General features: G+C 42.4%; 1 protein-coding gene across 1 annotated transcript; it reads right to left on the bottom strand.

Annotated features, from left to right (window-relative positions):
- Positions 1–31,400: 31,400 nt before the first annotated feature.
- On the bottom strand, positions 31,401–234,530 carry CACNG6 (calcium voltage-gated channel auxiliary subunit gamma 6). Its single transcript, XM_056542869.1, has 4 exons — positions 233,383–234,530; positions 69,876–69,950; positions 54,675–54,812; positions 31,401–35,520 (listed from the first exon to the last, which is right to left on the bottom strand). Exons 1-4 carry the CDS (start codon positions 233,699–233,701, stop codon positions 35,294–35,296), a joined length of 759 nt encoding a protein of 252 aa, XP_056398844.1. The 5' UTR covers positions 233,702–234,530; the 3' UTR covers positions 31,401–35,293.
- Positions 234,531–288,358: the final 53,828 nt, after the last annotated feature.

Genomic DNA, 288,358 nt, shown 5'->3' on the forward strand with positions numbered 1-288,358 from the left:
TTATTATTACTGTTGTTCCCTCCATATGTGTCTCAAACTTTAAGAAAACATTAAATTAAAAATAGGCTAAGGATACAAAGTAAGAATAATATCCCTTATTTCTGCAGATATTTCCTTTTTATACTAAACATTAAAGGGGTACTTAGCCCCTAGACATCTGATCCCTATCTAAAGGATAGGGGATAAAATGTCTGAACATTGGGCCGGCACCACAACATTCTGAACACAGAGATTTGGAGCTATACCACTATGTACCAAAGTCATTCTCAATCAGTTTGTAAAGTTCAGTTCGAAAGCACTTTATCTGCATGGCTGATATTAACATCATGCAGGGGCATTGCTAGCTCTCCAAAAGACCTGGGGCTAGAGCTCATAACCAAACCATGCCCATAACCCCACCCTTAAGCACACTCCTAACCACACTCTAGTCCACACCCAAGCACCCAACCTCCTTCTTCAATATTCTCACACTGCTGTAATAACACCTTGCACACACATGGCCAACACTACACATATTGTTTATGGAGCAGTGCCTCTTCATAAAGTATGAGTAGAACACTGGTCCACTCCCTTCATTTCAGGGGACATTTATCTTCCATTTTGGTGATTGGTGGAGGTCCTAGCTGTCAGACCACGATTACCTAGGTATGCCTTATTATGTGGAGATGGTATATCTTTAATTTGTGGAAATACTCCTTTAACAGTAATATTGTTCTACCCCTATAGAGTAGTAGGCACAAGCAGAAGGCCCCCATACTGCTCCCATTTAGCAGTAGGACCCCAATCAGCCGCTATATCGGAGTATTACAGCAGTAGGTTATATAGAGGTAAATACCAGCTGTTAGATACTACAGGTTCTGCAGACCATGTAAGTAATTACATTAGTTACATGTGACATCTTCTCTGATTGGAGTCATGGAATTTTCCAATTCTTCCCTATATGGCCAACACCTCAATGTAGACTTCTATCAGCCAAGACTTGTCACAACACAATCTGCAAGTCGGGACAAATATTTTAGGCTTTTTTCCAGCACTATGATAACCTTTTCAAGCTGAAAGATAAATTGACAGGCTATTAACCTGCACTAAACCCAAAATACTCAGTTATAGTGTGAGTAAACAGCTTTAAAAAAAAGTAGTTACTTACATCAATCTGTCAAATATTTGTAGAGTTAAGCCCATTTATTTGTCTATTCCTACTGAGCAGCTCTGCGCAATGGAGACAGGGAGCCGGCTCGCTGAGCTCCCTGCCTTCTACATATTCCTCGTCCCCCAAGATGAATATGCAAATGTCTGAGCAGAATGCAGGCACTGCAGCCTCGATACACCTGGGAGGCAGTGGTGGTGGCAGACATTTGCATGTTCATCAAGGGGGTTGTCGGACGAGGAATATGGAGGAGGCAGGGGAGCTTAACAAGATAGCTCCCAGACCTTATTGCGCAGAGATGCACAATATAAATAGAAAAATGAACGGCATGACTACATATGGTTTTTAAAGCTGTTCGCCCGCACTATAACCCAGTATATTAGGCTTAGTATGGGTAAACGACCTGTCAGGTTCTCTTTAAAGTTGGCTATAGGCCAGGCGACCATGAGCTGTAATACTAAAGGGTGCTCTGCAACAAGGAGAGTGATGGGCCACAGGTAACTGGGTCTCCCCACAAGCAGTGCACAAGTGGTGCTCACCCAATATAAAGTAAATCACGCATACACATAAATGGTGTGAATTTCACATTTATTAAGCTTTTTTAAAACAAAAACATAAACAGTCCATCCAAAACAAAAACAAAAAAAAAGAATTAAAAGTACATAAATTCACCCAAAACTTGTTTCACAGCCTCCTGTTTGGTCTTACTTTACTCGCTGTTGAGCATGCCAATTCTGGAGTCCATCCACTGAAGGAGGAAGTAAAACGAATCAATCCGAGCAATCATTGAACACTACAGAGTTCGGAGGTTATGCCTCCTTTATCATATTCAAGAAAAGAAGTGTGATCTCTGAATTGTCATGGCCATTTGCATGACATCAATGAAAACTGGTAGCAAAGAGTGGACTGAAAAATGTGTGCATGAACAATGACAATTGCCTTGTACTAGTCAGTCTGGGCTCTGTACCTTCTTAAAGGAGTACTTCGGGGTAACAAAACCCATAATCCATCCTTTTCCTCCCACACACCTATTTAATTGTCTAAATATCATTCATTAGCTATTAGCTATTATAGAGCATTTTTCCCTCTTTATGTTTTCCCTTACACGCAGGGAGTGAGGAAAATATGTAATCCAGCCATCCACTTTGTCTCTGTCTAAGTCTCTCTCTGAAAGCAGCCCCTACCCTCCTCAAAAACCACATGGTTTCTGCCCTGCACTGGCTGATGAGTCATGCTCCCTTTAGCTGTGACCTGTATGCAGCTTTAGCCAATCAGCCACTGTGGCTCTCTGCTCACAGAGCAAGAGGGGGGGCTGCTCTCAGACAGGGAGCTGTGAGGACCTGGACAACAGTGAGAAGAGAGCTGCAATGGCTGCTGGGAAATGTACTATTCATGCTGAAGAGTAGGGAAGGATGGCAAACAATATTAAGCAGCCAGAGAAGACAACAGGGGCCACAGGAGCCATGCATATCAGGCAGGATGGTTTACAGGAAACATATCCAGGTAGTGTCGGAGCTTTGGAGCTTTGTTTTATATGTACTTCCATGGAGCAGATGTACTGTGAGTACTTTGCATTTTAAATGACTAAGCGAATAAAGCAAATCTGCATTAAAATTTTGTGTTAAGCCTAATCATTTCTCTATTCAGGTGATTTAGAAGGCTTTTGGGGATAATGCAATGATTCAGCGCAAATAAAAATGTGGCACAAATGCTTCAAAGATGGTCAAGAATCTGTTAACAGTGTTGGAAGGCATGCAACAAGCAAATGTTAAGTGTGTACAGGCAGCATATAGCAGATATCCTCAAAGATCTGAGACTGACAGTGTGAGACCTAGAAGATGATCTGGACATTCCTAAAACTACTGTGGTCGAGATTTTGACACAGGATCTTGATTTGAGATGAAAAGCATGAGGTCCCAAGGTGCCTACTTTGAAGGGGACTGAGTCATTGTATTATGTATAAAGTTTCTTGTACTTTGCAAACTAGATGAAGAACCATCAATCAAGGAGGTACAATCATTTCCTGAGGATTAAGATATGGAGCTGAAATCATAGACTGTTGGTTGCACTAAAGACTCTATCATGACAATGTATTGTCAAATACAAGTTGCTCGTATTCTTTCTGCCAGAGTGTACAGGATGCGGATTTGAAATTTGAACTTGATCACATGGCTACAAATTTGATTGCTGTTGTATAATAACATTATTTTACAAAGTTACTAAAACTATAATTTAATCTTTAAAGAACTTTAATATGGAATGTTTTAGTTTTCTAAAACAATGTTAGTTTAATTGGCTTTTGGAGAAATGAATTAAATGCAAATGCATTGCCTGTGCAGCATATTCTTGCTTCTTATTAGGCAGATAGTGTATCTATTCTCCTAATAGTATTTTTAGCTATTAGACGTCTGTAGTTGAAATGACCCCTTCAGCAAGGGGAGTTCAGCACTGAAGGCAACTGATATGTATGCTTCTTAAGTGTAAGATTACAAGCGCCAGAATGTTTTCTCATGTGGAGGTGACTGTCCAGGGGTAAAACATGTATGAAAAACCTAGGACAACTGTGCATCTGAACTTAAAAACATGCATAGTAATGACTGGAGATGGGCGAATTTAAAAAAAAAATGTAATTCGGCCGATTCGCCGAATTTTCAGAAAAAAATTTGGTTTGATCCGAATTTATTTGCTGTGAATCTTTATTAAAAACGGCTATTTCCGGGCTACAGAGAGCCACAATAGGGGTGTAGAGCACTTTGTTTTGCCGTAACACACATATGGAGTGTGCTGGGGTAATGAAATAATACTGTTATTCAGTATGACATGCAGATTACAGGCACCGCTTTTAGAATCACTGCTGCAGAGCGGCATAATGAGTCTGGATGTGGCAACAGGGTCAGGAGACCATATGGCATCACAGTTAAAGAGATTAACCCCTTCATGACCCAGCCCATTTTCACCTTCAGGACCTGGGCATTTTTTTAAAATCTGACCACTGTCACTTTAAACATTAATAACTCTGGAATACTTTTAGTTATCATTCTGATTCCGAGATTGTTTTTTCGTGACATAGTCTACTTTATGTTATTGGTAAAATTTCACTGATATTTGCATCCTTTCTTGGTAAAAAATCTAAAAATTTAATGAAAATTTTGAAAATTTAGCATTTTTCTAACTTTGAAAGTCTCTGCTTGAAAGGAAAATGGACATTCCAAATAAATTACATATTGATTCACATATACAATATGTCTACTTTGTGTTTGCATAAAAAAATTGACAAGTTTTTACTTTTGGAAGACACCAGAGGGCTTCAAAGTTCCGCAGCAATTTTCCAATTTTTCTCAAGATTTTCAAAATCGTAATTTTTCAGGGCCCAGTTCAGGTTGGAAGTGGATTTTAAGGGTCTTCATATTAGAAATACCCCATAAATGACCCCATTATCAAAAAACTGCACCCCCAAAGTATTCAAAATGACATTCAGTAAGTGTTTTAACCCTTGTGTGTTTCACAGGAATAGCAGCAAAGTGAAGGAGAAAATTCTAAATCTTCATTTTTTACACTCGCATTTTCTTGTAGACCCAATTTTTTTATTTTTACAAGGGGTAAAAGGAGAGAAATCACCCTAAAATTTGTAACCCAATTTCTCTCGAGTAAGGAAATACCTCATATGCGTATGTAAAGTGTTCGGCGGGCGCAGTAGAGGGCTCAGAAGGGAAGGAGCGACAATGGGATTTTGGAGAGTGAGTTTTTCTGAAAGGGTTTTTGGGGGGCATGTCCCATTTAGGAAGCCCCTATGGTGCCAGAACAATGGACCCCCCCACATGTGACCCCATTTTGGAAACTATATCCCTCATGGAATTTAATAAGGGGTGCAGTGAGCATTTACACCCCACTGGCGTTTGACAGATATTTGAAACAGTGGACTGTGCAAATCAAAAATTTTATTTTTCATTTTCACAGACCACTGTTCCAAAAATTTGTCATACACCAGTGGGGTGTAAATGTTCACTGCACCCCTTATTACATTCCGTGAGGGTGTAGTTTCCAAAATGGGGTCACATATGGATATTTATTGTTTTGCGTTTGTCAGAACTGCTGTAACAATCAGCCACCCCTGAGCAAATCGCCTCAAATGTACATGGTGCACTCTCCCTTCTGGGCCTTGTTGTGCGCCCCCAGAGCACTTTGCGCCCACATATGGGGTATCTCCGTACTCGGGAGAAATTGCATTACAAATTTAGAGGGTCTTTTTTCCCTTTTACCTCTTGTGAAAATGAAAAGTGTAGGGCAACACCAGCATGTCAGTGTAAAAAATTTATTTTTTTACACTAACATGCTGGTGTAGACCCCAACTTAACCTTTTCATAAGGGGTTAAAGAAGAAAAAGCCCCCCCAAAATTTGTAAGGCAATTTCTCCCGAGTACGGCGATACCCCATATGTGTCCCAAAACTGTTGCCCTCAAATACGACAGGGTTCCAAAGTGAGAGAGCGCCATGCGCATTTGAGGCCTAAATTGGGGATTTGCATAGGGGTGGACATAGGGGTATTCTATGCCAATGATTCCCAAACAGGGTGCCTTCAGCTGTTGCAAAAGTCCCAGCATGCCTGGACAGTCAGTGGCTGTCCGGCAATACTGGGAGCTATTATTTTGCAACAGCTGGATGCTCCGTTTTGGAAACAGTAGCGTACCAGACATTTTTCATTTTTTTGGGGAGGGGGGGGGGCTGTGTAGGGGTATGTGTATATGTAGTGTTTTTTACTTTTTATTTTAGGTTAGTGTTAGTGTAGTGTAGTGTTTTTAGGGTACAGTCACATGGGCAGAGGTTCACAGCAAGTTTGCCGCTGGAAGTTTGAGCTGCAGCGCAAAATTTGCGCCATCTCAAACTTGCAGCACTCACTGTAAACCTCCGCCCATGTGAGTGTACCCTGTACATTCACATTGGGGGGAGGGGGCAAACATCCAGCTGTTGCAAACTCCGAGCATGCCCTTTGGCTGTCCGTGCATTCTGGGAGTTGTAGTTTTGCAACAGCTGGAGGAACACTGGTTTGGAAACACTAAGTTAAGTAATAAACTTTCAAGTGTTTTGCAACCAAACTTAGTGTTTCCAAACCAGTGTGCCTCCAGCTGTTGCAAAACTACAACTCCCAGCATGCATGGTCTGTCAGTGCATGCTGGGAGTTATAGTTTTGCAACAATTGCAACAGCTGGAGGCACTGAGGTAGGAAACGGACAAGGTTTCCCAACTAGTGTGCCTCCAGTTGTTGCAAAACTACAACTCCCAGCATGCCCAGACTGCCCAGGCATGCTGGAAGTTGTAGTTCGGCAATATCTGAAGGATCAGATGTTGCCGAACTACAACTTCCAGCATGCTTGGGCAGTCTGGGCATGCTGGGAATTGTAGTTTTGCAACATCTGGAGGTCCACAGTTTGGAGACCACTGTATAATGGTCTCCAATCTGTGCTCTTCCAGATGTTAGAGAACTACAACTCCCGGCATGCCTGGACAGACTGAGCATGCTGAGATTTGTAGTTTTGCAACATCTGGAAGAGCACAGATTGGAGACCATTATACAGTGGTCTCCAAACTGAGGACCTCCAGATGTTGCAAAACTACAACTCCCAGCATGCCCAGAAAGCAAAAGTCTGTCTGGGCATGCTGGGAGTTGCAGTTTTGAAACTCCCAGAGGCAACAGTGAGATCGCTTTACGGCGATCTCACTGCTGCCAATGAAGATGCCGCACTGCTGCCGGAAACTCACCTCCGGGACGCAGCGCCGCCGGGACCGCATGGAGGACGTCGCTCGCGCCGGGACCGCTCGGGACACCGCATGGCCGGGTAAGTGACGCCGGGGGACGGGTCAGGGACACTTAGCAGAGCGGTGTGTGTCCCGATCCCCGTGATCCGGACTCACACACCGCGCTGCTAAGTATTCTCATAGCGAAACGCTGCTATCAGCTAGTCAGATTTGACTAGCTGATAGCAGCGATCACTGGGGGGGGTGGGGGATGAAACCCCCCGTGGTCGCATGGTAAGATGGCTGGCTATCAGTGATAGCCACCATCTTTCCGGGCGCTGCGGGATGCCACGAGTAGCAGCAAAAATGTTCATGACGTACCTGTATGTCATGGGTCGGGAACACCTTGCCACCCATGACGTACAAGTATGTCATAGGTCGGGAAGGGGTTAAAGGAGTGCTCTAGTGGAAAACTTTTTTTTTTAAAATCAATTGGTCCCCGAAAGTTAAACAGATTTGTAAATTACTTCTATTAAAAAATCTTAATACTTCCAGTACTTTTTAGCTGCTGAATACTACAGAGGAAATGGTTTTTGTTTTGGAACACAGAGCTCTCTGCTGACATCATGACCACAGTGCTCTCTACTGATATCTCTGTCCATTTTTAGAACTGTCCAGAGTAGGAGAATATCCCCATAGCAAATATATGCTATAACCATTTCCTCTGTAGTATTCAGCAGCTAATAAGTACTGAAAGGATTAAGATTTTTTAATAGAAGTAATTTACAAATTTGTTTAACTTTCTGGCACCAGTTGATTTAAAAAATAAAGTTTTCAAGCGAAGTACCCCTCTAAAGAGATATTTTAAATGTCAATTGAAGATTTTGAAGATATTAACAAGTTTAATGTGCCAGCAGCATGAGGAGATCACATGGCAACACAATGGCACAGCCTGGAGGTGGTGGCAGCCTATGTAGGCCGCAGAGCAGAACAATGACAGAGTATTGGCTTTATGGGCATAGCAATACCTATTACATAATACTGTATTACCACAAAATTTATAAATCAAGGAGATCACATGGCGGCACAATGACACAGTCTGGAGATGGCGGCAGCCTATGTAGGCCACAGAGTGGCAGAATTACAGAACCTTGAGGTGGCGGCAGCATATGTAGGCAACAGAGTGACACAATGACAGATCCTGGAGATGGCAGAAGCATGACAAGACCATAGGGCAGCACAATGACAGAGCCCGGAGGTGGTGGCAGCCTATGTAGGCCGCAGAGCAGCACAAAGACAGAGCCCGGAGGTGGTGGCAGCGTATGTAGGCTGCAAAGTTGCACAATGACAGAGCCTGGAGGTGGTGGCAGCCTATGTAGGCGACAGAGCGGCACAATCTCAGAGCCTGGAGGTGGCAGCAGCATGACAAGACCATATGGCGGCACAATGACAGAGCCTGGAGGTGGCAGCAGTAGCATGAGGAGATCATATGATGTACAATGACAGAGCCTGGAAGTGGCAGCAGCAGCATCAGGAGTCTTGAAAGTTACCAAGTGAGAGAGTGGGGAGGTGGACGGTAATACCGGTACCTGCTGATGAAGGTGGGTGAAAGAAGGAGCACTTGGCATCAGTTGTGTGGCATCAGGCAGGTGGCAGGATCAGAATAGTAGCTGAGGCAGGTAGGAAGCATTCTATTACAGAGAGGGACAGAGAGAAGTGTGTTGCACAGTGTGTTGCACAGAACAGAAGCAATTCAGCTCAAGCTAAAATCCTGCCTAGAAGCACTGATAGGGAAATGAGTGAGAGTGAGAGAGAAAGTGCAATTTTGGGTGTAGTACACAGCGAATGTGTGCTGCAGTACTGGTGTGTACCGCTGGTGTTGTGCACAAATACTTTTTTATGCATACTGTAGCACATTTTTTTCCCTTCATAAGTGCATTCCACATATGTACAACTAAGTGGTGTACAATTTTGTACCTGTTAAAGTCACAAGTAGAGATGAGCGAACTTCCAGTAATTCGATTTGTCATAAACTTCTCGGCTCGGCATCTGCTGACTTTAGCCTGCATAAACGAGTTCAGCTTTCAGGTGCTCCGGTGGGCTGGAAAAGGTGGATACAGTCCTAGGAGAGAGTCTCCTAGGACTTTATCCACCTTTTCCAGCCCACCGGAGCACCTGAAAGCTGAACTCATTTATGCAGGCTAAAGTCAGCAACTGCATAGATTCGTGACGAATCGAATTACTGGAAGTTCGCTCATCTCTAATCACAAGGGCCTAGATACTGTGAAAGGCAAGGCAAAAGTACTCCCCGGCTATACTTATTTAAGCATACTGTAGTGCATTTTTCTCCCTTCATTAGTGCATACCACATACGTACATCTAAGTGGTGTACAATTTTGTACCTGCTAAAGTCTCAAGGGCCTAGATACTGTGAAATGTTAGGTAAAAGTACTAACTGGCTGGTGTTGTGCACAAATACTTTTTTAAGCGTACTGTAGTGCATTTGTCTTCCCTCATAAGTGTGTACCACATACGTACATCTAAGTAGAGTACTATTTTGTACCTGCTAAAGTCTCAAGGGCCTAGATACTGTGAAAGGCCAGGAAAAAATACTCACCGGCTGGTGTTGTACACAAATACTTTTTTAAGCTTACTGTAGCGCATTTTTCTCCCCTCATAAGTGCATACCATATACGTACAGCTAAGTGGTGTACTCTTTTGTTTCTGTTAAAGTCTCAAGGGCCTAGATACTGTGAAAGGCCAGGAAAAGTTAGCCACCAACTGGTGTTATAGACAAATACTTTTTTAAGTGTATTGTAGCGCATCTTTCTGCCCTCATAAGTGCATACCACATATGTACATCTAAATGGTGTACTCTTTTGTACCTGTTAAAGTCTCAAGGACCTAGATACTGTGAAAGGCCAGGCAAAAGTACTCACCGGCTGGTGTTGTACACAAATACTTTTTTAAGCGTAGTGGAGTGTATTGAACTCCCCTTATATACGCACTATACGCACAAGTATGTCAGGTAGAGAAGTGCCAGGACGTTCACAGAGGAATGGCAGAGGCCTAATTTCATCAGGCAGAGGTTGCAGCAGACATGGGGCGAGGGGCAGCAGGTGTCACAGAGAGAGGCCTGAGCTCCCGGTATCAGCTAGCGGTCGTGTCTCGATCAGCAACCCATCTGCTGTCATCGATTGGTTAACACGGTCATCCACTTCATCACAAGTGACATCTGACACCTCCAGTCAACAGTCGGTGGGTTCTTCAGACACAACTTTAGTTGGCATGGCCCATGAGCAGTCCCTGTCCTCCCATTGCCTCTGTCCAATGCTGTTCCCTCCCCCACAGAAGTATCTTATGCTGTGGGTTCAGCTCCATTATTTAGTGAGTATGATCAAGAGGACAGTCAGCAGCTACTGCCCATCCAAAAATTGGAGGAAACATCCACCACTTCCTCCACTAGGCAGGCAATTAGTAATGAGGAGAGAGGCATAGTAGGTGGTGTTGCAAGCATTCAGGCTCCTGAAGCAGACACTATTGAGGAATCTGAGCAGTACATCAGTGACGTGCAGACACAACTCGATGATGAAGATGATGAAGCCGATTGCACTTGGCAGATGGGTGGAGAAGGGGCTTCATCATCATCAGGAGAAGAGGGTTGCAGTTTGCCCATGAGGCAGTAGCTGAGCCAGCAAGGTAGTAGCATGGTTGGCAGTCAACATGGTGGCAGAAGTGGAAAGTCTGGAGAAAAATGTGCCCAGGATAGACCACCTGCTTCTCGGCAGCCTACCTTTCCAGGAGGTAGCGAAACGGGTTCCTGGATTCGGCGGCAGTAGCAGTCAATCAGTGAAGACTGTTTGTGGGAAAATCAGCTACTCAGAGGTGTGGCAGTTTTTCATCAAGCATCCAGAGGAGGTTAACCTGGCCACATACAAAATGTGTCTGCAGAAGGTGAAGCGTAGCTAGAGTCCCAAATGTTGGCACCACGGCACTGCATCAACATATGCAGGATCGCCCTAAAGCTTCCTGGGAGAACCATGGCTCAGATGAGGTGTTCCATCCTGCTGCATCACCCAGTGGAACACCGCTCCCTGTTTCAGCCAGCCAAGGCTCCACCACCTCAGCCGAATGGAGCTGTGTGTCATACCCATCTTATTTCACTCCAGATGCTCCTGCTCCTCCTACTTCCTGTTAGTCATTCTGCCAGCAATCCATCAGTGAAGCCATGTCCAAAAGACGGCAGTATGTCCCCACTCATCCAACGGCGCAGAAGCTGAATGTGCTCCTGTCCAAGTTGCTGGTGCTGCAGTCCCTCCCTTTTCAAGCGGTGGACTCTGCACCTTTCAGAGAATTGATGGCTTGTGCCGAGCCGAATGCCAAGCTGTCATTTCTTTGTGAAGAAGGTAGTACCAGCCCTGCACAATTTTGTGGAACAGAAGGTGGGCCAGTCCTTGAGCCTGTCGGTTTGTACCAAAGTGCACGGCAGCACCGACATGTAGAGCTGTCACTATGGTCAGGGAGCTTTGGTCAGCTGTAACTATGCTCCTTTACAGCCCACTGGGTGAATGTGGTTCCTGCACAGCCACAACAACAGCAACAGCTTCCGCCTCCATGCTCTCAGGCCGTTGGTCCTGTGACAGTTTGTGACTTTGCCTCCTCATCCTCCACCATGTCCTCAGCCTTCACTGCATGGACAAGTCCCACTGCCCCTCCAGCATACCATGTGCGCAAGGCATGGTGGTGTCATGCTGTTCTTCACATGGTTTGCCTTAGCAAACTGAGTGACACAGGGGAGGAACTGCTAAAATTAATTCATGAAGAAATCGAATCCTGACTTACTCCACGAAAACTGGAAATGGGAACCACGGTGACCGACAATGGGAAGAACATCTTGTCTGTGCTGCGACAAGGTAGCCTGAGGCATGCGCTCTGTATGGTACAATCTAGTGCGTATTTTAGTGCTTTTACTACTTACTGTATCCTATTAGCTTTAACCAGAAATTTTTTTTAACTGCATATATTTTTCACTTTTTTTTAGAGTAATACGCCCCCGTACGGTTGCACCAGAAATAAGCGGAACAATCTAGTGCATAAGTAATTTAGTGCTTTTACGCTTACTGCACCCTATTAGCTTTAACCAGAAAAAAATTAGAACTGCGTAGTGTGTATATTAGAGTAATACGCTGCAGTAAAGAAAAAATCATACTCTCTCTCTCTCTCTCACCTGTCTCTGCCTGCACTATGGTTGCTTGCAGTCTTTGAATGTGGATTGCTTCCAGTTCTCACCTCAATTGGTAGACTCTGAAACAACTTCTGAACTGTACCTGCCTGCACTATGGTTGCTTTCAGTCTTTGAATGGGGAGTGCTTCCTGTAATGATATCAATTGGCAGACTATGAAATGACTTCTAAACTCTCCCTGCCTGCCTGTAGTGATGCAGGCTTGAGGTCAATGGATTTTCCCTGTGCAGATCTGTATTGTCAGCAGTAACGCTGATTAGTAACCACACAGTGTCTGCTCTCTGTCTAGCCTGAAAGAATGCGGGCTTGAGGTGAATGGCTTCACCACTGTAAAAATCTGTATTGTCAGTGTGCACACACAGTCTCTGCTCTCTTAGCAAAATACGCGTCTTCAGCAATGGCTGCCGAATATATATAGGGCTGTGACATCACAGGGCTGACTGGCTGCTGATAGGCTGCATGCCGCAATGTGATTCGGTGTTATCCCGCCCCATGTCCTCAAACGTTTAGCCGCCATTTTTGCCCCCTGGCCCGCACAAAATGTTGTGAATGAAGCGATTCGTTACCATGAAGCGCGAGGAAATTTGAATTTGTTCTGAATATAATTTTTCATGAAATTCGGCTTTGAATCGCCCATCTCTAGTAATGACCATTGCGTCTTTGAAATTACCTGGATGGGAGTGCTCCATTGTGTTTGACAGCCCTGGTCCATTTTGTTGTGAATGGCAATGGTCTGTGTGGGTGTGTGTGTGAATAATATATATATATATATATATATATATATATATATATCATTACCTTCAGTAACACAGTCTTCGTGCAGCAATCTCTTAATACAAACAGTGCATGGACATCTTTCCTGCATACCAGGCATAGACAATGAATGTATACATGTCTACAGCCATACAGTGAGAAATTTGTTGGAAAACAATGGCCGAGATTTATAAAGCTAGATCTTCTTTGACACACTGTTTGTGAGTCACTCAGCAAGAGGTGTGACTTCACTATATGAGGGCAAAGTCTTTGTGTCAAGATGTGCCAACATTTGATGCAGATTTTTTAAGACAACCCCAGGCAACCTAAGAGATGATGTGCAGGCCTCACAGTACAGCTTTTTATTGATCTGGTGTATCTCAGTTGTCAGATTCCCACTTATCAGATATCTTAGACTCCTGTGGACAGATAATATATTTTAACCTTGGGATAACCCCCCCCCCCCCCTTAATAAGTAATTGGAACATTGAATTCAATATATTTTCATGATAACCAAAACATTAAGCACTCACCTAAGAAACCAGGGCTGTAATGGTACCTTCACAATTTATTTACCTATGCTGGTCTAATATGACTATACTGGTTGAATGAAATGTGTAACACTCACATTTCAGAAGACAGGAACCCCGGTGGATGTGGATCCGCTGGACCTGTGTGGCAGATGACTTGGACCATACCAGGATGCGGTGTCTAAGGGGCCCCTGGTTTTCACCAGAGCCCACTGCAAAGCGAGATGTACTTGCTGCGACAGGCGGCACCCAGGTCTCTACCCCTGGCATGGCTCAACCACACAGGCGGCTGAAGAGATGTGAGGCACAAGAGGGATAAGGCAGCTCATAGTCTGGATAGCAGAAGGTCAGGGCAGGCGGCACGGTTGCGTAGTCAGGACATAGAAGGGGGTCAATAGGCAGGCGGCAGAGAAGCAAGGTCGGGTCACAAAGCGAAGGATCAGATACACGGCAAGGCAGAAACAGGAATGGTTTCTCTCAAGCTCAAGGCAACAAAGATCCGGCAGGGGAGTGAGGAGGCTGGGGCAGGAGAAGCACCAGGTGAGTGAAGGACTGGGGCTCACATGCAGGCACGTTCCCTGATGCGAGTCCCAGCCCCGTCGGCAGCAGCAGGTAACGAGACCATGCGCTCACGGCCAGCGTGTGCGGCTGGAGCGCATAACGTAACATAAAACTTCTGAAAAGGTCACGGTCCAGGATATTCTCCTTAGGCTTCCAAGATCTCTCCTCAGGAACGTAACCCTCCCAGTCAACCCAAAAAAATTGTTTACCTCTCACAGTCTTTGTAGCAAGAATCTCTTTAACCTTGAATATGTCAGAAGTGCTAGAGACAGGTGTGGGGACAAGATTCTTCTGAGAAAACCGTTTTAAGACAAGAGGCTTGAGGAGAGAGAAGTGGAAGGAATAAGGAATACGTAACATAGCAGGTAGACGGAGTTTGTAGGAGACAGGGTTGATTTTCTTGTAGAATCTGGAAGGGACTAAGATAATGAGGACCGAGCTTGTAACAGGGGATCTTGAAGTGGATGTACTTGGATGAAAGCCACACCATGTCACCAGGAGAGAAGGACGGAGGAGGTCTTCTACTCTTATCCGCTTGTGCCTTCCTGCCTGAAGAAGCCTGAGATAACGACTGTCGGGTCTGTTGCCAGATGGTAGAGAAGTCACGGACCAGATCTTCAACAGCAGGCACACCGGAGGAGACTGGGAGAGGAAGAGGAGGATGGGGATGGAGTCTGTAGACAACAAAAAAGGGAGACGACCTTGTGGTCTCGGAATCCTTATGATTATATGAGAATTAACCCAGGGAAGGTCGACCCAATCGTCTTGGTGAACTGAAACAATATGCTGAAGAAAAGTCTCTAGGATTTGATTAACCGTCTCCACCTGTCCGTTGGACTGAGGGTGGTAGGCCGAGAAGTCCAGATTGATGTCCAGACGGTTACAAAGGGCTCGCCAGAACTTAGAGACCAACTGCACACCTCGGTCCATAACGTAATACTGAGGAAGACCATGTAAACGAAAGACATGCAACAAGAAGTACTTCGCCAGCTGCGGTGCAGAAGGAAGACTTGGTAGAGGAAAGAAATGAGCCATCTTGGAAAACCGATCTACAACGACCCAGATGACAGTGTTATTATGAGATGGTGGCAAATCGGTGATGAAATCCATGCCGATATGTGACCAGGGAGTCTCTGGAATAAGTAAAGGCTGTAAAGAGTCCTGCAGGTCTCTGTCGAGGAGTTTTGTCGCAGGCACAAGTTTCACAGGAACGAACAAAATCAGAAACACCATCTTCAAAATGGGGCCACCAGGAATGCCGGGAGATAAGAAGTAGAGTCTTGCGTATTCCAGGATATCCTGCTGTCAAGGAAGAATGAACCCATTTCAGGACCTTGCGTCTCAATCTGGCAGGGACAAAGGATTTTCTTGCTGAATTTCGTCAGGAGCTGCAGGAATCAAACGGTCTGGAGGAATAATATGCCTAGGTGTGGAGTCCAAACCAATGACGTCAGAGGACCTGGTGTTCTTGTCTGCTGGACGAAAGTGAATGAAGAAGTTGAACCTAGAAATGAATAGTGACCACCTTGCCTAGCGGGGGTTCAAACGCTGAGCAGACTGAAGGTATAGAAGATTTTTATGGTCGGAGTAGATGCTGACCGGATGAGAAGAACCTTCCAATAAATGTCGCCATTCCTCCAAAGCTAGCTTGATAGCGAGGAGTTCACGATCTCCAATGGAGTTATTCCTCTCAGCAGGAGAGAAGGTCTTGGAGAAAAAACCACAAGTAACAGTCTTGCCCTTGGTGTTTTTCTGTGTAAGAGCGGCACCCCCGCCAATAGATGAGGCATCAACCTCCAAAGCAAAGGGTCTCTCACCGAATCAGGTCTTGTAATGCAGACTTTAAATGGGAAACGGCCTCTTCAGCCTCTTGAGGCCAAGACTTAGGATTAGATGTCTGCTTAGTGAGAGCCACAATTGGAGCAACCAAGTATGAAAAATGTGGGATAAATTGACGATAATAGTGAATACCAGAAAGTGTTGAATAGCACGTAGGCCCGAAGGACAAAGCGAATCCAATACTGCATTTGGTAGCAAAAAAAGAAAGAATTTCTCCAAAACCAGGCGCTTCTCCCAATAAAAGGTTTTCTTTATTCCATCATGGTAGCTATAAAAGATTAAAAAGCACTTTCAGCCCAGTTCTAGCTCGGACCGAGCTCTTTATCAAGACTTTCACGTCTTTATAAAGAGCTCGGTCCGAGCTAGAAACGCGTTGAAAGTGCTTGGCACCACATTTATATTATTTACCCGTATGAACTGCAGCACCAGCAATGTCATTTATCTCATGGAATGCCTCTGTGGCCTTCAATATGTAGGTCGAACCATTCAACCTTTCAGATTAAGAATCAACAAACACCGTGCGAATGTGACTAATGGATACACATTACACAGTGTATCAAGGCATGCTCTGGAACTACATAAATGCGATTTTAGTGCTTTTAAATATTTTCCTATTGAACACATAACTAAGGACACAAACCAATGTTTTAGTGCCATAAAAAAGAGAGAAAACTATTGGATTTACCGGCTGAAAACTCTGACACTGTTTGGTTTAAATGAATACATTGAAAATATATAGAGCACCAAGTTATTATTTGGGTACAGGATTTGGAATTGCCTTTTTTTTAAATGTATTCATATATTTTTATTTATACAATCTAAAACATTATTTTTTTTTATTATTATTTTTATTCATCATTATATTCATAATTTCTATTTATTATAATTTTTTATTATTATTATTTTATTTTATTTCATTATTATCATTCGTATATATTTTTATACATATGTGTTTTATATGTGTGTGTATATATATATATATATATATATATATATATATATATGTAATTATATGTATATGTGTGTATATATATATATATATATATATATATATATATATATATATATATATAGATTAGTTAGGAGTAGCCGTATTAGTCCAGTGATGCAAAAAGCAAAATCATCGGTAGTTGCAGTATCTTGGAATACCTTTTTTATTGGACTAACAAGATTTTGTAGAGACAAGCTTTCGGGATTCCTCCCTTTATCAAGTCATAAGCATTTCTGAGCTCACAAGGAGAAAACACAGGTTCTATCTCACAAAATATGCAGGGGTTAAAACAACATTAGTGGAGAATGGACATTAAGTTGGGCCATAAATTGTATAGCAATAGGACGATAGATACAGATAAGGATGAGGAGGGGGGGGGGGGCTGGAGAGCAGAGGTGAGAATAGTGGTTACGCTGGACAGACAATTTTACTATAGAGCCATAGACTGAAGATAAGACTAGACAGGGGAGGGGGAGCAGGGGTGTGATGGTGTTAGAGCAGGGAGAGAGTAGAGAGTTTAGCAAAGGTTATAGGAAATTTTGATAATGGGATAAGAAGCTTAAATCCACATTAAGTCCTCTGTTCTTGGAGTCATAAAGAACTATCATTTTGGCTTCAAATGTCTTTCTTTCCTGGGTGTTCTTGAAGTTTCCTTTCAGGATCTTGATTTTGAGGTCCTGTAGGGAGTGACCTGTCTGAGTGAAGTGGTGTCCAACTGGGGTGCAATTGTCCTTTTCTCTATGGTTGTTGATGGACGATCTGTGGAGGTTCATCCTTTTATTGAGTGGCTGACTGGTCTCACCAATGTAACATCCCAGGTCACACTTGGTGCATTGTATCATGTAGACTACATTCTCTGTGGTGCAGGAGTATTGTCCCTTGATGTTGTATGCCTTGTTGTTGTGGGAGGCCTCAGAATTTGTGCAGATGTGTTGACAGAGTTTACAGCGCGGTTTGGCGCAGGGTTTGGTCCCATTGTCTGTATCTGATGTGTCTGTGGGTAGTTTCCTATTGACCAGTTTTTGTTTTAAGTTGGGTGGTTGTCTGAAGGCCAAGAAGGGTGGTTCAGGAAAGATTTGCTTTAACACCTCATCTTCTGCTAGTATTGGCTGCAGGTCCTTGATGATTTTGCGTATTTCCTCAAGGGTGGGATTGTATGTGGCTACCAGTGGTATGCGTGATGAGGTTTGTTTCTCTCTGTATTGCAGCAGGTGTTCACGTGGTGTTTGAAGAGCAGAGTGGATTTTCTTATGGATGGTCCTTGGTTTGTAACCTTTTTGTTTAAATTTCTCAGCTAGCGTTTGTAGATGTGTGTCTCTGTCATCAGGGTTGGAGCAGATGCGGTGGTACCTGATGGCTTGGCTGTATATGATGCCTTTCTTGGTGTGGGACGGATGGGAACTTGAATTGTGTAGATAGCTGGATCGGTCTGTGGGCTTTCTGTATACAGATGTCTGTATTGTGTCCTTGTTTATAGTTACAGTGGTGTCCAGAAAGTTTACACTTTCTGTAGAGAAGTCCATTTTGAGTTTGATGGATGGATTAAATGTGTTGAAGGCATCATGAAATTGTAATATATATATGGAAAACTTTTTCTTCCTTTTGTCAGTATTGTGTATGTACTGTATCATGTTATTCTTTGACTGTTCACCAGTAATGCTACATTTACATCTATAGGGCTGCATTACTATATGTGCCCTTCCCCAAATCTTTACATTTAAATTTTCCATTATAATTTCACTTATGTCAATAATACATTACATCTAATATCCCAATGACAATATCATGATGCCACACTTGCCGCAACCTATGGGGCTTTATTAAGTTTATCAATGTTAACATCTTGCTATAAACATTTATTTTCCATTTCTGCTACATATTTATACATTACATTCCTCAAACAAAGACATGCCTATATCCTGCCGTATCATAATACATAAAATGAATTTAAATTATAGCCATAGTTTGCCAGTTTTATAATTATAATTGAACTTGATTACCACATCTATGCGCGCTGCGCTTCCCCTTTTTTTGCACATTTAACTCTAGTGTTTATTATGCCATACTCACCAATATTATTAGCCCCTACAATAGTGATGTCGCGAACATAAAATTTTCGCAAATTTCCGCAAATGTTCGCGAACCAACGAACCGCGCAAACTGCCTTTGACTTCAATGGGCAGACGAATTTTAAAACCCACAGGAACTCTTTCTGGCCACAATAGTGATTTAAAAGTTGTTTCAAGGGGACTAATACCTGGACTGTGCCGTGCTGGAGGGGGATCCATGGCAAAACTCCCATGGAAAATTACATAGTTGATGCAGAGTCTGGTTTTAATCCATAAAGGGCATAAATCACCTATTATTCCAAAATTCTTTGGAATAACATGCTTTAGGCAGCACATAGAGCCCCTCTTTAGGCATCACATAGTTAGATCCCCCCTTTAGGCAGCACATAGATTCCCCCATATTAGGCAGCACATAGTTAGAGCCCCCCTTTAGGCAGCACATAGGAAGAGCCTCCCTTTAGGCAGCACATAGTTAGATCCCCCATTTAGGCATCACATAGTTAGATCCCCCCTTTAGGCAGCACATAGATTCCCCCATGTTAGGCAGCACATAGTTAGAGCCCCCCTTTAGGCAGCACTGGTTTTATTTCACAGCCAAAAAGGTATTTTTTATTTTTTATTTGAACAACTGTCACACCAAATGTGATGTGCACTAGTGTGACAATGAGCAAAAAAGGTTGCAAGCGGAGTTCCCCTTTTAAGCAGTGGTCCCCAACCAGGGTGCCTTCAGCAGTTGAAAGACACACGGACTGAACTTATAGCCCTTTTAAGACTGTAGTTAGTTGCTTGAAGGAACTTAAGTTTTACACTGGAGTACCCCTTTTAACCAGCGGTCACCTCCCAACCAGGGTGCCTCCAGCTGTTGCAAGACACACGGACTGAACTTATAGCCCTTTTAATACTGTAGTTAGTTGCTTGAAGGAACTTAAGTTTTAAACTGGAGTACCCCTTTTAACCAGCGGTCACCTCCCAACCAGGGTGCCTCCAGCTGTTGCAAGACACACGGACTGAACTTATAGCCCTTATAATACTGTAGTTAGTTGCTTGAAGAAACTTAAGTTTTACACTGGAGTATCCCTTTTAACCAGCGGTTCCCTCCCAACCAGGGGGCCTCCAGCTGTTGCAAGACACACGAACTGATATTTGAGCCCTAAAAAGGGCTTTTTTGGGTGCTGTCCTCAACCTGTTGGGGACGAAGGGCGTATGCATACGCCCTTGCGTCCTGGTACTTAAGGACGAAGGGCATATCCATATGCCAGTGAGAGTTTCGGTCCCCGCCGCTCGCCAGGCGGGGACCGGACCGGGGTGACTGCTGATATCTATCAGCAGGCACCCTGTGCAAATGCCCAGGGGGGTCATTAGACCCCCCCCATGTCGGCGATCGGCGCAAATCGCAAGTAAATTCACACTTGCGATTTGCGCCGATTACGGGTCTATGGTGACCCGGTGACCCGGAATTTAAGGGGGATCGCGGTTGTCTAAGACACCCATGATCCCCCTGAAACGATAGGAGTGAGGTGGCAGGTGCCACCCCTCCTATCCCTGCTATTGGTGGTCTAGACGTGACCACCAATAGCAGATTGGCGGCGGGGGGGGCTTTACTTTCGTTTTCCCTGTCCTGCCCTCCCACAATAGAAGGGCCAGAACGGGGAAAACGAAGAGGACCGGGCGGCGACGTCCACTTACCCCTCCGAAGGCTGCGAAGCGATGGTGATCAGCGGGCGGCGACGGAGATCTGCGGGCGGCGTGCTGCAGAAGAGGACGGCTACCTGGATGCGACGGAAGCCGGTAAGTTGCCTAGCAACATCTAGAGGTCTACAGTCTGAGACCACTATAGTGGTCTCTAGACTGTAGCCCTCCAGATATTGCAAAACTACAACTCCCAGCATGCCCAGACAGCTGTTTGCTGTGTGGGCATGCTGGGATTTGTAGTTTTGCAACAGCTAGAGTTCTACAGTTTAGAGACCACTGCACAGTGATCTCTATACTGCCCTCTAGATCTTGCAAAACTACAACTCCTAGCATGCCCACACAGCTGTTTTCTGTCTGGGCATGCTGGGAGTTGTAGTTTTGCAACATCTGGAGGTCCACAGTTTGGAGATCACTGTTCAGTGGTCTCTAAATTGTAGCACTCCAGATGTTGCAAAACTGCAAATCCCAGTGTGCCCAAACGGCAAACAGCTGTCTCGGCATGCTGGGAGTTGTAGGTGCGTACCTCCAGCTGTTGCATAACTACATCTCCCAGCATGCCCTTCTGTGATCAGTACATGCTGGGAATTGTAGTTTTGCAACAGCTGGAGGCACACTGGTTGGAAAATACTGAGTTAGGTAACAGAACGTAACTGAAGGTTTTCCAACCAGTGTGCCTCCAGCTGTTGCAAAACTACAACTCCCAACATGTACTGACAGACTGAGCATGCTGGGAGTTGTAGTTTTGCAACAGCTGGAGGCACACTGGTTGGAAAATACTGAGTTAGGTAACAGAACCTATACTGAAGGTTTTCCAACCAGTGTGCCTCCAGCTGTTGCAAAACTACAACTCCCAACATTTACTGACAGACTGAGCATGCTGGGAGTTGTAGTTTAGCAACAGCTGGAGGCACACTGTTTGGAAAATACTGAGTTAGGTAACAGAACCTAACTGAAGGTTTTCCAACCAGTGTGCCTCCAGCTGTTGCAAAACTACGACTCCCAGCATGCACGGTCTGTCAGTACATGCTGGGAGTTATAGTTTTGCAACAGCTGGAGGCACACTGGTTGGAAAATACTGAGTTAGGTAACAGAACCTAACTGAAGGTTTTCCATCCAGTGTGCCTCCAGCTGTTGCAAAACTACAACTCCCAGCATGCTCAGTCTGTCAGTACATGCTGGGAGTTGTAGTTTTGAAATAGCTAGAGGTTTTCTACCCCCCCCCCCCCATGTGAACGTACAGGGTACATTCACATGGACAGGTTTACAGTAAGTTTCCTGCTTCAAGTATGAGCTGCGTCAAATTTTTTGCCGCAGCGCAAATTCCTAGCGGGAAATTCACCGTAACCTGCCAGTGCGAATGTACCCTAAAAACACTACACTACACTAACACAAAATAAAGGGTAAAAAAGAACATATACACCCTCTTACACTGTCCCCCCAATAAAAATGAAAAACTTATTGTACGGCAGTGTTTCCAAAATGGAGCCTCCAGCTGTTGCAAAACAACAACTCCACGCATTTCTGGACAGCCACTGACTGTCCAGGCATGCTGGGAGTTTAGCAACAGCTGGAGGCACCCTGTTTGGAAATCACTGGTGTAGAATATCCCTATGTCCACCCCTATGCAATCCCTAATTTAGTCCTCAAATGCGCATGGCACTCTCTCACTTCGGAGCCCTGTCGTATTTCAAGGAAACAGTTTAGGGCCACATATGGGGTATCTCCGTACTCGGGAAAAATTGCACTACAAATTTTGGGGGGCTTTTTCTCCTTTTAGCCCTTATGAAAAGGAAAAGTTTGGGGCTACACCAGCCTGTTAGTGTAAAAAATATTTTTTTTACACTAACATGCTGGTGTTGCCCTTTACTTTTTATTTTCACAAGAGGTAAAAGGAAAAAAAGACCCCCAAAATTTGTAACGCAATTTCTCTTGAGTATGGAAATACCCCATAATTGGGAGCGTAAAATGCTCTGTGAGCGCACAACAAGGCTCAGGATTGAGAGCGCACTATGTACATTTGAGGCCTAAATTGGTGATTTGCACAGGGGTGGCTGATTTTACAGCAGTTCTGACATAAACCCAACAAAATAAATACCCACATGTGACCCCATTTTTGAAACTACACCCCTCACGGAATGTAACAAGGTGTACAGTGAGCATTTACGCCCCACAGGTGTCTGACAGATTTTTGGAACAGTGGTCCGTGAAAATGAAAATTGAAATTTTTTTGTTTGCACAGCCCACTGTTCCAAAGATCTGTCAAACAACAGTAGGGTGTAGATGCTAACTGTACCCCTTTTTACATTCTGTGAGGTGTGTAGTTTCCAAAATGGGATCACATGTGGGGGGTCCACTGTTTTGGCACCACGGGGGGCTTTGTAAATGCACATGGCCCCCGACTTCCATTCCAAACAAAATATCTCTCTAAAAGCTCAATGGCGCTCACCTGTCAAACACCTGTGGAGTGTTAAGGCTCACCGTACCCCTTGTTACGTTCCTTGAGGGGTGTAGTTTCCATAATAGTGTGCGATGTGGGGGGGGGGGGCTTTGCTGTCCTGGCACCATAGGGGCTTCCTAAATGTGACATGCCCCCCAAAAACCATTTCAGAAAAACTCACTCTCCAAAATCCCATTGTCGCTCTTTCCCTTCTGAGCCCTCTACTGCGCCCGCCGAACACTTGACATAAACATATGAGGTATTTTCTTACTCGAGAGAAATTGGGTTACACATTTTGAGAGGATTTTTTTCCTTTTACCCCTTGTAAAATTTCAAAAACTGGGTCTACAAGAACATGCGAGTGTAAAAAATTAAGATTTTGAATTTTCTCCTTCACTTTGCTGCTATTCCTGTGAAACACCTAAAGGGTTAACACACTTACTGAATGTCATTTTGAATACTTTGAGGGGTGCAGTTTTTATAATGGGGTAATTTGTGGGGTATTTCTAATATGAAGACCCTTAAAATCCACTTCAAACCTGAACTGGTCCCTGAAAAATTCTGATTTTGAAAATTTTGCGAAAAATATGAAAATTGCTGCTGAACTTTGAAGCCCTCTGATGTCTTCCTAAAGTAAAAACATGTCAACTGTATGATGCAAATATAAAGTAGACATATTGTATATGTGAATCAATATATAATTTATTTGGAATGTCTATTTTCCTTACAAGCAGAGAGCTTCAATGTTAGAAAAATGCTAAATTTTCTAATTTTTCATCAAATTTTTTAATTTTTCACCAAGAAATGATGCAAGTATCAACGAAAATTTACCACTAACATAAAGTAGAATATGTCATGAAAAAGCAATCTCGGAATCAAATTTATAAGTAAAAGCATCCCAGAGTTATTAATGCTTAAAGTGACAGTAGTCAGATTTGCAAAAAATGCTCCCGTCCTTAGGGTCATAAAGCAGATGTTAGACTAGTGCTTTAGGAGTAAACTGGACCCTGAATACACCACCTAGCAGCAACCTAGCTATCGCTTTCCCTATTACAGCAGGAGCAGCTTCTCTGTCCCTCCACTTTCTAAGCCTGCAGCATGCTGAATGAGGGTAAAATGGCGTCCGTGCAGGAGGTAGGAGGGTCTGGAAGGGAGGGAATGCTGCTGATTGACTGTAATGTGTCTGCAGACTCTGACTCACAGGGTCAAAGTTTACCGCAATGTCAAAATATAGGGGGCAAATCGAACTTCACATATGTTCGCCCGGCGATGTGAACGCGAACATGCTAAGTTCGCCAAGAACTGTTCGCCGGCGAACAATTCGCGACATCTCTACCCTTCAAGTCTTTCTTTCCGGCTTCATGTTTTGCCAAGTCAGTTTGACATGCCGCAACTAGTAATCAAGCGTTGCCATGGGTTTCCCCCATATGGGGTCGTTCTATGCTATGCTATCACTAATTCCATTATGTCATCACGTCCCATTCACAAAAACTAGTTGCTGCGGAGTCTTAGTAACCGATCTCCTGAGGTCACTGTACTACTCCTCATCCTCACTTCGTTCATAAAAGACAGTAGTCATGGCACTACAGCCATTGTATTCTATTCCCGTGAATAGTGCATATTCCTTCATTAGATTGCAACTACATTATAAAGAAAGTAGTACCACTTACTTTAAGCTGTTTTATTTTAAAGAATAGTACCTGATATAAAAAATTCCAATCTACGACGTATATGCATGAACCTTAGCTTTTAACATCCGGGTCACATTGCATAACCGCACTGTTTTACTTATATAACCTTCCTTAAATCACTTGAATTTTTAACATTCTTTCCTCTCATGTTTGTACCGTTATAATTTCTGATGTATTTATGCTTAGTGTTTCCTATAATTGTTTTTAAACATGCATGTACTATGTCGGGCCAATCGCCCCCTCCCCCTTTCTTTTTGTCTGTTGGCAGTCTTTTTAACTATAAATAAGAGCCGTCTCCTTAATACACTATACATCTGCAATTGAGAATGGGTAATATCCTACCCGAAACGCGTCTTGCCCATGGATGTACATGCAGACCACTTTTATGCAAATAAGGTATAAGTTCTGCTAAATCCATTGAGTCATCCATCCTTGGTATTTTTATTTGATTTTATTTTATTTTACTTTATTCACTCATCATATGCCATAAGAAATAGCACCCTTGGTTGGAGCCCTTTTTTCCTTTCTGTCTATCATGTTACCGGACCTCCTGCCAGAGTCTCCGGTCAAAGCTCCATTGGCCTGCCATTCCCAAAAATACCACCCCGTTACCAGGGGTTATGTCATCGTTACCTGCATCCATTAGGTGAGAGTCTCCCAGACAGCTGCTCACCCATCTCCTGTACATTCACAGGATTATACGAGGTGCTGCCCTCCTTTCTTTTTTTATATATCCCTCTCTATATTGGCACCACATAGACGGTCAAAAAGTTCTGAGATAAGAGGTAGTGGGCAATGGTTCTTGAGCATGATTTTGTTAAGTCCCCTGCAGTCAATGCATGGACGGAGTGAGCCATCCTTCTTCCCTACAAAGAAGAAACCAGCTCCAGCAGGAGAAGAGGACTTACGGATAAATCCCTTTTGGAGATTCTCCTGGATATACTCAGCCATGGCTTTGGTCTCAGGAACCGATAGAGGGTAAATCCTCCCACGAGGAGGATAGTACCAGGCAGAAGATCAATAGGGCAGTCGTAAGGACGATGTGGAGGCAGAGACTAAGCCTGTTTCTTGCAGAAAATGTCAGAGAAATCTTGGTAAGGTGGCTGCAGGCCAGGTAAAGGAGTAAGGCGAGAAACCACTTTATGCAGAACTGGTTGGAGGCAAAGATTTTGACACGATTGTTCCCAATGAATAATCTCCAGTTCTCCAATCCAGTTGCGGAGAATGGCGTTGCAGCCAGGGAAGGCCCATAAGAATCTCTGAAGTACAGTGTGGCAGAACATATAATTCAATCTTTTCTTTATGTGATACTCCCACTTGCATGACAAGAGATTCAGTACGGAAGTGAACCATACAGTCTAGATTTTGTCCATTAACAGAGGAAATGGCAAGGCTAGTGACAGGAAGATGATACTTGTGGACCAAAGAAGCATCAATAAAGTCACCTGCTGATCCTGAATCCAAAAATGCTGTAGCTCTGAAGGAAGACTTGGCTGAAGCGAAGACTTGTACTGAAATAGTCAAGCGAGGAGAGGTAGTATTCACACCTAGGGACGCCTCTCCTATATGCCCTAGGTGCAAGCATTTTCCCGGATACTGTGGACGAAGAGAACAGTCTTTGAGGAAGTGTTCGGGGCTAGCACAATACAAGTACAAATTCTCACTTCGTCGTCGTGATCTCTCCTGTTGCGTAAGACGGGAACGACCCACTTGCATAGCCTCTTCGGCATGAGGCGCAGGAAACTGTAGACGTGAACATTGAAACACAGGTGCCAGGCGAGGATATCTCTGTGTTCAGGCAGGTGCCAATTCTAAGCACAATTCCTCCTGCCTCTCAGCAAAATGCACATCAATAAGTGTGGCCAGGTGGATAAGTTCAGTCAGAGAAGAAGGAGGATCACATGTAGCCAGGACATCTTTAATCCTGCTAGACAGTCCTTTTTTGAATGTGGCTTAATTTTTGTGCCACCAATTCTACTTTGTAATGACATCAGTCGTTTTGCCCAAAAATCTACGACGAAACGGGAAAAAAAAATCATTGTGCGACAAAATTGAAGAAAAAACAACATTTTATAATTTTGGGGGCTTCCGTTTCTATGCAATACATTTTGCGGTAAAAATGACTCCTTATCTTTATTCTGTAGGTCCATACGATTAAAATGATACCCTACTTATATAGATTGGATTTTGTCGTACTTCTGGAAAAAATCATAACTACATGCAGGAAAATGTACACGTTTAAAATTGTAATCTTCTGACCTCTATAACTTTTTATTTTTTTGCGAATGGGGTGGTATGAGGGCTAATTTTTTGCACCGTGATCTGAAGTTTTAGCAGTACCATTTTTGTATTGATAAGACCTTTTCATCGCTTTTTATTCTTTTTTTCATTATATGAAAAGTGACCAAAAATACACTATTGGAATTTTTTTTTTCCGCGTATGCCATTGAACATGTGGTTTAATTAACAATATATTTTTTTATAATGTGGACATTTCGCATGTGGCGATATCACATATTTTTATTTTTATTTACACTGGTTTTCATTTTTTTTTATGGGAAAAGGGGGGTGATTAAAACTTTTATTAGGGAAGGGGTTAAATGATCTTTATTAACTTTATTTTTACACTTTTTTTTCCAATGTTATAGCCCCCATAACACTGCACACACTGATCTTTTACATTGATCAATGGTTTCTCATAGGAAACCATTGATCAATGATTTTGCCGCTTGACTGCTCATGCCTGGATGTCAGGCAATGAGCAGTCATTCGGTGATCGGACACCAGGAGGCAGGTAATGGGACCCTCCCCGTGTTCTACACCTGTTCGGGAGGCCGCGATTTCCCCGTGGCGGTCCCGAACAGCCCCCTGATCTGGGGTAGTTTAGTTTCACTTTAGACGCAGCAGTCAACTTTGAACGCTGCATCTATAGGGTTAATAGCACACGGCACAATGATCAATGCTGCCATGTAGCCCCACATTATACAAAGGGAAAGGACCCAGGACGTACAGGTATGCCCTTGGTCCTTACCAGGTTAAAGTACCATCATATGAACAGATATTAGATAGTAGTTGTGAAACCAACTTCCAATAGGTCTGTATTTGCAGACATACCCATATACAGTGGTACAAGTCAGCACTTGTTAATTTACAGTTCGACAATGATTAATTCTAGAAGGTTTACTCATGGACGGTGGAATAGTAAGTGCTCAGATAGCCGAGTGCACTAATGCGGTTTTCTTTTCAATTTTCCCACATGAATAATATTTTTTTGGGTAGCGCCATACATTTTATGGTAAAATAAGTGATGTTATTACAAATTAAAATTGGTGACGCAATAAACAAGCCCTCATAGGGGTCTCTGGATGGAAATATAAAAGAGTTATGATTTTTAGAAGGCGAGGAGGAAAAGACGAAAATGCAAAAAATAAAATTGGCCTGGTCCTTAAGGCCAAATTGGGCCTGGTCCTTAAGGGGTTAAACAAGCAGTGACAAGCTGCACACATAGGGAGAAGGACTTCAGTGAAGGAAATGGAACCTGTTTACTGGCCTGCAACATGTAACCAGAGCCTGGCTGAGACCGCAACTATTTCTCTAACAGTTTTCAGCTAAGACGGATATGATTTTCCTGCTTTAACCAGTCTTCATCTAGATCCCACACTACTTAGATAAGATCATTTTTCAAAAATATAGTTCTAAGAATGCTTACTCCAGCATTTAGCTTTGATTCATATTCTCTATAGGGAGCTTGCCCTGAAGAGCATGTTTTGAAACCTGCGGGAAAGCAGCGCCTAGTATTACTGCAGAATGAGCAGTTCTATTATTGTACAGTCTCAACCATTAAAAGGGTATTGTGCAGGAATTAAAAAAATAATAATTACAAGCCCCTTCTGCCTAAAATGACCACACTAGGCTATTACATTGTACACATTTTCCCTTTGAGTCAGTGCCTAACCTATTAAAGAGCCTTGAAATATGCGTTTTTCTCCAATTTCTTGTTATGTTTCAAGGCTCTAATGTTTTTCTCCAATTTCTTGTTATGTTTCAAGGGTCTAATGGATTGGACCTTTACTTAAAGGGGTATTCCACTGGCCAGCGTTCGGAACATTTAGTTCTGAAAGCTGTGTGCACGCTGTGGTGCTTGGCCACGCTCCCTTGTGCCATCAGGCCATGACCCCTCAATGCAAGTCTATGGGAAGGAGTGTGGGGGCCCCCTATACTAAAAAGTAGAAAAACTTTGAAGCACGGTGGCTCAGTGGTTAGTACTGTTACCCCTGCAGCATTAGTGTCTTAGCTTCAAATACCACCAAGGACAACATCTAGATTTAGATTGTACATCACTGCACATACTGTGTGTGCTATATATAGAATTATATAATATAAAATGCTGCTATCTCTGGGACTCCACTTAAAGAGTGTTCATTATTTTGGTGGAATTCCACATGGACTGCATTGCCACCAATGGGGATGGAGCAGGTTTGCACAGTTCTAGCACTTTCCAAGATATGTCATGTTAGTAGCAGTATAAATATCTTTAATATGATCATACAGTTAAAACCCTTTTTTGTCAATGGGCTACTATAACAGTATATTGTTTTCAAATAAGTTGCTGCTCTTGTCTAAGGAGTTTGGAGACAAAGCAATAGGAACAGTTATTAAAGTTAGCATCTTCACAGTTTGTACCAGTCAGGAATTATGCATAATGTCTCCCAAATATATCCAGGAAACATTATGCATAATTCCTTAATTTTTTATTTATTTTTTGTCATTCTGACTGGTACAAACTGTGAAGAATTCAAGAATGAAACAAGGAATTGGCAGGGGATATCAGTTCTTTGCCTGTGAACTTCAGACAATCAGCAGCAATAGGCCATTTCACAATCTATTCTGAAAGACTTTAGCTTGCTGAAAGGCCTAAAGAGGTTTTCCTATCATGTTAACATACCATGAATATCTGATAAGAGGAGGCATCAGAGGTGAGGTGAACAAAGGAGCAAACTTAGGCTGGGTTCACACCAAGTTTTTCGAATACGGTTACCGTATACGGTTTTCCGCAAGAAAACCTATACGACCGTATCCGAAACTGTATGCATAGAGAATGCATTGTAAACCATATTCCAAATGTTGTGTACGGTTGCATCCGTTTTGCCTCGGATACGGTTTTGCCGATTTTTCATGCGTAGGCAAAAACGCTGTCGACCACGTTTTTGCCTCCGGTGGTGTAAACCGTATGCGAACCATATATTTTTTAACATTGTTGTCTATGAGAACCGTACACAGAATTTCAGAATACGGTTGCACACGGTTTTTCTAATCCGTTTTTGGAGTTGACACATGCGCAGATCTTTCTAGAATTCATCCCAGACATCCCACTCCCACATCCTTTGGAATTTCAATAGAACAATAGTAGCCTTATTAAAATGCTGGAAAACTAATTCCAACAAAATAGCAAAACCATTGGCAAAACCGGATGCAAACGGATAGAACCGCACATACGTTTTAAGGGGAAAAAACATATACATTTTAATTTGGAGTCATACGGTTGTATACGGTTGCATACGGTTTTTGCCATACTTTTTTTTTTGCAGAAAACCGTATACGGTAACCGTATTTGAAAAACGTGGTGTGAACCCAGCCTTACAAAGCTCTTTTTATGAGTTTCATAAACCTCAATTGAGAAAGCCATGTGCAAGTGATGCTACCTCTTAAATGAGTCTGCAGCTAGTAGAACTGAGATGAAAGGACCTCATTAATCCCCAAAGTTTGGTGTGCCACCCATCAGGTATTCATTTACTATCCTGTGGAAAAACCACCAAATAATGCACCCAGGTAAAAATGTTGGTTTGCTGCAAAACTCGGCATGCAGTTAAGACAGATATGTAAATGACTACAGGTATAGTCACTGAAGGCTGAATTGACACTAGACATTGGGTCTGGGCGTCCACAATAGTGTTGCTCGCGAATATTCGCAATTCGAATATAATTCGCGAATATCGCATATTCGCGAATTCGCGAATTTCGCGAATTTCGCGCTATATATTCGTAATTACGAATATTCGTTTTTTTTTTTTTTTTTTTTTCTTCACAGTACACATCACAGTGATCACCCCTCTCTGCTTCCAGCTTGTGTGGTGTAAAGAAGGCTCTAATACTACTGTGTGAGACTGGCGTGCGAAAATTCGCATATGCGAAAATTAGCGTATGCTACTTTTTGCATATGCGAATTTTCGGTTGTGCTAACTTTGTATTTGCTAATATTCACAAATGCTAATTTTCGCATACACGAATATTCGCATATGCGAAAATAAAACGAGAATATAACGAATATGCGAATATTCGCGAATATATGACGAATATTCGTCCATATATTCGCGAATATTCGCGAATTCGAATATGGCCTATGCCGCTCAACACTAGTCCACAACTGGCCTATATAAAAAAAAAAAAAAAAAACCTTTCTGAGGCTACTTTTGGTAGTGTACTTCTTAGCAGACTGTTGACTACTAGACTTGCCGCTATGATGCACTCAAAGACATTATTTCCACTTGACAGACTTTGAGAGGGAGTGCACCACTTGACTGAGAGAAATAGGTGGTTCGTTTTGAATTGTCCATCATTCCCAGAGATTATGTGTTGGTCTGCACACAGAGATTATATGATGGCCCAGACAGGTCACCAGCAGAGACAACAATTTGATTTACTGATAAGCACAAGCAGCTTCCACGTTTTTTTTTATTCACCAACCAGACACAGGTGGCACTTTCATTACATACCGCTCCCATTTCCAGGCACTTAGTAAAAGGAAATTTTGATGTCATGACACCTATTATGTGTCCTGTCATTGACAGCCGGTCCGCGACAGCCGGTCAATTTATTTGCAGTGGTGTCATGAATAAAAAACCTGAATTGCTGTGGACCGAAACCATATTGTCTTTAGAGTCAAATCAGTTTTTTGTTTTTCACAAAAGAGTACCAGAGCCTCCTTTCCTAATAAACTTATAATTTTGCTCTAATATTGTAGTTACTTTTATATCATCATTACTTTAGCTTGATTCCAACAACTTCTTCTCGGAGCAATATTTCTTTCTTTTTTTTTGCCTGATGTTCCTTCATATACGCATCATCTTACTGGTTAGTGAAGAAGTTCTATAAGTCAAGATCATCACTGTGCATGTAACTGTTCAGTCATTGTGGAAACTGAAGTGAGGATGTTCAATGTTTATAGTTTTATAATCAATAGTTTAATAATAATTTATTACAGAAAATAACATCTAGATTGGCATTACAAATGCTTAGCCACTTTTCCTGGTCATGCATAGCAGAATTATAGCAAACTTTAAAATGGTACACACAGAGGATGGACAAAAATTATCATAAGCCAACCCACATTTCTATTTGTATATATATATATATATATATATATATATATATATATATATATATATGATTCTAGGTCTTCTTTGGAATTTGTGGTGTCTATTGTTGACACCTGGGACCATTTGCCGTCAAAAACTGTTGTTACATCAAAATGATATTCCCAAACCGGTGTATTATGTTACTGTTCATAGTGGTGACCATTTAAGTAAACTAAGCTGCCTTTCCAGGCATTAAGGTACAGAAGAAGACAAATTAAAAGTGGTAGTGAGTTATTTTAAGCTGTAGCAGAGTACGCCATTCATGGACTTGTATAATCTAAGTAGACGTTAGCATTACCACACAGGCAGCAAAATGCTCTTTCTCCAGAGCCTTTGACAGTACTGTGTACAAAACTCTGGTTAATGTTATAAAACTCCAGTGGAATGAAGACTGAATTAGCACAGTCTATATCTAAAAGCACAGGGAGCCTCACCTCATGGGTTTTAAGAAACAGTAACAGCCAAGATGAGAATTCTTTTAAGTTGATATCATGGAAAATACAAAAGCCACTGAGACCTGGATGTACAAGAAAAGTACAGTGACCCCCCCCCCCCTCGACCTACGATGGCCCCGACATACCATCATTTCAACATACGATGGCCTCTCAGAGGCCATTGCATGCTGAAGGCAGCATCAACAGACGATGCTTTTGTATGCCGGGGCCTTTGCATAAACGGCTATTTGGCAGCGCAGACTGCTTCAGCTGCCACCTGATAGCCGTTTACAGTGCCCCGTGTGGTCCGGTGAGGGTCTCTTACCTGTCCTCGGGGCTCCGGGCCATCCTCATCGGGATCCCCTGCATCGTCGGCGCTCTCCATCGTCGTCATCACTTCGCTGCGCACGCCGTCCCATCATCCAATAGGAGGCGTGCGTAGCGACGTGATGGCAGTAACGGAGAGCGAGGATGCCGGGGAAGCAGAGGCCTTGCTGGAGCGTCGGTGACATCCCGAGGACGCGGCGACAGCGATGGAGGGCGACATCCAGGGCGGTGGTGATGGTCCGGAGCGGTGGGGACACGTGAGTATAACCTCCAATACCAGTGGCCTTCAACCTGCGGACCTCCAGATGTTGCCAAACTACAACTCCCAGCATGCCCGGACAGCCATTGGCTGTCCCGGCATGCTGCGTGTTGTAGTTTTGCAACATGTGGAGGTCGGCAAGTTGTAGACCACTGTCCTATACTTTACATTGCACGGATCCCTCAACATACGATGGTTTCAAGAAACGATGGTCCATTTGGAAAGGATTACCATCGTATGTTGAGGGACCACTGTATTTGTAAAGCCTCACACATCATCTGTACCTCTCGAACTCTAATACTACAGCTTCAGGCTACTCACACCCTGTACAGAGGCTACCCTGGACAGGAAGATACGAGGAAATACTGGTGAATTGGGCTGCTCTTTTGAGTAGATTTAGTGATTTGACAGTCTGGAAGAATATGACAAATCAAATCTAATATAGCAGTAAATCACAGCTATAGTTTACCATCTACATTTTAAACTACTAGTTGGTCAGTTGTTGGCACTTTGCATTAAACCATTAACCCCTTAAGGACCAGGGGTTTTTCCATTTTTGAACTTTCATTTTTTTCCTCTTTACCTTTAAAAAATCCTAACTCTTTCAATTTTCGCACCTAAAAATCCATATGATGACTTTTTTTTGCGCCACCAATTCTGCTTTGTAATGACAGCCATTTTACCCAAAAATCTACGAAGAAATGAAAAAAAAAATCATCGTGCAACAAAATTGAAGAAAAAACACCATTTTGTAACTTTTGGGGGCTTCCGTTACGCAGTACATTTTTCGGTAAAAATGACACCTTCTCTTTATTCTGTAGGTCCATATGATTAAAATGATACCCTAATTATATAGGTTGGATTTTGTTGTACTTCTGGAAAAAATCATAACTACATGCAGGAAAATGTATATGTTTAAAATTGTCATATTCTGACCCCTATAACTTTTTTATTTTTCTGTGTGTGAGGCGGTATGAGGGCAAATTTTTTTGCTCCGTGAACGGAAGTTTTTATCGGTACCATTTTAGTATTGATCGGACTTTTTGATTGCTTCAACAATTCCACAGGCGGTAATACCACATATGTTTATTTTTTTATTTACACTTTTTTTTAAATGGGAAAAGGGGGGTGATTCAAACTTTTATTAGGGAAGGGGTTAAATGATCTTTATTAACTTTTTTTTTAACTTTTTTTTGCAATCCTATGAGGAAAAAAAAGTGAAAAAAAAAAGTCTTACAGCTGTTCGGGACGCCACGATGTCACGGCGATCCCGAACAGCCCGTTGAGCTAGCCGGGGGTAGTTTAGTTTCACTTTAGATGCGGCGATCAACTTTGAATGCCGCCTCTAAATGGTTAATGGCGCGCAGCACTGCGATCAGTGCCACACGCTATTAGCCACGGGTCCCGCGTTATAGAACAGAAGCTGACTCAGGATGTACTGGTACGTCCTTGGTCCTTAAGAGGTTAAATGGCATGTATTTATATTGTGTCTTGTATATTTTATGAGGTCCACAACTTGAATGCAATTATATCTTTTCTCTAGGCCCTTCGACAATTCCCTTTTCCTTCCTTCTCTAAGAGTAACCTAGTTGTCTACTAATCTGTTCCAATATAAAAAGTTTTCTTTCTCAAAACCACAGCCTTTTCCATCATAATGTACCTGTCTTTTTCTTTGGTTTACATGCAGAATACATAGGTTCACAAAGTACCAGCTCATATTTACATAAAAGATTGAGATTTGATTATAATCTATAAATATATATGCGTAGCTAAATGCAAACAATCACCGGAATAAAAATAACTTTTAATAGCACAATATAATATACCACCATATACAATAACCCTCCCCAAATAAAATACCATGACAGAGTTCTGGATGCTACAAAGCTTATGTACAAAGGGGGAAACAAAAAAAAAAAAAAAACATCCAGTCCAAAATATGATAAAAATAGTCTGTCCTTGTGTTCAAGCCTCCTTCTTTTTCCTTTGTTACAAACCCCATAGTCTGAATACTGACTTTTACTCTGGATCAGGTGAATAAAATTACAATGACGTAAACAAACAACTGTCCTCATTTTGCGAAGGACGTTACTGTTGGGAACCCGGCAATGTGTGAATGTTCTCTAGCTTGTGTGCTAGGATATTAAGCAATTGTGATCTCCAGTTCTTGTTTTATGAACTACTCCCCTTTTTCATGCAGTACTCCCATGGTTTTTTGGGGAGTGATGGCAATACCAAGAAAATGCAACATATTCCACCGAATATCAAGATGGCTCCAGCTGCTGCTGCACAGGCTACAGACCATGAATACTCATATTCTAGCTTCACATTGTGGTTGCTTCCCATTAGCCAGATGACAGCTTGATGAAATATTACCATAGTGATGAGTACAAATACACCTGAAAAACACAAGTTAACAGCAAAAAAGGAAGAGAATTAGAAAATGATAAATTACAGTGCACAATGTTGTTTCTCATGATATCCCTCTATGTAAAACATTTTTAGTCCCTATAAAACCAAGAGAGTGATAAATAGAATAGGCACAACTAAGTAAAAAAAATCCCAAATATTAAACAAATCCCAAAAACTTTAATCCCTTAACGACCAAACCCATTTTGACCTTAAAGGGTTTATCCAGGAAAAAAACTTTATATATATATATATATATATATATATATATATATATATATATATATATATCTCAACTGGCTCCAGAAAGTTAAACAGATTTGTAAATTACTTCTATTAAAAAAATCTTAATCCTTTCAGTACGTATGAGCTGCTGAAGTTGAGTTGTTCTTTTCTATCTAACTGCTCTCTTATGACTCGCATCTCGGGAGCTGTCCAGAGTAGAAGCAAATTCCCATAGCAAACCTATTCTGCTCTGTGCAATTACTGAGGCAAGCAGAGATGTCAGCAGAGAGCACTGTTTCCAGACAGATAAGAACAACTCAACTTCAGCAGCTGATAATTCTTGGAAGGATTAAGATTTTTTAATAGAAGTAATTTACAAATCTGTTTAACTTTCTGGAGCCCGTTGATCTAAAAAAATAAAAAAATAAAAAAAAAGTTTTTTCCTGGAATACCCTGGACTAGGCCAATTTTATTTTTGCATTTTCGTTTTTTCCTCCTCGCTTTCTAAAATCCATAACTCTTTTATATTTCCATCCCCAGACCCATATGAGGGCTTGATTTTTGCGTCACTAATTTTACTTTGTATTGACTCCTCTCATTTTACGTAAAATGTATATCGTGAACCCTAAAAAAAATTTTTTTTCTTCTGTGAGGAAATTTAAATGAAAAACACAATTTAGAAAATTTTGGAAGGTTTCGTTTTCACACTGTACACATTAAAGAAAAATGACATGTTTTCTTTATTCTGTGAGTCAATACGATTAAAATGATACCCATAATTACATACTTTTCTATTATTGTACTGCTTTTAAAAAATATTAAATTTTTTGTACAAAATTAGTATGTTTAAAATCGCCCTATTTTAACCACCTATAATGTTTTCACTTTTCTGTATATGGGGCGGTATGAGAGTTAATTTCTTGTGCCGTGATCTGTACTTTTTATCAATACCACATTTGCGTACATGAAACATTTAAATCACGTTTTATACATTTTTTAAAATAAAATGTGACAAAAAAGCAGCAATTTTAGTTTTTAGGATTAATTCAGACATTTTTGCACACAGCAATACCAAATATGTTTACTATTTTTTTTTTTTACGCTTTTTGGGAGTAAAATTGGGGAAAAGGGACAATTTACATTTTTATTAGGGAAGGGGATTTTTCAAATTTTTTAAACTTTTTTCTTTTAACTTTATTTTAATATTTTTTATGTCCCCATAGCCCCTTAAGGACTCAGCATTTTTCAGTTCTTGCATTTTCATTTTTTCCTCATCACCTTCTAAAAATCATAACGCTTTCAATTTTGCACCTAAAAATCCATATGATGGCTTATTTTTTGTGCCACCAATTCTACTTTGCAGTGACTTTGTACGACAAAATTGAAGAAAAAATGTCATTTTGTAAATTTTGGGGGCTTCCGTTTCTACGCAGTGCATTTTTCAGTAAAAATAACACCTTATCTTTATTCTGTAGGTCCATACGATTAAAATGATACCCTACTTATATAGGTTTGATTTTGTCGTACTTCTGGAAAAAATCATAACTACATGCAGGAAAATTTATATGTTAAAAATTCTCATCTAACCCCCATAACTTTTTTATTTTTCCGTGTACGGGCTGGTATGAGGATTCATTTTTTGCCCCGCATTCTGAAGTTTTTATCAGTACCATTTTTGTATTGATCGGACTTTTTGATCGCTTTTTATTCATTTTTTCATTATGTAAAAAGTGACAAAAAATACACTATTTTGGACTTTTGCATTTTTTTGCGCGCATGCCATTGACCGTGCGATTAAATTAACGATATATTTTTATAGTTCAGACATTTTCGCACGCGGCGATACCACATATGTTTATTTTTATTTACACAATTTTTTTTTAAATGGGAAAAGGGGGGTGATTGAAACTTGTATTAGGGAAGGGGTTAAATGACCTTTAGGCACCCATAGGGAGCTATAGCACTGCACACACTGATCTCCTATGCTTATCCCTGCAAAGCCATAGCTTTGCAGGGATCAGTCAGATAGGGGCTCGATTGCTCAAGCCTGTAGCTCACGATCAAACGCCGCGGAGAGAGGTAAGGAGACCTCCGCCTGCGTCCCAGCTGATCGGAACATCGCGATTTTATCGCGATGTCCTGATCAGCCCAATTGAGCTGCCGGGAAGTGTTTACTTTCGTTTTCAGACACGGCGGTCAACTTTGATCGCCGCATCTGAAGGGTAAACAGCGTGCGGCACAATGATCGATGCCGCACGCTGTTAGCCCAGGGTTCTGGCTATGATTAGCAGCTAGGACCGACCAGTGTGACCCTGTTTTTCACACCGGGACCGGGCTCAGGGTGTACAGGTACGCCCTGAGTCCTTAAGAGGTTAAGGGACCAATTATACCAATTATTTGATTGTTAATACTGTTCAGTGCCATGCATAGGGCATAGCACTGATCAGTGTTATCGACGATATTCTGCTCTGGTCTGCTCGATCTCAGGCCAGAGCAGAAGACCCCTGGAGATGGCCGGAGGCAGGTGAGGGGACCTCCGGACGCCATGCTGGATGATTAGATACCCGCGGCAGCGCTTTGAGCGATCCGATCATCCATTTAAAGTACCGCACTGCCGCAGATGCCATGATCTGTATTGATCACGACATCTGAGGGGTTAATGGCGGACATCAGCGCAATCCCCGATGTCCGCCATTACCTGCAGGTCCTGGCTGCTGATAGCAGCTGGGACCTGCCATGCTTGACGCAAGCACCATGACATACATTTACATCAATTATTGTTAAGGGGTTAATAGAGTTTTCTGAGATAAACACATTGATGGCATATCCTTAATGCGGACCTGTCAGCAGGTTTTTACGGTATATAGTAAGGGCATGGCTGTATGGGGCTTTTGAACCCGAATCCATATATACCTCTCATTAGTCAATTGGCCCTTCCAACACTGAGCTTTCAATCAAAGTATTAAAAGATATGCAGATTAGGCTTTGGAGTCCACCAGATGCTTTTTTCAGCTTTTAGAGTCCAGCACAGTTTGGCCCCTTTAGCAGTTAGACACTATAAATTTGTTTGCTCCTCTATCCTTCTAATTTACAGTAACTAGGCTGTCCTCTCCCATGTAATCTAACAGCTGAATATGCTTCAAGTGGGGGGTCTGTACTTAAATTAATGCAATATTTTATGTGCATCAATAAAATTGTGTGGCTGGCTCCAAATGATGTGTGTTTGTACAAAGCGCAGTATGGCATGTGCTGAGATCTGTTGCAAGAGTATACAGAAGTCTAAGCCTGAGCTAGCCTTTCAAGGGGTACTCTGGTGGAAAACTTTTTTTTTAATCAACTAGTGCCAGAAAGTTAAACAGGTTTGTAAATTACTTCTATTAAAAAATCTTAATCCTTCCAGTACTTTTTAGCTGCTGAATACTACAGAGGAAATTCTATTCTTTTTAGAGCACAGAGCTGTCTGCTGACATCATGACCACAGTGCTCTCTGCTGACATCTCTGTCCATTTTAAGAACTGTCCAGAGTAGAAGAAAATCCCCATAGAAAACATATGAAGCTCTGGACAGTTCCTAAAATGGACAGAGATGTCAGCAGAAAGCACTGTGGTCATGATGTCAGCAGTAGTGTTGAGCGGCATAGGCCATATTCGAATTTGCGAATATTCGCGAATATATGGACGAATATTCGTCATATATTCGCGAATATTCGCATATTCGTTATATTCTCGTTTTATTTTCGCATATGCGAATATTTGCGTATGCGAAAATTAACATATGTGAATATTAACACACAAAATTAGCATACGCGAAAATTCGCATATGCGAAAAGTAGCATATGCGAGCCTTCTTTACACCACACAAGCTGGAAGCAGAGAGGGGTGATCACTGTGATGTGTACTGTGAAGAAAATAAAAAAATAAAAAAACGAATATTCGTAATTACGAATATATAGCGCTATATTCGCGAAATCCGCAAATTCGCGAATATGCGATATTCGCGAATAATATTTGAATTGCGAATATTCGTGAGCAACACTAGTCAGCAGAGAGCTCTGTGTTCCAAAAAGAAAAGATTTTCCTATGTAATATTCAGCAGCTAATAAGTACTGAAAGGATTAAGATTTTTTTAATAGAAATGATTTACAAATCTATTTAACTTTCTGGCACCAGGTGATTTAAAAAAAAAAAAAGTTTTCCACCGGAGTAACCCTTTAAATGTTGGCAGGTTGGCAGAAAGATTATAGTGGAGAGCCTGGAGGGTGCTGTGAGCAGCCAAAGTTCAAAAAGGCAGCTGTAATGAGATACAGAGTATTCTGCCAATAGCCCCTGAGGATCCTAAAGGATATTTAAAGAGATGTTTTTTTGGAACTCTGCCAAAGGCCATAGTAGAGTGCATCAGAGGTGTGTATATAAGGGTTGGAGAAAAAAGGGGAAGTATCTACAATTGACTGGATCAGTTAAAAATAAACCATAAATTAAAGTCTATATTTACCCTCCCCCTGCACGTAGTGATGCCAAGTGGCAGAGCAAGCAAAACTGTGTTGAATTAGAAATGTATTTGAGTTTCTGCATTATTGAATGATAAGCATGTGCTGGAGATGGTACTCTTAAATGGTAAATTTTGTTCAAAACAACTTCCTCCCATATGATAGCCAATGTGATTTTTAACATATTTGTAAATTACTCTTACCCCCAAAAAACTGTTCTAAAGTCATAGCCACTAGGTGTCTTCCTTTCATGTAATCTACTGTCCACTGATTTTTCTAAGGGAATATCTGTCTCTAGTAGCAAACATAGCAAAACAGTACACAGAAAATGGGGTTGGGGCTTAGCATGAGCTCTGTGCAGGAGAGAGAGGGAGTAAACCTGAGAAATTGTGGACCGTATATTTGCATGCTGAGACAGATTGTTCAGTGTGCTGAAAATGATCTACATTGTTTCTTAAAGGTAAATCAAGGATTGCATCATATTTCTGACCACTTATAATGTAGCTTTCCTTTATGTACATAGCAGTGCATTTACTGCTGTATGTCTACAATGCTCTAGTTTGCTTTCCCCTTCAGCTTCTCAGCAACACTAGCAGCAGCAGCAGTTTAGTGATTAGTGTAACCCCTTTATTGCTGCAGTTTTTTTCTTACATTTTGATTTTCTTCAAATAGCACCTTGCACATAAAACCTCTACTTCCATCTAAAAAGCTTAAAATATATATATATATATTTTTAAAAAAATTATAACGCCAAGAATGCTTTAAGGAGATGATGATCAGGAAAAATTCAAGCGTTGTCAGAGTGTAAGCCTGAAACTCCACAATTAATAGGTGATCAGGAGGAATTCCTTAGTAAAGGCAGTGGCCTAGCAGCAAGAAGAACCCTCAGAGGCACCAGGTATCATTTTCCCACCAAGTGAGAATGTAGCTACTATGTTTCACGTATCACTTAATGTGACAGTAACCGCTAAGGCCCCTTTCACACTATATAGTTGCTCTCTTAAAAGACCCGTTATAAATAGAGATGAGCGAACTTTTCAAAAATTTGATTTGGCCGATTCGCCGAATTTTCCCTAAAAGTTTGTTTCGATCTGAATTTGTTCGCGGCGAATCGATATTAAAAAAGGATATTTCTAGCCTACATACAGCCTCTATAGGGGTATAGAACACTTTGCTGTGTCCTAAAACGCTTATGGAGTGTGCTGGGGTAGTGAAATAATACTGTTATTCAGAATAGCATGCAGATTACCGGCATCGCTCTTAGAATCACTGCCCCAAAGCAGCACAATGACAGAGCCTGGTGGTGGCATCAGTGTCAGGAGACCATATAGTTACTGAATGACATAGCGTGGACATGTTGGCAGCAAGAGGAGACCATTTAGTGGCTGAATGGCACAGCATGGAGTTGGCTGATGCACTAGTACACTAGTACATTTTTGACAAAGATTTCTCATTGGTAGCACTCGCTATCCAAAAATTTGAAATTAACAGACCCAGGCCCCACCTCTGCTGCATCAGTAACCCATATATTGCCTGAAGGACACAGCCTGGAGTTGGCTGATGCACCAGTACACACCAGGCTTCACAATCCCCCCTCCAAAAACAACACAATGAGAAATTTTTGTCAAAGATTTCTCATTGGTAGCACCCGCTATCCAAAAATTTGAAATTTCCAGAACCAGGCCCCACCTCTGTGGCATCAGTAACCCATATATTGCCTGCATGACACAGCCTGTAGTTGGCTGATGCAAGAGTACACACCAGGGCTTCACAATCCCCCCCCCCCCCAAAACCAACACAATATATGAAATTTTTGTCAAAGATTTCTCATTGGTAGCACCCGCTATCCAAAAATTAGAAATTTCCAGAACCAGGCCCCACCCCTGCAGTATCAGTAACCCATATATTGCCTGCATGACACAGACTGGAGTTGGCTGATGCAAGAGTACACACAAGGGCTTCACAATCCCTACCCCCCAAAAAAAAACAACACAATATATGACATTTTTGTCAAAGTTTTCTCATAGGTAGCACCCGCTATTCAAAAATGTGAAATTTCCAGACCCAGGCCCCACCTCTGCGGCATCAGGAACCCATATATTGCCTGAAGGAAACAGCCTGGAGTTGGCTGATGCACCAGTACACACCCGGGCTTCACAATCCCCTCCAAAAAACAACAAAATTTTAGAAATGTTTTAAAGAAATACCTTTGTGTAAGAACAAGCGCATATCCAACAGTTCACAAGACTCTATAATCCAGGACGGTGGACCACCCAAAGACATTCTTCTCAAAAATAATAAACCACACAATGTTTGAAATTTTTTTACAAAAACTAATTCAATTTGTGTGTAAGCGCATCTGTCTCCAAAAGATCAGATCACCAAAGGACTTTTTTCGCCCAAAATGATGAAGCAGAGTTAATCCCTGTCCGTTTTTTTTTTTTTTTTCATAAAAAAAATCACATGCAACAAGCGTTCCGTTGTGTAACGATTAGCATTCTGGAAAATTTTATTTTATTACCGATAAAATTATCAGTAAAAAAAAAAAAAAAAAAACACTACCCAAGAGTGTTTAATTACCCCATACATTACAACAGGAACAGTCAGGAGTGGGCCTCAGCAGTACCCAAGAGGCTTTCATAACCCTCTACCTTTGCACGATCAATTGCGAGATCGAGCAATACCAGGTGTGTTATGCCCTCAGATTTCTTGGGCCGCAGGCGCGCTCCACTGAACGGATTAGCGTGTCTCTATCTTTCATCGACCGGTGCTGGTAACCCGCTAACTCCCGGAAAGGTAAGCTGCCGCGAAGCAGGTGGTCTCCCCCGGGCACGTTTGGCTCCAGAATTTCCACTACTGCCACGCCGCGCTGACTACCAACCGTGCTACCGCCTTGCTGACTCAAGGGCAACCTGCAACTCTCTTCACCCCCCTTCTCCTGAGATCGAGCAATAACAGGAGTGTTATGCCCTCAGATGTCCGGGGCCGCAGGCGCGCTCCACTGAACGGATTAGGGTGTGTCCATCTTTTTTGGTAGCACCCGCAATCCAAAAATGTTTAATTCCCAGACCCAGGCCCCTCCTCTGCGGCATCAGGAACCCATAGATTGCCTGAAAGACACAGCCTGGAGTTGGCTGATGCACGAGTACACATGCATTTATTGAAATTGTCTGACAAAATACCTGTTTTTTAAAAACAAGCGAATATACAGCAGTTCAGAAGACTCTATAATGCAGGACGGTGGACCACCAATAGACATTCTTCCCAAAAATAATAAACCACACAATATGTTCAAGTTTTTAAAAAAATTTAAATTCCAAGACCAAGGCCCGACCTCTGCTGGATCAGTAACCCATATATTGCCTAACGGACACAGACTGGAGTTGACTCATGCACGAGTACACACTACACACCCGTCACCCGTGCTTCACAATCCACCCAAAAAAAACGCAAAATTTTATTGAAATTGTCTGACAAAATACCTTTTTTTTAAAAAAAAAACAAGCGCATATACAGCAGTTCAGAAGACTCTATAATGCAGGATGGTGGACCACCAAAAGACATTCTTCTCAAAAATAATAAACCACACAATGTTTGAAATTTGGTTAAAAAAATTATTACATGTGTGTAAGCGCATCCGTCTCCAAAAAATCAGATGACAAAAGGATTCTAATCGCCAAAAATGATTAAGCAGAGTTAATCCCTCTCCATCTATTTATTTTATTTTTTTTCATAAAAAAATTCAATTTTATTACTGATAAAATTACCAGTAAATTTAACAATAACACTACCCAAGAGTGTTTAACCCCTTAAGGACCGGAGGTTTTTCCGTTTTTGCATTTTCGTTTTTTGCTCCTTGCCTTTAAAAAATCATAACTCTTTCAAATTTACACCTAAAAATCCATATGATGGCTTATTTTTTGCGCCACCAATTCTACTTTGTAATGACGTCAGTCATTTTGCCCAAAAATCTATGGTGAAGCGGGAAAAAAAATCATTGTGCGACAAAATTTTTAAAAAAACGCTGTTTTGTAACTTTTGGGGGCTTCCGTTTCTACGTAGTACATTTTTCGGTAAAAATGACTCCTGATATGTATTCTGTAGGTCCATACGATTAAAATGATACCCTACTTATATAGGTTTGATTTTGTCGGACTTCTGGAAAAAATCATAACTACATGCAGGAAAATTAATACGTTTAAAATTGTCATCTTCTGACCCCTATAACTTTTTTTTTTTTCCGTGTATGGGGCGGTATGAGGGCTCATTTTTTGCGCCGTGATCTGAAGTTTTTAACGGTACCATTTTTGCATTGATAGGACTTATTGATCGCTTTTTATTCATTTTTTCATGATATAAAAAGTGACCAAAAATGCACTATTTTGGACTTTGGAATTTTTTTGCGCGCACGCCATTGACCGAGCGGTTTAATTAATGATATATTTTTATAATTCGGACATTTCCGCACGCGGCGATACCATTTATGTTTATTTTTATTTTTATTTACACTGTGTTTTTTCTTTTATGGGAAAAGGGGGGTGATTCAAACTTTTAATAGGGAAGGGGTTAAATGATGTTTATTCACTTTTTTTTTGCACTTTTTTTTTGCAGTGTTATAGGTCCCATAGGGACCTATAACACTGCACACACTGATCTTTTACATTGATCACTGGTTTCTCATAAGAAACCAGTGATCGATGATTCTGCCGCATGACTGCTCATGCCTGGATCTCAGGCACTGAGCAGTCATTCGGCGATCGGACAGCGAGGAGGCAGGTAGGGGCCCTCCCGCTGTCCTGTCAGCTGTTCGGGATGCCGCGATTTCACCGCGGCTATCCCGAACAGCCCACTGAGCTAGCCGGCATGCTTTCGGTTTCACTTTAGACGCGGCGTTCAACTTTGAACGCCGCGTCTAAAGGGTTAATAGCGCGCGGCACAGCGATCAATGCCGCGCGCTATTAGCCACGGGTCCCGGCCGTTGTTAGAGGCCGGGCCCGACCCGCTATGACGCGGGGCCACGCCGTGGCCCCGCGTTATAGATCGGGAGTGGACACATGACGTTCCAGTACGTCATGTGTCCTTAAGGGGTTAATCACCCCATACATTGCACCAGGAGCAGTCAGGAGTAGGCCTCAGCAGTACCCAAGAGGCTTTAATAACCCCTTACCTTGCCCGATCAACGTGTTATGCCCTCAGATGTCCTGGGTCGCACTAGCGCTCCACTGAACGGATTAGCGTGTCTCTATCTTTCAAGGACAGGTGTGTGTTGCAAGCTGAAACCAGTTCGTGATAGGGATCTGGGATTGCAATTATTTAACCTTAAAACGAGGAATTACCAGTAAGTGAGGGTCATAAGCTGGCGTTGATTAAGTCCCTGCCCTTTGTACACATCGCCCGTCGCTATAAGCGATTGGATTAGTTAGTGAGTTGGTTAGTGAGGTCCTCGGATTGGCCCAGGCGGGGTAGGAGAAGGCCCTGGCAGAGCGCCGAGAATTTAACGATCATTGTTGAAATTTGCATTAAGCATGTATTTAGCTACTGCTAAACATCCAAAAATGTAAGGCCCAAGGCCAGAGGCACAAGGGAGGCAAGTAGTTCCTGAAAGACACAGAATGAGTCTGGAGCATGCATTTGCAGCACCCAAGAGGTTTTCATAACCCCTTACATTTAAAGATCAATGTTTACATTTGCATTAAGCATGTATTTAGCTACTGCTAAACTTCAAAAAACTATTGGCCCAAAGCCTGAGGCACCAGGGAGGTAAGTAGTTTGTGAAAGACACAGAATGAGTCTGGAGCAGTCATTCACAGTACCCAAGAGGGTTTCATAACACCTTACATTTAAAGATCAATGTTTACATTTGCATTAAGCATGTATTTAGCTACTGCTAAACTTCAAAAAACTATTGGCCCAAAGCCTGAGGCACCAGGGAGGTAAGTAGTTTGTGAAAGACACAGAATGAGTCTGGAGCAGTCATTCACAGTACCCAAGAGGGTTTCATAACCCCTTACATTTAAAGATCAATGTTGACATTTGCATTAAGCATGTATTTAGCTACTGCTAAACTTAAAAAAATTATAGGTCCAAGGCCAGAAGCATCAGTTTTCCCCATATTAGGAGCATAGTTGACCCCCAGATTAGGCAGCATAGATGTCCCCCAGATTAGGAGCATACTTGTCCCCCAGAGTAGGCAGCATAGATGTCCCCCAGATTAGGAGCATACTTGTCCCCCAGATTAGGCAGCACAGATGTCCCCCAGATTAGGCAGCATAGATGTCCCCCATATTAGGAGCATAGTTGTCCCCCAGATTAGGCAGCATAGATGTCACCCAGATTAGGAGCATAGTTGTCCCCCAGATTAGGAGCATAGTTGTCCCCCAGATAAGGAGCATAGTTGTCCCCCAGATTAGGCAGCATAGATGTCACCCAGATTAGGCAGCTTAGATGTCCCCCAGATTAGGAGCATAGTTGTCCCCCAGATTAGGCATCATAGATGTCCACCAGATTAGTAGCATAGTTGTCCCCCAGATTAGGAGCATAGTTGTCCCCCAGATAAGGAGCATAGTTGTCCCCCAGATTAGGCAGCATAGATGTCACCCAGATTAGGCAGCATAGATGTCCCCCAGATTAGGCAGCATAGATGTCCCCCAGATTAGGAGCATAGTTGTCCCCCAGATTAGACAGCATAGTGGTTCCCCAATCAGCACAGGCCGGTCAGAGCCAATCAAAGGGCCATATGTGGCAAGCGGGCCGTACAATGCCCAGGTCTGCCCCAGAGGGTTTCATAACCAACCACAATAGAGAAAATTTTGTTGTAGGAGCATGGTCAATCTACTCAGACCCATCTGTCATTGGTGGCTGGAAATCCTGGCTGATTCATCTTGACAAACATCATTCTCTCCACATTTTTAGTGGACAGACGAGTTCGCCTTGGGGTGACTATGGCCCCGGCCGCACTAAACACCCGCTCTGATGGCACACTACTGGCCGGGAAGGACAGCTTTTCCAGGGCAAACTCCGCTAGTTGCGGCCATAAATCGAGTTTGGCTGCCCAGAAGTCCAGCGGATCTTCAACGGTTGTTGGCAGGGTCATGTCGAGGTAAGCCACCACCTGCTGGTTCAGGTCCTGCTCCATGTCCACCTGCTGCTGATGAGTAACTTCACTATGCGGCTGAAGGAAGCTACTCATCAGCGACTATAGACTCAGGCTCCTGCTGATTGAGCCAGTACTGCTCCTGCCACCCCTCCCCTCCCCAGCAGCCGTGGCAGTGGAAGGTGAGCGCAGAGGACCCCCCTACATAGAAGCTCCCTGAAGTAGGTCAGTTTGTCCTCCCTCTCAGTGGGTGTAAAAAAGGCCCCCATTCTGGGCCGGTAGCGAGGGTCTAATAAGGTAGAGATCCAGAAGTCATCGCGCTGCCGAATTTTGACAATTCGGGGGTCACTACGCAAGCAACTCAGCATGCATCGTGCCATTTGTGACAGTGACTCGCTGGGACTACCTGCCTCCATCTCCACTGCATACTGCCACGGTGTGTCTGGGTCCTCTATCTCGCCTCCCTCGTAATAACCCTCCAGCTCCTCTGGCTGCTCCTGCTCCTCCTCTCCTGTCCAATGACCAGAAACACCGGCCATCTCATCCACCGTAAACTATGCTCCGCTCTGCCCCTCATCATCCTCCTCCAGTTCATCCCCCACAGGACTCATGTAGCCTTCTGATGTAGGCACAACGTCTCCATTGCCGTGACCAGCCATGTTTTCAATCATTTTTTGGAGTAAATGTAGGAGTGGAATTACGTTGTTCATGGCGTAATTCGAGCGACTAACAAAAAATGTGGCTTCCTCAAAGGGCCTCAGCAAACGGCCAATGTCACGTATGAGCTGCCACTCGTTCACATTGAAGTTACACAGGGGAGTACTCCTATCTGCTTGTATCATCCAAAAAATCTGTGATGTCTTTTCTTTGTTCGTATAGTCTGTTCAACATATGGAGGGTGGAATTCCAACGTGTGGCAATGTTACAAATGAGACTATGTTGTGGGATACCGTTCTGACGCTGCAGCTCAAGCAAAGTGTGCTTGGCGGTGTACGAGTGGCTGAAATGCATGCACAGTTTCCTTGCCATTGTCAGGACGTCTTGCAAGTGGGGTGAAGACTTGATGAACTTCTTGACAACCAGATTCAACACGTGTGCCATGCAGGGTGAATGGTTCACACTTCCTTGTCGTAGCACGGCCACAATGTTCTTCCCATCGTCGGTCACCATGGTTCCCATTTCCAGATTTCGTGGAGTAAGCCATACTCGGATTTCTTCCCTAATGAACTTTAGCAGTTCCTCCCCTGTGTGACTCCGTTCGCCAAGGCAAACCATGTGAAGGACGGCTTGACACCGCTGTGCCCTACACACGTGGTACGATGAAGGGCCACCGAGATTTGGACGTGCAGTGGATCCGAGGACACGGGGGAGGAGGAGGCGCACACTGTAAAAGGACCAACTGCCTTGGAGTGAGAGCGTGGAGGAGGAAACGGTGTGACCTGTCCAAGTTGCTGTTGTGGCTGTGCAGGAACAACATTTACCCAGAGGGCCGTAAAAGACATGTATTGTCCCTGCCCGTAGTTACAGCTCCACGCGTCGGCACTGCCTTGCACTTTTAAACACACTGACAGGCTCAAGGACTGGCCCACCTTCACTTGTACAAACTTATGCAGGGCTGGTACTGCCTTCTTCACAAAGAAATGACGGCTTGGGACTCTCCCCCTCAGCTCGGCACAAGCCATCAATTCCCTGAAAGCTGCAGAGTCCACCAGTTGGAAAGGGAGGGAATGCAACACCAGCAACTTGGACCGGAGCACATTCAACTTCTGCGCCGTTGGATGAGTGGGCGCATACTGTTGTCTCTTGGACATGGCTTCGCTGATCGATTGTTGGTGGAATGGCTGACTATGAGCGGAAGAAGCAGGAGCGCAAGAAAGAGGGTTTGACACAATGCTCCCTTCGGCTGAGGTTGTGAAGCCTTGGCTAGATGACGGAGGGAGCGGATGGCCACTGGGTGATGCGGCAGGCTGGACCACTACCTCGGAGCCACGGTTATCACAGGCCACGTTATGGTGGCGAATCATGTGTTGACGCAGGGCCGTGGTGCCGAGATTGGGACCCTGGCCACGCTTCACTTTCTGCCGACAGATTTTGCATGTGACTACGCTAAGGTCCTCCAGATTCTGTATGAAGAACGACCACACTGCAGATTAGCTGATTTTCCCACCCGCAGTTCGCACTATTACCCTGATATTGGCGCCGTCTCCAGGAACCCCTGTTCCACTACCTCCCTGAATGGTAACTTCCTGCAAAGCAGGTGGTCTCCCCCTGGCACGTTTGGCTCCTGAATTTCCACTACTGCCACCACCACACTGATTGCCAACCATGCTACCGCCATGCTGCCTCATAGACAAAGAGCAAATCTCTTCTCCTGATGATGATGAAGCCCCGGCTTCTGCACCCGGCTCTCAATTGCGATCGGCTTCATCATCATCAAAATATGTGTGCACGTCACTGATGTCCTCCTCGTGTTCCACAACAGTTTCTGCCTCAGGACCCTGAACAATTGAAACACCGCCTCCCACGTCACTCTCCGCATCAATACTTGCCCGCAAGGGACGCATGTCTCCTCACATTCTTGGCTGCCCATTAGATGCTGACTGTCCTCTATTACATCGTCCTCACTAAATAGTGTAGCTGAACCCAAAGCATGAGATACTTCTTTGGGAGAGGGAACAGCATAGGACAAAGGCAATGGGATTACGGGGACTGCTCCCGGGCCATGCCAACTAAGGGTTGTGTCTGAGGAACCCACCAACTCTTGACTGGGGTTGTCAGATGTCGCTTGTGATGATGGGGATGAGTGTGCAAACCAATTGACGAGGAGAGATGGGTCGACGACACGACCGCTGGGTGTTAACGGGAGCGCAGGCCTATTGCTGCGACTCCTGCTGCCACTCGCCCCAAGTCTGCTGCCAACTCTGCCTGACGTATGTAGGCCTCTGCCCCTTCTCTGTGCACGTCCTGGCACTTCCCTGCCTGACATACTTAGTGCGTTTATGAGGGTATAGAACAGCAGCAGGCGATTACTTACGGCTGTCCTTTCAAAGTATATAGGCCCTAGACAGAATAACAGTTACTAAATAGTACACTCCTTTGTTGTATGTATGCCCTTTTCAATGATGAGCGCACTGGTATGCGTATTTCTACGCAGAAAAAAACACTTTTTTTTATTTTATTACACCAGCATGTGTATACTAATGTGTGGAATAACACTGATTTTAGCACAGAGACAGAATAACAGGTAGTAAATAGTACACTACTTGGTTCTATGTATGCCCTTTGCAATAATGAGCGCACTGTTAAGCGTATTTATACGCAGAAAAAATCTCTTTTTTTGTTGTATACACCAGCCGCTGTATACTAATGTGTGGAATAGCACTGAATTTAGCACTGAGACAGAAATACGGGTACTAAATAGTACACTACTTGGTTGTATGTATGCCCTTTGCAATGATGAGCGCACTGTTAAGCATATTTGTACTCAGGAAAAACTTTTTTTTCTTTAATACACTGGCAGGTGTATAACGTGTGGTATAACACTGAATTTAGCACAGACACAGAAAAAAAGGTAGTATATGGTACGCTATTTGCTTGTATTTAGGCCCTTTGCAATGATAAGGCCACTGTTAAGCGTATTTGTACGCAGGAAAAACTTTTTTTTCTTTCATACACCGGCAGGTGTATAACATGTGGTATAACACTTAATTTAGCACAGAGACAGAGTAACAGGTGAAAAATGGTAAGAAGGCACTAAAGTCCACACTAATATGACTTATTTCTGAACAGCAGCAGGACCCAACAGTGCAGCACCACAAAAAAAAAAAAAAAAAAAATCCAGGGATTAAACCCTAAATTGCACTCTGTCACACAATTCTGAGCAGCAGAAGATTTGTGGAGCAAAAAAAAAAAATTCAATTGGGCTGAAAAATGAGGAGATGAGATGCTTCAGAAAGTTCAGGCAGCTTGGAGATCTGTATGAGGCAGCTGACAGCTATCTGCCCCTCTTTGCTGCAATGCTCAATAACGTGAATAGGAGGTTTAGCAATCAATGATCCTTCTCAGAGTAACAGCAAAGCATTCTGCACTCCTGTCTTTCCCTAATGCTGATGTGACTAGCAGTTGCAGTGTAACGCTGTGGTATGAGCTATTCACACACACGCACTCCCGTCCTCTCCATCTGAGTGCATAGATGAAATGCAGAGAGGCAAGATGGCCGACGATTATATAGGGGCTGTGACATCACAGGGGTCAGTGAACACTGATAGGCTGCATCTCACATGTGGTTCAGGGTCAGGCTACCTTCATTCCCGCCGCTGTTTCCCTCCCTCCCATAATCCCCTGCCCCATGTACTCACATGTGGATCCGCCATCTTAGGTCTCCAATAGCCTGTAACGCTGTAAAATGGAGTTTAATGAAGCGATTTGTGCGATAGAATCGCGGCGATATTCATATTCGTTGCAAATCGAATTTTTCATGAAATTCGTAACGAATTTGGGTTCGTCAACTTCGATTCGCTCATCTCTAGTTATAAACTTCCGTTAGAAAAGCCTTAAAAATGTCAGTTACAAAATCTCATTAAAGTCTATGGGATTTTTTGATTATCCATTATGACCTGTTATAGCCTGTCATTAGTAATGGACGTTATTTGTGACTGAAGAAAAAACAGCACATGCACTGATTTTTCCATCATAAGAAACAGGTAAATTAATATCCGTTATTTTTAACATTGAAGTCTATGGCAAACGGATGAGCCTTTATGTAATCTGTTTGCACCTGGTTTATATTATACATTATTACTTCTGAGCATGTTCAGAAGACGTAACATCAGCAGACTCCTGCAGTGCTGAGGGACTACTACTACTCCCATCATGGAACAGACTTGTTTCCATGATGGGAGTAGTAATTCCCTGGCTGCTGGAGTCTGCCGGTGGCTGAGGAGGCTACATTAGTGTTTGTACTACTACCCCAGGGGTCAAGTCCTGGGGAAAAAAAGTGAAGGAACACACCCATGATTTCCACTCAAGGGCTGGTCCTGCTAATAGGAATGGTGCTCCTGCTGTGGAAAAAGTGCAGGAACTCAGTTCCCACACGTTCCTACAGGACTTGACCCCTGTTCTAACCCCATCATGAAACAGACGTAGTGGTACAGGGGCTGAGGGAATGATCGCACCTGGTCTCACTTCTACTTCTAAGACCTGATGAGATTAGAAGTTATTAAACATGGGAGTGGGCGGCATGCTGCGCTCCCCTGCGATGTACATTGTATTTTACTTTCATTTTAAATTCCCCACTGGTGGGGATTTTAAACTTCAATGTTCCTTACTGTATAATCACATTCCCCCTTAAGTATATTCATTTTATTCCCCCCATCTGCATATGTATGATTTCCCCCCTGCCTGCTGCCCGTCATCTTCTCATCTTCTAGCGCTGTCACAGAGCACAGCAGGGACATGCCATGCCATTCCGTTCCCTGCTGCTCATCTCCATATCTGACAGAGAGAAGTAGCGGAGAATGGAGGGACCTGTCCCCCCTGTGCCCTGTTATAGCGCTCCATTGCCTGTCACTGGTACCTGACCTGTACCCCCAATGCGCTGCCTCTTTCATATATTCCCCACCGCCGCCCCAACATGTCCCCGCTGTTGCCCTGCTTCATGCACAATCAGAGCGCACAGCACGGACATGTCAGTCTATTCCCCACTGCTAATCTTCGTCGGATACGGCGATGAACAGTGGGGAATAGACTGACATGTCCCGGCTGTGCGCTCTGAACTACTACTCCCATCATGGAAACAAGTATGTTCCATGACGGGAGTAGTAGTATTCCCGACTGTGGGAGTCTGTAGGCAGAGGTGTTAAAACGGCCGTACATGACAGATGTTATAACGTGCCTTAACGGATGAATATACCGGTTATTTTGATGGACGTTATTCAGCCATTGGCATCCGTTATTTTATCTGTTATTATACATCCGTTCTTACACAGAAAGCGGATGTTTAATAATGGATGAATACTCATAGTGTGAAAGTAGCCTAAGCTTGTTATGTTTGCATGTGAGGAAAATAAGTACTAAGTCTTTGTTCACTCAGAATATGTAGATCAGAAAAGGAAAAAACAGGACGTTTTATCCGTTGGTGCCGTTGGGAATAGGCGCTAATGGATAAAACGTCCTGTTTTTTCCTTTTCTGATCTATATTCTGCACCGCGACCTGGAGGTCACGGTGAAGGACGCCTAGGCTGCCGCCCGAATCTTTAGACTACAGTCCCCAGCGAGTCTGAGGTGTTGTGCCCTGAGCACAACTTTACACGGTAAGGTGCAACTACACGTGCACACGTTACCCCACCTAATAATACTCCACTAGGAGCGCACCTTGTTTATTTTTTCCCTATTTTCTTCACTCAGGATATGTGGCTCAGAAGCACGGAAATATCAGGAAAATGTCAAAATGACATGCCACCTTGTCTGTACTTGGTCAGGCCCCGGCCACATTCATTGCACTGACCCAAGAACATGGTAAGCTAGTGACTATGTTTGGGTAATTTTCCGAGCGTATATAAGTTTTAGCTCGGACTGAAAAATGCTGCCAGCTGCCTTTCTCAGTCCCAGCTAAAACTTGTATATGCTCGTATTGTGTTACGAGAAAATATGAGCATAATGCATACAAGTAACTAATGCATTATGGCCGACATTTATCATTGTAAGTGTAAGTGAAGCATTTTTTTACACCGTATTTTGTGTGTGCTGGTAATGTGTAGGAGCACCAAATTTATTAAATGTTCACAGAGCATTTGATAAATTTTGTGCAGGTCACATTATCCGAAATTTCTCTCTTCACATACACCAAAAAGCTACGCCAGGTCTGGGATGGTGTAGTTTTAGAGACTTTTCAGTGGCTTTGCGCCTTTTTTGCGCCTTTTTACAAAAGGCGCAGTTCATAAATCGCTTCTTTATCATGTGTATTGCCAAAATCAGTGGATCGCAACTCAAAATCAGTGGATTGCAACTCAAAATCAGCAGAAATGTGTAAACAAAAAGGTGCAAAAAAGGCGCAAATAAACCCTGCTTGCGCCTTTTTGTGCCTCTTGTAGACACAAAAAACAATCTAAAGACACTGATAAATGTCGGCCAATATGTCCAGAGGTTGCCTAGAAAGGAAGGTAGACTACAACTTTGGTTACTCTCTGTAAATCCCGACTGGTAATGCTAAAATTTCATTTTATAGATGGTTAGATGGAGGGGCATCAATATCACATACCATCATATTTAAATTTAACTAATGAGTGACTGTATGGTTTGAAATTTTGCTCATAAAAGTATTAATTATTTTATTTTCTTACCAGAAAGGATGAAGAAGAAAGATGCAGGCTTTAGGAGGAACTCCACACCTTTGCTCAAAACCATAGTGATACATATTGATCCCATTACCATAAATGTTATACTCAAAAGAGATAGAACAGCTGCAGAAATATTGAGATCTGTGGAAGAAAAATATTGATATTAGAAAAAGTTTATAATTAATTACATAAGTCTATTCTAAAGCTTTTATTATTGCTCAAAGCAGTGATTCCCATCCAGGGTGCCGCAGCACACAGGGGTGCAGTGAGAATCTGCCAGGGGTACCCCAGCAGTCCAGTGGACAAGATGATGACTGGACACACTAGGTCACCTGTGGCTTAGTAGCACATACTAGGCTTTGACCTTTTCTAGGCCACAAGTGTCACGCTGCCTGTAGTCACTAGAGGCTGGGAGTGCCTCTTCCTCTAGATGCACACAATGACTGACGTGATCTTGAGCATCCCAAAAATTGAAACGTTCCCTGCATCAAGTAACTGTAGAAAAAAGCTGCCTGTGGCCCAGAAGCAGGAGCAGAAGACAACACTGACTGTGACTTCGGGGTAGCTTATTTTTTAAGGGAGATTTTTCCTACAGGAGGCAAGCTACTTTCAGGGGGGTGCTACCTAAGTCTTACTTACAGCAAACTACTTTAAGGAGAGTCCATCAAAAGGAGGAAAACGACCTACACAGGCATCCTGCATACAAGGGAGCAAACTACCTTCAGGGGGTGCCACCTACAGGGGTGTGGGGTATGGGGCAAACTACATTAAGGGGTCCTAATTACAGGAGCCAAACTACATACAGGGTAAAAACTACCTACAGATTGTCCTACCTACAGGAAAAAAAAACTTTCTAAAGAGGAGTCCTAACTACAAGAACAAATGACATTCAGGGAAGCTGTCTAGAGGGGGCAAACAACCTTTCTGAAAGTTTACCTACAGGGAATAAACTACCCACAGAGGTCTCCTATCTACAGAGGCAGCAAACTACTTACAGGGGCTACTAATATGGGGCAAACTGCTTATAAGGGAGGCAAATTACATACAAGAAGTTCTACCTACAGAGGGCAAACCATCTAATGGTGGAAAGTACATACTGGTGAAACTACCTAAAAGGGATCATAGAATACTGGGGTAAACTACCTACTGGGGGTGCCAGTTACTGAGCAAACCTACATACTGAGGGAAACTACATACTAGAGCAACCTATGTACCTAATGAGGGGGAATACCTACTCATTCTCACCCAAACACCGACCCCTACCTACTCACTTTACTGTATTTGACACCAAACCCCTGAATTATTACTTTTTTGGACCCTTTAGGTGGGACAAAGAGAAAGTGGTATGGGTCAGATGGAGAAAAGAGACAATGAACGACTCTGATGAGTAAAGACATCGGTATAACTGCACTGTTATCTACATAGCTTACACAGCTTACAGATTAATATTGTGTATTGCTTCTTAAGCCATTCTTTGCCTTTTGTAGACAATTCAGTAGAGGTGCCTAAAGATGGAATAATTTAGGAAACACTGGCTTAAAGTATTGTCAAATAAACAAACAAAGAAAAAGATTCATAATTAAAACAATGTAGCATTAGTTAACAGTAGAGTAGATGGTACAGATAATTTACCAAACAGGCTGGGTCCCCAGATATTTATGATCAAAATATCTTCAAAGACATGAATTAATTCTTCTTTGATATCAGTTTGAATAAATGAATCATAAACTCAAATCCTAAAGCAGAGTTAAACATGTTAGCATTGCTTATTATTTATGGCATTGCTATATAGCATGAAATGTCTTTTATATACTGTATGGGGGGAATTTATCCATATATATATATATATATATATATATATATATATATATATATATACACACAGTTTTCACTGTCTATATTGTGGAATCTTTTTTTGCGCAATTCAGTTTTTTGTGTTTTTTTGTGCAATTTTTGATAGAACTTTACAAGTGGAATTCCAAATCACGGTGTATGGTAGAGCTGATAATTTGGTGGACATGTGTCTTTTCTCTTTACACGCACACATTTTGCGCAAGTCCTGATTTTATTGCGCATATATACACCATCAAGGAGGACACTTCAAATGTTAAATAAGTCCAGCAATATGTAATACATATTTAGATTACATATTGCTGTTCTTGATGAGTGCAGGAGATTGCACCTGTGTAATGTAACCATAGTGTATGCAGCAGAGCTGAGTGTGTGAGTATGTGCATGCAACAGAGCTGAGTGTGTGATTGTGTGTATGCAGCAGAGATGAGTGTGTGATTGTGTGTATGCAGCAGAGCTGATTGTGTAATTGTGTATATGCAGCAGAGCTGAGTGTGTGACTATGTGTATGCAGCAGAGCTGAGTGTGTGATTGTGTGTATGAAGCAGAGCTGAGTGTGTAATCATGTGTTTGCTGCAGAGCTGAGTGTGTGATTGTGTGTATGCAGCAGAGTTGAGTGTGTGACTGTATGCAGCAAAGCTGAGTGTGTGGTTGTGATATGAAGCAGAGCTGAGTGTGTATGTATATGCAGCAGAACTGAATGTGTGACTATGTCTATGCAGTATAGCCGAGTGTGTGATTGTGATATGCAGCAGAGCTGAGTGTGTGATTGTGTATATGCAGCAGCACTTAGTGTGTGATTGTGTGTATGCAGCAGAGTTGAGTGTGTGCGTGGTCATGCATACACATAAGCACACATTCAGCTCTGCACCATACACATGCCACACACTAATCTCTGCTACCTGTACATTATTACACACTCAGTTCTGGTACATGTACACAGTGTTTAAAAACCAGGATGCCTCCAGCTGTTGCAAAACTGCAACTCTCAGCATGCCAAGTTTTGCAACACTTGGAGGCATTCTCATTGGTAAAAACTGATATAGAGGTAAGGGGACAGATTGTTTAGCAAAATTACATATTTATAAGACATTCTGTGTACTGAAGATTTATGATTTTACTATTGTGCAGAGTTTTGTTCGGCACACAATGCTGCTCCGGCCCTTCTAGCTATGTGAGCAGTGTACTGTGGGAAAATGTCACACCTCTGTGAAGTGCAGCTCTGTGAAGTGTGCGGTAGAAAAGGAGTGCACAGAGAAGGAGTGCTCTGTGAAGTGTTGAAATGTGCGGTAGAGAAAGAGCGAGGGGGGCGTTTCTATATTTGCGCAACATTTATCATGGGACGTGCAAAACTTTTGTAAATTTTGAGCAAGGGGTAAATTAGACAAGCAGTGTAGATCTGTGTCTACAATAGATAAATGTCCCCCTATATGTTTTAATAGAGTTTATACCACATTTAAGAATGATGTTGAGGATTTATTTAGCAGAATAATCACTGAAAATTTACAGCAAATTACAATGCATTGGTAGTGAATGGGGAGTCCGAAAGCCCACACACATAGCAGAAGAAAATCATTATGGATTTTTGGCTTACTGTAGATTACATATTTACAGCATGCCTTGTATGTTGCATATTTGCTGCAAATTTATGCCAGCAATAACTTTCTTTGTAATGCAAAGGTCTAAACTCATTTTGATTCCGCAGCAAAGTCTGCATATCACATATGTAAATTTTGCAGCAGAAACATTATTACTGTATTTTCATTTAAACCCTTTTTCTACCAAATTTTACACACTTTAAAGCATAGTATTTTGAAGTATCATGGAAGAATATTTCAGCAGCCAAGGAAAAAACGCTCATACAGAAACGTACTCAAAACACCATCTGTTTGAGAATACCCAGGCTATGTTTTAAGTTCCACATTTATTATTCATTCTTTCAGACCTGTACAGAGCCACTTTTTTGTGCAATCTTGTGTGGTCATCTTAAAATGGTTTCATTGTATTTAAAAGGTGTACAAAAGCATCTGATTCTATTCCATTATGGCATCTACATGTCCTGAAGTGTCAAAAATGGACATCAGTTGGCCTTCTGTATATTACAAAATAGTGCCATTCCAGAATTATTTATGACATTTATTTTTCCCCCCATTGCTTAGATACTCACTAATATGGGAATGATTGAACACTTAGTGGTTATTGATATTAGAAAGAGAAAGTTAGGCTAACTCACCTCATGCCTTATTATGGTTAAATTATCACCCTGTCAAAATGAAGAGAGGTAGATTCACCATATCAGTAAGATATGCAGCATTTTCAAGAATGGAATGTCTTAGGACACAAATACAACAGCTTGACACTTTCAGTAGGAAGCATGATTTAATCCCCTCACAAGTCATACATTCAGTACGCATAACCTTTAGACTCAATACTAAATATTCAAAAGTTGTAATGTCAGATGGGTAAAATTCCAGAGAGAAACAAAGCAATTAGGATGTTAATGTGACAATATCCATTGTAAAACTATTAATAAATAAGTCTTAAAACATTCAAAACTGGATAAACTATGCTATATGTATAGACAGATACAAGAACACCTTCCTGTACAGAGATGTTTTTCTCAGAGAGACTGAATCAGAAACCTAAGAATCAGTTCAGTGTTTAGTGTAACTCCTCTCCTGCTGTGCTGCTGCTGTTTTTTTTTCTTTTCATTTTTTTAACAATCTGCAAATCCAATACATCAGTAACCCCTTTTTTCCCACATACTATCTATAGTTGTGTACTGTTAAAATCATCAGCCCAGCACAGTCTTTTTAGTGCACTTTTTTATAATCACAATGACACAGCAGAGAGAAGTAGGTCACATACAGTGACTAGACAGGCAACTAGAAAAGTAAGTAGCTATGTGTGTGAACCGCTGGCAAACAGTCCAGCTCTGGCAGTGCTTCCTGAAATGAAGGGAATGAGAAATAGCAAGCACCATAGAGGGGACTCTAAGTAGCTCAATAGAAGCAGTGAGAACACTAAAATAACTGTGTTAGCACTATGAAGGGTTAACGTAACCAAGTAAGTTAAGTTTCTAAACATCTTTTCAAACAGCAAATATGCTTTTACTTAAAAGGGTACTCTGGAGGTGATTTGAAAAAACAGAATTACTCTGGAGTACCCTTTAGATATACAGTAAATATGTATGTATCTCACTATAACAAACCAGGAAAAGAGCACACTAACCGAATTACACCGTAAATCTAAGAGATTGTCTTGGTTAGCATTGCTCTCCCCATTGGTTCTACGGATTAGTCTGAGTGAACTCTCATTCCCGACCAATCAATATTTTTGCCATGTCTTTAGGCCATGTAAAAAGTTGTGTTTTTTTTTTTAAAGGGACATATGCACTTTAAATTAGCAAATAATGTGTATCCCCAAGAATTCTGCATTTGATGCAGCAAATAAACATATTTTTTTTTTTTTTTTTAGAAATGTTGGATAATTTATTAAAAAAGAAAAAAATAATTACGTAGATGTAAGTATTCAGACCCTTTTCTGTGACACTTTAAATTGTCTCCTATGATCTCCCATTTTTCTTGATAATCTGTGAGATGTTTCTAGACCTTGATTTGTGATGAATTCAGTTTGGGAATTTGGAAAGATACACATTTGTCTATATGATGTCTCACAGCTGACAATGCATATCAAAGCAAGAACAATGTCACAAGGCAGGAAAGAAGTACCTATGTAGTTCAGAGACAAGATAATGTGGATGCACAGATCTAGAGAAGTGTACAAAAAATTCTACTGCACTGAAAGTTCTCGAGAGCACAGTGGCCTCCATAATTCTTAAATGGAAGAAGCCTGGAACAATCAAGACTCTCCCTAGGGCTGGCCATCCAACAAACTAAATAATCAAGGGAAAGGACCTTGGTAAGAGAGGTCACCAAGATCCCAAAGGTCACTTTGAGTTTCAAAGATCCTGTGTGCAGATGGGAGAACCTTTAATAAGTTAACCATCACTGCAGTGCTCCTCATGTCTAAGCTCTATGGCAAAGTGGCCAGAAAGAAACATCTCCTCAGTAAATGCCTGATACTGATCTGTGGAAGGGAGGGCTCCTCCAGAAGCATGTCATCAGCTTTTATTTGTTATTATATGCCAATAAACGGTTCTACTCAGGACCATTAAAGAAGTTACTGGCTTCTTCCTGACATTCTTGAGCCTGCAGCACCTGGTTTACTGAGGGTCCTTTTCCTTTTCCCCATTACATCATATTTCTTCAGCACAAGTTACACTTGATCCTGTGACCCAGCGGCACAGCAATGTCCCCACTACATTGGTACCCCTAAATATTGGGGTCCCCCACAGCCACGATCCTACAGGTGACTTAGGGTGAAACACGAGGCGCCGGCATTGGTCTCAATTTTTCCACAGCTTTTCCACAGTTTGTCATTCACTTCAATGGAACTGAGCTGCAGAACCACATCCAACTTAGAGACAGACGTGGAGTGATTTCTGAAAGAAATTAGCTCTGTTTTTCTATTCCTGAATAACACCTTTAACCATTACTTATTCCCTTAAAAAAAACATTACAAAAAGTACTTTTTCAAACACAAAAATATGTATCCTGTAAATGGAAGTGATATTGTGCCTTCTTTGCATAGTTGGTAAAGTTAAAAAAAGACACATGTCCTTCAAGTTTAACCACAGAGGGAAGCAGATAAATAATGGGAAGGAGTATGGGTGAATGAAGTGGAGGGTTATGATTCTAAATTTCTACATGTGCATTATGTTATTTTGTTCTAAGAACTTGTCTCAGCCTTAACTGTTTTTGCTGTGAAAATTCCTGAGGTAGCCTGTTCCACAAATTCATAGTTCTTATGGTAAAGAAGACTTGTCGCCCCTGGAAACTAAACCTTTATTGTCCAAGTGGATTGCTTGTGAGAATGGCTGCCTAACAAACAAAAAAACATATCTACCTGCATTCAGTGTCCAAAACAATTATGATGCTTTAGGCCTACCTGGATAAACTACCCATATGTAGCTAGATATATTTAATCTCCAGCCAAAATACTTTCTCTGTATATTGGTGCTCTGATGTTTCCAGTTGTTTTTTTTTTTATTTATTTTTTCAGGGCTACCTGCTTCAATGTACCTATTCTTTTCTGACGTGTGGTGCCCATGTAGGCCTCCACATTTGTTCAAGGTTTCCCTACAGCTGCAGTGGGGATCAAAAGTTTGGGCATCCCAGGTAAAAATTTGTATTAATGTGCATAAAGAAGGCAAGAAAAGATGGAAAAATCTCCAAAAGGCATCGAATTACAGATTAGACATTCTTATAATATGTCAACAAAAGTTAGATTTTATTTCCATCATTTACACTTTCAAAATAACAGAAAACAAAAAAATGGCGTCTGCAAAAGTTTGGGCACCCTGCAGAGTTAATATCTTGTACTGTCCCCTTTGGCAAGTATCACAGCTTGTAAACGCTTTTTGTAGCCAGCCAAGAGTCTTTCAATTCTTGTTTGAGGTATCTTTGCCTATTCTTCCTTACAAAAGTCTTCCAGTTCTTTGAGATTTCTGGGCTGTCTGTCACTCACTGCTCTTTTAAGGTCTATCCATAGATTTTCAATTATGTTGAGGTCAGGAGATTGTGAAGGCCATGGCAAAATCTTCAGTTTACGCCTCTTGATGTAATCCCCATGGATTTCGAGGTGTATTTAGGATCGTTATCCATTTGTAGAAGCCATCCTCTCTTTAACTTCAGCTTTTTCACAGATGGCATCAAGTTAGCATCCAAAATTTGCTGAAATGTTATTGAATCCATTTTTCCTTCTACTCGAGAGATGTTCCCTGTTCCACTGGCTGCAATACAACCCCAAAGCATGAGTGATCCACCCCATGCTTAACAGTTGGAAAGAGGTTATTTTCATTAAATTCTGTTCCCCTTCTTCTCCAAACATACCTTTGCTCATTCTGGCCAAAAAGTTCAATTTTAACCTCATCGGTCCACAGAACTTGTTTCCAAAATGCATCAGGCTTGTCTATATGTTCATTTGCAAAGTTCAAATGCTGATTTTTGTGGTGAGGATGTAGAAGAGGTTTTCTTCTGATGACTCTTACATGAAGACCATATTTGTACACGTATCTCTTTATAGTGGAATAGTCTAGCACAACTGTACCACAGTGTCTGTCAGATCTTTCTGGAGGGATTGTGCAGTCAAACGTTGGTTTTGAATTGTTTTTCTCACAATCCTGCAAGCTTTTCTGTCTGATATTTTTCATGGTCTTCCAGATCTTGCTTTAAAGGGGTACTCCGGTGCTTAAACATCTTATCCCCTATCCAAAGGATAGGGGATAAGATGCCTGATCGCGGTAGTCTCGCCGCTGGGGACCCCCGGGATCATGCATGCGGCACCCCGTTTGTAATCAGACCCGGAGCGTGTTCGTTCCGGGTCTGATTATGGTCAACCACGCCTCCGCCCTGTGTGACGTCACGCTCCGCCCCTCAATGCAAGCCTATGGGAGGGGGCGTGATAGCTATAACGCCCCCTCTCGTAGGCTTGCATTGAGGGGTGGAGCGTGACGTCACATGGGGGCGGAGGAGTGACATCACACGCTGCCGGCCCTGCAGTCGCCGGTAATCAGTCCCGGAGCGAACACGCTCCGAGCACTGATTACAAACGGGGTGCCGCGTGCATGATCCCAGGGGTCCCCAGCGGCGGGACTCCCGCGATCAGGCATAAGATGTTTAAGCACTGGAGTACCCCTTTAACTTCCACTGTTCCTGATTACAGACATTTCTTAATTACATTCCGAACAGAGGATATTGACATCTGAAAACGTTTTGCTATCTTATAGCCTTATTACCTTCTCCAGCTTTGTGAGCGTCAACTATTTCCAGTTTCAGATTTCTATACAACTGCTTAGAAGAACCCATGGTGCTGATTGTTGGGGCAAGGTCAGATGAGTCTGGGCATTTAAAACCTTTGAGATTGACATCACCTGGTCCTCTCAGATGATGATTGAGAACAATCCATTAAACTGGCAGGTCTCAGCTTTACAAAGGGGGCAGTGCATGCTATAAATTCTGCAGGGTGCCTAAACATTTGCAGACGGCATTTTTTTTTGTTTTCTGTTATTTTGAAAGCGTAAATGATAGAAATAAAATCTGACATATGTTGACATATTATAAGAATGTCTATGCACATTAATATAAATTTTTACCTGCGGTGCACAAACTTTTGATCCCCACTGTATCCTTGAATATACACTGCTCAAAAAAAATAAAGGGAACACTAAGATAACACATCCTAGATCTAAATGAATTAACTCATTGTATGAAATGCTTTCGTCTTTACATTGTTGAATGGGCTGCCAACAAAAATCACACAAATATTATCAATGGAAATCAAATGTATCAACCCATGGAGGTCTGGATATAGAGTCACACTCAAAGTTGAAAACCACACTACAGGCTGATCCAACTTTGATATAATGTCCTTAAAACAAGTCAAAATGAGGCTCATTAGTGAGTGTGGCCTCCACGTGCCCCTATGACCTCCCTACAGTGCCTGGGAATGCTCCTGATGAGGTGGCAGATGGTCTTCTGAGGGATGTCCTCCCAGACCTGGACTAAAGCATCCGCCAACTCCTGGACAGTCTGTGGTGCAACGTGGCATTGGTGGATGGAGCAAGACATGATGTCCCAGATGTGCTCAATCGGATTCAGATCTGGGGAATGGGCAGGCCAGTCCATAGCATCAATGCCTTCCTCTTGCAGGAACTGCTGGCACACTCCAGCCACACTAGGTCTAGCATTGTCTTGCATTAGGAGGAACCCGGGCCAACCGTACCAGCATATGGTCTCATAAGGGGTCTGAGGATCTCATCTCGGTACCTAACGACAGTCAGGCTACCTCTGGCAAGCACATGAAGGGCTGTGCGGCCCCCCAAAGAAATGCCACCCCACACCATTACTGACTCACTGCAAAACCAGTAATGCTGGAGTATTTTGCAGGCAGCAGAACGTTCTCCATGGGGTCTCCAGACTCTGACACGTCTGTCACATGTGCTCAGTGTGAAGCTGCTTTCATCTGTGAAGAGCACAGGGCACCAGTGGCAAATTTGCCAATCTTGCTGTTCTCTGGAAAATGCCAAACATCCTGCATGGTGTTGGGCTGTGAGCACAACCCCCACCTGTGGATGTCGGGCCTTCATACCACCCTCATGGAGTCTGTTTCTGACCATTTGAATGGACACATGCACATTTGTGGCCTGCTGGAGGTCATTTTGCAGGAATCTGGCAGTGCTCCTCCTTGCACAAAGGCTGAGGTAGCGGTACTGCTGCTGGGTTGTTGCCCTTCTACAGCCTCCTCCACATCTCCTGATATACTGGCTTGTCTCCTGGTTGCACCTCCATGCTCTGAACCCTATGCTGACAGACACAGCAAACCTTCTTGCCACAGCTCGCATTGATGTACCATCCTGGATGAGCTGAACTACCTGAGCCACTTGTGTGGGTTGTAGACTCTGTCTCATACTACCACTAGAGTGAAAGCACTGCCAGCATTCAAAAGTGACCAAAACATCAGTGAGGAAGCATACAAACTGAGAAGTGGTATGTGGTTCAACACCTACAGAACCACTCCTTTATTGGAGCTGTCTTGCTAATTGCCTATAATTTCTACCTGTTGTCTGTTCCATTTGCACAACAGCATGTGAAATTGATTGTCAATCAGTGTTGCTTCCTGAGTGGACAGTGTGATTTCACAGAGGTGTGATTGACTTGGAGTCACATTGTGTTCCCTTTATTTTTTTGAGCAGTATATATATATATATATATATATATATATATATATATATATCTATATATATATAGATATATATAATTATTTTTTTTTCTCTATTTGTAAATGTTTATGTTTCATATTGTTATACTTGTAAGACACTTTATACATGCACCAGTGTCCATCTTGGTATTTGTCATTTTATTGTATTTTAAGTAAATCTATTATTGACATTTTAGTATTTTATTTTCAACAGTACTGTTTATATAGTCTGCATCATTGGTTTCCACAAACTTCAATTGAATTAAAAAGAAAAAAAGAACAAGAAAAGGGAATGGTATAAAACATGCATGATAAAGTCTCCACACTATTATACAGTATGTATTCAATGTGGGCTCCTCAACAAATTTATAACTTTTCTTTTTTTTTTTTTTCTCAAGGTGCCTGGTAAGTCTTGTCCGTATACTGTGACACATTAAATCAGCGCTGAATATCATTTTGTCTTAAGAGCTGTGCTATCATTAGACTTTGCTGTCATTAATAGCTGAGAGAGTGCAGGGGGAAAACTGAGCCTTCTCATTTGGCTTGTAAGTATAAGGGCTGTCTCCTTATATGGCCAGATGGGAATCCTATGAAATGAAACAGTGACAGGATTCCCCAGATGGGACCAGATCATGTACCCATAAAGGAGCTTTTTATACATGCTGCTAATAACAAATCCATGCAGCTTTACTATAAAATATATGCTAATTTATAAAGTGAATATAAAGAATGAGGGTGGTAGAAAGCCACCCATTAAATTACGGTATTCCGAACATTAACAAATAATTACAAAGAAGACAGTTAGCACTCCCTAAGTCTCTACCATGGTGAAAGGCACTCAGGAAATGCCAAAGATCCATGAGTGAGAAGTGCACTTGTTTCACCAGTTCAGCATTAAAGCCAATACGTTACTCTGCTGGTGTGGTATGTCTGGTTCTTTTGCAGCAGATCCTTATCCTCTCTGTGAAGACTAGCTCCTCTTAGCATTTCAAATGAGCAAGTTTGCTCTGTAATGCATAGGCTTTTTGGTCCTCAGCGCCTGCCATAGTGACGTCACTATTTTCAGGAAAAAGGCTTTTTTTTGGCTTTACATCCATGCTGGGTTGAGATGCTGCCGACCGGGGTGCTCTTCCATGCAATTGGACTATACCACCACACCACAAAACTCCATAAAAAAACAGAGTGTGATAGTTGATTGCCTTAGACACCTTTACACACATGAGACCACATTAAGATATTTTCAAGGTAACCCACTGGTATGGTCAGTAGTAGCAGTTTTTTTTTTTCTTTTTTTGCTGATTCAGAGTGTGTACATTCAGGTGGGGGATCATACATTAAGAAACCTGATATTGATAGTAAATTTTCTATATATACAGAGACTATAGACTAGTAACATTGTCACTTCATTGTATGCATATTTGTAATTGGTAGTCACACAATATTTCGCTATATTAATACTTTGATGAGTAATTTAACCCCTTCACGACAATGGATGTAAATGTACGTCATGGTGACGTGGTACTTAACACACCATGATGTACATTTACGTGCCGACATGATCGCGAGCACCGCTCCGGTGCTCGCGATCATGTCGGCGCGTAAATGTACATCATGGTGTGTTAAGTACCACGTCACCATGACGTACATTTACATCCATTGTCGTGAAGGGGTTAAATTACTCAGGTCCCGGCTGCTATAAATTACTCAGGTCCCGGCTGCTATCAGCAGCCAGGGACCCGCCGGTAATGGCGGACATACGCGATCACGCGGATGTCCGCCGTTAACCCCTCCGATGCCATGATCAATACAGATCACGGCATCTGCAGCACTGCGGCACTTTGATTGGATGATCGGATCGCCCGCAGCACTGCCGCAGGGATCCGATCAACCAGCATGACAGCCAGAGGTCCCCTTACCTAGCTCCGGCTGTCTCCCTGGGTCTTCTGCTCTGGTCTGCGATCGAGCAGACCAGAGCAGAAGATCACTGATAATACTGAGCAGTGCTGTGTCCTATGCATAGCACTGCACAGTATTAGCAATCAAATTATTGCTATAGATAGTCCCCTATGGGGACATAAAAAGTGTTAAAAAAAAAGTTGAAAAATGTAAAAATAAAAAGTGAAAAAAGTGAAAAATCCCCTCCCCCAATAAAAATGAAATTGTCCGTTTTTCCCATTTTACCCCCAAAAAGCGTAATTTTTAAAAAAAAAATAAACATATTTGGTATCGCCGCGTGCGTAAATGTCCGAACTATCAAAATATAATGTTAATGATCCCGTACGGTGAATGGTGTAAACAAATCCTGATTTTTTGTCACATTTTGTCACACAGATAATGGCACAAAAAATGAGCCCTCATACCGCCCTATATACGGAAAAATGAAAAAGTTATAGGTGGTCAAAATAGGGCGATTTTAGATTACTGATTTTGTACAAAAAGTTTTACATTTTTTTTAAGCGGTACAAAAATATAAAAGTATCTAGCCATGGGTATCATTTTAATTGTATTGACCCACAGAACAAAGATCACATGTCATTTTTACCGTAAAGTGTACAGTGTGAAAACAAAACCCTCCAAAATGTGCAAAATTTTGGTTTTCATTAAAATTTCCTCCCTAAAATTTTTTTTTGAGGGGGTTCGCCTTACATTTAATGGTAAAATGAGAGGTTTCATTACAAAGTACAATTGGTCACGCAAAAAAACAAGCCCTTATATGGGTCTGTACATGGAAATATAAAGGAGTTATGGATTTTAGAAGGCGAGGAGGAAAAAACGAAAACGCAAAAACAAAATTGGCCTGGTCCTTGAAGTGAAAATGGGCTTGGTCATTAAGGGGTTAAAAGTATATTGTGGCACCCCAGGTAATGCTGTATTTGATAGTAATACATATGGGTCCCCATCTGTGCACTATATTTGCTATATTTGCTAGAAAGATGTATAAATATACAAAGAAATGAAACCACCGGCACCGCTAAGTATGTTGCAGTCCCACCATGTAGCTGTAACTCGGACACAATAGTTAATATCGTCCAGTACTATAGTTCCACCTTAGAGTGTGCCAGCACGAGGATCGACTATATGGGAAGACCAGGGTGGTGCTCTTCGGTAGCAGATACAAGGCAAATATATGCAAGTACATACGAAGAGATCAGAACGTCATTGGTATTGGTAACGGCAATCGACTCCGGGTGAGTGCGTTCTGATCTCTTCGTATGTACTTGTATATATTTGCTAGAAAGATATTTTGTACCTATATGCCCATTTCTTAATTCTTTATTCATTCTTTATTCATTCATTCTTTATAATCAATTATTTATTCATCACCATTTATTTACAACAGCTCTACATGCTGTGCCCACTGCTTCCCCAAAAAAACACTCCAATGTCCTTTTAAATCTATTATAATACATTTGTGTCCTTGAAATTCTTTATAATACACACTATGCCCCATGAAATGCATTATGAAATACACTGTAACTCTTTCTCCTGGCTTTTTTAAACATTATGTTATCACCTCATTACTGATTAAAAAATAATAATAATTATAACAAAAAAAAATCTCTTGGCCCATCCTACACTGTTAGCTATTGATCTATTTCTATTCTCTCATCTTCATCTCTAAACTTCGGAAATGCTTGGTCTGGACTAGTCTAATCTACTCTTTGGTCTCCTAGTGGTTCATTTCTAGATCTTTTTTTTATTTTCCAAACCAGTTTTTAAGGATTTCCAGTCCACCATAAATTCAGCAGATAGCCCTTTTTCATTGAGAAGACTATGCCCATGAAGACTCATTTCCAAATCAATTTAAGGTGATCTTCTAAAAGAGATTTCACTGTATTTCAGTTTTGGTTTTTGGTTCTACAATAACTCCTATGAAGCATACCCACCAGTTTTTAATTATGTTTTGGTAAGCTTTTGTCCTTCATTGGCTATATTCAGTAACTTGTATGCAACTGCCTCATTATTATTAGACTACCCATGTGCTATGTCTAAGGCCAAGACTAACATCCTCCATAATGTAAACTTCCCATTCAATATATCTCTGTAAGCTTTTGTGTGCAGCACCAGATCTCTGAAATGGGCCACCTCAGACAATTAGACCAAAATGTAATTTTTTGTATTCTCTAAAAACATAAGGACACCACATTTCTTGAGCTCAATTCTTTTCTTTTAATCTTCTTTTTAATTCCTCAGGACTTGATCCCTTTTTTTCGGTATATTACGTACTCCTTGCATGCTTAAGCACCACACATCAGTGTATACACAAATATTGGCTAGGTGATTGTCTCATTCACTTTTACCTGTACTAGCCTTTAAAAGTAGTCGTAACCATTGTACAAAACAAGCACTTTTTACCTCCGGGGTCACCCTCATTTCCCCATAAATTACAAGTTTTTTGGGGCAAGGCATGTAAAGGCTATGGAAATTCTGCATAAAGATCATAAAGATTATCATTAGGCATTATACTTATTTTTTTTTTGCTAGGAGGACTACATGCGACAGACAACATATCTAGTATGTAGAAGAACTTACCCTTGTGTGTGACACGCTGAAAGATGTATGCATTTTCCCCAGTAGTAAAAAACTTGAAATATGAACAGTTAGAATCTAGAAAATAAAAGATACAGAAGTAAATAACATGTCTGAATCTCCACCAATGAAAAAAAAAAATGTACATAAAAATGTAAAATTGTAAAGTGTAGTAAAAAAATATAAATTCTGTTTATTAATATTTTAAAGGGTTAAGTTACAACCTGTTTGGATGCCATAAACACCTTGTTTTGAGGAGAAATAACACTGCACATTACCCTAAAACACCGTATCAACAGTAAAGTTTGGAGGTGGGAACATCATGGTGTGGGGCTGCTTTACAGCAAATGATTAAGGCACATTTCACATAACTGAAGGAAGAATGAATGGGCAAATTTACCAAGACATTTTTGACAAAAATCTGCTGCCATCAACCAGGATAATGGAGATAAAACAAGGATGGACATTTCAGCAAGACAATAACCCCAAACACACAGCCAAGGAAGCTCTGAAATGATTTCAAAGAAAAAAACTGAAGTTGCTAGAATAGCCCAGCCAATCACCTGACAAAATTCCATAGAAAATCTATGAAAAGATCATCTGAAGATCATCATTCATAGAAGAGGCCCACAGAACATTTAAGATTTAAAGGGGTACTCCAATGAAAAACTTTTTTTTTTTTTTTAAATAAACTGGTGCCAGAAAGTTAAACAGATTTGTAAATTACTTCTATTAAAAAAATCTTAATCCTTCCTGTACTTATTAGCTGCTGAATACTACAGTGGAAATTATTTTCTGTTTGAAACACAGAGCTGTCTGCTGAATCACGAGCACAGTGCTCTCTGGTGACATCTCGGTCCATTTTTAGGAACTGTCCAGGGTAAAAGGAAATCCCCATAGAAAACATATGCTGTTCTGGACAGTTCATAAAATGGACAGAGATGTCAGCAGAGAGCACTGTGCTCGTGATGTCAGCAGACAGTTCTGTGTTTAAAAAAAAAAAGAATTTCCACTGTAGTATTCAGCAGCTAATAAGTACAGGAAGGATTAAGATTTTTTAATAGAAGTAATTTACAAATCTGTTTAACTTTCTGGCACCAGTTGATTTAACCCCTTAACGACGAAGGACGTAAATGTACGCCCTGGTGATGCGGTACTTAACGCACCAGGACGTACATTTGCGTCCTAAGCATAACCGCGGGCATCGGAGCGATGCCCGGATCATGCGCGGCAGGTCCCGGCTGTTGATCGCAGCCAGGGACCCGCCGGTAATAGTGGACACCCGCGGATGTCCGCCATTAACCCCTCAGATGCCGTGATCCGATCATCCAGCACGGCAGCCGTAGGTCCCCTCACCTGCCTCCGCTGTCTTCCAGGAGTCTTCTGCTCTGATCTGCCTTCCCGCAGAATAGAGCAGAAGATGACCGATTACCTTGATCAGTGCTATGTCCTATACATAGCACTGAACAGGATTAGCAATCGAGTGATCGCTATAAATAGTCCCCTATGGGGATTATTAAATTGTAAAAATAACAGTAAAAAAAGAAAGTAAAAAAATTTGAAAAAAGCCCCTCCCCCAATAAAAACGTAAATTGCCCCATTTTCCCTATTTCACCCCCAAAAAGTGTTAAAAAAATATTTTATATACATATTTGGTATCGCCGCATGCGTAAAAATCTGAACTATTAAAATAAAATGTTAATGATACCGTACGGTGAACGGCGTGAACGTAAAAAAAAAGTCCAAAATAGTTGCTTTTTTATAACATTTTATTACCAAAAAAATTTATAAAAATGTATTAAAAGTTTTATATAAGCAAATATGGTATCAATAAAAAGTACAGATCACGGCACAAAAAATGAGCCCTCATACCGCCGCTTATACGGAAAAATGAAAAAGTTATAGGTCTTCAAAATAGGGGGATCTTAAACGTACTAATTTGGTTAAAAAGTTTGTGATTTTTTTTTAAGCGCAAGGGTAATAGAAAAGTGTGTTATCACGGGTATCATTTTAATCGTATTGACCAAACGAATAAAGAACACATGTCATGCTTACCATACATTGTACGGCGTGAAAACTAAACCTTCCAAAATTAGCAAAATTGTGTTTTTCTTTTTAATTTCCCACACAAATAGTATTTTTTTGGTTGCGCCATACATTTTATGGTAAACTGAGTGATGGCATTACAACGGACAACTGGTCGCGCAAAAAACAAGCCCTCATACTAGTCTTTGGATGAAAATATAAAAGAGTTATGATTTTTTGAAGGCGAGGAGGAAAAAATGAAAACGTAAAAATAAAATTTTCTGCGTCCTTAAGGCCAAAATGGGCTGCGTCCTTAAGGGGTTAAAAAAAAAGTTTTTCACCAGAGTACCCCTTTAAAGACTGTTTGTGAGAAAGAATGGGCCCAAATCACAGAGCAATGCATGCAACTAGTTTTTCTATACAGAAGGTATCTTTAGTATTAATTAAATATCAGTAATTGTGCTCAGTAGTTTTTTGGTTTCTTTGTATGTATGGATTACTTTTCATCTACTTTTGCATGTTTGGATTACTTTTACTACTTTTCACAAAATCGATTCTATACTCAAACACAGTATTGTATTACACATTGTGGCATATCAATTGCATTTATTTAATTGTGGATATTTTGTCAGTAAACACATTTTGCAAGTTCCATTGAAATGAATTGAACAGCTACATAAATATCTTCAACAATATATGGTGCATGTGAATCTACCCTAACTCTGGTGGCTCTATTTCACACAGAAAAAACACACACAGGGCTTCTGCTGCCACCAATGACTGTGTCGGAAATTAAAGAGCTGCTCATGCCCTGGTTCTGCTGCAAAACACACAGCGCTTGCAATAGAGAGCCTGTCTTACTCTACTGTATATCTTAATGCATTTTAACATTAGAATGCACAATACATTGGGGGATGCTTTCTGTCACTAGCACTGTGTGTATGGCAACCTCTGACCAGTTTGTTGTATAAAAAGGCTGAAGTATATAAAGTACAATAGAATAGGCTCTACTACTGTATGCAGTAGCTGACACAGCCATTAGAGGCAGCTAAGTGCCCTTTGTCAGATTTGAATTGTTCTTCTCAATGTGTAAACCAAAATAGCAGCCATCCATAGTACAAAAATAATAAATGTACTATTTGTTTGACCTTGTTTCTGTGTAGTTTTCTCCCCCCCCCCCCCATTTTATGTACGTTTATTTTTGTTTTGCTATTCCTGCCATCTTTATATACATCTAACTAGAATTTGGGAAAGATTCAAAGTCAACAACTATAAAGAGAGCTATTATATATGCAGACTGTATAGTTTTACATTTAACTTCTAGGAAATAAATGATGTAAAAATGTTAAAACTGTTAAATGGGCTGAGAGCCATAAATTGGGGAACAACTTGTCAGTCACTGCTCATGATGAATTTCACGCTCTCTGATCTTGTTATCACTGACATTAAAGCAGACATTTTTCCTAGCTCCTTTTTGTCATGAGGGTTATGATGGTGGCAGTTGAATTAGCAGCTGAAATTGAATTAAGTCGCATTGCACAATATATTATACATATCCTTTGCATATACAGCTCATACAATACTGACACTGGAATACCTTCATTACAATATGTTTTATCTTGTTAATTTTCTAGACACCAAGCCAATTAATCTATTGTCAACTGCACCTAAAGAACCTTATAAGTCACTACGTCAGAGGTAGCATTCCTACATGTTCTGGGAGTTCAAAGATTGGAGTCAATTGTTCAGGACAAGAGATGTACAAACTTTTGAAAAGTTCGATTCACTGGGTTTGCTGAATTTTTAGCAAAATGTTCAGTTCTGGTTTAACTAGTTTGGTGTCAACCGGCAATGGAATTAGGCCCTTAAACACATTCACGTAGATTTAAAGTGGTTTTAAGGCTCAGTTATGGTGTCATGCAGTAATCCATGTTAATGCGCTGGCAGATTTATTTGACTTATTAACAAAAAAATCTCTAGTTGTTGGTAGATGCCTGCTGGTGTTAAAATGCACATGGAGGTAATGGAAGACACAGTAACTTTTTCCACGTTTTAGCAAAATTATCCCTTTTTGGGAGGTGAGACATGATTGGTGTCCCTAAATAAAAAGAGGAATTAGCTTTTGTATAACCCCTTAAGAACATGTGCTGTAAATGTATGGCACTGCATAGCACCTCTTAGCGCACATCGCTGTACATTTATGGCACAGCTGTGATACGAGCTCATAGACCGAGATACGAGCAGCCGCGGACCCGCTGGTAATGGCGGACATCAGCGATCGCACTGATGTCTGCCATTGATCCCTCAGGTGCCATGATCAATACAGATCACGGCACCTGCGGCAGTGCGGCACTTATAATGGCTGATCTGATCGCCAAGATGGCAGATGGAGGTATACAGCGTGAAACCGAAACCCCCCAAATTTGCAAAATTATGATTTTCGTTTAAATTTCCTTACACAAAAATTAATTTTGGGGGTTTTCCATACATTTTAGGGTATAATGAGTGATGTCATTACAAAGTACAACTGGTCGCGCAAAAAAACAAGCCCTCATATAGGTCTGGGAATGGAAATATAAAAGAGTTATGAATTTTAAAAGGCTATGAGGAAAAAAACAAAAATGCAAACATAAAATTGCCTGTGTCCTTAAGGTGAAAATAGGCTGAGTCATTAAGGGGATAAAAAGTGGAAAAAAAACTCTAAGGAGTCTAAGGTGCCGCTGGTCTCAACCAGGGCATGCTGCGGCAGGCGACAACCAGGTCACTACCCCTGACACGGCTTGACCACACAGGTAACTGGGCAAGGTGAGGTACCGAAGGAAGAAGCAGTAGCATGGTCAATGTAGCAGAAGAAGGCAGGCGGCGAAGGTTCGTAGTCAAAAAATTTTGCAGGAAGGTCTGGATACACGTGTATGGCAAACAGGCAATAGGAACGCTTTCTCTCAGGCAATAGGCACTGAAGATCCAGCAGGGAAGTGTGGGAGATGCAAACTGCTTATAATATGGTGTCAGGTTTATTCACTAATTATGGGCGTACTGGCCCTTTAAATTTCATGCGGGCACGTCCCGCGATGCGAATCTTGGCCCCACCAGCAGTCAGGGACACAGGGACACGGCGCTCACGGCTGGTGGTTGCGGCCGGAGCGCAGTGTGTAACAGTGAGTTTTTTAAAGGCATACTAGAGGGACTGGTAGTATCCAACATACAGCAGGAGAATGCGGTCTATTAGAATACCGCATACAACAGAAGGAGGGGACTGGTAAGAGCCCTAGTATCAAGCATACAGGAGAAGGTTTAAAAAACAATTCAAGGTCTGGCTGGAAGTAGCAACAGCAAAGGTGATAGCGGACTATAGGGATTGATAGTATTCCAGCATACATCAGGAGGTTTTTCATCTTTTATTTTGCACTGCATGGACTGTGCTAGACACCGACAACTGCATGGAGTGGCCCACCCTCTCCTCCACATGATTGTGTGCAGCGGGGATTAAAGGTAGCTGAAGCCAACAGACAGTGGTGAAGTAGTGTTAACTATAGCCACTGGATAGCAGGCATTGGTGAGCTAGTTATATTTGTAGCCAGGCATCGTGATACCTCTCCATGTGCTTACATAGAGGCCTAATTACTAAAGTCAGACCCTAGCTATGCCTTACTTTCTCTCTGCAGATATGGCACTGTGGCTTGTTTCCTGCACCTGGTAAATAGTAAATCATTTCCACATGGCAGGATAATGTAAAGTGATATATTTTTCTCAAGTCTGCAGATGCAGCAGCATTGATGTTACCTATTCCTTGAGCTGCCCAGGCCAACAGGCCTGTCGGAATCCTGATCCTCAGACTCCTCTTCAACATTCCCACCACTCCTCTCAGTATGAACTTCTGATGTCTGATTATGGGCTCCTTGTCCCCCTCAGTATATCCACCACAATGCCTTAGAGTATGGCTACCACTAACAGTGCCACTAATGCTATGCTTGGCCACTACATCCCCCTCCATCACCTCAGCAACACGCTCCAAAGGCTGACCGTGACACAACTCATGGCTAGTCATTGTCATAGTTCATAAGGTTGAAAAAATACCAAAGTCCATCAAGTTCAACCCATATGCCTAATGAGTCCCTACTGAATTGATCCAGAGAAAGGGAAAAAAAAACTCTTACAAGAGGTAAAAATTCCTTTCCGACTCCAAATATGGAAGTCAGAATAAATCCCTAGATCAACCTTCTGTCCCTATAAATCTAGTATCCATAACCTGTAATGTTATTATTCTCCAAAAATGCATCCAGGCCCCTTTTGAACTATTTACTGAGCTCACCATGACCACCTCATCCGGGAGAGAGTTCCACAGTCTCACTGTTCTTACAGTAAAGAACCCCCGTCTGTGCTGGTTTTCTCTAAATGAAGAGTATGCCCTCTTGTTATCAATACAGTCCTGGGTATAAATAGATCATGGGAGAGATCTATGTACTGGCCCCAGATATTTTCATACATAGTTATTAGATCCCCCCTAAGCCTTTTTTTTTCTAAAATAAATAACCCTAATTCTGATAATCTTTCTGGGTGCTGAAGTCCTCCTATCCCCCTTATTAATCGGGTTGCCAGTCTTTGAACCCTCTCCAGCTACACTATATCTTTCTTGTACACTGGTGCCCAGTACTGTACACAGTATTCTATGTGTGGTCTGACTAGTGGTTTGTACAGTGGTAAAATTATTTCCTTGTCGTAACATCTATGCCCCATTGATGTACCTCATGATTTTATTTGCCTTGGCAGCAGCTGCCCAACACTGGTCACTACAGCTAAATTTCCTGTTAACTAAGACCCCTAAGTCTTTTTTCAAGTCATTCGTCCCAAGTGTTCTCCCATTTAATACCTAATTACAGCTCGGATTTTTCCTCCCCATGTGCATTACCTTACATTTATCAGTGTTGAACCTCATTTGCCACTTCCCAGCCCAAACCTCCAACCTATCCAGATCCATTTGTAACAGTGCACAGTCCTCTATTGTGCTATCTACTATACACAGTGCAGTAGATAACACAGTAGAGTTACTATCCTTCAGCATCAGTGTGACATGAAACAGCATATTTCCTCCGTACTCGCCCCCACACATTCCTTTACTACAAATATAAAAGAAGTTGTGAAGAATCTCCTATGGTTAGTACTACATTCCTTCTATATATTTTTTTTACTCACTTTCTAGTCAACTTAACTTGCAATGCTTTGAACTGTGCAGTTATCTTACCACCGGGCAGGTATACTGTCTGTTTAAACCAAGAATATATATGTACAGGCTTTTTCGAAGGCTAATGTGTGTTAATGTTCACATTTTTCATTGCACTGTTGTATTACAATGGGGAAAATATAATGTGTGTGCGAATAAACCCTGACAATGCATGTGCTGGGAACAATGCTGATTGGTATATGTTGTGCACAGTAAGGCTTCTGCAGGAAGAGACAGGAAGCCCACAAATCAAACCTGTGCACCCTTTGCTGCAGAATTATATACAGGGTAGGCCATTTACATGGATACACCTTAATAAAATGGGAATGGTTGGTGAAGTTAACTTCCTGTTTGTAGCACATTAGTATATGTAAGAGGGGAAACTTTTCAAGATGGGTGGTGACCATGGTGGCCATTTTGAAGTCGGCCATTTTGAATCCAACTTTAGTTTTTTCAAGAGGAAGAGGGTCATGTGACACATCAAACTTATTGGGAATTTCACAAGAAAAACAATGATGTGCTTGGTTTTAACATAACTTTATTCTTTCATGAGTTATTTACAAGTTTCTGACCACTTATAAAATGTGTTCAATGTGCTGCCCATTGTGTTGGATTGTCAATGCAACCCTCTTCTCCCACTCTTCACACACTGATAGCAACACCACAGGAGAAATGCTAGCACAGGCTTCCAGTATCTGTAGTTTCAGGTGCTGCAGAATGGGCAAAACAAAAATTGGAACAGGACCCTCAGTTTACGCAGAATATTTTGTTCAGTGATGAGGCAAACGTTTATGTGAATGGTGAAGTTAACAAACAAAACCATCACTATTGGTCTGACACTAACCCACTTTGGAGAGATCCCTCCAAGACTGTTGGAGCACAAAAATTGATGGTATGGTGTGGTATAAGGGGTACAAATATAGTGGGGCCATTCTTCATCAATGGAAACCTCAAGGCAACTGGATATGCAAAATTGCTACATGATGATGTGTTTCCCTCTTTATGCACTGAAGCTGGCACGTTCCCTGAGTTTTTCCAGCAAAATGGTGCACAACCACATTATGGGTGTCAGGTCCGAGCATTCCTAGATGAAGAGTTTCCTGGAAACTGGATTGGTCGTCGTGGGCCAGTTGAATGGCCCCCAAGGTCTCCTGATCTGAGCCCCTTAGACTTTTATCTTTGCGGTCATCTGAAGGCAATTGTCTATCCTGTGAAGATACGAGATGTGCAGCACCTGAAACTACGGATACTGGAAGCCTGTGCTAGCATTTCTCCTGTGGTGTTGCTATCAGTGTGTGAAGAGTGGGAGAAGAGGGTTGCATTGACAATCCAACACAATGGGCAGCACATTGAACACATTTAATAAGTGGTCAGAAACTTGTAAATAACTCATGAAAGAATAAAGTTACGTTAAAACCAAGCACACCATTGTTTTCTTGTGAAATTCCCAATAAGTTTCATGTGTCACATGACCCTTTAACTATTGAAAAAACAAAAGTTGGATTCAAAGTGATATACTAATGTGCCATAAACAGGAAGTTAATATCACCAACCATTCCCATTTTATTAAGGTGTATCCATACCTGTAAATTGGGGTTTGTGCTCAGCCTGCTCTCGAGGTTATTGTGAAATGAGTCTCTTTTTTGCTCCTGCAGGATCGCTCTGCCATGGTTCCTGCTCAATTCTCTCTCTCTCTCTCTCTCTCTCAAACCAGCAAATTATTGTATAATCTGATGGTTGCAAGGAGTGCTGGTCAACCTGATGTAATTTCCCTGCCATTGTACTTCCTGCTTCCTCTGAGTGCCAAAACACCATGCGTTTCTCATGTGATGATTGTGCAAATTTCCGGGTTCGCGCGAACCGAACTGGCAGATGTTCAATGTCCGCGGCCACCCCAAAAAATTCCGGTCAAATCCGAGTTCTTGGAGTTAGTTGTAAAGTAAAATTTTTTATTTTATGTTATCAAAGAAGACATTGTTATGAATATCAAGCTGCAAGGCTCCTACTGAAAAAGAGAAATTTAACGTTAACCCATGAAACATGTATAGGCACTATTGAAGACAACGTGGAACAAACGTTTTCTTTGACACATGGAATGACTTCTAAATTGTTCCTCATAGATCTTAGAAGTATCTTGGACTACAACAAGGGGACTTACATGTCTTTCAAGTTTACAGGGTTTGAGTTAATGACTGATCGGATGACATGCTTAACATGCTAAAAAGGAGGATGACAGCTGTATGCTATAAAGTTTATAAGTAAATCCTTTCACTGATGGATATATGGGTGCTGTTCTTGTTGAGGTGGCCAGATTTTTTTTTTTTTTTTTTTTGCTATTCCTCTTCCCACATTCATAGCCAAACAGCCATAACAATTAATAATAATAATTATTATTATTATTATAATTATTATTATTATCTTTTTTTTTTTTTTTTTTTTTTTTTACATTGATATAGATCTATAAGGTCTTTTAAAATGCAAGCTGTAGTTTTTATGCACCAATTTCCTACAAACATATGTGGGCATTTGAAGTGAATCTGTCATCCCTTTCATGCTGCCCAAACCAATGGTAATCAGGTCATCCCTCAGCAGCTTCTCCCTGCCCCACCAACCATGATTGGTAAATCTCTCCATGTTCGAGTATAGGGAGTGATCTGCGACTTTTGGTTTAGGTAAGAAGAAAATGATGACAGGCTCAGTTTTATATAATATTTATAAATAAAAGTTCACTGTATTGTACAGAATTTTATAGAAAGACCAAACATATTTGTAACTTATTTAAAAATGTGGGTTTTTTTGTTTGTTTTTAAAGCAAAGTGTTTTTGCCCTCCTGCAGCATGGTATCCATCTGTATATAGATGTGTATATATTTTACATCTAGAAGACTGCTTAGTGAAACTTGCCATGTCTTTGTTCACAGTTTATGCTCCCACAGCCAAATATATAAAGATAAATGGATAGATAGATAGATCATAGGTAAATAAAAATCTATTTTTTTATTTATTTTTTTCACCATACTTTTTTTGGAATACTGTCTATTATTATTATTATTATTATTTTTTTTTTTTTAACAAGAGGACTCTGAATCATGCTTTAAATCTCATTTTATGATACCTTTTTGTGTAGACTTGAATACATTGAAAAGCAGAGGGCTTTGCTAGCCAAGTGTTTATCCTTTTAAATCAACTTAGTAAGATTTTTGGGTATTTTCACTCATTGCAGAACCTTTACACAGTTTTGAACAACACATTCAAATACATAGGGTTCATAAACATTTAGGAGCACTCAGCTTTATGATTTTCATTTGAAAATATGTCTGCAAATGTAGGGTCTAGTCTGTGTGAATTTAACTGTATAACCATCATGGTCGGGGGTTACTGAGGGTCGGGGGGGGGGGGCAGGGAGTGAGTGCACCCTAACTGTCCTTAAGGATGCTGTCCCTTCCTATTGCCCACACTATTCACACTGGACACAAATGCATCCCACTGCAAACATGGAGGGACATCAATACCAAAGAGAAATGGGCTCCTAGCTAGGAACATGTGCTATGACAGACATAGTGTGAACACAATGAAAATTACCAGCAACAGGATAAAGGAGAGCTGGGCTTAAAACACTCCACCCAGGATCCCATAGGCTAGAAGCATTAAAGGGGTACTACGGTGGAATTATTTTTTTTTTTAATCAACTGGTGCCAGAAAGTTAAACAGATTTGTAAATTACTTCTATTTAAAAATCTTAATCCATCCAGTACTTATCAGCTGCTAGGAAGTTCTTTTCTTTTTGAATTTCTTTTCTGTCTGTCCCCAGTGCTCTCTGCTGACACCTCTGTCCGTGTCAGGAACTATCCAGAGCAGGAACAATTCCCCATAGCAAACCTCTTCTGCTCTGGACAGTTCCTGAAATGGACAGAGGTGTCAGCAGAGAGCACTGTGGACAGACAGAAATGAAATTCAAAAAGAAAATAACTTCCTCTGTAGTATACAGCAGCTGATAAGTACTGGAGGGATTAGAGGATTATCCAGGAATTTTTTTTTTTTTTAATATTAACTGGCTCCAGAAAGTTAAACAGATTTGTAAATTACTTCTATTAAAAAATCGTCATCCTTTCAGTACTTATGAGCTTCTGAAGTTGAGTTGTTCTTTTCTAAGTGCTCTCTGATGAAACGTGTCTCGGGAACCGCCCAGTTTAGAAGCAAATCCCCATAGCAAACCTCTTCTACTCTGTGAAGTTCCCGAGACAAGCAGAGATGTGAGCAGAGAGCACTGTTGCCAGACAGAAAACAACAACTCAACTTCAGCAGCTGATAATTATTGAAAGGATTAAGATTTTTTAATAGAAGTAATTTACAAATCTGTTTAACTTTCTGGAGCCAGTTGATATATATATATATATATATATATATATATATATATATATATATATATATATAAAAGTATTTTTTCCTGGAATACCCCTTTAAGATTTTTAAATAGAAGTAATTTACAAATCTGTTTAACTTTCTGGCATCAGTTGATTTAAATTTTTTTTTCCCACTGGAGTATCCCTTTAACTCTCCCATAACCAGAGATAATTCACAAAGAAACTGGTAAGAAATAGATATGAGCCACATGTCTGAATAAGCACCAAAGAAAGAAATACAAAAGACAAATATATGGACATAAAAACAAAAAATTTCAGCTCTGACAGCTCTATGCTTCCTAAGTGCATGCAACACCAAACAAAAAGAGATAAAGCACACACATATGGAATTTTGATTAACAAAAGAAAATACTTTATTACAGCACAAATCACAATTTAAAAAAGACTTAAAATGGACAAAGCATATAGGCACTAAAAGACACACAAATGGACATACGGTAGGTAGAGGGTTGGACACACACAGATTTAGTATATAGTAAGATGCGGCTGGATCCTACACAAATAGGAAAAAAGTGCAAATATGCAAAAATCTAAGACCAAATGAAATGCCCATCTGTCAAAATGGAGATGAAAAACATGTAATAAATAGCAGGGTGCCAGACTGTAACCTACCCAGACCCCAACAATCGTTTTGCTTGTTAGAATAGCTTCCTCAGGGGGCGTAACAAGCAAATTGATCATTGGTGTCTTGGTAGGTTATGGTCTAGCACCCTGCTATTTATTCCATGTTTTTCATCTCTATTTTGACAGTTGGACATTTGATTTGGACTTCGATTTTTGCATATTTGCACTTTTTTCCTATTTGTGTAGGGCCCAGCCGCATCTTACTATATACCATATCTGTGTGTGTCCAACCCTACCTACCATATGTCCATTTGTGTGTCTTTTGGTGCCTATGTGCTTTGTCCATTTTATGTCTTTTTTTTATTCTGATTTGTGCTGTAATATGGTATTTTCTTTTGTGAAACACTCTGCAGGAGGGGCTTTGGGACTGGAGGCTGCAAATGTACTTGTGGACTGCTGGTTAGGAAATGTGCCACCATCCAGAATTAATATGTACAAAGAGGACTGTCTGTGCCAGGGAGTCTTTCACATAATAACTAAAGATGAGCAAAATTTTAAAAATTTTGATTCAGCTGTTTTGCCGAATTTACCAGAAACATTTGGTTCAACCCGAAGCTATAAGTTTCTGCAGTGAAAAAGCTTGTACTGGTATCTTAAAATTGAGCTGGCGGTCTGCCTCTAGGCCAGCTACCGCCTATCCCAGCTCCTGCCTCTCAGCGATCCCCCCCCCCCCCCCCAAGCTCATGGCTAAGCCTCACAGGTGCCTGGAGCATTTACATTGAAAAAATACTGTCAAACTACAAGATCAATATAAAAAGGAGATCACATGGGGGCACAATGGAAGAGCCTAGAGGTGTGTAGACCGCAGAGCTGCACAATGACAGAGTAGTGTGTCAGTTTTTCATCCCTCTGAGTTGTACAGGCCTGTTCCGGGAGGGCTACTGGGTAGATCCTGCCAGTATCATATGTTTGTCTAAAATATTAAGCCATGCATGTGTAAGTAAACATGGCTGGTATTGAGAAACTGCGTATGAAACTGTGAATGTGTAATTTAATCAGTTATGGTTTATTTATGCCGCCTCAACCTGTTTCTTTGGATTCTTGTGGTAATTACAGATATATGACAGAGCCTAGAGGTGGCAGCAGCCTGATGAGACCATAGGGCCTCACATTTGAAAAGATTAACTCCTTAAGGACTTAGGGCGTACCTGTACGCCCTGAGTCCGCTCCCATTCTATAATGCAGGACCACAGCTATAGGACAGCAGGAGGGCCCCTATCTTCCTCCTCACTGTCCGATTGTGGAATGACTGCTCAGTGCTTGAGCAGTCAAGCGGCAGAATCATTGATCAATGGTTTCCTATTAGAAACCATTGATCAATGTAAAAGATCAGTGTGTGCAGTGTTATAGCTCCCTATGAGAGCTATAACATTGCAAAAAAGAAAAAGTGGGAAAACAAGTTAATGAAGATAATTTACCCCTTCCCTTATAAAAGTTTGACTGACCTCCCTTTTCCCATAAAAAAAAAAAGTGTAAATAAAAATAAACATATGTGGTTTCACCGCATGTGGAAATGTCTGAATTATAAAAATATATCATTTTTTAAACCGCATGGTCAATGGCGTATGAGCAAAAAAATTCCAAGGTCCAAAATAGCGTATTTTTGGTCACATTTATATCATGAAAAAAGTGATCAAAAAGTCTGATCAATACAAAAAATTTCCTGCATGTAGTTATGATTTTTTCCAGAAGTACGACAAAATCAAACCTATATAAGTAGGGTATAATTTTAATCCTATGAAACTACAGAATAAAGAGAAGGTGTCATTTTTAGCAAAAAATTTACTGCATAGAAACGGAAGCCCCCAAAATTAAAAAAAATTGTGTTTTTCTTCAATTTTGTCACACAATTATTTTTTTCCGTTTTGTCGTAGATTTTTGGGTAAAAGGACTAATGTCATTACAAAGTAGAATTAGTGCCGCAAAAAATAAGCCATCATATCTTTAACCCCTTAAGGAACGAGCATTTTTCAATTTTTGCACTTTAGTTTTTCCTCCTTACCTTTTAAAAATAATAACCCTTTCAATTTTGCACCTAAAAATCCACATTATGGAACGGGCGAACCGGGCAAACTGCCATAGACTTCAATAGGCAGGCGAATTTTAAAACCCACAGGGACTCTTTCTGGCCACAATAGTGATGGGAATGTTGTTTCAAGGGGACTAACACCTGGACTGTGGCATGCCGGAGGGGGATCCATGGCAAAACTCCCATGGAAAATTACATAGTTGATGCAGAGTCTGGTTTTTATCCATAAAAGGCATAAATCACCTAACATTCCTATATTGTTTGGAATAACATGCTTTAAAACATCAGGTATGATGTTGTATCGATCAGGAAGTGTAAAGGTTACACCCGCTTCGCAGGGACAGACCAAACTCCCCGTTTAACACAACCCAAACAACCGCAAACAGTCCATTTGCACAACCGCAAACTCCCCATTTGCACAAGGTTGGATACCAAGCTAGCCATGTCCCGCTCCTTGTCCTCACTGATGTCATTGAAGGTCTCTTCCTCCACCCAGCCACAAACAACACCAAGGGTCCCCGAAAGGTGACAACAAGCCCCCTGGGACGCCTGCTGTGTTTGGTCTTCCACCTCCTCAAAGCCACCTTCCTCCTCTGACTCCTCTTCTTCAGACTCCTCTCTCTGCGTTGCCTCTCTCAGCATTATTTTAAGGTGTGTTAAGTAGTACTATTCCTATCAGTTTAATCCCTGTTATGTCCCCTTTTAGGGGACGTGTATATGACATTGATTTTAGGAACCGGGAGATGGAAAAAGATGCTTGGTTGGGCCTCCTACTTCAAATTTGGGGCACTGTGCGTGCAATCCTAATGTGCCACAAGATAGAAGTGGTGTGTTAAGTAGTACTATTCTTAGCAGTTTAATCCCTGTTATGTCCCCTATCAAGGGACGTGTATATGGCATCGATTTTAGTAACTGGGAGATGGAAAAAGATGCTTGGTCTGTGCTCCTACTTCAAATTTGGGGCACTGCGCGTGCAATCTAATGTGGCACCAGACGTGAGTGGTGTGTTAGGCTAAGTTTCCACTTGGTTTTTTCTCTGGCTTTTTTTTGGAAAGCTGCCACTGCACTTTTTGAGCCAAAGCCAAAAGTGTATTCAAAAGGAATAGGACATATATGGTAAGTACTTACACTTCTCCTCCCTTATGGATCCACTTATGACTTTGGCTCAAAAACTGCAGTGGCAGTATTCCAAAAACTGCCAGAAAAAAAAACAAGTGTAAACTTAGCCTTAAGTAGTACTATTCCTATCTGGTGGCACATTAGATTGTACGCGCAGTGCCCCAAATTTTAAGTAGGAGATCTGACCAAGCATCTTTTTCCATCTCCCGATTCCTAAAACTCATGCCATATACTAGTCCCCTGATAGGGGAGGTAACAGAGATTAAACTGATAAGAATAGTACTACTTAACACGCTACTCCTATCAGTTTAATGCCTGTTATGTGCCCTTTTTTTTTTTTTTTTTTGAAGCCACATGGCAGCACCAGAGGCCAGGAAAATTAGGTATGTTCACATGTCTGAAAAATTAGGTATTGTTGCAGCTGCCAGAAAAATTGATATTTGTTTCTCAGGCAGAAAGTGCCCTAAAACATTGTGGCTTGAAAGCTAGTTGGTGGCGGATAAGTCACACAAGTCATCCGGCATTCAGAGATAAAATACAGCAGCGTGTGGACCATTTGTAGCCCAAGGCAGCTCATCTCATCAGGCCGTTTTTAGTCGAATGTATCGCCCATTGTCAGTCCCTTTGGGATCCATCCCTCATTCAACTTGATAAAGGTGAGATTATCTAGACTTTTTTGACCTAGGCGACTTCTCTCCTCAGTCACAATACCTCCTGCTGCACTGAAGGTCCTTTCTGACTGGACACTTGAAGCGGGACAGGCCAGAAGTTCTATCGCAAATTGGGATAGCTCAGGCCACAGGTCAAACCTGCACACCCAGTAGTCAAGGGGTTCTTCGCTCCTCAGAGTGTCAATATCTGCAGTTAAGGCGAGGTAGTCTGCTACCTGTCGGTCAAGTCGTTCTCTGAGGGTGGACCCCGAAGGGCTGTAGCGATGCGTTGGGCTTAAAAAGCTCTGCATGTCCTCCATCAACAACATGTCTGTAAAGCATCCTGTCCTTGCCAGCGTGTTCGTGGCAGGAGGAGGATTACTTTCACCTCTTCCCCTGTTAGATTCCCGTTGTGCTGTGACATCACCCTTATACGCTGTGTAAAGCATACTTTTTAATTTATTTAGGAACTGCGGCTTCCTTTCCGACTTGCGGTAATTCGGTAATATTTCAGGCACTTTCTGCTTATACCGGGGTCTAGTAGCGTGGACACCTAGTACAGGCCATTTTCCTTCAGCCTTTTTATATGAGGGTCCCTCAACAGGCCCGACAGCATGAAAGACCCCATTTGCACAAGGTTGGATGCCGAGCTACTCATGTCCCGTTCCTCATCCTCAGTAATCTCACTGAAGGTATGTTCTTCCCCCCTGCCACGTACAACACCACGGGTACCAGATAGGTGACAACGAGCACCCTGGAATGCCTGTTGTGGTTGGTCTTGCTCCTCCTCCTCAAAGCCACATTCCTCCTCTGACTCCTCTTCCTCACAATCCTCTTCCAGCGTTGCCGCAGGTCCAGCAAGCGATGATGATAAGGCTGTTTCTGGTGGTGATGGTGACCACAACTCTTCCTCTTCACGCTCATCTACGGCCTGATCCAGCACTGATGGTGCTTTCGGTGCAACTGACTAGATTTGTCACCTCCTCAAAAGGACGCATGAGCCTACAAGCATTGCGCATGAGCAACCAGTAACGTGGCAAAAAAATTCCCAGCTCCGCAGAGGCTGTCCTAGCACCCCGGTAATACAAATAGTCGTTAACAGCTTTTTCTTGTTGGAGCAGGTGGTCGAACATTAGGAGTGTTGAATTCCAACATGTCGGGCTGTCGCAAATCAAGCGCCTCACTGGCATGTTGTTTCACCGCTGGATATCTGAAAAGTGCGCAATGGCCATGTAGGAACGCCTGAAATGGCCACACACCTTCCTGTCCTGCTTCAGAATGTCCCGTAAGCCTGGATACTTATGCAAAAAACGTTGTATGATCAGATTACACACATGTGCCATGCACAGCACATGTGTCAACTTGCCCAAATTCAATGCCAACAAATTTCTTCCATTGTCACAAACCACTATGCCAATATCTAGTTAGTGTGGAGTCAGCCACTGATCCACCTGTGCATTCAGGGCAGATAGGAGTGCTGGTGCGGTGTGACTCTCTGCTTTCAGGCAAGTCAACCCCAAGATGGTGTGACACTGCCGTATCCAGGATGTGGAATAGTACCTGGGGAGCTGGGGGGGGGGGTGCAGTTGATGTGGAGCAAGACGCAACAGCAGAAGAGGACTCAGCTGAGGAGGTTACGGAAGAGGATGGAGTAGGAGGAGTAGAGGAGGTGGCAGCAGGCTTGCCTGCAAGTCGTGGCGGTGTCACCAACTCCTCTGCAGGGCCACGCATTCCATGCTTGGCTGCCGTCATCAGGTTTATCCAATGCGCAGTGTAGGTGATATAACTGCCCTGACCATGCTTTGCAGACCAGGTATCAGTGGTCAGATGGACGCTTTCCCCAACACTGTGTGCCAGACATGCTATTACTTCCTTTTGCACAATCGAGTACAGGTTGGGGATTGCCTTTTGTGCAAAGAAATTTCGGCCGGGTACCTTCCACTGCGGTGTCCCAATGGCTACAAATTTTTTGAACGCCTCAGACTCCACCAGATTGTATGGTAAAAGCTGGCGGGCTAAGAGTTCAGACAAGCCAGCTGTCAGAAACCGGGCAAGGGGGTGACTTTGTGACATTGGCTTCTTATGCTCAAACATGTCCTTGACAGACACCTGACTGTGGACAGATGAGCAAGAACGAGCGCTCGTAGCCTGAGAATAGGCTCCCCTCCATTGTGGGTATGCGCTCGACTCCATCTGGACACCGGACAACATAAACGTATCCCATGGACCCTGAGGTGTCCATTAGAGATTCCTTGGTCCGGTGGAAATAAGATGTTTGCCACAGCAACATCTATTAAAACTCTCTAAAATACAAAATTGAGCAATATGATGGTTGCCATAGCAATATATGTTTATTAACAGTTGCACTCATCTATAGCTGATAACTTTGTGTTGAAATTGTACTCACCTGGTATAGACTTTAACCATTTGAGTCAGTGTGCCTATATTAGTTGTCCCCTGAGGAAACTGCTGGATGCAGTGGAAACGCGTTGGGCTTAGGACTATATATATATATATATATATATATATATATATATATATATATTTATTGGTGCATTCTCAATTTAATCCTGTTTTATGGGTCACAAATTGGTGCATTTTATAAGTAAACTATTAAAGGTTATATTTTAAAGCAATTCCTTACAGGGGAATTTTTTACCCCCACCTGCTACAATGGACAATACATTGTTTCCTTCCACCTTTTCAAGGAAAGTGTTACTCGTCTTAAAAAGGACGGCCCCACACAGGAACCTCTCTCTATTTCCACCTGAAAACTCTGGCAAATGGCAGTGTTTGTATGTGGAAATAGGGAGAGGTTCCTGTGTTGGGCCACCCTTTTTTGGGGAGAATAGCACTTGCTAAGAAGGGAATTAATAGGGCGAGAATAGGGCCTTACAGGGGAAGTTTTTACCGCCACTGATTACAATGAACCATATGTTGTTCCCTTCACCTTTTAGAGGTTTTTGCATGACATCAATACTTGGTGGTGAAGGTGGCACATAGTGTATATATATATATATTTTTTTGCACACCTTTCATTTTGTTTGATTAAAAATTTTTTTTGGGTACATACCGTATATACTCGAGTATGAGCTGACCCGAATATAAGCCGAAGCCCCTAATTTCACCCCAAAAAAACAGGAAAAAGTTATTGACTCGAGTATAAGCCTAGGGTGGGAAATACATCATCCCCCCCCTGTCATCATCCAGACCCCCGTCATTAACACCCTCATCATCATCACCCTGTCATCATCCCCCCTTCATCATCATTACCCTGTCATCATCCCCCCCCTTCATCATTACCCTGTCATCATCCCCCCCTTCATCATTACCATGTCATCATCCCCCCTTCATCATCATTAACCTGTCATCACCCCCCCTTCATCATCATTACCCTGTCATCATCCCCCCTTCATCATTAACCTGTCATCATCCCCCCTTCATCATTACCCTGTCATCATCCCCCCTTCATCATTACCCTGTCATCATCCCCCCTTCATCATCATTACCCTATCATCATCCCCCCCTTCATCATCATTACCCTGTCATCATCCCCCCCTTCATCATTACCCTGTCATCATCCCCCCTTCATCATTACCCTGTCATCATTACCCTGTCATCATCCCACACCACCCCCTTCATCATCATCACTTGTTAATGTCTGATTTAACAGTGGTCTTCGGGCCCGGTGCCGGAATAATGGCATTGCCTTGATGACGATGCACAGGGACGTGACGTCCTAGTGCGTCGTCATCAAGGCAACGCCATTATTCCGGGCCCGAAGCATGGAGAAGAGGCACCCCCGGTGAAGATGGACAGCCTGGAACAACTATCCCTCCCCACTGGACGGTCTTTGCAGCACAGATGGCCCGGACCAGCTCACCCTAACGTCCCACCGAGCGGAGGTGAGTAAAAAATTAAAGGGGGGAGGGGGGGTCTGGATGACGAGGAAGGCCCGGGCAGTGGTCTTCAACCTGCGGACCTCCAGATGTTTAAAAACTACAACTCCCAGGATGCCCGGAGTGCCGGTGGCTGTCCGGGCTTGCTGGGAGTTGTAGTTTTTTATAACATCTGGAGGTCCGCAGATTGAAGACCACTTAGGGCGGAGAGTGCACTCGAGTATAAGCCAAGGGGGGTGTTTTCAGCACGAAAAATCGTGCTGAAAAACTCGGCTTATACTCGAGTATATACGGTATATTTTATCCTAAGAATATTGCTAAAAGTTATGTTTCACGTAATCCATATCCTCAATACTTACTTGTGCACACTAACCCTTTTACAAAAAAGGTTCTGCCTACCTGCCTCAGCTACTATTCTGATCCTGCCACAGGCCTGATGCCACATATCTGATGCCAAGTTCTCCTTTTTTTCACCCACCTTCATCACCGGGTACTGGTATTGCCATCCACCGCCCCACTATGTCACCGGGTCACTTTCAGGACTCCTGATGCTGCTGATGCCCCCTCCAGGCTGTCTCATTCTGCCACCATATGTTCTCCTCATGCTGCTGCCAGCTCCAGCTTGTCTGACACTGCCACCATATATTCTCCTCATGTTGCTGCCACCTCCAGGCTGTGCCATTCAGCCACTACATGGTCTCCTCTTGCTGCCGCCAACTCCAGACTGTGCCATTCAGCCACTATATGGTCTCGTCTTGATACCGCCACTTCCAGGCTGTGTCATTCTGCTACTAAATGGTCTCCTCTTGCTGCCACCAACTCCAGGCTGTGTCATTCAGCCACTATATGGTTTCCTCTTGCTGCCACCAACTCCAGACTGTGCTATTCAGCTATTATATGGTCTTCTCATGATTCCGCCACCTCCAGGCTGTGTCATTCAGCCACTATATGGTCTCCTCATGCTTCTGCCACCTCCAGGCTGTGTCACTTCTGCTCATGCTGCTGGCACATTAAATAAAACTTTTCAGTTTCTTCTAATTTAAATCTTCAATTTAAATGTTTAAAAATATCTTAAATATTTTCAATTGTGAGGGCCTATGGTCTCATCAGGCTGTTGCCACCTCCGGGCTTGGTCATTCAGCCACTATATGGTCTCCTCATACTGCCACCACCTCCACGCTGTATCATTTAGGCACTATATGATCTCCTCATGCTGCCGCCATCTCCAAGCTTTGACTCTTCATACTGATGCCACCTCCAGGCTCTGTCATTGTGTCACTCTGCGACAGTGATTCTGCATTTCATACTGAATAACAGTATTATTTTACTATCCAAACACACACCCTATGCTTGTTACAGCAAGGCAAAGTGTTCTACACCTCTACTAATGAGGCTCTCTGTAGGTCAGAAATAGACCTTTTTAATAGAGATTTGCCGCAAATAAATTTGGGCCAAACCAAATTTTTTCTTAAAATTCGGCGAATCAGACCATTTTACTGTATGCACCTTCTTTATATTTCTTGCCCAAATTCGATAAGGGTTAGAAATGATTTTCCCTTCAATTCACATTTCCCAAGCTTGTTGTGGAGACAGAAAATATTGCCCGATCAGACCAAATTTTGCACCTGAGTTGCCCTTATGAGTGGGCAAGGTTTGCCTGGTATTTGGATTCGGTCAGAGCAAAAAGTGGGAAAACAAGCCACCTTGGCAACACTGCATAACAACATTCTGAACCACAGGGACTTTTCTCATTCTTACTGGCTGTGTAACAAGACAACCTCCGGTGTGGGGTCATATGCCTGCACATTACACATAAAATAATCTTAAATTGAATCTCTCACATATGATTTAACGCCAGCATCTCCCATTTTTCATCACAACCAACACATTTTTATTCAAAGCTAACTCTAATTTTAAAGAAAACGGCTACTTAAACAATTTCTATGCTATTTGCATTTAAAATGGATTTGTACGCAAGGCTCAGTCATTGCTGCAATGTGAATGAATTGAAATCAGACCCTTTACAGAAGCCCATCTATGAGGTTTATAATATTCCTGCTGCTAGCTTCACCATTCTGCAACCCCTGTTCCACTGTGTGTTTTCCTGTGTGGGCGTCCTGCGTAAAGCTTCACCTACAAGCAGAACAAGAGATAATAACGCTCTGCTGCAGTCGGAAGTCCAAGTGGAAAGGCATTCATCAGAATAGGAGAAAATGGAAGCGCAAGCAACTTTGTTATGGCAGGAAGTCCAATCACAGCACTTGCAAAAGCCTTATCTCTTCCTACCCCATATACACGTTCTCTATATTACACAGAGGCTGTGCATAATTTTTTTCTGTGTTAACTACACAAAATTACATCCTTTTGCTTTTCTTTGGTAAATGTATGCCTCATTCATACATTCTAGTCACGATCTGCAGCAACTCAAAATTATTTTACATTTCTAATAAAACTTGTTTAATTCTATTCAGTGAAAAACATGCATTTAAAAGTTGTCATAACATATAACAGAGTGAGATCTCTTAATTTTCATTTTAAGTATAGATAGATCAGACATCGTCAATGTTTCAGGATGCGTTCCCACCTGGCATATGCGCAGCGTATTTCACGCTGCGCAATATTTGTAGCAGCAGGAAATATGCTGCGTATTCCTCGCTCACTATACACACAGGGCTTTCCAGCGGCAGCTTTATTTGTGCAGTGAGTTTTGGAGGCAGAGCCGCGCGTCACAGTCATGCCCGTACACAGCCCCGCCTCCAAAACTCACTACAGCCATAGGGCTGCTGCGGAAAAGCCCTGTGTGTATAGTGAGCGAGGAATATGCAGCGTATTTCCTGATGCCGCCGCAAATTATACGACAGGTGGGAACACACCCTCATACAGTTTTCTTCCCGTTCTCCATCCCTATTCTGCCTTGCCGTCTGTTGTCAACACCTAACACTGAGAAACTAGGTGTAAGCATTCCTCTTGTCTAAGGCCTGTTTTTGTACAAGTATGACACTGTGTAGGGATACTTTCTTTTCAAAGAGTGAGTGTGCTTCATAAATGGTGGGTCACAGTTGCTGTCAGCAACTAGGAGGCACGGCTAATGACAGACATTGCCAATCAAGCCGATGTCCAGCATTAACCCTTTCATTTTGGTGTCTAAAACCTGTAAAAATGTGTGCCAGTTAGCTCAGGGTGCTAATCAGGACCACTGTGAAGAAATTATAAGGAATCATCTGGGGCCCTTGTCTGCCTCCTCACCTCCGATTGGCACATAATGATGCAGAAACCCATGGCAGCCTGGAGCAATGGAGCACTGATAACACTAATCAAAGCTGTGATATGGCACAGCTTTAAGCAGTGATTGCAGTCTAATGATTGCATGTATTATGGGGACAAACAAACATAAAAAAATAATAAAAACTAAATTAAAACACTTTTAATAAATCTGAATTAATCCCTTCCCTAATAAAAGTTTGTTTTTAAGTAAAATTATGTAAACAAAAAAGCAATCAAAAAGTCCCATTAAACCAATGGAACCAATAAAAAACTACAGATCTCGGTGGGGGAAAAAAGCCCTCATACATCCCTGTATACAGAAAAATAAAAGAGTTATAGGGGTCAGAAGAGGACAATTTCAAGCATTTTCATTCAAAAAGTTATATATTTTTTTAATTACAGGGTATCATTGACATCATAAGGACCTATAGAATAACAAAAATGTTTTAATATTTACAGTAAAGTGCACTGCCTAGAAACTGAAACCCCAAAAAATGATAAAATTGAAACATGAAGAGAGAGGAAAAAAGAAAGAGGGAAATTGCGCCCCTAGTGAAGAACGTTTAGAAATTGAGTTTACACGTATTCAAGGTTAAACTCACCGGAGGGCGTTGCGCTCAGGGCACAACACCTAAAAAGCGTGGTATGGTAACAATTCCCAGGTCCGCAGCCTCAGTCCTCTGGTAGCAGGCACGTTGTCATAGTGTAACGTAATAGCAGGTATTGGAAGAAAATGTGGATGAATTTTGGCGCTGGAACTCTGGATACTAAGAAAATCAGGAACACATTCTTTCAGAGGCTTTATTGTGAATACATAAGCTACGCGTTTCTGGTCCGAACCAGACCCTTTATCAAAAATGATAAAATAGCATTTCGTGTTTTTTTTTTTTTTTTTATCACCCCACAAATAATTTTATTTGTTTAACCGTAGATTTGGCAGTAAAATTAATGGTGTCATTACAATGTACAATTTGTGGCACAAGAAACACATTTTTATATGGGTCTGTAGGTGGGTAATTGAAAGTCTTATGGCTATTAGAAGAAAGTGCAATAAAAAGTGCAAAAATAATAAAGTCATATATCTGATAATGACAATGAATACTTTAACACTTAATATTAGATTCTGTAGTTGCGAGTTAATATATTATCCCCTTAAGGACTCAGCCCATTTTGGCCTTAAGGACAAATTAAGGAATTTAATTTTTACGTTTTCATTTTTTCCTCCTCGCCTTCTAAAAATCATAACTCTTTTATATTTTCATCCACAGACTAGTATGAGGGCTTGTTTTTTGCGCGACAAGTTGTCCTTTGTAATGACATCACTCATTATATCATAAAATGTATGGCGGAACCAAAAAACACTATTTTTGTGGGGAAATTAAAACAAAAACCGCAATTTTGCAAATTTTGGAAGGTTTTGTTTTCACGCCGTACAATTTATGGTAAAAATGACATGTGTTCTTTATTCTGAGGGTCAATACGATTAAAATGATACCCATTATTATATACTTTTATATTATTGTTGCGCTTAAAAAAAATCACAAACTTTTTAACCAAATTAGTACGTTTATAATCCCTTTATTTTAATGACCTCTAACTTTTTTATTTTTCCGTATAAGTGGCGGTATGGGGGCTCATTTTTTGCGCCATGATCTGTAACTTTTTTTGATACCACATTTGCATATAAAAAACTTTTAATACATTTTTTATAATTTTTTTTTTAATAAAATGTATTAAAAAAGTAGGAATTTTGGACTTTTTTTTTTTTTTCGTTCACGCCGTTCACCGTACGGGATCATTAACATTTTATTTTAATAGTTCGGACATTTACGCACGCGGCGATACCAAATATGTCTATAAAAAATTTTTTTTACGCTTTTTGGGGGTAAAATAGGAAAAAACGGACGTTTTACTTTTTTATTGGGGGAGGGGATTTTTCACTTTTTTTTTTACTTTTACTTTGACATTTTTTTACATTTTTTTTTACACTTGAATAGTCCCCATAGGGGACTATTCATAGCAATACCATGATTGCTAATACTGATCTGTTCTATGTATAGGACATAGAACAGATCAGTATTATCGGTCATCTCCTGCTCTGGTCTGCTCGATCACAAACCAGAGCAGGAGACGCCGGGAGCTGGACGGAGGAAGGAGAGGGGACCTCTGTCCGGCGTTCTGAATGATCGGATCCCCGCAGCAGCGCTGCGGGCGATCCGATCGTTCATTTAAATCGCGAACTGCCGCAGATGCCGGGATCTGTATTGATCCCGGCACCTGAGGGGTTAATGGCGGACGCCCGCGAGATCGCGGGCGTCGGCCATTGCCGGCGGGTCCCTGGCTGCGATCAGCAGCCGGGATCAGCCGCGCATGACACGGGCATCGCTCCGATGCCCGCGGTTATGCACAGGACGTAAATGTACGTCCTGGTGCGTTAAGTACCACCTCACCAGGACGTACATTTACGTCCTGCGTCCTTAAGGGGTTAAAGATATAAAGAACAATTACATTCTGTTTGCTGGCAGTAAGCTTGGAAGTCATAATTCCCTTGGGGACAAAGAGCTTGAAATGTACTATACACTATGCAACACTATAACTCTAATGTGGTAAAGAAAATTCTAGAACAAAAACTAACGATTACAAACAGCACTTTCGGGGTACCTACTACTTCACAAAAACCCCAATGACAGGGTCACTACAAGGATCTTCTCTCCCACTATCCACTTCTATGCCAACTTCTATTGACAGCATATATAGACATACACAGGTTTTTGTTTGGCACTGTCGCTAATCATTCTTAAGAGATATATAATGTGCTATGGTTGCTGAATACTTTAAATGATATGTGGTGCTCAGTCTGTAATAGTCCGTAATGCATAAATCTAAGAAATAGAAGTAAGAAGGCGGCTACTCACCCGAATCTTCTTTGTATCTTATTTTAAACAATACTTACTTAATTACAGGGGGGGAGAAAAACAGGGGGTACAGAAGAAATAAGGCTACAGCAGCCAAAACGGCTGCTGTAGCCTCATTTCTTCTGTACACTCTGTTTGTCTCCCCCCTGTAAGTATTGTTTAAAATAAAGAAGATACAAAAAAGATTCGGGTCAGTTGCTGTCTCCTTACTTCTATTTATTGGATCAATTGACACACTCTTATGGGGGTAATACACCTAGCACACTTAAACCTTCAGATACCTATCTTCACACCTGAAAAGCTGCCAACACCTATATATGTCCAGTGTCTGTTCATCCAAGGTTTGGTCTCAATACCCCAAAACCTAACTTTGGTACTCTATAACCTGAAATCTAGATATTGACACTTTAGAAAACTGATGTTCAGCCTCATCTGCCTTGGCAATAGCCTGCACCAAGCCCAAGAAGTTACCACCTACACATCTCACATTTTAAACCTAACTCATAGGTGACCCATACAACTAGTCAGCTTACCACCCTTTTCTGTGACACTCATCAGCCCTAGCTAGGTAATTATTTACAGTATGCCCAGGGCCTCCAATGGTAATGCAGATGAACCATACTATGGCTTTTAAGCAGGCCTTACATCACAATGAGTACCTTGTTGCCCACTGGTGTTTACCAGCAGTCTGTCACTCAGAAGAGATGGGGTTACAAATTTTAGGGAGCATTTTCTCCCATTACCCTTTGTAAAAATGGTAAATTTGGGGGGAAAATGTTTTTAATTTACAAATCCGAAAAGTCGTCAAACACCTGTGGGGTGTTAAGGCTCACTGGACCCCTTGTTACGTGCCTTGAGGGGTGTAGTTTCCAAAAGGGTATGCCATGTGTGGGTTTTTCTGCTGTTCTGGCACCATAGGGGCTTCCTAAATGCGACATGCCCCCCAAAACCCATTTCAGAAAAACTCACTCTCAAAAATTCCATTGTCGCTCCTTCCGTTCTGAGTCCTCTACTGCGCCCACCGAACACTTGACATACACATGTGAGGTATTTCCTTACTCGAGAGAAATTGGGTTACAAATTTTGAGACCATTTTTCTCCTTTTACCCCTTGTAAAAATTCAAAAACTGGGTCTACAAGAACATGCAAATGTAAAAAATTAAGATTTAGAATTTTCTCCTTCACTTTGCTGCTATTCCTGTGAAACACCTAAAGGGTGTTTCACAGGGGTGCAGATTTTATAATGGGATCATTTATAGGGTATTTCTAATAAGAAAGCCCTTCAAATCCACTTCAAACCTGAACTGGTCCATGAAAAATTCAGATTTTAAAAATTTTGTGAAAAATTTGAAAATTGCTGCTGATCTTTGAAGGCCTCTGATGTCTTCCAAAAGTAAAAACATGTCAACTTTATGATGAAAACATAAAGTAGACATATTGCATATGTGAATCAAAATATAATTTATTTGGAATGTCTATTTTTCTTACAAGCAGAGAGCTTCAAATTTTGAATAATGCAACATTTTAAATTTTTTCATCAAATTTTGGAATTTTTCACCAAGAAATTATGCAAGTATCGATAAAATTTTACCACTAACATAAAGTAGAATATGTCCTGAAGAAATATTCTTGAAATCAGAATGAAAGGTAAAAGCATCCCAGAGTTATTAATGCTTAAAGTGACAGTGGTCAGATGTGCAAAAAACACTCTGGTCCTTAAGGCCAAAATGGGCCTGGTCCTTAAGGGGTTAACAGAAGAAAAATTGAACAAAGATATATATATATGGGGGGCACGTTTTGATCAAAAAGTGCGCTAAGAGCCTCAATTTTTTTGACCAATGTGTGCTGCTGCAATCCTCTTTTTTTGTATACTCTGATGCCATGGCAGTGTGCACCCGTGTATTAGGCTGTTGTGCCGGCTATCTTTCTTTTTTCTTGTAAGTACAATTCAGGGGGAAATGGCACCCTCTTTAGCTGTGCACCCCTCCCCCTTTCTCACAGGTGGAGTTTTAAATGGATCCAGCATGTCACCCAGTCAGAGGCTATATGCCCAGCAGAGGTGAGTGGATAGTTGAGTGTTAGGCTCAGAATTTGTGCTAGGTTCCCATCCTAAATGAGGCCACCTCCCCGTGGTGGATGGGGGACACGTTTTGATCAAAAAGTGCACTAAGAGCCTCAATTTTTTTGACCAATGTGTGCTGCTGCAATCCTCTTTTTTTGTATACTCTGATGCCATGGCAGTGTGCACCCGTGTATTAGGCTGTTGTGCTGGCTATCTTTCTTTTTTCTTGTATGTGTATATATATATATATATATATATATATATATATATATATATATATAGTCTTTTCACTAGTAGGCTATCAATATGTGATTGTTGGAAAAACCATGTGATTGTTGGACAAACCAACATTATCTTCCATGTGGCAAGTACTTTAGTGAACAGTGCTTTAGCATTGGCTTGATGAGTTGGACCTTGGACCACATATTGACATCCAATTATAAAGAGATGTGTAACATCAGTTTTAAAACCTGTCAAACTCCTGCAGTCTATCATGCATTGCAAAAGGCTATGTTAGATGCAGGTTTATGCAATTAAACAATCACAATTGACTAAACATTTAGGCCATGTTCACTTGTCAGAATATCAGAACGGAAAACCTCTGTGCAGACATTCTGCGGACTGCAGGCAGCATGACATGCCGGTGCTAAGGCCCCTCGGGAATGCGTCGTCTCATACACGGCAATGCATTCCAAGTGGAGTCAGCAGAAAAAATTTGACTTTCTGTGCCAGAAACATCTGAAACATTCCACTATGTGCACAGTGCAGCAGAATCCCATTGAATTCAATGAGACTTTGCTGCTGCGGAATCTCTGTGTGTAATTCCAATGCAGACTTCTGCACGAAAATTCCCGTGTGTGAATATAGCCTCAGGGAATGCAGATGTGGCAGTTGCGTTACAGAAATTTTTGCAACTAAAAATATTTTCCATATATTTGAATGTTTCTGCAGCATTGCTATGGGGATTTAAAAAGCCTATTCATCTATTTATCTATCTGTAAAATATCTAGCTATTTAGAAAATATTTTAATCCTGTATTAGCCTTTTATCTGTACGCTCTTTTGTTCTCTTCCATAAAATGAAAAAATGTAAATATAAGACTCTTATTCCTGCTAACAGTAAAACAGCTGTGCTGCCGGCTTTATATCCTATGGTATGTCATACCACTGTCAGTAAGGATTAGGAAAGCTATGGGACAGTATCTGTTCTGTGAAAAGTGATTTACAGTTTGTCACTTGCTTCCTTCTCTACATGTGGTATTCTACTATAAAATTCTTCTTGTGATCGTATTCAAAATTCTTAAAGGGACGACATGATTTCAAATGTGAACAGATATTTGAACATCACTATGGCTGGTGATTGTTCTCTTATAGAGCCTTTCCAGGAAAACCCAATACTTAGCCCTATGTCTCCTTATGCATTAAGACAACAAATACCTGCATACTTATTTCCCCAAATCCCCTGCTGCAGCTGCCATAGTAACTGCCAATGCTCTTGTATTATTCCAGCTTATTCTGGTGACATCCTGCTCCCTTTTCTGCTCTATGGTGAGTGAGGAGTGGGACGTCGCCAGAACAGAAGTGGAAACCCGAGGATATGACAGCTGCTGTGCCAGTAAGCAATTGAGGAAAATACAGCATTTGTAGTTTTATTCCAGGCATAGGATTAGGTTTTGTGTTTTCCTTGAAAACTCCTTTCAGAATTTCAGTTCCTATTTGGCAAGACAACAGCCTACACACAGACAAGTGTATCCAGTGGCATTTAAAGTTCCTCATAGTCTTGGGCCACCCGACCCAGAACACAAGGACCCAGATACAGTGCCCACAAGTTCCTGGTTATACCAGTGTTAGGATTTATTTGCTGAGGTCAAATTAAACAGTGTCTGTTAGGCCCCCATGGTGTCTTGCGTCCTCCTCCTTTTCATGCTTGCTAACCAGCAGTCGATCCCTGCAACCATATCGATGGTTCACCCATTTTCAATGATTCCGTCAGCTCACTGGTAATGGATTTCATGCTTTTGATTGTTGCTCTTGCCCACAAGATTTGGATATTGAATCAAAATGAGAATTGAACAGAGAGATGGCTGATAAGCTTTCTGTGTTCCACTACAGTATTTCAGTAATTCCACTCAATGTTATGAAAACATCAGAGGGTTTGGAGGAGATTAGTGAATTCAGTTCACATTACTGCCAAGCTCCATTTTGTTCTGTGCCCAAACAAAGGAGCTGAACAAACCCTTTGCACAATGGACACTGCCATATTCCGTTGGATCCTATTAACTTGAATAGGGTCCATCGGGTGTCCGTTATTTTAGGGCAGTTGAGCAAAAAAAATAAATGAACATGCAGTATTTTTTCTCCGCTCAACTCCTATCTTTTTCACAAAAGAACTTCCTTTAGCGGACATCAACGGTGATGTGAATGGGCCCTTAACCTCTTAAGGACCAATGACGTTGTGGAACGTCATGGCACCCTGGGCTTTAAGGACCAATGACGTTCCACAACGTCATGGCATTTTCCGGTCTCTGCCGCTCGCCGGGCAGAGATCGGAACTGGATGCCTGCTGAAATCCTTCAGCAGGCATCCAGGGCAAACGCCGAGGGGGGCCATGTAGGCCGCAAATCGCAAGGGAAATCGCCCTTGCGATCTGCGGCGATACCAGGCTGATCGGGTCTCTGGGACCCGACCGCCTGGTAATTTCGCATGATCCCGGCTGTCACAGACAGCCAGGACCATGCTGGAGCCTAGGAACGAGGTGGCAAGCCTGCCACCTCCTCCGATCCCCCTGCGATCTGTCGGTTAGTTAACCGACCAATCGCAGGAGGGGGGCGGTTACTTCCTCCCGTCCTGCCCGGCCCCTTGAAGTCCGGAGAGGACGGGAGGAAGACCGGAGGACGCGGCGGGGGACGGGGGAGTGCTGGGGACCAGCCCCGGTACTTACCTCGTCCCTGAAGACCCGGATCCTGGCGGCGGAGAAGGCGGCGGCGGCGACAGGTGAGTAGATCTTCAGCCGCGGTCGGGCCCTTTACAGCAATGCACGTCGCCGTAAAGCGACATGCATTGCTGTAATGGGACCCTGTAAACTACAACTCCCAACATGCCCAGATAGCCCTTGGCGTCTGGGCATGCTGGGAGTTGCAGTTTTGCAACATCTGGAGGTTCACAGTTTGGAGACCACTGTGCTCTTCCAGATGTTGCAAAACTACACATCCTCAGCATGCCCTTACTGTCCAGGCATGCTGGGAGTTGTAGTTCTGCAACATCTGGCCCTTCAGATGTTGCAGAACTACAACTCCCAGCATGCCTGGACAGTTTTGGCATATTGGGAGTTGTAGTTTTGCAACATCTGGAAGGGCACAGATTGGGAACCACTGTATTAGTGGTCTGCAAACTAGTCCTCCAGATGTTGCAAAACTACAACTCCAAGCATGCAGGGAGTTGTAGTTCGGCAACATCTAGCTCTAAAGATGTTGCCGAACTACTACTCCCAGCATGCCTGAGAATGCTGGGAGTTGTGGTTTTGCAACAACAGGAGGCACACTGGTTGGGAAACATTGTCGGTTTCCTAACTCAGTGTTTCCCAACCCGTGTGCCTCCAGCTGTTGCAAAACTATAACTACCAGCATGCACTGATGGACTGTGCATGCTGGGAGTTGTAGTTTTGCAACAGCTGGAGGTCCCCCCCCCCCACTGTGAATGTACAGGATACATTCACATGGGCAGGGGGCTTACAGTGAGTATCAGGCTGCAAGTTTGCGATGCAGCAAATTTTGCGCGGCAGCTCAAACTCGCTGTAACCCCCCCTGCCCATGTGACTATACCCTAAAAACACTACACTACACTAACACAAAATAAAATAAAAAGTAAAAAACACTACATATACATATACCCCTACACAGCCCCCCTCCCCTCCCCAATAAAAATGAAAGCGTCTGGTACGCCACTATTTCCAAAATGGAGCCTCCAGCTGTTGCAAAACAACAACTCCCAGTATTGCCGGACAGCCGTTGACTGTCCAGGCATGCTGGGAGTTTTGCAACAGCTGGAGGCACCCTGTTTGGGAATCACTGGCGTAGAATACACCTATGTCCACCCCTATGCAAGTCCCTAATTTAGGCCTCAAATGCGCATGGCGCGCTCTCACTTTGGAGCCCTGTCGTATTTCAAGGCAACAGTTTAGGGCCACATATGGGGTATCGCCGTACTCGGGAGAAATTGACTAACAAATTTTGGGGGGCTTTTTCTCCTTTCACCCCTCATGAAAAGGTGAAGTTGGGGGTCTACACCAGCATGTTAGTGTAAAAAAAATTTTTTTTTACACTAACATGCTGGTGTTCCCCTATACTTTTCATTTTGACAAGAGGTAAAAGGGAAAAACGCCCCCCAAAATTTGTAATGCAATTTCTCCCGACTACGGAGATACCCCATATGTGGGCGCAAACTGCTCTGGGGGCGTACAACAAGGCTCAGAAGGGAGAGTGCACCATGTACATTTGAGGTGATTTGCACAGGGCTGGCTGATTGTTACAGCGGTTTTGACAAACGCAAAAAAAAAAAACTTCACATGTGACCCCATTTCGGAAACTACACCCCTCACGGAATGTAATGAGGGGTGCAGTGAGAATTTACCCCCCACTGGTGTCTGACAGATCTTTGGAACAGTGGGCTGCCCACTGTTCCAAAGATCTGACAGACACCAGTGGGGGGTAAATGCTCACTGTACCCCTTGTTACGTTCCTCAAGGGGTTTAGTTTCCAAAATGGTTTGCCATGTGGGGGTTATTTTGCTGTCCTGGCACCATAGGGGCTTCCTAAATGCGACATGCCCCCCGAGCAAAATTTGCTCTCAAAAAGCCAAATATGACTCCCTCTCTTCTGAGCATTGTAGTTTGCCCGTAGTGCGCTTCAGGTCAATTTATGGGGTACCTCCATACTCAGAAGAGATGGAGTTACAAATTTTGGGGGGTATTTTCTGCTATTAACCCTTGCAAAAATTTGAAATTTGGGGGGGAATCACACATTTTAGTGAAATATTTTTTTTTTTTTTACGTATGCAAAAGTCGTGAAACCCCTGTGGGGTATTAAGGCTCACTTTATTTCTTGTTACGTTCCTCAAGGGGTCTAGTTTCCAAAATGGTATGCCATGTGGGTATTTTTTGCTGTCCTGGCACCATAGGGGCTTCCTAAATGCGACATGCCCCCGAGCAAAATTTGCTCTCAAAAAGCCAAATATGACTCCTTCTCTTCTGAGCATTGTAGTTCGCCCGTAGTACACTTCAGGTCAACGTATGGGGTATCTCCATACTCAGAAGAGATGGGGTTACAAATTTTGGGGGGTATTTTCTGCTATTAACCCTTGCATACATGTGAAATTTGGGTGGAAACACACATTTTAGTGACATTTTTTAAACATTTTTTTACATATGCAAAAGTCGTGAAACACCTGTGGGGTATTAAGGCTCACTTTATTCCTTGTTACGTTCCTCAAGGGGTCTAGTTTCCAAAATGGTATGCCATGTGGGTATTTTTTCCTGTTCTGGCACCATAGGGGCTTCCTAAATGCAACATGCCCCCCAAAAACCATTTCAGAAAAACGTACTCTCCAAAATCCCCTCGTCGCTCCTTCGCTTCTGAGCCCTCTACTGTGCCCGCCGAACACTTTACAAAGACATATGAGGTATGTGCTTATTCGAGAGAAATTGGGCTACAAATATAAGTATACATTTTCTCCTTTTACCCCTTGTAAAAATTCAAAAATTGGGTCTACAAGAACATGCAAGTGTAAAAAATGAAGATTGTGAATTTTCTCCTTCACTTTGCTGCTATTCCTGTGAAACACCTAAAGGGTTAAAACGCTGACTGAATGTCATTTTGAATACTTTGGGGGGTGCAGTTTTTATATTGGGGTCATTTATGGGGTATTTCTAATATGAAGACCCTTCAAATCCACTTCAAACCTTAACTGGTCCCTGAAAAATTGTGATTTTGGAAATTTTGTGAAAAATTGGAAAATTGCTGCTGAACTTTGAAGCCCTCTGGTGTCTTCCAAAAGTAAAAAATCGTAAATTTTATGATGCAAACATAAAGTGGACATATTGTATATGTGAATAAAAAAAAATTATTTGGAATATCCATTTTCCTTACAAGCAGAGAGCTTCAAAGTTAGAAAAATGCAAAATTTTCAATTTTTTCATCAAATTTTGGAATTTTTCACTAAGAAACGATGCAAGTATCGACAAAATTTTACCAATAACATAAACTAGAATATGTCACGAAAAAACAATCTTGGAATCAGAATGATAGGTAAAAGCGTCTTAGAGTTATTAATGCTTAAAGTGACAGTGGTCAGATGTTCAAAAAACGCTCTGGTCCTAAGGTGTAAAATGGCCTGGTCCTTAAGGGGTTAAATGTACAGCAACAGTCTGAAAGACTGAAAGCAAGGACAAAAATAGCTGTAGCTGCCCAATGTACACTCCTTACAGGGGTGCCTTTTGACCACCACCCAAGCAGCCTGAGCTAGACATCTATCTATTTTTTAGAAACCCTAATGTGCAGTACAAGAGTAAACTGTCTGCTATTCACACCTCTGATGCTTTTGTAGTGATGCCAAAGTTGTTGTGTGACCACAGGGTGCAAAGGGTGTAGGTGGATGGGGCAGATGGTATAGCCCAGGGGCAAGGTGTTATTAACCCCTAATGTTCGTGATGCCAGAGTGTTTTTTTCCGGTAACCACCCGAACGGTAGCACCGCTATCACAAGGTTAGGTAGGGCAATAATAGTCCAAGAGCTTTACTGAGGTTAGACCGTTGTTAAAGTCTTTACAGCTAGGCCAGAATCCCTAGGCCAGCTAGGCCAGAGTCGACCAGTAACACGGACAGGGCCTTGCAGCTTGCTGGGACTTGCAGTACTTTTGGGTCAGACTTCAATACAGCCACTCTGACTATAATTGACTTGACTTTGGTAGAGACAGCAGACATAGATGAGTTAACTTACTGACAATGTGGTTGGTGTGCAGGTTTTATGGCCTCCAGGTGTACTGGACACAGGATCTGTGTTGTCTGTGCTTTGCTGTTCCTCTGCAGGAGTGATGGTGTAAGAGCGAGATTGTAATGGTTGCCCCACTTATAAAGGGGGGCTGAGCCAAAAGCCCATAGGTCAAGCTGCAGGTCAGGTGGTCAACTGGTGCTCTCTGGGTAACATAACACATCATGGGAATATTACAGGTGATACCTCCAAAGGTCCTTAAAGGTCCTTTATACTTTATATACCTATACATAACATTATGCACTATATTTACAACACTATACATAATATTAGACTTACTACTATGGGGGAGACGCTGCAGGAGAGCCCCTAGGTCAATGAGGGACTCAACCTGACAGGGCCTAAGTACTGTACAGGATTATATCCTGTACTGGGACATTATACTTGTATAATTACTATATGTAGGCTTGCATTGTATACAGCAGGGGCTTCAGCATAAAACATATGACAGCCAGCTCAACCAGTCAAAAACAGGGCTCTGCCTATTGTAAAGAACATGTCTATTCCCTCGCTGACCTTCCATCAAATATAAATGCTGTCTTCCTGAAATAAGACAACCCACATGTCTACTGACAGAACTCAAATGGTAAAATTTACAATGGTATTAGTGGTCTGACAGTGACTGCAGAAGTGAGAAGGGAAAGGTGTCTTGGAAATATATAATGCAATCATCAGTAGAAACTGTCATGGTGGTCTAGGCTGGATGGAAAAGAAAAGGAAAAAGAAAGAGACCAATGAAAGACAACACTGGTGTGAGTCACTGGATTTATCAATCTATCATTCAGCCTAGTCTAAAATCTCTTGTATTTTAATTGAAAACACAAACCAATGAATGCTGTTGCAAAGGGGATTCACATCAAGGGGCAAAATAGCTTGAACATATAGTTAAAGGGTCACTCTCATTAAAACTAATTTTTGCTATTGCACTCCTTATGGTAAATGAAAAATATTTCTAATATACTTTGTTTAAAAAAAATGAAGTTTTCTATGTTTTATTTGTGCTTAAAAAGCTCAAGAGCACATTTTCCCCCGACTCATACACAGACTTTGGACCAAAGTCCGAGCACAGGAAGTGCCGCCTGGAGTGCTGGGGGGTGTCCAGCCTCATCCAATCATAACTTCTCTCACACATAACTGCCATATGCTGCTGGCTGGACACCCCCCCCCTCAGCACTCCAGGCGGCACTTCCTGTGTTCGGACTTTGGTCCAAAGTCTGTGTATGAGTTGGGGGAAAATGTGCTCTTTTTAAGCACAAATAAAACATAGAAAACTTCATTTTTTTTTAAACAAAGTATATTAGAAATATTTTTCATTTACCATAAGGAGTGCAATAGCAAAAGTTAGTTTTAATGAGAGTGCCCATTTAAGAAGACCCACACCCCCACAGCATGATTCTGACACCATCCAGCTTTTCATTCAGGGCCTGCATTAGGGGGAGGCAACCTGGGAAATTGCCCATGCCCCCCATCTCCAAGGTGCCCCAGGTGATCTGGGGCATGAAACTGTGGATCAGGGCTGCCATCATGGTAGTAGGCCTCGTACTGCAGCCAGAGGCCCAGCTGCCTGACTTGGCATTTATTTAAACAGGAGTGTTATTTACTCCTTATTTAAAGGAGTATTATATGAAGTATAGTATGAATTTATGTACATGCATAAGTGTGGGTATATTAATGTGTGCGTGTAAGTGGTGGGTGTGGATACAAGCATGTGTATCTCTCTGTATTAGTTAATGTATATAAGGAAAATATGCTAACCTCTTAATGACCACCATTAAGCCTTTCTGGAGGAACCTATTCTAGCTTACAATGTTTTTATGGCAGGACTAAAATAATACGGTGAACGTCTCCCTTGCATGGATTGCAGGAGCTCAGCTGTTGGAATGACAGCCATGCTTCCAGTGTAAATACAGAAGCAAACTAACCACTCCTCTACTCCTGGTAGATTAAAGGGGTTGTCCCCAGATTTATTTTTTTTATTCAACCAATGTGCCCAGGCTACATAACAAAACAAAAAAAGCATCTACTTACCTCTCATGCTCCCTCGTGGCCTCCGGTATCGGCGTCCGGTCTCAGCTGCCACCGCAGTAATTTACAGAGCTGCAGACACCACATCACATAGCACTCAGCCAATCACTGGCTGCTGCAATGTCCTGACTCAGTCAGTGATTGGCTGAGTGGCAATGTGACATGGTGTCTGCAGATCCGTAAAGTGCTGCAGAGGCAGCTGAGACAGGGTGCAAATACCAGAGGCTATGAGGGAGCATGGGAGGTAAGTAGAAGCTTTTTTGTTTTATTATGCAGCCTGGGCACATTGGTTAAATCAAAATTTTCAGTGGACAATCCCTTTAATCCCTGAAATATTGGGAGTTTGTGTGCACAATTTACCCCATCAGTTTTTTGGCAATATGATTGCTAGTGCAGATGGGTTTTCATAGCAGCCAGGTACGAAGTCCCACATAACAGGCTTTCAGGCCGGTCATGTGTGTCTGGGTACCTGGTCTTCTGCTTACAAGAAGAATACACTTCCATACAACAGTAGTGTAGTATATTATATCAGCAGTTAGGAGACTACAAGTGAAAGCCCCCTTGTGATTAAAAATAATAATGTAAAAAAATAAATCACCCAACTCCAAAAAAATATATAAAAAAAAACAAACATAAAAAAAACATTTTCCCATTACATATTCTATTTGCATAAAACATAAAAAAAAACTCCATATATTTGCCTGCCTAAAACATAAAAAAATCTCCACATATTTGCCTGGCCACCCCCAACAGCCTTACTTACCTACTTTAGGGGTGAACTTACGTAATGTGGTACACTTACCAGGGGTCCTACCTGTCTAATAATTGGGAGAACATACCTATTTAATGGATGACACTACCAACTTGGAGGAACTACCTTCTTAATGAGGGGAACTGACTTACCATGGGTCTTTTCTACCTAATGGGGGGGAGGCATATCAATCTAATGGGAACTACCTTATGGAGAGGGGCATACTTATTTGGGACCCTGTCTACCTAGAAAGACCTACTTAAGAAAATAGCTTGTCCAGGCATAAAAATAAAAAAGAAGCTATACTCTACTTTCATGTTTCTGTTGATGTGTCATCCTGCATCAGATGCTTGTACAGCCAGTTACTGGCCCTAGCAGTGTCCTGCCTCAGTCAGTGATTAGCTAAACAGGCAGATAACATCACCAGAAACCAGGAAGTAGCGATGATGAGCAGGGACCAGGAGTTCCAACACGGCAGCTGAAGAGGATTGAGGGAGATGAGTATCACTTCTTTTTTTATTTTTATACCACCCTGAGCCATATATAATGTTTTGTTATGGTATCAGACTGTGTGGGACATTGACAGTGGCATTATTGCCATAAATGGGAAGTTTGTGTAGGTTGGGAAAAAGTGAGGAAGGCAGAGAAAAAAGTGTGGAGCCTAACATATTTGTAGCAGATTTTGCAAAAATGAGTAGTGGCTGGAAGAAGTACTCAGAGCGGTCTGAGCCAGACACAGAAGCAAAAGGAAAGTAAAGCACTCCAATCAGAGAAGACATCACATGTGAGTCACCGGATGTTATAGGTCTGTAATCTCTCAAAAGTATACGGTCACTGGAATGTTGTGTATTGATTTTATTCAGTAACAGTTTAACAGTATTACACTGTTACCATTATGACTATTACCTTTATTGGTAATGGTAGTGTTACTGGTGTGGTGGTAATATTTGGGTCTTACATAATGGTATTATTGGTAAGAGTAGTCTTTGTATAGTGATTTACCATAGTATATAGTATGTGACTGTTTTGTTGGTATGATATTTAACCATTTGGGGCCCCACTTTTAATTTTGTCCAGGGTTTGTTCACAGTAGGTATTTTGTATTTTTTTCTGTTATTCTTAAAGCCATAGCCACTCATTCTTACCTCCCCATTCTGTAGATTTTATGGCTTATAGCAGTCCTATGGACAGATATTTCCACCTCTGCTGTGGATCTTTGAAGCTCCTTTATTGTTATTATTAGTGTCTTTGTTGCCCTCCTTGCCTAGTCTGTGAATTTTAGTGGGCATCCTTTTATGGTTGGATCTATTCTGTGCTGTTTGGTATGGATTTATTAGTAGATACTATGTTCACACGTGGGGGGGTTATTCAACTAATTTCTGATTAAGTTACTAGGTTGGACCAGACCTTATTTAGGGGTTTATAGCAAAGGGTGTAAATACTCCTAACAACTTTTCAGTGTTTATTTTTAACTCCTTCCTGACATTTGATTTACTAGTATATAGTTATTTGGATATCAGTCTGATGTTGTACATTAAAGGGGTACTCCGGTGGAAATTTTTTTTTTTTTACTCAGCTGATGCCAGAAAGTTAAACAGATTTGTAAATGACTTCTACTAAAAAAAATCTTAGTCCTTCCAGTACTTATTAGCGGCTGTATACTACAGAGGAAATTCTTTTCTTTTTGGATTTGAGTTCGGTCTGTCCACAGTGCTCTCTGCTGACAACTCTATCCATGTCAGGAACTGTCCAGAGAAGGAGAAAATCCAAAATAACAAACATATGCTGCTCTGGACAGTTCCTAAAATTGACAGCGGTGTCAGCAGAGAGCACTGTGGACAGACAGAAAATAAATCACAAAAGAAAATAATTTCCTCTGTAGTATTCAGCAGCTAATAAGTACTGGAAGGATTAAGATTTTTTTAATAGAAGTAATTTACAAATCTGTTTAACTTTTTTGCAACAGTTGATTTAAAAAAAAGTGTTTTCCCCTGGAGTACCCCTTTAAATGATGTAGAAAGAAACCACAACATCTACAGTCAGGAGTTATTTGACAACTGCCTGTTCTGTTAGGGGTCTGATTTGTACCCTGTGACAATTTTTTGTCTTGGCAGCCAGGGTATTTTTGAAGACCACTGTGGCTGCCATAGACAGGTTGTACTAGCAGAGCACCGATAAAATAGTTCACTGCAATACTATAGTTTTGCAGTGTACTGCATAAGAGATAAATAAAAGTAAACATTTAAAACAATATAAATCACACCTAATAAAAATTCAAATCATACTGTATCCCCATGTTTTCAATGGATCAATCTAAAATTTGCCATAATTGTTATTGCTAATCTCTACAAAAAACAAACAAAAAAAAACGAGCCCTCACATTTACAGTTATACAGTTCCACTGAACCCAATGAAAAATCTATCTCTTGAACAAAAAATACAAGTTTTATAGAGGTCAGAACATAGCAATGCAAAGCAATCTATTTTTTTATATAGTTTAAAACGTTTAAAATAAATAACTAAGTAAACTAAGTAAATATATATATGTGTGTGTGTGTGTGTGTGTGTGTGTGTGTGTATTTCATATAGTATCATTTAAATTGTACTGGCAAACAAAAAAGTTCACACACAAAATAGGATTTAAAAAAAAAAATTAACTCTATATTATAAGTTGAAATTAAGGGTGCAAATAAAAAATACAACTTGCCCTGTGCAAAATGAGCCGCAAACAACTAAATAAGAAAATAAAAACGTTATTCACTGCAGTAGGAAGAAGGGTTTTGTTTTAGTTTTGTATTCCACAGAATCAATTTCGACAATTGTTATGTCTACGTTTAATTAATAAAATCTATATTATAATCCATTTAAATTGCAGGATGTAGTGATGAAAAGGGGGATTGGATTGTTTCACAAGTTACTGTTTTAGATAATAAATAAATAATTTAAAACAAAATTATAGTAAGGAATGTGTCTGTTTATCTGTTGTTGATATTATAAAAAAAGAAACAGGTATTACAAAAGAGTTCGTTGAGGAGACCTTGCACAACTTTTCAATAGTATTACAATATCTGTAGATAGTAAATACAGTCACTGCAGAGGTCATTTCATGTAAAAGTATTGGCACTCTGCACCTACAAGAGACACTGATTTGTAGGGGGTTTAATATAGCATGCGTGTTTAGCTGTCATAAGGCATTTCAAAGAAATCTTTTGTCACAAGCATCTTACAAAGCTCAGAGGACTGTCAGTATTGACTGAAGAACTACTCCTCTTTCCCGCTAGCTTTTCTTGTAAGAGTAATTTTAGCCCATGTGCTATCTATACTTTATGTTGGATGCCTTAGTATCTAAGTTTAAGCATGTCTGTAAATATGTAAGTGTTGAATTTAAACCGCTTGTCCTCTAGATTTCTGCTTAGAAAATAAAATGTAAAAATAAACAAATTTTTTTCCCCTAAAATCCCAGTAATCCCTTGGGGTCTGACTATTTACATTTTTTTTACTGATCACTATTAGGCCCTGTTCACACTTTAGAGATTGCAACAGCCTCCCATTGATTTCAATACAATTCTGCTGCTAAGTTCAGATGTCAGAAGTGAACTTCTGATAAGGAATTGGATTCCTTCCTTTTCCTGTATAGTGCCTTTAGCGCTCTGCAGACAGCGGTTGACACAGTAGACAGAAAAGCAGCGGCATGCACAGCTGGTTCGCACACATCATCAGGGGGCTGGCTTGTCAGGGAAGACAAGAAGAATCCAAGCCCCCTGTGATCAGCTGTTGTCTCGATCCAAACAGGATCCTGGGAAAGGCTCAAGACAACAGTTATATACAGACTGAAGGAATGGTGTACCTGGGTGTACCTGGGGGGAATAAGGCAAGTAACGCACTTTAGACATAACTTATTATAAGAAGAGTCTCCCACATTGATGTAGAATATAAGAAACTGTAAATCCCTATAAAAAAATAGAAAGTATTTATAAAGCTGGCTTTTTCATCATACTCTTGTGAACTGCTTTGTTTTTTTTTTTTTCAGTTCCTTTGACTGACAAGCTCATGTATCGGTGGTGTGGGAAGGGAATGTTGCCAAGTTCTTCTATTGCATAATCACTTTATATTATCTTTATTTTGTGTATACTCTTTTAACTTGATGAAATAAAAAGTATTTTCTTATTACATCTATTTAAGTATTTCCAGTTTTCTAAAGATATCAGAACAAGCTCATGAAATATAGGACAGAAGAGAAATAGATCTCAGTCCACTAAGACCAATGTTACCATTATACAGGGGGCAAATAACAATGGCACACTATAAGAACATATGGTTTACCATGACATAGATGCACCATGCTCTTGCCAAATAATAATGCCACACAATGACCAAAAATTCCTACCACACACTAATTAATACCACCACACTGACTAATACACCACACTGACTAATACACCACACTGACTAATACACCACACGGACTAATACACCACACTGACTAATACACCACACTGACTAATACACCACACTGACTAATACCACCATACATGCCACTCAGCACCACCAGTTTGTCTTTTTAGCTGCTAACAAAAAAGGTGCTTTTATAACTTTACATTAGTAACATAGTTCATAAGGTTGAAAAAAAAGAGTCCATCAAGTTCAACCTATAACCCTAATAAGTCCCTATTGAGTTGAGTTGATCCAGAGGAAGGCAAAAAACCCTCATGCTAGAGGTAAAAATTCCTTCCCGACTCCAAATATGGCAGTCAGAATAAATCTCTGGATCAAACTTCTTTACCTTTAATTCTAGTATACATAACCAGTAATGTTATTACTCTTCAAAAATGCATCCAGACCCTTTTTGAACTCTATTACAGAGCTCACCATGACCACCTCCTTCAGGAGAGAATTCCACAGTCTCACTGCTCTTAGAGTAAAGATCTCTGCTGGTGTTGGAACCTTCTTTCCTCTAGACGTAGAGGATGTCCCCTTGTTATAGATACAGTCCTGGGTATAAATAGATCATGGGAGAGATCTCTGTACTGCCCCCTGATATATTTATACATAGTTATTAGGTCTCCCCTAAGCCTTCTTTTTTCTAAACTAAATAACCATAATTGTGATAATCTTTCTGGGTACTGTAGTCCTCCCATTCCCCATATTACTCTGGTTTGCCGTCTTTGAACCCAGTCCAGCTCCTCTATACACTGGTGCCCAGTACTGTACACCGTATTCTATGTGTGGTCTGACTAGTCATTTATACAGCGATAGAATTATTTCCTTGTCGTGGGCATCTATGCCCCTATTGATGCACCCCATGATTTTATTAGCCTTGGCAGCAGCAGCCCGACACTGGTCACTACAGCTAAATTTACTGTTAACTAAGACTCCTAAGTCCTTTTCCATGTCAATCGTCCCAAGTGTTCTCCCATTCAATACATAATCCCAGCCCGGATTTTTCTTCCCCATGTGCATTGCCTTACATTTATCAGTGTTGAACCTCATCTGCCACTGCCCAGCCCAAACCTCCAACCTATCCAGATCCATTTGTAACAGTGCACTGTCCTCTATAGTGTTTACTGCTTTACAGAGTTTAGTGTCATCTGCAAAGATTGCTACTTTACTATGCAATCCCTCTGCAAGGTCATTAATGAATGTATTAATGGAGTTCTCCAACTGAATTTTTTTTTCTCCCGCTTCGCCCAGGCTGTAAAACTATACATAATAAACTTTCACTTACCTGCCTACGATCCCCCGTTGTTCCGATATCGCCGTCCCGTTCTCCGGTCCCGGTCTCTTCCACTTCCTGCGGGTCGGTGACTTCACTCTGCAATCAGCCTATCTGAGGCTGCGACGGGACATTGCTGCGGCCGCTGATAGGCTGATAGGGGTCTGTCTATTACGTTACTTAATTCCTTTAGAACACGGAAGTGAATGCCATCTGGACCTGGTGATTTGTCTATTTAGATTTCTTGTAGGCGGCACTGTACTTCATCCTGGGTTAGACAGGTTACCTGTACTGGGGAGTTTACCTTATCACACTGTATTTCACCTGACATTTCATTTTCCTCAGTGAATACAGTGGAGAATATTTTTTTTATATATTTGCTTTTTCCTGATCCCCGTTTATAATTTCTTCCTCATCATTTTTTAAAGGGCCAACACTTACATTTTTGACCTTTTTGCTATTTATATAGTTAAAGAACATTTTGGGGTTAGTTTTACTCTCTTTGGCAATGAGTCTTTCTGTCTCTATTTTTGCGGCTTTTATCAGTTTTTTACATGTTTTACATTTTTCTCCATAGTTTTTAATGCTTCTTCACTGCTGTCCTGTTTTAGTAATTTAAATGCTTTATTTTTGTCATTTATTGCCCCCTTAAAATTTTTATTCATCCATATTGGTTTTCTTTTATTTCTGACCCTTTTTTATTCTCATAAGGTATATACATCTTACAGTGAAAATTTTAGATATTTTTAAAAGTCTCCCATTTAGTGTCAGTATTGTTCTTTATGAGGACATTATCCCATTTTATATTTTTAAGGGCTTCTCTGAGTTGATTGAACTTTGCTTTCTTAAAGCTCATTGTTTTTGTGGCCCCTCGAGAGACTCCCTTATTGAAGAACACCTATTTCCTAGGTGTCCATCTACTTGCACCTTAATTACTCTGTCAGGTACATTGGTTAATATTAAGTCTAGTAGGGCATCCCCCCCTCTGGTAGGGCCCTGCTATAGTCAGAAACCTGTTTCCTTTATGAGATTCACAGGTCTCAATCTCCCAGTATATATCAGGATAGTTAAAGGGGTACTCTGGTACTTACACATCTTATCCCCTATCCAAAGGATAGGGGATCAGATGCCGGATCGCGGGAGTCCCGCAGCAGGGGACACCCGGGATCATGCACGGGGTACCCCGTTTGTAATCAGTCCCCGGAGCGTGTTCGTTCCGGGACTGATTACCGGTGACCGCAGGGCTGGCGGCGTGTGATGTCACGCTCCGCCCCTCAATGCAAGCCTACGGGAGGGGGCGTGATAGCTATCACGCCCCCTCCCGTAAGCTTGCATTGAGGGGCGGAGCGTGACGTCACACGGGGGTGGAGGCGTGACGTCACACGCCGCCGGCCGTGCGGTCGACTGAAATCAGACCCGGAGCGAACACGCTCTGGGCACTGATTACAAACGGGATGCCTCGTGCATGATCCCGGGGGCGTCCCCAGCTGCGGGACTCCCGCGATCAGGCATCTTATCCCCTATCCTTTGGATAGGGGATAAGATGTGTAAGCACCGGAGTACCCCTTTAAAGTCCCCCATTATTATCACATCATTTTGATTTGCTGCCTTGTTTATTTGCCTCAATAATTAATCTTCTGCCTCTTCCATTATGTTTGGTGGCTTATAGCAAACCCCTATCAGAATTTTTTTTTTAATCTCCATATATTTCTACCCATAATGACTCCACATTATCGTTTCCCTCCCAAATATCCTCCCGCAGTGCGGCCTTCAAATTGGACTTTACATAAAGACAGACTCCTCCCCCTTTCCGTTTTGTCCGATCCTTCCTGAATAGACTATAACCCTGTATGTTGACCGCGCAGTCACAGCTATCGTCCAACCAAGTCTCTGTTATACCGACTATGTCATAATCCTCCTCAGAAATTTTCAACTCCAGTTGGTCAGTTTTATTGCACAGACTTCTTTCATTAGTCAACATGCACTTCAATAGTGTATGTTTTTTTTTCCTATGATGCCTATCCCTATTATTTATTCTAACCCCTCCCTCCGCTCCACCCCCAGGTAAATTATCAAGTCCCCCCCCTATCTACACTATCTTCCCCCTCTATGTTGTAGGTTCCCTCCCCCCTAGTCCCAAGTTTAAACACTCCTCCACCCTTCTAGCCATCTTCTCCCCAAGCACAGCTGCACCCTCCCCATTGAGGTGCAGCCCGTCCCTATGGTAGAGCCGGTAACTGACAGTGAAGTCAGCCCAGTTCTCCATGAACCCAAACCCCTTCTTCCTACACCAGCTTCTGAGCCACTTGTTTACCTCCCTAATCTCCCACTGCCTCTCTGGTGTGGCTCCTCATTTTATCCCCCCTGGCACCTACTGTATCTGCCAGTATCTTCAGCATTGAACCTGGTATGAAGCTAGTAGATTTCATTTCACATATGTACCAGAAGTAAAGTAATAGCATCCTACAAGTGCAGAGAGTAGTACTTTATTCGTAATAGTAGCTTTGGCTTTCAAGAACAAAGGAATAATGTCAATTTTAATATGTAATATGGCAATGGAAAAAGGGATATCATGTGAAACAATCCTTTTGGGTACGTTCACACATACAGGATCCTCCCCAGATTTGATGCACAGGATTTGTAACTGTAGATTAGAAGCTGTGCTCTGTCATTTAGTTTACATTGAAATTTGCAGCAGAAAATCCTGTGCATCAAATCCTGTGCATCAAATCTCCGTACATGTGAATGTACCCTTTAAAGGGATATCATGTGAGACAATCCCTTTAAAGATTTAGGGGGAGATTTATATAAACCTGTGGAGAGGCAAAGTTGACCAGTTGTCCAGAGCAACCAATCAGATCGCTTTTTTCATTTTCACAGGCCTTGTTAAGAATGAAAGAAGCAATATGATTGGTTGCTATGGGCAACCGGGCAACTTTTCCTCTCCACCAGTTTTGATAAATCTCTTCCATATTGTATTAGCACATCATTATGTTGAAATATGAATGAGAAAAAATCCCCCATTTTCAAAAGTGAAATTTTCGCCCAAAAGTGCTTACTATAAGTTGAAATACAATAAATGTTATTACGATTTGATTTAGTGCATCTACTTATCTAAATATTACAACCTTATAATGTGATACATATGGTACATGTGGCTGCATAACTAAGTATAAATTACAACATTCTAAGTCATTGGGGATTGGATGCTGTACAAGAACAGAGCCGCAGGCCAGGCGCTTTGATACAATGCAGAGATCTGTAGTTACTGCTTAGAATATTTGCTGCCTTTTTAATATAGTGCTGGAGCTAATGAAAAGTGCTCAGTTCAATGATCAGTGATAACATGCAAGCGATGACATGAATTCTATTTCAATTTTTTTGTTTAATATTTTGCATATTTAAGGTTGTGTCTGGCAAATGTTATTCCTTAAAGTGTTAGACATTGCTGTTGAATAGCTTCTATAACATACCAGATTTCATACCCGAGAATTTACACACTGTTTAATGGAAACTGAGATGTCACAGAGGTTAAACTAACATTGTCAGTACAAAATAATCCTTTAAAATCTTATTGGAAAACAAAATTCCTACATAAAGTAACACACTCAGCATAAGCTGTAAATGTAAATGTATTACAGGACTAGTAAAGGAATAAATTGCAGCCAGTGCATTACTTCTTTAGCCAGGCATTTCTATAGGATAATATCATACATATGAGCAAACATTTCACCATTGACAAGCTGGTTTGTTAGATTATGGCATTAATTCTAAATGTTTTATAATCACATAATATTAACTCATTTTGTACTCAGCAGTGGTCAAATATATCAGAAACATGCTCCAGAGGAAAAAATCCATTACATCCATTGCCCCAACCCCATAAAGCCCACTAATCCCCAACCCCGCCATCTGGCATTGACCCCTGTTCACGTCCCACCCTAGATAAAAAGAGGAGCAATGTGGCTTAGACTGTTTCAACATTACATCGCAATACTGGAGATGAGAATCTTTTAATCAGTTAAGAGTGCTTTCCTGGAACAAGTATCAAGTATGGACAGTACCGTATATACTCGAGTATAAGCTAACCCAAATACAATCCGAGGCCCTTAATTTCACCCCAAAAACCCAGGAAAAGTTATTGACTCGACTGTAAGCCTAGCGTGGGAAATACATCATCCTCCCATGTCATCATCCAGACCCCGTCATCATCCAGACTCCAGTCATCATCCCCCCCCCCTTCATCATCACCGCCTGTCAATTCCTTCATCAGTGGTCTTCAACCTGCGGACCTCCAGATGTTGCAAAACTACAACTCGATGGCTGTCCGGGCATGCTGGGAGTTATAGTTTTGAAACCTCTGGAGGTCTGCAGGTTGAAGAACACTGCAGACTTTGTCATCATCCAGACACCCCCTTTAGTTTTCTACTCACTTCCCCTCGGTGGGAAGGAAGGGTGATCTGGTCCGGGCCATCTATGCTGCAGGGACTGTCCGGTGGGGATGGTTAGTCATTCCGGGGTGTTCATTTTCACCGGGGGGGGGGCCTCTTCTCTGCTCTGGGCCCGGCCCCGGACTAGTGACATTGCCTTGACAATGACGCACAGGGACATTCATATGCGTCCCTGTGCGTCGTCATCAAGGCAACGTCACTAGTCCGGGGCCAGCCCGGAGCGGAGAAGAGCCCCCCCCAGGTGAAAATGAACACCCCGGAATGACTAACCCTCCCCACCACACAGTCTCTGCAGCATAGATGGCCCGGACCAGATCACCCTTCCTTCCCACCAAGGGGCGGTGAGTAGAAAACTAAAGGTAGGGTCTGGATGATGACGAAGGCCGCAATGGTCTTCAACCTGCGGACCTCCAGAGGAGTTGTAGTTTTGCAACATCTGGAGGTCTGCAGGTTGAAGACCGCTGAGAAGGGATTGACAGTCGGAGAGTTCACTTGAGTATAAGCCGATGGGGGGCATTTTCAGCACGAAAGATTGTGCTGAAAAACTCGGCTTATACTCGAGTATATACGGAAATTAAAAGCAAACAAGGGTTGTTAAAGGTGAGAAATGTAACAAACATTAAAGACGGGATCTCATTTCCAGATTGCATTTTTTAAAAGTAATATATGAAAAAGTCAAAATAAAAAAAAGGCAAAATAAATGTTAAGAGCTTTATTTGCTTTTTACTTTAAGCTTTTTAACTTTTTTTTAATCTAAAACTATGATTTTAAATGGTTTGTTTTAAAAGTTGAATATACAGTTCCCTATAGAATGTAATGTATTATATGAAATTAGAAAGTATATTCCTTTTTAGAAGGTATATAATAATGAAAGTTACCCATGGGATTTTAGGTGCTATATATAGAATGCATAGTATGCCCTGACTACAGTCAACATGCTGAAGGCTGACAGCCCTAGTCCTCACTAGACATTGACAGTCCATACTAGGCAAGGGCATCCTAAAGTGATCCAAAAATGTCCCTGTGTGCTACTTTTATTTTCCGATGTGGTATAAACCTTACTAAACAGAAGCGGTCAGAGGTTTTGCGGCCTCTGAGATGAATGTGCCATAACAGTAGGGAGGAGGTCATCTGGGCACTCCTGGTATATTACAATTATGGCAGTCCTCGAAGTGTTAAAACATACAGAATTTGCAATCCCAAGTGTGCCAATTTAATCATATACTAAACCAAATATTTGTAGTTACATCACAGTAAATGACTTGTTGATCACAATGTTGGTGCTTGGACTGATATCAATACATGATCTGAAACAGATTGTTAAAGATATTGTTCTGTACAACAATGAAACTGTTCTGCATATACATTCCGACACATGCACATGGTATCATTCTTAGTATCATTTGTTCTACTTCCTTTAGTAATTGCACCTTGGTAGGGTAATAAGTAGTTAGTGACTAAGCAAACGTAACAAGTACTCAACGTATAATTAACACCATTATCTTGTTTCTCATGTAAAAGCATATGGCACTGGCTAGTTCTGCACTTCACATTAATGTGTATTGTGTCCAATGAAAGTGAGACTGCACCCAACAGTGTTTTATTTTAAGTGAGTCTCACAGGCGCTTGATGGAGTACACAATGGCAGCTTACCGCATTTTTCACTGTATAAGACGCACTTTTTCTTCCCCAAAACTGGGGGGGGGGGAGTTGGTGCGTCTTATATGGCAAATACATGTCCTATTGCGGCGGTCCCTGCGGCCATCAATGGCCGGGGCCCGCGGCTAATACAGGACATCACTGATCGCAGTGATGCCCTGTATTAACCCTTCAGACACGGCGATCAAAGCTGACCGCCGAGTCTGAAGCGAAAATAACACTAACCCGGCTGTTCAGTCGGGCTGTTCGGGACCGCCGCGGTGAAATCGCGGTGTCCCGAACAGCTTACAGGACACTGGGAGGGACCTTACCTGCCTCCTCGGTGTCTGCTCCATGCCAGGATCCCCTGCATGGCCGGCGCTCTCCTTCGTCGTCATCACGTCGTCGCGCACACCGTCCCGTCATCCAATAGGAGCGGCGTGCCTAGCGACGTGATGGCGGCAACGGAGAGCGAGGATATCCGACAGCAGAGACGTTCCGGAGCGACGGGGACACCCCGGGGACGCAGCAACAGCGATGGAGGGCAGCGGTGACGAGCAGTGACGGGTCCGGAGCGGCAGGGACACGTGAGCATTACCTCCTGTGCCAGTGGTCTTCAACCTGCGAACATCCAGATGTTGCAAAACTACAACTACAACGGCCAACGGCTGTCCGGGCATGCTGGGAGTTGTAGTTTTGCAACATCTGAAGGTCCGCAGATTGAAAATCACTGTCCTATACTTTACATTGTATTTAGTTCAGAATCTTTATTTTCTAGACTTTTATCCTATAAAATTAGATGCGTCTTATATGCCGGAGCGTCTCATATGACGAAAAATACGATATATACAAGAAATCACTCTTTAAATCAAGCCTAGCAGCTTTTCAGTGATAAAAACTTCAATCCTGATCAAATGTTTTTTATGCATTCGCTATGTGACTACTCTAAGAGAGTGCGAGAGAAAGCCGAGTACTTTATTCTGCTGGCTCTGGCGCTCCCATAAAGAATTTATGTGGCCAAACTCCCTGCGATCAGATACTTATGTTGAGGAAAGGGGGTTTGTGAAATTGCTTGAGTATCCCTTTAATTTATTCTAACTAGTTACACAAAACAAAGTCTTACTACAGGCTACATCTGTATATTGGATTTTTCACACAATCTTATGTTCCAGAGGTCTCATTCCTGTACTTTGCACTGCAAGAACAGCTCATTTGACAAAATAAAACAAAAAAGGGATACCCTGCCATGAAATATTTTATTACTACTTCCAGCTGACCTACAGCATAACGCTCATCATTACTTGGTTACAACACTGCTAATAAACACTGCACTGGTAGCATTAAACCCTTTTTTAATCCAGAAAAAAATTGGTAAAGAATATTATGTTTATTATGAGCAAACACACCAAGAATTTACCATGACCAGCATTTTATATGCAAGACTAAAGTAAAAGTGCACCGCAGCACCAAATTTATTCAGAGATGCAAGCCTCCTATAAATATGGCATATCTTTCAATATATGTGTGTCACACTGAAATCTACATCAGCTAAGGGCTTGAGTAGATTTCTGGCATAATTTAGGACAACATCTTGTTAAATTTTAGTATATCTGCTAGGCTGCAAGTGTCTACACCCCTTAAACTAGGCACCACCTACTTTTTGAAAAGTGGCAAGAAAGGGTTAAAGAGGTTATCCAGAAATTGTATTTATATATATATATATATATATATATATATATATATATATATATATATCAACTGGCTCCAGAAAGTTAAACATATTTGTAAATGACTTCTACAAAAAAAATCTTAATCCTTTCAGTACTTATGAGATGCTTAAGTTGTGTTGTTCTTTTCTGTCTAAGTGCTCTCTGACTCGGGAACTGACCAGAGTAGAAGAAAATCCCCATAGCAAACCCATTCTACTCTGTGCAGTTCCAGAGAGAAGCAGAGATGCCAGCAGAGAGCACTGTTGCCAGACAGAGAAGAGCAACTCAACTTCAGCAGCTGATAATTATTGGAAGGATTAAGATTTTTTTAATAGAAGTCATTTACAAATTAGTTTAACTTTCTGGAACCAGCTCATATATATATATATATATATATATATATATATATATAAGTTTCCTGGAACACCCCTTTAACCTCGGTCGGTCCTGGCGGCTAATGAAAGCCGGGACCCTGGGCTAATAGCATGCGGCACCGATCATTGTGCTGCATGCTAGTAACCCTTTAGACGCGGCGTCAATATCGATCGCCATGTCTAAAATGAGTCGGGCTGATCAGGACCATCGCAGTGAAATTGCGATGTCCAGATCAGCTAGGACGCAGTAGGAGGGTCTCTTACCTGACCCAGTAGCGTCCGATCGGCGATTGATTGGTACAAGCCGGAAATCCAGGCTTCAGCAATCGATCGTTGAAAACACTGATCTTTGCCGTGCTAATGCACGGCAATTATCTGCGTATGAGATCGGTATGTGCAGTGTAATAGCCACTAGGAGAGCTATAACACTGCAAAAAAAAAAAGTGTGAAAAAAAGTTAATAAAGATCATTTAACCCCTTCCCTAAAAAAAAGTAAGAATCACCCCCCTTTTCCCACTAATTAAACCGCATGGGCAATGGCGTACACGTAAAAAAATCCCAAAGTCCAGAATAGCGTATTTTTGGTCACTTTTTATATAATGAAAAAATGAATATAAAGCGATCAAAAACTCTGATCAATACAAAAATGGTACCGATAAAAATTTCAGATCACAGTACAAAACATGAGCCCTCATACCATCCCGTACGCGAAAAAATAAAAAAGTTATAGGGGTCAGAAGATGACACTTTTGAATGTATAAATTTTCCGGCATGTAGTTATGATTTTTTTCAGAAGTAACACAATATCAAACCTATATAAGTAGGGTATCATTTTAACTATATGGACCTACAGAAAAAGATAAGGTGTAATTTTTACCGAAAAATGCACTGCGTAGAAGCGGAAGCCCCCAAAAGTTACAAAATGGCATTTTTTTCTTCAATTTTGTCGCACAATTAATTTTTTTTCCATTTCACCATGGATTTTTAGGTAAAATAAGGCACAACATGTAAATTTAGGTGCAAAATGTTATGATTTTTAGAAGGTGATGAGGAAAAAATGAAAATGCAAAAACGGAAAAACCCTGCGTCCTTAAGGGGTTAAGAAGGGGAAAAGTCACACATTTTTCTCCATTTCTAAAGGGCTCCCATTATTTTTTGGTCATAAATAGGTCTCTTGGTAATAAGGCAATGCAACTATCATCAACTAACATCACTATGACCTGGATCCACCCCCTTCATAATTGTGATTATAGTGACATCCAATGATGCCCAGGTGATGTCTTGGAGTTGTTTTCTTTCTTTTTATTTATCTACATGAAGTCCAGATGGCTTTGATGACTTTATCTAGCCATGACTTATCTCCATAGTAACTGCCAAAAAAAAAAAAAAAAAGGCTTCATTGCATCTAAAATAAAGTAAAACAACCATACAAATAGTTTTGGTTAATAATTCGAGTTGTTTTGTGTCTCCAGTTCCTATGTAGACCTATATGTCTACATGGTGACAGCGTAGAAAAAAAAATTCAAGGTAATCTGATCATGCAGGCACTGAAGGTATGTTGACAATGAGGACAGATGGGAGATAGTATAACTTCAGGATCAGATTATAAAGGTTTGTAGTCTGTTGCCAGGGAGACACAAATCTACAAAGGAGGTGTGGAAACAAAACAACTGTATTAGTTGTATAAGATAAATCTGGTCACAGCATCTAACTGAACCAACCAAAATAGCCAGGCCATGGCCCTAAGAATATATCTACTGTGTTTCCCCGAAAATAAGACACTTTCTTCATTTCAGGGGATGTCTTATTTTTATCAAGTATGGTACAACAACTATGTTTGTGGGGGGTTATAGAGACCCACTGTGCTGAGTAAAACGGCAGCCACCGCGTTATTCTTCTCCCAGAGGACCCGCAAAGCAGAACTTTCTGTTCCTCACTTCACTGACTTTTACTTTCACTTTCTGTCTCCCTCTATCCCACGGCTGGCAACATGAACAGAAGGACCAGGACCTGACAGGGGGAGCCAACCTTGTTGATGGGGCTGCCGGCAACTCTCTGCTCACCTTCGAGATAGCAGCTGTCACGATGGGACAGATGAGAAGGGCTGACCATCTTCTTTACCGCTCTGCACCGGTACGCTTAGACACGTCTACTCCTATGTTTTATTTTCGGAATAAGGCTTATATTATGCCAATTCTTAGAAATTCTACTACAGCTTATTTTATGGTATGACTTATTTTCAGGGAAACAGGGTAAATAGGGGAAAGCTTATAAGCAGACAAGCTCAACACTAAATTCCAAGGCAAACCCATAGGGGGATATTTATCGAGATATTTAGAGCCATTTTTTTTTTTGCTTACTCTGGGTGCACAAAAAGTCGTACATGCGACCGAGCACTTTTTTGCGCGACTTGTGCAAAAATTTTCAACCACCTGTGATAGTATGATAAATATGTAGCACATAAGCAAAACCAAATAAAAAATAAAATGACTTTAGAACTTGCTTATCAAAACAAACAATGATAATGTCCTCCATAGTTGTTAGCTGGGATAGAGAATGTATTGTGCCAAAAAATTATATTATAAAAACAAATAGACAAGAAGCACTTCCTTGTGCCGAATCACCAACATGTAGTGGAAGTATGTGGATAAAGGAAACATGCTCATCTGGAAAGGTTGTGCAGATTCCAGGCACAACACTTACAAGGGCGTTTCAAGAAGATTAGAGCTGTTGCGACTTCCCACACCAAAGGCGTCAACGTTGAACATAGGTGAGGAGAAGGGTGAAACCGGGAAGTTGTGTCTGTGCTGCTGGCAAGTAGGTGAGGATCAGCAAAATTCGAGAACCATCGGTGTTAGAAATTATCCTTTCTGGGAGTAAACGCGTTTCTGGGAGTAAACTCTTCCATTAGGTGTGATACAATGGGAATGAAGTGGGAAGGTTACATACATACAAGACAGGGCAAATTGATATCAGAACCGGAAATTATGTATTGGGAACAGGTAAAAAAGACATCATATTACTCTTACAAGTTATATAATTAAAATATATGCAAACAGTAAAAAAGAATAATAAAAAGTATATGTATATAAATATTGGTTATTGGTGCGCAGATGATAAAAGAAAAAGTGTAAAAATACAAAAAGTCATGTAATTGCGAAACTTCAAGTATCTGTTCTCTCAATGCTTTCATTAAGGCCCTCCAGCCAGAGCGTGTTAAAGCAGAAAATCCAGAAAGATTCCCTGTTGATAAGACGCTGAAAGCGGTTTGGTACGTCAATGTTAATTGATTCTATAACAGAGCGTGATGCAGTCAGTGTCGCCAGTGTGATTTAATGTGATGTGTCTGGAGACACTGTGCTGCATAAAATTGATATTAATATTGTGTCAGTGTTTATACATCCTCCTCTGCAAGGGTTAAATGGTCCTACCTATATATTGGATGCCACATTTGCAAGAGAGGAGGTAGACTACATAAGAGGAGGAGCAATTAAAATGGTCTTTGAAAGTTATCATTTCACCAGTGGAGTAAGAGGATATGCTGGAAGTGCCATCTGCAGATATCCAATTGCAGCAAAGGCATCTGGATACACCACATCGGAAAGTGCCATGCAGAGAAGTTTTGAAGGGATGATAGTAGGTATCTCTTTTAATTTGCTCAGTCTAATTAGGTGCTAAATGGTTGCAGAGAGTTTTAGCTCTTTTATAAGTAATCATTGGTTTTACAGGCAATATTTTCTTCAGGATCGGGTCAGATAAAAGCGTGGACCAATGTTTCCTGAGGATTCCGAGAATTTTATTGGGTGCATTGTTAAAAGTAGTAATAAAATTATATTTTCTTATGTTTTTTTTTTGTTTGTGGGCAGAGAGAGGGACCCACAGTGCTGAGTAAAACGGCAGCCACCACTGCTGTGTTTTTTTTCATGATTATTTGTCTTCTTATTTTTTCCGTTTTGCTCCACCAAAACCTTCTAAGATAGTGCATGAACTTTTTTTTAAAGCAGTACATAAAATCTTTTTGGTGTATGCTTTTTCCACTAATCTTGTCTGTAAAATTTTAGATTGATGAATAAAATCTTGATTTTTGCTGCAATTTTTTCTGATCCTTTGATAATGGCCATATGGCGTGTTTTTGATCCATTTTGGAAAGTGACAACTGTTAAAATTCAAGAAACTCTTTACATCTACTTTTTTTAAATGCGTACATGTTTGGAAATATGGACTCTCATCTTTTAAAATCTCAAGGTCTTAAAAAATTACAGTTGTTTTTAAAATAGTGAGGGTGAAAACCAAACCCCACTCATTATTATTTAGGTTTGAAAAAAATTGGTAGTTTCTTCTTCGGAACCATTCTATATAATGATAAGGTCATCTATATACCTTTTGCAGAACAGGATGTGGGATCAGTGACATGAAGGGACTCGAAACACCCCATGAACAAATTAGCGTAACTTGGGGTGAAACGCGTCCCCATGGCACTTCCCCACACCTGCCAAAAATCTGGTCATTAAAAGAAGAAATATTATGACGTAAAATATAAATAATTGCGTCTATTAAAAATTGGGATCTATTTAAAATTGGTGCTGATGTTTTCATCACCATCTAAAAAGTATTTTATTGCACCTTTCCCTAATTCCTCCTTAATATTGGAATAAAGTGCGCTAACATCAAGGGACAGGAGGAGGGGAACAACCACACTCTGATGAGACTGTAGTTCTTTTATTAACTGAGTCGAGTCTTTTAAAAAAGTTGGTAAATTAATAACGTATCGTTGTAAAAATAAGTCCACAAAGTGCTAAAAATTACAGCTAATAGTGCCTACTCTGGAGATAATTGGTCTTCCCGGGGGGTTTGTTTCATCCTTGTGGACTTTGGGCAAATAATAAGTTGGAAATTGGTAATTAAAAAAAAAAAATCCTATTCCTTTTTATTTTATCATCCACACACCAATAACCAATATTTATATACATATACTTTTTATTATACTTTTTTACTGTTTGCATATATTTTAACTCCTTAACGACAAAGGAAGTATATTTACGTCCTGCGCCGCCTCCCTCAATATGCCGCGGGGTCATGCGTCATATCGCGGCGGTCCCGGCGGCCATCAACGGCCGGGACCCGTGGCTAAAGCAGGACATCACCGATCGCGGTGATGCCCTGTATTAACCCTTCAGACACGGCGATCAAAGCTGACCGCCGTGTCTGAAGTGAAAGTGAAACTATCCCGGCTGCTCAGTCGGGCTGTTCGGGACCGCCGCGGGGAAATCGCGGCGTCCCAAACAGCTTACAGGACACTGAGAGGGACCCTACCTGCCTCCTCGGTGTCCGATCGGTGAATGACTGCTCCGTGCCTGAGATCCAGGCAGGAGCAGTCAAGCGCCGATAACACTGATCACAGGAATGTTAATACATGCCAGTGATCTGTGTAAAAGATCAGTGTATGTAATGTTATAGGCCCCTATGGGAGCTATAACATTGCAAAAAAAAAGTAAAAAAAAAGTGCTAATAAAGATCATTTAACCCCTTCCCTAAGAAAAGTTTGAATCACCCCCTTTTCCTATAAAAAAAAAAATAAAACTGTGTAAATAAAAATAGTATTGCCGCATGCGTAAATGTCCGAACTATAAAATATATCATTAATTAAACCACACGGTCAATGGCGTACAAAAATCCCAAAGTCCAAAAAAGTATTTTTGATCACTTTTTATACCATTAAAAAATGAATAAAAAGTGATTAAAAAAAATGAGCCCTCATACTGCCCTGTACGTGGAAAAATAAAAAAGTTATAGGGGTCAGAAGAGGACATTTTTTAACGTATACATTTTTCTGCATGTAGTTATGATTTTTTCCAGAAGTACGACAAAATTAAACCTAGATAAGTAGGGTACCATTTTAACCGTATGGACCTACAGAATAATGGTAAGGTGTCATTTTTACTGAAATATGCACTGTGTAGAAACGGAAGCCCCCAAAATTTACAAAATGGCGTTTTTTTCTTTGATTTTGTCGCACAATGATTTTTTTTTTCAGTTTTGCCATGGATTTTTGGGTAAAAGGACTAATGTCACTGCAAAGTGGAATTGGTGACGTAAAAAATAAGCCATAATATGGATTTTTAGGAGGAAAATTGAAAGGGTTATGATTTTTAAAAGGTAAGGAGGAAAAAACAAAAATGCAAAAACTGAAAAACCCAGCATCCTTAAGGGGTTAATTATATAACTTGTAAGAATAATATGATGTCTTTTGACATGTTCTATATAATTTCCGGTTCTGATGTCAATTTGACCTGTCTTGTATGTATATAACCTTCCCACTTAACTTCCATTGTATCTTGCCTGATGAACGGGTTTACTCCCAAAAACACGTTGCGTGAACTAAATTAAGGATCATTTCTAACACCAATGGTTCTCGATCTTTGCTGATCCTCACCTACTTGCCAGCAGTGCAGACACAACTTCCTGGTTTCACCCTTCTCCTCAAAAATTATATTATATAGTATATTCAAAAGTGGCTAATCATTTTTGCATTACTAGACTTTATTTAATATGGAGAAACAGAGATCACTAATAAAACAGGAACTTTTTAACCTTTTGAGGATGAAGGGTGTACCTATATGCCCTTGTCCCACTCCCCTTCTATGATGCACTCAGGAGCTGAGCGTGGGTCCTAGCGGGGTGGTCGGGACCCATGGCTAATGCTGGACATCATCGATAACGGTGATGCCTGGTATTAACCCCTTAGATGCCACGACCAAAGCTTATTGCAGCGTCTAAAATGTTAAAAAACACGTCCCAACAGCTCAATGGTGCTAATCTGGACCACCGCAGTGAAACCCACTGCTCAATGGTGCTAATCGGGACCACCACAGTGAAGCCCCCAAAAGTTGCAAAATTGCAGTTTTCTTATAAATTTCCACCCACAAATATTAGGTATCTTTTAGTATAATTAAAGAGGTCATTACAAAGTACAATTGATCTTGCAAAAAACAAGCCCCATATGGGTATTTAGGTGAAAAAATAAAACAGTTAGGGATCATAAAAGGAGAGGAGGAAAACGCAAAAACGAAAATTGGCCCGGTCTTTAAGGTCAAAATGGGCTTTGTCCTTAAGGGGTTAAGTGTTTTTGAATTTTTCAAGTTACCATTATCAAACAGATGTTCCACTCTTGTCACCCCTAACTTTTGCAAAAAAAAAAAAAAAAACATCCTTAAGTTTATGAAATTCAAGCAGTTTTAAGTTACCCCAAAGAGGACAGCAAAGAATGTTCCCCTCAATTGAGAATATAGACCTGATCTTACCCCAGACATTATGGAGTCTAGTGAACAGTCTTTAATACCTCTAGTGTAAATGTGATGATTTCTAATAACTCCAAAATATTATCAATTCCAATTCTATATTTCTGTGCCACATATTGATGTACTATTCTTCTACCCTAACCAGAAATATACCTCAACTGTGCAACTAACTAATAATCTCTAAGGGTACACCAACATGGGCTTGTTTCCTTACAAAATAGCAATGTGTTTCCAGCTGTGAGTTTGAAAGGGGGCTGGGGCTCTGATGGCAGAATTTTAGGTGCGGATTTACACTGTTAAAAATCTTCCACAGACTCTATTGACTTCAAAGGGGTCTGTGGCATTTTTTTCAACAGCAGAAATTTTGCCACCAAAATGTTCCCATAGACAGCTGGTGGAGACCCTGCCCCCTTTCAAATTTGCAGTGGGAAACATGCTGCACGTTTGTAAGGAAATTTGCCCCTGTAAAAGTACCCTAAAGTTGAGCACAGCCAATCCACCAGCTTCTTTGGGAATGCACAAAAACCCAATTTTCTTCCTAAGGCTACTTTCACACTACAGTGTATTCACCCGTTATTGTACATCTGTTATCTGTACTAACGGATCATTAACCTCTTAAGGACGTAGGGCGTACCTGTGCGCGCTACACCCGGTCCCGGTATTTAAAAAGGGTCACGCCGTGACCCTGTGTCATACCGGGTCGGTCCCGGCAGCTAATGATAGCCGGTACCCTGGGCTAATAGCGTGCGGCACCGATCGTTGTGCAGTGCACTATTAACCCTTTAGACGTGGCGATCAAAGTTGATCGCCGCATCTAAAGTTAAAGTTAAAGCTTCCCGGCAGCTCAGTCGGGCTGATCGGGACTATCGCAATGAAATCGTGATGTCCCGATCAGCTAGCACGTGAGCGGAGGTCCCCTTACCTTGCTCCGTTGCATCCGATCGGTGTTTGATTGCTCCAAGCCTGAGAAACAGGCTTGAGCAATTGACCGTCTTTAACACTGATCCATGCAAAGCTATGGCTTTGCAGGGATCAGTGTAAAAGATCAGTGTGTGCAGTTTTATAGCCCCCTATGGGAGCTATAACACTGCAAAAAAAAGTCAAAAAAGTTAATAAAGGTCATTTAACCCCTTCCTTAATAAAAGTTTGAATCACGCCCCTTTTCCCATAAAAAAAAATAAACTGTGTAAATAAAAAGTAACATATGTGGTATCGCCGCGTGTGGAAATGTCCGAATTATAAAAATATATTGTTAATTAAACCGCACGGTCAATGGCATATGCACAAAAAAATTCACAAAATACTGAATCTGTGTTAGAGTGGTCATCTTTGACAAGGCAATTCAATCTGCCATTAAGATTGGAAGCTTTAGCCAAACAGCAACTCTGTTTTGTAGCCTCACAACTAAAGGGGCAAACTAAGCTTAAAAAATTCCCTGGGGCCGCCGAAGTCTTTACCCCAGATGTTCAAATTAATCTTCTGTATCCAGTAGCTCAAGATCACCTAAGGAGCCCTCAATGTAATTTCCAAGAGCGAGGACATACAATTTGTTCCAGTCTAATTTATTTTCAAATCTCTCAATGCTGTTTGTTATAAAAACTACTGTCTCATGCGGTTTATTTACAAGAGAGAGACTGGAGGTTTTCATCGCCCTCCAAAGAAACCTCCAGTGCTCCCTGTCAAAGGACTGGGCAGCATTCAGAGACAGGATGGGGCAGGAGTCATCTTCCCATTTGAATGAAGGCATATGCTTTGTGGGCACAGTTTAGAAATACAATGATGGGGAACCACAGGTCACAAAAAGTCTTAGCAAAATCCGCTCATCTCAAGTGCCAGGATGCTTTATGCAAGTATTATCGCATGCCTTCCTGGAGGCATCCTGTAGAAGACAAAAGGAAGGACAGGAGAGCTTCCATGTGAAGAATCACCAGATAAATAAGCGAAGAGGACGGTGAGTATTTAGCTCACCTTGTATAGTTGTGCAATAAATAAGGCACAAAGATCACAGAGTTTAACAAAGATCACACTGAAGGTGCTCCACGACTCCTGCGGGCTTCCCATGCCGGACTGGCGTGCAATGGATACTGGATGAGGCACAATGGAATGGTTTGGAAGTAATCCCACACTGCCAATTCTCAGGAACAGGGTAAGCCTAGCCAAGAATAGATAATTTTTTAACTTTTATTGAAACATACAACACGTTTCAGGGCCGGGATGGCCTTTTAATCAGGCACCCTGTAGTCACTGAGCAAACATGTATTGTGTGTTAATGTCCCCAGTTCAGCCAAGTACAATATAGCACATGGTCTTTTAGGGCACTAACACAGAAATACAGGAATGTTTTCTGCAAGTATCATTGTATGCCTCCCTTCATGTGCCACAGAAATAAAGAGTAAAGTACCACAGGTCACAGCAAGTTTTTGCAAAATCTTTTAAATCTGTTAAAGTGTTAAGATGTTTTATGCAAGTATTATTGAATGCCTTCCTGCAGGTGCCCTAAAGTCATTGAGTAGATAGCAACTATTAAAACCTGTCTGAGATTCTATGGGGACCAATTTAAGTTTCTTGTCTCCAGTTCAGCCAAGCACAATGTAGCGCATGGGCTGACGTTTATCATTGTCTTTAGACTGTTTATTTGTTTCTAGGAAAGGCACAAAAAAGGCACAAGCAGGGTTTATTTGCGCCTTTTTGGCGCCTTTTGGTTTACACATTTTTGCTGATTTTGAGATGCAATCCACTGATTTTGGCACTACACATGATATGGAAGGGTTTTATGAACTGCTCCTTTTTGTGAAGAGGTGCAAAAAAGGCTCAAGGCCACTGAAAAATCTCTAAAACTACACCAGCCCAGACTTAGCTTAGCTTTTTGGTGTATGTGAAGAGAGAAAGTTGTCGGAGAAGAGAGAAAATTTGTACCTGCACAAAATTTATCAAATGCTCTGTGACCATTTAATAAATTTGGCGCTCCTACACATCACCAGCACACAAAAAAGGTGTAGAAAAATGCTTCACTTACACCTACAATGATAAATGCTTCACTTACACCTACAATGATAAATGCTTCACTTACACCTACAATGATAAATGCTTCACTTACACTACAATGATAAATGCTTCACTTACACCTACAATGATAAATGCTTCACTTACACTACAATGATAAATGCTTCACTTACACCTACAATGATAAATGCTTCACTTACACCTACAATGACAAATGCTGGCCTTTGTCTTTTAGATCATTCACACAGAAATAGAGGGAAGAAGTACCACAGGTCACAGTAAGTCTCTGCAAAATCATCTCAAGTGCCGGTTGCTTTATGCAAGTATTATCGTATACCTTTCTGCAGGATCCCTGTAGTCATTGAGTAGTTATGCATCACATTAGCTATTAGAAACTCAGGTTATATCAGGTTCACTGCTGGCCTTACCATGCTATTATACCCAGTTCTTCCCAACACAATGTAGCACATCACACAGAAAAAGGTATGAAGTGGCACAGGTCACAGCAAGGCCATGCATAATTCATTCTTCTGAGGTGCCAAGAAGTTTTGTGTAACTAATCAAAACAGGACCTTTTAATATAACAAAGGTGAGTGCAACAGATGAAGAAGGTATTTGGAGCAGGAGTAACATCATAATGCATCAGGTATATGATGGAAAAACATCAAGCTGAACTTATCCTGTTGGATTCTACCAGATTTCATTTAAAATGAAATATATATATATATATATATATATATATATATATATATATATATATATTTATATATATATATATAAAAACCAAAAAAGTATTGCAGCACTACTCAGCCTCAATGTGTGGGTGCCAGCATCCAAAAACTTCTTGACCAAAAGTCCTCAGTTTAAATAGGATCCAACAATAACGCAGCACTCCAAAGAACGGTGACAAAAGTGTTGATTTATTCCTATCACATCAGTACAAGCAACGTTTCTGCTCCTATGGAGCCATTTTCAAGAAACATTGCTTGTACTGATGTGACAGGAATAAATCAACACTTTTTTCACAGTTCTTTGGAGTGCTGCGTTATTGTTGGATCATATATATATATATATATATATATATATATATACACAGTGGTCCCTCAACATACGATGGTAATCCGTTCCAAATGGACCATCGTTTGTTGAAACCATCGTATGTTGAGGGATCCGTGCAATGTAAAGTATAGGACAGTGGTCTACAACCTGCGGACTTCCAGCCGTTGGCTGTCCGGGCATGCTGGGTGTTGTAGTTTTGCAACATCTGGAGGTCCGCAGGTTAAAGACCACTGGTATTGAAGGTTATACTCACCTGTCCCCACAGCTCCCGACCTTCACCACTCGTCACAGCTGCCCTGGATGTCGCCTCCATCGCTCTCGCCGCATCCCCGGGGTGTCCCCGACTCTCCGGCAAGGCCTCTGCTTCCCTGGCATCCTCACTCTCCGTCGCCACCATCACGTCGCTATGCACGCCGCTCCTATTGGATGACGGGACGGCGTGCGCAGCGTTGTGATGACGAGGATGGAGAGCGTCGACGATGCAGGGGATCCCAAAGAGGACGCGCCAGAGCCCCGAGGACAGGTAAGTGATTGTCAGTGGACTACACGGGGCACCGTAAACAGCTTTCCGGTGGCAGCTGAAGCAGTCTGCGCTGACAGATAGCCGTCTATGCGATGGCCCCGACATACAAAAGCATCGTATGTTGATGCTGCCTTCAACATGCGATGGCCTCTGAGAGGTCGGGGGGTCACTGTATATAAATATTTATTTATTTATATTTATGTGTGTATGTGTGTGTATGTGTGCGTGCGTGCAATTAGGAAAGACCAATGTGGATTGTATGTTACCTGGAATTAGTCTATTAGGACTTCTGATACTATCATACTAAAGGTATCTATATAAAACATGTATATAGATATCTTTAGTATGATAGTATTAGAAGTCCTAATAAAATAATTCCAGGTACATAATGATCAGAAAAGATAAAGCTATGTTCACATCTGTGTTAGAATTAGATTATGTTGTGGAACCTAGTCTAAGTTATCAACAGAAGTAATTAGAAATATGTGAAGAAGGCTTGAACTTCTTTAGGACAATGGCTGTTAATGTACGTCCTGAATCCTTGGTGCTTAACGCACCAGGATGTACATAGTGAGTAGAGATGAGCGAACTTTAAAAAAATTTGATTCGGCCGATTCGCCGAATTTTCCGAAAAAGTTTGTTTCGATCCGAATTTTTTTGCGGAGAATCTATATTAACCCCTTAACGACGCAGGACGTATACTTACGTCCTGCGCCGGCTGCCGCGATATGAAGCGGGATCGCGCAATCGCGGCAATGTGCAGTATTAACCATTTAGAAGCTTTGACCGCCGCTTCTAAAGTGAAAGTGACCCGGCTGCTCAATCGGGCTGTTCGGGACCGCCGCGGTGAAATCGCAGCGTCCCGAACAGCTGACCGGACACCGGGAGGGCCATTACCTGCCTCCTCGGTGTCCGATCGACGAATGACTGCTCCGTGCCTGAGATCCAGGCAGGAGCAGTCAAGCGCCGATAACACTGATCACAGGCGTGTTAATACACGCCTGTGATCAGGATGAGAGATCAGTGTGTGCAGTGTTATAGGTCCCTATGGGACCTATAACACTGCAAAACAAATGTAAAAAAAATGTTAATAAAGGTCATTTAACCCCTTCCCTAATAAAAGTTTGAATCACCCCCCTTTTCCCATAAAAAAAATAAAACAGTGTAAAAAAAATATATATATATAAACATATGTGGTATTACCGCGTGCGTAAATGTCCGAACTATAAAAAGATATCATTAATTAAACCACACGGTCAATGGCGTACGCGCAAAAAAATTCCAAAGTCCAAAAAAGCGTATTTTGGTCACTTTTTATACCATTAAAAAATGAATAAAAAGTGATCAAAAAGTCCGATCAAAACTAAAATCATACCGATAAAAACTTCAGATCACGGCGCAAAAAATGAGTCCTCATACCATGACATGGTAGATGACATTTTTAAACGTATAAATTTTCCTGCATGTAGTTATGATTTTTTCCATAAGTGCGACAAAATCAAACCTATATAAGTAGGGTATAATTTTAACCGTATGGACCTACAGAATAATGATAAGGTGTAATTTTTACCGAAATATGCACTGCGTAGAAACGGAAGCCCCCAAAATTTACAAAATGGCTTTTTTTTTTCGATTTTGTCGCACAATGATTTTTTTTTCCGTTTCGCCGTGCATTTTTGGGTAAAATGACTAATGTCACTGCAAAGTAGAATTGGCGACGCAAAAATAAGCCATAATATGGATTTTTAGGTGGAAAATTGAAAGGGTTATGATTTTTAAAAGGTAAGGAGGAAAAAACGAAAGTGCAAAAATGGAAAAACCCTGAGTCCTTAAGGGGTTAAAAAAAGGCTATTTCTAGCCTACATACAGCCTCTATAGGGGTATAGAACACTTTGCTGTGTTCTAAAACGCATATGGAGTGTGCTGGGGTAGTGAAATAATACTGTTATTCAGAATAACATGCAGATTACCGGCATCGCTTTTAGAATCACTGCCGCACAGCAGCACAATTACAGAGCCTGGTGGTGGCATCAGTGTCAGGAGACCATATTGTGACTGAATGGCATAGCGTGTAGGTGTTGGCAGCATGAGGAGACCATTTAGTGGCTGAATGGCACAGCGTGGAGGTGTTGGCAGCATGAGGACACCATATAGTGGCTGAATGACACAGCTTGGATGAAGCTGAAGCATGAGGACACCATATAGTGGCTGAATGACACAGAATGTAGGTGTTGGCAGCATGAGGACACCATATAGTGGCTGATTGGCACAGTGTGGAGGTGTTGGCAGCATGAGGACACCATATAGTGGCTGAATGACACAGCTTGGATGAAGCTGAAGCATGAGGACACCATATAGTGGCTGAATGACATAGCATGGAGGTGTTGGCAGCATGAGGAGACCATATAGTGGCTGAATGGCACAGCGTGGAGGTGTTGGCTGCATGAGGACACCATATAGTGGCTGAATGACACAGCTTGGATGAGGCTGAAGCATGAGGACACCATATAGTGGCTGAATGACACATAATAGAGGTGTTGGCAGCATGAGGAGACCATATAGTGGCTGAATGGCACCGCGTGGAGGTGTTGGCAGTATGAGGACACCATATAGTGGCTGAATGACACAGCATGGACATGTTGTCAGCATGAGGAGACCATATAGTGGCTGAATGACACAGCATGGAGGTGTTGGCAGCATGAGGAGACCATATAGTGGATGAATGGAACAGCCCGGAGTTGCCAGCAGCATGAGTAGGCACTAGGCCTTCACAATCCCTAAGATTAAAAGATGAATTAAGAAATTTAAACCGAAGATTTTGGATAGTGGGTGCTACCTATGAGAACATTTGAAATTACCAGACCCATGCCCAACAGCGGCATCAGTAACCCATATATTGCCTGAATGACACAGCCTGGAGTTGGCTGATGCACGAGTTCACACCAGGGCTTCACAATCCCCCCCAAAAAACACAGCAATTTTAGAATTTTTTTAAAAGATTTTGGATAGCGGGTGCTACCTATGAGAAATATTGAAATTACCATACCCAGGCCCCACAGCAGCATCAGTAACCCATATATTGCCTGAATGACTCAGCCTGGAGTTGGCTGATGCACGAGTACACACCAGGGCTTCACAATCCCCCCCAAAAAACACCAACATTTTAGACATTTTTAAAAAAGATTTTGGATAGCAGGTGCTACCTATGAGAAAATTTGAAATTACCAGACCCAGGCCCAACAGCGGCATCAGTAACCTATATATTGCCTGAATGACACAGCCTGGAGTTGGCTGATGCACAAGTTCACACCAGGGCTTCACAATCTCCCCCAAAAAACACCACAATTTTAGAAATTTTTGAAAAAGATTTTGGATTGCGGTTCCTACCCATGAGAAAATTTTAAATTCCCAGACCCAGGCCCAACAGCGCTATAATTTTTTGATTTGAAATTTAAAACAACCTTTGCGTGTTCCGGACCCCAGCATGTGGGTACGAAGGACCAAATCCAACAAGCCCCCACAGGACTCATGTGGCCGTGAGATTTAGGCGAAACGTCTCCATTGCCCTGACCGGCCATTGTTTCCAAGACTTCTCGCCAAGGCAAACCATGTGAAGAATAGCGTGACACCGCCGTGACCTGCACACATGGTATGCTGAAGGGCCACTGAGACTTGTCCGGGCAGTGGAGGCTTAAGACACAGTGGAGGATGTGGAGGCGGAGTAGCACACTGTCGCAGGACCAACGGGCTGACAGAGTGTAGCAGGAAGCAGCATTGAGTACACACCAGGGCTTCAGATTCCCAAAGAAAAAACAACCATTTTTAAAATAATTTTAAGTATATTTAGGACAGCGTGTGCTACCTATATGTTGCATGAATGACATACCCTGAAGTTGGCTGATGCATGAGTACACATTAGGGCTTCACAATCCCTCCAAAAAAAACACAACAATTGTAGAAATTTATGAAGAAGACTTATGGATAGCGGGTGCTACCTATGAGACAATTTGAAATTCCCAGACCCATGCCCAGCAGCGCCATCAGTAAACCATATATTGCCTGAATGACACAGGCTGGAGTTGGCTGATGCATGAGTACGCACCAAAGCTTCACAATCCCTAATAAAAAAGACAAACATTTTTGACGAAAAATTTCAACGGAAATTTAGGACAGAGAGTGCTCTCTATATATTACCAGAATGATGCAGTCTGGAGTTGGCTGCAGCATGAGGAGACCATTGAAATGTGTGATTTTGTTATTTGAAATTTAAATCAAAATTTGTGTCCCGGACACCATAGATGAGGAAATTTAAATTTAGCATGTATGTATGTATTTCAAAAATCCTAAAATTAAAGGCCAAAGCCCAGAAGCATCATGAAGTCAAGTAGTTCCTGAAAGACATAGGAGCAGTCAGGAGTAGGCATCAGCAGTACCCAAGAGGCTTTAATAACCCCTTACATTGCACGATCACTCGTGAGATCGAGCAATAACAGGTGTGTTATGCCCTCTGATGTCCGGGGCTGCACTCGCGCTACACTTAACGGACCAGCGTGTGTATATCTTTCGCCGACAGGTGCGGGTAACCCACTGAACCCCCTTCGCGATAGGGATCAGGGATTGCAATTATTTGCCAGGAAAGAAGAATCACAACTAAGCACCGGTCATAAGCTCGGGTTCATTAAGTCCCTGCCCTTTGTACACACCGTATGTCTCTACTACCGATTGGATGGTTTAGTGAGGTCCTCGGATCCGTCCCGGCAGGATAGGAGCCCAATCAGAGCACCGAGAACTTAAAGATCATTATTGAAATTAGCATTAAGCATGTATTAGCTACTGCTAAACGTCCAAAAATTTAAGGCCCAAGGCCTGAGGCATCAGGGAGGCAAGAGGGTTTCATAACCAACCCCTTACATTTAAAGATCAATGTTGAAATTTGTATTAAGCATTTATTTAGCTTCTGCAAAACATCCAAAAATTGAAGGCCTGAGGCATCAGGGAGGCAAGTAGTTCCCGAAAGACACAGAATGAGTCAGGAGCAGTCCTTTGCAGTACCCAAGAGGGTTTCATAGCCATCCCCTTACATTTAATGATCAAAGTTGAAATTTGCATTAGGCATGTATTTAGTTACTGCTAAACATCCAAAAATTGAAGGCCCAAGGACTGAGGGCAGGGAGGCAAGTAGTTCCCGAAAGACACAGAATGAGTATGGAGCAGGCACTCGCAGTACCCAAGAGGGTTTTATAACCCTTAAATTTAACCCCTTAAGGACCAGGCCATTTTATACCTTAAGGACCGGAGCGTTTTTTGCAATTCTGACCACTGTCACTTTAAACATTAATAACTCTGGAATGCTTTTAGTTATCATTCTGATTCCGAGATTGTTTTTTCGTGACATATTCTACTTTAACTTAGTGGTAGAATTTTATGGTAACTTGCATCCTTTCTTGGTGAAAAATCCCCAAATTTGATGAAAAAAATGAAAATTTTGCATTTTTCTAACTTTGAAGCTCTCTGCTTGTAAGGAAAATGGATATTCAAAATATATTTTTTGGGGGTTCACATATGTCTACTTTATGTTTGCATCATAAAATTTATGAGTTTTTACTTTTGGAAGACACCATAGGGCTTCAAAGTTCAGTAGCAATTTTGAAATTTTTCACAAAATTTTCAAACTCACTATTTTTCAGGGACCAGTTCAGTTTTGAAGTGGATTTGAAGGGTCTTCATATTAGAAATACCCCATAAAAGACCCCATTATAAAAACTACACCCCCTAAAGTATTCAAAAAAACATTCAGTAAGTGTATTAACCCTTTAGGTGTTTCACAGGAATAGCAGCAAAGTGAAGGAGAAAATTCAAAATCTTCATTTTTTACACTCGCATGTTCTTGTAGACCCAATTTTTGAAGTTTTGTAAGGGGTAAAAAGGAGAAAATTTTTACTTGTATTTGAAACCCAATTTCTCTCGAGTAAGCACATACCTCATATGTCTATGTTAATTGTTCGGCGGGCGCAGTAGAGGGCTCAGAAGGGAAGGAGCGACAAATGGTTTTTGGGGGGCATGCCGCATTTAGGAAGCCCCTATGGTGCCAGGACAGCAAAAAAAAAACACATGGCATACCATTTTGGAAACTAGACCCCTCAGGCAACGTAACAAGGGGTAAAGTGAACCTTAATACCCTACAGGTGATTCACGACTTTTGCATATGTAAAAAAAATATATATTTTTTTTACCTAAAATGCTTGGTTTCCCAAAAATTTTACATTTTTAAAAAGGGTAATAGCAGAAAATACCCCCCAAAATTTGAAGCCCAATTTTTCCCGATACAGAAAACACCTCGCATGGGGGTGAAAATTGCTCTGCTGGCGCACTACAGGTCTCAGAAGAGAAGGAGTCACATTTGGCTTTTTGAAAGCAAATTTTGCTCTGGGGGCATGCCGCATTTAGGAAGCCCCTATGGTGCCAGAACAGCAAAAAAAAACACATGGCATACCATTTTGGAAACTAGACCCCTCGGGGAACATAACAAGGGGTAACGTGAACCTTAATGCCCTACAGGTGTTTCACGACTTTTGCATATGTAAAAAAATATTTATTTTTTTTACCTAAAATGCTTGGTTTCCCAAAATTTTTACAATTTTAAAAAGGGTTATAGCAGAAAATACCCCCCAAAATTTGAAGCCCAATTTCTCCCGATTCAGAAAACACCCCATATGGGTGTGAAAAGTGCTCTGCTGGCGCACTACAGGTCTCAGAAGAGAAGGAGTCACATTTGGCTTTTTGAAAGCGAATTTTGCTCTGGGGGCATGCCGCATTTAGGATGCCCCTATGGTGCCAGGACAGCAAAAAAAACACATGGCATACTATTTTGGAAACTAGACCCCTCGGGGAACGTAACAAGGGGTAAATTGAACCTTAATACCTTACAGGTGTTTCACGACTTTTGCATATGTAAAAAAATATATATCTTTTTTACCTAAAATGCTTGTTTTCCCAAAAATTTTACATTTTTTAAAAGGGTAATAGCAGAAAATACCCCCCAAAATTTGAAGCCCAATTTCTCCCTAGTACGGCGATACCCCATATGTGGCCCTAAACTGTTGCCTTGAAATACGACAGCGCTCCAAAGTGAGAGCGCCATGCGCATTTGAGGCCTAAATTAGGGACTTGCATAGGGGTGGACATAGGGGTATTCTACGCCAGTGATTCCCAAACAGGGTGCCTCCAGCTGTTGTAAAACTCCCAGCATGCCTGGACAGTCAACGGCTATCTGGCAATACTGGGAGTAGTTGTTTTGCAACAGCTGGAGGCTCCGTTTTGGAAACAGTGGCGTACCAGACGTTTTTCATTTTTATTGGGGAGGGGGGTTGTATAGGGGTATGTGTATATGTAGTGTTTTTTCCTTTTTATTTTATTTTGTGTTAGTGTAGTGTAGTGTTTTTAGGGTACAGTCGCACGGGCGGGGGGTTCACAGTAGTTTCTCGCTGGCAGTTTGAGCTACGGCAGAAATTTTGCCGCACCTCAAACTTGCAGCCGGATACTTACTGTAATCCTCCGCCCATGTGAGTGTACCCTGTACGTTCACATTGGGGGGGGGGAACATCCAGCTGTTGCAAAACTACAACTCCCAGCATGTACGGTCTATCAGTGCATGCTGGGAGTTGTAGTTTTGCAACAGCTGGAGGCACACTGGTTGTGAAACACCGAGTTTGGTAACAAACTCAGTGTTTTGCAACCAGTGTGCCTTCAGCTGTTGCAAAAGCTACAACCCCCAGCATGTACGGACAGCAGAAGGGCATGCTGGGTGTTGTAGTTATGCAACAGCTGAAGGCATACTACTTTGGCTGGGGATGCTGGGGATTGTAGTTATGCAACAGCTGGAGACACACTGGTTTGCTACTTAACTCAGTGTGCCTTCAGCTGTTGCAAAACTACAACTCTCAGCAGTCACCGACAGCCAATGGGCATGCTGGGAGTTGTAGTTATGCAACCACCAGATGCACCACTACAACTCCCAGCATGCACTTTAGCTGATTGTGCAAGCTGGGAGTTGTAGTTACACAACAGCTGAAGGTACACTTTTCCATAGAAAGAATGTGCCTCCAGCTGTTGCAAAACTACAAGTCCCAGCATGCCCATAAGGGCATGCTGGGAGTTGTGGTGGTCTGCCTCCTGCTGTTGCATAACTACAGCTCCCAGCATGCCCTTTTTGCATGCTGGGAGCTGTTGCTAAGCAACAGCAGGAGGCTGTCACTCACCTCCAACGATCCTCGCTGCACCAGGTCAGTCCCTCGTCGTCTCCACCGCCGCCGCTGCTCCTGGGGCCCCGATCCCAACAGGGGCGCCGGGGATCGGGGTCCCCAGCACCCGGGGTGCACGTCCCGCACCCGCTCACGTCCTCCGGAAGAGGGGCGGAGCGGGTTGCGGGAGTGACACCCGCAGCAGGCGCCCTGATTGGTCGGCCGGTAATCCGGCCGCTGAATCAGGGCGATCGTGAGGTGGCACCAGTGCCACCTCACCCCTGCTGGCTCTGGCTGTTCGGGGCCGTCTCTGACGGCCCCGATCAGCCAATAATTCCGGGTCACCGGGTCACTGGAGACCCGATTGACCCGGAATCCGCCGCAGATCGCTGGACTGAATTGTCCAGCGATCTGCGGCCATCGCCGACATGGGGAGTCATAATGACCCTCCTGGGCGATATGCCCCGATGCCTGCTGAACGATTTCAGCAGGCATCGGGCACCGGCTCCGCTCCAGATGGTTGCGGGGGGCCGGTAAAACACATGACGTTCTCATACGTCATGTGTCCTTAAGGACTCGGAAATGGAGACGTATGAGAACGTCATGTGTCCTTAAGGGGTTAAAGATCAATGTTGACATTTGCATTAAGGATATATTTAGCTACTGCTAAACATCCAAAAATTAAAGGCCCAAGGCCAGAAGCATCAGTGAGGCAAGTAGTTCCTGAAAGACTCAGGATGAGCCAGGAGCAGGCAATCACAGTACCAAAGAGGGTTTCATAACCAACCATAATTGGGAAATGTTGGTGTAGCAGCATGGTCAATCTACTCTGAGGCATCTGGCATTGGTGGCTGGAAATCCTGGCTAATCCATCCCTGATTCATCTTGACAAACGTCAGTCTCTCCACATTTTTGGTGGACAGTCGAGTTCGCCTTGGGGTGATTATAGCCCCGGCCGCACTAAACACCCGCTCTGATGGCACACTACTGGCCGGGCAGGACAGCTTTTCCAGGGCAAACTCTGCTAGTTGTGGCCACAAATCAAGTTTGGCTGCCCAGAAGTCTTCAATGGTTGTTTGCATGGCCATGTCAAGGTATGCCACCACCTGTTGGTTCAGGTCCTGCTCCATGTCTACCTGCTGCTAATGAGATGCTTCACTATGCGGGTGAAGAAAGCTACTCATCAGCGACTGTAGACTAAAGCTGCTGCTGATTGAGCTGGTACTGCTCCTCCCACCCCTCCCCTCCCCAGCAGCCATTGCAGTGGAAGGTGAGGGCAGAGGGCCCCCCGAGTCAGACCTGCGAGCGGATGGACCATGTAGCCGATAGGCATCAACCAACTGACAACGTAGAATTTCATTGTAGTAGGTCAGTTTGTCCTCCCTCTCAGTGGCTGTAAAAAAGGCCCCCATTTTGGGACGGCAGCGAGGGTCTAATAAGGTGGAGATCCAGAAGTCCTCCCGCTGACGAATTTTGACAATTCGAGGGTCACTATGCAAGCAACTGAGCATGCATCGTGCCATTTGCGCCAGTGACTCGGAGGGACTACCTGCCTCCATCTCCACTGCATACTGCCACGGTGTGTCTGGGTCCTCTGTCTCAACTTCCTCATAACCCTCCAGCTCCTCTGGCTGCTCCTGCTCCTCCTCACCTGTCCGAAGACTAGAAACACCGACCATCTCATCCAACCTAAACTGTGTTCCGCTCTGCCCCTCATCATCCTCCTCCTCCAGTTCAGCCCCCACAGGGGTCATGTAGCCTTGAGATGTAGGCGCAAAGTTTCCATTGCCATGACCAGCCATGGTTTCAATCATTTGTTGTAGGAAATGTATGAGTGGAATTCCATCGTTCATGGCGTAATCCAGGCGACTCACAAATAATGTGGCTTCCTCAAAGGACCTCAGCAAACGGCAGGTGTCACGTATGAGCTGCCACTGGTTCACATTGAAGTTACACAGGGGAGTACTCCTATCTGCTTGGATCATCAAGAAATCGGTGATGGCTTTTCTTTGTTCGTATAGTCTGTCCAACATATGGAGGGTGGAATTCCAACATGTGGCAACGTCACAAATAAGACTATGTTGTGGGATACCGTTCTGACGCTGCAGCTCAAGGAAGGTGTGCTTGGCGGTGTACGAGTGGCTGAAGTGCATGTGCAGTTTCCTTGCCATTTTCAGAATGTTTTGCAAATGGGGTGAAGACTTGAAGAAGTGCTTGACAACCAGATTCAACATGTGTGCCATGCAGGGCGCATGTTTCACACTTCCTTGTCGCAGCGCGGACACAATGTTCCTCCCGTTGTCTGTCACCATGGTTCCCATTTCCAGATTTCGTGGAGTAAGCCATACTCGGATTTCTTTACGAATGAACTTTAGCAGTTCCTCCCCTGTGTGACTCCGTTTGCCAAGGCAAACCATGTGAAGAACAGCTTGACACCGCCATGCCCTACACACATGGTACGATGAAAGGCCACCGAGATTTGGACGTGCAGTGGAGGCCGAGGACTCGGTGGAGGATGAGGAGGCGGCGTCGCACACTATAACAGGACCAACTGCCTGTGAGCGAGATCGTGGAGGAGGAAGCGGTGTGACCTGTCCAAGTTGTTGTTGTGGCTGTGCAGGAACCACATTTACCCAGTGGGCCGTAAAAGTCAAGTATTGTCCCTGCCAGTAGTTACAGCTCCACACGTCGGCACTGCCGTGCACTTTTGAACACACCGACAGGCTCAAGGACTGGCCCACCTTCTCTTGTAAAAAACTTATTTAGGGCTGGTACTGTCTTCTTCGCAAAGAAATGACGGCTTGGGACTCTCCACCTCGGCTCGGCACAAGCTATCAATTCTCTGAAAGGTGCAGAGTCCATCACTTTAAAAGGGAGGAACTGCAACACCAGCAACTTGGACAAGAGCACATTCAACTTCTGCGCCGTTGAATGAGTGGGCGCATACTGTTGTCCCTTGGACATGGCTTCGCCGATGGATTGTTGGCGGAATGGCTGACTAAAAGCGGGAGAAGCAGGAGCGACAGAAGGAGGGTTTGACACACAGCTCCCTTCGGCTGAGGTGGTGGAGCCTTGGCTGGATGAAGGAGGGAGCGGATGGCCACTGGGTGATGCAGCAGGCTGGACCACTACATCGGAGCCAGGGTTCTCCCAGGCCGCTTTATGGTGGCGAAGCATGTGTTGACGCAGGGCCGTGGTGCCAACATTGGGACCCTGGCCCCGCTTCACCTTCTGCCGACAGATCTTGCATGTGGCTACGTGAACCTCCTCAGGATGCCTTATGAAAAACTTCCACACCGCTGAGTAGCTGATTTTCCTACCCGCAGTCCGCACTAATTGACTGCTACTGGCGCCGTCTCCAGGAACCCTTGTTCCACTACATCCCGGAAAGGTAGGCTGTCGCGAAGCAGGTGGTCTCCCCCGGGCACGTTTGGCTCCTGAATTTCCACTACTGCCACCACGCTGACTGCCAACCGTGCTACCGCCTTGCTGCCTCAAGGGCAACCTGCAACTCTCTTCTCCTGATGATGATCAAGCTCCTTCTGCACCCGGCTCGCAATTGCGATCGCTTCATCATCATCATCAATAGTTATGTGCACGTCACTGATGTCCTCCTCAGGTTCCCCAACAGTGTCTGCTTCAGGACCCTGAACACTTGCAACACTGCATCCCACGTCACTCTCCACATCACTACTTGGCCGCCCAGCAGACCAATTGGCGCATGTCTCCACCCCTTCTTGGCTGTCCAGTAGCTGCTGACTGTCCTCTATTAGATCGTCCTCAGTAAATAGTGGAGCTTAACCCACAGCATAAGATACTTCTTTAGGAGAGGGAACAGCATAGGACAAACTCTGCCTGAAGTATTTAGGCCTCTGCCACTCCTCTGTGCACGTCCTGGCACTTCTCTGCCTGACATACTTAGTGCGTTTATGAGGGTATTACAATATGCTACACTACTCTTTAAACAGTATTTGTCTAGAACAGCAGCAGGTTATTACTTACGGCTGTCCTTGAACAGTATGTAGGCCCTTGACAGATTAACAGGTACTAAATGGTACAATACTTGGATGTACCTATGCGGTATGCACTGATGAGTGCAGTAATATGCCTAACTATTAGCAGAAAAAACTCTGTCTTTTTGTAAAACACCAGCCGGTAGATACTATTGTTTGGACGTTGACGGTTTGGAGCACCTTGACAGATTAACAGGTACTAAATGGTACAATACTTGGATGTACCTATGCGGTATGCACTGATGAGGGCAGTAATATGCCTATTAGCAGAAAAAACTCTGTATTTTTGTAAAACACCAGCTGGTGGATACTATTGTTTGGACTTTGACGGTATGGAGCACCTTGACAGCTTAACAGGTACTAAATGGTACAATACTTGCATGTACCTATGTGGTATGCACTGATGAGGGCAGTTATATATGCGTAACCAAACGCAGAAAAAACTATTTAAAAAAAAAAATAGCCGGTGAATAGTATTGTTTGGACTTGCACAATTTGTAGCCAGCCCCTTGACAGATTAACAGGTACAAAATGGTACAAATGCACTACAGTCCACTGAACAATCAGTATTTCTGAACAGCAGCAGGACCCAACAATGCAGCACCACAAAAAAAAAATCCAGGGATTAAACCCTAAATTGCATTCTGTCACACAATTCTGAACAGCAGAAGATTTGTGGAGCAAATAAAAAATAAACTCAATTGGGCTGAACAATGAGGAGATAAGATGCTTCAGAAAGTTCAGGCAGCTTGGAGATCTGTATGAGGCAGCTGACAGCTATCTGCCCCTCTCTGCTACAATGCTCAATAACGTGAATAGGAGTTTTAGCTATCAATGATCCTTCTCAGAGTAACAGCACAGCACTCTGCACTCCTGCCTTTCCCTAATGCTGATGTGACTAGCAGTTGCAGTGTAACTCTGTGGTATGAGCTATTCACACACGCAGTCCCGTCCTCTCCATCTGAGTGCATAGATGAAATGAAGAGAGGCAAGAAGGCCGACGATTATATAGGGGCTGTGACATCACAGGGGTCAGTGAACACTGATAGGCTGCATCTCACATGTGATTCAGGGTCAGCCCGCCTACCTTCATTCCCACCGCTGTTTTCCGCCCTCCCATAATCCCCTGCCCCATGTACTCACATGTGGATCTTAGGTCTCCAATAGCCTGGAATGCTGTAAAATGGAGTTTAATGAAGCGATATTAATCGTGGCGATATTCGTATTTGTTGTGAATCGAATTTTTCATGAAATTCATAACGAATTTGGGTTTGTCAACTTCGATTCGCTCATCTCTAATAGTGAGCTTCAGCCTGACTATGAATCACTCTCTATAATTAACCCCTTAAGTGCGGTTCTATTGATCATGGCACCTAATAGCTGCTATGACAGTGTCCCTGCTCAATCGGCACCCCCTCGACATGTATGCAGTAGACCGATCATCTTTCTTGTGAACCAAAGGTCCCCTGACCTGTTAAATGTGTGCTCTGACTCTGTTGATGGAGCCTGCTAAGCCATGCTGTCAACAGAATGCCAATAACACTGAGCATAGCATTATTCAGTTTTAGCAATTTGAATATTGCATGTAAAAGTCCCTAGCTGCATTTAAAAAAATTGAAACAAAATAGTGAATAGTTTTTTTTTAAAATATAAATACGCTTCCCTGTAATAATAATTAAAATTACTCCCTGTTCAATTTTTCAAATAACAAAAAAAAAACACATATTTGTTATTACCTCATGCAGAAATCTCAGAACCATAAAAAAATTATGTTTATGATAACATACACTGAATTGCGTAAATGTAAAAAAAAAGGCCAAAATTGCAGATTTTTGGTCATCTCACAAAAAGTGACCAAAAAACGATATATGTGCCAAAGTGGTACAAGTAAAAACTACAGATCAGATTGCAAAAATTAGCCATCACACAGCACCATGTACGATAAAAGAAGTTATAGGGGGTCAGAATACAGCAATTTTAAACATACTTAATTTGATGTTTTTTTTAAGCAGTAATAGAAAAGCTATAGAAAAGCTATAAGAACATGGTGTAATTGTGAAACATCATGGTGTTTCTGTGAAACATCATGCGTTGCTGTGAATGTAAAGTTGCTTGTGTTCAGTTTCTCTTCCCCAACTCATGTGTACTGATTGTTGAAAGTTGGGAAGCAGGGAAATCGCGGTGGGACCCCGCGATCAGACATCTTATCCCCTATCTTTGGATAGGGGATAAGATGTCTAGGGGCGGAGTACCCCTTTAATATCCTTATTGATCAGCCGTACAATTCTCTATGTAAATAGGGGATATGTGGCAAACATTGATGTAATTGAAAGGTTGCAGGAATAATCAAATGATTGGTCCTAGTCACACAACCATTAAAAGGAACCTGTTGCTATGAAAACGCTATTACATCTATTGGCATCTTATTGTAGAGCAGGTTGATGTATATTTTTATGCAGAAAAAAAAAATCTATATTCTATTGAAGCTGCCATTTATTGAATTTAACTCCTTAACGACGCAGGACATTTATCTACGCTCTGCGCCGCCAATGTAACTCCTTAACGACGCAGGACATTTATCTACATTCTGCGCCGCCTCGTATTGGGTTGGTCCCGGCGGCCATCAATGTACCGCGACTAAAGCAGGACATCACCGATCGTGGTGATGCCCTGTATTAACCCTTCAGACGCCGCGTCTGAAGTGAGACTGAAAGTATCCCAGCCAAACAGCTTACAGGACATCGAGAGGATCATTACCTGCCTCCTCGGTGTCCAATCGGCGAATTACTGCTCCGTGCCTGAGATCCAGGCAGGAGCAGTCAAGCGCCAGTAACACTGATCAATGGCATGTTAATACATGCCAGTGAGCAGTGTAAAAGATCAGTGTGTGCAGTGTTATAGCCCCCCTATGGGGGCTATAACACTGCAAAAAAAAAAAGTGGAAAAAAGTGTTAATAAATGGGATTTAACCCCCTCCCTAATAAACGTTTGAATCACCCCCCTTTTCCCATAAAAAAAAGTGTAAATAAAAATAAACATATGTGGTATCGCCGCGTGCGTAAATGTCAGAACTATAAAAATATATTATGCCTTGTGTAGAAGAAAACCACGGCACTCGATCCGGATGCAATTAAAATTCTTTATTCCCGCTAGAGGTACATTGGAACGTCAGGAGATGGGACGGCGTCTGTTTCGCAGCTCACGCTGCTTCCACCAATGAGGTCTTTCCTCCCCCTCCTGACGTTCCAATGTACCTCTAGCGAGAATAAAGAATTTTAATTGCATCCGGATCGAGTGCCATGGTTTTCTTCTACACAAGGTATTCCACATAGAGCTACGTCTTTTACCACTGAGCAACGGGAGGATCAATCAGTTATTGAATATTGGCTAGTCAGAGTTCATCCATAGGATTGTGCCATAAAGGAAGATAGGCAGTGCCGACTGTACATTCTCTTTGGACTTTTTATAAAAATATATTGTTAATTAAAACACACGGTCAATGGCGTACACGTAAATAAATTCCATTGTACCATTAAAAAATTTATAAAAAGCGATCAAAAAGTCTGAACAAAGCAAAAATGTTACCAATAAAATCTTCAGATCACGGTGCAAAAAATTAGCCCTCAAACCGCCCCGTAAAAATAAAAAACTTATAGGGGTCAGAAGAGGACATTTTTAAATGTATAAATTTTCCTGCATGTAGTTATGATTTTTTCCAGAAGTACGACAAAATCAAACCTTTTAACCGTATGGACCTACAGAATAATGATAAGGTGTAATTTTTATCGGAAAATGCACTGTGTAGAAACGGAAGCCCCCAAAAGTTACAAAATGGCGTTTTTTCTTCAATTTTGTCGAACAAAGATTTTTTTCCATTTCGCTGTGGATTTTTGTGTAAAATGACTAATGTCACTGCAAAGTAGAAATGGTGGCGCAAAAAATAAGCCATAATATTGATTTTTAGGGGAAAAATTGAAAGGGTTATGATTTTTAAAAGGTAAGGAGGAAAAAACGAAAATGCAAAAACTGAAAAACGTCCTTAAGGGGTTAATCCCTGATCTTTCCATTTTTAGCAGTCCAGTGGGTGGTCCTATCATTGAATGAATTATAGGCGAGAGGAAGATGGCACTCGGATGATATTGTCATGCACATGGACCCCAAAACTCCAAGGTTGATAAAAATGGAAGCCGAAACACGTCTTACTTTGTATAACCTATGTGGATATAAATAAAATCCTTTGAAGCATTCTTAAAGCTGGTGCCATATTATTTTGTACCTATCATTACAAAGACAAATAGCTGTCTGCTCAGCTCTTCCTGCTCTATAACATGATACCTATAAAATATATAACATTTTCATGGTGGCGGGTTCCATATTAGCTATGTAAAAGGCTTATTAAACCAATCTGCTAGATCAATGTTGTATATATCTGCCAATATCAAAAGACCCTTAGGCCTTGTTCACATGACGGGATTTTCAAGGGAATCTGCTGCAAAAATTCTGTTGCAGCATAGTCGCATTGTTTTCAATTGGATTCTGCTGCACCATGCACATGGCAGAATTTCAGCTTTCTCAGAAAGAATTGACATGTCTATTCTTTTGGCGGAACATTCATTCCCACCTATGGAGACAGCGCATTTCCGAGTGATCCTAGAGCCAACTGATGAGTGATGTGATGACATGAGTGATGAAACTGGTAAAATTAGGCTGTGTGAATATAGCCTAATACTTCATTTTGTTCTACATTCAGTTGTAGTCTCAGCAGAAGGGTTTGGGAATCCAAAAAATAAGCATGTTTCTAAGTTGCAAAAACCAAACAACCCATATGCTAGACATTTCTACATCTCTTACAAATCCCATCTATGTTTTATGTTTTCATTAAAATAATAGAGAAAAAAAATCCATAAAATCACATTGTCTGATTTTTAAAGAATTTTTTTTGCTAATTAAGGTGGAAAATAAGTATTTGGTCAATAACAAAAGGTTCATCTCAATACTTTGTTATATACCCTTTGTTGGCAATAACAGAGGTCAAACATTTTCTGTAGGTCTTCACAAGGTTTTCACACACTGTTGCTGGTATTTTGGCCCATTCCTCCATGCAGATCTCCTCTAGAGCAGTGATGTTTTGGGGCTGTCGCTGGGCAACACAGACTTTAAACTCCCTCCAAAGGTTTTCTATCGGGTTGAGATCTGGAGATTGGCTAGGCCACTCAAGGACCTTGAAATGCTTCTTATGAAGCCACTCCGTTGCCCGAGTGGTTTGTTTGGGATCATTGTCATGCTGAAAGACCCAGCCATGTTTCATCTTCCTTCCATGCCCTTGCTGATGGAAGGAGGTTTTCACTCAAAATCTCACGAAACATGGTCCCATTTATTCTTTCCTTTACATGGATCAGTCGTCCTGGTCCCTTTGCAGAAAAACAGCCAAAAAGTGTGATGTCTTCACCCCCATGCTTTACAGTAGGCATGGTGCTCTTTGGATGCAACTTAGCATTCTTTTTCCTCCAAACACGACGAGTTGAGTTTTTACAAAAAAGTTCTACTTTCATCTGACCATATGACATTCTCCCAATCCTCTTCTGGATAATCCAAATGCTCTCCAGCAAACTTCAGATGGGCCTAGACATGTACTGGCTTAAGCAAGGGGACACGTCTGGCACTGCATGATTTGAGTCCCTGGTAGCATAGTGTGTTACTGATGGTAGTCTTTGTTACTTTGGTTCCAGCTCTCTGCAGGTCATTCACTAAATCCCCCGTGTGGTTCTGGGATTTTTGTTCACTGTTCTTGTGATCATTTTTACACCACATGGTGAGATCTTGCATGGATCCCCAGATCGAGGGAGATTATCAGTGGTCTTGTATGTCTTCCATTTTCTAATTATTGCTCCCACTGTTGATTTATTCACACCAGGCTGCTTGCCTATTGCAGATTCAGTCTTCCCAGCCTGGTGCATGTCTACAATTTTGTTTCAGGTGTCCTTTGACAGCACTTTGGTCTTGGTCATAGTGGAGTTTAGAGTGTGACTGTTTGAGGTTGTGGACAGGTGTCTTTTATACTGATAAAAAGTTCAAACAGGTGGCTTTAATACAGGTAATGAGTGGAGGACAGAAGAGACTCTTAAAGAAGAGGTTACAGGTCTGTGAGAGCCAGAAATCTTGCTTGTTTGTAGGTGATCAAATACTTATTTTTCACCATAATTTGCAAATTAATTCTTTACAAATCAGACAATGTGATTTTATGGATTTTTTTTTTCTCATTATGTCTCTCATAGTTGAGGTATACCTATGATGAAACAATTGGTGGCTGACTAAATACTTTTTTGCCCGTGTGTGTGTGTGTGTAAAATAAATATAAGCCAATATGTAAGATAAAAATAAGATAAAACCCACTTCATTCTTATGTAAAACTGCGTATTCCACGGTAATCCTCATATGCCCCAGGCAAATAATACAGGATTTATTTTTAAGCTCCACTTTTAAGCTTAATAACCTCTCAGCTTCCCATGATAGCATTGACACATTTGATTTAGTGCTTTATTAATCCAGACACAAACGGAAACTTTTGTGAGTCATGGTTATCAATAATACTGTGCCATGTTTTCAATTCTCACTGCCTATTTTGATAATCTTCTGTGACCTCTACACTGACCTTGATATACACTTAATGTGTGGATGTTTGTGCATATGGGCCTCTCATAGCACAGTTTTTTTTTTTTTTTTTTTTTTTTTTTTTTGGGGGGGGGGGGGGGGGGCTCTAGTGTGAATATAGTATACTGTATGTGCCCCACTGGCATCCCCTTGAATTTACCCAGAGTGCACTGCACTGGAATCAGCTTGCGTTGTCATGACAACTAGAATTTTAAGGAAATGTGTTTACTGCTTTAGAAAATTACAGTAAAAAGAAGGCAAGTTAAAAGCAAAATGTATTTCCTGTGATTTTCTGCAATGACATTTGTTCTAAAGGAAAATTCTGTTATTATTAAAAGAAAGAATAGTGTCTAATAAACATAAACTTCTGGACGGGTTACTGGTTATGAATATATGGACACATGGTATGAAAATGTGCTTTTAACTGCTTTTACACAATGTGGGAGAGAAAAATTGGAGAGATTGGTCCCACAGTAACCAATCACAGCCCAGCTTTTACTTTACTAGATAGGAAAGCTGATTGGTTGCTATGGGCAAAATCTCTCTAGTTTTTTGCTTACACATTTTGATAAATAAGGGCTATTGTTTTGGGGGAAAACTACAGGTCAGATTTACTCAAGACCAAAATTTAAAAGGGTACTCCGGTAAAAAAAACAACTTCTAGTTAAAAATCTTAATCCATCCAGTACTTATTAGATGCTGTATACTACAGAGGAAGTTGAGTTGTTCTTTTCTGTCTGACCACAGTGCTCTATGCTGACACCTTTGTCTTTGTCAGGAACTGTCCAGAGCAGGAGCAAATCTCCATAGCAAACCTCTCCTGCTCTTTGCAGTTCCTGACACAGACAGTGGTATCAGCAGAGAATACTGTGGTCAGCAGAAAATAACTACACAACTTATTGTGTAGTATACAGCAGCTTATGAGTACTGGAATGATTAACATTTATAGATAGAAGTCATTTACAAATCTGTTTAACTTTTTAATGAAAAAGAAAAATTTTAGAGGCTCACACCACTAAAAATTATAAAGCGAGGTAGCCTGTGTTGCACGTGCCCGTTGTGACAAAAATAGATTAATAAATAGGAGTAGGAAACAGTCTTCTAGGTATATAAATTCTAATAAATGTACAAGATATGACCTGTAAATCTTGAGGGAAACATACAGAAAGGTAATAAAATTAAGTAAAAATGAAAAATGAATATATGTGAAAAATAAACATATATAAAAAATATTACAATTTCTTTGACCACATATCAATAGCAACCTGTAACTGAATATATAGCACAAATAGTGCAAATAGTAAATGATTGTCTCTGAATAGATGGATTCTGTGGTCAACGCAGGTAAAAAAAAAATCAGGATTTTAAAGCAGGACTGCTGGATAGAAGACAATGTGTTTTGAGGGAAATAGACATACGAGTGCTGGCAGCAGTGGCAAAGTGGTGGTGGCCAGTCTGTAAGTGCTCAGACCATATGTCGCACAATGCATCAAAATGGTCTACATGGCTGTTGTCCCAGAAGGAAGCCTCTTCTAAAGATTGTGCACAAGAAATCCCACAGACAGTTTGCTGAAAACAAGCAGACTAAGGACATTGATTACTGGAACCATGTCCTGTGGTCCGATGAGACCAAGATAAACGTATTTAGTTCAGATTTTGTCAAGCGTCTGTGGTGGCAACCAGGTGAGGAGTACAAAGACAAGTGTGTCTTTGCCTACAGTTAAGCATGGGGGTGGGAGTGTCATGGTCTGGGAGTACATGAGTGCGGCTGGCACTGGGGAACTACAGTTCATTGTAGGAATCATGAATGCCAACATGTACTGAAGCAGAGCATGGTCCTCTCCGTTCAGAGACTCAGCAGCAGGGCAATATTCCAATATAATAGCAACCCCAAACACCCCTTCAAGATGACCTCAGTCTTGCTAAGGAGGCTGAGTGTACAGGAGATGGACTGGTCCAGTATGTCTCCAGACCTAACCCCTATTGAGCATCTGTGGGGTATCCTTAAACGGAAAGTGGGGGAGCACAAGATCTCTAACATCCACCAGCTCCATGATATCGTCATGAAGGAGTGGAAGAGGACATCAGTGACAACCTGTGAAGCTCTGGTGAACTCCATGCCCAAGAGACTTAAGGTAGTGCTGGAAAATAATGGTGGCCACACAAAATATTGACACATTGGAACCAATTTTGACATTTCCACCCAGGGGTGTACTCACTTTTGTTGCCTAGGTTTAGACATTAATGGATGTGTGTTGATTTATTTTGAGAGACACAATATTAAACATTGTCAGGGTGCATCCCCACTACGATTTAAAAACCGCCTGCTGCCATATCCCCACCTTGCCATTCATTTGAATGAGCCAAACAGAGTTAGATAAAGACTCTGGTCGGTTAAATTTTGAACCGCCTCAGTCCTATTGCAGGACAAAAAATTGTGGAAAACCATATGACACAATCGTAGTAGGAATGTAGCCTTATAGAGGCTGTGCACTAATGACTTCTAGCAGAGTGTCATTACTTCAGTGTTGTCACATAAAAATATGTAATAAAATATTTACAACAATGTGAGGGGTGGACTCACGTATGTAGCATACTGTGTTTCAGGGGGCAGTACAGAGATCTCTCACGTGATCTGTTTATACTCAGGACTGTATCTATAACAAGGGGCATCCTCTACACCAGCACAGGCTGGTGTTCTTCTCTAGTCAAGATTTTACTTGACCTGTGATAGATCATCGGGAAATTGGGAAATCATTGTTATTTAGGGGATGATAATGTTGGACAGTGCAGGAGGTAATAGCATTGTGATACCACTATGAATTTGTGGACAAAAAAAAAAAAAGTAGCACTAAACATGCCTAATCTTAGAATGTACTATGATTGCCCGCTTACACTTTGTATGTGATCCGATGCACAAATCAAGCATAAGGAAATACACTGGTAAATACCACATACTGTAACTTCTTATCTTCCTGTTGAGATAAAAAAAAAAAGAAATAAAAAGCTGAAACACCACATCAAGGTATTGAAATACAGTGATCCCTCAAGTAACAATATGAATTGGTTCCAGGACGACCAGTGTATGTTGAAACCATTGTATGTTAAGACCTTAACTCTATGGAAACCTGGTAATTGTTTCTGAAGCCCCCAAAATGTCATCCAAAAATAGAAAAAAATTGAGGATTGAAACCAAAACAAGTTGATGACTAAAACGGTAGACAGGCATTACTAGACAGCCAGTCAATGCATGCACTTCAGTAATACAGGGCGTTTACCAGGAAAATTATCATTCTGAATGGTCAGTTCTTCTAGCCATTGACGAGTTTTGCAAGTTACAATGGTCTACTTCTCCTCCCTACTGGATCTGTTTCAGGCCTCAACTCAAAATAATGCATCAAAAACTACTGTACATATGTAAAACAAAAATAGAGAAACAGAAACATAGCCACACTTCCACAATTTGTATTTTGATCTACTTGCTTCTCAGCATAATTTCAAAAACTAACAGGTTGTTAATATACATTTTGATTAAAAAGTACAAGCCCACGTCAAGGCCACAGAGTCAGATTGGGTCCCCAACCTAATACTGGCGACCACTTCCTGCACAACACCAAGCCCACAGGGGGAATGACCCAGTGGCCAGGCAGCCCCACTGCTGCCCGACCAAGCCCCCGGCTCCAGGCCACACCACCCCACAGACAAAGCATCACAGCAACAATGGCCACCACAAAGCAACACATCAGTGTAAACACCTACCATGTGCTCCCTGCCAGAGGGCTGGGAGACTGCTAGGAGGAAACCCATATGCAGTCTCCTGATAATTAAAAACACTTGGGCCGAATGGGTGGAGTAAAGTGCTAGCCATGAAAGGTTAGGTTAGAGACCCACTCTGACTAGGTGGCCTTGACGTGGTGAGTGGGCTTGTACTTTTTGATCAAAATATATACTAACAACCTGTTATTTTTTGATATTATGCTGAGAAGCAAGTAGATCAAAATACATATTATGAATGTGGGGCTGTGTTTCTGTTTCTCTATTTTAATTTTACAATATTGTAGTCTCTCTCCTCTTTCATAGCCAGCACTCCCCTTTGTGGCAGCCATTGTTGCTTTGATGCTTTGTCTGTAGGGTGGTGTGGCCCCGGGGACTTGGTCGGACAGCAGTGGGGCTGCCTGGCTCCTGGGTTATTCCCCCTGTGGGTATGGTGTCTCGGAGGCAGTGGTCGCCACCAAGCACTATGCCAGTGTACGGTTAGGGACCCACTCTGACAGGGTTGCCTTGACGTGGTGAGAGGGCTTGTACTTTTTGATCAAAATGTATACTAACAACCTGTTAGTTTTTAATATTATACTGAGAAACAAGTAGAACAAAATGCAAATTGTGGATGAGCGGCTATTTTTCTGTTTCTCTATTTTTGTTTTACTGTACATATTTGATTTCAGGCTGAGGCTATGTTTCCATGGTGGAATTTTCGCAAATCCACAAAAATTCAGTTCAGCAAAGTTTGAGTTCTCAGAACACAAAATTCCGCTGAAATTCAAGCCCCATTGACTTCAATGGAATTCCGCCACAGAAAGACTGATCTTATACTTTTGCGAAATGCAGAATTTCCTGCTGTGGAAATTCCGTTGTCTTAATGGGACTGCAGAATCCCATGGAAATCAATAGGCAGTAATTACTCCAAAATGTCCGGTGAAATTCTTCCGTGGAATTCCGCATGTAAATTTCGCCATGTTAACATAGCCTGAAGTGCGTTTTGCTTGCAAATTACCAATAAACTTTATTTTAGCATCCAGGGAATGTGTGCAGTTAATGGTTCGGTACAGTCACCTGCAGGTTGTATTGCTTCTGTTTTGCTGATAATAAGTCATTAATTAAAGCTAGAGGCATTGTGTGTGCCATGTAAGCATCTTTTGTCACAGTGGTAGGTTATCAGCAAGGGACTATTGAGAATTGATTGTACAATTATTAATGCATGCCTCATCCAATAACAGAAAAAACAAAAAAAAAGGCTCTGAGGCGCACATAATAGCAAGTCATCCAGAAATACAGTAATTGTAATAGATGAAGAAAAAGTGATAATATTCATTGTAATTCAGGCAATAACAGGCTATGCCCTAAAAACACTGAGTTTCAAATGTTTTTCATGACCTTTTTATAAATATAAAAAATGCAAAAAGAGTATTGGATAGACTCTTATTAGACTAGCAACCTTTAGACCCAAGCTGCCCAAATAACACCTATACCCACGGAAATATATAAGAAGAAATTGGGGCTCAGGGTCATGAATATTGGAACAATGATAGTTTAATATTTAGGAATAAATATAAAATGTGCTTTATGTCCTGTGACTCACAGGGCCCTTGTGGGTCAGCAGGGACACAAGATGGCATACAATAAACAATGATTACAATGAATAAAATGGCAAATAGATAATAATAATGGTAATAATAAATAGTCTTTTTTCTTAAAAATGCAAGAATGATGATAATAAGAAGATTAATAAAAATGGATAAAAATGTGACCACACTGGCAATAAGTCCAACCTGGATGTGGTATTGGACAGTATAGTGAACTGTGTCTTTCATTAAATTCAGTGATTACTCCTTGAATCACTGTTCCTTATGTAAATTAAATCCAAGTGAGTAGTTTGTAAAGTCTATGGCTTCCCGATCTGGGGGTATAAGATACAGCGCTCTCTCTGTACACTAATGACTTTGTATCTGCACTGTGATAGTTTGCATCAGTTAGGCAATGGGTATATGGTACCTTTTGATGTGCACTGGTCACAGTCCACATCCCGGCTCTCTAGGCAGTGAGCGCGTTGCTGGAGACTCGGCGTCTCGCAGGTTTGCAGCGTGGATGGCAGTGGGCTCCGGTTCTGTGGACTGCAGCGCTTCTCCTGTGTGCAGAAGATGCAGACACCGGCAGCGTCCTCGTGTTGGGCTGATTGTCAAGTTCAGTGATGCCGGTGAGTTTGGGCGAATATAGTCCAATATTGTGCTGCATCCTATTACAGAATTAGTGGTGGTCACACTTGTATTATGGCTGGACGCGTTTTAGGTCCCCCATAGGATATTTCTTCAGCAGCTTGACATTACATTTGTAATATGTAGAGAAAATCTAGCGTGAAATTTTAATTGCACTACAAACAATGTGGCAGATTTACTATTAGTGGTTCTCCCTCCCGATAAGCTATTTGTATTTATTGTTTAAAGAGTACCTCTCATAATCTTGTTATATTTTATAATCCTCCCAGTTCACTGCCTCAATCATTATAAACCACCCCTTACCTTTATTTTTATTATTTTTTAGTTTTCTACCTTGATATTGCTCTGTATTTTCTGCTCAGTCTCAGTCAGATTCACAGACTGGGAAGCGGCATTACCCAGCAGGTGTGACATCATCTGAAGCCATACAGGGGAGAACTTCCTCCCTCACTCTGCTACACACAGCCCAGAGTAGTTCAGTGTAAGATGAGCTATGATTGGCTAAGGCTGCACATCCCCCCCCCCCCCCAGCACTCCTGACTGCATTTCCTGATTTTGGACTTCTTCCAGACCAGCAGGAGTCTAAAGTCTGTGCAAGAGATAGGGGGAAATGTGCTCCGGACAAGTAAGGAGACACCTAATGGCAGCTTTTTTAAACACAAATAAAACATAGAAAACATTATTTTTTTTAAACAATGTACGTTAGAAAGATTTTTTTTTTTATTTACGATAAGGAGTGCAATTGCTAAAATAATTTTTAATGAGAGTGCCCATTTAACAATCTGGCTTAAACTTGCTTGTAAATGTGATGCTTCTTGAAGGAGTTATCCACCATAAGGTGATTTTTGTTCGTACCTGGCAGATAGTAATGGACATGCTTAGCAAGGATCTGTGCTGTCTTGGGGGTAAAGGGCTATGTTGTGAGTCCACCGTAACATTGTGGCTAGCTTTTTGTGAACTGGTATTTCTTGTTAGATTTTTCTTTTTTGCCTACAAATCCCATAATTCCATTTTTCTCCCTCCCACACATCAGCCACCCCACCCATTAAAACATAAATGAGCTGCATCCATTCAAAAGACATGTGGTCTTCAATCAGGGTGCCTACAGCTGTTGCACTAGTTGCAGATTGATCTCTCTCCCATCAAGCAATCGCTACACCCATTGAATTAGACAGTCTCCCTATCATCAGCTGACCAGTGAATCAGGTCTCCTCCGCATCGCAACCTGGGTAAAATCTGAGACCACAGTAATTTTGTATGCTGTTGAAAATAAATATTGGGGTGAAAATTGTGAGAAAACCATCACACACAGGTACAGACACTATATTATGAACTACACTAACTTTACAGCCCCTGTAGCATAGTCAAATAAAAACAATCCCTGGAATACCCCTTTAACACTGGCCTCACTACACCACTATGCATGCAGAAGAAAAAACTTGCAGTTTATGTTTATACAAGGCAACAGATTGGTTAACAAAAAAAAACTCCCACATTGATGCGTAAACTTGGACTAAGAAAAAAAAAGTTAATTTTAACAATTAAAGAACTAAAATAACAAGAACAAACAATTATTTTTGTGGCACGCAACTATATAAATTAGACGTTAATAAAATTACCACCAAGTTGGATAGTGGCTTTGTGTACTTTTTTCTACTTTGTATTCTGCTTCTACAGTTTTTTTTTATAGACTCCTATGGGAAAAAAAGCTTTTAGGAATAATTAATCATTAAAGGGATACTCAACTGGAAAACATTTATTTTTAAATCAACTGATGACAGAATTAGAGATGAGCTAAGTTACAGTGATTCGATTCGTCATGAACTTCTCGGCTCGGCAGTTGCTGACTTTATCCTGCATCAATTAGTTCAGCTTTCAGGTGCTCCGGTGGGCTGGAAAAGGTATATACAGTCCTAGGAGACTCTCTCCTAGGACTGTATCCAACCTTTTCTAGCCCACCGGAGCACCTGAAAGCTGAACTAATTTATGCAGGATAAAGTCAGCATCTGCCGAGCCGAGAAGTTTGTGACAAATCGAATCACTGTAACTTCACTCATCTCTAGACACAATGTTAAACAGAGTTCTAAATTACTTCTTTTAAAAAATCTTAACCCTTCCAGTACTTATCAGCTGCTTTATGCTCCAGAGGAATTTATTTTCTTTTCGAATTTCCTTTCTGTCTTACCACGGTGCTCTCTGCTGACACCTCTCTTCTTTTCATATCAGGAACTGTCCAGAGCAGGATAGGTTTGCTATGGGGATTTGCTCCTACTCTGGACAGTTCCTGACATGGACAGAGGTGTCAGAAGAGAGCACAGTGGTAAGACAGAAAAAAAATTCAAAAAGAAAAGAACTTCCCGTGGAGCATACAGCAGCTGATAAGTACTGGAAGGATTAAGATTTTTTACATAGAAGTCATTTACAAATTTGTTTAACTTTCTGGCACCAGTTTATTAAAAAAAACAAAAATGTTTTTCAGCGGAGAACCCTTTTAAGCTCATGCTCTTTTCTCTACATTTTTAACGTGTGTTGTGAAGAGAAATACCACAAACAAATGCATTTTTTGTATTGCATTTCATACTTCACTATAGACTTTCAGCTAACATCTGTCCACAACATTATTAGGCAAGAAAAAAAAGTATTTAAAAAATCAAGGAAAAAAAGTGCAAAACATACCCTTAGCCTATGGGAAATTCATACTAGATCCAGCAAAAGGTTGCAGTAAAAATGTCTTGTCTTTATTAAATCTTCTTAAAATCACAAACCCTTACAGCACATCAGTGTTAAAACTCCTAGTGTCAACATGTTTCGTAGCCTAAGATGTTCCAAAAGTATTAAGATGTGCATGACTTAATACATTTGATATCAGCTATAAGTTGGAAAAGATTTTAGCTTTCATTTATGCCAATTTAGAAACATAGAAACAGAATGTGTCGGCAGATAAGAACCATTTGGCCCATCTAGTCTGCCCAATAATCTGAATCCTATCAATAGTCCCTGGCCCTATCTTATATGAAGGATAGCCTTATGCTTATCCCATGCATGTTTAAACTCCTTCACTTTATTTGCAGCGACCACTTCGGCAGGAAGGCTATTCCATGCATCCACTACTCTCTCAGTAAAGTTCCTGATATTTCTGCATAAACCTTTGCCCCTCTAATTTAAAACTATGTCCTCTTGTGGTAGTTGTTCTTCTTTTAAATATGCTCTCCTCCTTTACCATGTTGATTTCCTTTATGTATTAAAAGTCTCTATCATATCCCCTCTGTCTCTTCTTTCTTCCAAGCTATTCATGTTAAGGTCCTTTAACTTTTCCTGGTAAGTTTTATCCTGCAATCCATGTACTAGTTTAGTAGCTCTTCTTTTAACTCTCTCTAGAGTATCTATATCCTTTTGGAGATACGGCCTCCAGTACTGAGCACAATACTCTAAGTGAGGTCCCACCAGTGTTCTGTACAGCGGCATGAGCACTTCTCTCTTTCTACTGCTTATACCTCTCCCTATACATCCAGGCATTCTGCTAGCATTTCCTGCTGCTTTATTACACTGTCATCCTACCTTTAAGTCTTCTGGAAGAATTACTTCTAAATCCCTTTCCTCAGATACTGAGGTCAGGACTGTGTCAAATATTCTACATTCTGCCTGAGGGTTTTTACACTCCAGGTGCATTATCTTGAACTTTTCCACATTAAATTTCAGTTGCCAGAGTTCTGACCATTATTCCAGGTTTCCTAAATCCTTTTCCATTTGGCGTATCCTTCCAGGAACATCAACCCTGTTACATATCTTTGTGTCATCAGCAAAAAGACATACCTTACTATCGAGACCTTTTGCGATATCACTAATGAAGATATTAAAAAAATAGTGTAAAAAGGGGAGGCAGTCCTGCTAGGCTAGGTCAGAGTAAAAGATATAAGGTCAAAAATTAGAAGAAAGAGAGAGAGAAAAAAGAAAATGTGTCTAAAATAGCATAAAAAGATAACATTTATTTGGAAAAATGATGTGAGGTCTGTGGCAGGGCCCTTGTCGCAGACTGGTCACTAGATAAAATGGTTACAATGGTATAAAATGCTAAAAATATAAAATATACACAGTGGTATTGCACTTCACTAATTGGACAATGAGACAATGAAAGTGGGGCAATGGGACAGTGCAAACAGTATCTGTTTAGTTATACTGTAAAGTCATATTATAGGAGCCAGGATTAATCCAGATGAAAGTACATAGCAAAAAAGGTTTATAATCCAATAAGACAAATTTTCGGTAGCTCTGGAGCCTCCCAGATTGGGGCCCACTATAAACGTTTTTAGGTGCAGAGATACAGGCGATGCCCCCTCTACCACGACGGCACGGGGACTGAATGTAAGAGGGCAATCGCTATACAATTCAGGCACTTAGTGCCTCTTACCGGCTACAGTGTGCACAGTCAGGTGAGTGCAGCTGTGCTTGCGATCCGGATACACGTCCCTCTGTCCCGGCGGCACGGGAGAAATGTAGCACCCCGGTGCTGGGGGTTGGAGATGATGGCTGGGAAGCAGCGTGTGGCAGCGCTGTGAAGCCTAGCGGTCGTAGCAGCGTATGGCAACGCTGGAGGTATCCTCTCTACCCCGACGGCACGGGGAGCAGGTGAGGGAGTAGGTGAGGACCGGCAATGCGGTAACGATTGTCTCAGATGATGTGCAGGGTTGTCTTAACCTCAGACGCGTTTCGGGGAACTGCGTCCCCTTTTTCAATGGTGGAGGTTCAGAAAGACTGTATGGGTCATGGCTGAAAATGTCAGTCTTTTATAACCCATTTTGTGGGCGTCGTCCTTGTGTAATACAAAGGCTGGATGTGGGTTTTGGAAGGGAAGTGTCAGGGTTTACAGTTAGCTTCAATAACGTTTTTGGACATGTTCAAATAAAAAAAAAATACAGAATAGAATACAGAGAAAACAGAATTGCATAGAGGAATAAAAGAAAAAGACTTAATAACAAAAATAGGGATACATATGATACTGTGTGTAATGAGAGTAGTGTTATGTTTCTAATTGGATAGATATTAAAAGGCAGTCTTTTACGTTCTTTAATTTTGGTTGCTATGCATTATGTTCGTGAATTTTGGTTGCTATGCATTATGTTCGTGAATTTTGGTTGCTATGCATTATGTTCATGAATTTTGGTTGCTATGCCTTATGTTCATGAATTTTGGTTGCTATGCATTATGTTCGTGAATTTTGGTTGCTATGCATTACGTTCGTGAATTTTGGTTGCTATGCATTATGTTCGTGAAATTTGGTTGCTATGCATTATGTTCCTGAATTAGAGCAACGGATGTAGTGCTTTGAAAGATAAATTTTAGAGTATTCTGACATGCAAAGGGAAAGGGAGAGAAAAGTACGGATACAGTAAGGATAAATGACAAATTTATTTATGATGCATATTTTTATAAATGTTATTTGAGTGAATAATGAATAAAAATGGTGATGCAAAAATGGTAATGATGCTGTTTATGTGAAAGGTATGGGAAAATGGATCTGAAAATGTTTGCCTGGTCAAAAATGATTTGACAGGATACTCGTATTTCGAATATCCAATGATAAAAAGTGATGTCATATGTTTGAGCACTGTGTGTGCAGATTTAGAGACTAGCCAATAAGGCTAATATTTAATATATAATGATAATAAAAAGGGGGGGGGGATTCAAATGTTAGGAACAAACCAGAGGTGATGAAAAAAACTGGTATAAAACAGGTTGGGAGATTGTGATAAAAATATAAAAATATAGAGAATTTATTTAGAGCATATATGAATATTGCTATATGTAAAATGGGGGTATGAATATGATACAGTGAAGGATAAAATAGATGTGGGTATAAATTTGATGCAGTGAAGGAAAGGGACGGGGTGTGATCGAATAGATTAAGTAGATTTATATGTTCATATGGTGTTTATTTACAATAAAATACGTATATAATAGTGTAATAATTTATACCTATAAAAATTTGCACCCTACTTATAATTAAATAAAAATAAAGAATTTTCATATATGGGGGGGGGGGGGGAAGGACTGGGAAATGAATAGTTAGGGGGGGTATGTTTATAAAAAGCCAAATAATTCTAGTTCTGCATTCAAGCCTTTGGGTTCGAGGCTGCCTAACTATTCATTTCCCAGTCCTTTCCCTTCCCCTCCCCCCCCCCCCCCATATATGAAAATTCTTAATTTTTATTTAATTATAAGTAGGGTGCAAATTTTTATAGGTATAAATTATTACACTATTATATACGTATTTTATTGTAAATAAACACCATATGAACATATAAATTTACTTAATCTATTCTATTGGCTCTATTCGATCACACCCCGTCCCTTTCCTTCACCACATCATATTTATACCCACATCTACTTTATCCTTCACTGTATCATATTCATACCCCCATTTTACATATAGCAATATTCATATACGCTCTAAATAAATTCTCTATATTTTTATCACAATCTCCAAACCTGTTTTATACCAGTTTTTTTTTATCACCTCTGGTTTGTTCCTAACATTTGAATTCCCCCCCCCCCCCTTTTTATTATCATTATATATTAAATATTAGCCTTATTGGCTAGTCTCTAAATCTGCACACACAGTGCTCAAACATATGAAATCACTTTTTATCACTGGATATTCGAAATACGAGTATCCTGTCAAATCATTTTTGACCAGGCAAACATTTTCAGATCCATTTTCCCATACCTTTCACATAAACAGCATCATTACCATTTTTGCATCACCATTTTTATTCATTATTCACTCAAATAACATTTATAAAAATATGCATCATAAAATAAATTTGTCATTTATCCTTACTGTATCCGTACTTTTCTCTCCCTTTCCCTTTGCATGTCAGAATACTCTAAAATGTATCTTTCAAAGCACTACATCCGTTGCTCTAATTCAGGAACATAATGCATAGCAACCAAAATTCACGAACATAATGCATAGCAACCAAAATTCACGAACATAATGCATAGCAACCAAAATTCATGAACATAATGCATAACAACCAAAATTCATGAACATAATGCATAGCAACCAAAATTCACGGACATAATGCATAGCAACCAAAATTCACGAACATAATGCATAGCAACCAAAATTAAAGAACGTAAAAGACTGCCTTTTAATATCTATCCAATTAGAAACATAACACCAGGGGCGTACCTAGAGCATTTGGCACCCGGGCGGACCCTTTGTTTGGCACCCCCCCCCCCCCGCCCACCACACACACGCACCCCCCTTAATTACACCCCCTCCCTCCCCTCCCCCCAGGGGCAGACTGACAACACTCGGGGCCCCCGGACCAAAAAAAAAGGCAAGGGCCCCTGCTAGGCTCTGCAGCTCGTCAATCTTCTGCCACGCTCCTATTCAACCCAAATCCCACACACAATAAATAAAAATTGATATATGTAAGAAACATTTTAACGTAAGTAAATTTCCATGACCAATAATACTGGTATACAAGGAGTAATTATATACCACCACACAGTAACTGGATAATACCGCCATACTGTACTGAATAAAACCACTATATACAGACCAGTATACTATAAGGAATCTGTATACAATATAAGTGATTATATACAGGACCATATGGCGGTAGATATCAGCTGTACACAGGATCTGTATACCATATAAGTGATTACAGTTAAATTTTGGGACTCACAATTACGTCTTTTCTGATCAGCGGCGTCCTCTTTCCTTTTCTTCTCTGTCTGGATAAGACATCTGCAGGAAAAGCATGTCAGACTCTGCATATATTCAGTGCCCTTCCCTCCTCTACATTCTTCCCATCTATAGGCCCACAAACTGTAATAATGCCCTCCTTGGTGTCCTGCACAGTAAAAGGGCAGGTAGGTAGCCAGGAAACCCCCTCTTTCCCATAGGTAAATGCAGAGTTACACCCCCCCCCCCTCTTTCCCATAGGTATATGCAGAGTTACACTCCCCCCCTCTTTCCCATAGGTATATGCAGAGCTACCCCCCCTCTTTCCCATAGGTATATGCAGAGCTACCCCCCCTCTTTTCCATAGGTATATGCAGAGCTACCCCCCCCCTTTCCCATAGGTATATGCAGAGCTACCCCCCCCTTTCCCATAGGTATATGCAGAGTTACACTATATACCTATGGGGAAGGGGGGGGGTGTAGCTCTGCATATACATATGGGAAAGAGGGGGGGTGTAGCTCTGCATATACTTATGGGAAAAAGGGAGGGTAGCTCTGCATATACCTATGGGGAAGAGGGGGGGGTGTAGCTCTGCATATACCTATACAGAGCTACACCCCACCCTCTATACATCTATATAATAATAAAATAATAAATCTAAAAAAAGTGGTTCTGTTTCACAGCGATCTCACCAGCAGAATAGTGAGTACAGCTCTGGAGTATAATACAATACTCTGGGTCCTAAGGCAGTGTTTGCCAACCCAAGCGCCTCCAGCTATTGCAAAACTACAACTCCCAGCATGCCAAGACAGCCAAAGGCTGTCCGGGCATGCTGGCAATTGTAGTGTTGAAACAGCTGGAGGCTCCCTGGTTGGGAAACACTGGGTTAGGCCTTAAAGGGGTAGTCCAGTGGTGAAAAACTTATCCCCTATCCTAAGGATAGGGGATAAGTTTGAGATCGCGGGGGGTCCGACCACTGGGGCCCCCTGCGATCTCTCTGTACGGGGCCCCGGCTCTCCGGCCAGATAGCGGGTGTCGACCTCCGCACGAAGCGGCGTCCGACACGCCCCCTCAATACATCTCTATGGCAGAGCCGGAGATTGCCGAAGGCAGCGCTTCGGCTCTGCCATAGAGTTGTATTGAGGGGGCGTGTCGGACGCCGCTTTGTGCGGAGGTCGACACGCCCCCTTCCCGTGGGCTGTCGGGGCTCCGTACCTGAGATCGCAGGGGGCCCCAGCGGTCGGACCCCCCGCGATCTCAAACTTATCCCCTATCCTTAGGATAGGGGATAAGTTGTTCACCACTGGGTTCACCACTGGACTACTACTTTAATGCAGTGTTTGCCAACCCGGGCACCTCCAGCTGTTGCAAAACTTCAACTCCCAGCATGCCTAGACAGCCAAAGGCTCTCCGGTCATGCTGGCAGTTGTAGTGTTGCAACAGCTGGAGGCTCCCTGGTTGGGAAACACTGGGTTAGGCCTTAAGGCAGTGTTTGCCAACCCGGGCGCCTCCAGCTGTTGCAAAACTACAACTCCCAGCATGCCTAGACAGCCAAAGGCTCTCCGAGCATGCTGGCAGTTTTACTTTTGCAACAGCTGGAGGCTCCCTGGTTGGGAAACACTGGATTAGGCCTTAAGGCAGTGTTTGCCAACCCAGGCGCCTCCAGCTATTGCAAAACTACAACTCCCAGCAAGCCTAGACAGCCAAAGGCTCTCCGGGCATGCTGGCAGTTGTAGTGTTGCAACAGCTGGAGGCTCCCTGGTTGGGAAACACTGGGTTAGGCCTTAAGGCAGTGTTTGCCAACCCAGGCGCCTCCAGCTATTGCAAAACTACAACTCCCAGCAAGCCTAGACAGCCAAAGGCTCTCTGGGCATGCTGGCAGTTGTAGTGTTGCAACAGCTGGAGGCTCCCCGGTTGGGAAACACTGGGTTAGGCCTTAAGGCAGTGTTTGCCAACCCAGGCGCCTCCAGCTATTGCAAAACTACCACTCCCAGCAAGCCTAGACAGCCAAAGGCTCTCCGGGCATGCTGGCAGTTGTAGTGTTGTAACAGCTGGAGGTACCCTGGTTGGGAAACACTGTCTTAAGCCCTAAGGCAGTGTTTGCCAATCTGGGTGCCTCCAGCTGTTGCAAAACTACAACTCACAGCATGCCCGGACAGCCAAAGGGGTTGAAGGGGGAGGTAGAAGGGGGGCAGGCAGGTGGGGGGGTTACCTATATGGTGGTGGGTGATGGGAGGGAGGCCATGCAGGTGGGGAGCTGGTTACCTGTACGTCCACAGTAGCGGGAGGCTTGGCGCTGCAACATTCTGCTGGAGGGCGCATGCTCATCTCCAGCGCGCTCCTCTCTGCCGGCACCACGACTCACGAGTCATCACTAACGTGATGACGCTACTCCTAGGCAGCCACAGCGGTTCTGTAGGGCCGCAGGCTGCCTGGGAGGTAAGGAAAGGGGGGGGGGCATGGGGGTTGGGGGCACGGCTCTGGGGGGGGGTTGCGGGCGGACACAGAGCGCGAGCGGCGGCAAACAGCGCGGGCGGCGGCAGAGTGTTAAAAAAATAATAATAATTTAATTTTGTGGAGGCGGGTCAGTCCCCTGGCAGTGCTGGCACCCCCCTTGAGAGTGGCACCCGGGGCGGGCCGCCCCCCGCGCCCCCCCCTAGGTACGCCACTGCATAACACTACTCTCATTACACACAGTATCATATGTATCCCTATTTTTGTTATTAAGTATTTTTCTTTTATTCCTCTATGCAATTCTGTTTTCTCTGTATTCTATTCTGTTTTTTTTTATATTTTTTTTATTTGAACGTGTCCAAAAACGTTATTGAAGCTAACTGTAAACCCTGACACTTCCCTTCCAAAACCCACATCCAGCCTTTGTATTACACAAGGACGACGCCCACAAAATGGGTTATAAAAGACTGACATTTTCAGCCAAGACCCATACAGTCTTCCTGAACCTCCACCATCGAAAAAGGGGACGCAGTTCCCCGAAACGCGTCTGGTGTTAAGACAACCCTGCACATCATCTGAGACAATCGTTATCGCATTGCCGGTCCTCACCTACTCCCTCACTTGCTCCCCGTGCCGTCGGGGTAGAGAGGATACCTCCAGCGTTGCCATATGCTGCTACGAACGCTAGACTTCACAGCGCTGCCACACGCTGCTTCCCAGCCATCATCTCCAACCCCCAGCACCGGGGTGCTACATTTCTCCCGTGCCGCCGGGACAGAGGGACGTGTATCCGGTTCGCAAACACAGCTGCACTAAGTGCCTGAACTGTATAGCGATTGCCCTCTTGCTTTCAGTCCCCGTGCCGTCGGGGTAGAGGGGGCATCGCCTGTATCTCTGCACCTAAAAACGTTTATAGTGGGCCCCAATCTGGGAGGCTCCAGAGCTACCGAAAATTTGCCTTATTGGATTATCAACTTTTTTGCTATGTACTTTCATCTGAATTAATCCTGGCTCCTATAATATGACTTTACAGTATAACTAAACAGATACTGTTTGCACTGTCCCATTGCCCCACTTTCATTGTCTCATTGTCCAATTAGTGAAGTGCAATACCACTGTGTATATTTTATATTTTTAGCATTTTATACCATTGTAACCATTTTATCTTGTGACCTGTCAACGACAAGGGCCCTGCCGCAGACCTCACATCATTTTTCCAAATAAATGTTATCTTTTTATGCTATTTTAGACACATTTTCTTTTTTCTCTCTCTCTTTCTTCTAATTTTTGACCTTATATCTTTTACTCTGACCTAGCCTAGCAGGACTGCCTCCCCTTTTTACACTATTAGTACTCTTTCTTGGCACATGGGTAGGTGCAACGCAGTATCCTCGGTATAGGTTTTCTCTTTTTACGTTGAGCTCCCACATTTTTTTAAGATATTAAACAATATTGGTCCCAGTACAGATCCCTGAGGTACCCCACTGGTGACAAGACCTTGCTCTGAATATACTCCATTGACTACAACCCTCTGTTGTCTGTCACTCAGCCACTGCCTAATCCACTCAACAATTTGGGAGTCCAAGCTCAATGACTGCAGTTTATTGATAAGTCGTCTATGTGGGACAGTGTCAAAAGCCTTAATTTCTGTTATAAATTTATTAAATTAGGAAAGTTGCAGGAGACCACACCTCCTTTCACTAATCCACTTCCCTTTAACCCCACCAGGACCAAGGGCGTGCAGGTTTGCCCTAGCGTCCTGGCAATTCAGACCTGCGATCTGCATCGATTCATGCGAGTCTCTGGTGGACAAGAAAATAAAGGTGTTCCAAGACAGGAATAGGAGTGAGGTGGCAGGGACCGACCAATAGTTCAATTTCTCCGCTCTGCCCACCCATGGTAGTCCGGGCATAGTGGGGGAACTGTGCTGGGAGCGGCGGCGGAGGTCCTCTACCTACAGCGGGTGGCGATCGGCAGAGGGAGATCGGCCATCCTCCTCAGCGTGCAGCTGTGTGGTTTTGACAAAGCTGGAGGCACACTGGTTGGAAAATACTGATTTAGGTAACAGAACCTAACTCAGGGTTTTCCAACCAGTGTGCCTCCAGCTGTTGCAAAACTACAACTCCCAGCATGTACGGTCTGTCAGTGCATGCTGGGAGTTGTAGGATTAAAACATCTGGAAGTTTGCCCCCCCCCCCTCCCCCCATGTGAATGTACAGGGTACATTCACATAGTCAGGGGTTTACAGTAAGTTTCCTGCTGCAAGTTAGTGGGAAACTTACAGTAAACCCTCGCCCGTGTGAATGTAGCCTAAAATCCCTACACTAACACAAAATAAAGGGTAAAACACTACATATACACACACCCTTACACTGTCCAACCCTTCTCTCCCATTAAAAATGAAAAAAGTTTTGTACGGCAGTGTTTCAAAAAGGGAGCCTTGTAATGCTTGCATCTGGGTCCGCCCTATGCAAATCCCTAATTTAGGCCTCAAATAAGCATGGCTCTCTCTCACTTGTTGTATTTCAAGGCAACAGTTTAGTGCCACTTATGGGGTATTTACGTACTCGGGAGCAATTGCATTACAAATTTTGGTGGGCTTTTTCTCCTTTTACCCCGTATGAAAAAGAAAAGTTGGGGTCTACACCAGCCTGTTAGTGTAACAAAAAATAAAAAAAATTACACTTACATGCTGGTGTTGCCCCATACTTTTCATTTTCACAAGAGGTAACAGGAAAAAAAGACCTCCATAATTTATAATGCAATTTCTCTTTAGAACGGAAATACCCCATTTGTGGACGTAAAATGCTCTGCGGGCGCACAACGAGGCTCAGGAGTGAGAGCACACGTAGTACATTTGAGGCCTAAATTGGTGATTTGCACAGGGTTGGCGGATTTAACATTTATGTTCTGACATAAATGCAGAAAAATAAATACCCACATGTGACCCCATTTTGGAAACTACACCCCTCACGGACCGTAACAAGGGATATAGTGAGTCTTAACACCCCACAGGTGTTAGACAAATTTTCGTTAAACTTGGATGTGAAAATGAAAAAAAATAATTCATTAAAATGCTGGTGTTACCCCAAATTTTTCATTTTTTAGAAGGGAAAATAGGAAAAAAAGCCCCTTAAAATTAGTAACCCCATTTCTTCTTAGTATGGAAATACCCCATATGTGGATGTAAAGTGCTCTGCGGGCACACTACAATGCTCAAAAGAGAAGGAGTGCCATTGGGCTTTTGGAGAGAGAATTTGTCCAGAATTGAAGGCCATGCGTGTTTGCATAGCCCCCATGGTGCCAGAACAGTGGATTCCCCCACATGTGGCCCCATTTTGGAAACTACACCCCTCACAGAATGTAATAAGGGGTGCAGTGAGCATTTATACCCCACAGGTGTCTGACATATTTTTGGAACAGTGGTCTGTGAAAATGAAAAATTTTATTTTTCATTTTCACAGTCCACTGTTCCAAAGATATGTCAAATGCCAGTGTGGTGTTAATGCTCACTGCACCCCTTATTATATTCCTTGAGGGGTGTAGTTTGCAAAATGGGGTCACATGTGGGGGGTCCACTGTTCTGGCACCATGGGGGCTTTGTAAATGCACATGACCACCGACTTCCATTCCTAACAAATTCTCCAAAAGCCCAATGCCCAAAGCCCAAAAGCTTCTCTTCTGAGTATTGTAGTTCTCCAGCAGAGCATTTTACATCCACATATGGGGTATTTCCATACTCAGGTAAAAAAGGAAAAATTGCTTACGTGAAAGAAAATTATCAACAGGCTGAAACCAGTTGATAAATAAGTCACACATAAGCAAAAAAAAAGTAAGGAAAAAATTACTAAAAAAAAGAATACATAAGCAAACATTGATAAATGTCCCTCAAAGACCTTCAAATTCACTTCAAAACTAAACTGGTCTCTGAAAAATCCAGATTTTGAAATTTTCGTGAAAAATTTGAAAATTGCTCCTAAACTTTGAAGCCCTCAAATGTCTTCAAAAAGTAAAAACATGTCAACTTTATGATGAAAACATAAAGTAGACATATTGTATATGTGAACTAATATATAATTTATATGGCAGAGAGCTTCAAATTTAGAAAAATGCTAAATTTAATATTTCCTCAAATTTAGAATTTTTCGCCAAGAAATGATACAAGTATTGTTGAAAATTTACCTCTAAGTAGAATATGTAATGAAAAAACTATTTAGGAATCAAATTCATATGTTAAAGCTTCTCAGAGTTATTAATGCTTAAAGGGACAGTGGTCAGATTTGCAGAAAATCCTCTGGTCCTTAAAGGGGTACAAACAGCTGTCACGCCTCCTCCCATAGACTTGCATTGAGGGGGTGGGGCGTGACATCATGAGGGTGTGTGGCTATGACGTCACGAGCTCTGGTTCCAAACGCTGAGCAGCGAAGTACCCCTTTAAGGTGAAAATGGGCTTGGTCCATAAGGGGTTAAGAGATGAGGGTGGAAGGGGGTTTGTTGTTTTTTGTGGCCATTTTTGTGGTGTGTTTTATATATTACAGACTAAGGCCCACATTTATCATTGTCTTTAGACAGCAGGGTTTTTTTGCGCCTTTTTTTTACCCTTTTTGTTTACACATTTCTGCTGTTTTTGAGTTGCAATCCACTGATTTTGAGTTGCAATCCACTGATTTTGGCAATAGACATGATATGGAAGGGATTTATCATTGCCCCTTTTTGTAAAAAGGAGCAAAAAAGGCGCAAAGCCACTGAAAAGTCTCTAAAACTGCACGAGCCGAGACATGGTGTAGCTTTTTGGTGTATGTGTAGACAGAAATTTCAGAAAATGGGACCTGCAGAAAATTTATCAAAGCTCTTTCACCTTTTAATAAATTTGGTGCTCCTACACATTATCAGCACACACAAAAAAAGGTGTAAAAAATGCTTCACTTACACTGCAATGATAAATGTGGGCCTGTGTGATTCACAGAATCCTCTTTGAGACTTTGTTCACACATAATATTTAGTTCAGTATTTTTGCCAAAATCAGGAGGTGCAAATATTTTCTCTGTTTTGGGTTAACTTCTGGTGTTCTCTAAAAATACTGACCAAAATATTATGTGTGAACAAGGCCTGAATCAGACAATTTGTAATGTGAAATATGCTACAGAAATGCAACACCTATTTACATATCATTTAATTTTTTCTTTAACTAAGTGTAGGAAAGTATTTTTCTGCAAACAAAGGCCGACATTTATCATTGTAGGTGTAAGTGAAGAATTTTTTTACACCTTTTTTTGTGTGCTGGTAATGTGTAGGATCACCAAATGTATTAAATGTTTACAGAGCATTTGATACATTTTGTGCAGGTAAACATTTTCTGAAATTTCTCTCTTCACATACACCAAAAAGCTACGCCAGGTCTGGGATGGTGTAGTTTTAGGCACTTTTCAGTGGCTTTGCGCCTTTTTTGCGCCTTTTTACAAAAAGGCGGAGTTTATAAATCTCAGTCCACGGCATACGCTGAATTGAAAAGTGTGTACTGCTACTCCAAAACATCTGGAATGACTAAAATATTCTACTATCAAAAGGTGCAAAATAACACACAGTGCGCCAAAATAGTAAATTTGTACAAAGAAAAAAAGGTGTAAACTCATTGATATAAATAAATGCCAGGAAAACAAACAAATGCATGTCACACAAAATTTAAATTAAAAGTTAAACCTTTAATCAGATGTAAGGTTTTCTTTGTTATTACATTATGATGTCATGCACCACACCGGCCACCGTGACAGCAACAGATCTCGCTGTATTTTAGAAAAAGAATTAGCAATTCAATTCCTAACCTTAGGCCCATAAACTGCTACCACTTAGGCATTAAAGGGGTACTCCGGTGGAAATTTTTAATTTTTAATTTTTTCAAATCAACTGGTGGCAGAAAGTTAAACATATTTGTCAATTACTTCTATTAAAATGTTTTAATCCTTCCAGTGCTTATCGGGTGTTGTATGCTACAGTGGAAGTTGTATAGTTCTTTTAAGTCCAGAGCAGTAAAGGTTTGCTATGGGGATTTGCTTCTAATCTGGACAGTTTCTGACATGGACAATGGTGGCGCAGATAGCAAGATGGTCAGACAGAAAAGAACAACTCAACTTCTTCTGGAGCATACAGCAGCTGTCCAGGCATGATGGGAGTTGTAGTTTGGCAACATCTGAAGGGCCAGATGTTGCCAAACTACAACTCCCAGCATGCCTGAACAGTCTGGACATGCTGGGAGTTGTAGTATTGCAACATCTAAAAGGCCACAGTTTGGAGACCAATGTGAAGTGGTCTCCAAACTGTGGTCATCCAGATGTTGCAAAACTACAACTCTCAGCATGCCCAGACAGTCAGACCTGCTGGATGTTGTAGTTCTGCAACATCTGGCCCTTCAGATGTTGCCAAACTACAACTCCCAGCATGCCTGGGAAGTCTGGACATGCTTGGAGTTGCAGTATTGCAACACCTTGAGGGTCACAGTTGGGAGGCCACTACAGAGTGGTCTCAAAACTGTGCCCTTCCAGCTGTTGCATAACTACAACTCCCAGCATACCCTTCAGCTGTCAGTGCATTCTGAGAGTTGTAGTTTTGCAACACCTGTAGGCTCATTGGTGGGGAAACACTGAGTTAGGTTAGTCTGTTACCTAACTCAGTGTTTCCCCACCTGTGTGCCTCCAGCTGGGGAAAAGCTACAACTCCCAGCACGGTCTGTCAGTGCATGCTGGGACATGTAATTTTGCAACAGCTAGAGGTGTGCCCCTCAATAAAAAAAAAGCAGACAAAAAAAAAAAAAACAATAAAAGGTACATTCACACAGGCGGGGGTTTATAATGAGTTTCCCGTTGTGAGTTTGAGCTGCACTAAATTTCCCACCATAGCTCAAACTCCCAGCGGGAAACTTGCTGTAAACCCCCGCTCTTGTGAATGTATCCTAAAAACACTACACTACACCTACACAAAATAAAAGGTAAAACATTACATATACACATACCCTTACACTGTTAACTAGGGATCGACCGATATCGTTTTTTAAGGGCCGATACCGATAATCTGTGGCCTTTCAGGCCGATAGCCGATAATTTATACCGATATTCCGGTATAAGTTATCGGCTATTTCTCCACCCCCCAAGAAGCCGCTGCAGATCATTGATTTAAAGCGAGCACTTTAAATCAATGAACTGCAGCGGCTTTGGCTGAATCAGAGACCACCGCTGCCACCCGCTTCTCTCCCCCTGCCTGTCCAGGGGTCCTCCCAACCACCGCCGTTGCCCCCCAGCCATCCCCCCCTACCCCCGCACCGCATCGCATCGCACCGCACACCGCTGCTATCCCCCTACCCCCGCATCGCACTGCACACCGCCGCTATCGCTCCCCCTACCCCAGCACCGCACCCACCGCCGCTGCCCCATTGCCTCCCCTATCCCTGGTTTTACAATTACCTGTTCCCGGGGTCCGAGGTCCGCGTTACTTCTGGCTCCCGTCCTGTGCTGTCACTGTGCACACTGACAGTGACGTCACGTTGAGGACGTCACCGCGCTGCGCACAGCGTAACGCAGGACGCAGCAGGAGCCAGAAGTAACGCGGGAACAGGAAATTATAAAAACGGGGATAGGGGAGGCAATGGGGGTGGCATGCGCTGTGGTGGGGGGGCGGTGTGTGGTGTAGTGGAGTGCGGTGGGGGGTGTGGTGGTGCAGTGGGGGCGGGGCAGGGGGGGACATTATCGGATTATCGGCAAGGTAATTGTCGATACCGATAACGTCAAAAATCGCAAATATCGACCAATAATATCTGGCAAACCGATAATCGGTCGATCCCTACTGTTAACCCCCACCCTCCATAAAAATAAGGCCTCAAATGTGCGCATGGTACTCTCTCACTTCTGATCCCTGTCATATTCAAGGCAACAGTTTAGTGCCACATATGGGGGATTTCCGTACTCGGGAGAAATTGTGCTATAAATTTTGGGGGGCTTTATCTTCTTTTACACCTTAAGAAAAAAAAGTTGGGGGCTACACCAGAATGTTAGTGTTAAAAAAAAATTAAAAAATTGCATTACCATGCTGGTGTACCCCCGTACTTTTCATTTTCAAAAGAGGTAAAAAGAGAAAATGACCCCCAAAATTTGGATTGAAAATTCTCCCGAGTACGGAACTACCCCATATGTGGCTGTAAAATGCTCTGCGGGCGCACAACATGGAGTAAAAGTGCACCATGTACATTTGGGGCCTAAATTGGTGATTTGCATTGGAATAGCTAACAATTACGCAAAAAAAAAAAAAACACCCACATGACACCCCATTTTGGAAACAACAATCCTTAAGGAATGTATTAAGGGGTGTTGTGAGCGTTTACACCCCACAGGCATCTGACAATTTTTGGAACAGTGGTCCGAGAAAATTACATTTTTCAAATGGACAAATGTTACAAAACTTGTCAAACCCCAGTGGGGCGTAAATGCTCACCCCTTGTTACATTCCTTGAGGGGTTTAGTTTCCCAAACAGAGTGCCATGTGGTGTTTTTTTTTTTTTGCTGTTCTGACACCATGGGGCTTCCTAAAGGCGACATGCGCCCCAAAAACCATTTCAGCAAAATTTGCTTTTCAAAAGCCACATTTTGCTCCTTCTCTTCTGAGCCCTGTAGTGTGCTCGCTGGACACTTTACATCCACATATGGGGTATTTCCATACTCCGAAGAAATAGGGTTACAAATTTTGGGGGTCATTTTCTCCTATTACCCCTTGTGAAAATGAAAAATTTAGGGTAACATCAGCATTTTAGTGAAAAAAAATCACATTTTTCATTTTCACGTCCCACTTTAACGAAAGTTTGTCAATCACCTTTGGTGTATTGAGACTCACTGTAGCCCTTGTTACATTCCTTGAGGGATGTAGTTTCCCAAATGTTTGCCCCCTCAATGCAAGTCTATGAGAGGGGGCATGGTGGCCATCACGCCCACTCCTAAAGACTTGAATTGAGGGGGAGGGTCGTGATGTCACAAGGGGGCGGGGCTGTGACATCCCAATACTCCTAAAGTTTGCTCCTTGTAGCAGATGACAGAGGTGCTGCAGGAGAGGTCACAGGGGTTCCCAGAGGCAGGACCCCTGTGATCAGACATCTTATCCCCTATCCTTTGGATAGGGAATAAGATGTCTAGGGGCGGAGTACCCCTTTAAGGTCAAAATTGGCTTAGTCTTTAAGGGGTTAAAAAGGCTTATTGGCAGTCCCTAAGAGGATAAAACCCACATGTAATAATTGGAATGACAGTTTGGACAACCACTGAACATACTGGAATCAAGGCCTTCTCTATCACTAACTATGAGTGACTGGGGACTCTAATACTTCTAAGATGGCCAGTAAAATGCAAACACTAAATAATACTGACATGATCACCTGTATGACAGGTACACCTGCTTTGCATGTTCCTTTTTATTTTGGACTTCATGCACTGAATAATTAGTTGTAATCAGCAAGGTCTTAAAGCTTGATTTAGGATGTTGACAAGTTGAGGAACCTTTAATAGACCTGACAGAATTGAATATGCCTTTTAACAAGTACATTTGTCTTGCTAGTTATAGTAATCAACATTTATTCCAATAAATGATTGAGATCAAGCTTGACAGCTGTAGTCACAATACATAACAACATAAAACAACACTGTTATAGGCAATATCTAAAACTGACAGATAAATTGAAGATTAAACAAAAAAAAAAGTATGCTTATTTACCAACCACTGTTTCTTAACCCAAAAGAAAGAAAAATGAAAGTGCTGAATTTTAACTCTCTACATAGACTCTTTACAGTCATTACTCCCACAGGGTAAAGATTACACAGAAATAAAAGCAGATACTTGAACAGCTTGCTGAGTTAGGTATAAGGATTATGGATTTGCTGCCTAATTGTTTTAATGGTAAAACTTTATTGGGCTAATATGAGAAAACAGGAAGGCTACAAATCAGTAAGAGCCCACTAAACATACATCTGTACACGTGATTGTCCCTTTATTGCCCGGTAGGATATGTACAGCATATTCCAGCTTCTGATAATTGCTCTCATAAATCTTGATGATAACAGTAAAGTGCAACGTCCAGTTGTGTTTCAAGATGAATTACCAGAAAATTAGGGGCACTAATCTCCTCAAATCTCCTCTACCGCTTCTATATTTTTTTTTTCCTTTTTTGGCAGAGCTTTATATAATTGAAGCAGAAACAACAATTTATATACTGTACAAAAACAATTAAATATTTAGCTTTATAATAAAAATGCATTGATTTACCCTTTGTTTATATGAATTGTTTCCATAGCTGTGTATATGATTGTTGCACAGTTAGTGCTTGTTTAGAAAAGATAACTTGTTCTTGTGTTCTTGTGTAAGCTACAAAAAAAAAAAATGTGTTTGTCACCAAGAGTTCTATATAAGGGTGCATTCACACCACGTTTTGTACATACGGGTGCCGGATCCGGCGGGGGGAGGGGCAAACCGGCGCCCGGTTTGACCCTCCCCCCGCTGCATCCGACACCCGCATGTACAAAACGTGGTGTGAATGCACCCTAAATAATGATGGGCCTGCGTCTTATTTAACCACAAAGATGTATGTCCATTGTATCTATTCAATGGTCCATTGTATCTATCCAAGGTCACCAAAAAAAAGCTTCTAGTAGGAGATGTTTTAATTTAGTATGCATTTGACCAAGCTACAGATGTATCTTTTCTTGAGTTATCTCTGAACTCAATATATCCTGAGGTGTATGGTATCAGCATGCAGGATATAATAAATTAAGAAATATTTTTACCATAATATTAATTGGTAACACTCTTTCACAAGATGTCTATCATATAATGCATTTTGGAAGTCTTCAGACCCTTTCACTTCTTCGCAGTTGGTTATGTTGAGGCCTTGCACTAAAGTACAAAAACATCAAGTTTTTTCCTGTCAGTCTGCACTTAATATTCCATAATTAGAAGAACACATAGAGAAGAAAAAGATTTCGCACTCACCAATCCAGGAAACCAAATAGCAGCTTTATTCAGGAACTATAACATCAGCAAACAAGATGTGAACAGCGTTCCAATGTAGCTTGGGGTCAAGTAAGTGGGCGAGTGGATCACAGGTGTTGGGCATGTGCAGTAGGGCAACAAATCATTTTACGGATAAAGCGTCACCTATGACATGAAACGACTCGTTGCCCTACTGCACACGCCCAACACCTGTGATCCACTCGCCCACTTACTTGACCCCAAGCTACATTGGAACGCTGTTCACATCTTGTTTGCTGATGTTATAGTTCATGAATAAAGCTGCTATTTGGTTTCCTGGATCGGTGAGTGGGAATTTTTTTTCTTCTCCATGTGTACTTCTTTCACTGTGACTTCAATTCCGCACCCCACACCGGGAACTGGGTCAGTTGCAAGCTGTCCTAGCAGTCTATGATCATACAATATCCAAGTTTCAGTTTCTTTGCTCACTTATTCCATAATTAGAATTTATTAAAAAGTAACTACTAAAATTTGGCATAAACATGAGCATTCAGACCCTTTGCTATGTCACTTAAAATTTAGTTCAAAAAACATCAACTCTTGATCATCTCTGAGATGTTTCTACACCTTGATTGGAGTCACCTGTGGTAAATTGATTGGACAGGATTTGGAAAGATACAGTCCTGTCTATATAAGACTAATTGTAAAGCACAGACCCAGGATTGTGTGGAGGCACAGATCTGGAGAAGGGAATTTAAAAAAAATGCTGCTTCACTAAAAGTTCACAACAACACACTAACCTCCATAATTCTTAAATAATAAATGTTTGGAGCAACAAGGACTTTTCTTAGAGCTGGTCACTCCACCAAACTAATTCATTGAGGGGGAAGGACCTTGGTAAGAGAAATGACCAACAACGAATGGTCACTCTGGCTGAGCTTCAAAGATCCTGTGTGCAGATGGAAAAAAATTCAAAAGGTCACTGCAGCACTCTACCAATCTGGGCTTTATGGCAGAGTGGCCAAAAAGGGGCCAACATGACAATGACACTAAGCACTTAGCCAAGACAACAGTGGTTTAGGAACAGCTTTGTGAATATCCTTGAGTGGTCCAGTCAGAGCCCTAACCTGAACCCAATCAAACATCTTTGGAGACCTGAAAGGGGTTTCCACTGACTGTGTCTTTCCATCCTGACCACTTGAGAAGACCTGCACAGCAGAAAGGCAGAAAATCCCCAAATCCAGATACAAACCTTGTGCCCTCATAGCCAAGAAGATTGGAGGCTGAAACTGCTGCCAACTGTGCTTAAACTTAGTACTGAGTAAATGGGGTGAATACTTATGTCAATGTAAAATCTTATCAATAACTTAGCAAAGATTTCTAACATTCTGTTTTCACTTTGTTATTATATGGTAATGAGCACAGAACGATGGGAGAAACTTTGACTTTTATTTTTTAATTTAGCATAAGGCAGCAGGGCCAGATTAAGACTGCCTGGAAGACGGAGCACTTCTCTGCCCCCCCAGACCCCTAAGTCCTCCTCCAGACTCCTGCTCCCAGAGACCCCTAAGGCAAGGTTTCCCCCCTTTTTTTACCTGCAAAAACACAGAGAAACTGCTACTGCTTTTTCCTGTGTTATGGTAATTTTTTGGCATTTTTTTCTTGTGCTTTTGCCTTCTCTGGAAACGTAGCCTTAATCCTCCCCTGGTCCTTAAAGGGGTACTCCACCCCTAGACATCTTATCCCCTATCAACAGGATAGGGGATAATATGTCTAGGGGTGGAGTACCCCTTTAAGTCCCCCCCTTCAGCACTCCTGGTCCTTCTCCACTATTCCACTTTTCTGCACCCCCTACCCCCCCCTCAGTCCCCTTCATACTCCTCTGCCCCCTTTACCAAACCCACACTTACCTTACCTCCCCCCCTCCCCCCCAAACAACCTTACTTCAGCCCCCCATGCCCTCCTGGTCCTTCTCCACTAAACTTTTCTCCACCAACCCCACCCCCAGTTCCCCCACATTAGGTTGTAGTTTCCCCGCATTAGGTTGTAGTTCCCCCATAGTAGGTTGCAGTTCCCCCACATTAGGTTGTAGTTCCCCCGCATTAGGTTGTAGTTCCCCCGCATTAGGTTGTAGTCCCACCACATTACGTTGGCAGTGTCCCCCACAGACATACAGCCTTCAATTATATACAGTGTATGGCGGGAGACTGTATGTCTGTGTACTGCCCCACTTCAGTGCTCTGACCACCGCTCCTCTGGTCCGGGGTCATGATCTACTGCAATGGCCTAGGGGCCATAGCAACAGGTCCCGGGACCGGAGGAGCGGTGGTCGGAGCACTGAAGATGACGTGTAGGTAACTTACCATGCGTGCATCCTCGTTGCTCCACTCGTATGGGTGCACGCACGGGACGTCAGTGATGTCCCTGCGTGCGCTACCTCCCTGCATTTTTTAAGTTATTGCGGGGCCACAAAAAGGTAACCGGGACATCCTTGTGTCCCGAAAAGATCTTTCAGGACACAGGGATGTCCTGCTGAATGTGAGGGGGGGAGGAATTACAGTATTTATCTGTGTATAACACGCACTGGCATATAACACACACCCTCATTTTCACAGGAAAATTTGAGGGGAAAAAATAAATGTAAAATAAATGACTATAGCTCTGAACTATATGCCTCATCAACCCCCAACTTTGATTCCCCTTGATCCTCAGTATCCCCCACTCCTTCCTCCCCCTTTTATCAGCCTCTGTGCCATATTTAACCCCCCCCGTCTCCTTTCCCATGTTTTCCCCTGCTCATCATTCTCCCCCCCCCTCTCATCATTCCCCCCCTCCTGCTCATCATTCCCCCTGCTCATCATTAACCCCCCTGCTCATCACCCCACCTGCTCATCATTAACCCCCCCTGCTCATCATCCCCCCTGCTCATCATTCCCCCCCTCATCATCCCCCCCTGCTCATCATCCCCCTGCTCTTCATTCCCCCTCAGCTCATCATTCCCCCACTGCTCATCATTCCCCCCCTGCTCATCATTCCCCCCCTGCTCATCATCCCCCCCTGCTCATCATTCTCCCCCCTGCTCATCATTCTCCCCCCCTGCTCCCCCCCTGCTCATCATTCTCACCCCCTGCTCCCACACTTGATCATCTTCCCCCCCCCCGCTCATTATTACCCCCCCTGCTCATCATTACCACCCCTGCTCATCATTAACCCCCCTGCTCATCATTAACCCCCCCTGCTCATCATAACCCCCCTGCTCATCATTAATGCCCCCCTGCTCATCGTTACCCCCCCCCTGCTCATCATCAACCCCCCCTGCTCATAATTAACCCCCCTGCTCATCATTAACCCCCCTGCTCATCACCCCACCTGCTCATCATTCCCCCCCCCCTCCTGCTCATCATTCCCCCCTGCTCATCATTAACCCCCCTGCTCATCACCCCACCTGCTCATCATTAACCCCCCCTGCTCATCATCCCCCCTGCTCATCATTCCCCCCCTCATCATCCCCCCCTGCTCATCATCCCCCTGCTCTTCATTCCCCCCCAGCTCATCATTCCCCCCCTGCTCATCATTCCCCCCCTGCTCATCATTCCCCCCCTGCTCATCATCCCCCCTGCTCATCATTCTCCCCCCTGCTCCTCATTCTCCCCCCCTGCTCCCCCCCTGCTCATCATTCTCACCCCCTGCTCCCACACTTGATCATCTCCCCCCCCTGCTCATTATTACCCCCCCTGCTCATCATTACCACCCCTGCTCATCATTAACCCCCCTGCTCATCATTAACCCCCCCTGCTCATCATAACCCCCCTGCTCATCATTAATGCCCCCTGCTCATCGTTACCCCCCCTGCTCATCATTAACCCCCCCTGCTCATAATTAACCCCCCTGCTCATCATTAACCCCCCTGCTCATCACCCCACCTGCTCATCATTCCCCCTTGCTCATCATTAATCCCCCCTGCTCATCATCCCCCCTGCTCATCATTCCCCCTCTGCTCATCATTCCCCCCTGCTCATCATTCCCCCCCTGCTCATCATCCCCCCTGCTCATCATCCCCCCTGCTCATCATCCCCCCTGCTCATCATTCCCCCCCTGCTCATCATTCCCCCCCTGCTCATCATTCCCCCTCTGGTCATCATCCCCCCCCTGCTCATCATCCCCCCCTGCTCATCATTCCCCCCTGCTCATCATTCTCCTCCCCTGCTTATCATTCTCCCCCCCCCCTGCTCTCACCCTTGCTCATCATTCCCTCTCTGCTCATCATTAACCCCCCCTGCTCATCATTAACCCCCCTGCTCATCATTAACCCCCCTGCTCATCATTAAACCCCCCTGCTCATCATTGACCCCCCCTGCTCATCATTAACCCCCCCCTGCTCATCATAACCCCCTGCTCATCATAACCCCCCCTGCTCATCGTTAACCCCCCTGCTCATCGTTAACCCCCACCCTGCTCATTATTAACCCCCCTGCTCATCATTAACCCCCCCTGCTCATCATAATCCCCCTGCTCATCATAACCCCCTCTGCTCATTATAACCCCCCCTACTCATCATTACCCCCCCCTCATCATTCCCCCCCCTGCCAATCATTCCCCCATCATTGCTCCCCCCTCTTCCTCCTTTTTCTATTTTTAATACTTCCTTACCTGGCCACGCTTGGCAGGCTCAGGTGATGCGTCGGGTCATGTGGGATGTGACGAGTGACGTATCCTGCGGCTCCTCTGCACAGCGTCAGGGATGTCACTCGTCATTTCCTGCAGCGCTGGGGTGTAATGAAGAAAACTGTGCCCTGCAGGAAATGATGAGTGACGCCCCTGACGCTGTGCAGAAGAGCCGCAGGAGACGTCACTCGTCACAGCCCACATGACCCGACGCATCACCTGAGCCTGCCGAGCGCGGCCAGGTAAGGAAATCTGAAACATAGAAAAAGCACGAGGAGCCTGGGGCGGGCCCACAGGAACCGCCGCTGGTCACTGTTTTAAAGTGGCCGCGGCCGGGCTATCGGGGGGGGCCCGATCCACTACTGAGCAGCCCGCAGGGGCCCGGAGCAGGTGCTCCATGAGCGCCAATGATGATCCGGCCCTGCAACGCAGCAAGATAACAAAGACTTTACAAATGCATTGAAATGAGGGCAGAACAAGCAGGACAATATATACCTTTTTTTATCCAACATATTACAAATATACATATACAGTGACCCCCCCGACCTACGATGGCCCCGACATACGATCATTTCAACATACGATGGCCTCTCAGAGGCCATCACATGTTGAAGGTAGCATCAACATACAATGCTTTTTTATGTCGGGGCCATCGCATAAACGGCTATCCGGCAGCGCAGACTGCTTCAGCCACCACCGGATAGCCATTTACGGTGCCCCGTGTGGTCCGCTGACGACCACTTACCTGTCCTCGGGGCTCTGGCGCTTCCTCTTCGGGATCCCCTGCATCGTCGGTGCTCTCCATTGTCGTCATCACGTCGCTGTGCACGCCGTCCTGTCATCCCATAGGAGCGGCGTGATGGCGGCGACGGAGAGCGAGGATGCCGGGGAAGCAGAGGCCTTGCCGGAGCGGTGGGGACACCCCGGGACGCAGTGACAGAGATGGAGGGCGACATCCAGGGCAGCGGTGACGAGCGGTGACGTCCGGAGCGGCGGGGACAAGTGAGTATAACCTCCAATACCAGTGTTCTTCAACCTGCGGACCTCCAGAAGTTGCAAAACTACAACTCCCAGCATGCCCGGACAGCCGTTGGCTGTCCGGGCATGCTTTGTGTTGTAGTTTTGCAACATCTGGAGGTCCGCAGTTTGTAAACCACTGTCCTATACTTTACATTGCACGGTTCCCTCAAAATACCATGGTTTCAACAAACGATGATCCATTTGGAAAGGATTACCATCGTATGTTGAGGGACCACTGTAATGTTATTATCTACCTTATATGGATAATTTTTGGAGATAACAAATATGCCTTAAGCATTTTGAGTGTTTCTATAGCATGTTGTCTATTATATTGAACTGGTTTCATGAGAAATGTGATTCTTCAATAGGGGTAAGGTAAGAGTAGTGACACTTTTTTGGACTTGTGAACATTCAATCATCAGACTTTTGATTTGTCACTAAATGTTTAAGGGTTTATGCAGGATTAGAAAAACAGAGCTGATTTAAAAAAAATAAAAAAATAAAACAGTGCCTCACCTGTCCTCAGGTTGTGTGCAGTATTGCAGCTTTATTCCATTGAAGTGAAGGAAGCCAAATTGGAATACCACATACAACTAATTGACAGGTGTGGTGCTGTTTCTGGAAAAACAATAGCTTTGTTTTTGTATTCTTGGATAACCCCTTTAACCTAACAATGCAAGCATTTCCAAAAAAAATGTAAAATAGCTGGCCCTGCAATGTATAATTTCTGATAAGTGAAGCCGAATGCAATAAGCAAGTTCTTACACATTGTTATTGTAAAAACTAAAAAGTTCCCTAAGTGGAAATTCCTTTTACTAAAAGAAAGAAGGAAGGAAGCCTTGCTCAAACCAACCTATACATTTATGTCAGAGCAATTCTAAGGATAAAAGCTGAGCTCAGGCTATTTACAATAGGCATCAAGGCAGCATTTGAACCTTGAAACTATGAACTATGGGGGAGATTTATCAAAACCTGTGCAGAGGAAGAGTGGTGCAGTTGCCCATAGCAACCAATGATATCCCTTCTTTCATTTTGCAGAGGCCTTGTTAAAAATGAAAGAAGTGATCTGATTGGTTGCTATTGGCAACTGCACCACTCTTCCTCTGCACAGGTTTTGATAAATCTCCCTCATTGAACCTTGAACCAGTGGTTGATCAGAGCAACTATACTTAGTAACTACTAGGGAAGTTAATTGGTTGCCTTGTATAGACAAAACTGTAATACAGTAAAACCACTCACAAGCACTATTTCTTTGAGAAGACCAACCCTTATCCAGATCAGGTTTTGTGTGATGGATTTTCAGTCTAACATATATTTTGCGGTGTCACCATTTTCTTTTAAAAGACCACTCCATAGGAGAACCCTTTTTAATACAATTCTACCCAAGACAAGAAATCTGTGTCACAAAATGAAGCATATATTGCCGGTCTCTGTTGCCATCAATATCACTGGGTGTTCAACCAGGAACTAGGCCCTAGGTAGGAAACTGGGACCCTGAGTCTTCCACCAGGAACTCGACACCCACCCACCCTCTGTGCCCAGACAGAACTTTTCCAACTACCTTGTACAGGATTATCTAGTTACTATTTGGGTAGTATGTACAGTGCTCAATACTGGGACCTCTATGTAGGAAAACAAATAAATCACAACTTGTCTAAATCCTGCTGGCAATCCCCTAATATAAAGCTTTGGCTGCTTTAGGAGGAAGGTGGGCTTGCATGATGCCCATTTGAACCTTTGGCATGATTTGGCATAAATGAATGGCAATGGGAACTAGTGTTCTTCACTGGCACAGACATTTTGTCTCTTAAGGGTCTATTCACACGTACAGTATTCTGCACAGGATTTGATGTGCAGGACTTTTTGCTGCAGATTTCAATGTAAACTAAATGATTGAACACAGCTTCAAATCCTGCGCATCAAATCTGCGTAGAATACTTTACGTGTGAATAAACCCTGAACCACCTGTGGGACAGCTGCTGTGTTCAGAGAAAGCTTGGATCCCAGCCATTTTTTGAGATGTTGTGATAAATAATGGCTCATCAGTGAGCTGCACCCTAAAGGTGTATTCACACGTACAGTATTCTGCGCAGATTAGATGCACAGGATTTTCTGCTGCAGATTTCACTAAATGTAAACTAAATGACTGAGCACAGCTTCTAATCTGCAGTTACAAATCCTGCGCATCAAATCTGCGCAGGATCCTGTACGTGTGAATGTACCCTAAAGGGGTAAATAAATCGACAGCCATATAATACTTAAAGGGGTACTCCGGTGGAAAACTTTTTTTTCTTTTCTTTTTGGAACACAGAGCACTCTGCTGAATCATGAGCACAGTGCTCTCTGCTGACATCTTTGTCCATTTTAGGAACTGTCCAGAGTAGGAGAAAATCCCCATGGCAAACATATGCTGCTCTGGACAGTTCCTAAAATGGACAGAGATGTCAGCAGAGAGCACTGTGGTCATGATGTCAGCAGACAGCTCTGTGTTCCAAAAAGAAAATAATTTCCTCTGTAGTATTCAGCAGCTAATAAGTACTGGAAGGATGAAGATTTTTTAATAGAAGTAATTTACAATTCTGTTTAACTTTCTGGCACCAGTTGATTAAAAAAAAAAAAAAAGGTTTTCCACCAGAGTACCCCTTTAATCACTTTCGGCTTTCCAGAGCAAAAGCAATGCTATCAGTGGCTTTTCATTTTATGCCATTATCTTCATACCTTCATATGTCCTTAATATAGCTAGCTGTTATTCTTACTAATACATTTGACACTGTAACCATGGTAAATATTGCTTCTGTAATCCCCAAAGGGTAACATAAAGGTTCTAAAATGGAAAAAAAAAAACATTTATAGAAGTCATAGCCACGGATACAGCATTGCATAGTATTAATATATCTTGTATACGATCAGAGAGCAGGTATTGCCCATATTGTTCATTTGTTCTTATCAATATTTTAGTGTTGATTTATAAAGTAAACATAAATCAAATTTTTTCGTATTACACAGCCTCTCATAACAGCCAAAAATAGTTGAATCAGAACAATATAATACTGGAATATTTTGTGTTATGTTATATATCCATCCCCCTCCCTATAACCGTATAAAAGAGGCCTTTCCGCTTTCTAATGCCCGTGACAAATCCTTACGTCATGTAAACTGTAATAAGTGCCAATTGTTTGCCTGCAGAGAAATTATGTCGCTTCCTGGTGCCTGTGGATTAATACGTTGACCATATTTGGTGCTTGCTGAATGGAAACTGACTGTTTTATTTGTGTTTCCATGGTAACTATTAGATGTAATGTTACAGTACTGCAAGATTACATTTTGCGCTGTGTATGTTCAGTTACCATGGAGACTAAACTGGGGGAAATCCAGCTCTTCGAGAATAGGGCAGACTTTGTATTGATTCATGAACATGAAGATTTAAAGACTTCCATTGCTTCCTGCGCTTTCTTCCAGCTGAGCTCACTTACAGTAATGTGAAATGTTCTCTTATTACCTTTCAATTATATATGATGTATATTTGTTTACCAACTATATTTCGCATGAGACATAATAAGGTGGACGTTCTTTATTATAAGTATTATAAGTACAGAAGTAGTAGGAACACACGGCACTCACGTATTGCTGCCAAAAAAAGTGCTGGTTTTATTCCAAAAGCAGGTGCATAATGTCGATTATATTGAGGGAGCGAAGCAAGATGGACTACATCCGTTTCACGGCGTCAGCCTCTTCAACTGGTCCTACGTCATCAGCCCTGGTGACGTCCTTATATCCCAAACAAACGTTATTGTTCCGTGTGGATGGTAGCAAGACTCCCTTCTTTAACCCATGCATTGCTAGTGGTAAGTCCGGCGCAGCCGGGGTTTGTGATCATTCACAGTGCTTCTATACAGGAACAACCAGGTTCAGGCACTTGCAATTAACACAGTGAAATACACTGCTCAAAAAAAATAAGATAACACATCCTAGATATGAACAAATGAACTAATCGTATAAAATAATTTCGTCTTTACATAATTGAATGTGCTGACAACAAAATCACACAAAAATTATCAATGGAAATCAAATTTATCAACCCATGGAGGTCTGGATATGGAGTCACACTCAAAATCAAAGTGGAAAACCACACTACAGGCTGATCCAACTTTCATGTAATGTTCTTAAAACAAGTCAAAATGAGGCTCAGTAGTGTGTGGCCTCCATGTGCCCGTATGACCTCCCTATAATGCCTGGGCATGCTCCTGATGAGGTGGCGGATGGTCTCCTGAGGGATGTCCTCCCAGGCCTGGACTAAAGCATCCGCCAACTCCTGGACAGTCTGTGGTGCAACGTGGCATTGGTGGATGGAGCGAGACATAATGTCCCAGATGTGCTCAGTCGGATTCAGGTCTGTGGAACGGGTGGGCCAGTCCATAGCATCAATGCCTATCCAGGAACTGCTGACACACTCCAGCCACATGAGGTCTAGCATAGTCTTGCATTAGGAGGAACCCAGGGATCTGAGGATCTCATCTTGGTACCTAATGGCAGTCAGGCTACCTCTGGCAAGCACATGGAGGACTGTGCAGCCCCCCAAATAAATGCCACCCCACACCATTACTGACCCACCGCCAAACTGGTCATGCTGGAGGATGTTGCAGGCAGCAGAACATTTTCCCCAGCATCTCCAGACTCTGTCATGTCTATCACATGTGCTCAGTGTGAACCTGCTTTCATCTGTGAAGAACACAGGACGCTAATGGAGAATTTGCCAATCTTGGTGTACGGTGTTGGGATGTAAGCACAACCCACACCTGTGGATGTTGGGCCCTCATACCATCGTTGATCGTACCATCATGTACCTCACACAGGGGTTTGATGAAGCATGGGGAGCCCTTTCCAAGGCACTTTAAGAAAACAAAAAGCCTTTGTGATGCAATTGGTTTGCCTAAAGGGAACTTTAAAGGGGTACTCCAGCGCTAAGACATCTTCTCCCCTATCCAAAGGATAGGGGATAAGATGCCTGATCGCGGGGGTCCCACCGCTGGGGACCCCCATGATCTTGCACGCATCGCCCAGTTATAATCAGCAGTCTCCAGAGCATGTTTGCTCCGGGTCTGATTACTGGCGATCATGAGGGCTGGAGCATTGTGACATCACGGCTTTTGCCGTTGGTGTCAATACTTGTGCCCTGGCCAGGACATATAATTAGGATCAGAATATCTCTGCATTGACCACCATATAACATGCCACACAAAGTCTGTGGTTTATGCCCGCAAGTGCTCGTGCGGCATGTTCTATATTGGGAAAACAATCCGTGCGCTAAATGTGCAGTTTTCTGAACATGTGAGATCGCTAAGCAGAGGAAAGGGTTCCCCATGCTTCATCAAACACGTGTGTGAGGTACAGGATGGTAGGATCACCAACATTCAATTCATGGGTATTGTCCGTTTGGATAACATCCCCGGAGGAAGTAATCGGAATAAATTACTAATACAAAAAGAGACAGCCCTGATTATTAAGTCTCGGGCCTTAGGTTAGGCCCGGGCGGCTTAAATGAGCACAGCGATATTAATGTGTTCACATAATAATGGAGCCCTGCCATTTATAATCATAAGTAGGATTGTATAGCTATATTAATAGTAGACACTTTGATGCACATGTTTTATTTCACATTTATTATATTTCACTGTGTTAATTGCAAGTGCCTGAACCTGGTTGTTCTTGTATAGAAGCACTGTGAACGATCACCAACCCCGGCTGAGCCGAACTTACCAGTAGCAACGCATGGGTTAATGAAGAAAGTCTTGCTACCATGTGCATGGAACAAAAAAGTTTGTTTGGGATATAAGGACCCCCAGGGCTGATGACGTAGGACCAGTTGAAGTGGCTGACGCCGCGAAACGGACGTTGTCCATCTTGCTCCGCTCCCTCTATGTGCTTGTCTGTATACACCTGCTTTTGGAATAAAACCAGCACTTTTTTGGCAGCAATACTTGAGTGCCGTGTGTTCCTACTACCTCTGTACTGGTTATCATAGGATCTGGCAAACTTTGCACTGAGCCCCACGCCAGGTGCCCTGGCCTGGATTTGTGAGTACATGCACCTCCTCTGCTTTAGGGGCATTGTGGGACTTGTAGTGCTGAACCACCATCACCTCTCTTGCAACTGTTCTTTATTATAAGCATCTCCTCCTCCCGAATTCCACTTTGAACATCATAGTATGGCTGCAATTGTACCACTTAGAAGCTGTAGCTTTTTGCTGCGCCATGCATTGATTATATTATCTTTCTTGGGTTAATTTCAGAATCATTGTTGCTATGGTAACAGCAGCGAGCCCTTTACATAGCAACTAAGCAAATGACATCATCTTTTGAATTTCGTCTGCCTTGCAAGTTAGTTTAAGCTTCTAGGAACCAGTACAAGGAATTGTATGCTATAACTCTATAATCTTATTTGAGCCCCTGAGAAAATAAGAGCACGATCATTTAAATGTGTAAATCTCTCTTCCTTCCCTTTTGTTGGCTTCTTTAGCAGCAATTAGTTGAGCACTAAATCTTTCAGCCATGAAGGTCAGAAGTAAACCAATTTGCTGCGAGATGTCACAGCTCCTGAATAAGATATGAATTTATATTTAAATTCCAATTTACAATGTGCTGTATAAAATAATATTTATTTAATATTGCACAGATAGGTATGTGTATATATATATATATATATATATATATATATATATATATATATATATATATAAAGCCTAGGTTACAAATACAAAGATTTCCCATACAACAAAAGAACATCGCATAAATTTATAAAATAACAATTTATCTTATAAATGCAGTTTTATATATATATATATATATATATATATATATATATATATATATAACAACAGCGAAATTTAAGGTTTATGCTCATAGTGGGACATTTATCATTAGGTGTCTATTGTAGACACCAATCTAACCCTTTACACTGCTGTCTAATGTACACTCTTGCCCAAAATTTACAAAAGTTGCGCACATCCTTTGATAAATTTTTAGCAAATATAGAAATTCCATGCACTCCTTCTCTACCTCACACTTCACAGAGGTGTGACATTTTCCCACAGTACACTGCTCACATAGCTAGAAGTACCATAGCAGCATTGTGTGCCGAACAAAACTCTGCACAATAGTAAAATCATAAATCTTTATAATGTACACAGAATGTCTGGGTTTCCAAAAAATGTAATTTTGCTAAACAAACTGCCCCCTTCTCTTTCAGTGTTTACCAACGAGAATGCCTCCAAGTGTTGCAAAACTTGGCATGCTAGGAGTTGCAGTTTTTTAAAAGCTGGCAACCTGGTTGGTAAACACTGTGTACAGGTACTAGAGCTGGGTGTGTGATCATGTATATGTAGCAGAAATTAGTGTGACATGTGTATGGAGCAGAGCTGAATGTGTGATTATGTGTAAGCATGACCACGCACACGCTCAACTCTGCAACATACATCAAACACATGATCAGTCACTCAGCTCTGCTGCATACACAAAGTCACACACTCAGCTCTGCTGCATACACACAGTCACACACTCAGCTCTGCTGCATACACACAATCACACACTCAGTTCTGCTGCATAAACATGATCATACATGATCATACATAGACCTAACAGCCATACCTACTTCTCCCTCCCTGCACATACAGTGGCATTCTTAGCTGTACGATCACCATAGTTACAGTCTACAAATGTGCAATCTCCTGCAGTCATCAAGAACAGCGGGAGTTAGAATTTTACACAGTTCGAAGTTTGAAAATGGGGAATCATTTCTACCTCTTCCCCTCCTCATAGCTGATCGGAACACAGCGGTTTTACTGCGATCAGCTCCGCTGAACTGCCGGAAAGTATTTATGGATATTTAAGATGCTGTGATCATATTTGATAACCGTGTCTAATGGGTTAATAACAGGGCATCACCACGATCGGTAAGGTCCGGTATTAGCCAGGGGTCACGGCCTCTCAAAAGGGCCGGGACATTACAGCTATTAGGTGGGGTTACCAGCGCTTATGAATATTTAAATCCAGCTGGCGGGCCCGTCTCAAAGCACAAGTCAGCGCTGGAAGAGGGGGACCTTTGGAGGATCAGGGCTCCAGACTGCAGGTAGGTATTCTAAAAGCAGAAGAGAAGGTGCTCCATAGGGTAATACCACCGGAGATGGGGGGTAGGGGAGAGTGAAATCTAATTGTAACTGCTCACCCTGGGTGGTTGTGTAACAGCATACACAACAATGGAAAACGCTGGGATACAATCGTCCGTCTGCAGCCCTCCTGGTGTGGAATCCACAACATGTGTATACAAGATAAAGCTTCAATGATAGGAGCCGGAGTACATCGGCGCTGAATGGACCCAAGACACGGCAAGGTAGGAAGGTAAAATCCAATTTATTCGATGCAACGCATTTCCCTGCGCAAGCGGAGATTCATCAGATGGCTGATGAATCTGCACTTGCGCAGGGAAACGCTTGCATCGAATAAATTGGATTTTACCTTCCTACCTTGCCGTGTCCTGGGTCCGTTCAGCGCCGATGTACTCCTGCTCCTATCATTGAAGCTTTCTCTTGTATACACATACAGGTAGGTATAGCAGTCTCCTGTTCACCCGCACTATAACCCGGTTTATCGGGTTATAGTGCAGGTGAACGGGTGACCGTTTTCCTTTGAAAATATTTTTTAAGGAAATATCACATGTGGTCCATGAACATTACATTGTTTTTAAAAGGTACATGGAAAAGGTTATAAGTATCCCAGAGATAATCTGACTGGTGGCAGAAGCAGTTAATGCTTTCTGACACCTTGGTATGTGTTCTCCTTGATGTTCTATATTTGTGTTAAAAATGTCAGCACTGCGCAAAGTTTGACAGCGTAAACAAACCTGGCAAAGGTAATAAATTTGTGTCCACTGCATTTTTTGCTCCACCTTACACAAACAATAGACAAAATCTGAAAATGTTCCACCAAAAAAGTCGCACAATAAAGACGCAATGGGGGAGATTTATCAAAGCATTTAGACTGGTTTTTCCTTTCTAAATTTGTCACAACGAAAGTCGCAGTCTAAATATGTGCGACTTTTTCATGACTTTTGCTTTAGAGGATTTTTAGAACATGATGCATTCTAGTCTATTTTAGACAGGAAAATGCATTGGTGCTGAATTTATCAAAAGTGACTTTTCAGCGGTAAGTAGCATCGGCTGAAAGTATGCTGAGATGTCAGAACATGCTGGAGCAGGTTTAAATACAATCTAAAGCATAGATCCCGAAGTCTGTGCACAGAATTTATCAAGAGCCGTGCGACTTTTGATCAATTAGGCGCACAATAGACCGGCCTAACCCTCTGTAGTTTGGTCTATATTGATGCGGGACATATACAGCTTTGATAAATCTCCCCCAATGAGTGACACTGCGCAAAATTATGCGTCAAAAAATAAACCTCAAAAAGGTGTATAATCATTGATAAATGGCCCCTATAGAATTTTCCTGGTAGTGCTTATTGGCATACAAGAATTTTCAGGAAATCCTAAACAGTAAATGGGGCCAGAAGCCATGCACCGTTCATTGAGCAGTGAGTTATTTAACTTAGCTCCCTTTGAAGAGAACGGGACCTGACCTGCAGTAACTCAGTACCACCACAACACAATAAATAGTATATGGCTTCCGTCCCAATCTTCTGTGGAGTGCAGGGTAGCATGGCTCTTCAAAACAGCTGATTGTTGAGGAGTGGCAGGTGGTGGCATCCTGCCAATCAGCGATTGACGACCTATCCTGTCAGCCCAGACAACCCTTTTAAGCGCAATAAATAAGCAAAATTTATACATAATACTCCTTACATGTAGCTATGACTTTTGTACGTATTAGTAATTTACATACATCAAACTCAATGTATGCATGTATGTATGTATGTATGTATGTATGTTCAGGTATAACTTCAAAATGATTAGAGATATTTTCAGGAAACTTGGTACACATGTTTGTGGGGGCCCAGTATGCGAGGTATTACCCTGTGCTCCTGCTGTCCTGTCAGGCAGCCTCCTTCAGTGTCCCCAAGGCTCCCTGCACTTATTTCCCCATTGTAAATATGTTTCACCATGTAAAGTGCTATAAAATGTAATGTTGCTTTAAGAGTTATACCATGTGATATGTCATGTGATTGTTACCCAGGAGGTACCAGTGACCAGGTGTCAGGTGATCCCAAGAGTGACCTATGGGCTCCCTGCATAGTCTCCCCCATATAAGCCCTGGGTGGAGCTAGCTTCTCTATCTTTGAGCTCTCCTCTTCTGCTAAGCTGAGGTCCAGTGCAGTAGTACCTAGTATGTGTGTCCAGAGTGTTGGAGACCTCAAAGTCAAGTCCTGCAGCCACCATCAAGTCAAATAAGCTAAAGTCACAGCTTTATGAGTCAAGTCAAGTCAGTCCCTTTCCTCTATCAAGTCAGTGTGGTCTGCATTCATTTGTCCAGTCCTACTGCATGTCCCAGCAAGCCCTTAAGGTCTCCGCATCACTGGGCACCTCCTTGGGCCCTGTCTGAACTGTATAGACTTTACCAACTGTTTACCATCAGTAAAGCTACTGATGTCTGTAACTTGGGGTTGAAGTCTTTATTGCCCTGTGCTTAGCCCAGGATCTTAGGTGGTTTCAGGCTAAGCCACGCCCTGGTGTCACGAATACAAGGAGTTAATGCCATCTGCCCACAGGGAAACAACATCTGCCCGGCACCACACACCCTGCCACCACAACATTTGGTGTCACGAACAGGATACAGGTGTGCGCCTTATGCCACAAGTCCTCCCCCCTAGTCTGAACTGTGTCCAATATTGTCTGCAAAAACCGCATGCCGATGCAATTTAAGTCTGCGCCAAAAAGTGTATGGGACTTTGGAAGTGAAACGTGTTTTACTCGTGGCACTTCTGAAACAGAGGGAGAGGTGAAGAAAAGACTTTGCCATCGTGGATTGTAGAGAGTCGGTACCTGAAAGGGTTAATTGGGTCAGGTGCTTCCCGTGCGCGCAAGCGGTCGCAGCTCTGCCCCGTCAGTCCTCAGCGGTGACGCCTCTCCAGCACAGTGAGGTGGAACCAAAGAGCCGTCCTGTGTTGCACAGGGGAAGACTCTGCCGACCGGATCAAAACAGGAAGTTCCCTGGGCGAAGCCATATTGGAGGTTCCGGTGGCTCCGTCCGGCTCTGCTGTCTTCTATCAAGCACCCGCTGCAGCGCAGACTCTGCAAACAACAATGATTACCAGTCTCCAGTGCTGGTAATCAGCATTAACCCACTAGTGTCCGCAAGTCTGGTCGCAAGACAAATTACTACCAGGTACCTGCAAATTAGAGGGGGAGCATTAATTATAGTAGTCCCACTAGCTGAGTCTAAGCCGCTGCAGCACTTCAGCAATTATCTTAAAGGGGAAAGCGTCTTATTCTTCTTAAAACAACAGCACACTAAAAATTGAAACAAGATGTCAGAATCCAGCTCCCCAGATGTCCAGCAGCAGGATCATCACCTGCCCCAGCGGCCGGAATGTTGCCAGTCCTGCCTGCAGTCCACATCAACAACCCTGGTGTTCCAATGTCTGCACCGGTATTCAATGGGAATCCACCCTACCTACAATGGATACCTCTTCACGCTGAGGGATTTCAAAGAAAGGATCCAGAGTTTGTCTTTTACTCTTTCCCTGCTATTCAACAGGTGCAATTGCTCACAGGACAACTACAAGGACCAGTATTAGAGGAAGTCAACACTTGGCCAGCCTCCGAGAAGGCAACTGTAGAGCAGATCTTTGAAGGACTGTAACAGGTATTTGAGTCCCATTTTCCATCAGAGGTACGTCTCCGGCTGTATCAAAGATGACACAAGCCAGATGAGACCTTGAGAGGATATGCCATAGCCCTACAGAATGCCCTAGAGACTGTTCAAAAATTAGATGATATAACTCCCCAGCAGGGAAACAAGGTGGTAATGGACAAAGCTCAGCTGCGAATGTTAGCGGTCCAAAACCCTTTAAATCACCGCTTTCAAGAGATTGGCTATCCAAGTGATTGAGTCCGGGACTGAATTAGAGGAAGCTTGTCCACCTGTCCAAGAGCCATTTAGTTTGGAGAGCATGTAATTAGCGGGCAGGGAGTGATTTAACTAATGTGACAGATAAGAGGTCTGCTGAATTTATACTGGGAATGAACATTATAAAAAAATGTTTTGTTGAAATAGTAGATGCCTTGCATGCCTCTCTTCCCCATATGTCTCCTTCAGGCCAGCAGGCTGCGCAGCACCACTTGAAAATTCTACAAGCGGAGCGAAAGTTTGCCAACAAGCAAGGTGAAATCGGCAGAGTTTGAGTACCAGACATCCGGTCAGTGACCTTGCAAACCAACACAGAGACTATCATCTGGTGTCATGCATGTTTCAGAGTCAAGAATAGAGACTATAAAGCTCTGCTGGAGCCTCTGCAAATAGAAGACTACCCTCTTGTCCGAGCTGCGAGAAGCCTTGTCACTGTTAGCAATGGGAGAGTTCCAGTCCGGTTAGTCAACCTGTCTGATGCTGCCAAAATACACACCAGTTGAATCTCATAGAGTCAAAGGACATCTTAACAGAACGTATGGTGGCCCGACAGCGTGCAGCCCAAGTGGCTGAAGATCCAGTCCTCCCGAGCCCTCCAAGTTGGAGACTGCAAAGAGATATGGATGGGCACTGTCTGCAATAAAACTGAACCACGGGGTGCGATAAATGACCACAACAATCATAAACTACACAAAGAACCAGCTGGTCACCATAATAATTGCACACCACCAAAATATAGAAAAATATGCTTATATTTTATTAGATAACCACAGAAAAAATGCACACATTAAAACCACTTAAAAACAAGATATTGATCCAGGGTGGAGGAAAAATAAACCTCAACACCTCATCCCCTGGGCAGGGAATATATACCACATAGGTGAAGGGGAGGTCCCAACATACAATAAGAATATATAATCAATAAACCCACATGCAGAAATACACAAAAATACAGTCCAGGCAATAAATCCAATCAAAGTGTATAAAGGATGAGATATATGTGCAAAATTATATAATGTAAGTGACTACGTGCTTGAAATGTGCAAATATGCTAAAGAAATATGAAGATATAATAAATATCAAGGCCTAGACTGGGCTACAAAAAATGCTAAAGTGCATGTAGGACGAAAGGGACCCTCCCATCTCACCACCCCAGGGGATGCAGCAGCTGCACGCGTTCCGCCGTCTCCAAACGGCTTCCTCAGGAGTCCAAGTTGGAGACGACACTACTCCAATCGACCAAGTCAAGGGAGTCATCAATGTCACCAAAAGGTACCATGAAGCTTTTAGCAAACACCCCACAGATTCCGGGCATACGTCCATGATCCAACACCACATCCTCACAGGCGACAGCCCACCTATCAAGGAAAGACACCGTCCGGTCGCACCAGGCATGTATCAGACTGTCAAGATGATGCTAGCCAACATGAAAAAGGCAGACGTCATCCAAGAAAGTCAGAGTCCCTGGGTGGCGCCACTTGTCCTGGTCAAGAAAAAAGACGGAACCATCCACTTCTGTGTCGACTATAGGAAACTGAACAATGTCACACATAAGGACGCTTATCCTCTGCCAAGAATCGAGGAGTCACTCACAGCCCTCGGGTCTGCTGCTTACTTCTCCACCCAGGACTTAACCAGCGGATATTGGCAAGTGCCCATGGCCGTGCAAGACCGGGAGAAGACCGCCTTTGTGACACCCATGGGACTGTTCAAGTTTAAAAGTATGCCGTTTGGGCTATGTAATGCCCCTGCTACGTTTCAGCATTTGATAGAAAGACGCCTGGGCCATCTAAATTTTCAAAGTGTCCTATTGTACCTGGACGATGTCATTGTGTATTCCAAGTCCTATTGTGATGACTGGTTCTGCCAGAACCCATAGGGTTAATGATTTCTAGCCCTGCATTGATATGATATGCCATGTATCTTCAGGGAGTTCTAAGAAGCCAGCTAAAATTGTTCATGTTGAACCTGTGTCTGAGGATTGTGATGAGGATAATATTGAGCTAGATGACACCAATGAATTGTGTGATAGTGAGGATGAGGACATGATAGAGGAGATCGATGGTCTGTCTGTCTCTTGACCCTCTAAGATTTATATGGGTCCGGTGGCCCCTCATAAAAGGGGGGGGGGGGGTACTGTGATGACTGGTATCGCCAGGATTCCATAGGGTTAATGATTTCTAGCCCTGTTGTTTGTTTTGGTTGCTGGGACGACGCCTCTGTGCTCCTAGGTGTGGTTAAGCTTGCTGAGCCAATTAGAGTCCTCCTGGTTGCAGCTCAGGCATATAAAGGAGGCCCTTTTCAGTCATTCTCTGTTTGCGATAGTTCTTAGTTACTTACCTAGCTATCTTTGTGCTCAATCTGTTTATTCTGAATTTGTGACTTTTTGGCTTGGCTTTTGACTTCCCTTTGATACTCTGTTACTGTACTTCGTGCTCTCCAGGTTTAGACTCGGCCCTCTGACTACATATTTTTGTGTGCGCGTGTTTAGGTTGCGCGTGTACTTCCAGCCTTTCCCGACCTTTTGTCAGTTTTGAAGTTTATTGTTTGACTTTTTGACTGTCTCTTACTTATTTGGAAAGGGACTGTCTCTGTGGTTACGGACCTGTCATCTAGGGCAGGTACGTAAGTAGGCAGGGACAGGGGAGTGGGTGAGAATAGTGTGCACACCTTCCCTGCCCAGATGTGACACCTACCAGGAACACCTCAGTCATCTGTCAGATGTCTTCCAAGTCCTGATCAAGCATGGGTTGAAGATTAAGCTGTCAAAGTGTCACTTGCTCAAACCTCAGGTACACTACCTGGGTCATGTTGTCAGCGCAGAGGGAGTCCAGCCCAATCCTGAAAAGATGGAAGTTGTCAAGAACTGGCCTACCCCACTTCCTGGGATTTGCTGGCTACTACCGCCGCTTCATTCTCCACTTCACCCAGATTGCAGAACCCCTCACAGCTCTCTTACAGGGCATAGCGAAGGAGAAATACAATGGGAAACTACCTGTTGAATGGGCCAAAGAGCAAGAGACAGCTTTCCGAGCTCTTAAACGTCTGCTGACAGAACCACCCATACTGGCGTACCCAGACTACAGTCAGCCATTCCGGTTATATACCGATGCCAGTTTTGAAGGTTTGGGAGCTGTCCTGTCTCAAGTCCAGGAAGGGCAAGAGCAAGTAGTTGCCTATGCCAGTCGTAACCTGCGAGAAGCAGAGAAGAACAATGGAAACTACAGCTCATTCAAGTTAGAACCTCTTGCCCTGGTATGGGTTGTGACCGAAAAGTTCAAAGACCACTTGGCTGCCACACCATTTACTGTCTACACAGAAAATAACCCATTGGCCCACCTGAACATTGCCAAGTTGGGTGCCATCGGAAAACGTTGGGCTTCATGATTAGCCAATTACAGTTTCACCATCAAGTACAGAAGCGGCAAGTCGAATGTCAATGCAGATGTACTGTCTTGGATGACCACCGGCGAAGAACCACCTGTCGAAGACATGTGGGAGGACGTGGAGATGCCCCCATTTCATCAACGGTTCGCGAACCAAAATGTTGTGACTAGGGATCGACCGATTATCGGTTTGGCCTATATTATTGGAAGATATTCACGATTTTGGGCATTATCGGTATCGGCAATTACCTTGCCGATAAGCCGATAATGTCCCGCCCTCCGCACCACCCCCACTGCACTGCGACCGCCCGACCCACCGCACCGCTCCGCATCGCCCCCCCTCCACACCGCCCCGGCCCCATTGCCTCCCCCATCCCCGGTTTTATAATTACCTGTTCCCAGGGGCCGGGATCGATGCTACTTCTGGCTCCTGCTGCGTCCTGCGTTACGCTGTGCGCAATGACGATTGACGTGACATGACGCGACGTGACGACACCGTCAGTGCGCACAGCGACAGCTCAGGAGGACGCCACCGGAGCCAGATGTAGAGTGGGCCCCGGGAACAGGTAATTATAAAACGGGGGATGGGGGGGGGGCAATGGGGCCGGGGCGGTGCGGTGGAGGGGTGCGACGCGGCACGGTGCGGTGGGGCGGTAGGGTGCGCGGAGCGGTGCAGCGGTTGAGGGAGCGGTGCGGCAGTGGTGGGAGTGGTGGCGGTGATAGGACTCAGGACCCCCGGACAGGCAGGGGGAGAGAAGCGGGTGGTGGCGGCTGTCTATGGCACTGCAAAAGCTACTGCAGTTCATTGATTTAAAGCGCTGGGGGATAAATAGCCGATAGCATGCAGTAATTTTTCCGCCACGATGTCCCGTCACTATATAATGCCCGTAATGAATTACGGGCATATGCGGGTGCAAACGGGCAGTTACAAAACCCCATAGGCTGCAATGCAATTTAGTCACGGCCATCAGGGGTTTTGCAACGGCCGGGTTTCGCCGATATAGTGACGGAACTTCTGGTGGAAGTTCCTAAACAGAACTATTTCACAGTGTGAAAGCAGCCTAACAGTATGATTATATTATCCAGTCACTATGTTGCGGTACTGGTAGTGGTCATAGTGTGGTGTTACTACTTGTTCCTTGATGATCAGAAAAACATGATGGTCCAGCGCTTGGTTCAGTAAAATAGCGAGGATTTTATTCAAAAGATACAGGTCCCATGTATTTTATTCAAAAGGTACATTGTCCCATGTATACCAATATTATTAGTAATATTAGTATTGCTATACTGGGCTTGGTCAGTAACAGTATGATGGTAATATGAATGGTGATAATACGTCCTCCTTGTATACTGGTATGATTAGCAAAATTGGCCAGTATACAGGATTTGGTCAGTAACAGTATGATGCTAATATGTATGATGATAATATCCCTCCTTGTATGCTGATATTATTGGTAATATTGGTCTCAGTATTAGTGTTGGCCGTGAATATTCGCATTTCAAATTTTTAGCGCGAATATTGCAGATTTGCAAATTCGCAAATATTGCGAATATATTCTCTATATATTCGAAATTACGAATATTCACTTTTTTTCTACATATGCGCATATTCGCATATGTGAATATTCGCATATTCCTTCTTTTCACTTGTGGGCCAATTAGAATGATGCAAATACACTTGTCAGAGGTTATCAACAACATCCCTAGCAACCAATAGTAAAGTTGCCCACCACCTCACTATTTTCTTCCTTGAACACGCGAATATGTGAATATGCGAATATAACGAATATGCGAATATATACGAATACGTAATCCACGAATATAGGACAAATATTCGTCTATATATTTGCAAAATATCGCAAATTCGAATATGACCAATGCCGCTCATCACTACTCAGTATACAGGATTTGGTCAGTAACAGCATGATAATAATATGAATAGCGATCATATTTCCTCCTTGTAATATTGGTGATATTGTATACAGGATTTGGTCAGTTACTGTATGGTGCTAACATGTATGGTTATAATCTTTTCTCCTTGCACACTCTTGTTATTTGGTAACTGTATGACTCTATCATCTTAGCTATATTATAATTACACATATTTTTTCAACTTAAATAGTAAGATTTTTTTTTTGATTGTAAAATCATGTACACAATGCCTGAGAGTGATAGGAGTGTGGTTTCAGCAATCACACTCCTATCACCCTCAGTACATGTACAGGCTACCAGAGTATGAACAGGTTACATGAGGGTGATAGGAATGTAGTTGCAGCAATCACTTTTAAAGCGACAAGTACACTTTAATGCATCCTCCATGCAATGTGAACATAGCTGATAGATGCCAAATATTTCTAAAGTAGCTACCGCACCATTTGTGTCTCTAATGCATAGTTGTAAGACACAAACAGTTCTAAAGTTACTACCACACAATACCTAGAAGCAACAGTGCAAACAGATTGTGAGGTTAGATTTTTTTTTTTTCTACCACTCTCATGTTTGCACAGCCGGTCTCATTCATCCTAGTCCTTTTTATTGGTGCCTTTCATCTTAGACGCCATCTTGGTATTCCCTAAACATAAGCTAATATCATAACTAAGAAGATTTCTATACACAAGCACATATTTTGTAATATTATATTTTGCAGCTGTTTGAAAAGGACTGATGGAAAATTCGTATTGAATATATCCCAAATTATTTTTAAGATAATGATTGCTATAACTGTGTAATGCTAATGCTGAACTTGCATTATGAAATCAGTCTTGAAAGAGAACTAGTTATAGAAATACACAATAGTACAGTATAGAAAATTTCAGAAAATAGAATATAGAAAAAGACTTTTCAAGAACGAAATCATTTTTGGGGGAAAATTCGGCAAATCGGCCGAATCAAATTTTTCTAAAATTCACTCATCTCTAATAACTTTAAATGTTTCAACATTGAACCTCCTTTGCCAAATGGATGCCCAAACAATCAGTGTTTCTAAGTCAGTTTGTAGTCTATGCACATCTTCCATGGACTGCACTGTCTTGCAGAATTTGGCTTCTTCTTCAAAGCAAACTCTTTGAAGTCTTCTCTCCCAAAACCGACGATTCCCTACCTGAGCCGTGATCTCCGCTGGATGTCTGTGATGATCGCCGGGACTCATGCATCTTCTCCTCAGGTACCGGACTCCATCTTCTCTCCCCCCCCCCCCCCTGTTCTGCCCAACATCCAGGGATGGGCAGAACGGCGGGTTTCCATGGCAACCCCCTGTCCTGCACTGCTATTGGTCAGAACTCAGTTCTGACTAATGGCAGGGGATAGGAGGAGATTGCAGCACTGTGATCTCACTCCTATCTCTTTAGGCTGATCGGGGCTGTCACTGACAACTCCGATCATCCCTATTTTCCAGGCGATCGGGTCACCAGAGACCCGATAAGCCCGGAATTGGAGAAAATTGCATGTCTGAATTGACATGCAATTTTCTCCGATCGCCGACATGGGGGGTCTCAGGACCCCCCTTGGCGATGTGCCGGGGTGCCTGCTGAATGATTTCAGCAGGCATCCGAATCCGGTCCCCAACCGGCTAGCGGCGGGGACCAGAATTCCCACAGGCGTATCCATACGCCCTACGTCCTTAACAGGTTAAGACTGATGGAGATTTTTAGATATATCCAGGAGATTCGAATGGCTGTGCTCTTAACTCCCCAGCTCTCTTTTTTTTCCTAACCAACCCTCCTCCCCTCCAACTAAAGTCAACAATCAATAACATAAAGACTGGGATTCTGAATCTGTACTTTTTATGTTCCGACTAACTCTCTATAAGCCTGCAGATGCAGGAGTCTAAGTAGTCCTCTCCATTATATATTTCAGCCAAATCCTCTCTATGAAGTACCGTATTTTTCACCGTATAAGACGCACTTTTTCTTCCCCAAAACTGGGGGGGAAAAGTTGGTGCATCTTATAAGGCGAATACACACCTATCGCGGCAGTCCCTGCGGCCATCATCGGCTGGGACCCGCGGCTAATACAGGACATCACCGATCGTGGCGATGCCCTGTATTAACCCTTCAGACGTGGTGATCAAAGCTGACCGCTGCGTCTGAAGCAAAAATAACACTGACCCGACTGTTCAGTCAGGCTGTTTGGGACCGCCATGGGGAAATCGCGGCATCCCGAACAGCTTACAGGACACCGGGAGGGACCTTACCTGCCTCCTCGGTGTCTGCTCCGTGCCGGGATCCCCTGCATGGCCGGCGCTCTCCTTCTTCGTCATCACGTCGTCGCGCAAGCCGCCCCGTCATCCAATAGGAGCGGCGTGCGTAGAGACGTTATGGCGGCGACGGAGAGCGAGGATACCCGGCAGCAGAGACGTTCTGGAGTGACGGGGACACCCAGGGGACATGGCAACAGCGATGGAGGGCAACATCCAGGGCAGCGGTGACGAGCGGCGGTGGGTCTGGAGCGGCGGGGACACGTGAGTACTACTTCCTATACCAGTGGTCTTCAACCTGCGGACCTCCAGATGTTGCAAAACTACAACTCCCAGCATGCCCGGACAGCAAACGGCTGTCCGGGCATGGTGGGAGTTGTAGTTTTGCCACATCTGAAGGTCCGCAGGTTGAAGATCACTGTCCTATACTTTACATTGTATTTGGTTCAGAATCTTTATTTTCTAGATTTTTATCCTATAAAATTAGGTGCGTCATATATGCCGGAGCGTTTTATATGACGAATAATACGGTACATCCAGTGTTTGCAGGCTTAGCGTAGACTTACTGATGACTTTAAGAAGACAAGTGTTACGCCTAGCGCTCCGGGTCCCCGCTCCTCCCCGGAGCGCTCACGGCGTCTTTCTTCCTGCAGCTCCCCGGTCAGCGCTGACCGGGAGCGCTGCTCTGCCATGCCCGTTGGGGATGCGATTCGCACAGCGGGACGCGCCCGCTCGCGAGTCGCATCCCAGGTCACTTACCCGTTCCCGTCTCCTGCGGTCATGTGCTGGCGCGCGCGGCTCCGCTCTCTAGGGCGCGCGCGCGCCAGCTCCCTGAGACTTAAAGGGCCAGTGCACCAATGATTGGTGCCTGGCCCAATTAGCTTAATTGCTTCCCACCTGTTCCCTGGCTATATCTAGTCTCCTCCCTTGCACTCCCTTGCCGGATCTTGTTGCCTTAGTGCCAGTGAAAGCGTACCTTGTGTGTTCAATAGCCTGTGTACCAGTACCTTTGCTACCTCCCCTGACTACGAACCTTGCCGCCTGCCCACGACCTTCTGCTACGTCCGACCTTGCTACTGCCTACTCCCTTGTACCTCGCCTATCTTCAGTATCTTCAGCAGCCAGAGAGGTGAGCCGTTGCTAGTGGATACGACCTGGTCACTACCGCCGCAGCAAGACCATCCCGCTTTGCGGCGGGCTCTGGTGAAAACCAGTAGTGGCTTAGAACCGGTCCACTAGCACGGTCCACGCCAATCCCTCTCTGGCACAGAGGATCCACTACCCGCCAGCCGGCATCGTGACAACAAGACAAGATTGGACAGCAGGTACATGCAGTCCTTAGAAATTAGAACTGTGCTTCTAAAATATCTTGCTTTGTAGCTGTGATGCAGCACAAAAATAGAGGTATAGGTTCCAAAATGAGATAGTGTATTCAAAATATTTAGGTCTTAATTAGCAAAGCCCTAGAATGGGTAGCAGCAGAGCATTAAAGAAGTACCTAAGATTTTTGTTCATGCATCAACACCTATCAGATCACTTCTGCTAGGTCCCAAACCCTTTCCCTCCACAACCAGCTCCATCTGTTTACTGCTGCTACGATCGCTATAGGATCGGGATATATAATAGTTATTTTACTGCAATTGTGCAAACTATGGTAAAAACATGTCACCTTTATCACTATTTTAGAAAATGACTGCAAAAAAACAGCAAAAATGCAGTCAAAACATGAAACACATCAATTGTGATTATAGGTTGGATCATTTTCATTTTATGACATTATTTCTTTTAAAAACATAATTTGAATATGAAAACACATCAAAACTGCATGTAATGTGAACTGACCACAGCACACTTATGAGTCTAATCAGTCTAATACGGGTGAACTCCAGCACCAGCAGGCTTTTTAGATGACTAGGCACAATGATGAAACTCCACACCTTTTCTCTGTAAAGCCAGAGACTTCAAGGGAAATGTTGGCAACATTAGTATATTACTTCAGTTATGGAATTTCAATTACAAACAAATGCCTGCCACATCAGCCAAAACAGGTAAGCACATGGCATAAACAAGAAACTTTACATTATTATCCAGTAATGATCTTTGCGGCACCATATAGGCAAAAACAATAACTGAATTCCGTTCAGTTGCTACATAATAATGATGGATCTGAAGTGCTACCTTCTTTTCAAAGTGCTACTATCATCAATGTTGGAATACCAGCTGTAAATCTCCAGAGGTAGTGTAGTGATTTCAGGACAGTGATTGATGTTGAAGTATGCCCAATCCCTAAGAGCATTCTCATGTCACAGCTATCTGTCTGAAGTAGGCTGCACTATACAACAGTTCTAGTTCTGGAAATACAGTATCTATTGTCCTCAGGTTGAGTATAGCTGTGCGAAATAAGTTTTGTGAGGATTTGGAGCTTTCTTAGGCACACATAACACAGAATATGGTGGGAGGAGCAATGGGAAAAATGGTCTTGCTTAGCACTTATGAAGGCTAAATGCTGATGTATCATTTCTTCAATCAATTATAAGTAATGAATCCTCCTACTGTATAAAGTATTAACCCCTTACAGACCCAGGGCGTCCTGGTACTTAAAGGGGTACTCCACCCCTAGGCATCTTATCCCCTATCCAAAAGATAGCGGATAAGATGTCTGATTGTGGGGGTCCAGCCTCTGGGGACCCCCATGATCTCTGCAGCAGCACCCAGACATCTGGTGCACAGAGCGAACTTTGCTCCATGCCGGATGACTGGCAATGTGGGGGCGGAGGCTCGTGACATCACGGTCACGCCCCGCTCGTGACGTCAGGGCCATGCCTCCTCAATGCAAGTCTATGGGAGTGGGCGTGACACCCATCATGGAACTCCTGGTGCAGCAAGGATATTGTGGGGGTCACCAGAGGCGGGACCCCTGCAATCAGAGATCTTATCCCCTATCCTTTAGATAGGGGCGGAGTACCCCTTCAAGGACACGAGGCATACCTGTATGCCCTGGTCCCGTTACTGTGGTTTAAAGCATTCTCACAAGTGGAGAACACTCCAAGCCAGTGTGTCCCAACTGCTATCAGCAGCCTGGACCCAGGGTTAATGCTGGGCACCGCTGATTGGGGCGATGCTCAGCATTAACCCTTTAGATTCCGCAATCAAAGTTCCTATGCTACTTCAATAGAGTGCATAGTATAGCCCCCCATGAGGACTAAAAAAATTATATTAAAGTGGTAAAAAAAAGTTAATAAAAGGGAATTAACCCATTCCTAATAAAAGTTTGAATACCCCTCACCTTTTTACCATTTTTAAAATAAAATAATGTAATAAAAATAAAAATTATTATATGTGGTACAGCCGCGTGTGTAAATGTCCGAACTATTAAAATATAAGGTTAGCTAAACTGCACGGTGGATGGTGTACACGTAAAAAAGTACTAAAGTCCAAAATTATAAATATTGTACCATTAACCCCTTAAGGACCAAGCCCATTTTCACCTTAAGGAGCAGGCCAATTTTATTTTTGCATTTTCGTTTTTTCCTCCTTGCCTTCTAAAATCCGTAACGCTTTCATATTTCCCTCTACAAACCCATATAGGGGCTTGTTTTTTGCATGACCAATTGTACTTTGTAATGAAACCTCTGATTTTACCATAAAATATACGGCAAATCCCAAAAAATATTTTTTTAGGGAGGAAATTTTAATGAAAACCACAATTTTGCACATTTTGGAGGGTTTCGTTTTCACATTGTACAATTTATGGTAAAAATGAAATGTGTTCTTTTTTCTGTGGGTCAATACTATTAAAATGATACCCATGGCTAGATACTTTTATATTTTTGTACCGCTTAAAAAAATCTAAAACTTTTTGTACAAAATCAGTAATCTAAAATCGCCCTATTTTGACCACCTATAACGTTTTCATTTTTCCATATATAGGGCGGTATGAGGGCTCATTTCTTGAGCCGTCATTTGAACTTTTTATCGATACCACATTTGCATATATTAAACTTTTATATGATTTATTTTATTTTTATTTTTTATAAAATATGACAAAAAAGCTGCATTTTTTACGTTTACCCTGTTCAATGTGCGGGATCATTAACATTATATTTTGATAGTTCGGACATTTACGCACGCGGCGGTACCAAATATGTTTATTTTAAAAAATTGCGCTTTTTGGGGGTAAAATGGGAAAAACTGACAATTTTAATTTTTATTTGGGGAGGGGATTTTGCACATTTTTTTTTTACTTTTTATTTTTACATTTTTCAACTTTTTTTTTTACACTTTTTATGTCCCCATAGGGACTATCTATAGCAATCATTTTATTGCTAATACTGATCAGTGCTATGCATAGTGCATCGCACTGATCAGTATTATCGGCTATCTCTTGCTCTGGTCTGCTCGATCTCAGACCAGAGCAGGAAATGCCAGAAGATGGCCAGAGCCAGGTGATGGGACCTCCGGCCGCCATTACAGATGATTGGATCGCTGCGGCAGTGCTGCGGGCGATCCGATCATCTATTTTATTATGCACATTGCCGCAGATACCATGATCTGTACAGATCACGGCATCTGAGGGGTTAATGGCGGACATCCGCGCAACCGTGGATGTTGGCCATTACCGGTGGGTCCCTGGCTGCTGATAGCAGCCGGAACCTGACGTGTATGATGCGAGCACTGCTCCGATGCTCGCGGTCATACACAGGACGTGCTGGTGCTGTACGTCCTGGTGCGTTAAGTACCGCCAAACCAGGATGTATATTTACATCCGTGGTCGTTAAGGGGTTAAAAACATTATAAAAAGTGATTAAAAAGTCCAATTAAAGCAAAAATGGTACCAATAAAAACTACAGACCACAGCACAAAAATGAGTCCTCATATAGCCCTATATGAGGAAAGATAGAGCAATTTTAGGGGTCAGTAGATTAGAGTTTTAAAAATACTAATTTTGGTGCATGTAGTTATAATTTTTTTTTATGTAGTAAATAAAACATACATAATTTGGGTATCTTTGTAACCGTATTGACCTACAGAATCAGAAACGGAAGCCCCCAAAGTTACAAAACAGCCTTTTTTTTTATTTCACCCCACAAATAATATTTTTTTGTTTTGCTGCAAATAATGTTATAACATAAGTAATATCATTGCAAAGTACAATTGGTTATGCAAAAAAACAAGCCCTTATATGGGTCTGTAGGTGAAAAATTAAAAACTTTAGGATTTTTAGAAGGGGAGGAGGAAAAAATTTTAACGAAAATTTGCTGAGTCCTTAAAGCCAAAATGGGCTTTAAATGTCTCCCCTTTTTACTGTCAAATAATTTTAACTGCTAATATCTAAATAATTTGAAGAATATGAATTTAAATCTATGTACAGTATCTCACATAAGTGAGTCCACCCCTCAAATTTTTGTAAATATTTTATTATATTTTTTCATGGGACAACACTGAAGAAATTACACTCTTCTAAAATGTAAAGTAATGTGCAAAGCCTGTATAACAGTGTCTAATGTCTCCCCTCAAAATAACTCAACACATTAATGTCTAAATGTTGGAAACAAAAGTGAGTACCATATTTTCCGGCATATAAGATGACTTTTAAACCCGGTAAAATGGTCGTCTTTTTTGCCAAGTGCTGCAGTCGGCCAGGATGCCCGGGGTCAGGATTATCCATACCCCGAGATTAATTTCCTCCATCACATTTGGAACATCCCTGTGTCCCGAAAGATCTTTTCGGGACACAAGGATGCCCCGTTTACCTTTCTGCTGCTCCACGTTAACTTTAAAAACACAGGGGCCGCCGGGAGGTCACTGACGTCCCATGCGTGTGCCCATAGAAACGGCAGAGCAGAGCGGAACAGCGAGGATGCGTGCATGGTAAATTACCAGCAGCATGTCAACTTCGGTGCTCCGACCACCGCTCCTGAGTGAGACAGTACACAGACATACAGCCTACAGCAATACACTGTATATGGCAAAAGGCTGTATGTCTGTGGCGTACACTGCCTACCTAATGTGGGAGAACTTTAAGCTAATGTGGGGGGAACTACAGTATACTGCCAATCTAATGTGGGGGAACTACCGAATACTGCCAACCTAATGTGGGGGAGCTACAACCTAATGTGGGTGATCTATACTGCCAACCTAATGTGGGGAAACTATGCTGACAACCTAATGTGGGGGAACTATGCTGACAATCTTATGTTGAGGGAACTATGCTGACAACCTAATCTGGGGGGAACTATGCTGACAACCTAATGTGAGGGAACTATGCTGACAACCTAATGTGGGGGAACTATGCTGACAACATAATGTAGGGGGAACTATGCTGCCTACCTAGTGTGAGGGAACTATGCTGCCTACTTAGTGTGGGGGAACAATGGTAAGGTACCGTACATCTCGGTAGATGGGTAGTCTTATACAGCAAGTATATCCCAAACTATATTTTAACTTTAAAAGTTGGGGGTCCTCTTATACGCCCAGTCCTCTTATACGCAGGAAAATATGGTGCACCTCTCTTAAAATTGGAAGCCCTTGGCCCTGCACCTATGCTAATGATTGTACTTAATCCCACTGTAGATACTACAGTGGTTCATAGGACTAAATTTTCCTTATATACTGATATATTTTGTTGCTTAACCATAGTATATAGTGACATCCATCTTGTATATTTCTTATATAAAATACACAGCACAAAGCTGTGAGGGGGGGGGGGGGGATAGACTGGCAGGCAGATGCTCTCACCCTGCCTATCTGTACCCCCTGCTTGCCTTGTGCTGAAAAATAAACCCAAACACACTTCCAAGACAATTACTGATAAAAAAAAAACTTAAGGTAACTAAACCTATAGCCCATCCTTTCTCTCTCACCAACGTATGTATTTGTTCTAAATATCATTCATTAGCTATATAGAGCAGTTTCCGTCTTTCAGCAGTCACTTACATGCAGCAAGTGAGAGAAAACTAAATTTTTAGATCCACTTTGTCTCCTCTGTGAGACCTAGCCCTCTCCCTTCAAGACAACACCACGTGATTTCTGTCTGATTTCGCTTTGGTCTAAAGCTCTGGCTGTACAGCCACACATACCTGTATGAGGAGCTTGTGAGCTGTGAGAGAAGAGCAGTGAAGATTCTCAGTCACAACCGAGCACATAGCTGCTGTTTTTCTGCTGAAAATCTCATCACTGACTTCTGTCTACTGTTAAAAATAAATATTGGGGTGAAAATCACATAACATTTTTGAGAAAACCGTCACACACAGGTACAGACACTATATTATGAACTACACTAACTTTACAGCCCCTGTAGCATAGTCAAGTAAAAAAAAAACTCCTGGAATACCCCTTTAACCCCTTAACGACGAAGGACGTATATTTACGTCCTCCGCCGAATCCCGCGATATGCCGCGGGTTCACGCGGTGTCCCCGGTGCATATCGGGTCGGTCCCGGCGGCTATCAACGGCCGGGACCCGCGGCTGATACAGGACATCACCGATCGCGGTGATGCCCTGTATTAACCCTTCAGACGCGGCGATCAAAGCTGATCGCCGTGTCTGAAGTGAAAGTGTAAGTAACCCGGCTGCTCAGTCGAACTGTTCTGGACCGCTGCGGTGAAATCGCGGCATCCCGAACAGCTTACAGGACACCGGGAGGGCCCTCACCTGCCTCCTCGGTGTCCGATCGACAAATGACTGCTCTGTGCCTTAGATCCAGGCAGGAGCAGTCAAGCGCGGATAACACTGCTCACAGGCGTGTTAATACACGCCAGTGATCAGCATGAGAGATCAGTGTGTGCAGTGTTATAGGTCCCTATGGGAGCTATAACACTGCAAAAAAAAGTAAAAAAAAAGTGTTAATAAAGGTAATTTAACCCCTTCCCTAATAAAAGTTTGAATCACCCCCCTTTTTCCATAAAAAAAAATAAAACAGTGTAAATAAAAATAAACATATGTGGTATCACCGCGTGTGTGAATGTCCGAACTATAAAAATATATCATTAATTAAACCGCACGGTCAATGGCGTACACGTAAAAAAAATTCCAAAGTCCAAAAAAGCTTATTTTTGGTCACTTTTTATACCATTAAAAAAACGAATAAAAAGTGATCAAAAGTCCGATCAGAACAAGTATGATACCGATAAAAACTTCAGATCACGGCACAAAAAATTAGTCCTAAGACCTCCCTGTACGTGGAAAAATAAAAAAGTTATAGGGGTCAGAAGAGGACATTTTTAAACGTATATATTTTCCTGCATGTAGTTATGATTTTTTCCAGAAGTACGACAAAATGAAACCTACATAAGTAGGTATCATTTTAACCGTATGGACCTACAGAATAATGGTAAGGTGTCATTTTTACCGAAATATGCACTGTGTAGAAACGGAAGCCCCCAAAAGTTACAAAAATTTTTCTTCGATTTTCTGCAAAGTAGAAGTGGTAACGCAAAAAATAAGCCATAATATGTTTTTTTAGGTGGAAAATTGAAAGGGTTATGATTTTTAAAAGTAAGGAGGAAAAAACAAAAGTGCAAAAACTGTAAAACCCTGTGTCCTTAAGGGGTTAATGTAATTTGTCCTCATCTAGTTTTTTCCAGAGAAAGTTTTTTCCTATCAACTGGCAGTGGACAGTAGATTGCTTTAAGGTAAGACACTGAGTGGCCAAGACTTCCAATCTGTTTTTTGGTAGCATAGAGTCATTTTTGGTAAATAAAGTGATTAACAAATACCTTAGGAGGTTTTTTAAAATGACAGTGACCATTTAAGAAAACAAAATAGTCTAACCCTGTGTTCATATGCCACATGTGACTAATCTATAAGTATAATTTAAGCAGAGTGAACTTGACTCCTACTTTTCAGTGAAAGAATTCTGCCTGTTACATGAGCAGGTTGTTGATCAGGAGTATGGAGGAGGGACTGAGGACGTGTTGCATGCTACGTAACTGAAAACCAGTTCACCTTTTCCACTTTATCCCTTTAAAACCTTGTAAAGAAGTTTACTGGTAGAATGATAACATAATATAACCCCCCCCCCCTGCATGATATAAAGTGTAATCATTCTATAGGGGAACATTTCCTTTGTCTATATTAGATAAAGCACTTTGTTGATGTTTGGGAATTCAGTAGGTCAATGATGACAATTTTGAGGTAGAATGACTTGTAAATCAGGTTGATGAATACAATAACTCCAGTTATTGAGGATGTATTCAGGCTTTTATTTGCAGCTATGGAATACCAAGACAGGAACAGTCCATAAATGGAGGACACATACAAAGGAAAGACTGAGACCTTTCTTTTCAAATCCACACTTGGCATTGTAGTCAATGATTTTAAGTAAAATCTAAATGTGTGAACACACCCTCATACTCATTGCAGATACTATTATACCGTAAACAAATTAAATTGTTACTTTACTTGACACTGAAGCAATCCATTCGAGTAAATGAACTTGCACATGGCACCACTGGACCAATATTCTTAATATGCCAAATAAAGATCATGGTGCTACATACAGACATTTGTCAAACAACATCTATGCTAGTAACAGTTGCAGTCATGAGCTACACATGCCTTGCATAGACATTAGATTTTAAAACAGAATAGTTATCCCTAGCACCACATTTTTCTCTTATCACAATTCTATGAAGGTCATATATAGAGATGAGTGTATTTAAAAAAAAACTCAATTCAGCCAAATCGCTGAATTTTTCCCCAAAAATTTGTTTCAGTTCGAAATGATTTGCTATTTGCAAATTGCTATTAAAAACGGCTATTTCTGGCCTACAGAGAGCCTCAATAGGGGTGTAAATACTTGCCTTGCTGTAACACGCATAGGATGTGAGCTGGATTAGTGAAACAATACTGTTATTCAGTATGACATGCAGATCAGAGGCATCGCTATTAGAATCACTGTCACAAAGCGGCACAATGACAGCGCCTGGAAGTGACATCAGTAAGAGGAGACCATATAGTGGCTGAATGACACAGCGTGGAGGTGGCAGCATGAGGAGACCATATAGTGGCTGAATGACACATGACACAGCGTGGAGGAGGCGGCAGCATGAAGAGACCATATAGTGGCTTAATGACACAGCCTGGAGTTGGCAGCAGCATGAGGAAACCATATAGTGGCTGAATGACACAGCCTGGAGTTGGCAGCAGCATATAGTGGCGGAATGACACAGCCTGGGGTTGGCGGCAGCATGAGGAGACCATATAGTGGCTTAATGACACAGCGTAGAGGTGGCGGCAGCATGAGGAGACCATATAGTGCCTGAATGACCCAATGTGGAGGTGGCGGCAGCATGAGGAGACCATATAGTGCCTGAATGGCAGAGCGTGGAGGCGGCGGCAGCATGAAGAGATGACCTAGTGGCTGCATAACACAGCATGGAGGTGGCGGCAGCATATAGTGGCTGAATGACACAGCCTGGAGTTGGCGGCAGCATGAGGAGACCATATAGTGGCTTAATGACACAGCATGGAGTTGGCGGCAGCATGAGGAGAACATATAGTGGCTGAATTACACAGCCTGGAGGTAACAGCAAAATGAGGAGACCATATAGTGGCTAAATGACACAGCCTGGAGGTGGCAGCAGCATGAGAACATATGGTGGCAGAATAAGACATCTTGGAGCTGACATCAGCATGAGGAAAACATGTAGTGGATGAATGACACAGCATGGAGTTGTCACCAGCATGAGTAGACCACATTGTGGCTGAATGACACAGCCTTGAGTTGGCAGCAGCATGAAGAGAACATGTAGTGGCTGAATGACACAGCCTGGAGTTTGCGGAAGCACAAGGAGACCATATAGTGGCTTAATGACACAGCCTGGAGTTGGCAGCAGCATGAGGAGAACATGAAGTGGCAGAATGACACAGCCTTGAGGTGGCAGCAGCGTGAGCAGAACACATGGTGGCAGTACGAGACAGCTTGGAGCTGGCATCAGCATGAGGAGAAGATATTGTGGCAGAATGAGACAGCCTGGAGGTGGCATCAGCATAAGGAGAACATATGGTGGCAGAATGAGACAGCCTGGAGGTGGCATCAGCACGAGGAGAACATATGGTGGCAGAATGAGACAGCCTGGAGGTGGCAGCAGCAGCATCAGAAGTCATGAAAGTGACCCAGTGACAAAGTGGTGCAGTGGGTGGCAATACCAGTACCTGGTGACGAAGGTGGGTGAAAAAAGGAGAACTTGGCATCAGATGTGTGGCATCAGGCAGGTGGCAGGATCAGAATAGAAGCTGAGGCAGGTAGGCAGAAGAAAACAGTCTCTTTTGTAAAAGTGTTAGTGTGCACACGTAAGTATTAAGGATATGTATTATGTAAAACGTAATAATACTTAAAACTTTTAATAATATGCTTAGAATAAAATATATGGATCCCAAATTTTTTTTTAAAATCAAACAAAAGAAAGGTGTGCAAAAAACACCTACACCACCAAGTATTGATGTGATGCAAAGACCTCTAATAGGTGGAAGGGAACAACTTATGGTCCATTGTAACCGGTGGGGGTAAAAACTTCCCCAGTAAGGCCCTACCCTTGCCCTATTAATTCCCTTCTTGGCAAGTATTACTCACCCTAAAAAGGGCGGCCCCACACAGGAAACTCTATATTTCTACCTAAAAACTACTTGCAAAACTACAACTCATAGCATGCCTACACAGCAAACTGCTGTGTGGGCATGCTATGAGTTGTAGTTTTGCAAGATCTAGAAGGCCACAGTTTAGAGATCACTGCACAGTGATCTCCAAACTGAAGCCCTCCAGCTGTTGCAAAACTACAAATCCAAGCATGCCCAAACAGCTGTCTGGGCATGCTGAGAGTTGTGGTCTTGCAACATCTGGAGGGCTACAACACTGTGGACAAGAAAAAAAATTCAAATAGAAAATAATTTCCTCTGTAGCATACAGCTGCTAAAAAGTACTGGAAGGGTAAATATGTTTTAATAGAAGTAATTTACAAATCTCTTTAACTTTCTGGCACCAGTTGATTAAAAAAAATGTTTTCCACCGGAGTACCCCTTTAAGACTTTACCAGGAACAAAATGGTACACCACTTAGATGTACGTGTGTGCACTTATGAGGGAAGGACAATGCGCTCCAGTACGATTAAAACAATATTTGTCTACAACACCAGCAGATGTGTACTTTTGGCTGGCCTTTCACAGTATCTAGGCCCTTAAGCCTTTAACAGGAACAAAGTGGTACACCACTTAGATATACGCATGTGGTATGAACTTATGAGGGGAGAACCATGCGCTCCAGTACGCTTAAAACAGTATTTGTCTACAATATCAGCAGGTGTGTACCTTTGCCTGGCCTTTAACAGTATCTAGGCCCTTAAGACTTTAACAGGAACAAAATGGTACACCACTTAGATGTACGTATGTGGTATGCACTTAAAAGGGAGGATAATGCACTCCAGTAGGCTTAAAACAGTATTTGTCTACAACACCAGCAGGTGTATACTTTTGCCAAGCCTTTGCCTGGCCTTTCACAGTATCTAGGCTCTTAAGACTTTAACAGGAACAAAATGGTACACTACTTATATGTAGGCACAGGTTTCACTTAATAGAGGACAATATGATTTTAGTGCCCTGCTCACCCTAACTGGCTGGCTGCTATTAGCATTTCTGTTGATGTACACACCAGTGCTGCAGCACACAGTCGCTGTGTACTACACCCAAAATGGCACTTTCTCTCTCATTCTCACTCCCTTCCCTATCAGTGCTTCTAGGCTGGATTTGGGCGTGAGGTGAATTGCTGCTGTAAAAAAGCTTTTCTGTGAAACACACTGCTTTCTTTCCCTCTCTGCAATAGAAGGCTGATATGACTGGGAGGTGACTCACTGCTGTAAAAATGCTTTTCTGTGCAACACACACACTGCTCTCTGTCCCTCTCTCTCTTTCTGCAATAGAACGCTGATGTGACTGGGAGATGAATCACTGCTGTAAAAATGCTTTTCTGTGCTACACACACTGCTGTCTGTCCCACTCTCTCTGCAATAGAAGGCTGAAGTGGCTGGCCACAAAATGGCTGCCGATTATATAGGGCTGTGATATCACTGGGGTGTCTGGCTGCTGATAGGCTGCATGCTGCATGTGATTAAGGGTCCTCCTGCAGACCCTTGTTCCCGCCTTCCCAGGATTCTCACATGTGAATCCACCATTTTAGATTCCCTAGAGCCTGGACTGCACTAAATGAAGTTTAATGAAGCGATATGCGTGTTCGAATCGTGGCAATATTCACATTCGTTGCAATTCAAGTTTTTCCTGAAATTCGTAACTAATTGGATTCATCACATTCAATTCGCTCATCCCTAGTCACATACACTCACAACTGTGTTGAATCTCAATATATTCTTTATATATACTGAAAGGCAGTACCAGCTTTTTCATTACAAACTGTATCACTGTAGCCTCAACTTCGTGATGTATTTTATTTTTCTTATGGTCCCTAGATATTCATTAATGCAATAATCCACTGACTCTACTTGTGTTAATGCACTTATGTGCATTTTCTGTGGAGGTATCATTACTTGTATAATAAAAGTTTTGTATTGTATTTGTATACTATTCTGTTTGTGCATTTTACCATACTTGACCCTGTCAGTATCACTTCAAATCACAACAATGAACAAGAGATGTGCTTTTAGCATTAACATTCAAGGTAGCAGCTGTCCCATGTAAATTAGTTCTATAGTCTGACAATCTGCACATTAGCTTGCATTAAAGGGTATCTGTCAGATCTATACCATGCTCAGAGCTGCAGACATGGAAAGATAGCTGATAAGGATTTAAACTAAATTATACCTGTCTCTTAGCTAATAACTGTTTGCAAAGTTATTAAAGGAGTACTCTGGTGCAGAGTATTCCTGCTCCGTCCTGTCCGGGCTGCAAAATAAATGAAAATAAACCATCTCTCACCTTCCTGGGTTCCCGCGGAGCACCACTACAGCTGATCGGTCCTCCGGTCCATCTTCTTCATACTTCCGGGTGTAACGAAGCGTCACATGGCGCTTGTATAATACGCTTTAATATGGTAAATATCACTTTATTAATTTTACACCATTTTCAAAATTAGAGTTCTTTGCTTTTAAAATGAATTGAGTACACTTTTTTCCTCAGTTTCATTCCAGTGTGTATATTTGTCCTTCAACACATCCCAGTAACAGAACATTATGAACATTTCTAGTTCCTGTTACATTTTTAAGTGAGATATAAACCAATCTGCTCTGCATATCTTCATCCATGTGCTCAATACTGTAAATACTCGCCATGAAGCACTGTTTTGGCTTTTCTAGGTCCTTGAAAGGTGGGAGCACTGATGTGTATAAACATACCGACCTAAGTTTTTAATCAATATTAAAATATCTCAGACCAAGCTTGTGCCATTTGTTGCAGGAGAAATGTCCATACATGATCTCCCATAAGTGAGTCCACCCCTCACATTTTTGTAAATATTTTATTATATCTTTTCACATGACAACACTGAAGAAATGACCTTCTGCTACAATCTAAAGTAGTAAGTGCACCGCCTGTATAACAGTGTTAAATGGTGTATCCCCTCAAATAACTCAACACACCACATCTAAGCATTGGCAACAAAAGTGAGTACACCCCTAAGTTGAAATGTGTTAATATTTTGTGTGTCTACCATGATTCTCTAGCACTACCTTGGGCATGGAATTCACCTTCACAAGTTGCCACTAGAGTCACCTTCATCTCCTCCGTGATGACATCACAGAGCTGATGGATGTTAAAGACTTTGTGCTCCCCCACAAATGTTCAATAAGCTTTAGGTCTGGAGACATGCTTGGCAAGCCTATCACCTTCACCCCATCTCTAAATAGTCATCTTATAGATGTTTTGGGGCCGTTATCATTTTGCAATACTGCCGTGTGGTCCAGTCCCCTTAGGGAGAGGATCATGCTCTGCTTCATTATGTCACAGCACGTGTTGGCATTCATAGTCCCATCAATGAACTGTAGCCTCCCATGCCAGCAGCACTACCATGCTTGACTTTAGGCAAGACTTACTTGTCTTTGTACTCCTCACCTGGTTGCCATCTGACACCATCTGAACCAAATACATTTATCTTGGTCTCATCAGACCACGGTGCACGTTTCCAGTAATCTGTGAAGTACTGTGAAGTCTGCTTTCCTTTAGCAAAATGTTTCTGGACTTTCTTGTGCATGATCTTTAGAAAAGGTCGGGGTTACAGCCATGCAGACAAATTTGATGCAGTGTGTGGTGTACAGTCTGACCACTGACAGCCTAATTCCACCACCCGCCCGCCATTCACCCTCTGCAGCAATGCTGGTAGCACTCATATATCTATTTCCCTACATGCACTCAACTTCTATGGTTGACCATATTGAGGTCTGTTGTAAGTGGAACCTGTCTGGTAAAACCCCTGTTTCAGAGTAATCTTATAGCCTAGACAATTTTTATGTAGAACAACAATTTTTATTTTCAGATCTTCAGAGAGTTCTTTGCCATGTTGAATTTAAAATTACACCAAATTTAAGACACCTGCCTCCCATTTGAGGGGACACAACATTTTTTTCCCTTACTTGGCCTTCGTGCTTCAGTCATTGCAGCCGCCGCTGTTTTAAAGCCGGCGCAACAACCACTCTAAATCACTGACCGGTGACGGCTGCCAGGGAATCTAACCCCCCCGCTGATCCCCCGCGTGTATTTAGGTCTTTTACCCCTTACCTGGTCTGCGTGCTCTGGGAGGCTCAGTTTCCAGCCGCGTCTGGGGCTCACAGCGCACCCGTCAGTGCACTGTCAGTCCAAGACGCCGCCGGAACCTGAGCCTGCCAGAGCGCGCAGGCCAAGTAAGGGGTAAAAAACCTAAATACAAGTGGGGGATCAGCGGGGGAGAATGTCCAGCCAGCCGTTGCTGTTCAGTGATTTAGAATGGTTGCTGCACCGACTGTTTATTCAGGATCTGCAGTCCAGCCACGGCCACATTAAAACAGCGACCAGCAGCGGCTGCAATGACTGGAGTAGGATTTATCGGCGTAAAACACGCAGGTAGAGTTTTAGCTTAATATTTTAGTTTAAAAATGTGTTTTATATGACGATAAATACGGTAATCATATATATATATATATATATATATATATATATATACCATGGAGTATAGTTATCAATGTCCCTCACAAAAATAAAATAAAAACATGGCTGCACATCCACAACTTGTACAATGATCTACATGGTTTTCAGCATAATTTCAAAAACTAACAAGTTGTTAGTGTACCTTTTGATGAAAACGTGTAAGCCCACTCACCACGTTAAGGCCACCTGATATGAATGGGTCCCTATACTAACACTGGCATAGCGCTGGTCGGCGACAACTGCCGCCACCACACCAAGCACACAAGGGGAATGACCCATTGGCCAGGCAGCCCCACTGCTACCCGACCAAGCCCCCGGCTCTGGGCCACGCGACCCCACAGATAAAGCACCACATTGTCTAATCCCTTTGTATTGAAAAAAACATAGTGTCCTATGGCTTTCCACATAACTTAAATGATACATATAGTATCACCTAGACACAAGCCAGAAGGATACACTTTGGCCCATGTAATGATTAAAAAATGGTTTAATAGGCACATGAACCACAATGTAACTTTAAGCTCTTAAACCATACTCCATACAAAGACTTTGTTTACATAATTTTTCTTTTTTCATTTGTTTTGGTTGTTCTATCTGACAATTTTTCATTTGCCTATTTTTCACAATGTTTTTAACGGGGGGGGGGGTGTTATAGAAAATTGGACAATGGGAAAAAAAACAATAAATATGAGCGGACCTCCGTATATAAGTTCTGGGAGGATCAACTGAAAATTGGCCACCAATAAGATGACTGTACACTTGTTTTGCCAGGGGCAGAGCCCTTTCCAGTGAATGTACAAGTGAACATAAGTAACAATAGATAGAGTACAGCTGCTTAGCTCTGAGCCAACGCACAAGCATAGAGACTGCAGTCAAAGACAGGAGCCCCTGCTCCTGTATATACAGGGCAGGGAGGCATTGTATGCATCTCTGCTCAGTGAATATTCACTGGACCAGGTACAGAGTGATTGGCTTACAAATGTAAATAAGCGTCAATGCTTACAGCATTCAACTTAAAGGGGTATTCCAGGCAAAACCTTTTTTTTTTATAAATATCAACTGGCTCCGGAAAGTTAAACAGATTTGTAAATTACTTCTATTAAAAAATCTTAATTTTTCCAATAGTTATTAGCTTCTGAAGTTTTCTGTCTAACTGCTCAATGATGATGTCATGTCCCGGGAGCTGTGCATGATGGGAGAATATCCCCATAGGAACTGCACAGCTCCCGGGACGTGAGTCATCAGAGAGCAGATAGACAGAAAATAACAACTCAACTTAAGAAGCTAATAACTATTGGAAGGATTAAGATTTTTTTAATAGAAGTAATTTACAAATCTGTTTAACTTTCCGGAGCCAGTTGATATATATATATATATATATATATATATATATATATATATATATATATAAAAAAATGAAAGTTTTAGCCTGGAATACCCCTTTAAACTTCAGTTAGCCCTGACACATTCATGCCCAGTGACTTTGAACTGAAAAGTAAGGTATACAATGTGTGCCTCCCCATTCAGTTATTGCAGTATCAGGGACTTCTGCCTTTGACAGAAGGCCTGGGACCTGTACCAATTCACCTGAAGGGAACCACAAAAAAGGTAGATTTAAACAATTAAATAAAATTTCTAGAAATCCCTTTTTTACCTAAATACTTATTCACAAATTGTACCATACAATGCCAAATAATTAGTTTATAAATAATTTACACACTAAGGATGCAATATGTGAATTGTAATTTGGTAATTTAAGAATCTTCAATTGGAACTCTGTAAAACACTGTATTGGAAAATAGTGCGACAACACAAAGGCAAATGAAGAAAGGTATGATCTGTAAAGATTGAAGGCATATGTTCACATAGTTTGAAATTCACATTTTGGAAACAGATAATTGATGTAATCTAATGTAAATGAAATAAACTGTTTCAACTTGAAATGACCCATTTCGGTAACAGTATATTCTATCACATACAGTACATAGGTTAGTACTACTGGTCTGGCATGCCAGAGGAACATAACACGTGTGTGTTTTGATGTCTTCAAACAATACCAGGCTTTCTGCATTAAAAGAATACTCAAAAACACATGCAATAAACATGGTCGTTATAGCTTCAAACTACTTCTCTTCATGTGATTTCTAACATATTTGGAAAAAGTCATGACCACTAGGTGTCACTTCCCTGCAAACTGCTGTCCACTGCCTGTTGTTCGAGGAATTTTGTCTCAGCAGCAGAGACACCATGACAAAACACAGGTAGTGGGGGTAGAGCTTAGATAGTGTTATTAGAGATGACAGTCTAGACTTGGTGCATGCATCCTCAATCTGTCAGCCTCCCCCAGGGGATTTACGCTGTGTCTCCAAGGTATATCAAGACTTTCCTTAGCTTTAGGTAATTGTCACATGTGAAAATACTTTTGTACCTCTAAATGTATTTCTCTCCCCTCCCTAGGGTAGTCACAGTCACAACCGAGGACAGAAACCAGGAGAGTTATGCCAGTAACAAAGTCAGGGGACAAACATGAAAACCAAGTTATTAGGCAAAGGAATCCATACACAGTTAATGCAAATGCAGGAACAAAACCTAGTGACACACTAAGTAAATAACCAGCAGATACCTGTTTAAATCACCTGGGCTTCTGGGATTTTGGAGCTCGGCATGATTGGCCCAGCATCCCAGCTAATAGACTAACCAACCATCCTAGGAGCAAGGCTAGAACACATACCAATTGAGTGATGCCTTCAGTGTCACAGAAGCTGAAGAGCTATGAACACCACTCAAACATGGCTGGATTTTCTTCTTACAAATATGTAAAAGAAAACTGTGTAAGAAATGAAACTTTGCAATAAACCTGGATTGTGGCATAAGGGGAAACTGGTATCTTCTTTATCTTATAAAAGCCGTCCATAATTTTTTCCAGGTTGCAAGTTAATTGTAAATGTTTAGAAAACTGAACCATTACAAAAGACTGGAAGAAGGGGGCGGCAGCTGCAACGACTTTTCCTAAGTGTATGACACTGTGCGCTATGAGTGTGAGCAAAAATGTTAACCTTGAGCTACTTTATATATATATATATATATATATACCCTCTATATGGAACGTGCAAATATGCATAATTCAGATGTTTGAAACCTTAGTCCTCTCTGAGAATGTTTTATGCATAATGTTTATTCTGATGCATGTTTACAGGAAAACATGTATTACACTTGTTACCTAGATTGCTTACAAAAGGATCTGTTATGATATTAAAGGGGTAGTCAACTGGGGGAAAAAATCTTTTAAATCAACTGGTACCAGAAAGTTAAACAGATTTGTAAATTACTTCTATTAAAAAATCTTAATCCTTCCAGTACTTATCAGCGGTTTATATGATCCACAAGAAGCCCTTTTTTTTTCCTTTCTGTCTGACCACAGTGCTCTCTGCTGACACCTCTGTCCATATCAGGAACTGTCAAGAGCAGGAGAGGTTTGCTATGGGGATTTGCTTCTACACTGGACAGTTCCGAAAATGAACAGAGGTGTCAGCAAAGAGCACTGTGGTTAGACAGAAAGGAAATTCAAAAAGAAAAGAACTTCATGTGGAGCATACAACAGCTGATAAGTACTAGAAGGATTAAGATTTTTAAATAGAAATAATTTACAAATCTGTTTGCACCAGTTTATCTTTAAAGAAACATTTCAGGAATCTCTTTTCTCTGCTTATAAATTACATTTGCTATTATTAGAGATACATGTGGAAGTTCTTGTGTATGCCTTGTGCATACTTATTTTAGTTAATCTGGCATGCATGGGTTGTCTGCCATCTTGATTTGTATTTGTCTTCTGCTATGGTTTCTTAATGCAGCCTATATGAAGTTCCCTTCCTCTGGATCAACTCAGTAGGGACTTATTAGGGATATAGGTTTAACTTGATGGACTCTGGTCTTTTTTCAACCTTATGAACTATGTTACTATGTTACTATATTTCCCATGATATATCTGCCTTTAAAAAGGTAGAGGGAGCGGAGACGTATTACTTGCCCTGAGTCACGTACTGTATATCCCAGTGCATAAAACGACTTTTTAACCCCGAATTTTCTTCTGAAAAGTCGGGGGTCGTCTTATACGCTGGGTATTGAGGTCCGGGATAGGAAAACTTCTGATTATCTGCCCGGGCCGGCTCCCGTGTGTGGCTGCAGGCGGGGACGGCCAGAGCAAGTAAAAACTAATACTGTATACTAAAAACCAGGGTGCCTCCAGCTGTTGTAAAACTACCACTCCCAACATGCCCGGACAGCCTTTGCCGTGCTGGGAGTTGTAGTTTCAAAACAGCTGGAGGCACCCTGGTTTTTAGTATACAGTATTAGTTTTTACTTGCTCTGGCCGGCCCCCGCCTGCAGCCACACACGGGAGCCGGCCCGGGCAGATAATCATAGGTATTCCTATCCCGGACATCCCTGTGTCCCGAAAAATGTTTTCGGAACATAAGGATGTCCACCGGTCACTTACCATTCTCCGGCGTCCTCCTGCGATCCTCCTTCGGTCCTCCTGCGGTCCGGTCCTCCGTCTCTATGGTTGTACGCACGGGACATCAGTGACGTCATGTGCCTACAACCATAGAGGCAGAGGAGCGCAGGACCAGGAGGACCGCAGGAGGACGCGCCGACGGGGGCCTGGTGAGTGACCGGCCGTGCTATCTTAAGTGATCCGGTCACCGCTCCCCGGTCCCGGCACCTACTGCTATGTTCCATAGGCCATAGCAGTAGATGGTGACCCAAGCCGGAGGAGCGGTGATCAGAACACTGTGGGGGCAGTACAGACATACAGCCTGCAGCCATACACTTTATATGGCTGGAAGCTGTATGTCTGTTGGGGGAGCAGCCAATCTAATGTGGGGGGAGCTGACTACTATTGTGGGGGAACTGCTGACCTAATGTGGGGGGAGCTGCCTACAAATGTGGGGGGAGCTGCCTACAAATGTGGGGGTAGCTGCCTACTATTTTGGGGGAGCTGCCTACAAATGTGGGGGGGAGCTGCCTACTGTTGTGGGGGAACTGCCTACTATTGTGGGGGAAATGCTGACCTAATGTTGAGAAATTGCCTACAAATGTGGGGGGAGCTGCCTACTATTGCGGGGGAACTGCTGACCTAATGTGGGGGGAGCTGCCTACAAATGTGGGGGGAGCTGCCTACAAATGTGGGGGAGCTGCCTACTAATGTGGGGGAACTGCTACTAATGTGGGGGAGCTGCCTACTAATGTGGGGTAACTGCTGACCTAATGTGGGGTAACTCCTGACCTATTGTGGGGGAGCTGCCTACTATTGTGGGGGAACTGCCAACCTAATGTGGGGGAACTGCCGACCTAATGTGGGGGAACTGCCGACCTAATGTGGGGGAGCTGGCAATCTAATGTGGGGGAACTGGCAACCTAATTTGGGGGAACTGGCAACCTAATGTGGGGGAACTGCCAACTTAATGTGGGGGGAACTATACTGCCTACCTAATGTGGGGGGGGGGACTATACTGCCTACCTAATGTGGGGGGAACTATACTGCCTACCTAATGTGGGGTGAACTACAAGGTACCGTACATTGTGGTAGGAGGGGTAGTCTTATATGGCGAGTATATCCCAAACTCTATATTTTAACTGTAAAAGTTGGGGGTCGTCTTATACTCCGGCATATACGGTAGATCTTTTGTTCCCTAAGGCTTCATTGACAGTGTGGTTATGTTTAATGTATGGATCTAATGTGCCAGAATTTTAATTACATCATAAAAGGCAACATTTTGGCTACATCTTGCTTTATCAATCTGTCTATTGTGGGCTTGATAAAGCCTGGGTATGGCCAAAACATTGACTTTTTTATTATGAAATTACAACAAAAGAGTTATTCTTCTGAAACTCTAGTGTCTAGGATCCAATGACCCAGATGTATCAATCTTTCAATCAGAAAAATGTTTATGTCACAAAAAGTCTCCTAAAACTTTACATTTAATCCTAAATATTGAGACTGTTTGCCTGAAAAATGCCTTCTGTTTAATGTTTACCTGGAAAACCCATTTAAAGAGGTACTCCGGTGGGAAAAAAAAATTCCAAATCAACTGGTGCTAGAAAGTTAAACAGATTTGTAAATTATTTCTATTAAAAAAATCTTAAAAGGGTACTCCAGTGGAAAAAAAAAAAATAAACCAACTGATCAACTGGTGCCAGGAAGTTAAACAGATATAGAAATGACTGCTATATATAAATCTTAATCCTTCCAGTTTTTATGAGCTGCTGTATGCTCCACAGGAAGTAGTATTTCTTTCTGGAGTTATTTTCAGTGTGACCACAGTGCTCTCTGCTGTCCATGTCAAGAACTGTGCAGAGAACAAACAAATCCCCATAGCAAACCTCACCTGCTCTGGACAGTTCCTGATATGGAGAGAGGTTGCAGTAGAGAGCACTGTGGTCAGACTGAAAAGAACTCCAGAAAGAAATACAACTTCCTATGGAGCATACAGTAGCTGATAAGTACTGGAAGGATTAAGATTTTTAAATAGAAGTAATTTACAAATCTGTTTAACTTTCTGACACCGGTTGATTTAAATAAAAATAAAAAATCACTGGAGTACTCCTTTAATCTCTTGGGGACGCAGGGCTTACCTGTACACTCTGCGCCCGCTCCCGAAATATAACATGTCATATAGGGTCTGTCCCAGTGGCTAACGGAACCCCTGGCCAATACCCAACAACACCGCTGTCTAAAATGTAAAAAAATACATTGCGGCAGCTCAGTCGGGCTGATCGTGACCCCCGTGGTGAAACAGCAGTGTCCCAATCGGCTGAGGACACACGAGGAGGGTCCCCACCTACCTACTCGGCATCCGATCAGCGATTGATTGATGAGATCCAGGCTTGAGCAATCGACCGCCGATAACACTGATCAATGCAATATTATGGCATAGCATTGATCAGTGCTGGCAATCTGTGTACTGCATGTTATAGTCCCCTATGGAGGCTATAAAATAGCAGAAAAAAAGTGAAAAATAAGTTAATAAAGATCATTTAACCCCTTCCCTAATAAAAGTTGGAATCACCCCCCTTTTCCCATTTAAAAAAATAAATATAAACATATGTGGTATTGCCGCGTGCGTAAATGTCCGAACTATAAAAATATATAATTAATTGAACCACATGGTCAATGGCGTACAAATCAAAAATTCCAAAGTACAAAATAGCATATTTTTGGTCACTTTTATAGCATAAAAATTAATAAAAAGAAAAAGAAAATCCTATCAAAACAACTTCAGATCACGGCACAAAAAATGAGCCCTCATACATCCCAGTATGCGGAAAAATAAAAAAGTTATAGGGGTCAGAAGAGCATGTAGTTATGATTTTTTTCAGAAGTAAGACAAAATCAAACCTATATAATTAGGGTACCTTTTAATGGTATAGACCTACAGAAAAAAGAAAATGTGTAATTTTTACTGAAAAAATGCACTGCGTAGAGATGGAAGCCCCCAAAAGTTACAATTTTTTTTTTTCAATTTGTCACACCATGTTTTTTTTTTTTCATTTTGTCGTAGATTTTTGGATAAAATGACTGATGTCATTACAAAGTAGAATTGGTGGCTAAAAAAAAAGACCTCATATGAGTCTGCAGGTGCAAAATTGAAAGGATTATGATTTTTAAAAGGTGAGGAGTAAAAAACGAAAGTGCAAAAACTGAAAAACCAGTCCCCAAGGAGTTAATGCTAAAACAAAAGCATGTGTAATGTCCGTTGTGTGTTTTTGTATTTTTCTGTTTTGGGGTCTGTTCAGACACAGTGTCTGAACAGTTTTCTGTGCTATTCTCCATGGCTTGGGATGAGTTAATGCTCTTAGCCTACGGCAGCTCGGGCGGGGTTATTTTAAACCCGAGCTCTGCGGGAACATGTTGCTGGTGATTGAGTTCTACTCTGACCATATCTGATTTATCTTGCACCTTGCTTTTGTCTGTTTTAGTATTTTTCTGAGTTTCAACCATGGTTATGAGTCCTGCTTATTGTATAGATTTTAGCCTGCTTGGTTTTAGTACATTTGCCAGGTTTTAGTATTGCGTTTTGTTCATTTTTCCTTCACTTTGATATATCCTAGTCTGTGTTCACATTGTGCAATATATCAGTCCTGTATCATTTTTATTCTCAGTCCATTGTTCAATATTTAGTATTCATGTTTAGTATCTAGACCCGTATTCCTCCATGTTATTGAGTTTGGTTTTGTAGTTCCTGTATTCCTCCATGACATGGAGTTTGCCTTTTGACATTTTGCTTGTTTCTATCTAGTGAGTTCATGATTTCTGACCTATAGTGTTTTTAGTACATGATCACTGATCATAGTGTACATAATTAATGATCTAGAGTGTCCTCTGTACATTACCATTGATCTATATTGTCCTCTGTACTTTAATACTGATCTGTGTCCTCTGTACTTGTATCTGTTTGTGTAGAGTATTCTTTGTTCTGTGTCCAGTGTTAATAGTGTTCTAGTGTTCCTGACCCGTTTATGGTTCTGACTTTCAGTTTATCTGTTCACCCCCTACATCTCCTGGTTTTGTCTTCTGTATATTTATTCCTTATCTAGTCTTGTTCATTTATTCATATCTGCCATTTATCTTGATTCTGGTTTCTGAACTGTATGTTAGTATGCTATATCCTGCTTTGTTAGAATTTATATCCTGCCTAGTTAATCTGTTTGTTAGTTTATTGTGTTCCCGATTTGCTCCTGACTTGTCCCCGACATGTACAGTTCTGTTTGTTTTGCTTGACCTTGATGCCAATACACTTTAGCGCAGGAAGGGACTGGCTCCCAGTTGTCATTCACTGCTAGGGTGTTTAGGCAAGTAGGCAGGGAGAGATGCCTAGGGACAGCTTAGGGCTCACTTCTTCCTGCCCTTCGTTCATGACAGCATGTAGACAAAGCTCAATAACTTTTTCAATATTTCATTCTTCATTACTTCCTAACAATGAGATGTACATTACTATTTTATGGATGTTAAGTACCTTTTACAGGAGCCATAAGAACATGCATTCCTGATAATTGGCCCATGTAAAAGGGCCAGCGATCAGCCAACATACAGTCAGCGATACAGTCAGTTGCAACAAGGTTGTCTAACTAGTACTAGATTTTATTACCTTTACATACTGCATGTAATTAAGACATAACATTACAGTACAAGTGTTTGTCTTAAACAGATCTCGTGTATTATTTTATATTATTTCCACTTAATGGCATTTATGTAAGCTGTGGAAAGGTAATTATTAGTGTTGCTTGCGAATATTCGCAATACAAATTTTATTTGCGAATATCGCATATTCGCGAATTCGCGAATATTCGCGAATATAGCACTATATATTCGTAATTACGAATATTCGTTTTTTTTTTTTTTTTTTACTTTTTCACAGTACACATAACAGTGATCATCCCTCTCTGCTTCCAGCTTGTGTGGTGTAAAGAAGGCTCTAATACTACTGTGTGAGACTGGTGCGTGAATTTTCGCATATGCAAATTTTTGCTTGTACAGGTTTTTGTATATGTAAATTTTCGCATATGGTAATTTTCGCATATGCGAATATTTGCATATGCGAAAATAAAACGCGAATATTCACGAATATATGACGAATATTCGTCCATATATTCGCGAATATTCGCGAATTCAAATATGGCCTAAGCCGCTCAACACTAGTAATTATCCCTAAAACATGAACTTTGATTTTACCCCTTTTGTCAACAATAGCTGAAACTAAATGTTTCTCATTATAATTTAATATGATTATTCTATAACATTACTAAATAAAAATCTCATCTATGTAACCTTACAATATTTTTGCCATTTCTAGGGTACGTTCACATGTGCATATTTTGCTGCACGTTTTCTGCTGCTGATTGTCCTACTCACTGACTTCAATAGGTTGGAAAATCCCACAAAATCCACAGCAAAACCCTATGTGTGAACGCATCCTTAAAATAAATGTGAGAGGAGAAAAGGAAAGTGAGAAAAAAATTCATTAAATTGTCATTTATCTAGAATTGGTAACAAAGGCCTGTAGAGCATTGTGGAATATAACCGAATCACACTAAAAGCCAATTGGGTGGTTATCACTAGTTCTGCACCTGCTTTTCCATGCTTAAAAGTTTCAAATAATGTTGAGCAAAACATTTAGACTTTTCTCAGTGCCCGATGGTTTTTAAAACAGGATTGAGGAATGAGGGAGAGGTTTAGCAGGAGTGGTATGGTCACAGACTAACTTTAGGACAGACCAACCGGCAGGAAATTTATTAAGAGGTGGGCATCTTTTAATAGATTTGGTGCTATTAACTCCAGTACATTTTTAGGACCATCAAAGAAACACTTGAATTTATAAATATGGATCAATATCTGAAAAAAAAAAAAAAAAAGTGTGATACATTCCCATTAGTCATAGAAAAGTAGGAAGCGAAGAAAGGGGGGACCATTCAAAGGCCTGAAGCTTTAAATGGGCACTGCCACAAAAAAAACCCTCAGGGGGCTCTGCTTTGAGCAAAACATATGTTGGGGTCTGCACATTTTTTGATAAGGCTTGTGTGTATGTAAAAGATGCCAGGATCTTTTGCTTTTTACCTTCCTTCTTTGGTCCAGATAGATTACTATACTAATGCATGAAGCACTTTTATATGACCTAAGATGTACTTGGATGTGTAAATTATTTACCTTGTGATTACCTTGCCTTCCTCAATAATGTGCTCCCTGATGGGACTGCTTTATGGTGCCAATTGATATATGTATATGGTGTTAATATTATTTTGTATTTCTCAAGAAAGATTTATATGATTTAGAATAAATAATTGTAGTGCTTTAGTTTGGTGCTAGATATTATTGTTGACACTACATGTTGCTGTGTTGGTTTACTCAGGACCTGGTCAACTTCCCTTTCTCAAAAAACTCCAGAAAGTTTAGTGAGACGCTAATCCAAAATAAAAAAAAGTAAATCTACATCTTAGTGGTTGAGTGGTGGACACAAAAATAAGGTTTCAGATTGTCCTAGTCAAAGTCCTGACACAATAGAGATTCAGAGCCAGGCAAGGCCCTTTTATATTATTTGTGAACATTCATTCTTATACACCTAAAAAGTGGGATTGAATGGTGGCACATGGGGAAACACTGCCATAGAATAATAGAAAGGGACTTAGGAAATAAGAAAGGCTATGTTGCAATCCAAAATGTAAAATGTAATAAAAATATGATAAAATGTTTGAGTGAATAAAATTTTTTGGAAAAATTCCAGAAAAGAAAAAATGCAATAGACCTTCAGGCCATGTTGCATTTTTTGCAATGGTGAACAAGGTCGCTTGTAATTTTTTTTCCATAGGGAACATTGGGGTTCTACTGTGTTTGTTATAATACCATGATTTTACTGTGACTACCTTGTGATGTTGTTCTGCTTTGGAGCACTAATCTACATATATTTTAGGCCTTTCTGCACATATTTACCATGGTTTATGTGGCATCTTGTTAAGCAAACATAGTACATCTGGATGAACATATGTTAAGCTATTTTATGTAGGAAGCTACTTTTTGCAGAAAAAAAATACAGCAACAACTGAGCAACACAGGGCTTGGTTTCATTTTTTAAAGGGATACGCTTGTGCTATGACACTTACTCGGGTTACATCTTTATTTTTGATGACCAGTGCAGGATGACACTTTTAGAAATCCTTCACCTCTAATGCTGACTATTTTAAATTGATAAAAATAAGCATTTGGCATGGAACATTGAAACATAACAACGCTCTATGGACAACCAGGTTGCAAAAGATCAACAGGTGCATTGTCAGATCTTGTGTATGTAAAATATTATAAGTAGAAAAGTAATATTGGATTAATGCTTTTTGATAGAGCAACAGTGCTGTATTATTCTTTATCTGTATCAACAGTATCCATAACCACCCTCAATATGACAAATTAAATCCATATGACATCTAACCCTTAACCACTGAATACATAAAATACACATATTGACAATGAGTTTGTGATTTGTCTTTTAGACCATCTTGCTTAACTGTGCTATCCCTAATGCTGAACATTTAAGTGAACCTGTTACTTTTGTGAGAGTGATCTACTCAAGTCTGATCTTATGCCCTGAAGCAAGTTTCAAGTTGTACGGAACATCAACAGCACAACTACAAGATGTAATGAAAGTACTTACCTCCAGGCAGCTCTGCAGGTCCACAGGTTGCACGGTATTCATCCACATCAGAGATCCATAGTTTCTTGTAGCAATACTTCCATAGCCCAAAATGGGCAGCTTCACATGTCATACTGTGGTTCTGCTTATAGGTGTTCACTTCCACCCAAAACTCTGTCCCAACTGCCAGCACAGACAGTGTCACCCCCACAAGGGCCACAAAAAAGGCCAATTTGATTTTACCCTCCTGTGCATCAGTCAAGCCTTTTCCACGTTGTCCTCTACCTCTTCCTGAGAAGCGCTGCTCCTCCTCTTGCATGAAAAAATTAGGCCACATCATTTGTGTAGCGAGGTTTATTTCCCTTCAACTGCGAGAATTGATGTAAATAACCCTTTAGGTGTACACGCTCTTCTCTTCTTCCGATCTTTCTCTGTTTTCCGTTAGAATTTAGGTCGCTCAAAGGCAATCTGCTGTAAGATTCACAGGCTAGAGACGCAGCAGGGACATCAATGTGCTCTCTCCTTTTTCTGCTTTCACTCTCCCCCTCTTGCTGTTACACACAGACGCACACACATGGCCTGGAAATAATCTCTGCACCTGTTACATTCATCACATCTCCCAGGCAGAGCTGTTATTTTAAGGTTCCCTTAAAGGCACTTGCCTCATGCACAGGCGACAGAGATGAGAGTGAGGTTAAGACAAAATGAAGTTAACTTATCCCAGTTCAGCCTACCATAATATGTGCACCTGCCCAGGGTCTTTGTGTATCCTTTCTGTATCTGTGCTGCATATTCACATGCTCAGCTGATGTATCTGTGCTGGATTTTATTCTGCATCCAGCTATGATTTCATCTTCTTTCCGTACAGCTCAAATCCCAGAGCAACTTACGCTTTGCGAGATCAGAAGAGCCTTATGTACTCCAGGCTTCCCCTATGCTTTGGCCTGACTATTGATTGAGATGTCCATTTCTTATTTATGTATACGAAACCTGTGGAATCAACTAAAAAGAATGCAAGCAAATATGTTGGCTGATTGCTTGTAAGATGTCTCTGGGCAAATTATTTATTGATTCCAAGGAAAAACATGCAGACTGCTTTGGCAAATGCATGGAACAAACAGACCCTTAAGATTTTTTTTAATCAGAAGAAATACTGCAGGGAAAACCTATGCTGCACGTAGAAAGCCATAGCATTCACTGTGTCTGTGTGGTTAGAAGCGTATGTGCTCTGACAGACTGGCAGGGCAGCTCAGTAAAGCACAAACAAAACCGCCTCCAGCTCCAGTGATACAGAAATGCAAACTGGAATAATTATGTAAATGTTATCTATGGCTTCCTTCTACTGATGCTGATGTGCACCACTCCAATTTGGATTCCATTACAGAATTCCTGATCAATATGTTGTGCATCACTCTTTTACATTGAGAACCAAGTTGTTGTGACAACTGTCAACAAGAAAGGAGGGAGGATGTAAATACTACCTATTGTAATAAAACATTTAATAGCCATTATTTTGGTGTCATCCTATTAAACACTTTAGATCAGGACTTTGCATCTATGCATCTGTCAATTACATTCGCCACCTACACTGCCCCCTTAGCCCAGCCAGAGTTAGTGTTTCCATGCCAACCATACCTTTTTGATGCAATCTTGTGTCTTTATTTTTTTTTAAATAGCATTTATGGTTAGTAGAGATGGGCGAATTTTTTAAAAATTTGATTCGGCCGATCCGCCGAATTTTCCGAAAAAATTGGTTCACTATTAAAAATGGCTATTTCTGGTCTACAGAGAGCCTCAATAGGGGTGTAAAAAACTTTGTCTTGCCGTAACATGCATATAGAGTGTGCTGGGGTAGTAAAATAATACTGTTATTCAGTATGACATGCAGATTACAGGCGTCGCTATTAGAATCACTGCCGCAGAGCGGCACAATGACAGAGTCTGGATGTCGCAGCGGGTTCGGGAGACCATAGGCATCACAATTGAAGGGATTAAAGAGATTTTTCTTTACAGTAATACAGCCTAGTACGGTTGCAATAGAAAAAAGTGTTCTCTCTCTTTCTCTCTGAACTGTAGATGTCTGCACTATGGTTGCTTGCAGTCTTTGAATGGGGAGGGCTTCCTGTGATGATCTCAATTGCCAGACTATGAAATGACTTCTAAACTCTCCCTGCCTGCCTGCAATGAGGTTAATGGATATCCCTTGTGCAGATCTGTATTGTCAGCAGTAATGCTGATTAGTTACCAGAACTAATGCGGACTTGAGGTGAATGGATTCACTGCTGTAAAGATCTGTATTGTCAGTAACAATTATTAGTGTGCACACACAGTCTCTGCTGCAATTGCTGCTGAATATATAGGGCTGTGACACCACAGGGCTGGTTGGCTGCTGTTAGGCCGCCATGTGATTCAGTGTGATCTTACCTACCATCCTTTCCACCTTACCAGACTTTCTTGCCCCATGTCCTAACACGTTTGGCCACCATTTTAGCCCCCTGGCCCACACAAAATCTAGTGAATGAAGCGATTCATTACCACAAAGCGCGAGGAAAGTTGGATTCGTTCAGAATTGAATTTTTCATGAAATTCAGAACGAATTTGACTTTGTCAGCTTCAATTTACCCATCTCTAGTGGTCAGGTAATTTAGAAATGAATGACCTGAACAACCACCTAGATGAACCTAACAGCCTAATGTGTGCCTGCACGGCTGTATAGGGTAATCCTAAAAAAGGGGCCAAAACACAGTACATGAGAGCAAAATCTTTATTGAACAGAAATAAATTGCATGCAAGCCAATGATTCAAAAGTTTGGGCAATTTCAGCTTGAGGAAAAGGAATATACCTCTTGAAGCACAGAGTCTTCCAGCGACCCAACTAACTGATAATATGTGATGGTACAGCATGTCGAGAGGTGGAAGATGCAGCCCCTATTCTAAAGGAGTAGCCAGACACAGTGCTAGGATTGATACCAATACGACGAGCTAAAGATCTGACATGCTTAACAAATTCCCCCGACGTGATCGGGTTTACAGGAAAAGGTAACAACAGTGAATCTAAGGGTTTATCTGCACGAAAACCTAACAAATCTGAGAGAACTTTAACAGGACACCAGGGATTACTCAAGGGAAAGAACAAGACTTCCGACCCCTTAGCTGCTGAGTTTTTGATGTACAGATCCACAACCGAAACCCCATCCCTTGCTTAGTGAGGTGCCTTTTGAGTAGTACTTGTGATCGGTAAATTGTTTTAGTAAAGCTCCCCATTCGGAGAAATCCAAAACAAATATATGGCAACTTTGACAATTAAACTTGCTAAAACCCAGAATGGATGAGAGTCGAGGAGCTGACTGAACTTCTGTAAGGTGTTTGCTGAAACCGAGGCTCTGAACAGAGATGTAGAGGTTTCTAACTTAAGAATACCTTTCAGGGCCAATTTTACCGGATGGGAGCTTAACAGAGAGGGTGAACCTGGATTTCTAAGTGACACGTAATATAATAATAAGCAAATAGTTCTATGGGCCAACTTGAGAGAATAGTGGCAAAAGGAAATAAAGGCTAGAATAATCCTGGTGTATAGGGATCTTGGCCTAGGTGCTCCTGTTAACCCCTTCAGGACCAAGCCCATTTTGGCCTTAAGGACCAGAGCGTTTTTTGCACATCTGACCACTGTCACTTTAAACATTAATAACTCTGGAATGCTTTTAGTTATCATTCTGATTCCGAGATAGTTTTTTCGTGACATATTCTACTTTAACATGGTGGTAAATTTTTGTGGTAACTTGCATCCTTTCCTTGTGAAAAATCCTAAAATTTGATGAAAAATTTGAAAATTTTGCATTTTTCTAACTTTGAAGCTCTCTGCTTGTAAGGAAAATGTATATTACAAATAAAAAAAAATTTATTCACATATACAATATGTCTACTTTATGTCTGCATCATAAAACTGACGAGATTTTACTTTTGGAAGACACCAGAGGGCTTCAAAGTTCAGCAGCAATTTTCCAATTTTTCACAAAATTTTCAAACTCACTATTTTTCAGGGACCAGTTCAGGTTTGAAGTGGATTTGAAGGGTCTTCATATTAGAAATACCCCACAAATGACCCCATTATAAAAACTGCACCCCCCAAAGTATTCAAAATGACATTCAGTCAGCATTTTAACCCTTTAGGTGTTTCACAGGAATAGAAGCAAAGTGAAGGAGAAAATTCACAATCTTCATTTTTTACACTCGCATGTTCTTGTAGACCCAATTTTTGAATTTTTACAAGGGGTAAAAGGAGAAAATGTATACTTATATTTGTAGCCCGATTTCTCTCGAGTAAGCACATACCTCATATGTCTATGTAAAGTGTTCGGCGGGCGCAGTAGAGGGCTCAGAAGGGAAAGAGCGATAAGGGAATTTTGGACAGTACGTTTTTCTGAAATGGTTTTTGGGGGGCATGTTGCATTTAGGAAGCCCCTATGGTGCCAGAACAGCAAAAAACCCTCACATGGCATACCATTTTGGAAACTAGACCCCTTGAGGAACATAACAAGGAATAAAGTGAGCCTTAATACCCCACAGGTGTTTCACGAATTTTGCATATGTAAAAAAAAAATTATTTTTTTTCACTAAAATGTGTGTTTCCCCCCAAATTTCACATTTTTCCAAGGGTTAATAGCAGGAAATACCCCCAATATTTGTAATCCCTTCTCTTCTGAGTATGGAGGTATCCCATAAGTTGACCTGAAGTGCACTATGGGCGAACTACAATGCTCAGAAGAGAAGGAGTCATATTTGGCTTTTTGAGAGCAAATTTTGCTCGGGGGGCATGTCGCATTTAGGAAGCCCCTATGGTGCCAGAACAGCAAAAAAAAAAACACATGGCATACCATTTTGGAAACTAGACCCCTTGAGGAATGTAATAAGGAATAAAGTGAGCCTTATTACCCCACAGGTGTTTCACGACTTTTGCATATGTAAAAAAAAAAAAAAATGTTCCACTAAAATGTGTGTTTCCCCCCAAATTTCAAATTTTTGCAAGGGTTAATAGCAGGAAATATCCCCCAATATTTGTAACCCCTTCTCTTCTGAGTATGGAGGTACCCCATAAGTTGACCTGAAGTGCATTATGGGCGAACTACAATGCTCAGAAGAGAAGGAGTCATATTTGGCTTTTTGAGAGCAAATTTTGCTCGGGGGGCATATCGCATTTAGGAAGCCCCTCTGGTGCCAGAACAGCAAAAAAAAAACACATGGCATACCATTTTGGAAACGAGACCCCTTGAGGAACGTAACAAGGGGTACAGTGAGCATTTGCCCCCCACTGGTGTCTGACAGATCTTTGGAACAGTGGGCTGTACAAGTTTTTATTTTCACGGACCACTGTTCCAAAGATCCGTCAGACACCTGTGGGGGGTAAATTCTCACTGCACCCCTCATTACATTCCGTGAGGGGTGTCGTTTCCGAAATGGGGTCACATGTGGTTTTTTTTTTTTTTTGCGTTTGTCAAAACCGCTGTAACAATCAGCCACCCCTCTGCAAATCACCTCAAATGTACATGGTGCGCTCTCCCTTCTGGGCCTTGTTGTGCGCCCCCAGAGCACTTTGCGCTCACATATGAGGTATCTCTGTAGTCGGGAGAAATTGCGTTACAAATTTTGGGGGGCTTTTTTCCCTTTTACCTCTTGTGAAAATGTAAAGTATAGGGCAACATCAGCATGTTAGTGTAAAAAAATTACGTTTTTTTACACTAACATTCTGGTGTAGACCCCAACATTTCCTTTTCATGAAGGGTTAAAGAAGAAAAAGCCCCCCAAACCTTGTAACGCAATTTCTCCCGAGTACGGCGATACCCCATATGTCACCCTAAACTGTTGCCTTGAAATACGACTGGGCTCCAAAGTGAGAGCGCCGTGCGCATTTGAGGCCTAAATTAGGGATTTGCATAGGGGTGGACATAGGGGTATTCTACGCCAGTGATTCCCAAACAGGGTGCCTCCAGCTGTTGCAAAACTCCCAACATGCGTGGACAGTCAACGGCTGTCCGGCAATACTGGGAGTTGTTGTTTTTCAACAGCTGGAGGCTCTGCTTTGGAAACAGTGGCGTACCGGACGTTCTTATTGGAGGAGGGGGGCTGTGTAGGGGTATGTGTATATGTAGTGTTTTTAACTTTTTATTTTATTTTGTGTTAGTGTAGTGTAGTGTTTTTAGGGTACAGTCACATGGGCGGGGGATTACAGCGACTTACCCGGCGCAAAATTTGCTGCATCTCAAGATGCAAGAAACCCACTGTAAAAGCCTCGCCCATGTGAATGTACCCTGTACATTCACAGGGGGGGGGGGGGGGGTGCACCAGCTGTTGCAAAACCACAACTCCCAACATGCATGGTCTGTTAGTGCATGCTGGGAGTTATAGTTTTGCAACAGCTGAAGGCACACAGGTTAGGAAACACTGAGTTAAAAACAGACAATGTTTCCCAACCAGTGTGTCTCCAGTTGTTGCAAAACTACAACTCCCAGCATGCCCAGACAGCTGAAGGGCATGCTGGGAGTTGTAGTTCGGCAACATCTGAAGGGCCAGATGTTGCTGAACTAAAACTCCCAGCATGCCTGGACAGTCAGTACATACTGGGAGTTGTAGTTTTGCAACAGCTGGAAGAGCACAGATTGGAGACCATTATACAATGGTCTCCAAACTGGGGCCCTCCAGATGTTGCAAAACTACAACTCCCAGCATGCATGGTCTGTTAGTGCATGCTGGGAGTTATAGTTTTGCAACAGCTGGAGGGACACAGGTTAGGAAACACTGAGTTAAAAACAGACAATGTTTCCCAACCAGTGTGTCTCCAGTTGTTGCAGAACTACAACTCCCAGCATGCCCAGACAGCTGAAGGGCATGCTGGGAGTTGTAGTTCGGCAACATCTGAAGGGCCAGATGTTGCTGAACTAAAACTCCCAGCATGCCTGGACAGTCAGTGCATGCTGGAAGTTGTAGTTTTGCAACAGCTGGAAGAGCACAGATTGGAGACCATTATACAATGGTCTCCAAACTGGGGCCCTCCAGATGTTGCAAAACTACAACTCCCAGCATGCCCAGACAGCCAAAGGCTGTCTAGGCATGCTGGGAGTTGTAGTTTTCAGACTCCTAGAAGCAGCAGTGAAGATCTTCACTGCTGCTTCTGAGGACCATATACTTACCTGCCGGTCCCGTCGCTGCTCGTCCACGTGGCCGGTCCTGCCGCTGCTCCTCGGTCCCGCCAGGTAAGGCCGCCGGTCCCCTGATGTTCCCCCCCTATGCCGCAGGTCCCTGCGAGCCCCTGCAGCCATCGTCCCCCGTTCTGCCCGACTTCCAGGGGCGGGCAGTGCGGGGGATCTGAACTTTCACCCCAGATCACTGTGATTGGTCCACAGGGACCAATCACAGTGATCGCTGACCAGGACCATCAATGGATGGTCCTGGGGGTGAAGCAGAAGTTGTCCCCTGCTGGAAACAGCGGGACTTCTGCCAGTTAACCCGTGCGATGCTGCGCATCGCCGGGTTAACTGAATGTCATTTATAAACGCCGGGATGCGCGAACGCACTGCACAACCCGGCGTTTATATATGACATTCTGCGGGAAGGGGTTAAAACCTGAGAAACGAATCCCACGCCACCTTGTAGGCCCTAGCAGTGTTGTTAGAAAGTGACTCTTTGATTAAGGCAACAGCCCCAGAGAAATTATCAATTAATCCAACATGAGAGAAGCAAACTGAGGTGCTGGAGTAGTCTGCTGGTCTGCCTCCGGCATCACCTGACGGAACACCGGGAAATTTAAACGAGACAGAGCATCAGCCGCCACATTCTTTTTCCCTTCAATGTAAACAAATTCAATTTGAAACTTGCAGCACAGAGCAATGTGAGTAAACCTTGTAAAAATTGGAGTGATTTTCTCACAACAACCAATCACAGCTCAGCTTTCACTTAACCAGAGCTCATTAGTTTAGCTGTGATTGGTTGCTGTGGGAAAATTACTCCACTTTTTCTCTCACACAGTTTGATAAATCTGGGCCATGATGACTAAGGACTTGGACCTACCCTTACAGATCACATCCATAACAGCCATGTTGTCAGTAGAAAATATTACCATCTGACCTTCACACAAATGCCCCTAGGTTTAGGCTGCTGCTACAATAGGGACAATTTCAAACAATGCAGATGTCCTAGGGAACTCAGGGAGGGCTAGCGCTTCATCAGGCTAGACCTGTGCCAGATAGTGTGGGGCAAGATAGCAGCATATCCAACCGAAGCAGCAGCGTACGTAATGACTACCAGGGAAGACTGAGAGGCCTTTAGAATAAACATTGAGATCCCGTTCCAGCGAGATATTGATCCCACATGACAAGGTCACCCAGAGCAGCTTTATCCAGTGTGACCAGAGAATCTGCCTCAATGGCAGACAGAAATAGAGCCAGTTTAGAAACAAAGGATAACCCTCATGGTGAAATTCAACATACCCAGGAGGCTCTGAAGCAGCTGCCTAGTAGACACTGCAGGTAAATCCAGACTATGGATACAGATCTATTGTGTACCAACTTGTCTTGCAGCAACCTGGCAACCATATCTACTAAATATAACACAACCCCCAAAAAGGTAAAAGACTTGGAGGAACCTTCGACCTTGTTTTGAGCCACCGGGACATTCAGACTATGTACGTGAATCTAGATCCCCAGGCTCAACCGTCAGACATTCTAGCAACAGGAAGTCGTCTAGGTAGTGGAGTACATAAGAACACTGGCAGTGATTCAGAAGTATCATTTAAGAGCAGTAGCAAATTTGTCAAACAGCCACTGGCTGCTCTTGGACCCAAAGGTGAGACAGGTAGCAAAATAATATGTCCCCTCCCACTTAATCCTGTGCCATTTCCACAAATCTGGGCAAATTGGCAGAAGCTTGAAAGCATATGAAATGTCAGCTTTGGAAAGCCATGTACCTCTGCCAAACGCCAGGATCTGCTGAATGGCTTCATCCACTGAAGTGTACTTGAGCGTGAATTCTTCGAAGCGTATGAGTGAATTGATGCTAGGGACTGAGGAAGAATGTAGAGCAGACAAGTCCTAAATTAGACATTTTTTAGAAAACTTTCCATACGCTACCTCGATAGGGCTCACCCTCTACCTAGAAAATGGGGCGCACTGAAAAGGACCTATGATTAACCCTTTAGAAATCTCTTTCTGAGGTAACTCAGAAATAATAGCTGGATTCCTATTTGCTGATTGTAGATTGTTGCACTCAAAGGTCTCTTGATGTACTGAGACTAACCCTGTGTCAAAACCTTCATCAAACCCAGAACAGAGAAAATCTACAAAACCCAGAGCTGGGTGATAAGTTGAGAAACTACAAAGAATGACAGTGTCAACCCCGCTTAGTCATGCCCGTCTAGTCATGCCTCCGGATTTAGTTTTTTCGGTCATTGGGACTTAGATTGGGTCCTGTGGCAGATGCAACAGATATGGAGGAGGTGACACTGACTAAACCGGCAGGACTATAGGTTAAAATTATTATATATCTGCGCATTACCCAGAAAATGCACGGGCCTACCCAACTTATTCAACATTGGGCCTGACTGCATGGTAGGGGCACTAGAGGTACTGGGAATCGCTATTTGAGACAAATTGGGGCACCAATTGGTGGCATGGGTAGAAGACTGGCAAACTGTACAGGACAGAGCCCTGAGCCCAGCAAAATGCCTGCAATAAAGCTCCAAATCCAGGCTTGGCCAATTGGTCACCTGACAGAATTGAGACATAGTAGCGGCTGCCTTAGCAGAAAATGAACGGTGATAATCATAAAATGAAAAACCAACATATTTGTACCCCAGGTCTACTAATTTGTACAGGTACTGAACTTATTCCACTCTACTTTCCAGCTTAGCCGAACATACCACATCTCGAAACAAGCTGAATGCAAGCACAAATTCAAGAATGTTAAGCTTCCTATTAAGCCTAGGATCCTTGGCTTTAACCGCCACAGACACGTTCCCACAGGCGAATGTCTTGTTATCTAGAATATCCTGGGGAGCCACCAAGAAGGACACCAGATTGATGTATTTTCCCTCAAGGATGCCCTTCCTTATGGCTTCAGGGATAAAGTGGGCTGGAATAACTTCTGGTGAGGTGAGGGATGTACCTGGGGTAGACACACTTGGAGGCACCACACTAGCCTGTACTACCGTCGGGGCTGACCAGGCTTCCACTGCCACCAGTCTGTCTTGTATGTCATGGAGCACAGTGGACATACTATTAAGCAGAGCATGGATCTGCACTAAAGACATACTATCTGGCTCCTTGTTGGACTGATCTTGGTTTTTTTGAAACTCCGTGGGAGCAGAGAATCCTATAAAGTTCTGCCTTTCTTGCAGAAGCCGGAAATGGCATATGATGACGGCGCTGCTCAGCTGTAATCTTGGGAACAGTCCACAATCTGAGAGACTGTACACTCCATGGCCAGAGGATCTAGCTTGAGTTGGTGCAACAGATGTCCCTTCAATACTGTTCGAAACATGAGACATATTACCCGACATAATATTACAGTAGGACAAAGGACGAACTTACAACATGAGTCGCGTGGATTGACCAGCAATGGACTAGGTCGAGACAAGTGTAAATAGCCAGAATATGAGGCGTGTGGATTGACAAGGGCAATCAACCTCTACTGGCACCCAACTCAACTAGCGGTAAGTACTAAACTCCCTACACCTAACCCGACGTGAGGTGGCAGGATTGACATAGCAATCTCAACTAACACAATAAGCCGAGCATACTCACCGCTTGGTAACAACAACCACACCTAGAAGAAAGTCCCAACTTAACATGAACCTTAACCTAATATCCTTCCCCAAGAAAATCCCTGTGAAGACCGCAAACAGTAATGTAAGCGCTGCCATTTGTGTATAAGTGAAAAATGGAATACTGTACTAACTGCGCCCAGAAGACAGACAAGACAATTTCTATGAAACAATAACTATAACGAATGTCATGTCAGAATAAAATATAGAATGTGATTAACGTAATACAGCCCCCCCCCCCCTGCTAACCAACCGCTTCTACAACATGTATATCACTAACAGGAAACTTACGTCTTGCCAGTTTCCTTTTGTGCCACACCACATCCCAGCAACCTGTGTGGACGAGTCATGCCAGACTCCGCCCCCTGGCACGGCTCACGTCATCATCCACACAGGCCCAGAGGATCCACCACCTGCCGTGACCCGTTACACACACACACACATATATATATATATATATATATATATATATATTTTTTTTTTTTTTATAACCCTGACCCCAACCAATAGTCCTAACCCCTACATAAGGATAGATAATGGAGAAAAGGTATTAGTTATTGCAGTTATTAAGCAGTTAGCATCCCAGTGAAAATAACTAACATATGGCTAATTAATTCCATACCATAACTAAGTAGTGCAAGCCCTATGTTAACAACACACATCAATGCTCAGCAGTAATCTAACCAATGCACATATAAGCATCTTACTATAAAACAGACAAGCACCACCTCCTTGCTACTGTAAGGAGTACTACCTGGACTCCGAATTGAGTAGTTCACATATAAAACATTTCAACTCCCGATCTCATAGCCTGTACTTTTTGCTCTAAATCATCTTGCTTACCCCATGATACTAAACATACCCACAACATAACTTCCCCATGCTTATCTGTCCAAGTCTAGAATTACAAGCTCTCCCAAATGGAAAGTGACCAAGACTTTTGCCGCACACCGACCCGTGTGGCAGACATGCTCCCCCCCCATAACAACACTCGTTCCGAGAAGCCCTCCACTGGCTGCACCAGAGTTGAAAAGCCATGCAATCACCACCTGAGTAGTCCAGACCGAGACTTGAGCCACATGCCGGCCTGCTGCAGCAGACAAGCTAAGTCCCTCACAAACCACGCTCCTGCTTAGAAGCTTTCCACCAGCCGCACAGGAGCTGAAAAGCCCTTTAGCCACTAACCTCGCAGAATCGGTCAGTGGGCCGGTATTGCGAGAGCAGAAAAATTACGGGAGACGAAAAGAAGATATAATAAAAGCGCAGGTAACTGCGCTCTCACCTGATCCTTACTGACAGAAGCAGGAACCAGAAGCGAATCAAAACACTGACAGTGGCCCTGCAAAGGGTCACTGCTGTCTAAATAGGTACTGGATCATCCCACAAGTTGGGTTAACTAATTCAGTTAACCCTTACTTATGCTTTGTGCCACAGCGTCAAAAATTTGTGGCCAGCTGACCACTATGCCCCTGAGCTACAACGCTTCTCTGTAGCATGTTACTCTGCTTTGATTGACAAACAGAGTTCTCCTGCCGAAAGCAATCCTGTGTGTTTTTTTATTGCGCATGTGCCAACAATGAGGACTGTACCATACGGGCAGTAAGTCTGTGAACCTAGTGCACTGGCCCTTTAAGTCTCAGGGAGCTGGCGCGCGCGCGCCCTAGAGAGCGGAGCCGCGCGCGCCAGCACATGACAGCAGGGGACGGGAACGAGTAAGTGACCTGGGATGCGATTCGCGAGCGGGCGCGTCCCGCTGTGCGAATCGCATCCCCAACGGCCATGACAGTGCAGCGCTCCCGGTCAGCGGGACTGACCGGGGAGCTGCAGGGAGAAAGACGCCGTGAGCGCTCCGGGGAGGAGCGGGGACCCGGAGCGCTAGGCGTAACAGTACCCCCCCCCCTTAGGTCTCCCCTTTTTTTTGTCCGGTGACTGCCTCCCCTGGGATGAGGACACCGGGAAGGAATGGATGGTTTCCTCAATGGCAGGCAGTACAGCAGGAGTGGGAATGGGGAGGGAGGGCAGAGGGCGAGGCCTGGCACGGGGCAGTGTGACACCAGGACGAGGGCCATGAGGAGGCACCGAGGCTTGCCTGAGTGGACTGGGAGGGGGGGAGAGGCATTTTCTGTGGCAGGCAGAGTCCCTAACGACCTTAGGGGGACCGGATACAGGAGGAACCACAGGGTCACGGCAGGGAGTACTGGGAACCGGTTTAAGGCAGTCCTTGGAACAAGAGGGACCCCAACTCTTGATCTCCCCAGTGGACCAGTCCAGGGTTGGGGAATGGTGTAGAAGCCAGGGTAGTCCAAGGAGAATTTCGGAAGTGCAATTGGGAAGGACCAAGAATTCAATTTTCTCGTGATGAGGTCCGATGCACATTAGGAGGGGCTCCGTGCGGTAACGCACGGTGCAATCCAACCTGGCTCCGTTGACCGCGGAAATGTGGAGTGGCTTGACAAGACGGGTCACCGGAATGCGGAATTTATTCACCAAGGACTCCCGAATAAAATTCCCAGAGGCACCAGAGTCCAGGCAGGCCACGGCTGAGAGGGAAGAGCTGGCTGAAGTAGAAATCCGTACAGGCACCGTGAGACGTGGAGAAGCCGACTTAGCATCAAGAGACGCCACACCCACGAGAGCTGGGTGCGAGCGTGCGTTTCCCAGACGTGGAGGACGGATAGGGCAATCCACCAAAAAATGTTCGGTACTGGCACAGTACAGACAAAGATTCTCTTCCTTACGGCGATTCCTCTCTTCCAGGGTCAGGCGAGACCGATCCACTTGCATGGCTTCCTCGGCGGGAGGCCTAGGCGCAGATTGCAGTGGAGACTGTGGGAGAGGTGTCCAGAGATCTAAGTCTTTTTCCTGGCGGAGCTCTTGATGTCTCTCAGAAAAACGCATGTCAATGCGAGTGGCTAGATGAATGAGTTCATGCAGGTTAGCAGGAGTTTCTCGTGCGGCCAGAACATCTTTAATGTTGCTGGATAGGCCTTTTTTAAAGGTCGCGCAGAGGGCCTCATTATTCCAGGATAGTTCAGAAGCAAGGGTACGGAATTGTATGGCGTACTCGCCAACGGAAGAATTACCCTGGACCAGGTTCAGCAGGGCAGTCTCAGCAGAAGAGGCTCGGGCAGGTTCCTCAAAGACACTTCGAATTTCCGAGAAGAAGGAGTGTACAGAGGCAGTGACGGGGTCATTGCGGTCCCAGAGCGGTGTGGCCCATGACAGGGCTTTTCCAGACAGAAGGCTGACTACGAAAGCCACCTTAGACCTTTCAGTAGGAAACTGGTCCGACATCATCTCCATGTGCAGGGAACATTGCGAAAGAAAGCCACGGCAAAACTTAGAGTCCCCATTAAATTTGTCCGGCAAGGACAGGCGGAGGCTAGGAGTGGCCACTCGCTGCGGAAGGGGTGCAGGAGCTGGCGGAGGAGATGATTGCTGCTGAAGTTGCGACTGAAGTTGGTGCACAATGGTGGACATTTCCGACAGCTGGTGGGTTAGATGGGCGATCTGTCGGGATTGCTGGGCGACCACCGTGGTGATATCAGAGATATAAGGCAGAGGGACCTCAGCGGGATCCATGGCCGGATCTACTGTCACGATGCCGGCTGGCAGGTAGTGGATCCTCTGTGCCAGAGAGGGATTGGCGAGGACCGCGCTAGTGGACCGGTTCTAAGTCACTACTGGTTTTCACCAGAGCCCGCCGCAAAGCGGGATGGTCTTGCTGCGGCGGTAGTGACCAGGTCGTATCCACTAGCAACGGCTCACCTCTCTGACTGCTGATGATAGGCGAGGTACAAGGGAGTAGACAGAAGCAAGGTCGGACGTAGCAGAAGGTCGGGGGCAGGCGGCAAGGTTCGTAGTCAGGGTGGATAGCAGAAGTTCTGGTACACAGGCTTTAGACACACAAAACGCTTTCACTAGGCACAAGGGCAACAAGATCCGGCAAGGGAGTGCATGGGAGGAGGTCAGATATAGTCAGGGACCAGGTGGAAGCCAATTAAGCTAATTGGGCCAGGCACCAATCATTGGTGCACTGGCCCTTTAAGTCTCAGGGAGCTGGCGCGCGCGCGCCCTAGAGAGCGGAGCCGCGCGCGCCAGCACATGACAGCAGGGGACGGGAACGGGTAAGTGACCTGGGATGCGATTCGCGAGCGGGCGCGTCCCGCTGTGCGAATCGCATCCCCAACGGCCATGACAGTGCAGCGCTCCCGGTCAGCGGGACTGACCGGGGAGCTGCAGGGAGAAAGACGCCGTGAGCGCTCCGGGGAGGAGCGGGGACCCGGAGCGCTAGGCGTAACACTGCCAAAGCAGGCAGCACGGAGGAAGGTAGGGACCATCTGGCTGTCAGTTAAGGTGATCCGTGTAATTCCCATGCGGTGGTCCCGATCACCCATAGCAACCAGCCGGCAACATTGAGTTGCCAGTTTTAGGTCCCACAATCAGCTTTGATCTCGGGATCTAAAGGGTTTATAGCCTCGCAGGCTATTAGCGTCGGCCCCTGGCTTTTGATTTTAGCTGGGGCTGTGCAGTATGGAGCAGGATGAAGTCACAATCCCGATCTGTAGCTGCTCCCCCTTCCCAGGACATACCTGTGGAGGGAAGGGGTTAAAACAATGTGACAGGGAGGTATTACTACCAAAAGGCACAGCAGACCCCTGACCAGGCCTCTTTGACACTGTAGGACAAAGCACAAACTCTTTTTTTTTTGTTAGAGAAAGTAAAAATAAAGGCGCAAGATTGCATAGAAAGGTATGTTCGGCATGAGGACACTAACCTCTGCCAGGCTATGGGGGACAGTTTTGTGGAGTAAATGTATGTTACGTAGTTATATATATATATATATATATATATATCATGTATCCATAAAGTATACGTTTCCTCCTTGAACTTGTTTATTGAGTCATATATCACATTATGTGGTGGAGAATTCCACAGAGAAATTTATAGTCTCACTGTTTTTACAGTAAAGAATCTCTGTCTGTGATGATAATAAAACCTTCTTTCCTCTAGACGTGGAGAAGACCCCCTTATCATGGTTACCAGCCTAAGGCTGCTTTCACAACACAATCGCAGCCTAAGGCTGCCTAATCCGGCTGGGGAACGGGTAAACGGGGCGCTCCCGTACCCCAGCCGGACTAGTATTTTACGGTTTTAGGTCTGGTCACAAAACCGCATACGGGGCAGAAATGAGTAACGGGAGAAATACTGCATGCACTACTTCTTCAGTTCATTTGCCCGTCACAAAATAACGTCCGTTATTAATAACGGGCGATAACGGGCTAAAACAGCTATTGGAAAAATTCCATAGACTAAAACGAGATTTTCTAACGGCCGTTTAGCGGCCGATTACCAGGGTTTTTATAATGGGCGTTTATAACGGAGGTATTTTTAAAGTGTGAAAGCAGCCTTAGTCATAGCTGATTTTAACTATTGAATTGTTACAAATAATATTTATTTGTTGTTAAGAATGTTCATGCTGTTAATAAAGTGGTGGCTTTTCCAACCAAAATGCACACACCAGGTATTCCGGCACCAAATTAAAAGTCATTTAGAAAAATAACCATCATGCACAGTGTTGCACTAAGTTCATTTTTATAAAGGTGCCTTGAACCAAAGAGCTACACTTTAACTGTTGTGTCTTCTCTCCATTCAAGATCCCAGCACAGCCATTAGCTGAAAATGAGAGCAGTGCACAGTGTCATATGTAACAATTGAATAAATAATTCAGAACTATGCAAGGCTGGTTCATTTTTGGCATTCGGACTGGAACATATTTGTTAGCATAAAGCATGTGATTGTCATAGCAATAGTAGCCTTCTCCTTCTTTGCTGCCTATAAATATTTTTCTTGCATGCTCCTTCCCCGCCTGTACTGTATCTTTCAATATGCTGCCCACTCTTCCCTTGCTTACTGAGCAAAGAATCCTCAGACAGAGACTGTCCTTAAATCTTTATAATAATGCACTTTATACTAAATGATTTCCAACTAGCTTTCATTTATTGAGAACCTGTTAGCTCTCCTGATATGTTAATGTTAGTGTATTACACTCTCTTACATATGACCCCACTCCTTGGTTATATACAATTAGTAGGATAGCAAAAAGCAGGGACAGATAGAAGGGACAATAACTGCAGGATTAGACACCATAGGGATTGGTTGTAACCATAGAGAAGCAAATGATTGCATAGGAGCTGTACAGAAAAACACTGTCAGATTTGTAATATTATTCAAAATCAGCTAGTCAGGGCTTTTTAACGAAACTCTGAAAACTCTAAAGAACTTTAATCATTTGCTTCCACTAGGCCAGATGGCATATTACAGAACTTCAGAAACAAACTTCTGCCACCTAGAGGAGAAGTAGGCTGAACCTCTTTAATTTACATTGTAGGCTTTGTCCCTAAATACAATTAACCTACACAAAAAAGATTTCCTACCTAGTAGATATGAAGCAATATATGTAATAATTATATGCAAATATTTAAATTATTTTATTTATCTAAAATGTAGAGTGATAACTATAAATATATTATTATTAACATTAAAAAAAAACATTTACTGCATCTGCATCTCTAATATCATTTGTGCTCAGGGCTTAAACCATGAGTACTTACCGGAAGCATCTTACAATAATACATAAATACCATATACATAATAAAAGACTGAGGTGTGCCATGAACGTGATCGAAGGCACGCCTATGGAGGGTATACCCTATAGTAGAAATGAATAGAAAAAGAGGGAGGGTTGGGTGGGCGCACAAATGCAACACACGCCCCGAGGTAGGAGATTCTGTGCATCATATAACCCACGCCCCGCCCACAAACACAGCCCTGCAGGCTTAATCACTTGTGCTCAGGGCTTAAACCATGAAGAACCATGAAGAATCTTACAATAATACATAAATACCATATACATAATAAATGGCTGAGGTGTGCCATAAACGGGATCGAGGGCATGCCTACAGAGGGCAAAAAGCAAGACAAGTAAATATTAATAGTATTTATATAGTATATTTCACATGATTACATCACCAAAAGTTTAAACAACTGTGACATTTCAAGCCGGGGGTTTGGGACATATCTAGCATAACAAAATGAATTCCACCTCCCCATTGACTTGATGATATGAGCCAGATCCTTATGCTGTGATGCTGCTGAGGCAGCACCAATTCAGAAAGATTGCCTGGGCAGAGAAGCAGGATTATGACCCAATGATTTAGCTAGAATACATATGTGTTTAACAAAGTGGCTGATAGTTAGGAAAGCATTATTGAAAGAGAGTAAAGGTGCACTGTCAGGTCTCCCTACCATTGCAATGAGCAATTCATTGAAAACCCGAACTGGACACCATTTGTGCCCTGTTGGGAAATACAACACCCGCACTTCAGTTGTGGAAGTTTTGGTGGACAACAAAGTTAATACATACACTTGCTCTTGGACGACTAGTTGTGACTTGACCAAGGACCTAGCCTTGGTGCTGGAACTGGAACATTCCCCTGGTCTTAAAAACCCATAAAATGCTAGATATATGGCTGTCTTGATTATTAGGCTATTACGCAAACCAAAAGGAGAACCGTCTAGTATATCTAACATGTTCCTGAACATCTCCCTGAAAGTGGTAACCTGGCTGGGGCATTGCTGACTGTTGTGTTGTGTATTCTGCTGAGAATGGCCCTGATCAGGTGAGCCGTAAACAATGAAGGCCTACTTGGAAACTGTATAGACAGATGATGCTGTACCCCTGCCAGGTATAACTTAATGGTGCTGTAGCATAATTTCAACTTATAAAGGCAAAGAGAAATAAAACAAATTAGGAGTTCAATGTGATCAGAACCAGCTGCCTTATGATTCTTGATAAAGTTCTGATTACTATTCCAGCCTAGATCTTATGATCTCTTTGTATCGGTAGCCAGAGCATCCCTGATAAGACCCTCTGCCAGTTTTTTGTACAATCTTAATCCAACATTAAGGCACTGACTGCTGGAACCGGAATGCTCACCAAGTCTGCTTCCGGCATAACTTGAAAGAAAATTGAAAATTTCATTCTGGATAGAGCATCAGCTGCTATATTCTTAGACCCCTGAATATTATTACACAAAGATAACCACACCAACCTTTTTAGAAACTTCATAATCAACTCTGACTTGGACTGACATTTGTTTAAAATTTCTACCGTGACTTGATTATCACAAATGAACATAACAGTTTTATGGACCCAAGTATGACCCCATACTACTGCAGCTGCCACCACTGGGAATATTTCAAAAGCAGCCGGAGACTGTCTAAAACCGGGAAGGTACTTAACCTGATCTGACCATACATCTGCTACCCATTGGCTCCTATATATTGCTGCAAACCCTGTGCCTGATGAAGCATCAGTAAAAATCTTCAGAGAGGAGTCTGATATTGGTGTGCTGGTAGAAAGAATGAGATGCCGTTCCAGTCATTGAGAAAGCGCTGCCACATTGCTAAATCTGACCTAGCAGGTGTCCCAAGGGAAATTAAACTATCTGGATTTGGCACTGTGGACAATAATTTGAGCAGCCGGGAAATAAATGACCTCCCCTGCGGTATGATTTCCATTGTGAACGCTAGCATCCCTAAAAGAGACTGTAGCTCTGCCTTGTTACCTACCTGAGATCTATTGAAATTCGGTATGGTCTCTCTGATTCTAATTAATTTGTCCTGTGGCAACCTGGCCTCCATTTTTAAAACATGAGAAGGACCCTCTATCTTTGTTGGTGAGACAGGGACAATAAGCTGCTGGAACAAGCTGAGAAAGTGAGACAATTGATGAGGAACTGATGCTGATTCTTCTAGTAACAAGAAGTAATCAAAATAGTGAATGACATGCCTACACCCCACTACATTCTCTAGGATCCATTGAAGGGCTATGGCAAGTTGTTCGAACAACCACGGGCTGCTCTTGGATCTGAAGATCAACTTGCCCGCTAAATAATATGACTCCTCCCACTTTTCCCCATACCATTGCCACAAATCCCTTTTTACCATGTCCACTTTTGACAACTAGGCCCCTTGACCAAGTTCTAAGACCATCTGCATTGCTTCATCAATTGAAGCATACCTTATGCTGAACTCTTTTAAGGGGATCAGTGAATTTAAACTGGGAATAATGGAGGAATGATTCACTGACAAATCATAGATAAATTTCATCTTTTTATAACATTTTCCAGAGACTATACCTATTGGACTGACCCTCCAGGAGAACGGTGACATAATAAATGGACCAATCATGAATTCCTTCTCAACTTCATTGTTCAGCAACATTGCTACTGTGACTGGATAATTGACTGCAGATATGAGGTTCTTGCACTCATAAGTGCTTTGTGGTCTTGCTACTAGGCCTTTGTGAAAGCCACTAGTGAAGCCATCCAGTAACCATTGAACCCACTCAGGCTCAGGATGGGAGCTCAATAAGCACCCCAGAACATTGACCTCCACCATGCCTAGTCAGGACTGTGTATTTCTTTGAGTACAGGCTGACCGAGGATATGCTCTAAAGCAGTTCAAGTAGATGTGCAGCAGCCTGCATTGACTGTAACTGCTGTTGGATAGGTTAAATGGGCACTGTCAGATACAAAAACTTTTTATATGTTGTAAAGCATGCAAAACCGATAGGTTTTGCAATTGCTTTCATTATTATTTCATACAAAAAAAAAGGCAGTCAAAAAACTGCCCCCCTATCTGCTTGGACAAATACTAGTCCTGCTGTGTCCATGCGTAATCACCTATGTCATGGACCCCTTTCCTTGAATGACAGCTGTGAGTTCAGGGCTCACAGCTGGAGGAAAAATCCTCCCACTGTCAGCTTGTGTCCCGCTACTGTCAGTGAGGACAAGCTGGGAGTGATAGTTTTGCTAATGCTAGGGGAGATGTGAGCAGACAGAATACTGAGGGAGGGGGCGGAGACCTGCACAGTGAGGCAACACCCCCTCCCTTTGAGAGGAATTCAGACTAGTGAGCTAAATTAAAAGTGTAATAAAAAAATAAATGAAGGTGCTAGAAAAATTAGATGTACATGGTAAGGATTAGGTACTGAGTGATATATAAAAAATATATATTTTTGTTGGCTCTGACAGGTACGCCTTAAAGTTATTACATATCTGGTTGCGACCTAGGAATCTAATTGGCGTACCCAGCCTATCTACTGCACTGGCGGCTCTTTGGCCTGATGGGCCCGCAACAGCTGGACCTCTGGAGGTAGCTGCTTCCTCCTTTCCCAACTGACACCATCATTTCAAATGAGAAATGGATTTGCAAAACCCACATGCTGGGGCTTTTAACCCAGCAAAATGCCTGCAGAACAGATCGGTATCGATGTTCACCCGGTTTAGCTCTCTGTTATGCTGAACCATAGCTGCCACTGCTTTGAAGGAAAAAGACTTGTGGTAGTGAAAAAACGTATTTACGCCATACTTCATGCTTAAATCCGCTATGTTGAACAGGTAAGTATCCAACTTTGGTTTCACAGAACACACTACGTCACGGAACATGCTAAAAGCTACCACAAATTCTGAGATGCAAAGCTTCCTATTTAGTAAGGCATCTTTGCTTTTAAACATCACTAACACCTCCCCACAGGTTACCATTTTCGTATATGAGATATCATGAGATGCAATCAACAGAGCGGCTAAATTGACATCCTTTCCTTCTAAGATATCCTTCCTTAAAGGGGTACTCCGGTGGAAAACTTTTCTTTTTTTTTTTAAATCAACTGGTGCCAGAAAGTTAAACAGATTTGTAAATTACTTCTATTAAAAAACTAAAATCTTATTCCTTCCAGTACTTATTAGCTGCTGAGTACTACATAGGAAATACTTTTTCTTTTTGGAACATAGCTCTCTGCTGACATCACGCGCACAATGCTCTCTGCTGACATCTCCATTTTAGGAACTGACCAGGGCAGCATATGTTTGCTATGGGGATTTTCTCCTACTCCGGACAGTTCTTAAAATGGACAGAGATGTCAGCAGAGAGCACTGTGGTCATGATGTCAGCAAAGAGCTCTGTGTTCCAAAGAAAAAAATAATTTCCTCTGTAGTATTCAGCAGCTAATAAGTACTGGAAGGATTAATATTTTTTAATAGAAGTAATTAACAAATCTGTTTACCTTTCTGGCACCACTTGATTATAAATAAAAAAAGTTTTCCACCGGAGTACCCCTTTAAACTGGAAGGTACAAAAAAAAGCAAGCACAACGTCTAGATCCATTGCCAGCATACCTGTGGTTGAAGCACTTGAAGTGGAAGCCACCAGCGCACAGGGTGGACTCGCAACTTGCTGGAAATGTTGGCACAGACATAACAGCAGGTGCCACAGGCACAGTATTAGGGGCAGCCCTATCCCTTTCTAGAGATTCCAGTCTGCTCTGAAAACCAGCCATAGACGAAAGCATGGAGCTCGTCATCTGATGGATCTGGCCAAGCTGAGTACTGCCCCGAACTCGGAACCACCACTAGGGCCTGCCAGGGGGCTATCAGTAACTTGTACAATTCAGCCTTTCTAGCAGTTGCCACAAAAGGCGCTCCTCTTCTACACAACTCATAATTTTGGGAATTGTCCACAGGCAATAAGACAAGACACTGCCTCTATCCAAAGCCCTTGACGAAGCCTCGGGAACCGACAAAGTCTCATCAATATCTGAAGCAGGCGACATGCTGCCCGACATCCTAACCAGTCCAGTAACGGGTGCCGGTACACAAAAACATTTTTTTATGAAAAGCTGGCCTTAAACCACCATAAAACATGAAAAAAAAATGTTTTTTCTCCACACACCTGATACGGACTCTATAAACACAAAAAGCAATGTCACAAAGAGTTATACCCTGAAAGGAAAAGGACTGGAATTACTAAGATATAATGTATTGATAAATCGAACATCGACCTGCCGGTCCTCCGTCAGGTGAGATACCACCTTTTCCAGCCCTGCCTCTCAGCGCCCACCTGACTGTGAAAGTGCGAACATTTCATTGAATCAGTTAAGGTTCATTGTTATTGCTCCAAGCTGTTTCATTTGATTCTTGTGATAATTTCACAGGTAATATGACGTCGACGACCATAGGGCCTCAGGCTTGAAAAGATTACATCGATTTTTATTTTATTTTTTTTAATTTAAGAACTGTATTAGATTCCCAAGTTTAATGTCTCAGCATTTACTTTGAACTAATACTGTATGACTACAAAACTCAATCTAACAAGGAGTCACATGGTGGCACAATGACAGAGCCTAGAGGTGGCAGCAGCATGAGAAGACCATAATCTGGCAGAATGACACAGCCTGGAATTGTCGGCAGCAAGAGGACACCATATAGTGGCTGAATGACACAGCGTCGAGTTGGCGGCAGCATGAGGAGAACATATAGTGGCTGAATGGCACAGCCTGGAGTTGGTGGCAGCATGAGTAGAACATACAGTGACTAAATTACACAGCCTGGAGTTGGTGGCAGCATGAGGAGACCATATGGCCTCACAATCCCTAAGATTAAAAGATGAATTTTCAATTTTAAATTGAAGATTTATGGTAGCTAGTGCTACCATAAAAATTTTTAGGTATTGTCCCAGGCCCAGAAGCATGAGTAAACCATATAGTGTCTGAATGACACATTTTGGAGCTGGTGGCAGCATGAGGAGACAACAGAGCTTCACAATCCCTAAGATTTAAAAATGAATTTTCAAATTTAAATTGAAGATTTATGGTAGCTAGTGCTCCCATAAACATTTTTAGGTAATGTCCCGTGCCCAACAGCAGCATGAGTAAACCATATAGTGGCTGAATGACACAGCCTGGAGCTGGCGGCAGCAAGAGGAGACAATAGGGCTTCACAATCCCTAAGATTAAAAGATGAATTTTCAAACTTAAATTGAAGATTTAAGATAGCTAGTGCTACCAGAAAAAATGTTTAGGTAATGTCCCAGGCCCAGCAGCATGAGTAAACCATATAGTGGCTAAATGACACAGCCTGGAGGTGCTGGAAGCATGAGGAGACCATACAGTGGCTGAATGGCACAGCGTTGAGCTGGTGGCAGCATGTTGAGATCATATAGTGGCTGAATGGCACAGCCTGGAGTTGGCAGCAGCATGAGTAGAACATATAGTGGCTGAATGACACAGCGTGGAGGTGGTGACTACATAAGGAGAACTTCTAATGCTGAATTACACAGCATGGAGCTGGCAGCAGCATGGGGAGAACATATGGTGGCTGAATGGCACAGCCTGGAGTTGGCGGCAGCATGAGTAGAGCATATAGTGGCTGAATGACAAAGCGTGGAGCTGGCTGCAGCATGAGGAGACCATATAGTGGCTGAATGGCACAGCTTGGAGTTGGCGGCAGCATGATGACACAGCATGGAGGTGAAGCCAGCATGAGGAGAAGATATGGTGGCTGAATGTATGTCAGTTTGTCCTCCCTCTAAGTGGATGTAAAAAATGCCTCCATTTTGTGGCAGTAGAGAGGGTCCAATAAGGTGGAAGTCATCCCACTGCCGAATGGTGACAATTTAGAGGTCATTACGCAAGCAAGTGAGCATGTATTGTGCCATTTGTGCAAGTGACTCGAAGGGACTCCCTGACTCCATCTCCACTGCATACTGCCACAGTGTGTCTGGGTCCTCTGTCTCGCCTTACTCATAACCCTCTAGCTCCTTTGGCTGCTCCTCCTCTCCTGTCAGATGACTAGAAAAACTGCCCATTTCGCAAAACCTAAACTGTGCTCCACTATACCCCTCCCCCTCCCCCTCATCCTCCTCCAGTTCAGCCCCCACAGGGCTCATGTGGCTGTGAGATGTAGGCGCCACGTCTCCATTGTCCTGACCAGCCATAGTTTCCAACACGTGTTGTAGGAAATGAAGCATTGGAATGATGTCGTTCATCCCGTATTCCGGGCGACTGACTAATAATGTTATTTATTTTATTTTTTTTTAAAGGGCCTGAGCAAACGGCAGGTGTCACATATGAGCTGCCACTGGTTGACATTGAAGTTACACAGGGGAGTACCCCTATCAGCTTGGATCATCAAGAAATCGGTGATGGCTTTTCTTTGTTCATATAGTCGGTCTAACATGTGGAGGGAGGAATTCCAATGTGTGGCAACATCGCAAATAAGACTATGTTGAGGGATACCGTTCTGACGCTGCAGCAAAAGGAGGTTGTGCTTTGCGGTGTACGAGTGGCTGAAGTGCATGCAAAGATTCCTTCCCATTGTTAGGATGTCTTGCAAATGAGGGGAACACTTCAGGAACCCCTTGACAACCAGATTGAAAACATGTGCCATACAGGGCGCATGGCTCAGCCTTACTTGTAGCAGCGCAGACAAGATGTTCTTCCCGTTGTCAGTCACCATGATTCCCATTTCCAGTTTTCATGGCGTACGCCATGCTCCGTTTTCTTCATGAATTACTTTTAGCAGTTCCTCCCCTTTTTGGCTCCGTTCACCAAGGCAAACCATGTGAAGACCAATGTGACACAGCCATGCCCTGCACACATGGTATGCTGAAGGGGCACTGAGACTTGTCTGAGGACATGGTGGAGGATGAGTAGGCAGAGTCGCACACTGTCACAGGACCAACGGCATGAGAGCGTGAAGGTGGAAGCGACGTGACCTGTCCAAGTTGCTGTTGTGGCTGTGCAGGAACCACATTCACCCAGTGGGCCGTAAAGGATTATCCCTGACCATAATTACATCTCCACACGTCTGTGCTACTGTTTACTTTGGTAGAATGGGGTGGTGGGTGTTAATACCAGTACCCAGTGATAAAGGTGGGTGAAAGAAGGAGAACTTGGCATCAGATGTGTGGCATCAGGCGGGTGGAAGGATCAGAATAGTAGCTGAGGCAGGTAAGCAGAAGAAAATGGTCTTCTTTGTCAAAGTGTTGGTGTGCACAAGTAAGTATTGAGGATATGCATCATGTAAATCTTAACTTTTAACATTATTCTTAGGATAAAATATATGGACCCAAATTTTTTTTAAAGGAAAACTGTCACATATTTTCTCCCGCACTATCCACAGGTATTGGTGGATAGTGCGGGAGACGCTGATTAAAACGAGCCCTACCTTGGTCTGATCCGTGCCGCCGTTTGCCCGCAATTGTAGTTTTAATCTCTGTGTATATCTTGCTGTAACTGGCCAAGGCGGTGCTTCTGCGGGCTAACGGACACTGACGTCAGCGCCGCTCATGAATATTCATCCCTCCTGTTCTCCCTCTCTTCGCCACTCCTAACCAGAGGGATGGATGAATATTCATGAGCGCCGCTGACGTCAGTGTCCGTTAGCCCGCAGAAGCACCGCCTTTTCCAGTTACAGCAGGATAAACACTGAGATTAAAACTACAATTGCGGGCGAACGGCGGATCAGACCAAGGTAGGGCTCCTTTTAATCAGCGTCTCCCGAACTATCCACCAATACCTGTGGATAGTGCGGGAGAAAATATGTGACAGTTTTCCTTTCAATCTAACAAAAGGAAAAGTGTGCAAATTACACCATGTGCCACCAACACCACCAAGTATTTATGTGATGCAAAGACCTCTAAAAGGTGGAAGGTAAGAGCGTATGGACCATTGTAATAGGTGTTGGTAAAAAATTCCCCTGTAAGGCCCTACTCTTGCACTTTTAATTCCCTTATTGGCAAGTGTTTCTCGTCCTAAAAAGGGCGGCTCCACACAGGAACCTCTCCCTATTTACACTTAAAAAACTGCTATTTCCCATGTTTTTTTTTATTGGAAATAGGGAGCAGTTCCTGTGTAGTGCTGCCCTTTTTAGGACAAGAAACACTTGCCAAGAAGGGAATTAATAGTGCGAGAGTGGGGCCTTACAGGGGATGTTTCTACCCCCACCTGTTACAATGGACCATGCATTGCTCCCTTCCACCTTTTAGAGGTCTTTGCATTGCATAAATACTTGGTGGTGTCGGTGGCACATGGTGTTTTTTGCACACCTTTCCTTTTGTTAGATAAAAAAACAATAATAAATTGGGTCCATATATTTTATCCCAAGAAAAGTTAAGTTTTAGGTCATGCATATCTTCAATACTTACTTGTGGTCTAATGCAGAGGAATTTCTGAAACTGGGGACCAGAACCTTAATTGTGTTTTGCAGTATCCATGGCAGAACAGTGAGAGAGCCTGGAGGTAATAGCATTAGCATGAGGAGACCATAGAGCAGCACAATGAGAGAGCCTGGAAGTTGCAGCATCAGCATGGGGAAACCATAGAGCAGCACAATTAGAGAGCCTGGATGTGGCAGCATCAGCAAGAGGAGACCATATGGCAGCACAATGACAGTGCCTGGAGGTGGTAGCATCAGCATGAGGAGACCATATGGTGGCACAATGACAGAGCGTAAAGGTGGTAGCATCAGCATGAGGAGACCATAAAGAAGCACAATGAGAGAGCCTGGAGGTGGCAGCATCAGCATGAGGAGACTATATGGCAGCACAATGACAGAGCCTGTAGGTGGCAGCAGTGTGATGGCCATGACAACTGAGGGTTGAGTCTGAGGAACCCACCGACTGCTGACTGGGGGGTGTTGGATGTCACTTGGGGTGTCGGATGAAATGGATGACTGAGTGAACCGATCAATCACGGATGCTGGGTTGCTGGTCGAGACACGACTGTTAGCTGACACAGGGAGCTCAGACCTCTGGCTGTGACTCTGGCTGCCACACACCCCTACTCTGCTACGACCTCTGCCTGCGCCTGATTAATTTAGGCCTCTGACACTCCTCTGTGCACCTCCTGGCACTTCTCTGCCTGACATACTTATTGCGTATATGAGGGGAGTACAATATGCCTCACTACGCTTAAAACAGTATTTGTCTAGAACAGAAGCAGATGTGTATACTATTGGCTGTCCTTTCCCAGTATCTAGGCCCTTTACAGATTAACAGATATAAAATAGTACACTACTTAGGAATAGGTATGTGGTATCCACTTATGAGGGCAGAAAAATGCGCTACAATACGCTTAAAAAAGTATTGGAGTAAAACACCAGCCAGTGAGTACTTTTCCCTGGACTTTCACAGTATCTAGGCCCTTGACAGATTAACAGGTACAAGATAGTACACTATTTATATGTAGGCATGTGGTATGTACTTATTAGGGCAGAAAAATTTGCTGCAGTATGATTAAAAAAACATATTTTTGCATAACACCAGCAGAACACAATAGTTCTGCAGCACACAGTCGCTGTGTACTAAACTCAAAATTGCACTCTCTCACAGACCATTAGGAATTGACTTCTGGGTATTATACTGTCTACAGACTAGTATTACCAGCAGTCCATTTGTTGTGGAACAAAGGCACAGAATGGTGCTGAAAAACTATTCCTCCATCCTCTGCTAAGGTTTATGAAGTTGAAGCAGCTTGTTGAAATATTTGAGGCAACACACAGCTCTCTGCCCCTCTCTGTAATACAATGCTGTAGAAACAACCCACCGTAGAAACAACCCACCATTGTTCCCGCCTATCCAGAGTTCCTTGCCCCATGTCCTCACATGTGGATCCGCCATTTAAAATGCCCTGGAGCCCGGACCGCACAAAATGGAGTTTAAAGGGGTACTCCCGTGGAAAACTTTCTTTTTTAAATCAACTGGTACCAGAAAGTTAAACAGTTTTGTAAATTACTTCTATTAAAAAAATCTTAATCCTTCCAGTACTTTTTAGGGGCTATATACTACAGAAGAAATGCTTTTCTTTTTGGATTTTTTGATGTCATGACCACAGTGCTCTCTGCTGACCTCTGCTGACCATTTTTGGAACTGTTCAGAGCAGGAGAAAATCCCCATACCAAACATATGCTGCTCTGGACAGTTCCTAAAATGGACAGCAGAGGTCAGCGGAGATCACTGTGGTCATGACATCAGAGAAATCCAAAAAGAAAGGCAGTTCCTCTGTAGTATACAGCCCATAAAATGTATTGGAAGGATTAAGATTTTTTAATAGAAGTAATTTACAAATCTGTTTAACTTTCTGGCACCAGTTGATTTAAAAAAAAAAAAAAAAAGTTTTCCATGGAAGTACCCGTTTAAGGACCAGTCCATTTTTTGAACATCTGACCACTGTCGCTTTAAACATTAAAAGGGTATTCCAGGCAAAAAAAACATTTTTTATATATGAACTGGCTCCAGAAAGTTAAACAGATTTGTAAATTATGCTTGGGACGTTAGGGACCCACTCTAAATAGGTGGCCTTGCCGTGGGCTTGTACTTTTTGATCAAAAATGTATACTAACAACCTGTTAGTTTTTGATATTATGCTGTGAAGCAATCAGATCATTATACAAGATTGTAGATGTGCACCATGTCTGTTTTTCTACCCAAATTCACACTGTGATTTCTATCCCCTCTTTTTTTTTTGTTTGAACATGTGCTGCACTCTTCCCCACCCCCTCAGCCCAACCCTATATAAGTAGTAGTTAGCTACACATGGGTCATTTCTTTCCTAGCAGCTTCCCAGTCTGACTGGGATAGCATGGTAAGTGAGCCATTACACCTTGTTCACACTGGTGTGGTGCTGTGCGGTGTCCGTTACTGCTGTGGCGCCGTGTCTGCGGGGGGGTGCGGCCCATAAACTGGTTTGAGTGGCATTGGGGCCGCTCTGCCGGTGGGTCGTTCCCCCCCTGTGGGCATTGGTGTCGCGGCGGTGGTGGTCGACGCTCGGTGCTGCGCCATTTTATGCTAGGGATGTTAGGGACCCACTCTAAATAGGTGGCCTTTACGTGGCGAGTAGGCTTGTACTTTTTGATCAAAAATGTATACTTACAACCTATTAGTTTTTGATATTATGCTGAGAAGCAATCAGATCATTATACAAGATTGTAGATGTGCACCATGTCTGTTTTTCTACCCGAATTCAGATTTGTAAATTACTTCTATTAAAAAATCTTAATCCTTCCAATAGTTATTAGCTTCTGAAGTTTTCTGTCTAACTGCTCATTGATGATGTCACGTCCCGGGAGTTGTGCATGATGGGAAAATATCCCCATAGGAACTGCACAGCTCCCGGGACGTGAGTCATCAGAAAGCAGTTAGACAGAAAACAACAACTCAACTTCAGAAGCTAATAACTATTGGAAGGATTAAGATTTTTTAATTGAAGTAATTTACAAATCTGTTTAACTTTCCAGAGCCAGTTGATATATAAAAAAAAAAGTTTTGGCCTGGAATACCCCTTTAACCCCTTAAGGACCGGAGGTTTTTCCGTTTTTGCATTTTCGTTTTTTGCTCCTTGCTTTTAAAAAATCATAACTCTTTCAAATTTACACCTAAAAATCCATATGATGGCTTATTTTTTGCGCCACCAATTCTACTTTGTAATGACGTCAGTCATTTTGCCCAAAAATCTATGGTGAAGCGGGAAAAAAAATCATTGTGCGACAAAATTGAAAAAAAAATGCAGTTTTGTAACTTTTGGGGGCTTCCGTTTCTACACAGTACATTTTTCGGTAAAAATGACACCTGATATGTATTCTGTAGGTCCATACGATTAAAATGATACCCTACTTATATAGGTTTGATTTTGTCAGACTTCTGGAAAAAATCATAACTACATGCAGGAAAATTAATACGTTTAAAATTGTCATCTTCTGACCCCTATAACTTTTTTATTTTTCCGTGTATGGGGCGGTATGAGCGCTCATTTTTTGCGCCGTGATCTGAAGTTTTTAACGGTACCATTTTTGCATTGATAGGACTTATTGATCACTTTTTATTCATTTTTAAATGATATAAAAAGTGACCAAAAATGCACTATTTTGGACTTTGGAATTTTTTTGCGCGCACGCCATTGACCGAGCGGTTTAATTAATGATATATTTTTATAATTCGGACATTTCTGCACATGGTGATACCATATATGTTTATTTTTATTTACACTGTGTTTTGTTTTTTATTGGAAAAGGGGGGTGATTCAAACTTTTAATAGGGGAGGAGTTAAATGATCTTTATTCACTTTTTTTTTCACTTTTTTTTTGCAGAGTTATAGGTCCCATAGGGACCTATAACACTGCACACACTGATCTTCATTATTGATCACTGGTTTCTCATAAGAAACCAGTGATCAACGATTCTGCCGGATGACTGCTCATGCCTGGATCTCAGGCACTGAGCAGTCATTCGGCGATCGGACAGCGAGGAGGCAGGTAGGGGCCCTCCCGCTGTCCTGTAAGCTGTTCGGGATGCCGCGATTAGCCGCGGCTATCCCGAACAGCCTGACTGAGCTAGCCGGGAACTTTCACTTTCACTTTTAGCCGCGCGGCTCAGCTTTGAGCGCGCGGCTAAAGGGTTAATAGCGCGCGGCGCCGCGATCGGCGCTGCGCGCTATTAGAGGCGGGTCCCGGCTTCACTATGACGCTGGGCCCGCCATGATATGACGCGGGGTTACTGTGTAACCCCGCGTTATATCAGAAGAGCAGGACCAAGGACGTACCGGTACGTCCTTGGTCCTTAAGGGCTTAATAACTCTGGCATGCTTTTACTTTTCATTCTGATTCCGAGATTGTTTTTTCGTGACATATTCTACTTTATGTCAATGGTAAATTTTTGTCAATACTTGCATCATTTCTTGGTGAAAAATTCCAAAATTTTATGAAAATTTTTTAAATTTTGCATTTTTTTTTTTACTTTGAAGCTCTCTGCTTAAAAGGAAAATGGATATTCCAAATAAATTAAATATTGATTCACATATAAAATATATCTACTTTATGTTTGCATCAAAAAGTTTACATATTTTTACTTTTGGAAGACATCAGAGGGATTCAAAGTTCAGCAGCAATTTCCCAATTTTTCAAAAAAATTTCAAATTCTGAATATTTCAGGGACCAGTTCAGTTTTGAAGTGGATTTGAAGGGCCTTCATATTAGAAATACCCGACAAATGACCCCATTATAAAAACTGCACTCCTCAAAGTATCCAAATGGACATTAAGTAAGTTTGTTAACCCTTTAGGTGTTTCACAGAAATAGCAGCAAAGTGAAGGAAAACATTCTAAATCTTCATTTTTTACACTCGCTTATTCTTGTAGACCCAGTTTTTGAATGTTTACAAGTGGTAATAGGAGAAAAAGCCCCACAAATTTGTAACCCAATTTCTCTCGAGTAAGGAAATACCTCATATGTGCATGTCAAGTGTTCGGCGGGTGCAGTAGAGGGCTCAGAATGGAAGGAGCAACAATGGGATTTTGGAGAGTGAATTTTGCTGAAATGGTTTTTGGGGGGCATGTCACATTTTGGAAGCCCTTATGGTGCCAGAACAGCAGAAAACCGTCCCACATGGCATACCATTTTGGAAACTGCACCCCTAACAATTGGTCCAGTGAGCCTTAACACCCCACAGGTGTTTGACGACTTTTCGTTAAAGTCGGATGGGTAAATGAAAATAAAAAAAGTTTCACTAAAGTGCAGTTTTTTTCCCCAAATTTACAAATTTTACAAAGGGTAATGGGAGAAAAAGTCCCCAAAATTTGTAACCCCATCTCTTCTGAGTATGGAAATACCCCATGTTAGGACGTAAATGCTCTGTGGTCGAACTACAATGCTCAGAAGAGAAGGAGTCAGATTTGGCTTTTGGAAAGCAAATTTCGCTGAAATGGTTTTTGGGGGGCATGTTGCATTTAAGAAGCCCCTGTGGTGCCAGAACAGCAAAAAAAAAAAAAAATTAAAAATAAAAATAAAATAAAAATGGGATAATATTTTTTAAGCTACACCTCTTAAATGGACACTGTCAGATCTAAAAACTTTTGATATGTTATAAAGCATTGCAAAACAATATGTTTTGCATTGCTTTCATTTGAAAATTTTTAGGATTTCATGTAGAAAAAGCCAGTCAAAAACTGGCCACTAGGGGGGTTCCTCCTGCCTTCTGGGACACATACCAGTCAGAAATGTCCTGCTCATTGCCTACATCAGGGACTTTTTCTTTCAGGTCCAGCCCTGCTGTGCTCGCTCCCAGTGTAGTGAAGAAAACTGTCTTGAAGCGTTCTGTGTCCTGAACAAATAATGAAAGTGCTGAGTGACTATGCTGAAACACTGTGATTGGTTGATGGGGGGTGTGTGCAGTCTCACTCTGCTCTGCTCACTGCTGCAGCCTTACAGCCTGGACACCGATTTCTTCAAACCCTACAGTCTTATGTATTCAGCCTGGACACCAATTTCTTCAAACCCTACAGTCTTATGTATTCAGCCTGAACACAGATTTCTTCAAACCCTACAGTCTTATGTATTCAGCCTGAACACAGATTTCTTCAAACCCTACAGTCTTATGTATTCAGCCTGAACACAGATTTCTTCAAACCCTACAGTCTTCTGTATTCAGCCTGAACACAGATTTCTTCAGACCCTACAGTCTTATGTATTCAGTCTGAACACAGATTTCTTCAAACCCTACAGTCTTATGTATTCAGCCTGAACACAGATTTCTTCAAACCCTACAGTCTTATGTATTCAGCCTGAACACAGATTTCTTCAAACCCTACAGTCTTCTGTATTCAGCCTGAACACAGATTTCTTCAAACCCTACAGTCTTATGTATTCAGCCTGGACACAGATTTCTTCAAACCCTACAGTCTTATGTATTCAGCCTGAACACAGATTTCTTCAGACCCTACAGTCTTATGTATTCAGCCTGAACACAGATTTCTTCAGACCCTACAGTCTTATGTATTCAGCCTGAACACAGATTTCTTCAAACCCTACAGTCTTATGTATTCAGCCTGAACACAGATTTCTTCAGACCCTACAGTCTTATGTATTCAGCCTGGACACCGATTTCTTCAAACCCTACAGTCTTATGTATTCAGCCTGAACACAGATTTTTTTCAGACCCTACAGTCTTATGTATTCAGCCTGAACACAGATTTTTTTCAGACCCTACAGTCTTATGTATTCAGCCTGGACACAGATTTCTTCAAACCCTACAGTCTTATGTATTCAGCCTGGACACAGATTTCTTCAAACCCTACAGTCTTATGTATTCAGCCTGAACACAGATTTCTTCAAACCCTACAGTCTATTCTACTCAGGATGGAGATGCAGCCCAGAGATTCAGATAGTGACAGGTTATGGTGAGCACTGTTTCTCAGCCAGGGTGCCTCCAGCTGTTTCCAAACTGCAATTCCCAGGGAAACAGTGTTCTCCATAATCTGTCATTCTCTGAAACTACAACTCCTATCATGCCCTGACAGATAAACAGGCTGTCAGGACATGTTAGGATTTATAGTTTGAGAGTTTACTGTACCCAACATGTCCTGACAGCCTGTATATCTGTCAGGGCACGATGGAAGTTGTAGTTTCACAGAGTGCCAGGTTATGGAGAACACTGTTTCCCAGCCAGGGTGCCTCCAGCTGTTTCAAAACTGCAATTCCCACCATGCTGGGAGTTGTAGTTTTGCAAAAGCTAGAGGAACACAGTTGGAGGAAACACTGTTATAAAACAGGGAATCTCCAATAATCCTTCTTCCTGGGTGTATGTGTCTGGCATAAAACCAGAGAGGAAAGGGTTACAGATGAGAATTCTGTACTTGGCTGACTGCCAGGCTCACTCCCGAGAACAGTGACTCAGAGCAGAGAGAGAGAGGGAGGAGGGGCGTGGTTATGACACTGAGGAGAAGAGGGACACTCCCCCTGCTCATCTGGACAAGTTTTATTGTGAGCAGCATATAAAAGGGAATTTTAAGAGAAATACTGTTTTTCTTTTTTTGGAGATCTGGCAGGTACACTTTAAGGAACATAACAAGGTGTACAGTGAGCCTTAACACCTCACAGGTGTTAAACGACTTTTTGTTGAATTTGGATGTGTAAATGAAAAAAAATATTTTTTGAACTAAAATGCAGTTTTTTCCCAGAATTTAACATTTTTACAAGGGGTAATAGGAGAAAATGCCCCCCATAATTTGTAACCCCATTTCTTCTGATTATGGAAATACCCCATGTGTGGACGTCAAGTGCTCTGCTGGTGCACTGCAATGCTCAGAAGAGGAGGAGCGCCATTGGGCTTTTGGGAAGAGAATTTGTTTGGAATGGTAGTCAGGGGCCATGTTGGTTTACAAAGCCCACCGTGGTGCCAGAACAGCGACCCCCCCACATGTGATCCCATTTTGGAAACTATACCCCTCACAGAATTTAATAAGGGGTGCAGTGAGTATTTTCACCCCACTGGCGTTTGACAGATCTTTGGAACAGTGGGCTGTGCAAATGAAAAAAATATATATATATATTTTCACGAGCCACTGTTCCAAAAATCTTATTACATTACGTGAAGGGTGTAGTTTCCAAAATAGGGTCACATGTGGGGGTGGTCCATTTTTCTGGCACTATGGGGGCTTTATAAACACACGTGGCCTTCAATTCTGGACACATTTTCCCTTCAAAATCCCATAGGCGCTCCTTCTCTTCTGAGCATTGTAGTACACGCACAGAGCACTTTACATCCACATATGTGGTATTTTCTTACTCAGAAGAATTGGGGTTACAAATTTTGGGGGGCTTTTTTCCTATTTTACCTTGTGAAAATGAAAAATTTTGGGTAACACCAGTATTGTAGGAAAAAAAAATGTTTTTGCTTTTCCTTACAACTTTAATGAAAATTCGTCAAACACCTGTGGGGTGTTAAGGCTCACTATACCCCTTGTCTTGTTCAGTGAGGGGTGTATTTTCCAAAATGGGGTCATATGTGGGTATTTATTTGTTTGCGTTTAAGTCAGAACCACTGTAAAATCAGCCACCCCCTGTGCAAATCACCAATTTAGGCCTCAAATGTACATGGTGCACTCTCACTCCTGAGCCTTCTTGTGCGTCCGCAGAGCATTTTACGACCACATATGGGGTATTTCCGTATGGGTTACAGCATTCCTAGAGGTCCGAGCATTCCTAGATAAACAGTTTCCTGGAAAGTGGATTGGTCCTTCTGGGCCAGTTGAATGGCCCCCAAGGTCTCCTGATCTGACCCCCTTAGACTTTTATTTTTGGGGTCATCTGAAGGCAATTGTCTATGCTGTGAAGATACGAGATGTGCAGTACCTGAAACTACGGATACTGGAAGCCTGTGCTAGCATTTCTCCTGTGGTGTTGCTATCAGTGTGTGAAGAGTGTGAGAAGAGGGTTGCATTGACAATCCAACACAATGGACACATTTTATAAGTGGTCAGAAACTTGTAAAGAACTCATGAAAGAATGAAGTTACGTAAAAACCAAGCACATCATTGTTTTTCTTGTAGAATTCCCAATAAGTTTGACGTGTCACATCACCCTCTTCTTATTGAAAAAACTAAAGTTGGATTCAAAATGGCCGACATGGTCACCACCCATCTTGAAACATTTCCCCCCTCACATATACTAATGTGCCACAAACAGGAAGTCAATATGACCAACCATTCCCATTTTATTAAGGTGTATCCATATAAATGGCCCACCCTGTATATACCTCCCCTTTCTCTCTTGAAATCTTGCTTTCTTCGTAAAAATGTATGGATACCAGAGGGAATCTACCTCTGTTTGTTAATGGGGACTTTTATTCAGTAATAACCCAGTAAGGGATAAAAGAAGTTTGTCAACATGCCACCAAGTTGGCAAACCCTTTTTAGCAAAATATATGGATGAGGTACTGTGGGATTAATGTCCACTGGCTAACTATATTAGATAAGGACACTTATTTCAATCATGAGATCCTACATTTTTGGAATATTAATGAAGGCTCGACTAATGTTTTTTATGGTGTGGGATGCACTTACTTAAGAGGTATACTCTTTAAAGAAATTGTGGGGAAAAATACAGCTTAAAGCTGGAATTCCACTGAGGATTTTTTGCAAAAACGCCGTAAAAACGCCAATTTTCCCGCACGGCATTTTTTTCAGTGGAAAAAACGCCACGTCCAGATGTTAGCTGCAAGTCAATAGTAAACTTCAAAATGCCAAATCCACTTGCCATTTTTCAGTTTGGCGTTTTTTTTTTTTTTTTGTTTTTTTATCCTTTTGGCATTTTTCAGTAATCTTGGGCTCAAAGGCTGGTTTTTCAAAACATCCAACAAAACCTAGTATGACTTTTTTTGCACAGAAATCGTGGCGTTTTTCCCCCCATAGAAGTCTATGGGAGAGCAAAAACGCCAAGAAAAATGCCATGTTGGTTTTATCTTTGGCGTTTTTGACGGTGGGTTTTATTCTTTTTTTTTTTTGGCTTTAACAATCCAAAAAGTGATGGAGGTACCTTTTTATAAAAATGTCATAGGGTACTCTTAGAAAAATGATAAACAAAAGATACAGTAGTGATGGAAAATTGTATTTAACGACATGTATCTTTTTTATAACAAAATTTTTATAAATTTTTAAACAGGGCAGATCACAGTGGGTATCACTCCTGACATCTGCTGTGATTCTCCTTTCTATTGCAGAGATGCGAAGTGGCTTTCTCCTGTGCTCCGCATCTCTGCACTATATCCGGCTGGTGTGAGATGGAAATTTGTGCCCCGTGGAGACTTTCCTCCGCTCCTCCCCTCAACTCCTGACATCTGCTGTGATTCTCCTTTCTATTGCAGAGATGTGGAGTGGCTTTCTCCTGTGCTCCGCATCTCTGCACTATATCCGGCTGGTGTGAGATGGAAATTTGTGCCCCGTGAGACTTTCCTCCGCTCCTCCCCTCAACTCTCTGAAGATTTCCGAAGCTAGAGCTGGGTGGGAGGGCAGAGCAAAGGCAGAGCAGGGAGAGAGAGGAGGGTCATTCCCCCCTCATCTCCCCCCTAAGAGGCCATTTGCCTCTTAGCCCTTGATAAAGCCACAGTCTGTGGCGAATCGTCGGGCGGGCGGGCAATGTGTTAGATTTTTAATTGTCTCACACTATAGATTGTGGACTGCAGCCACAATCTATCTTTTCAATTCAATTAATTTAGCATGCAGTGTCATGCCAATCAATGGAGTATGGATCAATATGTGTGAGGTTATTTTAATCTTGGCTCAATAAACGTTAAGTTTTATATTGGGTGGGAAATATATGGTCTTAGTGACCGCTTAGCGGTCAAATGTTAATAATATTAGTTTGCATAACACAGATTTCCACCTCACACCGGCCAGTGATGTGAATAGAACATCACTCATTCATATTTCCATCTGAGAGCTGTGATTGGCTGCCACCATCCGGCCAATCCCCACTCTGGACAGAAAATATGAATGAGTGATGTTCTATTCACCTCACTGACCGGCCCGGAGTACAGTGCAGAGATGTGAGCGCTGTATAGAGCCGCTCCGCATCTCTGCTATATTATGGAGGTGTCATGGAGTCAGGAGTGACACCCGGGGCGATATGTATATTAGTACAGGTACTACTTCTCCCATCATTGAAGAGTCTGGTCCATGCTGCGAATAGTAGTACTACCTAAAAATGTAACAAAAAAAAATAGAGAAAAAAAGTGTTGCTGCCTTCAATAAGCGATGGCCTCTGAGAGGCCTTCGCATGTTGAAATTATCGTATGTCGGGGCCATCGTAGGTTGGGGGTCACTGTATAAGTGATAGCAAAAGGGGACCAGCAAAAAGAATACTTAGCCCTCAGGAGGGAGATCAGAAAGGAAGGGAGATTAAGGGGCATAGCCTCAGACTTGGAGAGGTTAACCTTATAGTCGGAGACCAGACCATAGACATGAAGAAGCTTATAGAGGGAGGGTAAGGACAGCAGAGGTTTAGTAAGAGTGAGCAAGACATCATCCGCGAAAAGTCAAATCTTGAAGTCCCTGCCGTGAAGTGACACCCCCGAGATATCCGGGTCTCCCCGGATCATGGCTGCAAGTGGTTCAATACATAATGCAAAGATCAGGGGCGACAGGGGACAACCTTGCCTTGTCCCATTATAAAGGGGAAAAGTCGAGGAAGAGCCAAAGGGAAGTTTAAGAGAAGCAGTTGGGTGAAAGTAAAGGCCCCACAGCGCAATGAGGAAGCAACCCGAGATCCCAAATTTCTGAAGGGTGGCAAACATAAATGGCCAGCCCAGCCTATCAAAAGCCTTTTCAGCATCCAAGCTTAACAGCAAGGCCTGCTCTGATCCCCGGTTAACCACATCAATCAAATCCACAACCCTTCTAGTGTTTTCCCCCCCTGGCAGCCCGGAATAAAGCCTACTTGATCCTTGTGTATAAGGGTGGGCAGAAAATTGCTTAAGCGGGATGCCAGTACTTTAGAAAACAGCTTCAAGTCAGAATTTAGAAGAGCAATAGGCCTGTAACTCCCACAATCATGAGGATCCTTCCCAGATTTCGGGAGCAATGTGATAAGGGAGTGTAAAAAGGGCTGCGGGATACTCTCACCCTCCCCCCCAGAAAGGAATTGAACAGGAGTACAAGCTTAGGAAGAATAACAGAAGAAAAAGTTTTCTAGTACAAGTAAGTAAAGCCATTGGATCCCGGAGAGTGCCCTGCAGGGAGGGTCTTGAGGACCTCTGAAAGCTCCTCCTGAGTAATAGGAGCATTCAGGGTCTCCCAGTCAACCACGAGAGAGCCGGAGGGCTACAATTTGATAGGAAGGAGTCTAGGACAGCCACACGCTCTCCAGTATCCGAGGGAAGTAGAGAAGGAAAGGAATACAACTTGTTATAGTAATCGTGAAAAAAGCGGGAAATAGTGTCCGGGTGGTAGTGAAGAGTCCCTTAGAGTCCCTTGGCGTTCCACACTATGGAGGGCCAAGTCACTTAACTGAGACCTTGCAGCCACCAGATGCCTCAGGACAGGGAGCGAAGGGAATAATCAGAGGCGAGTCTCTAAGTCCGAAATAAGAGTCCTAAGTTCCCGGGAACGAGCCAATCTATCTCGCTTGAGCCTAGAGCCCAGCGCTATGCAATGGCCTCTTACCACAGCCTTATGGGCCTCCCCAATGTGGCCTGTGAGGAGACAGACCCGTCATTGGTGGCAAAATAATCAGTGATGCACTTGAGGATCGAGTCTCGGGAAGGAGGAGATTTAATCAGAGTGTCATTGAGGCGCCAATGACAGCGGCGAAGAAAAGTGGAGAAAGGAGAAAAAGCAACAAGGACTATGATCAGACCATGAGATAAGTTCCAAAGAAGCAGAGGAGAGCATGCGAACCATGGGGAGATTGCCGAAAAAATAGTCAATGCGGGTGTGGAGTTTATGGGGATGGGAGTAGAAGGTAAAGGATCGGTCCGTGGGGTGATTAACCCGCCATGGATCAAAAAGCGCAGCCAAATGAACCAGTTGACGAAAAAAGAGTTGGTAAGCGCAATTGCGAAGCAGGCGGATAGGACCCCATGATCGAATGACGGTCCACCCGGGGAGAGAACACCAGATTGAAATCCCCACCCAGGAGGCGGCATATTTCTGGAGACGTGTGAGGACCCTACAGAGGAAGGGGATCTGTAAGGTATTAGGGGCATAAACATTGCAGAGGAGTAACAATTTATCCCCTATGGAGCCCAGCAATATTATGAACCTACCAGAGGGGTCCGCATAGGAGGAGATGACCTGAAGGGGACACAATCTAGAGACCAGGATTGCCACACCCACTACCTTTCTGTCAACCGAGGCCAGATAAGCCTGATGGTAGAGATGCTGCAAGAATTGAAAAGATCCCGCCCTGTTAAAGTGTGTCTCCTGAAGGTACACTATATCAGCTTTAAGGGACACTAGCTCCCGATACAGCAAACGCCGCTTAGTCGGGGTATTGAGGCCCTTGACATTAAGGAGACACACCTAACCATGGTCGTGTAGGAAAGAGAAAGTGGTGTGCTGTGTAAGGTACTCACTCAGAAGTGGAAGGGCATTCCAGGGAGGCCAGATTGACAGGAGCATCCAGAAAGACACCTTGGAAAACCTAAGAAATGAAAAAACAGAACAGAAGAACACAGTTCCAAGAAGAGAGAGCAGAAAGGAGAACAACAGAAGACAAAAAGAAGACACAGACGGGAACAGAGGGGGTGGGGAACACAACAAGGGGAATCGTAACTGAACCACCGATACATTGATCAGTGAGGAGACAAAAAAATCAGTATAACACGGTATAACAGCAAGCATTAACAATAGCACACCATTTACTATGGCCTCAGAGGGGAAAGTGGAAGAACACATCAGAGAGAGACTGACTAAGAGGTCCGGAGTCCCGCCCAGAGGCCATGGAAATGCAAATGTAAGTCAGCCCTCACTTATCTTTAAATACCAGAAAAGACATAAAATCTTAAAAACTTTAGACAAGTGTGGCAGTCAATGTAGAGGAGCTTAATCCCAGAGGTCCTAGAGATAAACTTCACACCCCAGAGAAGGCGCCACAGGAGCAGTCTCAGGGTGGGTCAGGACCGGTCTTCGGAGAACCGGAGGAGGAGGTAGCATGAATAGCCCTATGGTGTTTGCTCAGCACAAATTGCCACACCAGTGGAAGAGCCGGAGGAGGTGGTATCAGGCCCCAGTCGATGAGAGAAGGAATATGGAGGTCCAAGGTGGAGCAAAAGTCGAGCAAATCAGCAAAAGTCCTCACAACAGCAGAGCGTCCATCCCTTCTAGCTTGTAGGGAAAAAGGAAAGGATCAGTGATAGGGAATCTGAGCGGACCTCAGCGCAGACAATAGGGGTTGCAGCATCCGTCGCTTGCAGGGGGTAATCCAGGAGAGATCCTGATAAAGCTGTACAGGGGCCCCATCAAAGTCAAAGTTCCTGAGGGAACGCGATTTAGCCATAATACTTTCCTTAACCCCTTAAGGACCGGGGTTTTTTCCGTTTTTGCATTTTCGTTTTTTGCTCCTTGCCTTTAAAAAATCATAACTCTTTCAATTTTGCACCTAAAAATCCATATGATGGCTTATTTTTTGCGCCACCAATTCTAATTTGTAATGACGTCAGTAATTTTGCCCAAAAATCTACGGTGAAATGGAAAAAAAAATCATTGTGCAACAAAATTTAAAAAAAAAAACGCTTTTTTGTAACTTTTGGGGGCTTCCGTTTCTACGTAGTACATTTTTCGGTAAAAATGACACGTTATCTTTATTCTGTAGGTCCATACGATTAAAATGATACCCTACTTATATAGGTTTGATTTTGTCAGACTTCTGGAAAAATTCATAACTACATGCAGGAAAATTAATACGTTTAAAATTGTCAACTACTAACCCCTATAACTTTTTATTTTTCCGTGTATGGGGCAGTATGAGAGCTCATTTTTTGCGCCCTGATCTGAAGTTTTTAACGGTACCATTTTTGCATAGATAGGACTTATTGATCGCTTTTTATTCATTTTTAAATTATATAAAAAGTGACCAAAAATGCACTATTTTGGACTTTGGAATTTTTTTGCCATTGACCGAGTGGTTTAATTAATGATATATTTTTATAATTCGGACATTTCCGCACGCGGTGATACCATATATGTTTATTTTTATTTACACTGTGTTTTTTTTTATTGGAAAAGGGGGGTGATTCAAACTTTTAATAGGGGAGGAGTTAAATGATCTTTATTCACTTTTTTTTCCACTTTTTTTTTGCAATGTTATAGGTCACATAGGGACCTATAACACTGTACACACTGATCTTTATCATTGATCACTGGTTTCTCATAAGAAACCAGTGATCAACGATTCTGCCGCATGACTGCTCATGCCTGGATCTCAGGCACTGAGCAGTCATTCGGCGATCGGACAGCGAGGAGGCAGGTAGGGGCCCTCCCGCTGTCCTGTCAGCTGTTCGGGATGCCGCGATTAGCCGCGGCTATCCCGAACAGCCCGACTGAGCTAGCCGGCCACTTTCACTTTCACTTTTAGCCGCGCGGCTCAGCTCTGAGCCCGCGGCTAAAGGGTTAATAGCGCGCGGCGCCGTGATCGGCGCTGAGCGCTATTAGAGGCGGGTCCCGGCTTCACTATGACGCCGGGCCCGCCGTGATATGACGCGGGGTTACTGTGTAACCCCGCGTTATATCGGGAGAGCAGGACCAAGGACGTACCGGTACATCCTTGGTCCTTAAGGGGTTAAACTGAAAGTCCGCAACACAGCAAATCACATCTCGAGGAGGGCCATTGGTGGGGCAAGGGCGTAGGGCATGGTGAGCACGGTCCAGCTTAATCTTATGGGATGGGGGCTTCCCCAGGATCATGTTGAAAATCGCCACCAGTGTAACATGCAAGTCCTCAGCCTGAGTCGCCTCCGGGAGGCCCTGTCCACGGATGTTGTTTCTCCTGCCCCTATTATCCAGATCCTCCACATAAGAGTGCAGATCATTGAGAAAGTCAAACTGGGCAACGGAGGTCCCCTGTAACTTGGCGATGTAAGATCTGGTAGAGTCATGGGCACCCTCCAAGTCATTAACCCTGTCAGAGACATGCTGGAGGTCCTTACGCATCTCAGAGATCTCTGCCCTGCAAGCCTCCTTGACTTCCGTAATAAGGGCTCTAAAATCTTCCCTAGAGGGGAAGTGAGAGAGTAACTAGCTGAAGTCCATTGACAATGGTGCAGAAGACGGGACCCCAGAGCAAGCTAAGTCTACATCAGAGCCTCCATCCCCGGCGGCAGGAGCTGCAGGCAAAACAAGGCTCCCAGGAGACCCACTAGCTGAGGAGGGGCCTGGCTGGGGTTGGACCCCAGGGGATCCCCCAGTGCGACCCCTAGCAGACATAGACTGCTGCGGTTTTCGGTTTATCCAATTCGCCCCAGGGAACTCTGTATCTCTCCCAGGAGAGAGTGTGGTGGATGGGACTGGCCCTTTAAGAAAGGCCTCAGCAGAGCATCCACAAGATGGAGGGTCCAGAAGGCTGGAAGATGAGACTCCTAGCATGCAGCTAACCCCAGGGGCTGTAAAAGGGGTCGGGGCAGGGACTGACCTGACTGCTGCACTTGATCCAGCCAAAGCAGATGCAGCGGCAGCAGTAGTGGGATCGCAAAACGGGCCTGCTGCAGTTGCGCCGGAAGTCCGTTCAAGTCCTCGTCCGCAGGAGAAGAGGCCAGCGGCGTAAGTGGCACCCCTCCAGGCTTCACCCCGAGTCTCGGAGACAAGGTAGATGGCAGGAGGCGATGTGGCAGTGCTCCTCGATCACAGGGGGAATCCTCCCGGCACGGCAGCGCTTCAGCCACCACAGAGCGCAACCTCAGGCTGCGAGTGGAGGCTGGAGCGGCAGGCGGGGAAGCAGGTGCTGAAGAGGGCGAAGTGCGGAGGTAGCATACGGTCCCCCTGGAGGCAAGTGGCGGGGTAAGACCGGGCAGCGGGACCTTCCTTCTTGCTTAGCTCTCCTCTTCATGGGGTAGAGGAATGAAAGGCTAATTTTAAAGCAAATTGCTGGCCACGAGGTGCGGATCTCCTAAGCTATATGGCCATCTTCCTCAGCGTCAAGCCACACCCCCCGATTTCCCACATATTATATGGGAGTGCCCTCCTATCGTATTTTATTGCAAGGGTATAATTGCGTGTATAGAGGATATTTTAGGAGAAGAGCTGGAGATCACCTATGCATGCCATATAGGGAGTTATGGTAGAGAACACGCTAAATAAGGTACTTATACTTAAATTACTGTTTTACGCCAAGGTTTCGATTATGAGGATTTGGTTATCAGAAAGGATCCCCAGAGAGGATAATTGGTTAAAGATGACTGATAAGATAAAATGCTATAAAACTCTCACTGCTAAAGGGTATGGGAAGAGGGAGAAACAGGCTGTGAGAATTAGTGTTGGAAGTCAGAAAGGTTGAGAAAGTCTTGAATTTCTTTTTTTTTATCCTCTTTCTGGTCAGGATGGGGGGACTGGATGTTTAAATGATTCAATGATGGTTTATATTAACCCCTTAAGGATGCAGGGTGTGCATGCATGCCCTGCACAGGCTCCCTTGATATGATGCGGGGCACGAGCTGATCATGGTGATGCCCGGCATTAACCCATTAGACGCTGCTATACATGTTGATTGCGGCGTCTAAAATAAAAAAAAAGCATACCAGGCAGCTCAGTGGAGTTAATCAGGACCACCACGGTGAAACTGCAATGTCCCGATCAGCTGAGAGGACAGCGGGAGGGCCATTACCTGCCTCCTTGCCGTCCAATATTGTCTTTAATGCTACAGTCAGCTTCAGCAGGCTGGAGCAATCGAGCACAGATAACACTGATCAATGCTATGCTATAGCATAACATTGAACATTGTATGCAATCAGAAGATTGCATATAATAATCCCCTATATGTCAACTAAAATAAACATAAACATATGTGGTATTGCCACATGCCTAAATGTCCGAACTATAAAAATATAACATTAATTAAACCGCACGGTCAATGGTGTGGTAAAAAAACATATCAAAGTCCAAAGTTGCGTATTTTTGGTCATTTTGCATATTCTAAAAAATGTATAAAAAGTGATCAAAAAGTCCCATCAAAAGAAAAATGGTATCAATAAAAACTGCAGACCCCAGCGCAAAAAATTAGTCCTCATATAGGCCCGTATGTGGAAAAATAAAAAGTTTATAGGGGTCAGGAGATGACAATTTTAACCCCTTAAGGACGCAGGGTTTTTCCGTTTCTGCATTTTCATTTTTTCCTCATCACCTTCTTAAAATCATAACGCTTTCAATTTTGCACATAAAATTCCATATGATGGCTTATTTTTTGTGCCACCAATTTTACTTTGCAGTGACATTAGTCATTTTACCCAAAAATCCACGGTAAAACGGAAAAAAAATTCATTGTGCGACAAAATTTTTGAAAAAACATCCTTTTGTAAATTTTGGGGGCTTCCGTTTCTACGCAGTGCATTTTTCAGTAAAAATAACCCCTTATCTTTATTCTGTAGATCCATACGGTTAAAATGATACCCTACTTATATAGGTTTCATTTTGTCGTACTTCGGAAAAAAATCATAACTACATGCAGGAAAATTTATATGTTAAAAATTCTCATCTTCTAACCCCTATAACTTTTTTATTTTTCTGCATATGGGGCGGCATGAGGGCTTATTTTTTGTGTCGTGTTCTGAAGTTTTTATCGGTTCCATTTTTGTATTGATCAGACTTTTTGATCACTTTTTCTTCATTTTTTCATGATATAAAAAGTGACCAAAAATACACTATTTTGGACTTTGGAATTTTTTTTTGCGCGCATGCCATTGACCGTGCAATTTAATTGACGATATATTTTTATAGTTCGGACATTTTCGCACGCTGAGATACCACCTATGTTTATTTTTATTTAATACAATACAGGAATGTGGGTGCACTACTGTGGTAGATGTATACAATGACATTGGTTATCCCTCAACACTGATGTTAAAATTTAGACATTCGCCAGTGTATCCTTATATGAAGGACACACCAGAGCCCGCACACCAACGCCAAGGTTTCTCAAAATGGCGCGGGACCTACGCTAATCCTACCTGTGCTTGATAGGCAAAACAGGGGCCAGTGGGCAATTACGGCAGCATTCGGTCAACTCACAACTTCCTCCCAGATACCCTCCTGCGTGACTGAGCACACATGCAATGGGGGGAGCGAGGCAAGTTGCAAGCCCCACCTGAGTTGGCTAATATGGGTGCATAGCCTCACAGGTGCTACCTTAATGCTGCCTTGAAGATATTCAAGGTGAATTAATTTTGGAGTTTACACACCTCCAAGTATAACATTTTAAACAAACAACAAAAAATGTGGTCTCAAATGGCTGGAGATGCTCAACCCCAAATGTGGTTGTGCATTTATACTGGGGGAGCAGATCCTGTCCTTGTAGTCCGTTGCTAGGGGCAATCCCCAGCATAAAAATGCATACAATGGAGGATGCCTGCAGCGGACTACAACTGCCACAATAGAATCCTACACCAGATAAACGGTGTGGATGTGTAACTATAAGAATAATACAATACAGGAATGTGGGTGAACTACTGTGGTAGATGTATACAATGACATTGCCTATCCCTCAACACTGATGTTAAAATTGAGACATTCGCCAGTGTATCCTTATATGAAGGACACACCAGAGCCCGCACACCAACGCCAAGGTTTCTCAAAATGGCGCTGGACCTACGCTAATCCTACCTGTGCTTGATAAGCAAAACAGGGGCCAGTGGGCATTTACGGCAGCATTCGGTCAACTCACAACTTCCTCCCAGATACCCTCCAGCGTGACTGAGCACACATGCAATGGGGGGAGCGAGGCAAGTTGCAAGCCCCACCTGAGTTGGCTAATATGGGTGCATAGCCTCACAGGTGCTACCTTAATGCGGCCTTGAAGATATTCAAGGCGCATTAATTTTGGAGTTTACACACCTCCAAGTATAACATTTTAAACAAACAACAAAAAACGTGGTCTCAAATGGCTGGAGGTGCTCAACCCCAAATGCGGTTGTGCATTTATACTGGGGGAGTAGATCCTGCCCTTGTAGTCCGTTGCTAGGGGCGATCCCCAGCATAAACATGCATACAATGGAGGATGCCTGCAGCGGACTACAAGTGCCACAATAGAATCATACACCAGATAAACGGTGGGGATGTGTAACAATAAGAATAATAAGAATTTTTATTTACACTTTTTTTTTTTTTATGGGAAAAGGGGGGGTGATTCAAACTTTTATTAGGGAAGGGGTTAAATGACCTTTGTTAATTTTTTTTTCACTTTTTTTTTGCAGTGCTATAGCTCTCATAGGGGGCTATAGCACTGCACACACTGATCTCCTATGCTGATCCCTGCAAAGCCATAGCTTTACACGGATCAGTCAGATAGGGGCTTGATTGCTCAAGCCTGTAGCTCAGGCTTGGAGCAATCAATCGACGATCGGACGCCGCGGAGTCAGGTAAAGAGACCTCTGCCTGCGTCCCAGCTGATTGGAACATCGCGATTTTTTAGCGATGTCCCGATCAACCCGACTGAGCTGCCGGGAAGCATTTACTTTCGTTATTAGAGGCAGCGGTCAACTTTGATTGCGGCGTCTGAGGGGTTAGCAGCCCAGGGTCCCGGCTATAATTAGCAGTCGGGACTGACCCGGTGTGATGAGGGATAACGGCATGACCCCGTTTTAAACACCGGGACCGGGCGTAGGGCGTACAGGTACACCCTATGTCCTTAAGGAGTTAAACATACTAATTTTGGTGCACGTAGTTATAATTTTTTTTAATTCAAGCAGATAAAACAGACATGGTCGCACATCTACATTTTGTATTTTGATCTAATAGCTTCTTAGCATAAATTCAAAAACTAACAGGTTGTTAGTATACATTTTGATCAAAAGGTACAAACCCACTTACCACATCAAGGCCACCTATTTAGAGTGGGTCCCTAACGCCCCTAGCATAAAATGGCGTACCACTGGGCGGCAACCACCACTGCCACAACACCAGTGCCCACAGGGGGAATGACCCACTGGCAGAGCGGCCCAAATGCCACTCAAACCAGTCCCTGGGCCGCACCTCCCCACAGACACTGTGCCGCAGCAACATTGGACGCCTCACAGCATCACACCAGTGTGAACAAGGTGCAAAAGCTCACTTACCATGTGCTCCCAGTCAGACTGGGAGGCTGCCAGAAATGAAAGGCCCCTGTGTAGCTACCTGCTTCTTTATATAGGGTTGGGCTGAGGGGGTGGGGCAGAGTGAAGACTAAGTGAAAGGAGCAAAACATTTTTTTTAAGTAGTAAAATTAAAAAAAAACTACATAAATTAGGTATCCTTGAAACTGTATTGACCTCCAGAACAAATATATGGTGTCATTTTTACCAAAGTGCACTTTGTAGAAACAGAAGCAGCTAAAAATAAAAAGAAACTCAATTTTGTCCCAATATTTTTGGTTTCGCCATAGATTTTGTGGTGAAATGATTGATGTCATTACAAAGTAAAATTAGTAGCACATAAAACAAGCCGTCATTTAGGTCTGTAGGTGGAAAACTGAAAGTGTTACGATTTTTAGAAGGTGAGGGAGTGAAAATGAAAGTGCAAAACCCTGAGTCCTTAAGGGGTTAAGTGGAAGTGTGATTCTCTTTCTTTTTTTCTTCTCCAAACTGCCATGATTACTTTTTCCAGCCATGACTCTTTTCTGTAGAATGTGCCAAATCCAGACAACATACTGGGCTCCTTTCTTTTCCGATCTTCTTCCTTTGCAATTTCTGATGTCCACCATTACTGGCGGGTCCCTGGTTGCTAATAGCAGCCGAAACCTGATGTGCACAATGCGAGCATCACTCCATTGTTTGCGTCATGTATAGGACATTAATGTGCGTCTTGGTGCGTTAAATACTACGGCATCAGGACGTACATTTACATCCTATGTTGTTAAGGGGTTAAAGACAGAACAAATTTTCATTTTTGTGGTTTTTTTCTCCTCATAATTCAAAACTCTTTTAACTTTCTACCTACTCGGTCATATGAGGGCTTGTTTTCTGCATGGCAAATTGTACTTTGACATTATTTATTTAATCACAAAATCTATGGTAAGTCCCCAATCAATTTATTTAAGGATTAAATTGAATTTTAAAAAAATGCAATTTTGTAACTTTTGGGAACATGTTACCCTTATTATTAATTAGGTCAGTATGATTAAAAGTACATTTTTTTTTACAATCCATTTTATATAGGTTTTGGGATTTGATCTGTCATTTTTATAGGTACTATTTTAAGTTAAATGGGACTTTTTGTTTGCTTTTCCTTAAGTGACCAAAAATATGAAATTTGGTACAGCTGGAGAGATTTTTTTTTTTTTTTTTTTACAACTGTTTATTTTATAAGTTTACACAATGTATAAACAACAAATAAAAATACATACATACAAAAAAAAACAAAAAACAAAAGGTGAAATGGTATACACCAATAGCATACGTAAAAAAAATTTAAGAGAAAAAAGAAAAGGAAAATCATACATCGAGAACATATCTTCAGCATTGTAATAATATTCCACTGTAAGAATCTGGTTATATAATCACCAAAATGTAAACAGTAAAATAGGAACAAGAGATCCCTCTAAGTTTTAAGATCAACACAACCTTCATCAGTAGAGATCTGTAGTTAATTATTCAAAAGATACCATATGTGACCAAATGTAAAGTGACCATATGTTAATGATTGATCCCAAGGGATCTAAAATGAAGTAATCAGCTTGTTCATTTAAATGATACCTGGTACACATATTATTTTTACCCTTACTTACACCCTTATATAAAAGATGTTTTTTTTGTTTCCAGTCCCACGTAAGTATATCAGACTTCTAGAACCTTACTCCATTAACTCCGCTCTGCATCTCCTGGGGAATGTGTCAATCCGGCTTGCAAGCCACACCCCATCTCAATGCCCACATTTTAAGCCCCACCCCTTTTGCTATCTACCCTTTTTGTGCATCGGTCTGGCTTGCAAATCATGCCCAGTCCCACAAAGCCATGTCCCCTTCTATTTTCAGCTTACAATATCTTCATCACAAATCAGTCCAACCTGGGGACAGGATATGAGGATGAACCATAAGGACGGGATATGAGGATGGGATTTGAGGATGGGATATAAAGACGGTATAGGAGGTCGGGGTAGGAGGTCGGGATAGGAGGTAGTGATAGGAGGACAGGATATGAGATTGAGATATGAGGTAGGGATATGGGGACGGGATATTAGGTTGGGATATGACAACAATATATGAGGATGGGACATGAAGTCAAAAGCTTCCTCCTTTGTTGATTTTTCTACCCAACAAGGATTAAGAAGGAAAAACCGGGCAACTACCTTGTACACATATTACTTGTATGTCAAATAAAAAGATATGATAGTTAAATTAACCCTTACCTACACCCTTATATGAAAGATGGGTTTTTGTTTCAAGTCCCATGCAAGTATATGAGACTTCCAGTACCTTACTCCATAAGCTACACTCTGTATCTCCTGGTGTCAATTCGGCTTGCAAGCCACACCCCATCTCACAAAGATACACCCTCATTTTATGCCCCACCCCTTTTATCATCTTTTATTTTTGTGCATCAGTCTGGCTTGCAAATCACGCCCAGTTTCACAAAGCCACGTCCCCTTCTATTTTCAGCTTACAATACCTTCATCACAAATCAGTCCCACCTGAGGAAAGGATATGAGGATGGGACATGAGGACGGGATATGAGGATGCGATATAAGGACAGTATATGAGGTCGGGATATGAAGACAGGATGTGAGGACGGGATATGAGGATGGGATATGAGGTCTGGATATGAGGACGGGATATGAGGTTGAGATAGGAGAACGGGAAATGAGGTCGAGATAGGAGGTCAGGATATGAGGACGGACATGAGGATGGGATATGAGGCTGAGATATGAGGATGGAATATGAGGGTGGGATAGGAGGTCTAGATAGGAGGTCAAGATATGACATCGGGATATGAGGTCGGGATATGGGGACGGGATATGAGGATGCGATAGGAGGTCGGGATATGAGGATGGGATATGAAGTCAAAAGCTTCCTCTTTTGTCTCAATTTTACACTAAATTATTCTGACACTTCCATAGTATTCTTGGACCTTGTAATTTTTAAGGATGTTACTAATACTATTAAAGCTAGCACCCATTTTAAGAAAGTTGATGTAAACAGCTTCTTAAATTATGATAGTTGTCACTTTCCAAAGTGGGTTGGAAATATAGCCTTTGGACAGTATCAGAGGATTAAAAAAAAATTGTACCCGGGATGGGTACAATTTAAACACAATCTAATTTATTATACACACGTTCTAGAGAAAAGGGTTATCCTAAAAGAATCCTGGAATCTGCTTTCATTAAAACTAATACTATGAAACAAGAAGATCTGTTAGTCCCTAAAAGAAAAATAAAAGGGAATAAGAATAATGTAAATTCAATTTTAGCACTGGCCCATATTAAAGCAAGACCCAATTTTAAAACAGCAGCTCCCAAAAGCACCAGCAATGACATACCGGAGAGCAAAGAGCTTGTGGAACTATCTTGCACCTAGTAGTCTTAAAAAACAAAAAAAGAATGAAATGGTTGCGGTAAATATGGAAAAGGTAGGAACCTTCAAATGCAATGTTTCTAGGTGTCTGTGTTTTAAATGGATCCCCCAGTGCAATTTGAGAAAGGTGAAATCCTTCTCCATGGGTGAATTCTTTGCTCTGAGAGAAGTGAACAATTGTTCCTCTACTTATGTGATCTATTTGTTAACATATATTTGTGGCTTGCAGTATATTGGCCGTACGGTCCATACGCTGAGGGCACGAATAAATAAACACAGATACAACATTCATGCGAAATTCATGCAGCATAGTGTGTCCCGGCAAATTGCTTTGATGCATGATGGAAATGCCAAAGGTCTATTTGTATTAGTGATTGAAACAATTCCAAAGGAGGTCCCCAATAGATTCCAGAGGCTAGTAAATAGGGAATTATTCTGGATATATAATCTTAATACTTTGTCCCCAGCAGATCTGAATGATATTATTGAAAAAACAGATTTTTAGAACATTGTTATACACGAACTTCTCGGCTCGGCAGTTGATGACTTATCCTGCATAAATTAGTTCAGCTTTCAGGTGTTCCCGTGGGCTGGAAAAGGTGGAGACAGTCCTAGAAGACTCTTTCCTAGGACTGTATCCACCTTTTCCAGCCCACCGGAGCACCTGAAAGTTGAACTAATTTATGCAGGAAAAGTCATCAACTGCCGATCCGAGAAGTTCGTGACGAATTGAATTTACTGTAAGTTCGTTCATCTCTAGTCATGAGGTGTAATCATGTTTATATGTGTGTATTTTGTCGGTTTGATATATAAATGTGGTTGCTCAAGTGAAGTTTTTTTTTATGTGAATATGCAAAATTTCACTTCCGGGGGATTTATGCCCTCCAGTATCTATTTAAATGGATTTCCATTAATGTGTAACCACGCCTTGAAATGCGTTGTGTGGATCCCTACTGTGCAATAAATCATTTTACCTTCAATTATATGCTTGATGGCAGCGCGATTCATCTACCTTTTATTGGATATCTTCAAACCTATGAATTTTACTTTGTAATTAAACCAATCATTTCACCACAAAATCTAAGGTGAAACAAAAAAAAAATTGTGTCACAAAAAAAAAAAAAAAAGCCATTTTGTAAATTTGGGGGCTTCCAATTTTATGCAATACAAATTATCTTTTTTTTTTTTGTAGATGCATATGATTAAAATTATACCCAACTTATATAGATGTTATATTGTTTTACTTCTTTAAAAAGAAATTATAACTCTGTACGGAAATTAGTTGAAAAATGTCATCTTCAGACCCCTATAACTTTTTTTTCCCCGTATATGGGGCTGTATAAGGCTCACTTTTTTGCACCTTTAGTTTTTATCGGTACCATTTTTGTTTTGATGGTACTTTTTGAACGCTTTTTATTCAGGACTTTGGTATTTTTTACGTATACATAATTTACCGTGCATTTTAATTAACGTTATATTTTTATTTTATATATTTAGTTCAGACAGGTGGTACCGCATATGTTTATTTTTATTTTTGTTTACATATATTTTTATTTTAAATGGGAAAAGGGCAGTGATTCAAACTTTTCTTAGGGAAGGGGTTAAATCACATTTATTGACCTTTCTTTTACTTTCTTTACACTATTTTTTAGTCCCCATAGGGAACTATTGCATGCAATCCTTGGATTGCATACACTGTTCAATGCTTTGCCATAGCATAGCATTGATCAGTGTTATTGGTGCTCAATTTCTCCAGCCTGCTATGACTGACCAGAGCACAGGAGCACCGATCGGATGGCGAGGAGGCAGGTAAAGGCCCTAACGCCATCCTTTTAGCTGATCGGGACACCATTGTTTCACTGCGGTGGTCCCAATCAAAACCATTGAGCAGCCGGGATAGTTTTTCTTTTTTACATTTTAGACACCACAATCACCTTTGATTGTGGCGTCTAAGGGGTTAATGCTAGGCATCACCGTGATTGGTGATGTTCGGCATTAGCCACAAGTCCTGGTGGACTTAGCAGGCGAGACTATCCTGCTATGATGCTCTTAGCTCCTGTGCGTGCGTCCTAGAAGGAGAGCGGGCGCAGGGCATACATGTACGCCATTCATCCTTTAATGTGCACTGTCATTGAACATGATTTTTAATATTTGATTATTTCTGCCAAATAGATATCTTTTGCAATTGGCTTCCATAAAAAAAAAAAAAATTGTCAGTATTTTTACTGTATTCTTCTGGCCGCCAGGAGTCTCCTCTTCATGGCCAGAACACATTTTGTCTGTTTAAAATCAGATTTTTTGATTTCCTGTTTGTAATGGCAGGAGACCAAACTCAGGAAGTGTTTCTCTGCCCTGAGCTTGATTGACAGCTGCAAAGAGCCTTACTGAAAGCAGCTGCACAGACTAAAAGCTGCAAAGACTAAAAGCTGAACAGAGCCTCATTGAAAGCTGCACAGACTGAAAGCTGCTGCACAATGCTTGAGGTCTTCTATTTATCACAGTGCTAATACGATGTGAGGGCGGAAGTTTTCCCCTAGCAGGCTTCAGTGATGTCATGCCTGCTGGGAAACACTCACTTTCTTTTACTGAAAGATTTTACTATGAGAGCAAGAAGAAAGGTATGATACAGAGCTTTTTAAAGCTCCAAAAAGATTTTTAAGGGTGGGAGGGGTGTTAGGAGTAGTTAGGGAACATAGCCTGAGTTAGTTTAGAAATGTTTATCTAGTGACAGGTGCTCTTTAAGAGTTTAAAGGGCCCAAAACTCTGAAAAACATGAATGCAATGGTAATTTGCTACTCTCACTGAATATATATATATATATATATATATATATATATATATATATATATATATATATATTTATTTAACCCCTTAAGAACCAGGCCATTTTACACCTTAGGACTAGAGCGTTTTTTGAACATCTGACCACTGTCATTTTAAACATTAATAACTCTGGAATGCTTTTACCTATCATTCTGATTCCAAGATTGTTTTTTTCGTGACATATTCTACTTTATGTTATTGGTAGAATTTTGTCAATACTTGCATCGTTTCTTAGTGAAAAATTCCAAAATTTGATGAAAAAAATAGAAAATTTTGCATTTTTCTAACTTTGAAGCTCTCTGCTTGTAAGGAAAATGGATATTCCAAATATTTTTTTTTATTCACATATACAATATGTCCACTTTATGTTTGCATCATAAAATTTACGTGTTTTTACTTTTGGAAGACACCAGAGGGCTTCAAAGTTCAGCAGCAATTTTCCAATTTTTCACAAAATTTCCAAAATCACAATTTTTCAGGGACCAGTTCAGATTTGAAGTGGATTTGAAGG

This window comes from Hyla sarda, chromosome 10 (genome assembly GCF_029499605.1).
Source record: "Hyla sarda isolate aHylSar1 chromosome 10, aHylSar1.hap1, whole genome shotgun sequence".
In the NCBI taxonomy this organism is placed as follows: domain Eukaryota; kingdom Metazoa; phylum Chordata; class Amphibia; order Anura; family Hylidae; genus Hyla; species Hyla sarda.

Excerpts from the sequence above, each read along its gene's own strand:
- CACNG6 (XM_056542869.1), bottom strand. The coding sequence starts at position 233,701 with ATGATGTGGCCTAATTTTTTCATGCAAGAGGAGGAGCAGCGCTTCTCA. Across the intron at positions 69,951-233,382 it reads ACCTGCAGAGCTGCCTGGAG|ATTCTAACTGTTCATATTTC; the intron begins GTAAGTACTTTC and ends TTTATTTTCTAG. Across the intron at positions 54,813-69,875 it reads TCAGCGTGTCACACACAAGG|ATCTCAATATTTCTGCAGCT; the intron begins GTAAGTTCTTCT and ends TTTCTTCCACAG.